A 288,358-nucleotide genomic window follows, 5' to 3' on the forward strand; every position below is an offset into this window, starting at 1 on the left:
AAATCTAAAATCTCTAAAACATAAATCTAAAAATCCTAAGTTTCAAGTAGTCCTGACGTTTTTAGCTAAAAGATCAGGCAGATTACCAATGGCAGAAGATATCCTAACATTTCAATTTCTGATCACAAGGATGTTCAAAAAAGAAAAATTACCACTGAGTAAACAAAAACATATGCAAGCTCGAGCTCTCTAAAGTTCAGTAGTGCAACAAAGAATCTTAGCTAAAGTTGCACTTGTCAGCATCAAGTTTAGTCATTGAATGAGCTGCCCCTGTCCTAATTATGTGTGTGTGTACGTGTGTGTGCGTGCGTGTGCGCACGCACACGCACACACACACACAAGCCCAAAGGTGTGTATATCATGCTTATGAATCAAGACTCAGGCACAGACTGTAGATGCCTTCACTCTCCCTGAGGTGCAGGGTGAGGCCAGGGTACTCCCTGCTTCAAAGTCTCCAGGAAATATACAATGCAGTGGACTTAGATCCCATATCCTATATCTAGTTTTCTTCTTCATGTGAATCTTAAAAACTGAGGCGCAAAAAATCTAGATTAAGATTCTATACAATCATTCTCCTTTAAAAAGTACACAATAAACAGTAAAAAGCATTTTTCCACTAAAATCATACTGACGCTCTGAAAGTCCCCTCAGTACCGATATCAAAAGATCTATGATAATCTCATTCCTTGTGCTCTTCCGATAGTTGCATGGCCCAGGGCCAGAAGCAAGTCAGGGCAGAAATAATGTCAAAATTTTTTATTTTATCTTCTGTGTACTAAAAACAGACTAATTTAAAGTGCAACATCCTCTCCCAAAAGGCTGTACCTTAAATTCATTTAGAATTGGAGACTTTTACATGATGTTTATCTATTCATTCAACACATATTTATTGTGTGGCTACTAGGCACCAGGAATTGTCCTAGATTTAGTGAACAAGGCAAAGTCCTCTCAATTAATGTGTAGGGTGAAGAAATAACAGAAAATTTTTCCCATTTTACAGATAACAGAAATAAGATTGGGAGAGTCTACATGTCAATAATAAAAGTAATAGGAACCTAACTTGTCTGCAGACCCTCCACCACAAGTCTCTGTCTACTGACTCGTCTCCCTCCACGTGCCCCACTGCCCTGCAAACAGAGGCCAAGACAGACACCAGAGATAATAAGGCCTAGAGCAGAGGCAGAAGTGAGCACAGGAGGAAATCACAGAGCCAGCCAGAACACACACATGTGAGCCCCCAAATGAGAGGAACAACACAACGGCCCCAAAGAAGCCAAAGCGGGGGAGGTTTAGGGAATGACTATGATTCCCAAAGCCAAACCCATCAAAATCCAAATCTAGATTATTTTTATGTCTTTTCCTACAACGAATAGAGTGGTAACATTTATTTATGGCTAGTATACTTATTATGATTTTCCTCCAGGGCTGTCTTAGGATGAACATTTGAGAATGGTCTTCCTCTAAGAACTAGGAATAACACACCTTGATTTTAAAAAGTGCCTTTTTTTCATGCCAGGGTGCTCAGGGCACTTTGTGAGGGTACCAGATTTCCAATGAATACTAGCTAGATAGGAGGTGTTTCTACAGCCTCTTGGAATTTCCTGAAGAAAGAGAAAGGCAAGGAAGGGGTCACCGAAGGCTACAGACACATTGTGTAAAGTCTGTATTCATGCATATTTTATAGACAGGTATGGTAAGAGCTAGAAATGTTACAGTTCTGTAAGCTTTTGGCTCCCAAAGGATTGAGACTGGCCAAAAATGCAGGCAAACAAAATACCAGCTGAAAACTCCTCTACAAGAATGCTTTGGAATATCACACCTGGATTTTGGCTCCAAGCCACCACAAACAGAGTATGTGGGCTTACTGGCATTGAAACAAGAATATCCGTGAGAGAAATCAGGGCAGTCAATGGCTTAGGGGCCTGATAATGGGATATGTTTTGCCTCTTATCTTCTGGCTCATATTCAGCCCAGGTGGAAAGTAACTAAAAATGGCTACCTCATTGTGGCCCCTGGGCTTAGGCGTCTCCACTCAGGTCCTAGTAAACAAGGATCCACCTCCCTCAAACAAAAGGCCCAAAATTAGAAACTAGAAGCAAATGTCTAACAGATCTGCCAAGAATTCAATGGGCCATAAATAACAATAATAATAATAATAATAATAATAATAATAATAATATATAACCAAGAGAAAAAAGAAAGAATGGGGATAAAAAGCCTCCTCATCCTAACAGGTGATTCAAAACTGGCAAAAAGGCTATTCTTACGGTAAATCCATCTGGGGTATTGAAGAAAGGCTTGTGTAGAGAAGCACAGTTAAGGCATGAGGTCAGTTACCACATTACAAGGTAGTCAGCAACATGTCAGCCTCAAATAACTCTCAGGTGGAAGGAGATGAAACATAGACTTAACTGGACACCTGACTAATACATGAATGTTTGGAGCCACTTACTTCATCACCTCACCCATAAAGTTGTCCTTCATTTCCAAATTCCTAAGCTACTACCATGCTTCTAGGTCAGGTTTTCTCAACCTCAACACTAGCACCATTTTGAGGTGGATAATTCTTTATGGCTGTTCTGTGCATTGTTGAGCAGCGTTGCTGGCCTCACCCCACTAGACAGCAGTAGCAGTCCCAACCTATCTTGAAATTGTGACAACCCAAAACATCTCCAGACATTGCCAGATGTCCCTGCAGGGGAAAACGTGCTCAGTAAAGAACCGCTGCTCTCAGATAAAAGACCAAATGAGGTAGTAAAAAGAGCATGAGCTCTGGAGCCAGCAGACACAGGTGTAAGTCCATACCTCACTTTCTGTCTATGTGACATAGGGCAAGTTAGTGACCATTCTGGGCCTCAGCCCCCCGTATGTGCCACTACTACCCTGTCAGGATATTGCTAAGATTAAATGAGATACAGCCTGGTGCATGGCAGGTGTTCAGTTTTCAGTTTCTTTCCCTCCTGCTAAGGCCCTCCTGCTAAGGCCCTCTCAACATACAGACACCTTCCATATTATTCTAACTTCTCTCCCACTCCAGCTGTCCAACAAATTTCTTAATTCTTTCTCCAGTCTGCCCCAGTGCATAAACACTGACCTGAAATCAAAGACTTGGGAATTATTCCTTAGCTTTGCACTTACTGACCAGATGAACTAAGACAAGTTATTTAACCTTTTTTGGATTCTCTAATATTAGATCAGTATTATCATCTTGGTACCTACCAAACCGCAGGAGGTTATTGTTCCCCTGCTCAGAAGCCCGACCTGGCCTACTATTGCTGTGTGAGTCATGGAAAACATGGATTGCAGGCTACCTTTACTCAACCAAGTTTACGTCTTATTTAATTGATTCGCAAACATCTCTATGCATTAAGATGTCTTGAGAAGATTTTCAAAACAAAACACAGAGGCTCCAGGCACCACCCCCAGAGAGACTTACATAGGACTGAAGCAACTATGGTTTTTTTAAACTTCTCAGATGAGGCTGCCAAATGGTGAGGATTGAGACCTATAGTCCTAGACTCAGACTCTCCAATCTAGTTAAGTGCACCTGCTCACGATCCCTAATTCATGAGTAACTCCCTCCCACCTCCAAGCTTCACACAAATTATTGTTATTATTATTATTAGCACCTGCACTGCTTCCCAACTTTTCTCAGCCAGTCCTTGGCTTTTCCCTCTTTCAAAACTAACTCCCTCAGGGAATGTCTAGTTGGCTCAGTCAGAAGCGCACACAACTCCTGATCTCAGGGTTGTGAGTTCAAGCCCCATGTTGGGTGCAGAAGTTACTAATAAATAAAATTCTTTTAAAACGAAAAATCTAACTTCTTTCAGAAGGCTTCTCTAGTAGTAGGGCCTGCTCACCCATGAAAACTCTTCGTACATCCATGATATGTGGTTCTTAGAAAATGGAAGTTTACTTTTGATCAAAAATAAGCATTATAAAGTATTGTTATATATTACTGTACTTCAGAAGAGAAATTCTGTAAGGGCTTCTGCAAAGAACATCACTAATCAGACATTAGTTTGAACCCTTCTTGTTGAATGGTTGTTAAAGACAGTTTAGGAGTCATACAAGAAAAGACCATGTCGTTAAAATCTACAGTTTATCAACACACCTTGCTCACCAGACATGGCTCTAAATATATTGTTGGAATAAATCAGAGTTCCAAGTTGATTGATTACTTGGATAGAAACATTCATTTGAATAAATAAATTATGATATGTTTGTTTTGAAAAAAGTGTCACTATCAATCAAAACATCCTATTACTTTAAGTTTAATTACTATTACTAGCTTGAAGGCTGTTTGATTAGAGTAGTGATTCTCAATGAGGGGATATTTGGCAATGTCTGGAAATATTTTTTTATTGTCACATCTGGAAAAGGGGTTGCTACTGGTCAAAAGTGCCATGGTCAAGAACACCGGATTTGATTTTTCCATGGCTCTATGGCATGTTTTATTGTATATTTTGATCTGTTCTCTCCTTAGAAGACATTTCTTCCTCATCATACCACTCAGCACAGAGCTGTACAGATGAAGGCACCAGGGGAAATGCTATGTGACTGCCTAGCAATTTTTTTTCTGATAATCGGAAATCCCCATTAATCAGAGGTCACTGTCCCAAGAAGAAGGTGTGACAGACAACAGCAAAATGTTGTGGTTTGGAATGTGGGCTCTGAAGTTAGCCTGCCTGGGTGTGAATCTCAGCTCTGTCATTTACTAGCTATCTAACTTCATATGATTTACTTAACCTCCCTATGCCTAGATTTCTTCTTCTGTAAAATGGGAGTAATACCATTTCTTACCTCTTATTATTTTTGTGAAAGTAAAATAAATTGTAAAGTGTTTAGTGCCTAGCATATAAGAAGTACTCAATAACTTTCAGTGGTTGTTATGGTCATCACCATCAACAACAACATCATCATCATCAAAATTAAAGAGTTACATATTTGCGGAGAGTACAAAGCCAAATAAACTCATGTCTGAAATTGATAGGGCACTAGAGCAGTGCCCCTTAACCTTGACTGGATATTAGAATCACCTAGGGAGCTTTTATAAAACCGCAAAACCCAGGGCCACACTACAGACCAATCAAATCAAAATTCCTAAGGGACCCAGGTATCAGTGCTTTTATAAAGCTCTCCATGTGATCCTAAGCTTGAGGACCACTGCACTAAAGTTATTAACAAAGTATATCTCTCAATGGGATGACAAAAGAGCGTATTAAGAAAAGAAACAGGGGCGCCTGGGTGGCGCAGTCGGTTAAGCGTCCGACTTCAGCCAGGTCACGATCTCACGGTCCGTGAGTTCGAGCCCCGCGTCGGGCTCTGGGCTGATGGCTCAGAGCCTGGAGCCTGTTTCCGATTCTGTGTCTCCCTCTCTCTCTGCCCCTCCCCCATTCATGCTCTGTCTCTCTCTGTCCCAAAAATAAATAAACGTTGAAAAAAAAAAAATTTAAAAAAAAAAAAAAAAGAAAAGAAACAAAGGTTTGTGAAAGAAGAGATGGGGAATAATCTTGAGTTAATAAATGCATTCAGATTAACAGAGATACAAAGATAAGTATGCCACAGTCCTTAACCTTTGAATAATTTAGAATCCCTTTACCAACAAAATATATATGGTGTTATGGGAGCAGGAAGGAAAAAGCACTGAAATATGGCTATATGAGAAAGTGACAGCAAAGCAATTTATATTGCGTCGAGTGACACAAGAAAAGTCCTGTAGAAAGTTGGGGAGGTAAGAACACCCAAGATCGTTTAAGACTGGAGATATGTCACCTAGAATAAGGTGACAAAACTTTCAAAATTAAAAAGCAATCACACTGATAGTTCAAAAAGGAGTTCCAAATAACAAGGAAAAGTGATTTGTTGTTATTTTTTTACTTAATTTCACAGAAATGAAGTACTTTATTTCCTCATCCCAGAAGTGCAGCAAACCAAACATACAATCTTAAAAACTGGCCTAGTCCGTTGAGCCCCATGTTTCAAAATATTGTGCCAACGCTGTACAGGATAACAACCCCCAAGGAAACCCATACTCACCAGTTTAAACACAGACCACTAAATGACCAGTGCTCAATCAAGTGAATCCATTAATGAAAACAAATGGACACTTTCTATTCTTACCCCCAGAATCAAATACAGTGGATAACATTTTGCATACAAAAGACTTACTAACAACCAGGACCTAACCACCTTTTAAGGGCAATAATACCAAAAAACACTGGTAACAGACACTTACAACCTGTTGACCTGGGTGTTAGTCTCTGGAACACTAGAGTTCTTTTTAATTTTGCCTTCCACTTTAACTTAAAATAAAAGCATGTGCAATCTTTACTTGGTAACCACTAAAACAAGTGGTTCTATATACTGGAAGAAATTTTTAATTTGTACATTTGCCTCTCCAAAGCCCTATTAAACAAAAGCTAACTGTGGGAGCAAAGCCACCCCCGCTCACCGGAACCAGACACAACCTTGATATCTTGTTTTATGTCTCTATGTGCATCCTATTATGGACCTATGTAACAATGCAAGACCACCACACGGGGTGGGGAGGGGCTTGAATTATAACAGCTGTGGTCACAATGCAGGAACTGCAGCTCACTGTGAAATTCTCCATAACTCTGGATCACAATTAGAGTAGCACCTGTGCAAAACAGGTTTTTTCTGATCCCCTAGAAAGCCCTCTATTTTATGCAGGCCCAAATTGTGTTTGTTGTTCTTAAGCCAGTTCCCTGCCTTGGAATTTAGACAGTGGTTCCACTGCTCAACTTCATCCCTCTAAAGCAATCCAAAGAGTTCATGGGAGATATATCAATGAGTCAGTTCATTCCTGCCTCACCCAACCTTTCTCTATGTGACTCCCTGGGAAAGAGAACTTTTCCAGGGATGAAAAAGAATATCCTTTGTCTATGACACGGAAAGGCTTTTCATGAAGTCAAATCTTCTACAGAATTGATGGCATGGAGGAAAACTGGGGGAAGGGTGTGACCCCTCCATTCCAGTAGGACCTACTCCACAAGTGAAAGAGGCACAACTGCATGCCCCAAAGGAAATGGTCACCAAAATTGAGTCTATCACTTAATGCTGAAAAAATGTATGTGGTTTCTGCTTAAAAATCATCAGAAGAATGTCATTCTTGGACACCACTGAAAACATGATTAAGACAACTCTTCAGAGGTCTATAATAAAACAGGAAATGTCAGAATCAAATCTTCAGGCTCAATTATTCATCTCATAAATAAATTTTGAAGATGGGTTTATCTTATGAAAGTTGAGAAGTATAGTGTTTAGCAATTATGCAAACCCTGAACACTTGGCTCCCTGAAACCATTTCTGTTAGTCTTGGAATGCTCTCTGGATCCAAGTAGCTGACAACGTTTTTTTATTATTATTATTAATAACACAAGGCTTTAAGGAAGGTATGAGCTCTTTAAGTGAGGAAAGAGACTCTGGCTTAATTCCATTTTCCAGTCTTACTATGGACCAATGGTTGCTAATTTTCCACTTATGCTTTGCTCTTGTCTCTTTTCTAGTAATAATAATTCATTATTCAGTGCAGATGAATGCAAAGTCAAAATATTGGGTCCTTTAAGAAGCCTTACAAAAATATTTGCACAAAGGAAAATCAGTTAAAATCTCAGTAGGTAATAATTGTAATAATTGTTCTCCTGGCATGCCTGGCCACTGAGAGTACAGCTACAAAACAGTTCATTGCTATTTCATATCCATCATAAATTATCAGAGCAAGCATGCGTCCCATGGAGAGTTTTAATGAGGTTTCCAGTACTTTCACGGTCCTCATTGTTCAATATAGTCAAATAGACCAAAATATATAAAGCTCTGTGAAAAACAACAACAAACAAAAAAATAAACACAAAAAAACACCTGCAAGCGCTAGGCCCCGCCCTCTAGGGGCTTACATTTTTAATCAGTAGATGGTACTTGCACATAGCTAGCAATACATGTTTAAATGAAATGCTTACTTTGCACTCAGCATTGTGCTAGGTACAGTGGAGGTTCCAGAAGTATAAAGCATGCTTCATCCTCAAAGAAGAGTGCAGTGGAGTTAGAGACAGGAAAAATGCTGAGAAGCAGATCAGCAAGAACTGGAAGAAAAAAGTTCAGGCAGAGGTGTGCCTTTAGGTAGGCCTTGAAGGATAGATAAGATTTGAATGTAAGAAAGGCATTTAGGCAGGCAAAGATAAAAATGTAAGGCAGAAATGAGTATGGCAGTCACATGGAACTTACAAGGGGATTCCCTGCTCCCTTTTTTTTCTGGTCTTATTAGAACCATCTGATGGGGACAAGGTTAAAATTATTTGAAAGAATTTTGCCTCATCTACATGAACTTCCTATGGAAACAGAAAGAGAAGGGAGCCTTTGTTTTTTTTTGGTTTTTTTTTTGTTAAATTTTTTTTTTTCAACGTTTATTTATTTTTGGGACAGAGAGAGGCAGAGCATGAACGGGGGAGGGGCAGAGAGAGAGGGAGACACAGAATCGGAAACAGGCTCCAGGCTCCGAGCCATCAGCCCAGAGCCCGACGTGGGGCTCGAACTCACGGACCACGAGATCATGACCTGGCTGAAGTCAGACGCTTAACCAACTGCGCCACCCAGGCGCCCAGAAGGGAGCCTTTGAATGGGGGGAACAGTGATAGCTTGGTGGATTAGAGATATCTGTGTCTGGGGAAAAAAAAGTTGAAAGGACTGTAATTATAATATTGTGCATAAAGTGCTGCCATGGAAACATACAGTCCTGGAGCAGGAAGATTCCCAGGAAGACATGACTCCTTTTACTCAGCTAGGTGACCACACACACACACACACACACACACACACACACACACACACACACACATCTATCACAGATCTGGTTAAACCTGGCTGTCAATTATACAGACTATGAAAGTGCAGAATTCTGGGTAATGTCCAAGTTTCTCTCCTTCTCTCTGGTTTCATCCATATATATTCCCACTGATTCCACACGGAACCTCTTCATTGGCTTCCACCAAAAATCTGTTCATGCTCAAGTGTTTCTCGAATTTATTACCTTGATTACAAATTTAAAGTCATGAAGAAATTGCATTATACAACATGTGACCCTCCGTCATTGGCAGGGAGTCCATCAGTACCAGTCTCTCCTTTCCTCCCCTCTAAGAAGTGAGCAAGTTCTTTGCTTGTCTAGCTCAAAAGAGTTCCATCCATATCCCTGGAATCTCCTTCTATACACCCCAAGCAACTTTCCCTAAATGGGACATTTACCCATCTAAATGAATTCTAGTGAATGTACTTTTCTCCATCTTATTAAAGTTTCCCCTAAGTGAAGGTGAGAAGGAGAATATTAGCAGCCTTTATGACTTTACCAAGTTCTTCCCCAGAGGAAAAGGTGAGGAGAAGACAAAGCATGTTGATTACCTGGCTCACAGTTTCCCTCAGTAGCACAGACCTTCTTCGCTCCAAGCCTCAGCATCCTCCATTCTTCTCCTCTGGCCTTAGAGGAGAAAGTCCAGTTTCCAGTCTCTTAAGATCCTGTTGGAATCCTTTTCTGGCTTCACCTCTTCATTAACTTGAGGGGTCTCTCCCACTCAGCCCAGTCACACAAGGCCCCTTCTGGTAGCAAAGGTGAAAGAAGTCTATGAATGCAGCACTATTGTTAATACAGTCAACAGCGCCATGCTTAAGGGAGCCCCAGGAAGGTGGTAAAATTCCCAATCTAAACCGTATGCCACATTTTCTTCACCCTCAGAGTCAGAGACCACCCTGTAAGGGATATTGTTAAATGGGCACCCCACTCTCTGCAGCTTTTCCTTCTAGGGCCTCATCAACATACAAAAAATGTTAAGTGTTCATACGAGCACCTTTGTTCATGGTGCTGGAGTAGTCGACCTCTCTGGCTTCTTTCATATTTCCTGAACTTGATTCCTGGAACAGCAATGGTTTTTCCTGCTGGTAGAAGTTTGCCACAAAATGTCTCTTTTCTCCATTAACAAAACCACACTGCATACCAGGAAGTCCTATGTATGTTCTTATGTCTCTTATACTGACAGAAGTTACCACCCATCTTGTTTGTAATTCAGCATATACCTGGCTTCTTTCCGAAATAGCCAATATTAAACAGTGTACTTTCCCTGAAGGTTATATTGCTTATCTCAGAATGGTTTCCACAACTTTGCTCTCTAAATTTAAATGGAATCTCCAAAATCATCAAAATTTTAGCCAACCCAACAAACCCCTAATCTCCCTATACAATGCACCCTACAGTTTAGACGTCAATTTAAGGCTGTACTCTTGGTTCAGGTTTGCCCCTAATTCAATGACACTGGACAGGACTCCAAAATGAAACAGATGTCAAATAGGGAACTTAGAGATGTATTTAAACTTGGAGAAAGCCAAATTCTATAGGACTGTGAAAAGCAGAGTCCTCCTTGTGATTCTTGTGAGTGCTTCAGATTGGTTTCCTTGGGCTTCTGCTTCTATACTCCCACACTAGACTAGGCAGGAAGCCCAGTCTATTTACTGGTTTCTACCAAAATCTACTCCTAACACCTTTGTGAGAATTTGGGAACAGTTTCGTGGGGCAGGATCATGTGCCACTGTTCTCCGTCTCTATTCTCCCTCTCTCTCTTGGTCTCTCTCCTACTCTCTCCCCAGAAACAATAGAAGGAAAAGAATATGAAGGCAGAGAAAATGTGCCCCTTGAAGAGAAAACAAGGGCACATGGTAAATTAGTGGGACAAAGCTGAATCCCTCCAATGGAAGTGCAAAGGGGAAAGATTTCTGATATAAATATTTTTAGAACCAGCAAAAGGAAATACTGAATAGTGATTGGTGACTGAAACTGAATCTATTAAGCTGAACCATATGACATTGCTAACATTCAATTGTTTTTGTCCTGTGGAAATAACAACGCCATATGATTCAACCCAACCTAAATAACCAGGCAATTCAGTAGATGATTACTCAATTTGAGGAGGATGGTGGGAAATAATTGTTTGATATATGATTCATTTATTTTTTTGCCTAGCAGTTTTAAGTTAATAAAAATACAAGCAGAGATTGAAGTTACCACTAAACCATAACAAGACCAACCGTTTGTATTTATTTGTTTACATCCTTAGTATTTATTAAATATATATTAAATTATATTTATAATTATATGTAAATTATATAAAGTATATATTAAATTATATTTTATATTACATATATTATATATTAAATGTAATATAAGTTTATATTATATAATTTATATTAAATTATATTAAATTTTAAATTATGAAGCCAAGTGTACTATATTACAATCTCATTAACAGTCAAGCAAGTAGCCACTTGGAGGACCAGGTAGTTTTTTCATTTTAATTTGTATATAATAACATGTCCAAGTTCTATGGAGAGTAGAGTAGAAAAGACGTCACAGTTGTCATTCAGCAAAGGCCAGGGAATAAAATGACAGATGAGTCCTATGTTGGATTTTTTCCTTGCTCTAAAATGAAAATAAGATGGGGAGGGGAATTGCTAGAATTGGGGGAGGGGAATTGCTAGAATTGGGTGTAGGAAAACTAGTATATTGAGTCTATATCCAAATAGAAACACAACTCTTATCAGAGGAAAATATTGCCCATGGAAGCACAGACATCGCTATTCTTCAACACAGCCCACTAATGGAAGAGGATTCTGTGCCAGTGAGTATAAAGTATAATAATACCATAACTATGTATATGGCTAGCTTGAGAATTTGTTTTGCAACTTTACTTGCTCCAAGAAATGATAAGTTGAAGTTTAACAAATACAATAATTTTTGGTCTTTGTTTATTTCCTTTTAAAAGAAAAAGAAAGAACAGAAACTTCACAGTTGGGAATAGAAAATACCTTATGGATATGGATTTTACTGCAAGCTATGCATCTGAGTTAAAGATGTTAATGCCGAATTCGCCCACCAAGATCAAAACTCCTACAAAACTCTTCCAGCTGCAGCATTTATGGCTCCAGGTTTTGTTTCAGAAAGTGAGGAATATGTTCCAGCATTATGATCTTATTTCTCTTTCTTGCCTGTTGTAAGCATAGCCACAGTCTGCTCTTTTAATGCTATGTAAATGTTCAGTTGGCATTGTTTTTCCCACAACCATGGAAACACCTGCTTCCAAATTAATTTATAATCTATTTTACACCTATGGCTGCAAGCCACATCTAGTTGTTTTTTTTTTTTTTAAGAATTTTGGTATAAAGCATACAAGAAAGTTTGTAATGTCTGCTTCTTCTCTTTTCTGCTCTTCATGACATAATGTTGGCTTTTACACATTTCATTTTATGTCCAGCTTTTTAAGATGTTAATAATATGTAAAGATATGTGATATGTTAAAATGTATGTAAAGTTTTTTCAGTCTTTCAAAGCATATCCCAACACAGATATTGTACACTACACATACTTTTCTTAAATCTTGGTCCCAATTTCTCTTTTTATTTGGCCAGACTAAACCATGCTTTAAAGTATCTTTGGAGTTACTTTAACAAAGAAAGAAATCTGAATGTGCCCTCAATTTCACTAACTTCAAATATGAATGATTCGCTTCTGTAAAAATATTTATTTCCCCTTAGATTTTACGGTAAGGTAAAGGGAAGATGTGTTTAATATATTCCAGATGATCTGATGGAAGAAGGATTATGAAAATCAATTTAACTACTGTTTCCTTGACTTTACAGAACTCTGTATCTAAAACAGTATTTAAGCTATTTTAAATCTTATACTAAGACTGGTATTGAGTTGATATATGTTAATTTTTTAATATTTTTAAATGCTTTATAAAAGTAAGTATTCCTTTTTCACAACGAAGGAAACAACAAAAAAATACAAAAGCAAATCAACTTTAGCTAAACAGAAATATCTAGTCTGACCAAAAAAAAAAAAAAAAAAAAACAGGCAACTAAAATCAACGAGGTCACATTGTCTTCAAACATCTGTCATTATTACATCAAGAATGGTAATATTATGTTTACTATCCACAGAAAAGCAAAAATTAAAAACGTTCAAGTTTAAAATGTTTACTCCTTTTAGTCCTGAACTGTATAAAGAAAAGAGCAGAGAGGAATGTGGGAATGGAAGCACTTGCTTCCAATAGCAAAACCTGAGCTTGTAAGTCAAGGATAACACTATTTAACAATTATAGGTTCCCAAATTGGGGATGACTCATAATTCACGAACATCAAAACTAAAGATGATCGTTTATTTCTTTCCATTACTGAAAGATGGTCTGTGTAACTTAAGAATAGAAACAAATATGTTTAGCCTCTAAGGATTTCACGGGGCATTATTATAAGAGGAGACATTTTTGTTGCAGTCATTGCCATCATTTCCCTACAGGTTAATAAATAGAACAAAGAGGTAAGAAATTAACTTTTTAAGCTAGTGTCTTAGGGGCTTTTGGCCAATATTGAATGGTATTCATGTCTTTCTTATTAAATTTCCATTGCAGACGAATACATACTGAGTTACAAGAGATCGTTGATATTTAAGTTTCTGTAATGTGAGATGTGGGTCATAATCACTTCAAGTCTCCTGAGTTATGTTCTTGTTGCTTCACCATTGTTTATCATACCAGCCTGCAAGTTCACACAAGAGTGTCAGCAGAGGATGCCTTTACAATTCATAGACCAAGACTCATGGTTCAATCCCACAGAGTCTCAGAGCATTCTTTGCTTCATTTGTCTAGCTTAGTAACCCTTTTAAATGAAGAAGAAAAGGATTCTAATGTGGAAAAAACAAATATCAGGTACATCAGCAACCCTGACTTTATGAGAAGGGATTAGTAACGTTGCCTTGTAAAATGATGAGGAGCCATTGCCTAATTAATAAGCCATTCCCTCCAGATCACAGTATTAGTCATCTATTTGTTTACTTTTCGTTTCATGTATTATATTTGCTTACTGGTTTTTCCCTGTCTAAAGGGCCTTCATGCCCTGCCACACTGGTCTTGTTTGTGCTAGAGTATAAAACCTCAAGATCAGGGGCTGTGGCAATAGAGGGACACAACAGCTTTACTCAGGGTGAGTAGATGCATTCGTTGTGAAATAAACACTTCTACAAAGTCTTTGGTACTCATAAGGTACTCATTATTTGGGGGCACTGTAATTTTAATGGCTCATTTGGTGTGGTGAGAAAAATAAATTTTACTTTGGTTATTCATTTCTGGGCAACAAAGTTGGTTCTTTGCTCTTTCAATCAGCAAGCTTCCAGATACTTGTAGAAACTGTCTTAACATATTGCCAGAGAAGGGGTGTTGGGTGGCTCAGTCAGTTAAGCTTCCAACTTTGGCTCAGGTCATGATCTCGCAATCCGTGAGTTTGAGCCCCGCATCATGCTCTGTGTTGACAACTCCTCCTTAACCCAGCTCCCAAGGTTAAGACCTCAGGCTTTCATCAATTCCTACATCTTTAAGGGTTAAATAAAAGCTTCAATTACTAGAGTTATGCTGGTGACTCCCCAATATACATTCCCAATCCTAATTTCTCATAAGAATTATTTGCCTACATTTCTCAGAAAATAATGCCACTGTAGTGTCCAAATCCCATATTTCCCTGACAACTAGTTCTTTTTCCAACACCCCCCACTTCAATTACTTATTACTGTAACCTCTTTACCTAATCGCAACCCATTCTCCTTCTCTGCTTCATTTTTCTTTAAAGAACTTACCACCAGCTCATATGCAATATGTTTTACTTTTTACATTTTTATTATGTGTCTCCCTCTCTTGAATGTAAGCTCCATAAAGTCAAAATGTTTTCAATGTTTTTGTTCACTGTATCCCAGTATGAAAAACATGGTGGGCACTCAATAAATATTTGTTCAATAAGTGAAAAAAATAAGTGGATAAATGAAAGAATTAAGCCATAATTATTCAAAACCTCTAGACCAAAAAAATTAGAATTATATTTGAATCTGATCTCTCATCTGTCCTGAACATCTAATTAGTTGCAAGTCCTACGATTTGTCCTTTTTACATTTCCTATCCACTAAATCTAAACCCTAAATGCCTAACACACACATGGATTTAAAACAAAAAGTCTCTAGGCTCCCTCCATTTCAATCACTTTCTCCAGATGAGTCTTTTTAAAACTTGTTTTCATCACTCTACAGAATACATGTTATCCTTTATAAATTTCATACAGCCTCCTTGGTATAATCTCTAAAACCCTCCATAACCTGACCCCACTTTACTGATACATTCAAATTCCCAATTACTACTCATTGCTCGTTTCTCTTCCTCTTAGGCTGAACTTTTGACCAGCCCCTCTTAGATACAATGCTCATTCGTACTTTCTGCCTTTACTTAGGTGTACTGCCACTAGCTAAAAATGGCCTTCCTTCTCTCTATCTGTGCAAATCCTGTCCATTTCTTGAGATCTGACTCCCAGCTATGTTCCATTAAACTCTTTGAAACCTTCACCAACAACCACAGTCCATATTAATTCCTGCTTTGTCTGGTCTCTGGAAATACATATTGTCTGCACCTCACAGTCCATTGTTCTGTTTGCCAGTGGTTTAATGGCTTCATTGTGGCTCCCCAGTAAGATGGTGAAAGAAAGCTGAACCGTTCTCATGACCAGTCTTAGTACTGTATCCAACAGAAACAGAAGTCCAAAACTCAAAGATATACTTTAAAATATCTTAAATTTTTACTGAGATTTTTCAAAGAGACAGCAAATATCCTTAAGATCCTTTTTTCACATCATTGTCTCTTGTCTTCATCACAGCTGCTCAGTAATCACTCTTCTCTCTTCCTCTCACTTATCTTCTCTATCCTTACAACTCTAGCCTGTACTCCTGCTTTATTTCTCTCAGGGTCCCTTCTTCTTCCTGAATAGCTCTCTGCCCTGTGTCTTGGATATCAATTTAGACTTTGGGGCTCCTTCAAATAGTATACCCCAGACATTAATCAGAACAAAGCCCCAGTTCCTGGGACAATTGAAGCAAAAACAAACAAAGAAACAAACAAAAAACTCTTTTCCCTTCAAAGGCAGAGAAAGAGGAAAAGGCTAACAGTATCTAGCAGGTAAATTTTTTTGTTCCTGCCATACTTTCTACCTTGGTGGTTATTTACAAATAAGAACATACTGCATGTTCCCCCAGGGGCATTTTCCATCAGATCCCAAATCTCTCTTACCTCTCTCCTACTCCTGAAGAGTTGGAAGACTTATCTTAACAGAAAACACTGAGCCAGACAGTGAACTCTCTCCCGAAGCTCCAGCTACACTCCCTCTACTAGCAGCACAGCAGTAATTTCCATGCCTCTGATTTCCAAACCACATGTGAGAGCACATCAGATGAGTGCCGTGCTCTAAATCAGCCCTTCCCTCCAGATGCTTTATCCTCTGCTGGAGAGAGATAATCTAGACACCCAGTTGTTTTTCTCAAAGATCAATGGCACTGTTGCATCTGTGGACAAACCAGGTCATGATGTGACAATGGAATAGCCTCAGTGCCATAGAGTATTGCAAGCCCAACCCCTAGAGACATGGGGAGGTGTAAACATCCACAGCAGTAGACTGGTTGCGGGGAGGGAGGAGAAAATGGTAGACACAATGTGGCAAATGGAAGGGCAGTGGCAAATGCAAGATGATTTTCATGAGTACTAGGGGATACCCCCATTTTCCATAAAACTGGGGCGGGGGGGGGGGTTGGAAGAACTAAAGTCTGTCAAGAGAGGCAGTTTAAGTACAGAACTAAGAATACAATGATACTGTTTATATGATTCATATTTTACCCCTTAGCTCTATAACTGGGAAAACAAGGGATAAATGAAAAATAAAATAAGCACATCCATGTTGAAGAGTTCTTGTAAAACTCATAATGTGTGGCAAGTGTGAACACAGGGCCTGGCATCTCACAGGAGCATAATGGATAATCCTCTCCCTCTCTTCTTCCCAACCCCTCCATAAACAGAATCCATATTTTCCAAATGTTATTCATTAAAAAAATATTCATCAAGCATTTACTAGATATTGGAAGTATGGTGGAGAATAGAACAGAAATAATTGTACCTTACTAGAGAGATGGGCACAGAGCATGTGCTTAATAAATAATTGTTCATTGACAAGATTAATCCCTAGTAGTCCCATCTCAGAAAACCTTCCACTAGAATCCCTGGACCCCAGAGAGCTCTAACCAGGGTCTGTTGTCACAGAAAGTACTTAACGTTGACTTTATGCTGAAGGATAACCAAGAGACGGAAATAAAAATATGTGTCCAGGGAAAAAGAGATGACTGACAGACCTAGCTTGAAAATGACTTACTAAAATTTCTATCCCCATCAGTAGGAATAAAATCTGACAAATTGAATAAGGGGTAATATCAACATTTACCAGTAAATCAATCATAAACCAAAGTAGGAAAGGGTCAAACAAAAATTTTTACTAATGAGATTTGTCAGAGTTTTGTGTGTATCATTCAAGTTATGCAAGTTAATTATCATAGTTTACAATAAGCTTTATAAGAGGTCAGTTTACAACTGGATTCCATTTAAACAAAGAATACTGAATAAAATGGAGCCTTATATTTTAAAATATACTAAGTTTTAAAATATACCAATAAATTATGATTTCTTAGTAACTTGAATCTGTTTGGCACAGAAGGACCCATAATATATACCATATCTTCTTGGGTCCCACATTCCAAGGAAACATTTTCTCAGTCAACAAACTATTAACTTCCACTTAACAGGTACCCTTCTATTCTCTGGAGAGATGATGATGACTAAAACAAAATATCATGTGATGTGGCATTTATAGACTAGTGTGGAGAAAGCTAAAGAAATACAATGTAACCAATACTCTGATAGAGTATGGAAAGAACAGTAAAACCTGGGGGACAAAAAGAAATTAGACAAAGTGTCACAAGAAAAATGGTTCTTAAATTAACCCCTGAAAAATAAATAGGAATTTTTCAGGTAGATTTGAGTAAAGGTGAGAAACAGAAGGGGCACCCAAGCCATGATAAAGAAATATGAGGATGTTCCAGATGGCCAAAAGGCACATGAAAAGATGCTCAACATCACTCCTCAAAAGGGAGATACAAATCAAAACCACACTGAGATACCACCTCATGCCGGTCAGAATGACTAAAATGAACAAATCAGGAGACTATAGATGCTGGCGAGGATGTGGAGAAACGGGAACCCTCTTGCACTGTTGGTGAGAATGCAAACTGGTGCAGCCGCTCTGGAAAACAGTGTGGAGGTTCCTCAAAAAATTAAAAATAGACCTACCCTATGACCCAGCAATAGCACTGCTAGGAATTTACCCAAGGGATACAGGAGTACTGATGCATAGGGGCACTTGTACCCCAGTGTTTATAGCAGCACTTTCAACAATAGCCAAATTATGGAAAGAGCCTAACTGTCCATCAACTGACAAATGGATAAAGAAGATGTGGTTTATATATACAATGGAATACCACTTGGCAATGAGAAAGAATGAAATTTGGCCATTTGTAGCAACATGGATGGAACTAGTGAGTATTATGCTAAGTGAAATAAGTCAGGCAGAGAAAGACAGATGCCATATGTTTTCACTCTTATGTGGATCCTGAGAAACTTAACAGAAGATCAGGGGAGAGAGGAAGTGGGGGGGGGAGTTACAGACGGGGAAGGAGGCAAATCATAAGAGACTCTTAAACACTGAGAACAAACTGAGGGTTGATGGGGGGTGGGGGAGAGGGGAAAGTGGGCGATGGGCATTGAGGAAGGCACCTGTTGGTATGAGGACTGGGTGTTGTATGGAAACCAATTTGACAATAAATGATATAAAAAAAAAGAAATATGAGGATGTAGCAGAAACCACAAATTGAGAAACTACAAATATTAGCTATATATGGTTGTTTCAAAGGGTGAACCTGCCAGTAGAGAGTATTATCAATAAGGGCAAAGAAAGTACAACCTCATTCACTATGTTTCCAAAAGATCCCGTCATATAGTAGGTGTTCAATAACTATTTATTAAATGAACAATATCTCAAAGCATAGAGAAATCCCAAATGACAAAGGGTTTTATATGTTGTGCTATAACTTGATCCTCTGTAGGGTACCTTGAAGAATTTTAAGGCAAGAGAATTCATGACTAGATTTGGATTTTAGACATCTAGTCACTAAAGGGGAATAAGAAAGAAAGTAGGGAGATCAGGTTGAAAGTAACTGTAAGAAATGATGAGACCTGGACCAGAGAATAGCGAAGGGCTGAGGAGAAGGGGAATATTGGGAGAATCTTTGGGAAATAGAACTATAGTACCACAGGACTATTTATTTAGTTGGGGGTGTGGCAGAAGAGGGCAGACTAGAATAGCTCTCACATGTCCAACATCCATCACTAGGAAAATACTATTGCAGTTCAACAATATAAGAAATATGAACAAGAATCCTCTATAATACTATTTATTAAAAACATATTCAGGGGCACCTGGGTGGCTCTGTGAGTTAAGCATCTGACTCAGTTCAGGTCATGATTTCCCATTTGTGAGGCTGAGCCACAAAGCCTGCTTTGGATCCTGTCTCCCTCCCCCCTTGCACTCTCCCCCCCACCCAAAAATAAATAGACATTTAAACACACACACACACACACATACACACACCACACACACACACACATTCACACATATGTACAAAAAATCCTGGACTAGATATGAAGATACATGTTGGAAAAGTTGGATTGTTTCATGATTAATTTATTCATTCAAGGAATATTTAATGAGCTCCTGCTTTGTGCAAGGTACTGTACTATGTAGTAGCTGGGGCAACACTTGTGAGGAAAAAGCAAATATGGTCCCTACTCTCATAGAGTTTACAGTTTTGTGTGGAAAATAAGCTATCAATTATATTACAGGCAGACAGGTGACAAATCATGTGAGGCTTTAAAGACCATATTAAGGAGGTTATCTTTATCCTAAGAGCTATGGAGGGCCACGGAAGAGTTTTAGGAAGTGAGAGAAGAGAGATGACCAGATAAGATTTGCGCTTGAAAAGACTACTCTGGTTATTGTGCAATGAATTAGGGTGCACTGCAGTGTTAGGAGGCCCTTACAGGGTCCAGGCCAGAGGCAATTGGACCTTAGATTCCAAATTAAAGAACTGACAGTATAACTATTTTGATTGTTTAAAACCAGCTTCCATTCTGATAGGTCAGTGCCTTGTGCCACCTATTAAATATTTTGAATATAAATCCACTGCTAAGGAGGTAGTGGTAGAGATGAAAAGAGGTAGATGTACTGAAGAAGTTCCTAGTAGAGCTGATACCCATTCAGCATGCCAACAGGTTTTACCACTGGTCACCAGCTTCCTCTGGCTATTGACCATCAGGGGTTAGAAAGTAGTAAGGACACAGGAGAAAGAAGAAAGAGCACACCCATATGGCAGCAGTAAACAGTCACACTCTTTCTTATTTCTATTCCCCACAATGGCACTTGGCCATCTCCATTGCCAGGGATAGCACCACTTAGCCTTTGGATTATACATGAGGAAAATTAGGTGTTAGAAAGTAACATTTCCCCAGGGCACCTGGGTGGCTCGGTTGGTTGGTTAAGCATCTGACTTCAGCTCAGGTCATGATCTCATGGTTCCTGAGTTGAAGCCCCACATCAGGCTCACTGCTGTCAGTACGGAGCCTGCTTCAACTCCTCTGTCTCCCTTTCTCTCTGCCCCTCCCCTACGTTCTCTCTCTCTCTCTCTCTCTCTCTCTCTCTCTCTCTCTCTCAAAAGTAATAAACATTTAAAAGAAGAAGAAGAAAGAAAGAAAGTAACGTTCCCAGGCTAGTTCTAGCCTATCATGAAACAAATTGCTCGATGCTTGTTTCCCCACACAGAAAGGTCAAATACATATTCAATGATACACCTCACATGTGTTGCTCTTTGGCCAACATGACTAAACAAAAGCTACCTGTCCTGTGCAGGTTCTTTGCTTCTCCTTCACTCTGACTTGTGTTCCTTACGCTATTCACAGTAGCCAAAGTAAGCAGAGCAAATGAAACTCACCAATTTGTTGCTTATTGCAACTCAGCTCACATAAAAGGCTCAGTTGATAGGGGGATAATTAAACCTTTGTTCTAAATGAGCTTATAGGATTATCTCTAGGTTTTAGTTCTCCAAGCCATCTTTGTCTCCAGGTGCCATACATAATCCCACGTTGGCCAGAAGCAGGACTGGGGAAGCAGGAAAATTGTGAAGCATAACTAAGGCAAAAATCAATAACCAGACAATATGTTTTTATTGAGCAGATGCTTTTTGGAAGTCATTATTCTAGCTTCTCTAGAGGGTATAACCTATAGTACCGTCAAGAAGCAAACAGTCTTACTAATTAAACACACTTAAACACACACACACACACACACACACACACACACACACACACACACATCTACTAAGCAGCAGAATCAAATGAACCACAAACAATAACTGCTTGAGGATCCTGAGGAGATTGAAGTTTGGGAAGTGGCCAGAAACAGGGACAGAGCTGTCAGTGATGGGAAAGGTGACATAAAAAGGAAGTTGAAGGTAAACATAGTCCAAAATTGGTGAACAGAATCTTGAAGGACAGGAAAGGGGTGGGGGGAAAACTGGCTTTTGGAAAGATTCAGAGATTTGGGGGAGAGGTTTTTTTTTTTTTTTTTTTTTTTGGTTAGTTGGTTGGTTGATTGTTTTTCAGATATATTTTATCTATATAACTGTAATGTTGGGAGCGGAGTAAGAAGCAGAAAGAAAAGGCCTATCTTGTCTACTCTGACAGATAACTTAGTGTTTAAGAAATTTTTTTTTCTCAGGGCACCTGGGTGGCTCAGTCGTTTGAGCATCCTCCTCTTGATTTCAGTTCAGGTCATGATCTCACAGTTCATGGGTTCAAGCCCCACATTGGGCTCTGCACTGACAGTGTAGAGCCTGCTTAGAATTCTCTCTCTCCCCCTCTCTCTGCACCTCTCCTGCTCACTCACTGTCTCTCTCAAAAGAAATAAATAAACATTAAAAAAAGAAATATTTTTCTTATTTTTGCTCTTTTTGCCTGTGCTTTTGGTGTCACATCCAAATTATCATTGCCAAGACCAATGTCAAGGAGCTTTTCCCCCTATTTTTTTAGGACTTTTATGGTTTCAGATCTTATGCTTTAAGTCTTTAATCCATTTCAAGTTAATTTTTGTGAGTGGTAGAAGATAGGAATCCAATATCATTCTTCTGCATGTAATTATCTAGTTTTCCCAACACCATTTATTGAAGAGACTATCCCTACCCCCTGAGTATTCCTGGCTCCCTAGTCATATATTGGTCAACTGCACAGGCGCCTCATTTTATTGTGTTCCACTTTACTGCACTTCACAGATACTGTGTTTTTTTACAAATTGAAGGTCTGTGGCAACTCTGTGTCAAGCAAGTCTATTGGCACCATTTTTCCAACAGCATTTTCTCATTTCTTGTCTCCATGTCATGTTTTGGTGATTCTTGCAGTGAGCTTTGATGTAAATATTGTAATTATTTGGGATGCCACAAACCATGCCCAGAAAAGACAGCAGACTTAATCAATAAACGTGTGTGTTCTGATTGCGCCACCAACCAGCTGCTCCCCATTCCTCTCTCTCTCTCTCTCTCTCTCTCTCTCTTCAGGCACTCCTATTTCCTAAGACATAACAATATTGAAATTAGGTCAGTTAATAACCTTACAATGGCCTCTACATGTTCAAGTAAAACAGTCACATGCCACATGCCTTACTTTCTTTTCTTTTTTTTTTTTTTTTTTTTTTTGAGAGAGAGAGAGAAAGACAGGGGAAGGGACTGAGAGAGGAGGAGACAGATTCCCAAGCAGGCTCTACGCTGTCAGCACAGAGCCCAACACAAGGCTTGATCCCACAAACTGTGAGATCATGACCTGAGCCAAAATCAAGATTTGGATGTTCAACCAACTGAACCACCTAGGTGGCTCTTAGTTTAAATCAAAAGCTAGAAATGATTAAGCTTAGTGAAGAAAGCATGTTGAAAGCTCATATAGGCCAAAACATAGGCTCTTATAACAGTTGATCTGCAAAGCAAAAGTTCTTAAACAGAATTAAAAGTGCTACTCCATGGGGCCCCTGGGTGGCTCAATCAGCTAAGCATCTGACTCTTGATCTTGGCTCAGGTCATGATCTCACAGGTCGGTTCATGAGATGAAACCCCACATCAGGCTCCAGGCGCTGACAGCACAGAGCCTGCCGGGAATTCTCCCTCCCTTCTCTGTGCCCCTCCCCTGCTCACACACTCTCTCTCTCAAAATGAATAAATAAACTTTTAAAATAGTAATAAAAGATAAAAGTGCTACTCCAGTGAACACACAAATAAGAAAGTAAAACAGCTTTATTGCTGATATGGAGAAAGTTTTAGTGGTCTGGATAGAAGATCAAACCAGCCACATACTTCCTTAAACCAAAGCCTAATACAGAACAAAGCCCTAACTCTCTTCAATTCTATGAAGGTTGACAGAGGGAAAAACCTGCAGAAGAAAAGTCTGAAGCTAGCAGAGGTTGTTTCATGAGGGTTAAAGGGAAAAGCCACCTCCATCACATAGAAGTGCAAGGTAAAGCAGCAAGTGATGATGTATGAGCTGTAGCAAGTTATCCAGAGAATCTAGCTAAGATCATTAATGAAGGTGAATACAATGAACAACAGATTTCCAACACAGACAAAACAGACTTTAATGGAAGAAGATGCCATCTAGGACTCATCTAATGAGAGGGGAGAAGTCAATGCCTGGCTTCACAGCTTCAAATGACAGGCTGACTTTCTTGTTAGGGGCTAATGCAACTGGTGAGTTTACATTGAAGCCAATGTTCATTTACCATTCCAAAACTCCTAGAGCCCTTAAGAATTATGGTAAATTTACTGCCTGTGCTCTATAAACAGAACAACAAAGCCTGGATGACAGCACATCTGTTTACAGCAAAGTTTACTGAATGTTTTAAGTCCCCTGCTGAGACTTACTGCTCAAATAAAATGATGCCTTTCAAAATATTACTATTCACTGACAATGCACCTAGTCATCCAAGAGCTCTGATGGAGATGTACAGTAAGATTAATGTTGCTTTCATACCTGCTAACACAACATCCATTTTACAGCCCATGGATGAAGGAGTAATTTTGTCTCTCAAGTCTTCTTAGTTAAGAAATACACTTTGGGGGTGCCTGGGAGGCTCAGTTGGTTAAGTGTCCGACTCCAACTCAGGTCATGATCTCATGGTTCAAGAGTTCAAGTCCCACAGTGGTCTCTGTGCTGACAGTTCAGAACCTGGAGGTTGCTTCGGATTCTGTGACTCCCTCTGTCTCTGCCCCTCCCCTGCTCGCTCTCTCTCTCTCTCTCTCTCTCTCTGTCAAATAAATAAACATGAAAAAAAGAGGGGTGCCTGGGTGGCTCAGTCAGTTGAGCGACTGACTTCAGCTCAGGTCATGATCTCAGGGTTTGTGGGTTCGAGCCCCACATCATGCTCTGTGCTGATGGCTCAGAGCCTGGAGCCTGCTTCGGATTCTGTGTCTCCCTCTCTCTCTGCCCCTCCCCAACTTGTGCTCTCTCTCTCTCTCTCTCAAAAATAAACATTAAAAATAAATAAACATTTAAAAAATTTAAAAAATAAATAAATACACTTTGTAAGGCTATAGTTGCCATAGATAGTGATTCCTCTAATGAATCTGGGCAGAGTAAAGTGAAAACCTTCTAGAAAGGATTGACCACCATTCTAGATGCCACTAAGAACAGTCGTGATTCATAGAAAGAGATCAAAATAACAGGAGTTTAAAAGAAGTTGATCCCAACCCTCATGGATGATTTTGAGAAATTCAAGACTTCAGAGAAGAAAGTAAGTGCAGGTGTGCTGGAAATAGCAAGAGAATTAGAATTAGAAATGGAGCCTGAGGATGTGACTGCCATCTCATAATAAAACTTTTAGAGATGAGGAATTGCTTCTCATGAATGAGCAAATAAAGTAGTTTCTTGAGATGGAATCTACTCCTGGAAGATGCTATAAAGATTGTTGAAATGACAACAAAGGATTTAGAACATAAACTTAGTTGATAAATCAATGGCAGAATTTGAGAGGACTGACTCCAATTTTGAAAGAAGTTCTATGAGTGAAATGCTATCAAACAGCATCACATGCTACAAAGAAATCATTCATGAAAGGAAGAGTCAATCAATGAGTTAAACTCCATTGTTGTCTTATTTTAAGCAATTGCCATGGCCACCCCCAACCTTCAGCAGCCAGCACCCTGATCAGTTAGCAGCCATCCACACTGAGACAACACCCTCTACCAACAAAAAGATTAAGACTCCCTGAAAGCTCAGATGATGGTTAGCATTCTTTAGCAATAAAGTATTTTTAACTAAGATGTATACATTCTTTAAACATAATGCTATCACATTTAATAGACTATAGTATAGTGTAAACATAACTTTTATAGGCACTGAGAAACCAAAAAATTCATTTGACTCACTTTACTGCAATATTCACTTTATTGGGATAGTCTGTAACCAAACCTGCAATATGTCCAGGGTATGCATGGATTTATTTCAACAAATGGGACTACATCAAACTAAAAAGCTTCTGAATAGGAAAAGAAACAATCAACAAAATGAAAAGGTAATCTATGAAATGAGAGAAAACAGTTGCAAACCATCTAACAAGGAGTTAATATCCAAAATACATAAGGAACTCATACAACTCAACAGCAAAAAAACAAACAGTCCAATTAAAAAATGAGCAGAGGATCTGAATAGACATTTTTCCAATGAAAACATACAAGTGGCCAAAAAATACATGAAAAGATGCTCAACATCATTAATCATAAGAGAAATGCAAATCAAAACCATAAGGATATGTCACTTCACAACGGTTAGAATGGCTATTACTAAAATGATAGATAACAATACCGAAGAGATGTGAAGACAAAGGGACTTTTGTGCACTGTTTGTGGGAATGTAAATTGGTGCAGCCACTATGGAAAACAGTATGAAGGTTCCTCAAAAAATTGAAAATAGAATGACCATATGATCCCGTAATAACACCTCTGAGTACATAACCAAAGGAAATGAAATCAGGATCTTGAATAGGTATCTGCACTCTCATGTTCACTGCAGCATTATTTAGAACAAACCAAGACATAGAAACAATTTAAGTGTCTATCTACAGATGAATGGATATAGAAAATGTGGAATATATACATACAATAGAATATTATTGAGCCATGAGGAGAAAAAAGGATATTTTGCCATTTCTAACAACATGGATAAAACTTGAGGGCATTATGCTAAGTGAAATAAGTCAGACAGAGAATGTCAAATGGCATATATCACTTATATGTGAAATATTTAAAAAGCCAAAGTCATAGAAACAGAGAGTAGAATGGTGGTTATCAGGAGATGGGAGTTGGGGAGATAGGGAGATGTTCATCAAAGGGTAAAAACTTCCAGGTATAAGATTAATAAGTTCTGTGGATCTAATGTACAGTATGGTGACTACAGTTAATATATAACTATAATAATAATACTGTATTATATATCTAAAAGTTGCTAAGAGACTAAATTTTAAATGTTCTCACAACATACACACACACAAAGGTATTTATGTGAGATGATGCAGGTGTTAACTAACCTTACTCTGACAATCATTTCATAATATTTACAAGTATCAAATCATCATTTTGTACACCTTAAGTTTATACAACGTTATATGTCAATTATATCTCAACAAAACTGGAAAAATAAGAAACTTCTTTCTCACTCTATCAAAGAGTTCTAATCAATCTGTGTTCCTTCTCAACATTCTTAAAGTCTATTGGGGTTCCCAATAGTAACCTTTAACAGAGAGAGTGTGAAAGGTAGGACATAGAAGAATTTCATGGAAAAAGCTCCCCTGTATGGTAACACTTTGAGAACCCCTGGATTAGAACATATGTGAGAGGCTGTGGCTTGTAGGGTGACACCAATCAGAGATTCCTAGGTGTAAGTATTTATGCTCATGTTATAGTTTGGAAGTTGAAAAGGGAAGAGTAGACTATACCAGAAGTTCATTCCTGGGGGATCTCAGAAATTAACAGGGGCGCCTGGGTGGCTCAGTCGGTTAAGCGTCCAACTTCGGCTCAGGTCATGATCTCGTGGTCCGTGGGTTCGAGCCCCGCATAGGGCTCTGTGCTGACAGCTCAGAGCCTGGAGCCTGTTTCAGATTCTGTGTCTCCCTCTTTCTCTGACCCTCCCCTGTTCATGCTCTCTGTCTCAAAAAATAAGTAAATGTTAAAAAAAAAAAAAAAGAAAAAGAAAAAAAAAGAAATTAACAAATCAGGAGCATAATCATCAATCTAGAGAATTCTTGTGCAGAACAGCAGAAATTAGCAGCAATGGAATAGCATATCAGAAAGCTGGAGAATTATGTTGGCATCAGGTCCAAGACATAGCAAAAACCCATAATATGGTAGAGGCTCCATGGTCCCACCAGGTAGGACATTCTGAGCTGGTCCAATTGAGACTTCAAAGCTTTAAACCAACAAAGTGGAACTGAAGGAACCATGTGCCTTCCAGCAAGAAAATGTCTCTGGGGATGGTTTGGACTCAAAGAGAGAACCACTTCAACACTCAGGTAAAGATCACTAGGGGCCTGATCCTGAGAGAAACCCCCTCCTGAGTAGGCAGTGGATAGCATATTTATAGATCACAGCTCCTCTTCTTGCTCATGGTCCCCTTATTCTAGGGTCACATGAGTAAGGGCTGTATCTTAATCTCCCACCTCTCTTGGAACCCTAAATCCAAGAAAATCCACACAAATACAAAGGCAGAAAAGCACTGTGGGCTATAATATCATGGAACATTTTCATGCAAAAATAATATGAATAATAATAGCTACTCTGTGTTGAACATCTATGGTTATGGGGGTTGTGCTTGGCATATTTCTATATTATCTAATCCATTTTTTTACACCTCTATGACAGAATGAGTATTTTCAGGGCTACTAATAAGTAAGATTCCAATCCCAGCCTGCCTGAAACCTACTGTCTTCTACTGAACTCTAAAGTTTCAGTTCAGAGAAGCTGTTGAAGGGCTTGGTATGACTTGATGCAAAAAACAATAGGAAGAAGAAAAGAAAGGGAATGGCCAAAGTGACCCAGTGGAAAAGCACAAGGCAAGTCTAAATGAAGTGAAAACACAGAGGAGGTGAGGTTACAAGGGTAACTGGCAGTTTTTGAGCACCCACATTAAGGAGAATAGGACAGGTAGGTGACCACATGAATGGACTGGTAGGCTTTAGGAAGATAAGGAAGAGTGGAAACATAGTCAAGAGAGATACTAACACAAAGAGAAGTTGGTGAGTGTCCCAGGGCTGGGTTCCAACATGACAGGCATACTTGGCTTGACAAACCGGAAAGTGTCTGAAAGAAGAAAGCCTGGATGGAGATGAAAGGAAAGAAACAGACACACCCACCTGCTGGAAAACAGAAATGGACCTACAGCAACAGCAGCTGATACCCAGCATTTTCAAACGGACTGAGCCCTAACAAAGGAGTGACAGATTGTCAGCAACTGTTTTCAAAAGAAAGACTGCAATCACAAGGCACAGGACATATCTGGATCTACACCACATGTCACTAGAGCGAGCACAAATGAAACCCCTAGGGGCTCAGTTAAGAGAGTTTATCTCTGAGAATTCTTTGTTTTTCAATGCATTCTAATGGGCTAGTACTGCCATCTCCAAAAGGTTTTCATGTCTCTCATTTTCTTGATGAGGGAAACTAGTCATAGAGTCATTAACCATAATAACACTAACTCTTCTAGGGACTGACCTTGGGGAGAATCATGAAAAGCCTGAAGTTCAGCTTGATATCCCCCATTTACCCAATCGCTGCTCTCCTTCATCACGGAATATTCTTTTGTCCTCCTCAGGTGCCTATCCTGTATTCTAAAGGGTTTTGTTCTCAGAGGGCTCTCATTGTATCATTTCAGAGATTCTAGAACTTCACTGGGTAAAAGAATCACTATGGTTTATTCATCTCCCCACCCTGAGATTCTGTCCAAAGTAGTCTAGACAACTACAGACAAAATCAAACATCAAAACCAGTCACCACATAGTAAATGACCATACCTCTATTCTTCATAAGATTAATTACCTACACGTTTTTCTATTTTATTAATTTTATTTTGAGTTATAACATCTTTTTTACACATTTATAACCACTTGTATAACATAGGTCTTAACCAACATGAGCTGATAACCAAAAAGAAAGAATAATAAAATGTTAAATGCATATTCTATGGGTCACATTTGACCTTTACTCTTTCTACTTTTTCTTTAAGTTTATTTATTTTTGAGAGAGAGAGAGAGCAGAGGAGGGGCAGAGTGGAGAGGGGGACAGATGATCTGAAGCAGGCTCTGCACTGACAGCTACAAGCCTGATGGGCGCTTGAACTCACAGTTCAAACTCACAGCTCTAGGTCATGATCTGAGCTGAAGTTGGACACTCAACAAAGTGAGCCACCTAGGCACCCCTATTCTTTCTGCCATTTCCATCACTGCTTTAGAGAAATCTGAGAAAAGATATGGAATTTTATCGAACCCTTGACTGTAAGACAAATCTCTATTAGAACCCTCTAGGCCTAAATTTCAATAAACTCCACTAGAGGGCAGTTTTCCAGGTTCGTGCCCCATTAGATTTAATCAGCCAAGACTACTTTCAGTTGGCTAATTGTTCTTTTTTAAACATATCCCTTTAGTTGGGGAAGGGATGGCAGAGGGGAGGGGTCATAATTCCATAGGGCATATTTTCAATCCTACCTGTCATTGATCAAATTACCATTTCCAAATTTGGAAATTTTGTTTATTTTCCCAAAACCTCTAAAGATCAAGTATATGACATTCCTATCACATTCTCCTCTGAACATGAATGCACTTTCTTTAAAAGTGTACTTTATAAAACCAATCATGAATCACTTGTCACCACCCCATGTGAACACAGTTAATTTATACAAAGTAAGGCTACTAGTTATCATTTAAAAATAATTGCTCAGTAGAGTTCATTTCAAATAAATAACCTTTATATTCTAAGACCTACCTCTTACCTTTTAGAAAAGTTATTAATAGAACATATTGTTAGAACATCCTGAGAATGAATTTTTACAAATTCAGAGAGTTAGGCTTCTAGTTGGGAAAGCTGTGGGAAGAGCAAAAGGGTAAAGACTCTCTAGAACTTCTCTGTTACTCCTTTTTAGAGACTCCACAGAATCTGAATATGTACAAGTCATAAAAGATGCTGGGATTCTCTAACAGTGTTTTCATCTGAGAAGGGAAACTGTGAGTAGCCTCCACCTGCCAACTGTTATTACCAAGAAATCTTCCAACATCTCTCTGAATTGAATCAGGTTCATTCACTCATTCAACAAATATTTATTCAATACTTTCTAGTGCCAGAATGGTGTAAAAGAATCAACAATGCATTAATCAAACAAAATTGACCTCATCTTCATCTTCAATTGGTTGGGATTTTGGGAATGTGATCAAACTAATTCTAAGACTAAGTATTCATAGGTTAAAAAACATATTTTTTTAAATTTTATCCTTTTAGAGGTGAAATTCTATAACATGACTTTGTTTAGATATTGAAAGTTTATCAAACCATGACCTAAAACTTCTCATCTTCAAGCCATTCGCTCCAGGAGAAATCCATTCATCCATCCCTGGAGATGCTGCAAAAATGAACTAGGGGGCACCTGGATGGCTTAGTAGGTTAAACATCTGACTCTTGATTTCGGTTCAGGTCATGATCGCATGGCTCGTGATTTCCAGCCTCGCATCAGACTCTGCACTGACAGCCAGAGACTGCTTGGAATTCTCTGTCTCCTGTCCCTCTCTCTCTCTTACCCCTCCCCTGCTCACAAGCTCTCTCTCTCAAAAATAAATAAATAAATAAACATTTTTAAAAAAACAAATTAGAATAGGGATTCTAACATATTTAAAAAGAACTATAAAATATTATATAATTATTCCTCCCAATTCTCAGCGCCTAGCTCAAATATCATCTCATTGTTAAAATCTTTCTCAAATTCCGCTACTCCTACAAACCAGAAATAACCTTTACCTTTGGGGGCTGCGAAGTACTTATCACATGCTGCCTTATATCATGATCTAGGTGTGCAGCTGTACATTTATTTACCTTGTACTGAGTAGCCAATGTTAGAAGTAGTGCAGAGCAGTGCAGTGGTTCAGAGTCAGGGCTCTGGCCTACATTTCCAGAGTTGGCTCCCTTTACCGTATGACCCTAGCCTCAGCTTCCTTATCTGTAAAAAAAAATAAATGAATAACAGTCCTACCACATGGAATTATTGTGATGATTAAGAACACTACCATAAATCGTCAGAGCCAAGAGGAGCCTAAGGAAATGTGATGACTAAACGTATTGTGGTATCCTGGGTGGGTACTAGAATAGAAAAAAGAAATTAGATAAAAACTAAGGAAATTCAGGGGCCCCTGGGTGGCTCAGTTGGTTAAGCATCTGATTCTTCAGCTCAGGTCATGATCTCATGGTTTTGAGTTTGAGCCCTGTGTTGGGCCCCTCACTGACAGTGTGGAGCCTGCTTGGGATTCTCTCTTCTTCCCTTTCTGTCCGTCCCCCACTTATTCTCTCTCTCAAAAATAAATAAATAAACTTAAATTTTTTTTAAAAAACTAAGGCAATTCAAATAAAGTATGGACTTTTGTTAATAATAACATATCAATATTGATTCATTAACTGTGACAAATGCACCATACTAATGTTAAGATGTTAATAATAGAGGAAATTAAATGTCAGGTAAGTGGAACTTTTTGTACTATCTTTGTGACTTTTATGTAGATCTTAACTACTCTACAATAAACAGTTTATTTAAAAAGTAAAAATTAGAATTAGAAAAAATTTTAAATAGTACTATAGGTAAAGCATTTGGAATAGTATATGGACTTACTTTACTTACTCTAATATTGTCAAAGTGTCCAAACTATTCAAAGCGATCTATAGATTCTATGTAATTCTTATCAAAATCCCAATGTCAGTTTCTTTTTATGTTTTATTTTTTATATTTGAGAGAGAGACAGAGAGCGAGTAGGGGAGAGGCAGGGAGACAGAGACAGAATATGAAACAGGCTCTAGGCTCTGAGCTGTCAGCACAGAGCCCAACGCAGGGCTCGAACTCACAAACCATGAGATCATGACCTGAGCCTAAGTTGGACACTTAGCTGACTGAGCCACCCAGATGCCCTTCCAATGTCAGTTGTTACAGAAATAGAAAAAACAATTCTACAATTCATATGGAACCACACAAGACCACAAATAGCCAAATGAATCTTGAGAAAAAACAACAAAGCTGGAGGTATCACACTTCCTGATTTCAAAATACATTATAAAGTACAGTAATGGTATCATTATAAAGACAGACATACAGACCGATAAAATAGACCAAAGAATTCAGAAATAAATCCATGCATATATTGTCAACTGATATGCAACATGAGTGCCAAGAATACATAAAGGGGAAAGAACAGTCTTTCAACAAGTGTTGTTGGGAAAACTAGATATCCACATGCAAAAGAATGAAACTGGATCCTTATCTTATACCATACACAAAATATAAACTCAAAATAAAGACTTAAATGTAAGACCTGAAACTGTAGAACCCTAGAACAAAACATAAAGGAAAAGCTTTATGACATTGGTCTTGGCAATGATTTGACACCAAAAGCACAGGCATAAATAAATAAATAAATAAATAAATAAATAAATAAATGGGACTACATCAAACTAAAAAGCCTTTGCACAACAAAGAAAACAATCAATAGAATAAAAAGACAACATATAGGATGAGAGAAAATATGTGCAAACTATCAAGCTGATAAGGGGCTAATAACAAAAATATATAAGGAATTTTCACAACTCAATAGTAAAAAAAGAACTAATAACCCAACTTAAAAATGGGATAAGAGCTTGCATCATTATTTCTTCAAAGAAGGCCTACAAATAGCCAATAGGTATATGACAAATGCTCACTGTCACTAATGGTCAGGAAAATGCAAATCAAAACCATAATGAGATACAACATCACACCTGTCAGGATGGCTATTATCAGAAAAATGAAAGATAACAAGTACTGGCAAGGATGTGGGGAAAGTGGAATCCTTGTACACTGCTGGGAGAAATGCAAAAATGGTGCAGCCACTATGGAAAACAGTATAGAAGTTCCTCAAAAAAATTAAAACAGAACTACCATATGATGCAGTAATCCCAACTCTGGGTATTTATCCAAAAAAATTGAAATCAGGATCTCAAGGAAATATTAGCATGCTTATGTTCATTGCAGCACTGTTTACAATAGCCAAGATGTAGAAACAACCTAAATGTCAGATGAATGGACAAAGAAACTATAGTGTATATACACACACACACACACACACACACACACACACACACACACACACAAATGGAATACTATTCAGCCTTTAAAAAAAAAAAAGGAAATTCTGCAATATGCAGCAACATGAACTTTGAGGACATTATACTAAATGTAATAAGGCCACAGAAAGACACATACTACATGAATCCATTTACATAGGATCTAAAAGAGTCAAATTCATAGAATCAAAGAGCAGAATGGTGTTTGCCAGAAGATGGTAGGGAGGAGGAAATAGGGAGTTACTAATCAACTGGCATAAAGTTTCATCAAGCAAAATAAAAAAGCTCTAGAGATCTGCTGTACAACACTGTGCCTATAGTCAACTATATTATACATTTAAACGTTTGTTTAAAAGGTAGATCTTTACATTTTAGTGTTCTCTCTAGAGTAAAACATTTTCAAAAGATAGATATATAACCCATTAGCAGGAACTCAATAAAAGCTAAGGAGCAACTGGTAGTAGTAGTAGTAGTAGTAATAATAATAAGAATAAGAATAAGAATAGAAGCCAGCAAAAGCTTTTATGTAAAATCGCGAACTTCTTGTTCCTTATGCCTTTTGTTTCGTTTTTATGTTTCTTTTGGGGGTTTTCTTTTTTGTACAACATCTAGCAAAAAGCTGTGACTGTAAATAAAACTACTATTTAAACTATTATTTTTCAGATTTATGGTTTCAGCATTATATAGGAAAGGGTTTGGCGTGCCAAAAACTGTGTAATGTCTTTTGGTCAGAATGATCTGCGGTGTGATTAAATAGGCATGCCTGAAATGTCAACAGCAACTGTTTGAGAAGCTATGAGTTTATTCCATAGGCTTTCTTTAACTGGGCTTTTTTTTCTGTTTGTTTTGTTTTGCCTTTTTTTTTTTAATCATCGTATGATTCCATTTACATAAAACGTCCAGAATCGGCAAATCCATAGAAACAAAAACTAGATTAGTGGTTGCCTAGGGTTGGAGAGAAGAGAGACTAGGAACTGACTACTAAAAGGTACAGGGTTGGAAATGCTCTGGAATTAGATATCCGTGATGGTTACACAACATTATGAATATACTAAAGCCCACTGAATTGTACACTGTAAAATGGTGAATTCTATGTTATATTAATTGTGTCTTAATTACCCCTGTAGGTGGAGAGATTTGCCTGCAGTCTAAGAGAAAACTGTCCAGGGGCTGGTCTGCAGCTGGGCTATGGCTTCCTTACCTAGTCTCAAAAGGGGGTTCCCCTCCCTTTGCGGTAACTCGGAGATGGCCTGGCTCACCTGTGAACGGCGTGTACCTTTATAGACAATGCCCTAGTCACCCGGTCTGGAGGAATCCCAGCTTCCAGTGCTGTCCACTCTTCTCCATCAGCACCACCCCGATAGGCAAAGCCTCAAGCCAGGTGGTCATCAGGCTCCTGTTCTGCGTCTGAGGGGCTTCGCCTGCTCATCTGCAGGCTGCTTTTCGAGTTGGGGAGTCTGCTCCCAGAGGAATCTCTCGGTGTGTCCCACAGGGACTGAAGAAGATATCTTCAGATTCAGAACTGTCACTGTCTCAAAAGAGGGATGATGGAAGAACGGTGACAGAGCTGGTCCATTTCATCGTCTTGTTAGAAATTTCAGAAATAGCGTTAAGCTCTCTCCTTGAGCCTCGAAAGATGACTCAAGCAGTGTGACAAAGGTCTGGGACGCTCCACCATCTCCAAAGGCAAAGTTCCGCAATGGGGGCGGAATTTGAATGCTGCTTGAATACTTTTGCCAGTCTAGACAGAAGGTGATCATGTTTGACCAGGTCATGGTCTGGCCCTCAGATTTACAGGGCTGGAAATTCCATCCTGACGAGAAGCGTCTTTCTCAGTAGCCCTTCGGCAACTTCCGCGGCGGCCAAAAACGCTGCGCGCGCATCCTGTACCTTGCGGCAGGACTGCGCCTGCGCCTACCGGAACTGTTGTTTTAATTTGCGATTTACAATTTTTGTATGTACTTCATAGTAACCATTACAGATGTAGTCGTGTTTCATGGCCTTTAATGACTTTAAGGATCTGAGTCTAAATGTCTTAATATGTCATTCTAGTACCTGCACGATTTAATCTTCCCAAACTCCAATCAACGACCTACGCCGCAATCCAGTGCTCTTCATACATTTATACTGCTTATTATTGTGCTTTTGCCCGGAATATTCACGTAGCCATTCTTCTCGTAATAAAGTAATTCCCATCTTTTGAGGTCTTTTCCATATGTTATGACACTTGAAAGTCTTCAGAAAAATTAATTACTGATCCCTCCATCCTCCCATAGCATTTTATCTCTAGAGACTATAAAAATTATAATCTTCTGGGGAACACTATGATTTATTCAACTTTATGTTTATTTTTTTAATTAGATTTGTTGATTTCAAATGATCCTTTCTTGGAAACGTGATGACCATGATTAATAAAGCTAACAGATCCACACCAAGTGTTTTCCTATCTTGAATTCCTTTGAATTATGTGTATCATGTTCACCACATTGTTATGCACTCGGCTTTAGGTTGCTTTGGGAGAAGTCCATTGCTGTTCAGGTCTGTGCTCTCTACCTTAATTAGATAATCCTTAAGGGATGAGATCACATCTATGTCTTCTTTTGTTTCCTTGTGGGTCAAAGGCATGAGTCACAATAGATGTGTATAATAAAATGAATAGCCACATATTTGTGAGCATAGGCAACCTTCATTTTTTATTTAAACATGTTAACTCTTAGTGTTTATTCTCTTCAATTGTATTTCCGAGGATTGATGAACCCCAATACTCAGGGTTCTCTCATCTGACCAAGAGTCTGCCTAAAAGTGTCTTTTATCCTTAGGCACCTGAGCATCCATAAAAAATGCTGCTTCACTTTATATAGGGCTTGGGGTTTCCTCAAAGATAACCAAAGATAATTTATAAACATATGTATTTTTTCTTTACAAAATTAATATATTGATTACAAAAATTCAAATAATACCTAAAAGTAGGGAGGCATATCCTTCTTTAATTTCCTAATATTGCAATTTATTGCAAAATGTATAAGACATTTCATTTCTATATACACTGAATGTTTCATATTTATTCAATATATACTTTTTCTAATTTTTACACCCATATCAACCACTCTACTTAATAAATAATAGAAATCTTCCTTTATCTATACTTCATCTCTTTTATTTTTATTTTGACCAAGCCATATAAACCTATATGGAAACTTACAGTTTCAATTAAAAATTACAGTTCATTTAAAGCAGAATATGGAATATGGTAAAGAAAACAAATATCCAAATGTCACATCTGTCTTATAGACATGTTCTTTTCCTCAGTGAAGCAAGAGGACCAAGTTCTGTGGTATCAGAGATGATCCTAAAAAATCGCAGAACTTAATTCTTAAACTTAATCCTGACCCACTTTATTTCAATATCTTTGATACTATCGGTTCAAGGTATTCTGTTAGCCTAACTCGGATTCTTACACCAGATTCTTAACAAGTAGGTATCCTGACAAGAAAATTTCCCTAAACTCCTAAAATAATAATGAAGCCAGCATGTTAGATTTGGTGGCAGACTTTACACCAGCTATGAAATCTGCTCTCCACCACCAGTTGAATTTGGGTACATCTATTTGTGCAGTGTGCTAGACAAAACCACATTTCTAAAAGCCAGAATCAGACTATGCCCAGCATCCTCTTAAATATCAAGCCAGCACAGAAGGCAGTATCATACAACATTGGTGCATTCAGGAACTTCTATATATTCAGTGACTATACTTCTAAACCCAATGTGCAAGAAAATACATTCAATTACATGGAATTTTGTCCTACATGATGCAAAATCATACCAATGTAAAAATGTAATCTGAAGCCTGAGGTGATGTTACCATCCTCATGAAGGAAACTTCCAGAAATCCACTGGAAGAATTAAATGCAAATTTCATCTCCTAGGCAACTTTTTCAGAGATGCATGGGTAGCCTTTAAAAAACAAACAAACAAACAAAAAAAGACACCTTCAAAAAATTCCTTTCTGTAGACATCACCTCAAAAGGACCAAGGCATGGCACCAAGCTGTCAACTAAAGTAAACCTGTGCACAGTAAGCATCCCTCCAAAGGAAGAGCAGTAACTTGGACTCTCACTTGTTTCCCCCAGCAATCTCCACAGCATCACTCATGGGACGTAATTAACATCAGTGGAAACACATGAGTGCCAAAAACAAAGATCCAGAATGTAGTCACTCCATCAGGGTCTAAGCTGTGCTCATTGAATCTCTGTCCCTGGACATATGCATTAACCACAGCAGCTGCACCCACCACAAGCCAAAGAAGCTTGATTAGAAGCAGGGTCAACAAAAGAGAAGTGGGAAGAATGTGTAGAAGTTCAACAGTTAGCGATGCCGAATATCCTCCGACTCCCGGGAGCCATAGCAGGCAACAGATAAATGATGCCGCACACTTCAAACGTACAGAAGCTTTTGTCAACCAAGATTTCATGCAGCCCCACAGGTGAAGAGGCAAAGCCACCGCTGGTGATAGACAGACTGTCTACATGTGTACTTAGACAAGATGTGACTGTGTGTCATTAATGGAGCGGCTTTGAGCCCCATTCACACACATGAATAGTAATGCTGTCAGTGGCAGCATCTTCTAATACTAAGAACAAAAATAAATACTTCAACATGAAGTATAGACACAAGCCAAGACAGGTCTCTCTAGAGTTGAATTTTCATCATGGACTAAAGATGATTGATGGTGATGGTGCTGTGGTTAATGGACACATTACTGTATTTCCCATCACTTTTCCAGTACATGTTCCTGATCCCCTTGATTGTTTTCAGCCTTCACAAATGTTCTTTTTCCTGAAATCCCCACTCCACTTTCTCAATTGCTTCAGCTAACCAGTGGTTTCACTGAGCCATCTGTGTGCTTCCTTTCATTTCTGTCCACGTAGCATGTAAGCTTTCATTGTTCAGCTACCTGAGCATTTTTCTTTGCCCCAGCACCCTCCCCCAACCATTTCACCCAGACTGTGCTAGTCTATCAAGATGAAAGCAACACTATGACACTCGGAACAAACTTCTCCTGTCAGATGCACACAGGGGCCCTCTGTTGCACAATCTGCACTTGTCCTGCATGCAATAGAGATTCAACTGGCAGATATGAGATCCAGACTGCAGATCAGAAGGGAGACTGACTTCTGCCCTTCATTTGGGCCAAAGAATACTTATCTCCTTATTTCCAACTTCTTCTCAAGTTGCAGCTAGACCTGGGGAGATGTAAATATGTAAGTAAAACCCAAGACCATATTCACAGGTTATCCCTTTCAAAATGCCAGCACTTCTCAGTTGCCTTATCACAGGCTGATTCAACTGCTTATTCATAAAAGGCCAATAGCAAGAAAAGGCAGCTCAGTGTGTCAGGAGGACTGCGGGAGTTACTGCATATACTAATCTTTTGTTCTGACACATTGGTGTGTGGGATTAGGCTGTGGGCAAAGTTTCTATGTCTCTCTTTCTTGCAGTTCCAGGCTATCCATAATCCATAGTTCTGCTAAAGAAGTCCTTTCTGGAGCAGACATAACATAGGAAACTTCAACGATTGTTGTTGGTGTTTAATATTTATTGAACACCCACCACTGGACCAGGCTCTCCACTGATGTATAGCTTGCATCTTATTAGAATTTTCTGGGGCGGAGGGGGGAGGAGGGGGGACACTTTGGCTGAAACCTAAAAGCTCTTTAGCTATTATAAGGGCAACAAGAACACACATTCCTCAAATATCTCCAATTGCTTCCCATAACACAATGCAATTTTCTGCTTCTACCATTAAAAATAGTCATTAACATACTCAACTAAGCCCACTAATAGCTTGAGATGAAAAAAATCACCATGTTAGTACATACTTTTAAAGATTTTCTTCCAGAAAATGTGTAATATAATTAGAAATACTCATTTTCAACCTGCACAATGTTAGCCCTTGTTTTAGTTGCCTGTCTCTCTTCCTCAGAATCCAAGGTTGGAACCTCTGATGAGCTCCATGGGTGGAGGCCAAGTCTGTCTGCTTTCCTGAGATAGCCCTATCAGGAAAAAGATGCACATAGAAGCCATAACCCTACCATTCTTGTAGAGCTTGGCAATAGATCAGTTTCCTCAGACCCACAAGCCTTCCATCCTGTCCTCCATATTTTCTTTGTTGATAGACAGACCTGGAACCCTGCTCAAAACTCAATCTGCAGGCTGAGAACCTTCCCTGAACACTACTTCCTGCCAGCCTTCCTTCTCAGAGCTAGACCTTGCATATTGATAGGAATCTTGGGAAATCAGAAGTATTTCCAGAATGCCTAGATCTTTGTTGGCAAAGTTCTGCCTGCCTGATTGGACTGGTATTGGTGATGCTCTGAATTATTGCTTTTATACTTGGAAAAACTCTGGATGAACATACACCAAAGCATTAATAATCAGTATCTCTGGGTGGTAAGGAAACATATGATTTTAATTTTCTCCTTTACTATATTTCCACATGTTCTGCTGTAAAACATATTATTTTGTACTGAGGGGGAAAAATGTGTTTTGCTTAAAACTACCAAGATATACCATTACCCTTCTCCTGTGTTTCTGCTTCAGTAAATTCTCCTTTCTCTTTTCCAAATCTAGCCTGGTGAAAAAGAACTTTCTCTCCACAACAAAAAAAGGCCAAAATCTAAGAACCGATTCTAAAAGAAACATTGATTGATTTATTTTTATTTTTAATGTTTATTTATTTTTGAAGGAGAGAGAGACAGAGCGTGAGCAGGGGGAGGGACAGAGAGAGAGAGAGGGAGACACAGAACCCAAAGCAAGCTCCAGGCTCTGAGCTATCAGCACAGAGCCCGATGTGGGGCTCAAACCAACCAGCTGTGAGATCATGATCTGAGCTGAAGTCAGACACTTAACCAACTGAACCACCCAAGTGCCCTGAAAACATTTTTTAAAAAAGGTTTTAGAATCTTTTGTAACATAAAAAAGTAAGACTTTGGAAACTTTTTATAACATAGGAAATGGAAGATAAGTGATTTATTAACAATATAAAGAATCAAGATTTTCATGGTACCATGAACATTATAAAATAAAAATTTAAGTTAAAATTTACAAAATAATAAATTAATGTAATGTAATTTTTAATGTTAATTTTTTTGAGAGAGAGCATGAGTTGAGGAGGGGCAAAGAAAGAAGGGGACAGGGGATCCCAAGTGGGCTTCCCACTAACAGCACAGAGCCGGATACAGGGTTCAAACCCACAAACCATGAGATCATGACCCAAGTCAAAGTCAGACTAAACCACCCAAGCACCCCTAATGTAATGTAATTTGAAAACTGAATGAGAAAATGTAAATCAAAGCCAGAAAGATGAGAAAGCAGGACACAAAACCAAATGACCTTCAACTTCAGAAATCACCCCTTCCCAACCTATCCACTCATTCTTCCAATGCTTTAGTTGCAAGACTTGGATATTTCTGTATTGATAGGAGGTTACCTTCTTGTAATCTCACAGCTTTTCACTCTACCTGAAAAATATATTTCTTCCTGAAATGGATTATTTATGTTGTGCTGCAAGTTCTACAAGCTACTTTTCCCAGCCGCATCCACCAGTACCAAAGTTCACTCTTGTGCATTTAAATTGTTTTACTTTGAAATTTGTAGATTGCTGTCATTTGTTTCCTCACTACAAAATCTCTTTACATGACTTTAGCTTCAAAAGGAATTTATTATAGGGGGGAGGGGGGACATAGATATTACTTCACACTTATTAAGATGGCTATATTCCAAAAGACAGTTAATAACAAATGTTGGGGAACATGTAGAGAAATTGGGACATTCATATGTTGCTGGTGGAATATAAAGTGGTATGAACAGTTTCCAAAATACTCGAGGGCTCAGTTGGTTGAACGTCGGGCTCTTGATTTCGGCTCAGGTCATGATTTTCACCGTTGGTGAGTTTGAGCCCCTGGGTCAGGCTCTGCGCTGACAGCACTGAGCCTGTTTGGGGTTCTCTCTCTCCCTCTCTCTCTGCCAATCTCTCTCTCAGAACAAATAAACAAACATTAAAAAAATACTGTTTGGGGGCGCCTGGGTGGCGCAGTCGGTTGGGCGTCCAACTTCAGCCAGGTCACGATCTCGCGGTCTGTGAGTTCGAGCCCCGCGTCAGGCTCTGGGCTGATGGCTCAGAGCCTGGAGCCTGTTTCCGATTCTGTGTCTCCCTCTCTCTCTGCCCCTCCCCCGTTCATGCTCTGTCTCTCTCTGTCCCAAAAATAAATAAAAAAAAAAAACGTTGAAAAAAAAAATTTATAAAAAAAAAAAAAAATACTGTTTGGAAAATGATTTGGTAGCATCTCAAAAGTTAAGCATAACGTTATCGTATGATCCAGTAATTCCACTCCAAGATATATAAACTCAAGATAAATGAAAACATGTATCACACAAAAACTTGTATGAGTATGTTCATAGAAGTAACAGCTAAAAAGCAGAAACAACCCAAATGTCTATCAACTGATGCATAGAAAAGCAAAATATGGCATATCCACACAATGACATATTATTCAACCATAAAAAAGTAATGGAATACCAGTACAGGCTACAATATGGATGAACCTTGAAAACATTATGCTAAGTAAAAGAATCTAGATACAAAAGGCTACAGTATGACTCCATTTACATGAAATGTCTAGAATAGGCAAATCCACAGAGACAGTAAGTAGAATACTTATTGCCAAGGGCCAGGGGAAAAGACGAAAAAGAGTGACTGCTAATGGGTACAGAGTTTCTTCTTAGAGTAATAAAAACATTTGGGAATTAGATGATAGTAACGTTTGTGAATATTCTACAAACCACAAAATTGTACCCTTTGAGAGTGAATTTCATGATAAGTGAATTATACCACAATGAAACCATTATTTTTTTTAAACTGCATAGGAAATATCAAAAAAGAATCAAAATTCTTTTAATGTATAAATTTTTTTCTCTAGCTCTATCCATTGAAATCTCCTAGAAATTTTCCAATGTCACTGTCATAGCAATGAGCACATCTAGCACCCAGATTTTCACCCCTAGTAACGTTATCGATTTAAAACAAAACAAACAGATGAACATAAGGGAAAGGAAGTAAAAATAGTATAAAAACAAGGAGGGGGACAAAACATAAGAAACTTTTAAATACAGACAACAAACTGAGCATTGCTGGAGACAGTGTGGGTGGGGTCATGGGCTAAATGGGCAAGGGGCATTAAAGAAGACTTTTGGGATGAGCCCTGAGTGTTATACATAGGGGGTGAATCACTGGATTCTACTCTTGAAATCATTATTGCACCATATGCTAACTAACTTGGATGCAAATTTAAAAAATAATTAATAAATATATTTAAAAAACAAAACAGGGGCGCCTGGGTGGCGCAGTCGGTTAAGCGTCCGACTTCAGCCAGGTCACGATCTCGCGGTCCGGGAGTTCGAGCCCCGCGTCAGGCTCTGGGCTGATGGCTCAGAGCCTGGAGCCTGTTTCCGATTCTGTGTCTCCCTCTCTCTCTGCCCCTCCCCCGCTCATGCTCTGTATCTCTCTGTCCCAAAAATAAATAAACGTTGAAAAAAAAAAAAAATTTAAAAAAAAAAAAAAAATAAAAAAATAAAAAACAAAACAGGGCTCCTTAAAGAAAGACTGATTCCATGCCTACACAGCAGCAAAGATATAAGGTCTAGGACAATGTGTGCCATAAAGCAAATAAATTTTTCAAGATTAATAGGATTGCATGAAAAGGAAACAGAGGCTACCTACTTTGAAGGGACTTCCACTGACCAAAATTATGATGACTTAAGCTGTAAAAAAACAATGATTGTAGTTGATGGAAAATCACCAAATCTATGACTATTCATGAGCTCATAAATATATTCTTTGAGAACTAATCTTTTAGAAAGAAAAAAAAATTCAAAAAAAAACCCTGAAATCATCAACATCACTTGAAATAGCCATTTGACCAACACCTTACTTTGAAAAAAATGTAAAGGAGGAAAACATAAGCATTTATTCTGCCTCTGCAGTATAAACTAGGTTTCAAAATAATCAATAGCCCTGCTTATAAATACATATAATTTATCATCAACTTTTGTTATATATCATAGATAGATAGATAGATAGATAGATAGATAGATATCCTCCCTAATATTTGAGCAGAAACCAGAAGGGAGTAAGGGAGCAAGCCATGCACATCTCTACAGTAAAAGGTAGAAGGAGCAACAAATGTAAAGATTGTAGGAGAGGAGCATGTTTGAAAACCAGTAAGATTGTGGAGAAATAAAGAACATTAGATGATGGGGTCAAAGAGGCTGTGGGGGAAAATGCCCATTAAACACTGTCTATATCACCTGAAAACAGTGACCCTTTCTCCCCTCTCTCAGTGTATGTAATTACCTCTCATCCCAGTGGATTTGTATGACACCTTAATCACCTTTATCTTTTAGTCTAAGGATGACAAACATGGGTAAATGACACACTTCCATGTGGTAGCCAAAATAGATATTGCTAATTGTTTATAGCCTTAGAATCCTTTTCAGCTCTCGTTAAATCAAATTTACCTAGTTGTCATCTTTGTCCTATAATCTTAGGAAGAGTATATGTGTAAACATCATCCAAACTAAGCCAAAAAGTTGAATACATAAAAAAATACTATATAATCTAATGGCCTCATTGGTTCCTTAAACCTGTTAGCAGTGTTTCACTTGTTCTCAGTTTTAGTGTGGGTCCCCTAGAAAGCAAAACCTGAAAGAAGGCTTAAGTCCAAGGTCTTTAGTGGAGAGTGTGGTTCAGGAGTGAATAGTGAGGGATAGAAGAGAGAGGGAAAGGAGAGTTTATACAAAGATGCATTATCCAGCTGACATCACCTTTACTGTGACTAGTTGCTCAGTCCCACAGAATAATCTAAAATCTTTCTCAGGACCAGCTATCTGGGGGATGGAAGGGGGTAGTTATCTGTAATCTTCCATTATTGATATCATGTCAGTTTTTCTGTAGAACGACTCACCTTCTGAATTTGATAGTATCCTGGAGGTATAGTTCTTCTAGCTCCTGAATCTCCTATAAATGATGATTTAGAGCCAATATCTTGATCACATTTGATTTACACATTTTGGACTATAATTCAACATAGGTGATGTTATTTCTTTGCATTCCATTACATCAGGATACACCTATAGCTGATTGCCCTACCTTTGTGATACAAAGATTCACAAGGGGATTTGGATGACAGCAGCCTGATCCTCCATTCTGCTGTGGTTTCTCTCTTAAATTAGGAACTTGTCTGATTTCCTTGGCACCATATAAATGTCAATTCCCCATCAATCATACATCTAATGATTTCACTGTCAATTGGTACTCAATTATACTCAGTTAATTCTTTACACACAACAAATACTGTTTAATGTGTGAATAAATGTCAGAGATAGCTGGAGATGGATTTCTCATCTTCCATTCTCTACATCCCACTCCAGGCACTGCATCCGAGATGGTAATGCCTACTGGAGACTGAGATCACTTTACACAGGACAAAGATTCCCACACAGTTGTATATCTTGAGAGGGTGCTTGGTCCCCTTTCATCCTATCCTTGTATAAGTCTTGTATCTTGAGTTGCTGCTACCCTTTAAAGTTAGTACTTAAAAAGTGCAAAGAGGTGGGCGTTTGGGGGAGGGGCTGGCTGGCTCACTCAGTTGAGCATCCAACTCTCGATTTTAGCTCAGGCCATGATCCCAGGGTCGTGGGATCAAGCCCCACATTGGGCTCTGTGATGACAGTGGGAACCGTGCTTGGAATTCTCTCTCCCGCTCTCTCTCTGCCCCTCCCCTGCTTGCACTCTCTTTCTCTCAAAAATAAATAAACATTTTTTAAAAATGGTTTTTAAAAAAAGTGCAAAGGGGAATATGTATTTTCTTGGGTATTGGTCTATGAAACAACCACCCATTCTCATTCATTTGTTTGGTTAGTTCATCCCAAAATGCTTTGTATTCTTGGTTGTAATTAGTCATATCTAAGTAGATCTGGCTGTTTCCAGGGTGAGAAAAGAAAACTAATCTTTGTTACCCATAATAGATTTATTCATAAAGATAAGCTTGGCGGGGCACTTGGGTGGCTCAGTCAGCTAGGCATTCAACACTGGGTTTCAGCTCAGGTCATGATCTCATGGTTTGTGGGGTCAAGCGCCACATTGGGCTCAGCACTGACAGAGCAGAGCTTGCTTGGGATTCTGCATCCCCTCTCTCTGTCTCTCTCTGTCCCTCCTCTGTTTGTGCTTTCTCTTTCTCTCTCTCAAAATAAATAAACTTAAAAAAAAAAAAGATAAGCTTGGCAATCTAGAGCATTCAAAATTTCTTGAGTCCCATAGGATCCTTAAACACAGTACCAAATATGGGCGCCTGGGTGGCGCAGTCGGTTAAGCGTCCGACTTCAGCCAGGTCACGATCTCGCGGTCCGTGAGTTCGAGCCCCGCATCAGGCTCTGGGCTGATGGCTCAGAGCCTGGAGCCTGTTCCCGATTCTGTGTCTCCCTCTCTCTCTGCTCCTCCCCCGTTCATGCTCTGTCTCTCTCTGTCCCAAAAATAAATAAACGTTGAAAAAAAAAAAAAAAAAAAAAACACAGTACCAAATAAAAACCTGCCCCTTCTCCATTATCATCTATCTCTGGAAATGATACCACCACTCACTCATTTATTCATACTGGAAACCCAAGAGTCATCCTTGTCTCCTCCTTTTCTTTTATCCCCCACATTCAGTCAATCAATAGAACCTATGGATTCTACTTTTTAATCATGTCATGAATCTTTGTCTTTAACCCAAGTCTCACCACCTGATAGAGTTCTGCTACTGGGATGTCATTCTAAAAGGTGGCCTTTCTCCATGGCTAGTGCCTTCTAAATCTATCTCTATAGTTCATACAGAGAGAGCATTTTTAAGTGAAAAATGGCACTTACTTAAATATTCCTTACTTAAAATATTCCCATAGATTTCCTCTGGAAAACCAATAAACCCAAGGTTTTTACAATAGTTTACGTAATCTGTGCCATCAACTTCTTCCATCTCCTCAATTTCCACTCTTCCTCTCAAAGTATGTGCTTTGGTCATCACCAAATTTCTTTTAGTTCTTCAAATGATTCCTCTCTTTCCTCCTGAACTTTACAAATATTATTCCACTATCTCCCTCAAGCACCACCTTCTCCTGGCCAACCCCTCCTCACATGTAAGGTCTCAGCTAAATGTCACTTCATCAGGAAGATCTTCCCTGCCATCTTCTTCACAATTTATTACACACACTGATTTAATATCTGCCTTTTCTGTTATTCCAAAATTCCAAGAAAGCTGCAACTAGATTTATCATATTTGCTCCTCTATCCGCATCACAGGATCTGGAGAACATAACAGATATTTAATAAATATGTGTTGAAATTATATTGGAAACTAAGCCACAAAAAGGTTTGGGGCTATTTTTGTTAACATATTTTGTGTGCTTCAAGTGCAGATTTTATGAGTAATCTAGGTATAAAAAAATTATCTGTAAAATTATGTTAAATTGCTTAGAATACAGTAGTAATCACAGAGCAATTTCTTTTTCTCATTACTCCTTGGAAATCCTACAGTAACAATCCGTCCCTAAATGCTGGGCTATAGAGTTTTCCTGACTCAGCCATTTTTATGTTTTCTGGAGGGATCTAGGAAATGGTGATAATAATACCTACCTGGTATAAAATATATGGGCAAAACACTTGGGCAGATATTTTACAACAGAATCGATGTAAGTGGCCGGTAAACACGTAAAAAGGTCCTCACCTAGTCATTTAGGGAAATTCAAAGTAAAACCAGAATGTTGGGGAGCCTAAGTGGCCCAGTTGGTTAAGCATCCAATTCTTGATTTTGGCTCAACTCACGATCTCACAGTCATGAGACTGAGCCCCGTATTGGGCTCTGCACTGACAGCAGAAAGCCTGCTTGAGATTCACTCTCTCCCTCTCTCTTTGCCCCTCCACTGCTCATGCACACACTCTTTCTCCCTCAAAATAAATCAATAAACATTTTTTTAAATGTAAAAAAACCCACAATGATATATCATTTCACACTCACTCAAATGTTTAAAACTGGGAAAACTGAGGATATTGGTGGGGAGGCACAGCGACTAAAATCTTCCTACTTTTCTGGTAAGAGTATAAAATAGCATAGCTACTTTAGAAAACATTTGACAGTTTCTTATAAAGTTAACTACATGTTTATTTTATGATCCAGCAATTTCACTCCTAGATATTCCACAGCCACCCAAGAGAAGTGAAAATATATGTTCACAAAAAGATGAATATTCATAGTTTTATTTGCAATAGTCCCAAAGTGGAAATGACTCAAATGTCCACCAAAAAGTGAACAAACAAACAAATTGCAGTATTTTCACAAAAATGGAATACTGTTTAGCAATAAAAAGGAATAAACTACTGGCTCACAACAACATGGATGAACCTCTGACTCAACAATCCACTCCTAGGCATAGACCTAACTGTATATACTTCAGTGTTTAAATGTGCACCAAATACAGTACAAGAATATTTATATCAACATTATCATAATAGTCAAAACTGAATCAACTCAAATGAACTTCAAAAACAGAATGAATAAATGGTGATACATTCATTTAATGAAAAAGTATAAACTGTTACACACAACAGTATGAATGAGTCTCATAGCACAGTGTTGAAAAATATATATATATCTATCTGAACAGATAGTTAAGAAAACTGAGATGATATATTGCATGTGCCTGGCATGGAATAGGCACTTAATACATATTATTAAAGAACGAAATAATAGACAGATGTATTTTGGAGTATGTGTGTCTGTTTTGAACTCTCTCAAGACAGTTGCTACAATGGTGACACTGGTTAATTTTGTAAGACACTCTAATACATGGAATTGTTCCAGAGAAGGCACACTGACTGAGGTCTGAAGTGTTCTTGAAAAGCAAGTAGACTGATTAGGGTATACTGGAAGAATAATCAGCCCATTTAGCAGTTGAATCTTTCAAAATCAGGGTTTGTGATCTGGAGTTCATGGAACCCTAGAGGATCTATGCATGCACTTTTAAATGTTTATGGCCTCCTTAAAAATGAAGGCAAAATTTTGGGTGGGTGTATATGTGCTTGTGTCTGTGCACTGTTCTGGGGAGATGGTTCATATCTTCCAATAGCTTCTCAGAGGGACTGTGAATAAGAAAAAGTTAGGGATCACTGCCTAAACATTTCTTCAGGAAATCTGGTGCTCTGGCAAAAATGAAAATGTTGACAGTGTGATGGTTGTGTCATCTGGCTGGCCAAAGCAATGTTTTCTGTTAAAGCAAAGATTAGAAGTCTTGAGGCCAAAATGATCTCAACTAAATGGTTCTTCTACACTGTGTTTCCATCTGCCCAGCATGTGAGCCATTAACACATGGTTCCTGTTGATGATTTTCATATCCTTATTTGCAAGGAAAATGCACGAGACCAGTTCAGAATAATCATTTATCTCATGTATTGGAAAACCAAATAAATGAGTCTCCTTTACATACTAACAATTTTATATTGCTAAAGAGTGGCCATTGGTGGGAGATTATTAAGCACACATTGACCAAGACTGTCTCTAAGTCATTCCTTTACAAATGTTCATAATATATATATTCATATTCTAATCCAAAAAATAGCAAGTCTCGCCATGTGTTGAAATAATTTATTTCAACACTTAATGCATCATCTGTCCCGTATTTCCACATGTTGTGTCATCACCATTTGACCTCAACCCATTGTTAAATATTTAATAGTACGGTTGGATAAACAATACAAAGTATAGTTTACTTTTAAATGTAACATTTACATGAAAAAAAATAAACCAATACATGCTGCAAAAGGTACAATTTTAGGTTATAGTACTACTTCTTCTGGTGGATGGAAAATGAGATATAAGAGGAAAGGAAACTATGGGGAGGATGAATGAATCAGGGAGAGCAATGACGAATGAAAAGATGCCATAACGCTCCAATAAAAAAATAAAGGCAGAAAGTAACTGCTACCCAAATGTTGGCTCAATGGCAACTGCATGTTTCCACTGCTTAAACTTAAGAATAATGATACTTTGAGTCTTTTCGCATAAAAATGATAAAATAATATTCAACAAATCACTAACCATTAGAGGATCATTTTTAACACTCATTTTATTTTTTTAATGTTTTATTTATTTTTGAGAGACAGAGCAAGAGCAGGGGAGGGGCAGAGACACAGGGAGAATAGAATCTGAAGCAGGCTCCAGGCTCCAGGCTGGCAACACAGAGCCCGATGTGGAGCTTGAACTCACAAACCCATGAGATCGTGACCTGAGCCGAAGACAGACGCTTAACCACAGAGCCACCTAGGCACCTTGATTTCTAACACTCTTTAAGTGTAAATGTCATTGTGACAGAAATTGGTCATTTAAAGAAGTGACTATAATCTAAGAGAAACACTAAAAGAATCCATGCAACAGATTTTAATGAGTTAGCATACCACTCCTGGGAAGTATGCTAGATACATTTTTGACTGGTCATAGATAATCAACTTTAGGAAATGAGACAAGCATAAGCCTGCACCAGAAAATCTTTGTAACCCATTGAGCTATTTTGAGGGGAAGAGCTGAAAACTGCATTTATCATCCTTCAGCATGTTTTTCAATGACAGCCAAAATACAAAACAGATCTACAAATCATAGTTGAGAGAAATGAAAGAAAACATAAGTAAATGGAAAGATATACCATGCTCATGGTTTTGAAGACTCAATATTGTTAAAATATCATTTCTCCCCAAATTGATGTATCCCCGTCATAATTCCATCAAGCTTTTTTTGTAGAATTCAACAAGCAGATTCTAAAATATATATGAAAATGTAGCCAGAATATCCAAAGCAATCTTGAAAAAAAACAAAGTTGGAGGAACCATACTACCTGACTTCATTACTTACTATAAAGTCACAATAATCAAGACAATGTGGTATGCCATAAAATCAACAAACAGATCAATGAAACAGAATAAAGAGCGCAGAAATAGATCCACACATATGAGATCATTTCATTTTTTACAAAGGTGCAAAGGCAAAACACAAAATGGATTTGGAATTAATTCCCCTTTGAGGAAAGATGACTAACTAAAAATGTATATAAAGACGCAATAGGATGTCTAAAGTCATGTATAAACTGCCTTGTGAACTCTGGACCTTTCATAAACATAATATTTTACTTTTGGGGCAAATTTGACATCGGAAATGAGATAGGATTCATGTTAAATAAAAAATGAGCAGAGATGACAACATGGATGATCAGACAGCAATCATCAACTACTGACTGCAATATTAAATAGGCAAACACTTAAAAAAAAACCTAATTATTGGGGCGCCTGGGTGGCTTAGTCGGTTGAGCATCCAACTCTTGATTTTGGCTCAGGTCATGATCTCAAGGTCATGGGATCAAGCCCCATGTTGGGTTCCACACTGAGCATGGAGCCTACTTGGGATTCTCTCTCTCTCTCTCTCTGTCCCCCACTGAACCTCCCCTCAGTCATGCTCTCTCTCAAAAATATAAACAAAATCTTTTTTAAAAAATGTTTAAATAAAAATAATATAAAAATTTTTTAAATCTTTAAAAATAAAGTGCTGGGGACACACCTGGGTGGCTCAGTCATTTATGCATCCAACTTTGGTTCAGGTCATGATCTCACAGTTCATGGGTTCAAGCCCCATGTCAGGCTCTGTGCTGACAGCTCAGAGCCTGGAGCATGCTTCTGATTCTCTCTCTTTCTCTCAAAAATAAATAAACATTAAAAAAAAATTTTTTTAAGTGCTAGGGGCGCCTGGGTGGCTCATTTGGTTAAGCATGACTCTTGATCTCAGTTCAGGTCATGATCTCATGGTTGGTCAGTTCAAGCCCCACATGGGTCTCTGTGCTGACAATGCAGAGCCTGCTTGGGATTCTCTCTCTCCCTTTCTCTCTGCCCCTCCCTCACCCATGCATGCACTCCCTCACTCTCTCTCTCTCTCTCAAAATAAACAAATAAACTTTTTAAAAAATGTCATACAAAGGGGTGTCTGGCTGGCTTAGTGGGTAGAGTTTGCAACTCTTGATCTCAGGGTTGTGAGTTCAGGCTCCATGTTGGGTATAGAGATTACTTACAAAAAAAAATCTTTAAAAAAAATGTTATACAGAGACAGGTAGTATCAGAAAGAACGAGATGTCCATGATAACTGGCTCTACATAACATCAAAGCAATAGTGAAAAGAGAAAAGTTCAGGTAATCAATTATTTTCTCAGCACTATATTAAAAACATATTCTAACGACTTTTTTAAAAACTTAATCAATTGGTTTGGACATCTTGGATAAACATTGCTTTTATGTACTCACATTTCTTAACTTTTTAGTTCTACAACAATTCAGCTAATACAGAACTATTATCCCCCACCCTAACTCAAATCCTCATTCCAGCCTATGAAGTTGCACAATTTCAAACCATGACGCATTAAGTAGATGTTTATGTACCTAGAAGAACAAAATCTGATTTTAAAATCACTTCAGCCTACTTATCAAGTGTTTAAATTCTACAAGATTATTTATTTGCATTTGAAATTTTAATATTCATTTTGCAAAACACCTAATTTCAAAAAAATTGAACACTTAACTTTAAGGCAAAAAATAAAAGCTACACAGCTTATGACTTTCAAATTTTCCATACATAACTTCATCCCACCCCCTCCATACACATTCCCTTATTAGAGATTGAAATTTAACCAGGTCAGTTCTGGTCTCAAACAACAATCATATGATTTCAAGTAGATATCTTCAGAGCTAGATTGAATCATTTGCTAAACTCCAATATTTTAAATTTATAAACTTCAGAAGGAAGACAGCTTTTGAAGCTGACAAAAAAACAATCAGAGAACAGCAGTCTTTTTGTGTGCTGCCCAGAAAGTCAGTTACAAAGTGGTCCTATTGTGTTTCTCATAATTTACATTTACTTTTTTGGCAGAGCAGAAAGGAAAAAAATAAGAAGTCAAACTTAGAGGCATACAACAAAAATGAAAGAAGGCATTTTTATTTTAAAATGTCCCCTTGACATTTAGACATCCACAAACCCAATATTTAACATTTACAGGAGATAAAACAGCAAAAAAAAAAAAAAATAGCAGCTGTTTTTCTGTGATGGCATTGAACAGGTGTGATAGCATTTCATACCACAGAAATTGGATGGGTCTCTTGTTGATGCCCATAGGAGGCCCATATGGAACCAGTATTGACCTATGTCTCATTTCCTTGAATTGGCCAGAAGATAACCCAGACCAACAAGAGTTCTGATGACTGATCTGTGCCGATTCAGAGCAGACATTCTCCCAAACAGATCAATACTATCCAAGGTGCAGCTGAAAAACAGGATGAGCTTGTATCATTAAACAAACACCAAGCTGCTTATTCACAAGGGCAAAAGCAACACAGCATTTGTGTTTTCCACAGTGTGTTTGCTAGTGACCTCAACCCTGACCTGCAGGGCCACCCTCACTGGGGCGAGAAGTAATCCTGTATTGGGTCCGCCTCTAGTACTGGAGCACTCTTATGAGAGGTGACATTTTTTTCTTTTTTTTTTTTTTTACAAGGAGAGCTCCTGTGTCTGTTTTGGCCAGCCTAGACAATTACATGATGCCAAAGCAACTAGTCAATGCACTTGATTTTGTCAAATGACCAGTCCGAGTATTTGGCATTACGTAGACAAAAAATAAAATGGAAACAGAATGTTTACTTCTTACCCATCATACAGAATTGTGTAGACACACCTTGGATTAAATGAATTTAGGAAGTGTTTACTACACCAGTTGTCTCTCTATGTATAAATTAACTACCTACATAAACCAAATACTTTTGCTCAAAAATCCAGATAAATATTTTTATTAAACCCCCCAAAACTGACTCTATTACAAGTTTTATTTAGTCACATAGATCCCCCCAAAAAAGCCATATTGCATATAACTGTTATGCTCTCTTTATATTAACATACTGTATATGTACATGTAATTGAACAAGTTAAATCTAATAAGAACATGCAAGCTACATCACCATTTTCATTGTTATATGTTATAAAATATGAAGAAATGATGGTCTCTAGAATCACCTTTCCAAAAGGATGGAGAAAATAAACCATGGATTAAAATGTTATCTTATACTCCTCTAAGCAAGATGACTTCATATATGGCCAACCACAAGTAACATTTTAATGTTTTGTATGGTCCTAGGCTATAAAATCTAACTGCAATTAGATTTTCCAAGCTTTAAGAGACTAGAGTAGATTTGGGAACAATAAATGTCTTTAAAAGGGAGACAAATACAAATTCGTGTAATTACTTTTGGGTCTTAAAATTTTTCAATGGCTATTGGTAAAGCACCGCCATAAGATCCAACCATCCACCATCCAAGATCTTTTATGTATTTAGAATATCTAACTAATTTTCCAATTCTAGATACATGGTTTGATAAACCTAGCTAAAACAAAAGCTGTGTCTCTTGCTGCTATTAAGACAAATTTTTACACACACACACACAAGTCAAATAACAGTAATTGTTAGCTTTCCCCTTTCTTCCGGCTGTTATCCTTGGGAAAAAAGACTTGAAGGGAAGGAAGCAAAGTTTCCCTCCAGCACTTTACTATATATAAGCACTATATCCACCTCCCTGAATAAAGAAGAAATAAATTCAACTTTGGAACTCTGCCATTGAGGGGCAGCTCCCGCAATGGGGACAGTTTGCTATTAATTGTTAATGTCGTCTGCCATTAGAGGGCACTAAACAACTCTACATTAATGCTGCGTTGGAGGGAAGAAAGAAAGGAAGACGGGAAAGAAAGAGGGGAGGGGGGGGTTTGAGCAGACTCGGGGACGAGGGAGGGAAAGAGAAAAGAGAAGGAGTGGGCGGACGGGAGGGAAAGAGAGAAGAGGGAGGAGAGAGAGAGAGAAAGAATAAATCTGGAAATATTAAGAAGGATGTGGAGACCCCAGAGCCGTCTGAAGTCAGCAGAAAGCCAGCCCCCCACCCCCAGACCGCCCGCACCCCTCCTCTCCCGTCCTCAGGACGGTAATTATAAAGCGAAAAGCAGCGGCGAGGTCACCCGTTTTTACCAGCCTGCTGCACCGAATGCGCGCGGTGCAGGTGCGGCGGCCGCGGGGCTTTGTGATTCATGCCCACTTTCAAAGGGGGGCTTGGGCCCGTCTGAGAGGCACCCAAACAACTGTCTTCTAATATTAGCACGGCTGTATTTCGGGATCTATTATAGTCTGTCCAGACAGATCCCATTGTAATGGGATCTTTTATTAAAAGATTAGCACTATCTCCTGCAGTTGGTGGAAAAAAATCTGTTATCACTGAGTTATTTGCAGTTGTGGAAAGGGGGGGATGATGTTAGGTGGGGGGAAGGCGAAAGCAGGAATGGGGGGGCAGTCTGGCGGGGGGAGGCTTGAGGGAGGGCGAAGAGGGGCGGATTTGAAATCCGTGGAAGAACAAATCCCAGTGACCTGCGAATGTCCAAGAATTTTGTCTGCATACTTCGCTGTCTGTTGTCCTTCGGGCTCCAGAAGCGAAAAGAATGGAAATTTAAAAGGCAGCTTTGGAATAAACAATATAGCATTTTCCGTGAAGTAATCGTTTTATATAAAAGGAAATATCGCCTCCTCAGTTTCATTCAGCAGTGCCAAAAATGTTATAAATGAGAGACCCGCCAACTTTCAGCGAAGAATGCCAGGCACTGTGCTTAATAAACTGAGGCTACAGAAGTTCATTATCGATGTTGCAATCTTTTTTATTCTGCGAACCGAGAGAGACAGAGAGAGAGAGAGAGAGACAGAGAGAGGGAGAGGGAGAGAGAGAGAGGGAGAGCGAGCGAGCTGAGAAGGAGACTGAGAGAGACAGACAGGCACACAGGACAGAAACTGGGGAGTCTCCGAGCCGGGAAGGGGGGGCAGACCGCCTACGTCGGCGCCCCCGCTCCAGGCTCCGACTCCAGACGCCGCGAAGTGAAAGGAGAGAAAAGAAAGGGAGAGGGCGAGACTGTGACGGGGGGGGGAGGCCGGGCCCGAGGTGTTAAACATTTTTGTTTGCTTGTGACTCGTCGAGACCGAGGGCCGCGTCTCGGCCCCGCTCAGCCAAGGTGGAAGGCGCCGGCGCTGGGGTTCTTAGCCCCAACTCCGGACGGGGGGTGGCCGCACAGTCAAGCACGCACAGACCCAGACACAAAACCTCGCCGGTCCCGCGCCCAGGCTGCGGGGGCCTAAAACTGCCGCGCGCCCCGGCGGAGCGGCGGGGCCAGCGCGCTCCGACCCGGCCGCCACCCGGGTATTTCAGCAGCTCCGGGCTCTCTGGGCGTTTGCAAAGTCTTTCTGGAGCGGAGGAGCGGAGGAGCGGGAGGAGAGACAAACTCCCGGGTTCCCCCCCACCACCACCACAGCTCCGCTCCGCCCGCCGCCGCCGCCGCCGCCGCCTCCTCCTCCAGCGCCCCCACCGCGCCCCCCTGCATACACACACACACACACACACACACACACACACACACACACACACACACACACACACACTCTCTCACACACTCACACAGACACGCCACCCCGGACGCGCCGGCGTTGCCTGCGAGCGGCGGCGTGCAGGACTTGAAGTGGGTGTTCTTCCCCACTCCCCACCCCCGAAGCGTCGCCCCCACCCCCCGCCCAGCCGCCTTCCCCCTCCCTCTCCCTCCTACGCAAATAAGAACTCGGCGATTCCCCTCCTGCCGCTTTGATTTCGGGCACCTCCAACAGATAATTGGGAAGGGTTTCCAGAAGGTGGGAAATGTCACCTGATTCACACTGAACTTTTAAAAGCTCCCCACCCCCAAGGAGCCGCGCACACCCTTGCTCGCGGCCGCCCTCCCACTGCCCCACACACTGGGAGACCGCCCACCGCAAACCGCGGAGACCCCCGTCTAGATTTAAAGCGCGGCTGCGCCCGGCTTCTGACGTCCATTGAATCGCGCGGGCGGCCGGCGGCGAGCGCGGGGCTGCGCCGGGATCGCTGCGCCCTCCGCCGCTCGCCTTTGCGACGCGCGCCGCTCGCCCGAGCCACCCGCCGCCGCGCCCGCTCCCCGCGCCGCCGCACTCCTCGCCCCGCGTCTGCCCCCACGATGGTCGGTCCCAGGCACCAGCCCGGCGGGCTGTGCCTCCTGCTGCTGCTGCTCTGCCAGTTCATGGAGGACCGCAGCGCCCAGGGTAAGCGAGGGGGGATGCGCTGGGAGGCTCGGCTGCGGGCAGGGGTTTGTACTTTACTGTCGTCTGCACCGGGTCTGTTCTAAGCAACGCTGCTCTCGGAAGATTTTGGACCAACTTAGCGACTCCGGGATGGAGTGGAGTGGGAAAACTGAAGGCAGTGACACTTTCGGACTGCCAGCCGAGTTGGGAGCGCGGTTATCCTTTAAAAGGAAAGGGAGTAAGCTGGAGCCTCTCTCAGTAGTTAGGGTTAGATGCTCCAAGTTCTGGACATAATGAGTTTAGATGTTATCTCCCCTATTTTGGCTCTGAAGAAGGGGACAGGCATCAGTAGCCTGGAGATTTCAGTCGATCCATTTGCACTGTAACCTCTTTCCCTCCCACATCTTTTGGATACTTTAAAAAATGACTGGGGGATGGGGGTAGATACTGAAATTTCTTCAGTGGCCGGGGGACGTGGTTTCAGCAACTTTGCCCAAACTTGGAGATGTGGGTGCTGAAAATTTTAGAGTGAAGTGGTTTTCTGCCTAGTGGATGCTTCTTCCAACCCCTTCCCCCCAACCCCGCAAAAAAAAAAAAAAAAAAAAATTTACCCCGGAGTGTTTTGAGTAGTTCACAATTTTTTTTTTCTCTGTGCCTCATTCCTCCGACTAACTTTATGGAGAACAGCGAGGAAGGACCTCACAACTTCTTTAATTTCTGAGATGCATTAAGAGCAAATTTCTAAAGTTTGGTTTTTTTTTTTTTTTTTAATCAAATTTATTTCAGTGAGTCTTCGGACACAATTTTTAAAAATAATAATAATAGCAGCTTGCGGTCCAATGATTGTTCAAATTGTATTGATGGTTCCTAAGAAGACTTCCTGACCCAAACGCGAACCTGGGAAGGCGGGGGGAGGGGGGGAGGGGAAAGTACTTGCAAAGATTTCTCTCGGTAGGTATGAGCTAGGTATATGTTGCGGTGAAATAGTAGGAAGCCGCCCCCTCCCCTGTTCTTTTTTCCTCTACACTTTTCTGGAGACAGACGTGTAACTTTCCTTCTTTAGCGTTACCGTTTTGAGTGTGTTGTGAGCTGTCCCCCTGGGCACTGCCCCCTCGCCGCCCTCACCTTTCGGGGCGAGGCGCTGCCTGGGTGCCGCGGACGTGGGCGCCGAGAAAAGCTGCCCTCGGAGATTTCGAAAGATCGCGGTGGCCGCGGGCGTCCTCTGGGTCTGCCGGATTGCAAAACGGGCCGGGTGGGCGGGCTGCGCCTCGAGGCCGCGCGGGGCAGCTCCGGGCAGGGCCCGGCTGCTTTTTTGCTTTCATTTTTCACAAGTGCCTTTTGCTTGATCTGTTCCTGTTGTGTGTGTCTGTGTCGGTCTCTCCCTCTCTCAAGTTCTCCTACTCTCTTAACCTCTGTCACAAATAATACTCGTACCGCCTACATGAAACCAACATGTAAAAACATCCGTCGCATCCTGTTTTTGTCAGGTTCTTTAATCTGCTCTTCGAGTCGCTGCAGGTTATGAAATGGGACGAATAAAAGTAAACAGTCTAGTAAAAGTCAATGCAAGCTGCACGTGTTGTGTCTGGGTCACTGGTAACTGACATTGATATGGCTGGGGCGCTCTGGCTTCTCGCTCTCCTTCCCCCTCACCCACCTCCCACCTCTTCAACCGTCTCCCCCGCCCCCCTTTCCCCACCCCTTCACTCCCTTCCATTTATTTTCTGCTTTTCTCTCCCATGTCTCTCTACTCCTCCACAGTCACTCCCGCCCCATCCCCGCTGGGTCTCCTCCTTCCCTCGCAAGCTCGCCACCTCGCCCCCTCCCTCCCCCTACTCCGCCTCTCCTCTCGCTCACCCACCTCCCCACCCCTGTCTCCTCGCAGCTGGGAATTGCTGGCTCCGCCAAGCGAAGAACGGCCGCTGCCAGGTCCTGTACAAGACCGAACTGAGCAAGGAGGAGTGCTGCAGCACCGGCCGCCTGAGCACCTCGTGGACCGAGGAGGATGTAAATGACAACACGCTCTTCAAGTGGATGATTTTCAACGGGGGCGCCCCCAACTGCATCCCCTGTAAAGGTAGGACTCTTCCTCCCCAGTTTCCAGGCCCTCAGTAGAGGGCGTCTTATCCTCACCTTCCCCGTTGCCCAGCTGGGGTGCGTTCGTGGGTTCCCTCTATCTTCCCGCAGTCCCGGTAAGACTTTCGGGTTGAATCTTGCCTGGTACACACTGCCAGCAAAACATGGTTGCCAGAGGTTCCTGGACTTACTGGCCAAGTGTGGTGGTGGAGCCAACCAACTCGCACTCTTTGAGAGAGATTTGAGTATAGGGTGCCGACCCCCATCCCCACCCCCTCCTCAACTACTAGGAGAGAGCTGGACCCCTCTGGCGGGAACTCTTGGCCACAGGGAGGGTCCTGCAAGGCCTCCACAGCCCTCCTGGCTGACTTGCATACTGCCTGGCCCTGGCTTTGATCCATCCCTCTTTCCAACCCTTAGAAACATGTGAGAATGTGGACTGTGGACCCGGGAAAAAGTGCCGAATGAACAAGAAGAACAAACCCCGCTGCGTCTGCGCCCCAGACTGTTCCAACATCACCTGGAAAGGGCCAGTCTGCGGGCTGGATGGGAAAACCTACCGCAACGAATGTGCACTCCTCAAGGCCAGATGTAAAGAGCAGCCGGAACTGGAAGTCCAGTACCAGGGCAAATGTAAAAGTAGGTCCTCCCTGGTTCCCCTCCGCTCCAGCTTTCCACCTGAGGTGGACCCACTGGAAGACCCCTGGGGTGTGGTATTGTCCACCCTAAGAGCCCAATAATGATGATGATGCAAAACAAAGCAGACTTTTTTAATGTTCTGAAGACTTCTTAAGAACTCAGACGGGACCAACCTAGGGTCATAGATTTTCTCTTGAAACCACTGGGTTCCCAAAGTGCTTGTTGAAAAGCTGGGTGCTTCCTTTTATGATTTCCTTGATAATATCAAATGCTCACTCCCGAACAGCCAGGAAGTGCCTATTATTAATGTGTATTTCTTTCCTTCTTTATTTCAGAGACATGTCGGGATGTTTTCTGTCCAGGCAGCTCCACGTGCGTGGTGGACCAGACTAACAATGCTTACTGTGTGACGTGTAACCGGATTTGCCCAGAGCCCACCTCCTCTGAACAGTATCTCTGTGGGAATGATGGTGTGACCTACTCCAGTGCCTGTCACCTGAGGAAGGCTACCTGCCTACTGGGCAGATCGATTGGATTAGCCTATGAGGGAAAGTGTATCAGTAGGTATTCTGGATTAAGGAAGGAAAAGTGGAAACATGGTCAGAAAGGCTTGTTCTACTGGTAAAGCTGTGAGGTCAATCAAATAAGCCCAAATTTGCCCCATAATGCATAGTTTCACTGAAGGGGGAACTAGTCTCCAGTTTGGGTAAACTGTGGTAACCACAGCATTCCTCAAGGAAACAGTTATCTTCTGGAAGCATTGGCATATATGTTGAAATGCCAGCAAGAGATGGGAAACAACTTTCTGTCTTGGAAAACTTAGAATTCACTCAATTTTACACATTTTTTAGGTGCTAGACTTGCTGTAAGCAAGAAATAATTGCTTAACAGTTACTGAAAATCTGTTATCAGATTCTAATACTGATGGAATTCTTTATTTTTCAAAAGATTTCACTTGAGGGAAATAATGAAATCCTTATTTAATTCCAGGATACTGTGATAACCTGTTCCCCCAAAATACTATTTTTGTGTACTAGTAGGGAGTGTAGGGACCGTGTGTGTTTAAGTTTCAGTTTTATTATCAAGCATTTTTGCATGAGATCTCCATTATCCTGTTAGTAAATCATAAGCTATATGTTTGTCTTTACTGACAGAGGACTAAAGAAAGGGAAAAACAGGGAGAGGAGGGAAAGCAATTTACTCATCACAGGTGTATTATATCCTAGAAGCAAAGTCCTGTGAAGATATCCAGTGCACTGGTGGAAAAAAGTGTTTATGGGATTTCAAGGTTGGCAGAGGCCGGTGTTCCCTCTGCGATGAGCTGTGCCCCGAGAGTAAGTCCGAGGAGCCTGTCTGTGCCAGTGACAATGCCACTTACGCCAGTGAGTGTGCCATGAAGGAGGCTGCCTGTTCCTCAGGTGTGCTGCTGGAAGTCAAGCACTCCGGATCTTGCAACTGTAAGTACAGTTTCTAACCTTCGCCGCAATGTGAGGCCTTCCCAGGCAAGCCCTAGGGAACGGAGACCTCAAAAGCACGAAAACCTTCCAACATAAGCCCATTTCTGTTTAAATTGGGTAGCTGCTAGGGGCACCTGGGTGGCTCAGTCGGTTAAGAGACTGACTTTGGCTCAGGTCATGATCTCACAGCTCGTGGGTTCGTGGGTTCGAGCCCCGCATGGGGCTCTAACAGCTCAGAGCCTGGAGCCTGCTTCCAAATCTGTGTCTCCCTCACTCTCTGTCCCTCCCCTGCTCACACTCTGTCTCTGTCTCTCAAAAATAAACGTTAAAAAAAAATTTAAATTAGGTAGCTGCTAAATTTCACCAGCAATCCAGTGGTCCACAGAAAAATTCCCTGGAATGTTTCCCGGCGTTAGGACTTGTCCAATGATCATCAACGGGCTTGCCTCTAAAAACCTAGCTCTAGTCATTTGCCCTTAATTCTTTTGCTGTAGTAATGTGCTTGGCCGTTTGCTTTATTAACACTTGAATCTAAACTAACTGCTTCAAAAGTTTTTTGTTTTTTTTTTCTTTTTCAAAGACAGCTGTATATTATCACACATGGGCTGCTGCTTTTCGCAGTTGCCTCTACTAACTCTGAATTAAGGACCCAAAGCAGTTATACCTAGAACACGAGCGCTTTTTATCTAATTTCAGGAATCTGCCCGTAAAACCTGAGCCATTGATTCTTCAGAACTTTCTGCAGTTTTTGACTTCATAGATAATGTTTAAAAAAAATGTTTTTTAAACTTATTGCATAACAGCAGATGCCAAAAACAAAGCATCTTACTGCAAGTCACATAAAAATGCAACGCTGTAATATGGCTGTCTCAGAGGGCTTTGAAAACATACACTGAGCTGCTTCTGCGCTGTTGTTGTCCATATTTAAACAACAGCTCCCCTGTATTCCCCCATCTAGCCATTTCGGAAGACACCGAGGAGGAAGAGGAAGATGAAGACCAGGACTACAGCTTTCCTATATCTTCCATTCTAGAGTGGTAAACCCTCCACCAATGTTCAGTGTTGATATAGCCTTTGGGCAAAAAAAAAAAAAAAAAAAAAAAAAAAAAGAAAAGAAAAAATATATTGTCCATACTGTAAATAAGTGTATGCTTATTTATTTGGGGGGAAAACTATACATAAAGGACGTTTGTCCTAGAGCTCTCTCCCAGGCCACCTTGTTACTCATTGGACACGGAGAGGCAGTCATTGTGAGGTCTACTGGATGAGGCCCATAGTTGAGACTTGTAGACATTTATTTATACTGTGTCATGTTTTATAATTTATACATAAAATGTCTGGTTGACTGTACACCTTGTTTTTGAAGAAATTTATTCGTGAAAGGAAGAGCAGTTGTTATTTATTGTGAGGTCTCTTGCTTGTAAAGTAAAAGCTTTTTTTTTTTTTTTCCTTGTAAACCATTTAAGTCCATTCCTTACTATTCACTCACTCATCTGTCTCCCTTCATCTCACTGTTGTTAGACTCTTTTCCACTTTAACAAACTTGCATGTCAGTTTCTGTCATGTTTTTTATTTATTGGATTCTCTGCTGCCTGTTCTGTACATACATGATCCCTCGGGTTTTGTTTACAAGGAATCTTGACTGACCAAAAGGCATTATAACTGACTCAAATAGAAGGTACAGAGGATACATCTTTGAGGAAACTCCTAGTTCAGTTCTCTTGTCATGATTTGGGAGAGAAGGGGTGATAGAAATGTTAGAATTCTAATAATGTACTTTTAAGATGTTACAAATCCAAAGAAATTGATATGGGTATCCGGAGACTGAAGGAAGGGAATGCTATACATTCAACCTTTTGTTAGGTGTTTCCTGTAAGCTACTCTGCTGTACCTTTTAAATTAGTTCCTTTTCAAACAACGTGTCGCTAAAAGTTATATCAAAGCTTTATCAGTTCAAGTTTCTTGCTTTTCATAATACTTTTTTCTGATGCAATTTTATATTTTCAAACATGGCAAGTTAAATATAAATTCATTTAAATATATAGTTTTGTACTTTTCTACCATGTAAATGTGCAATGTATATAAAAGTTATAATGTGTATTTGTAAATAAATGATGAGTGAAAAAATAAAAAAATTTTAAAAAGCCAATGGTCTCAATTGTTGATGTTAGAGAAGTCGTTTGGGCTTTTGAGTTAAAGTGCATATGATATATTTGCTAAGAAATAGAGTGAGCCAGGACAGTAGAAGCTCCAAAGCAAGGTAAATTGCAAATCACCTCAGTGGAGTCTGACACATAAAGGGATCTGAGGTCCAGCAACCCGTTGACTAGAGTGACTACATACCTAAAAGCACCATCATCTTGCCTGTCCATTTATATGGTCTTCTCCATAGCAGGGGAACCCTTTCTTTATCTTCCTTCATCTAAATAAAATGGATCATAGATCTTTAAAAAACAAAGTGCATCCCAAGGAAAAATGAAAATAGCCTAATATTTGACAAGCACATTCTAGAAATCAGAATATCAACGACAGAACTAGGCATTAGTGTTGGAGTTCTTGGGACTCGGGGTGAGAATGAGGCAGAGGTGGATTTCCACAACCACATGCATGGTTCATCAGGATTGATGACACTCGACCGTGTGTCAATATTTTGCAGGTTACTTTAAGACAGACGAGTCCCACTATTAGAGCCTAAGATTCCATACTGGCATCAATTGGTGGTCCTTACACATAATACATAACAAGGTAATACAATTTTTCAATCCATTGAGTGCTAATTCATTGCCTAAGTATATTAAAAATATCAAAGGAATGCAAGATGCAAAGAAGTGAGGACTGGGTCTGTGGGAGGGAAAGAGCAAAGAACAGTCAATATTGCCAACATTGCTCAACAAGTAGATAACGATCTTTCTTTCAAAAACCATGACCCAAGATCCTTTTAAGTTTGGATCTTTTAGGGTGCCTGGGTGGCTCAATCTGTTAAGCGTCCAACTTCGGCTCAGGTCATGATCTCCCAGCTTGTGGTTTCGAGCCCTGTGTTGGGCTCTGTGCTGACAACTTGGAGCCCGGAGCCAACTTTGGATTCTGTGTTTCCGTCTCTCTCTACCCCTACCCTGCTTGTGCTCTGTCTCTCTCTCAAAAATAAATAAAAATTAAAAACAAAATTTTTTTTAAATGTCCCTTTTGTGAAAACCCTCCTTAATATAACTATTAACAATGATTATAGGAGACTCTTGGCTCTCAACTGTGGTCACCAAATTTGGTGGAGGCGGAAGGGCCTTTTGGGTAGGCAGTTTATATAATGACTGGGAACCTGTAGGGTTTGTTAGCCTTCAGCCCCAGTTTCCCAGGGAAAGGTGAAAGGGAGGTGCAGAAGACCAACAGGCTGCCATTAACCCCAGCGAAGACAGGGTCATAACTTCTCCAGTGCCCAGAAGCTACTGGCATGCCACTGGGGATGGGCTTTTGGGAAAGGAAAGAGCCAGCAGATACAGTTTCACAGCCCTTCCTGGAGTTGATTTCTTACTTTGTCCTGGGATACTACAGACGCTTTAAAGCTGCCATTGATGATCAGAGTAAAAATGTCAGATTTAACTGGCACCAATGTGTGTCTTAGCAAGGGGGAGTGATAAAGTCAACAGCTTGCCTTTTAAACAATATCCTGATTATTTAAAATTTATATTTTATATTTGTTAGCATCAATCATTCCTTTCAGACACTAGACAGTATCACATTTTCCTTCTTGGAGTTTCCTATTTTTCAGTAATGCTGTATTAAACTAATTAGTACCAAAAAAATAGAAGTCTCTTCTAAACTTAAAATTAGATCAATATCATTAAGCTATTGTTAGATTTTCAACTATGATTCAAAATGTCTAAAAAAATCTAATTTTCTTTAGCTTAGGCATACAATATAATAGAAACAGTTGCTGGTAGCTAGTTAACTCATTAAAACTAGTTTTAATTAGTATGACTACATCCTAATCATCATTAGGGATTCTAAAATATCAAGTAATAGCAAAAAAAATCTATCAGAAGTCTAATTTTCATCAGCTGTCATCCTAAATTAAGATTTTTATATGCTGTGTGGAGATGGTTTCTAGAATATGATAAAAATAAAATCTGGCATAATTAGAGTTATTCTCAAATATGACAGCTAAATGCAGTAACTGACCTTGGACTAGATCCTGTACCCAAGGAGGAAAATGCTATAGATAATGTTAATGGGCCAATTGACAAATTGGAATACTGTTCATAGATTAAAGTATTGAATCAATGTTGAATTTACTAAAATTTATTACTATAATGTAGTCACAAAAGAGATTATCCCTATACGCGGGAAATACACATCAAGGTATTAAGGAGAAAGGGCCACAAAGTATGTAACTAACCCTTAAATGATTTAAAAGGAAAAAAAATAACTTTTTAGTTTTTTCCCCATATGTATTCAGAGAAAGCACACAAATGGAAAGAATTAGAGTAAAATGTAAACAGTAAAGAGAATTTGAGTAAAAGGTATATGGTATTTTTAATGCTATCTTTATTTTTGCAACTTTTCTGTAAGTTTGAACTTATATGCAAATAAAAAGTTTAAAAATCTAAAATCATTCTCAAGAAGGAGAGGTGCGTAGTACATTGCTTCTCTCATTCTCTAGGAAAGCAAATGACAGCTCAGAGTCATTTAAAAAATCATTTGTATGAACAAAAGTCTCTGGAAAATAATTCCAGTGACTTTACCAAGGCTACCTGAAGAATCAAAATTGGCAATGAGAGAGTTCCTGGCACCTAAACCATACCCAAACTGAGAAACAGCCTTTTCTTTTCTGTAATGATCTTAAAATGTAGAGTCATTAGTACCTTTGCTAAAACACCGCAAACACTCTAAGCCCTGGTTTTCTCCACTGCTTGCTAGCTGTTATTTAGACAAGTAATTTAATCTTTCTGTGCCTCAGTTTCCCCATGTATGTAGTCAGGATAATTAAAGTGTCTCCCTCATAATAATGCTGTGAGGCTTAAATGAGATACGATGTGTAAAGTGCTTAGATGGGTGTCTGACACATTAAAAAGTCAGTCAATCAGCGTTCTCTAAGATTATAATAATTCTTACTAATTAAAGAAAAGCAAAGATGGAACTGTGGCTCATCAACCAAACTCTATCTTAAAAATGCAATGAATGGGGCGCCTGGGTGGCGCAGTCGGTTGAGCGTCCGACTTCAGCCAGGTCACAATCTCGCGGTCCGTGAGTTCGAGCCCCGCGTCGGGCTCTGGGCTGATGGCTCAGAGCCTGGAGCCTGTTTCCGATTCTGTGTCTCCCTCTCTCTCTGCCCGTCCCCCGTTCATGCTCTGTCTCTCTCTGTCCCAAAATAAATAAAAAACGTCGAAAAAAAAATTAAAAAAAAAAATGCAATGAATGAGGAATAGCACTAATCAAGACCAGAAGCACAATTGTGAACAGTTTTTAAATTAAAGGTAAATAGGGGCTCCTGGGTGGCTCAGTCAGTTGGGCGTCTGACTTTAGCTCAGGTCATGATCTCACGGTTTGTGAGTTTGAGCCCTGTGTCAGGCTCTGTGCACAGCTTGGAGCCTGCTTTGGATTCTGTGTCTCAGTCTCTCTCTGCCCCTCCCCCACTTATGCTCTGTCACTGTCTCTCAAAAATAAATAAATGTAAAATAAACCTTTTAAAGGTAAATATAATTGTAAAGTACTTCAGCCATGTTAATATTTAACAAAATTCACAAAGTTCTAGGTGGTGTAGAAAGAGTATACAGTTGAAAATAGCAAGTTTAAATGCACTATTTCCTATAGAAATTTTTAAAGATTCACTAATCCACCAATATTTCCAAAGCCACAAAATATGTATACCTTTTGTCCTTTTGCTCACACACCCAATTTAATCCCAGGTAGTAAACTAAATTAAATCAATCTTCTTTCATTTTGATATGATTGCCTACCATATCTATAGTCTCCTAAAGATAGCAATAAACTATTTTCAAACTATCAAAAATCCTAACGTAAATTGTATAATTCCAAGAAATAAAAAGATGATATATTATTTAATTAATAAACTCATTTCTTAAAGAACATTTATCAAAACCTGAGTCCTAAGACAGACACATTTCTGTTCTTCCCATTCCACTTTCCATTCAGATCAGGGTACACTCATTCTTCAGCCAAAAGTTGTCATGTAAATAGACTCCAGGCATGCCTGCCCTGCATATTCAGCAGACCTGCCCAGACATGTCCAAATCCCAGCTTCTATTTAGCTGGAATCCCCCATGAGTACTAAATGGTCCCTGGGTTTTGCCATCCTTGGACCTCAGATATCTTGGCTGGTACCATCGAGATTCCTGTGGCTGAGTCCTTCAGACACTTAAAAACATATTCTCTGGATTACACCAAATGTAGTTTTGGCAAAGCTGTAATTGGTCATTTTTCTATTTTAAGAATATGGCCCAGGAACCAACTGGTACTGTTGGAAGCCAGATACACTCCCACCAAAAGTCTCTTGTATTCATTTCCTAAGGACTCAGGTTTCTGGCTAAAGGATGAGTATAAGCTTTTCTCAAGAATTTGAGGCAAGCAGGGGTGCCTGGGTGGCTCAGTCGGTTGAGCTTCTGACTTGGACTCAGGTCATGATCCCATGAATCATGGGGTTTGAGCTCTGCATCGGGCTCTGCACTGACAGCAAGAACCGGCTTCAGATCCTCTGTCTCTCTCTCTCTGGCCCTCCCCTGCTCTCTCTCTCAAAAATAAATAAACATTAAAAAACAAAAAAAAAAAACTGTTAATAAAAAAAAAGGAGTTTGAGGCAAGCAAAAAGAGGAAACATTACAATCCTGGTGAGGAAGAGGGAGCTTTAGATTTTTCTAGTTTGGAAGTTTGAAGAAAAAATCTTGATAGATCGCTGTCTTTTTCAGCACCAAAAAAATTCATGGGACAATTTCATGGTCATGATACAACCCATAAAATCCAGTCTCTATAGTTTCTTGAGATCTTTTGGGATCTGTGGCCCAATGACAATAGGTAACAGAAGGATTAGATCACTCAAAAGGCCAGTAATACCTAGAATTCCTAAGGTAGAGTCTTCTGCAGGATCAGAAACCCAGGAGACATCATCAAAATAGACTTAGGGCAATTTATTCATTGGATATGTGTAATCAGAATCCAGCCAATAAAATTCCCAAACATAATTGGTGCTACATAAATGGTGTAGTGCCTGGACCAGCAGCATCAACATTTCTTGGGAACTCGTTACAAATACAAGCTCCCAGGGGCTACCCCAAAACCACTGAACCAAATTCACTGAAGTTAGAGTCTAAGAATCTACATTTTTTAACAAGCTCTTCAGGTGATTCTTTATCATCTTGAAGTTTGAGAACTACTGCCCCAAAATCATTTCAAGTTCCAAGTAAGCCCTGGCTACCTGATGGTCCAAAGGCAGCCAGAAAACCCATGTGTAATGGGTCTCTGGTAGAACTCCAGGGAAGCCATGATCAGCCCTGTTCCCCCAGGCTGACCTGGCCAGGATTCTCATGCATAATGTGGCCTTCTTCTGCAGGAGTGGGCCTACTAGTGATAAAAGCACTTAGCCATAGACATTCACAAGGTCCATTTTTCCTAATATTCTCATCCTCCACTATATTAAGGGAGGTCTTTCCAGTGAGGCTTAAGCTGAGCTGGCTAAGAGTTGTGGACTTGTCTCCACCATCCCTTCCAGCAAGATGTGTTAAGGAATAAGTTTATCAGGAGATACTTGAATTTTTTTTTTTTTAAAGAAATTTCCATGCTCAGCATGGGGCTTGAACTCACAACCCTGAGATCAAGAGTCACATGCCTTACTGACTGAGCCAGTCAGGCACCCCTAGAGACTTGAATTTTGAATGAATAGTATTGACTTTCCAATCCGGATCCTCCCTTAAATTGACATTGGGTCCATTTCCCTTCCCGGGCACTTGCTGGCAACTTCCAGAAGTTCTGCATCATCTTCTTCAAGTAGTACTTCAGTTTCATCCATGGATCAGAAAGCAAAAACTGCTACTCATCTGGCCCACCTCTTCTAAGAACAGGGAGATCTAAGCAACTAGATGCAATAGACATACAAGCTTGAAACAGTTTAAGTGACATCCTCCGATGGACACATCCAGATGCAATGTCTCAAGGTTCCTAGCCTGAACCAAGAGTAGAATGACCTCTGTTTCTATTCCCTGCCATTTTACTCCCTCCTAGTCTCGTATTGTTTCCTACTTCAAATACCTCAATGATTCTCTTCCAGAACCATGGTTCTGTGAATTCCAGCCCATTTACCTACATCCTCTGGCTAAAATCCTAACTATGGATCAGTGAAATCACCTTCTTCACACTTATGCTTATGCTGCTGAGCAAGGAATGAAATGCTCAAAAAGTACAAATTAGTGCCCCTACACAAGTATGGGATCTAATTTGAAATGGGGTTCTTTAGCCTCCCAAACAATATTTCATATACACGTCTCTTTCCCATTCCCTTCTGTGGCATTTCCAAACCCTCACCACTGTGCTCAAACAACATATCCACTCCCGTTCTCCCTACTTTCAGTATCTCATCTGCATAACTAGAAAATTGCTGCTGTAGGAAAGAATTACCTCAGCTTCCTCCACATCCACCAGCATGACCCAGGAGTCTGCCTGATTCCAAACCATTTCTAATTGTCTTCCCTCCAATCCAGAGAATCTCATTTTCGTATCTGTGTTTCCACCACACCCCCTCCCAATCTCCTCCAGAAATTCAGTTAGCAGCTTTTCCTGCATAGTTTTTAATTTCTCCCTCTACAGTGGTTTTATTAACCTGAGCCTATAAATATGCTTCATAAACTTTTTAAAACTAAGATTATAGAGGGACGCCTGGCTGGCTCCATTTGTAGAGCATGTGACTCTTGATCTCGGGTTTATGGGTTCAAGCCCCATGTTGGGCATAAAGCTTACTTAAAATAAATAAATAAACAAATAAATAAAGTTATAGAAAATTGAAATAATATAATTAGGAAATCTTGCCTCATTCAAAGATATACATACCTGCACAAACACATAGGTAAAAAAGCTTTAGCCTTGGCTAGGCTTTCCAAAATAAATAAATAAATAAATAAATAAATCTTCTTGTGTCTCTGGGAGTAATCTTCACCCCATCTCCATTGGTTCACTCCTCCCTCATTCCTCAACCCTCTGCAGTTTGGTCTTTTCTCCTATTATTCAGCTGAAGAAGTTTGACAAAGGTTATCAATGACTTCCAAGCACCGAATACAATAGACACAATGGACATTATTCTGTCCTTATCTAACAGACCTCTCTTGGATTTATACACTGTTAACCAGACTCTACTCTTGTCAATTCCCCCTGGCTTTTCTATTCCCACACCCTCCTACCTCACCATTCTTCTTTATGAGCTTGTGTTCTCACCAGTAACAGAGATCAAAAACCGTCAACCTGTGGACTGTATCTGACTTATATTTTATGGATCACCCAAACCTGTAAAATAATTCTGAATTAATTGAGAATATTTAAAATTTACGAAATTCCACCAAAAAAATCTGAATTTCTACTTTCTCTTGAAAAATCTGAAATCCAGATATCACTGGGCCTGTGCACCACAGCACAATTACTGGGAACGGAGCATACAGTGACAACTCTCTCCTTCAAATGGGTGTGCTTTCCCTAGTTCACTGCATCTCCCATTTCCCCATTGTCCTTCACCTGATTTGCTTTACACATCTATATGCTCTGACTGCCCTTTGTAGGCCAAGAGTTCCATTCTCCACTCCCTTGCTTTTCAGGCTGTGCAGTCTTCTGCACCTTCCACACTATTCCAATATTATCATGGTTTGCCCTGCAATTCACATGCTAGTGACTGCAGAACTCTATGACCAGTCCTGACATCATATGGAGCTCCAGATTATACTTTCTCTTCTAAGGTAAAGAAATTACACCTCTACAGTAGGCCCATAAAACCTACTGCCTCGAACAAAAGGATGCCCCTCACCCCACTTCTTTCCTCACAGAGGTTCCTTCCAAATCAAAACCTTACAGGAGTATATCTGACTGGAGTATATATAAGTCCCTAGAGAAAGAAGTTGGGAAATGCAGGGTTAAGTTCTAAGTTGGGAAGGTGGATAGAATTCAGTAGAGAGAAATATAAGGTAGAGAAGGTGTCCCAAAGATCTTGGCAGCCACAATGGCAGGTAGATACGACCAACTAATCTTTTTTTTTTTTTTTTTTTTAATGTTTATTTATTTTTGAGAGAGACAGAGACAGAATGCGAGTGGGTTGGGGCAGAGAGAGAGGAAGGCACAGAATCCGAAGCAGGCTCCAGGCTCTGAGCTGTCAACACAGAGCCTGACACGGGGCTCCAACTCATGACCTGTGAGATCATGACCTGAGCCGAAGATGGACTCTCAACCTACTGAGCCACCCAGGCACCCTACGACCAACTAGTCTAAACAGAAATAGGCATAAAGTGGTTAAAAGTAGAACTGCAAGCCAGAAGGAAAGTACAGAGTTCATCAATATCAGTTCAAGGGTTATTTTCTCAGAAGCACTCGACGAAGAAGGCATTCACAATCTAGTACCAGTCAAATGCCCCATCCAATAAGATGGCCGTCCCCAAACAGTCTGCATTGTCCCAGCACAGTTCAGAGGAACAAGCGAAGGGCCGAGAAATAAAGCAGATAATAACAACATCAAGCAAAGACAAACACAAGCAATTTCCCAAAGAACAAACAGTAGTTAACATTTAGCATAATGTCTTGCAAGTGAAAGCTTCCTGAACTCCAGCCTCTGGTGGAACAGTACAGGAGCTAGTGCTTACAAATAAATACATCACTGAGGAGTCTGAACACAACCTCAAGCAAAGGCTGGTGAAAAACTAAGAACATTCTGACATTAGCAAAGACCCTTATATGGGAAAGTCAGATCTCCAGTGCTGATAACATGGGCCAAAGATCCAGGTAACAAAACAAAAAGGACAGGTTAAAATAAATATTTCCCTGGGGCACCTGGGTGGCTCAGTCACTTAAGCCTCCGACTTCAGCTCAGATCATGATCTCCTGGTTCGTTTTGTGAGTTCAAGCTCTGCATAGGGCTGTCTGCTGTCAGCGTGGAGCCTGCTTCAGATCCTCTGTCCCCCTCTCTCTCTGCCCCTCCCCTCCACACATGTGTGGGCACTCGCACTCTCTCTCTTAAATATAAATAAACATTATTAAAAAAATATATAAATATTTTCCTTCACCAATATCCAGGAGCAGAAAGAATGAATATAGGCTAATATAACATTTTAAAAGTTGCTTTACTTCCTTTATTATCTGTTTAAAATTCTCCTGGAAGGTTCTAGATTTTATGGGCCAATATTACATCTCAACAAAAACCCACAGGGGCCATTTATTTATATTTTATGACAGCAGTTTTGGGATCAACTATAAGCTTTTCAAAAATCTTATATATGACCTATTAAATTAATGCAAAACTTCAATAGTTAACGAGGAGGAAACTATAGATAAATTTATATCAATATGTAATAAATAAATAAAAATAGATAATCAATAATTCAGAATTTGTTAGAGAAATATGGCACCTTTAAAAATTTGCCAAGATGTCCAGAATAGACAAATCTGTACAGACAGAAATATTAGTAGTTGCCGGAGGCTGAAGGAATAGTATGGAAATGGGGGTGACTGCTGACGGATATGGGATTTCTTTTTCAGAGGATGAATATGTTCTAAAATTGATTGCAGTGCTGGTTGCACAGCTCTGTGAATATAGGAACACCAATGAATTGTACACTTTTTTTTTTTAAGTTTATTTATGTATTTTGAGAGAGACAGAAAGAAATTGAGTGGGGGAGGGGCAGAGAGACTCTCAAGCCAGTTCCATGTTATCAGCGCAGTGCCCAACTTGGTGCTCAAGCCCACAAACTGTGAGATCATAATCTGAGCTGAAATCAAGAGTCAGAGGCTTAACTCACTGAGCCACCCAGGTGCCCCTGAATTGTAGACTTTAAATAGATACATTGCCTGGGTAGGTGAATTTTATCCTTAGTAAAGCGGTTTGTTCGTTTGTTTGTTTGTTTGTTTGTTTGTTTTGATTACCCAGATCATTTAAATGGAAGAATTTCATAGTTCCACTTCACTTGAAAATTGCTTCAGTTTTACAGTTTATAAAGAGACACACATCATTACATTTTAGCACATTCTAGTTGTGTACTCTATACGATATTTACTCTACATTTCTATTCTCTTAAATACCAGTTTTGAAGGTGATAAATATAAGTCAAGCATTGAAATTAGAAATGTAGACAATTTAGTCCTTTTATATTCAGCAGGAGAAAAACTAAATATCTTCACGGATTAAAAATATGTCACAATTTCATACCATTTTGTGACTATAATAACTACGCCAGTAATAGAGAGAAGGTGGGGAAAGGAGTCAGAATTCTATGGGGAGAAAAAGATTTATTTTACCAGTGTACATTTCTTTTAATATTGCTAAGAAAATTCTCAGATTAGGAAAATGGTAAAAATCCCAGTCCTATTATATACCACTTTGTACTAAAAGCATTCAACATCAAATTAAAAGAACAATAACCAAATTCATATAAAAACTTTACCAAAAGAGAGAATAATTTTTGTCCCACCTGGCTATTAACATGGTCAAATAGTCTGAAAGCATTAATTATGTTGTGCTTCTTTTTTTTTTTTTTTTTTTTTTAACGTTTATTTATCTTTGGGACAGAGAGAGACAGAGCATGAACAGGGGAGGGGCAGAGGGAGAGGGAGACACAGAATCCGAAATAGGCTCCAGGCTCTGAGCTGTCAGCCCAGAGCCCAACGCGGGGCTTGAACTCACAGACCGCGAGATCATGACCTGAGCCGAAGTCGGCCGCCCAACCGACCAAGCCACCCAGGTGCCCCTTATGTTGTGCTTCTTATTGGTGTGCTGCCAGGACAGAAGTTATTTCTTTCTGTTTTCGATGTAAAGTATCATTTCTTGGAAATGAAAAGTTTGCAACTTTTTTTGGCAACTATATTTATACACCACCATTCTTTCTGATAAGAGCAAATTATTCCTTCTTTAAGAAAAATGTTCACATCCAAAATAAATATGCTTTAACTTTCCACATCGAAACTAAGTAGAGGGGTGCTTGGGTGACTAAATCAGTTAAGTGTCTGAATCTTGGTTTCCACTCAGGTCATGATCTCCGGGTTCATGAGTTCGAGCCCCATATCGGGCTCTGTGCCGGTGGTGCAGAGCCTGCTTGGGATTCTCTCTCCCTCTCTCTCTCTCCACCCTTCCCCTGCTTGTGCTCTCTCTCTCTCCCTCTCTCTCTCAGAATAATTAAATAAACATGAAAAAAAATCTTAACAAAAAAAAAGGAAACTAAGTAGAAAAATTGAAAAAAGAAAAAAAAACTAAATACAAAATTAGACCTTACCATCCAAATGCTGATTTTCCTTAATTTAAATTATTTTTCACAAATTACAGTTTTGAAATTGCAGCCTTCCTTTTCGGCATGTGGAAGAAGGAAAGAATTAACTATCTCTTTTCTCCTGAATATGATCTTTCACAAAATCCTTCAATCTTACTCAGATTCTTGTTCTTTAGTTAAAGTTGGATGTGCGTTTTTTTTTTTTTCTTTTTCTCTCCAGATTTTAATGTGATCATTCAATTCCTCTGGGCAAAAAAAAAACTTGAGAATTTATGCAAGCACTTGGTTGTTCATCTAGAATATTAATTACATATCCCTACATATGATATGCAACATCCTATGGCAATGATGCATATGCATATATAATGTACAGATATCCAGAGAGAACCTTTCCTCAAAACCCTACCTCAAATCACATAGGGATCCCTTATGGGGCTCCTGGGTGGCTCAATCAGTACAGCATGTGACTCTTGATCTTGGGGTTGGGAATTTGAGCTCCACATTGAGCATAGAGATTAATTTTTAAAAAAATAATACATTAAAAAAAGGGGGCATCTGCCTGGCATGTAGGATTTCCATAATCACCCAAAGCTGGTTGGGGTTTACACAAACCAAGGTTACTAATAGCTTACTTGTCAGAGAAACACATATCTTGCTCCACATTTGAATTTTTGCAGAAAATTGACTGTGCTAATTATTCTGTTACACTTCTTTACCCCATCCACTCTTCATTCTCTTCTCTCCTGCTCTGTGCCCTGGAAAGTTGAACCCTGTGGACTGTATCTCTCATACCTGCTTTGGGAGCTGGTTTTCCTCTAAGTTTAGCCAGATCCTGAGCAGAGGATGGGAGACAGATGGGGGTTATTTATTCCTTGCTCCTTCCTCGTTTCAGCATCAACTCTCTGACTGTAGCCGCTTCCCTCCATGACTATCCACTAGAAGCAGGGCAGCCCTATCTACACTTTCCCAGCTCTCTTTGAGTTCCAGAAACTCTACTTCCTCCCCTTGTCCCTTCTGTGGGGAAAGTAAGGGTTTTCTACGTGCTTCACATAGCTTGTTTACTCCCTTACCTCTTCCCATACCACAGTCCTGTCCTGAACATACATTCTGACAAAACTTATCTGGGGTGAAGTCTCTCTTCTTGCCAGGACCCTGACTAACACAGGAGATATCTAAGACTTCCTTTTCAGACCCGATTTTTGGTCAATCAATCTTTAATTCATACAGGAAAAGGAAGGAGAAGACACTGAGGAAGAAAACAATTTCTCTACCACAGCCTGGTGTGACTGCTTCTCAGTTTGATCCACCTCATTTCACACAATTAAAAAAACACTGCTTTTGGGACCCCCTGGGTGGCTCAGTCAGTTAAGCATCCAACACTTGATATTGGCTCAGGAAATGAACTTGCAGTTTCATGAATTCGAGCCCTGTGTGGGGCTCTGTGCTGACCCCACAGAGCCTGCTTGGGATTCTCCCTCTCTATCTGCCCCTCCCCCACTCACGCTCGCTCTCTCTCAAAATAAATAAATAAATTTCAAAAAACAGGAAAAAAAAAAACCCTGCTTTTGCTGACCCTGCTTCTAATCTTTGGATCCTTACCCAATATACCTGAATGTGTGCATTTAGTTTTTTGTGCTTAATTTAATGAACACAGTACTTTCATGCTCTTGGATTGGGACTTAGCAGCAAAGACAGGCAGCTTCCACCAAAAACCAAAACAGACATTTATTGTGGCCCGTTTACTCGTTATATTAACACACTCCAGTTTGGGAACTAAAGCAATCTATTCCACCCCCCCAACCCCCCGCCCCCACCCCACTCAGACTCGTCTCCAGGACCACAGTACCAATTTGCTTGAAAGCACAAGTTTTTTTATTGTGTGTTTGATAATGAGTCCGCTATAAGCACTGTTTATTTCTTTGCACAACTGAGGAGAAAAGTCTAGACTCAGAATCTGCTGCATTTTATAATTAACAAGGGAATTTATCCTATTTACATAATGGAGAGGATAGTTACAGTAAGACCAGTAAGATCATATCAATGTGTTCATTATCATAAGAAGATAAGTATATTAACATTGTAAGACAAACATATTTATTACTTTGAGTAAATGTAATTTTATATAACAAGTATTCTAACATATACAGTTTCTTTTTCTTTCTTAGAAAGAGAGAGCATATGAGTGGGGCAGAGGGGGAGAGAGGGGGAGGGGAGGAATCTTAAGCAGGCTCCACGCTCAGCACAGAGCTGGACACGGGGCTCGATCCCACAATCCTGGGATCATGACCTGAACCTAAATCGAGAGTGGAAGCCCAACTGACTGAGACACCCAGGCACACCTAATATACAGTTTCTTAGAGTAAGCATACTTAAACATGCTTTCAGCTTAACATAGACTTAAGATTCTAGGTTAAGATTGTTAACCAAAAAATTAACATTTATATTTAGAAGATGTATATCATGTTAACAGATGTGTATAAGGAATCACAACTGAGTTCAAATGAGGCAAAATTTGTACAAATTTAAAGTGGAAGAGGTTTCCTCCTCTTCCCTCCCTAAACTGTGTTATTTACACATCATGTTCTTAAAACCATTTAAGAACTTTTTTAAAGCAATGCTTGATTTGAATAGGAAATGCATACATGTGCTATGAAATTCAAAGGGAATAAAAAGATGTTTAGGGAAAGTATGTTTCTCTCCCACCTGTATACCCTGGTCACCAAGTTCCCCTCTTCTGAAGCAACTAATGTTATCAGTTTTCTGTATACTTTTCAGAAATATTCACTGCATAGGGGCGCCTGGGTGGCTCAGTTGGCTAAGCGTCCAACTCACTTTTGGCTCGTTATGATCTCGAGGTTCATGAGTTCAAGTCCCACATCGGGGGCTCTGTGCGGACAGAGCAGAGCTTGCTTGGGATTCTCTCTCTCTCCCTTGCTCTCTGACCCTCCCCTGTTTCCTCTGTCTCTGTCTCAAAATAAATAAAGGAACTTAAAAAAAAAAAAGAGAGAGACATATTTACTGCATAAACAGCATGTACCTGTATTTTTGTTTTGTTTTGCATAAATAGTATCATACTATAAATTCTATTGTGTACTTTATTTTGTTCACTGTTTATATCCTATAGACTGTACCCCATTGGTATTGAGCTGGCTGATTTTTTTTTTTTTTTTTAAAGACGAAGTGCTGGGGCACCTGGGTAACTCAGTTGATTCGGTGTTAGACTTTGGCTCAGGTCATGATCTCACAGTTCGTGGGTTCCAGCCCTACACTGGGCTCTGTGCTAACAGTTCAGAGCCTAGAGCCTGCTTCAGATTCTGGGTCTCTCTCTGTCCCTCCCTCCCTCATGCTCTGTCTCTCTGTCTCTCAGAAATAAACAAAAAAGATTTAAAGACGAAGTGTTAAGTTGCATAGACGTACCACAACTTGGTCTACTTTGTAAGACCCTTCTTGTTTTGGATGCCCTATGCTAGCTACTCACCAACCCTTTATTTTCTGTCCACTTTTTTGGTTTGTTGCTTTGTTTTCACATATATAGCAGGAAAGATATAAACAAATGTGATAATGATGATGGTGGTGATGATGATGATAATAGAAGGTTATATAAAGGTTAAGAGACAATTTGTTTCCACTGAGGATTTTTCAGTGTTGTGCTGGTAAGTGTGATTTAACAATCAGCTCTCCAGGGAGAAAAAGACCTGAGTTGTGGCATTTGGTATCATGTTAATTTCTCGCTACCAATGCTATGTCACTGAACCCAGACTCTCTGAATAGATACAAAAGATTTAACCTCATCATCATACACAGCATTAAAATAATTAGGAAGTGGTTTTAAAATATGTACTACTAGGGTGTCTGGCTGATTCAGTCAGTTGAATGTCCAACTCTTAATTTCAGCTCAGGTCATGATCTCACGGTTTAGGTTGTGAGTTCAAGCCCCACATCAGGCTCTGTGCTGATGGCGTGGAGTCTGCTTAGGATTTTCTCTCTCCCTCTCTCATTGCCTTGACCCCGCTATCACTTTCTCTCTTAATCAAAATAATTAGTGAATTAATTCATTAATTTTGTTTTACTATAATTTATTTAATACACTTTATACGTTTATATAGCTTAACTTTGAATAACAGCTTCTTAAACTTGAACAACTAGCTCACCAAATTCCTGAAAATGTAATGATCACCTCTCAGGAGCTGGTGTGAGCCAACACTAACACACCTCTAATTGTGTTTATATTTACTGAGGAGGTACCTACATTAGCGTATATCTACAGACATCTTCTCTTGACTCATAGTCATCTCAAATTGAATACATTCAAAACCAAATTCCTGATTAGCTCCATCCCCAAACCTCCCTTCCAACAGTCTTCTCTAGTCCAGCAAATAGCAACTCTGTTCTTCCAACTGCTCCAGTCAGAAGCCTTGGAGTCATCACTGACTCTTTTCTTTCACCCACTCCATCTAATCTACCCATAATCCTGTTGACTCCACTTTCGAAACGTATCCAGAATCCAATCACCTCTCACTACCTCCACCTGGTCCCTCGTGTATGCCCAGCACCAAGAATACCGGCTAGCACATACTAGATACTGAACAAATATTCATTGAATGACTAAAGATATGAATGCAAGGCCGAGTATTTTTTTTTAATGTTTATTTCTTTTTGAGAGAGTTTTATTTATTTTTGATGAGGGGAGGAGGGGCAGAAAGAGAGGAAGACAGAGAATCTGAAGCAGGCTCTGCACTGTCAGCACAGAGTCTGATGCGGGACTTGAACTCACGAACCACGGGATCATGGCCTGAGCTGAAGTCAGACGCTTCACCAACTGAGCCACCCAGGCAACCCTAAGACAGAGTATTTTGAAATAAATGTATCTCATTTTTGTGTGGTTTCACTTTCTTTTGTCATTACCTAGTCAAAAACTTTCAACGGGCTTTTATTTCCTAGAAAAGTATTTGCAGTTTGTAAGCTACTAAGTTTGCAAGGGTCTACAAACCCATGTACACATCAAACTTTGAAATATGTCTGGTAAAATGTGAACACCCATTTTTTCCTATGTCTGTAGATGTTTTGGTGATAAGTAGAACACAAATTTATTTTAAACTACTGAATTTAGGAGCGCTTGGGTGGCTCAGTCGGTGAAACGTCCGACTTTTAACATCGGCTCAGGTAATGATCTCACAGTTCATGAGTTCCAACCCCACATAGACTCCAGCTCCGTGCTAACTACTTGGAACCTGCTTGGGATCCTTTCTCTCCTTCTCTCTCTGCCCCTCCCCCTGCTAATCCTTGTGTATGCACGCATGCATGTTGTCTCAAAAAATAATAAACTTTAAAATAAAATAAAATATTGAATTGATAGTAACTTTTTTGTTTTTATAAAATTTTATAGGAAAGCCTAAAAAATATGATTATGAAGGAGTTATTCTACTGGAAAAAAAAATTTAAAAACTAGCCTAGGGGAACATTTCTTATAATTTAAAATTCACAAATTATGGGATACCTGGCTAGCTCAGTTGGTAGTGCTTGTAACTCTAGCTCTTGGGGTCATGAGTTCGAGCTCCAGGTTGAGCATACAGTTTACTTAAAATAATAATAATAATAATACTCACTAATTTAAATTGGTTGATATCTACAGTACAAAGGAGTGTTCTGGCTTTGTGAAGGATAACAACATGAATAGGATATGTCCTTGATCCTATAAGAATTCTAATCTACTTGGGAGGGAGGTAGACACAATTCTTAATAATTCTACCATGAGTTCTATTGTCCAAAGTTTACAAAGTGTTATGAGGCTATCTGAAAAAGAGATTAATTCTGCCTACAGGAAAAAGACTTATCTGAAGAGACGGGACAGTCTGATCTGGGCCTTAAAGGCTGGCTAGCTAGAAGGTAGAAACACATTCCAGGCAAAGGGGAAAGTCTGAATTAAAGAATGTGGATGAAAGTGGAGAGTGTACTCAGAGAACCACAACAGAATGGTTTTGATAGCTAAAGGTATATGGTTCAAAGGAGTAGAGTAATAGATAAGCTATAAAGATAAGTTGAGTCAAATGGCTGAAGGTTAGCAATTTGGTCTTTGTTCTGAAAGTGAAAAGCTGTCATTAAAGTTCTACAATTGTATTCAACATATATCTACTATGTGACTGGCAGTAAGCCAGGTACTAGAGATGCAATGGTCACCAGTAAAGACAAGATGTTGCCTACCTTCAGCCTTTGAGCAAGAGAATGGTGTCACTTGATCTATAGTTTTGAAAGATAAATCCGTAGAAAAGCTTGACTAGCTTCTTTTTCAGCCACTTGTAAGAGGAAATTATTTTGATCAGACAAAATGTATTTGCTACTAACAATTCCCCTTACCTGTAATTCCCTCCAACCCTTTTCTTTCTTTCTTTTTCTTTTTTTTAAATATAATTTATTGTCAAAAGGGCTAACATACAGTGTGTAAAGTGTGCTCTTGGTTTTTGGGGTAGATTCCCATGGTTCATCACTTACATACAACACCCAGTGCTCATCCCAACAAGTGCCCTCCTCAATGCCCATCACCCATTTTCCCCTCCCCCCATCCACCCTCAGTTTGTTCTTTCTATTTAAGAGTCCATTATGGTTTGCCTCCCTCCCTCTCTGTAACTATTTTTTCCCCTTCCCTTCCCCCATGGTCTTCTGTTAAGTTTCTCAAGATCCACATATGAGTGAAAACATATGATATCTGTCCTTCTCTGACTGACTTATTTCACTTATTTCAGCATAATACCTTCCAGTATCATCCACGTTGCTGCAAATGGCATGATTTCATTCTTTCTCATTGCCAAGTGGTATTCCATTGTATATATAAACCATATGTTCCTTATCCATTCATCAGGTGATGGACATTTAGTCTCTTTCCATAATTTAGCTCTTGTTGAAAGCGCTGCTATAAACATCCTCCAACCCTTTTCTGAGGAAGATAGACTTAGTCTAAGAGTCTTTTCCATACGGAAAAAGATGAGTAGGAGAATTGGTATAGGTTGAAACACTGTGCTGTAGTCCTTCTCCCAATACATCAGAATGTGACTTTATTTGGAAATACAGTCATTGCAAGTGTAATTAGTTGAGATGTGGCCATTTAGGGTGGACCCTAATCCAATTGTGTCCTTACAAAAAGAGGAAATTTGGATGCAGATGCACACAAGAAGGCCATGTGAGGATGAAAGCTGAGACCATGGTGATTTTTCTACAAGCCATAGAATGCCAAAGATTGCTAGCAAAACCACCAGGAACTAGACAAGAGGACTGGGACAGATTTACCCTCACAGCCCTGAGAAGGAATCAGTCCTGCTGATACATTGATCTTGGAGTTCTAGTCTTTAGAAGTATGAGACAATAAATTTCTCTTCTTTAAAGCACCCTGTTTATGGTACTTTGTTACAGCAGTTCTAGCAAACTAATATGAGGAGGGAAGCTAAAATATTCCACATTAGAAAAGAAACAGAGAAAGCCCCTCATTGGCATGGTGAAATCAGAGTGGCGAAGGCTAGGAGACTAGGAAGCAGAACAGGCTGCTTGGAAGGTCAAAGGTAAGACAACAAGCTAAAAAGGAACCTTGAGGGGAAGAATGGAAATGTCTAATAGGAATTATCTTTTTTTTTTAATGTTTATTTATTTTGTGGGAGAGAGGGAGAGAGGGAGAATTCAAAGTAGGCTCCACACTGTCAGCATAGAGCCCAACACAGGGCTTGATCGCACAAACTGTGAGATCATAACCTGAACTGAAATCCTGAGACTGAGCTACCCAGGCACCTCCTAATAGGGATTTTCAATTAAGCTTTACTGTGAGATATGTGATGTTTCTCTTCTTCAGCTCTCAAAAAAAGTATTCAGTAAAATTTACATCATTCACTTTCTTCAGTGGCTTGAACTCACAACTACCTAGATCAAGAGTCACACAATCTATGACTGAGCCAGTCAGACACACATCTTAGGCAATTTAAAGTTTTTAGAGGATCCCAAAAATAAATAAAAAAACGTTGAAAAAAATTTAAAAAAAAATAAAGTTTTTAGAGGAAACAAAAAGCAGAGTCCTAGTTCAAGGCAAAAATAGAGGCAACAACAAGGTTTCCCATTGAGCTCTGTCACATCTACATTATAACCTTATTCATTCCAGAGATATTTATTAAGCACCAGCTATGAGTCAAGCACAATGCCAGGCATACAGAATGTAGTAAGAAACAAGATAAACACAGTCCCTGCCCTCATGGACCTTAAAATTGAGTGAGAAACATAGGCAATAAACCATTCATCACATTTGTATTTTTTTTAAATTTTTTTTTAACGTTTATTTATTTTTGAGACAGAGAGAGACAGAGCATGAACGGGGGATGGTCAGAGAGAGGGAGACACAGAATCTGAAACAGGCTCCAGGCTCTGAGCTGTCAGCACAGAGCCCGATGCGGGGCTCGAACTCACGGACCGCGAGATCATGACCTGAGCCGAAGTCGGACGCTTAACCGACCAAGCCACCCAGGCGCCCCCATCATATTTGTATTTAAATTAGTATTGGTTTGAATAATTTTACTTATACAAGGAATATGTGTAAAGGCAAAATATACCTAACCTAGACTGAGACTTGGGGTTTGAGGAGAAACCAGCCAGTAGTGGTGGCTTGGGTTGGGATGGGGCTGGTGATGAAGACCTTCTCAGACAGAAAGAAACAGCTGGTGCTGATAATCCTCTGAGGGATCAAAGAGCTTGGTTTATTTGAGAAACGGCAAATACGACATTGAGTTTGAAATTCTGTGAGGGAGGCTAAGAAAGTAGAAAATAAGGCTGAAGAGGTGAGCAAGAACCAGAATATGCAGAAATTTGTAGGATTTCAAATTCTATCCAAAATTCTATCCAGTTGGAAGTCAAAGAAGTTGGTTAGGGCAAGGATATCATCAGATTTTGATTTTCAAAAATTCTACTGTCAGCAGAATTGAGGAAGAAGAATTGGGGAGGAAGGAGGAGGAGGAGGAAAGAGAAAGGATGGGAATAGGTAGAGGAGGCCAGAGAGAACCGTCTCAGTTAAGGATGAAAGTGACTTAGCCTAGGGGAGGTAAATTCTGGGCATTGGCTTCAATACACATGCAACCATTGTTGGCTGTATTTATGGTTATTTGAGGAAACTTTGCAGTCTTCTTCAATTCTGCTTGTACAGGGGTTGCTGCTTCCCATGCCGACCATAATCTGGTAATTTCTTTGGTGTTCTCTTTAGAGAAAGTAGAAATAAGGTAAATATCTTTCTTATAAGTTCTCCTTATTTTCATTTGTATTTTCTTTCTACATCTCAATTGTGACTTGCACCATTTCATTTCCATTGACTGGAGAGCATTGCTTATTAGACTCAGATCCCCCTTGGCAAAGACAATTGATGTCGTTTATTTTTTATTTTACACTTACTAATGTTCATTCCATTTGGTTTCTTCATTTTTAAAATATTTGATTCTACTTAGATCATTGCTTAAAAAAAAAAAAAACTTCAGGGGCATCAGGTGACTCAGTTGTTTGAATGTTTGACTCTTGGTTTTGGTTCAGGTCATGATCCCAGAGTCGTGGGATCAAGCCCCATGTCAGGCTCCACACTGAGCTTAGAGCCTGCTTAAGATTGTCTCTCCCTTGGGGTGCCAGGTGGCTCAGTTGGTTAAGTGTCCAACTCTCAGTTTTGGTTCAGGTCATAATCTCACAGTTTTGCGAGTTCAAGACCCACCTCGGGCTCTGTGCTGACAGTGCAGAGCCTGCTTAGGATTCACTCTCTCTCCCTCTCTCTCTGCCCCTACCCCACTCATGCTGTCTCTTTCAAAAATAAATAAATAAACTTAAAAAAAAAAAAAGATTCTCTCTCCCTCTGCCCCTCTCCCTTGCTCATGCTCTCTCTCTTGCTAAGAAAAAAAAAGACTTCAAAGCAATGGCTGTTTTCTGCAAACAGGGGAATTTTTTATTCTTAAATTTCCAAATGTTTACATTTATTTGAATTTCTCCTCTCTGTGCTGATTTGTAACATGCTTCAGATTCAAATGAAGGTCATATTATAGAGTTTTATCTGAATTATTAAAAAAGATTATAAAACTAGCAATGTTTTTGTGAGATACTTGTTATCTATTTGCTGTAAGCATATAACGTCTTTCCTCAACATCATAGTTAATTGTAGTCTTAATACTTTAGTTTTCCAAGGGTCTCAGTCAAAGAATGAAGACTTAAAAAAATAGGGGTGCCTGGGTGGCTGAATCTGTTGAGCATCCAGCTTCGGCTCAGGTCATGATGTAGTGGTCGGTGGGTTTGAGCCCCGTGTCGGGCTCTGTGCTGACAGCTCAGAGCCTGGAGCCTGTTTCAGATTCTGTGTCTCCCTCTCTCTCTGCCCCTCACCCGCTTGTACTCTGTCTCTCTCTCCAAAATCAATAAACATTTAAAAAATGTTTTTAAAGACTTAAAAAATAATTTTAAAAAACACCCCATATTTTTTCAATACTTAAATATTTTTCTGATGTTCTGAGAAATGTGTGAAGGATGAGATATAAAAAAAGAGTATGCACTTTCCCCCAGCCTAATTTTAACAGCTTAAAAAAAAGAAGTGTCTATTATAAAACATTATTTAGACTGAAAAGAAATCTAAACAAACCTTCAAGACATCAGTCTGTACTTTAAACACCAAACCAGCCAAGAACTTGAGATTTCATACTTCCTTTGTTGTGAAGCTAAATATTATGGGATGCAGTATGTAATATACCTGACCTAAAATTTGATTTCCTTTCAAATGAAATACGAAAAAGGAAAGTAAATCAATGTTTTATTTGCCATCACTCTAAGGAACATTGCATGTACCAGCAAAACTCTAGTCACCTAAGCTAAGACTAAGAAGTTCATCTCAACCATTCTATTCAATATATTAGTATCTGCTAGATTCTAAACTCCCAAGTTCAAGAACAATGCCTGTCTTGTTCATCACAGCTCACCCAACACCTAAAACAGTGCCTGGCACATCGTAAACTCTCCCTAGATATTTTTGGAATGAATAGCTACACCCAATTTTAGCATAATTGATCATTACGTAGGTTTCTGTATCTAGATTTCTTCACTCCAAAGATTTGCCATCTACCTGCCTAATCCACTAACCCACATTACTCCCATTAGTTGAACCCACTTAAAAAAATTATTCAGCTTAAGTCATTCCTTAAAGCATCTGAGAAGTAGAAATCATAATTACTAAAGTAGTCTAAGTCTTTGACCAGGTACAATGCCCTTTAAGCTGAATTTCTCGGGGCGCCTGGGTGCCTCAGTCGGTTGAGCATCCGACTGCAGCTCAGGTCATGATCTCACGCTCCGTGACTTCGAGCCCCGAGTCGGGCTCTGTGCTGACAGCTCAGAGCCTGGAGCCTGCTTCAGATTCTGTGTCTCCCCCTCTCTCTGCCCTTCCCCTGCTCATGCTCGGTCTCTCTCTGTCTCAAAAATAAATAAAAACATTAAAAAAAATTTTTTTTAAATAAAAATTAAAAAAAAAATAAACTGAATTTCTCAACAAAGGTCCAAAAACCTTTCTGGTCAAAGAATTATTACTCCAGCACACACACACAAATGAACAGCATAAAGATGATTTAACTGACAGAATATCAATATCAAAATTCTCTAGATAGGGAAACGAGCAAAAAAGCCATGTGCCTGACAAATGTTAAAGGGCTATGACTAAAAACAAATGATAAGCTCAAGGTTTTGTAAAATCATCCAAAATCAGAACTGAGGCTATACCCTTATTTAGATATCTTTATTGTCTAACAATGTGCCAGAAGGACTGCAATCACTCCCCAGAGTGCTAGAAGCATTTTTCCTTGAGCACCGCTTTGAATAGCACTGACGTATTATGGTGCTGCCGTTTCTGAAGTATTTCATATTAAAAACCTGTATGTCAGTATGTGTATGTGCAAAACACACATGGAATACTTCTTTGTTAGGGATTTTCCTCATGATGAGTCAATTTGTAATACATCATCATACACCTTACTGACTTTGCCTTCATTTCGGTGGGCATGCCAATGTTTTCTTTTTTCTTTTTACTTTTCTTTTTTTTTTTTTTTTTTTTTTTGAGAGTGAGGGGCAGAGAGAGAGAGAAGTAGGGCTCACCCAAAGCAAGGCTCCAGCTCAACCGATGCAGAGCTCGAACTCACCAATGCCGAGATCATGACCTGAGCCTCGTGACCTGAACTGAAGTCAGATGCTTAACTGACTGAGCCACCCAGGTGCCCCGCGAATCTGTTTCTTGAGCACAGTAACAGTGAAATCCAAAAAGTGGGAGGGAGTGCTTGGCTGGTTCAGTCAGAAGAACATGTGATCCTTGGTCTAGGGGTCGTGAGATGGAACCCCATTTTGGGTATAGAGATTACTTAAATAAAAACTTTTTAAAAAGTGGGAGAAAGCCATTATTTCATGTTTTGGTGAATAGTTTCAGCTCGCGTTCATTGATAAAAGATGTGCAAATGGGAGAACTGAGAATGTCCCAAATGTGCCCCTCATGAGTCATTTTGGATGTTCAAATGCTTGAGAAGGATGAGTACCTACTAGGAACTAGCGGAAGAAATACATGGCAAAAAGCAGAGCCATTTAGGGATGGATGGTGACCACCCTTGGTCCTCACTGCAGCTAAGAAGAAATGACCAACAGCTTGATGAACAGGGGTTGGGAGGATACACGGCCGGGAACATTCTTCAACTCAGAATATTCAGGGAGAGTAGAACCGAAGCTGTCAATACACTGCACAGAATGTAATTGTGTGTAATTCTCTGCTTGCAGTTAGCACTCCCCTTTCCATAAATGCATCCATGAGCTAACAGAGTATGACTACATTAGAATGACTTCATTTGGCTATGTTAATTTTCAAACGGGGGGGGGGGGGGCGCGCCTGGGTGGCTCAGTCGGTTAAGCGTCCGACTTCGACTCAGGTCATGATCTCACGGTTCGTGGGTTCAAGCCCCGCATCCAGCTCTGTGCTGACAGCCTGGAGCCAGAAGCCTGCTTCAGATTCTCTGTCTCCCTCTCTCTCTCTGCCCCTCCCCAGATCGCACTCTGTCTCTCTCTGTCTCAAAAAAATAAATAAAATGTGTTTTCAAATTTTCAAATGGAATCATCATAGACGACTTGGTTGATTCCATTCAAGCAACAAGTATTTTTTTGAGGATTAGTCTCAAGCCCAGCACTTCTCTGAATGCATCAGTTTTATAAAAGAAATAAAAGTTTCTTCCCATGAGTACAGTGGGAGTTCAGTGGTGAGATAAGAAATTTTCAAAGAGAATAACTGGAAAAAAATACTAAAGAATATATAATTAGGAGCTAAGCCATGTAATGTGAACCACACAGTAAGTTTTATTTAAACTGAACAAGTCCAGACACAGTCGACGATGAGGACACGACTTACATCAGCTCGTGAAACTTGGACAGAATCAGGTTCAGAACTGAGGATGAAGCTATTCTAGATAGGGGAACATCAAAAGTAAAGGCAGAGCCTTTGCACATCCGGGCGGTGGAGAGGCCTTCTGTGGTCCCCTCTGCAAATGGGCTCCCCTGTCTAGGGTCCGGGTCCCCTCCACCCGTGATCATGTGCCTAAGCCCGCGAGGGGTCGCCGCTCAGGTTTCCACCAGCCCGCAAGCGACAGCTTGGCAGCCCTCCCCTCCAGCGGTTCGGCTCACTCATGGCCACCCACGACTGTCACTGGAGCCGCCTGGGTTCCACTTTCAGGAACAGCTTCTGCAGAGGAGCAGAGCATCCTGGGGAAGCCATCTCTCACCGCCCTGGTCTCCCCGAGGCCGACCCAGGTCACTGGTGAGCAAGCTGCTTTTTCGGGAAGTCCACTCTCCAGTTTGTGGCTACCATGTTGGGGTCCCCAGAATGAATGCTCGGAGTCTCCCCCAGACCTCCAGCAGCACCATCACCTGTGGCTTGACTCTGGAAGCCATGAGGAAGCAGCCTGGCGGTCAGCCTGGCAAAACCTCACTGGCCCCAGTCCTGGGTGGCCCCCCCAGCCACCAGACTTCAGAAGGCGCTGAGCTCATTAGAACCCCTCCCTTCCCGTTCTGTCCCCTCCCTGCTTACTAGGCAAGCTTCAGCAAGCAGATGCAGTTGGGTTCTTTTATATCAAAACAGCAAAACACCAAAAAGAGAGAATCCTGCTCTTTACTATCCAGGCCCCAAGCCTCCCTGACACCCTGCAACGGTGTGCCTTAAACCAAGCGGAAAGTAAACTCCAAGAAACGAGTAAAAAACAAAACAAAGGAGAAAAATGAGAGCCAACCTGGGAGGTGCAACACAGTAATGAAAACAGCTTAGAGAAGAGGCTTAGAGCTTTTTTTTTTTTTTTTTAATGTTTATTTTTGAGAGAGAGAGAGAGAGAGAATGGGGGGAGGACAGAGAGAGAGGGAGACACAGAATTTGAAGCAGGCCCCAGGCTCTGAGCTGTCAGCACAGAGCCTGACTCTGGGCTTGAACTCATGGATGGTGAGATCATGACCTGAGCAGAAGTCAGATGCTTAACAGGCTGAGCAGGTGGCCCAAGGCTTGGAGTTTTTCTAAAGCACTGCACTAGTGCTGACATGTTGTTTGAGACTAAGTTACAAATCTCATGTCCCCCAAGAAACCCCATTCTCAATTATCATAACTTGTTTGCAGTGACTACCATTATAGGTATCCTTGGCTTTAGATTACAAGCATCTGAAGGGTTCAAGCAATACTGCCTTAACTTTTGAAGAACTATGCCTAAACACAACGTGATGAATGGTGTCTTATTCCATCAATATGCTTAGAAATGGCTAGGTTCCCTCATAGTACAAACAGTTCTCCATCTTTGGTAATATGGGTTGAAATGTACCCAGTATTCATTAGATGTACAAAAAATGATAATTTCTTTATTTTAAATGATCTCATCTTGTCTTTCAGTCCTCACTACCACTGATCATTGAAGAAAAACTTAGTGTCTAGTTAAAATTAACTGTTTCTCTTGTTAAAAGTCTCCTAATCCAGGGTGCCTGGGTGGCTCAGTCAGTTAATCGGCCGACTTTGGCTCAGGTCAGGATCTTGCAGTTCCTGAGTTTGAGCTCCGCATCAGGTTCGCATCAGGCTCTCTGCTGTCAGCAGAAAGCCTGCTTTGGACCCCCCACCTCCTTCCCTCTCTGCTCCTCCCACCTGCTCTCTCTCTCTCTCTCTCTCTCAAAAATAAATTAACATTAAAAAAGTCTTTTAATCCATAATCCATAATTTTAACTCCCTATCAAAAACATTTCTTACTGTTGGAAGGGTCCCCTGATCTCTCTTCCTTGCCAAGATGGTCTGAGAAGAGAAGGAGGCTTGTGTGTTTATGATGGTGGGAAAGAGAAGGGCCTGCTGTTCTCTGTATCCGTGCTGTCCAGTACAGTGGTCCCCAGCCACAAATGGCCACTGAGCACTTGAAATGTGGCAAGACCAAATTCAGATATGCTGTAAATGTGAAATACACACTGACTTTCAAAGGCTTAGTATGGAAAAAAAATGTATATAAAGTATCATTTTTATGTTGATGAAAAGTCGAAATGAAAATATTTTGGATTTGTTGGATTAAATAAGATACAATTGACCTTTGACCAAACAGGGTTTAGGAGTGCTGACCCCTGCACAATTGAAAATCCTAATATAACTTTGACTCCTCCCCCCCTCCTCCCCCCCCACTGAACTATTAATAGATTACTGCTGACCAGAAGCCTTACCTATAACATAAACAGTGGATTAACACATTTTTTGTAGGCTATATGCATCATATACTGTATTCTTACAACAAAGTAAGCTAGAGAAAAGAAAAATTGAAGAAAAGGAAGAGACAATACATTTGTAGCACTATGCTGTATTTATTTTTTTTTAATCTTATATAATTTGACCTACACAGTTCAAACCCGTGTTGTGCAAGAGTCAACTGTATGTTAACTTTTTTTTTTTTTTAAAGTATGCTCTAGGCGCAACATGGGTCTTGAACTCACAACCCTGAGATCAAGAGTCACATGCTGTACTGACTGAGCCAGCCAGGTACCCCTGTGTGAAAGTATTAAAATTAATTTCATCTTTAAAAAAAATTTTTTTTTAACTTATTTAGTTTGAGAGACAGAGCACACACAAGCACAAATGGGGGAGGGGCAGAGAAAGAATCCTGAGCAGGCTCTGTCTGTACTGTCAGTGCAGAGCCAGACGTGGGGCTTGAACTCATGAACCATAAGACCATATCTGAGCTGAAACCAAGAGTGGGCACTCAACCGACCGAGCCACACAGCTGCTCTGATTTCATACTTTTTTTTTTTTTTTTTTTTTTACCTTTTCAACGTGGCTACCAGAAAATTTTTAAATTATATTCAGAGCTTGCATTATATTTCATTGAACAGCACTGCTCTGGGTATTCTCTCTCCAATGCAGTGTGATTAACTTGTTTCCTTAGCAGTGGGCACAGGCATCTGCTGAAGAGTCTCTGGGCCTTCATGTTAACTACTACTAATGACTACCATCCCCATCATGGCTTCTGGTTGTAAGTCTCCCCAACTCCAGCTTTCTTTTCTCAGGCCCAACCACTTTGATCTGTCAGTCTGTGATATTGGGATTTATAATAAGACATATATATTTGATCTCTGTCCCCATTTCTGGCACAGAGCTTCTAAAACCCTTGGAATTTCCTGTGATGAGAGCAGATACAGGTGTCTCTTATTATGTTAATGAGGTAACTTTGGAACCTCACCTAAGGATGGGGGCTGGTTGCAAGAGTACCAACCCTGTGATTAGAGGGTTGGAACTTTCAGTTCTGCCCTCATCAGCCCTCTGGGGAGGGGATAGGGGCTGGAGGTTGAATCAGTCATCAATGGCTAATGATTTAATCAATCTTGCCTGTGTAATGAAGCCTCCATAAAAGGACCCAAGGACAAGATTTGGAGTGTTTCCAGGTAAGTAAAATGTCCAGTAAGTAAAATGTTCTTCTGAGTTTTGTGAGCTGCTCTAGCAAATTCATTAAACCCAAGGAGGGTGTCATGGGAATCTCTCATGTGTGGTCATTTGGTCAGAAGCACAAGTAACAACCTGGACTTTCCATTGGCATCTGAAATGGGTAGAGGTTGGGGAGTAAGAGAATTGGGGGGAGGGTAGTCTTGTAGGACTGAACTCTTAGCCTGTGGAATCTAACACTAATCTCCGGGTAGTAGATAGTGTCAGAATTGAGTTGAATTGTAGGACACCCAGCTGGTGTCTGAGAATTTCTTGCTCGGTGATGTGGAGAACTCCTCCCACACACACCCACTTTGGAATTGAGTGTAGAATTCTTACAATCTTTGAGCATCTCTGCATCATATTGCTAAGTAGCATGTGAAGGCCATAGGCTGTGGGTAACTTCCCAGGACCTTACTGATTTGACATTCCAGAGCAATGATAGATAAAGCAATAAGTCAGACTATAAGTCTGGAGGTCCAGATTCCTCCTCAAGCTATCTGGGTTTCCATCATCTTGCCACACCCACCCAAGGCCCAGAATGATGACTCAGCAAATCCCTCTTTAGGAGTCCAATTATGCTTCTTATCTCTCTGGTTGCATTCCTTCAAAACCTGTCTCCTTTTCTCCCATCATATAAAACTTTCTTTCCTCTTCCTGTCTGATAGTTAATTTCCATCCCTCATGTTTTCCTCATTCTTTATACTATGGGTTATAAAATCTGTAATCTGAGTTCATGAGGTTGGTTCTTGATATTCAAAGGATAATTTTTTTTAAGTTTTTAAAAGAAAATTTGTTTAAATAATCTCTACACAGGGGCGCCTGGGTGGCGCAGTTGGTTAAGCATCCGACTTCAGCCAGGTCACGATCTCGCAGTCCGTGAGTTCGAGCCCCGCGTCGGGCTCTGGGCTGATGGCTCAGAGCCTGGAGCCTGTTTCCAATTCTGTGTCTCCCTCTCTCTCTGCCCCTCCCCCGTTCATGCTCTGTCTCTCTCTGTCCCAAAAATAAATAAACTTTAAAAAAAAAAATAATAATCTCTACACCAACATGGGACTTGAACTCATGACCCTGAGATCAAGATTCACATGCTCTTCTGACTGAGCCAGCCAGGCACCCCTCAAAGGAGAATTTTCAGAAAATAGACTATAGAGGCACTAAGCTCTACCAGAGACTACTGTATCATCACTAATGTTGGTGACATAAGTGGGTGATTTCCATTTTGCCTAGACTGTTAGTATTTCCTGAAATTCTATATTTTCTACATAATAATTGCTTCTAGTTTTCACATAAGCAATTTCATTCCTTCCTTTATTATATGTTAAAAATAACCTTAGCCATATATATGGTAAAATTACACATTTCATTTTAGAAATTTAATGAGAACAGAAAAGCCAAATATGAAAAAGCAGCCCAAATACCAACACCTAATGATAACTGCTGCTAACAATTTCGTGAATATCTTTCTAGACATTACGATTCCAGAGTAGTATGCTTAATAATCAATTTTAAATAAATGGAATTATTCTATATGCACTGTCTTTTTCACTGATAGAAGCTTTGGATATATTTTCACATGAATTAATATAGAAACATATTAACTTTAATGGCTACAGAGTATTCCACTGTGGAATTGTATGCTAGTTTTCTTGTCCAGTTCCATATTAATGGATTGGGAAGAGACTAAAAAAAAAAAAAAAGAAAGAAAAGAAAAGAAAAAGAAAAAGAAAAAAACAAAGCCAGAATGGACATTCTAATAGATATATCATTATGCACTTGTACAATTACCCCTTGGAATAAATTCTAGAAGATTGGTGGGTCAAAAGCTATATACATTTCATATTTTGATACATTGTGTCAATTTTCCTTAAAGGAAAATTGTATTGATTTATGTATTCCCATGAATTAGAGGGTCTGTTTTCCTTCACGTCCTACAACAGGGAGTCATTTCAATCTTTTAAAACTTTATAGATGTGGAAATTATATTTCACAATTGTTTTTAGTTACATGACTTTGATTATTAATGAAGCTGAGTGTATTGTCATTTTTATGTACCAAATTGTGTTTTTTTCTTTTTTGTCTTAAATGTGTATTCATTTTCATGGGGCGCCTGGGTGGCTCAGTTGGTTAAGCATCCGAGTTCAGCTCAGGTCATGATCTGGGGAGGTTGGGGTGGGGGTGGGCATTGTGAATTCCAGCCCAGCATCTGGCTCTCTGCTGTCAGTGCAGAGCCTGCTTCATGCTTCAGATCCTCTGTCTCCCTCTTATCTGCCCCTCCCCTGCCCATGCTCTCTCTTTCAAAAATGAACAAGCATTTATTTTTTATTATTTTTAAGTGTTTATTTTAAGAGAGATAGAAAGTGAGCAAGCGCTAGTGGGGGAGGAGCAGAAAGAGAGAGGGACAGAAGATTTGAAGCAGGCTTTGCACTGACAGCTGCGGAACCCGATGTAGGGCTCTAGCTCACTCTGGGGCTCTAACTCACTCTGCGAGCCTGATGTGGGGCTCTAACTCAGATCATGACCTGAGTGGAAGTTGGATGCTCAACTGACTGAGTCACCCAAGTGCCCCTACCAAAAATGTTTTCTCATGTATCACTGGCTTATTAAAACCTATTACTGATTTTTTTCTATTGAATTGTTATTTTTTATAGATTTATTCATTTGTACATTATGGCTATTAATCTTTTAACATGAGTTGTGAACTTTTCCTATTTTTTTATTCATCTTTTGGCTTGTTTATGGTATTCTTTACCATAAAGATGTTTTAAAATTTAATGCAGCTTCTAGTTTCTGTGATAATTTCTGACCAATGAAATATAAATATGTACCCTCATATTTTATTTAAGTTCTTTTTTTTCCTTTCATCCCTCATCTTGTTCTTCAAGTTCTTTTACATTTAAATCATTGATTTATCTTTAAGTTTATAGGGATCTAAAAGTAGGGATTCAACTTATCTTTTCTAAATCACTAACCAACTGTTAAAATATCACTTGGACATAAAAAAAAGCGGGGGGGGGGTGCTCCTGGGTGGCTCCGTTGGTTAAGTGTCCAACTTCAGTTCAGATCATGATCTCACAGTTGGTGGATTCGAACCCTGTGTAGGACTCTGTGTTGACAGCTCAGAGACTGGAGACCGCTTCAGATTCTGTGTCTCCCTCTCTCTCTGCCCCTCCCCCACTCATGCTCTGTTTCTCTGTCTCAAAAATAAAATAAAATAAAATAAAATAAAATAAAATAAAATAAAATAAAATATCACTTGGTGAATAATTCACCTTTTGTTCCACTGTTTTGAAATCACCTTTACTGTATAATAAATACATGTGTATATACTTTGTCCTATTTTTAGACAAAACAGGGTTTTCTATAAACCTATTCATGAGCCAATAATATACTTTTTTTTTAATTGGTAGCTTTATGGTACATTTTAATGTAGGGCATGTCGTAATTCTCCAGATTCACCTTTCTCCACCCTGATCTGTCTCCAGGAGGCTGATCTGTTAGGAACCACAACACAGATTCCTTTGCCTTCTGGATTCTGGTAAAGTAGCCAACAAACAGATGGAAGGGTTTAAGGAGAGTGAGATCTAAGTGTTTTTCTCCCACCTCCCTACTTGTAGGTCCCTATGAATTGCTGGGTCTCCTATCCTATCAAAAGTCCCTGCTCCTAAGAGTGCCTGGGTGGCTCAGTCGGTGAAGTCAGCATCAGACTCTTGATTTCGGCTCAGGTCATGATCTCATGGTTTGTAGGATTAAGTCCCACATCGGGCTCTGTGCTGACAGTACAGGGTCTGCTTGGGATTGTCTCCATCTCTCTTTGCCCCTCCCCTGCGCTCTCTCTAAAATAAATAAATAAATATTTAAAAAAAAAAAAAAAAAGTCCCTGCTCCTAAAAACTAGCCTCTCCATGAAGCTTTTTAAGTCTCTGAGCTCTAGTAATTGTTTCCTCTTTTTCCCACTTTAGTCCTGGGACTGATAGCAGTGCTCTGGGTTACCAGCCTGGAGTGTTGCACTCTATCTTACTGTTTCCCTTATTTGCTGCCTAAACCGTTATAAATATTCCTTTGTTACTTTGTCTTCTCAATATTCCAATTTGAGTGTATCATCTGTCTCCTGCTGAGAACCGTAACTGCTACAATTGGCAATCATGAATACTTCTGTCTAGTCCATGCATAAATTGGAAAGCTTCTAGCGCTTCACTGTTAACCATCCTGTAAAATAGCTACAATGAACCCTCTATGCTGTCCTTGAACATGTACTCTATCATCTCTTTCCTCCTTCTCAGCAGATGGTCTCACCCGCTATGGTACAGCATCTGTAAGCTTACCCGTCCTTCCTTTCTTTCCTCCTCCCACTATGGAGGAGAGATTTCTCCTTCTGTCTCAGCTGAATTCCTCCAGCTATGTTCAGGATTCCATCCTTTCACTTTTCTCAGGGATCTTGGGCTATCACACTTTCTTTCCATTCATTCCTAAATTAGTAGATTGAAAAATGTCATGCCTGCGCCATCTTAAGGAGAAAAGTCCCTATTGGCTCAAGTACCCTCTCCAGTTTCTATCCTCTCCCTCTTCACCATTAAAGGTCTTGAACTTTACTGTGCATTTACTCTTCAGCTTCCTTGAATTCCTCTAATTCCACAGAAGTTTTTGCAAGATCACGTGTCAAAGGTGGGCAGAGTGAAGAGTGCAAGAGGTTTATATGGGAATAGTGCCTGTGAGTTATGAAAGGGGGAAAAAGCAGGATATGGGCATGGAATGTGTTCAGATGGTGGTGCAAATCTGAAAAATTCTCAGTCAATTCAACAGTAAGCGCTGGAGCAAACATGGCTCCTCGAAAAAGCCCTGTGCTAGGCAGAAATGCCCTGACTTACTTGATGCACTTGTCATGCTCCATCATCGGCTGCAGGCTTGGTCTCAGTCTGAAAGCTGAGGCATATTCTGAAGATACTGCAAGCTGGCCTCTGTCAGCCTAATTCTGTTGATCGCTCTGTCCTTAAAAAACATTCTTCTCAGTTTTGCCCCCTCTTACTCTCCCAGCTTAAGATTTTCTCTGACCATCCCTCTTATGCTGTTCCTCACTGTTTTGTCCCAAGCCTTGTTTGTTTTGTACCCTGAGCACTCTATCTAGAAAAGTCTCACACATGTGGATAGCTTCAAAATGCTGATGACTTACAAGTGTATGGCTTTAGCCAAGATCTCTGTACTGAGCTCTAGACCTATAGCCAGCAACCCCTTGGACATGTTCGCATGCATGTCTCACAGGGCACCTTAAGCCATTCTAACCGAATTCTTTATTTTTCCTCCAAATCTGCTTCTCTTCTTCCATATTTTCTATCTCAGTAAATGGCATAATCACCCACTTAGTTGTTCTTTCTCCTCATCTCCCTCTTCATAGTCTTGTGTAATCAATCACTAGGTCTTGTCTTTTTATTTTTATTTTATTTTATTTTAATTTTTATTTTAAGTAGGCTCCATGCCCTACATGAGTTTCAAATTCATGACCCTGAGATCAAGAATTGCATGGACTACCCACTGAGCCAGCCAGGTGCCCCTAGGTCTTACTTTTTTAAACTTCAGCTCTCTCCCCAGTCTGTTTTCTTCATCCTTACTCCACTATCTTATTTCAAGCCATGGTGTTTTTCTCTTCTAAAATACTGCCGTAGCTTCCAACTGGTTTCTCTCTTTTCTGTTTTATGTCCCATTTTCATCCGGTCTTATTATTCATTAAATAAATAAAATTTAAAACAGTCATGTCTTGGGGTGCCTGGCTGGCTCAGTCAGTAGAGCATGTGACTTTTGATCTTGGGGTCATGAGTTTGAACCCCATGTTGGGTGCAGAGATTACTTTTAAAAATTTTTTAAATTTAAAAATTAAAAAAATAAAATATGTCTCTGGTGAGGGAAATGCAGATGAAATCAACACTGAAATGTAATTTTTACCTGTTGTATTCATTTCCTGTGACTGCTATAACAAATCACTAGAACCTAGTGGCTTAAAACAATAGAAATTTATTCTCTCACAATTCTGTAGGCCAGAAGTTCAAAATCAAGGTGTTGGCAAGGCCACTTCCCTTTGGGAGCTTTGAGGAAAATCTGTTCCTTACATCTTCCATCATCTGGGGACTTCTCCATGGCATCCCTGGGTTGTGTTCCCATCACAATCTCCAATCTCTGCCTCTATTTTCACATTGTCTTCTTTTCTCTGTGTCTGCCTCAAAATTTCCTCTGCCTCTCCCTTATACAAATGTGTAAGATACCACTTATGGCCCACCTGGCTAATCCAGAATAAATCCTCCTCTCAAAATCGTTAATTTCATCTTTTGCCACATAAGGTAATATTCACAGAGTCTGGATATTAAGATGTAGATTTATCTTTTGGGGGGCCACCATTCAGCCCACTGTTCCTACCAAATTAGCTTTAATCAGAATGAATATTCAATGTAAGCAAGTGACCCAAAAAACAGAAGGCATACACATTCACAGCTGGTGAAGCTATAAATTGCCACAAATCTGTTCTGAACAATGTGATAGGACTTAAGACCACAAAAAATATTCATTCTCCAGGAGCCTGGCTGGCTTGGTCGATAAAGCATGTGACTCTTAATCTCAGGGTTGTAAGTTTGAGCCCCATGTTGGGTATAGAGGTTACTTAAAAATAAATCTTTAAAAAAGTGCATTCTCTTATCTAGTAATCTCACATCCAGAATCTATCTTAAACAAATATATGTAAATATGGACAAACAGAAGGTTCACATATATATGTATAAAAATTTATTTACATGTGGAGAAAAGACTAGGAAAAATGCATCAAAATGCTTATCGTGGTTATCTCTGGATGGTTATGTTATGGACATAGTTACTCATACATGTCTATGTCTTAAAAATATTTTATGAAGAGCATGCATTACTTTCAGAATCATTTAAGTTTATTTTCAGGTTTAATCCTAGGAAATGTAGATTGGAGTTTGACTCACAATGAAGAAATACATGACTAAGCCATAGAAGATTTACGAATTACTTTCCAAAATATTTCAAATCCTATTTGTCTATATTTCCACAACCAAAGCAAGACAGACTAAAAAAATAGATTCTGGAAATCAAACTTCTGGGATTTTTGAGTAATCCCCTGTTTAATGTGCTGGGGTTCATCTATCTCCGGAGAAAATTAAAAATAAGAGAGAGATAAGTAAGGCTGATATGGTCTGCTAGGATCACCCTGTTATGAAGCTAAAGCAGACTCAAGAAGTCTTGTTCATTTTATTACCTAAAGGCAAGCTGCTGCACTCTAGAGAAATATAAAAGTCTCTTTTAAAAAAATGTATTCTAGAAAGAGAAATCCAATATCTCCATTGGGCTTCCAAGTTCTTAAATATATCAATTATATTTGACAATGTTCTGCAGGTTAAGTAACAGGAGGAGAGATGTGAGTCTATGAATTTTCTTTTGGGAACAATTAAAGAAACAAAGGAGAGACTGTTCCTTTGACTCTGTGTTAAATCTAGCTACATACAGCATGAAACAATTTTATAATTCTATTTCTAAGAGACTTCCGTATGAACTCTGGTTTAAGATCAAGATATTAGGAACAAAATAATTATTAAGCAAAAGCCTGTCTCTATGTAAAATATGGTGGAAAAAATAAAATTCTCCCTACAATAAGAAAATTTTTTAATGTGCCAAACCCAGCTAGGAGTAATGTTGTTCAACCTGCATCATCAATTGAAGAAATTGCTCAGTTCAACAAGACAAATGCCTTTTTCATTATGAAATGTTGTCACATATAATTAGATATAACCTGAGGGTACCAATTAACCTTAAAATATAGTTACAGAGAACTTATTTAGCATGTGCTTATTTAGTAATTATTAACTTCATCTATTCAATGCATTACTCAATAAAATCACCAAGAAGCAAATATCTTGCAGATTCTGTCCCAGGAAGCCTTAGAAGAAATGATGGCTTCCCCATTCACTCCACACAAAACATCTTAAGGATTAAGACAATTGTAGTCAAAGGACTCTCCTCTTCCATTATGTACAAAGATCCTCAAAGCCTTTAACCTCAAGAGATTATGCAGAAAATGTGCATACAGTTTCCCCAGAGGAAATTCAGTTTGGGTGATTAACTCCATGAGAAGATGAAGCACAAAGAAAGGGACAAGAATAACCAAGGAAGACATGCTGAAGTTGTGCATTTTTTTCTGAGAATTAAGATCCAGTTAGGTGTATTCATCGTCAAGGCAGTGGTTACAGTTCGGAAAGACAACTTGCAAAGGAAATGACTGTGTCATAAGTAGAGACCTTATGCAGGCTTGATTTGCAAATAACCTATTATCTGATGGAATTGCTAAAGATATTTGTTTTCTTATCATAACCTGTGGAAAGGATAATTTTACATCAAGAGTAAGACTTAAAAATAAATATGGCAATACATATGTCAAGCATATATACATATTGTAAACATACATTCATATATGAATACATAAACTCATAAATATGTACAAGGACTGTCTTTTGCAGTTTGCAGTCAAAAAATCATGAAATGTCAGAAATACTTATGTTCAGAGTAAACTTGAGAAAGCTTCAGTCTCCAAAGATTGGTGTGGGGGTAAGACATTGACAAAGGCCATAACAGCAATGGTTAAGTAGCCTAGCACTGCAAAAAGAAATACTAGACAACTATTAAAAATGATGATATAGGTATATTTGTTGTCTGTGACATCTTTCTATTATAAAAAAGCAAGTACTAGAACAGCATGTATGGTATGTCCTTGTTTACATAAAATTGTGTGTGTGTATGTGTGTGTGTAGAAAGATGTCTCTGCCATATAGTGAGCATTGAATAAATATTTTGTTCAATGAGCAGCATTAATTTCAGGTTGATAAGAACCTGGGGTGAATTTTAGTTCCGTCTTTTTCTTTTTCAATATTGTTTATTTTTTCCAAATAAATAAATATATTTAGAAGTATGAAAACATTTTCCTTTTTTTAAAGGAGAAAAATAGTAACAACAATATTACTCCCCTACATGTGACTCAGTACTGCAATATCCTTGAAATACCATTCATTTTGGATTTCAGTGGAATTCATGCTGCTGTTCCAGGTCTTCTTTTGTTAAAAAGCCCTGGCTTCAGAGCTTGGGGTTTTTTAGAGATAGAAGAATTTGGATAAGGAAAACTCCTTGAAGATAATGGTGTATATATGCGAACTACTATAAAGCTAGGGAAAGAAAACAAAAAAAAGATTACACCTTTCTGTGTGTTAATTCACTATTTCTCACACTTTTCTACTTAAGCACCCTAGCTGCAGAATGAAAAAATCTGCAAGGCCCTCACAATCCTGAAATTTCTTCAAAGTCTCATGTTTGAATTAAAACATTATGAGAGTTTTGCATTGTATTCCATAAGATATCTGTCATTTTAATGCAAAATGAGGTTTTTTTTTAAAAATTTTTTTTTTAACGTTTATTTATTTTTGGGACAGAGAGAGACAGAGCATGAACGGGGGAGGGTCAGAGAGAGAGGGAGACACAGAATCAGAAACAGGCTCCAGGCTCTGAGCCATCAGCCCAGAGCCCGATGCGGGGCTCGAACTCACGGACTGCGAGATCGTGACCCGGCTGAAGTCGGACGCTTAACCGACTGCGCCACCCAGGCGCCCCCAAAATGAGGTTTAAACATCCTTATGCTAGCGCAAAACTGATGCTCCAAAGAGAAATTGGCCACGTTTTTCTTGTGGTTTGAGTGCCTGGTGGGCTGAGCGGGTGGAGTAAATAAAACCTCCCAGTAGAGAAGAAAGTCCGGCTGGAAAGTGTAGTAAGTCGTCATCAGTATCACTGAGACCAGTCGCTCTTGGGAAATGAGCCTCCGGCTTTGCCCGGGGTGTCTCAGCACCTGATGGAGATCGCAGAAGAGGCAAGGAAAACATGTGATAGAATGTCATAGAATGCCTTCGATCATAGTTTTTAAAATACTGTTCATTTCACCAGTTCTCTTTAACATTCAAGTCCCAAAAAGAAAGTAATATTTTTAAAGGTGTGGTAGGGCAATATTTTAAAAGGTATGGACTGGTAAGGTAAGCAAAACATAGTTACTAAGAATTCGTTTCAGCACATCAAAAAATCAGGGATAAAGCTGAAATAATTTTTTTTATTATTTCAAAAGACTTTATGTATGTAGTAATCTTATGGGTATTTTCACAATATTATACCTTTATTACAAATGTTTTGTACAATTTTAAATGTTTACGGATGCTTACTAGAAAATGAATAAGCCCCAGATTTCATAAATCACCCACAATATCAAATTTAATTTTAAAATAAGGTGTTTTTCCCTCTCTTCCAGAACAATAAAACAAAATTCATAACATGTATCTATCCTCCAGATAATGTTATCCTTCAAAATATACATGTCCCTCCCCTGTTAAGAAAACTGCCCTCACAGTCTTTGAAATTAAGAAAAGAAAAACTTTCAATAAATCATTTAATAATTTCCAACCCATTCATGACTGGTATCAGTCTTTTTGTTTAGAAAATAAAAACCTAATAAACCTGTATATCTCAATAAGAGGGAAGCATGGAGTAATAAAGATACCAGTTGGGGAACATTAAATTAAAACCATGTGGAAACTTGGCAAGAGGGTCAGGACAACCAAATTACAATTTAAAAAATTAACCGTTTTAAAATTTTTGATAACTGAGCAATCAAGAGAACTAAGTTCTATAGTTCTACAAACTAGTTGCTGCTCAAAAACTCTGAAATAACCTATCTTTTTGCTCTTTTTGCAAGAGAAGGTAGCTGGAGCTGAGGATCTGGGGAAGGTTTTCAGTGCTAAATGAAACTTTAAAAGGCTTGTCTTTCTTTTGCAATTATTCATTTTTGGGTTCAGTGAAATGTGTTAGGTCACAAAGAATGATCTTATTTTATTTTTCTTTTTTCCCCAAAAACATGGTGTTATAAAATTAAAATTATAGAAGAAAAATTAATCTACTTCCAGCAAAAAGGGACGTTTTAAAAAAGAACCAAAAGTAGTGTTTCACACTAAAAAAGCAACTCAATGTAGTAAATTACTGTATCTGAATATCCTATTTTTGCACCACATTTAAATTGTTGGAGCCTGAAAAAGTAAATGCCAACGCTTGATTCAAAGAGATATTTATCACATTCTCTAAACCGATGGGAAGAATACACAGACACAATAGGGATTACAAGTCTCTTTGATGAAGTCTCCCTGATTTGAACCTGTTTTTTCCTCTTTCATGGAACGAGAGATAATCTCCCTGAAATAAATATTTCCCCCTTTGAAAAATGATTCAAACACAAGATAATTGGACAAAATAAGGTACCGAATACAGAAAGTGGGAAATAATAAATAAATATAAACAGATAAAACACTGGTTATATCTCCCTGTTTTTAAAAGAAAAAAGGTAATGAGCAGACAACCACTTGTAATTTACCAGCCGAAGTCTTCTTTTGACAGCCCACGGATCAATTAAATCCTCTTCAAATTAGTTTTGATGTGTTAATGTGTGAGTTCCCCACCTCCCCAAGTTTCCATGGACTATTACTGGGTTTTTATGCTGCCTTTCCACTGAATTGTTTCAAGTGTTTTGTTGCATGTTAATACAAGGTCATTTAAAGCTGCATAAATACAGAGAAAAATAACTCTAAAGCAGATTATTTCCCACTTGGCTTTATTTTCTCACACTACCTTCCAGCTTCTATTAGCTAAGGAAAGGTAGAAAACACTTTGAATCTTGATCAGTTTTTCTTAGGTAGCTGTAATCTTTAACAATATTTAGATTATCAAAATACAGCAGGTAGCCGTATCCCAATCTTCACGACCTGTTCAAAAACACCTAGATTCTCAAAACTGTTAACCTTAACCTGTCACAGATACTTAGCTCTAACATAGAGTGGCTAACAGGTAAAGAAAGAATATTTTAAATTTATGACTGGGTCATTCTTGTCACATATGATGGAATCCAAAACAATACCTCAGTTTTATCTGACAGGGAATTACTGTCACGTTTGCCTCTCCAATGCTTCCTGTTGGGGGTGAGTGGTCTATTCTTCAGCATGACAAAGTCTGATTTCTGAATGGCTGCTAGTGTCAAAGGGCCATTAGTATGCTAAGCCTTTTAGTGGCATGGGATAGCTCCATCCTGCTTTCCTCAATTGTTGCCATTGGGCCACGTGACTAACTGATGATTTCAAGGCAAGCTTTGGAATCTTGATGTCTTCCAGAAATTAATATTCCTTCTGGTAATATAATCTATTGGCTCTTTTTGCTCACTCCTTTAATGCCCGAAAAGAGGTACAGTTTTAGTGGAACTCCTGAGCAGTGAGAAAAAAAAGAAGGCTCGGCAAATAAAATTGCGAGCTTCTCTCGTGATTAGGTTTGAAGAGTTTAAAAAGACAAATCTAATCTGTTTGGAAAAACCTCTGGCAGCTTTTATCACGTTCCTCATTTTTAAACGTTCTACACAGAGCAGTGACAATTACACTTTGAAAGCAAGTTTTCAAAACTGAATTAACTATAAAAATGTTTATAGCCCTTCCCTTTCTTTCTCTTTCTTTCTTTCCTTCTTTCTTTCTTTTTTGTATAGTGAACTCTTTATTACCCAGCACTGATTTCTTTTGCATATCTTGAATATATCCTTTTTGTGCCTGTTAATGACCAGCACCCATAGTATTGAAAATTAAAGGAAGTGGACCAGATGATATCTGATTCTATACTCACTAGTTATGTTTTTTAAGTATGTTTTATTTTTCCTTTACATTTAGCCAGCAAACCAACAGGGAAGTTTATTGGAATAGAACATTTCGTTCCAAAGAAGATTCAGGAAGTGATACACTTTAGATTAGTCTGCCAGTGTTACCAGAGGAAGAGCTGGTGAGGGGTGACTGAATTACAAACCTATCAGTTGCTCAGCCTTACAGGAATGAGATCTATATAATGCATGTTATTTGGTGAGAGGGATATTCCAAGAATACCAGTCACATACATATTCAAATGCGGAGAGAAAATACCTATCAAAGTTTTGATGAACAATGCTTTTTAGATTACCGACATTTATATTATCCACAAATTTGCCTTTATTTCTCATGAGTGAATAACTGAAAACTAAGAATATCTTGTTACTTCTGGGACCTAGTGTTGCAGATTGGCTGGCTTTTCAGAAAACTTGTTTCTTCTTCCTTTTTTTTTTTTTTTTCTTTTTTTCCCCTGGGCACACAGCTAGACCATTGATCCTTCCCTGCCTTCCTTGCAGTTAGGTATAATTATGTGACTGAGTGTCAGCTAATAGGACGTATTTAGCCAATAGGATGTGCTTCATTGCCAGGCCTGGCCCATAAAAGTCGCCTGCATATGATCTTTTCTGCCGTTTCTCCATCTGCCAGCCTGACTCTGAACATGGTGACTTTGAAAACTTACCATCAAAAGTGCAGAGCCACAAGACAGAACTAGCCTCTATTCCAGAAACACTGCAAAGAGGAGAATGGCCCCCCATCGAGGAATACACATTTGGGGCTTTAAGTGAGTGAGAAATAAACTTTGATTATTGTTGAGCCATTGCACATTTAGTATTGGGAGTGGGATACAGCCAAAATTAACAATTGAAAATTTGTGAATTGCCTTAGTGGTTGAACATCACATAGTGAGGAAACTGTTATCGGGGGCTGGACACAGAGAATTATGTTACATAGAAGCAAAACACATGGCCAAACTATCTCCAGTGATAGCTTGAAAGAAGACCATATAACCTCTGAATCTTTAGCACCAGCAGAAGTGATGGGAAAGTAATGGCGACTACGTTCAGCAAGCTATCACAAGAAACCGATGTACTCAGAAAAGAATCACAGTTTGTAAACGGAAATGAAAGAGGATAGAGGCCAGAAACTTAGTTCCTGTAAAAATTGCAAAAGTCAGCTACTTCTAAACTCTTTGGAAAAGGAACGAAGACTGAAAGAAAAAAAAAAAGGTTTTGAGTAACAAGAGGCTATAAAACTGCTGTGTTCTAGTTTGCTCAGGATAGTCATAGTTTACATCTGTTGTTTCTGCCTAAATATTAATAGTATTATTAATACTATTAAAAAATCAGATTACAGGTGTGGCCTTCCTAGTCGAAGTCCAGGTGCCCTGAAGGTAGTTGGCCAGTTACAATTATCTATTGCTGTTTCACAAACAACCCCCAATTTAGTAGATTAAAACACAACCATTTATTTATCTGCTAACAATTGTATAATTGGGAAATAGCTCTGTGAGACATCTCATCTCTGCCTTGCAAGAAATCAGTGAGGGGCACTCAGTAGCTGCATTTAACTGGAACACTATTTACTACAAGAGGCAAGGAAGCAAAAAAAAATGAGGCTTGAGAGTTACATCTAGAAAGGACCTTTAGGTGCGGCTACTGACACATGGAACTGACTGAAAAGAACATAAATCAGAAATGTACTGTGATTTTGAAGGAATTGAACTATTAACACAGTTACAAGCCCAAACTTGCACATCAGGAGCAAGCAGTAAGAAACGAGAATAGACAAGGGACTTTCTACTAGAGAGAAGAATCAGGATTTAATCAAGGTAAGGACTTTCATAATGTCTGCTCAACAAAACTTCAAAGTTGCAAAGAGTGTTGATTGCTGTGTATCTCTAATCCTTTCCTTTCCTGAATAAGAATGTTGATTGCAGTTATCTGTCCCTATTCCACCATCGTAATTTGAATGTATAGGATGATGGCAGCGGGGGACATAAAACTCGTCTTTTTAGTTCATGTTGGTAGGCTACATGTTCGTACATCAATATCAACTTCATCGGGATGCACTGTCTGCATGAAACATTTTTGTTTCGTTTTGTTTTCCTCGGGAAGGGTATGAGTGTCTTCTTTGTATAAGGAAAAAAGAGAAAAGAGATACTTAGTGATCAGAAGAGTAAACTGTGGCGGAGACCATCATGTGTTAACCAAAGTCCATTTCCTTTTCCTTCAAAGCACATAGATAGACTACTTTCCCCAGAATTCCTCTTGTAGTTAAGTATGAGTATATGACTGAATTATGGACCTTGGAATGTGGATAGAAGTGATGTGTGCCACTTCCAAGTCTGAAAGATTAAAACCTTTCCACGTCATCAGTCTGGTATCTTTTCTTATCTACTTACTAAACGCAAAGTTCTCCAAGGTCCTTGAGGAGGATACAGCCTGGGTCCCTGGCCTGACTGGGAACACTTTATGTTAGTGACATGTGAGAAATAAACTCTTCCTTTGCTAAGACACTAAAAATTTAGGGCTTATTGGTTGAAGCCATTGGCATCATCTTAACTAATAAAAGGAAAATAAATGTACCAGAGACAAATGTTTTCTGATCTACAAATAACTACAGGTCAGTCTTGTTTCTCAATAAACCCAATTGTGTTCATCATCAAAAAACATTTTAAAGTCTTTACTTTCTGGGGCGCCTGGGTGGCGCAGTCGGTTAAGCGTCCGACTTCAGCCAGGTCACGATCTCGCGGTCCATGAGTTCGAGCCCCGTGTCGGGCTCTGGGCTGATGGCTCAGAGCCTGGAGCCTGTTTCCGATTCTGTGTCTCCCTCTCTCTCTGCCCCTCGCCCGTTCATGCTCTGTCCCAAAAATAAAAATAAAAAAGAAATTAAAAAAAAATAATAAAGTCTTTACTTTCTTTTATGGGTTCAGGAGAAAAATAAAACCTACATCTCTTAGGCAAAAGTTGGGATATCCACCTGGGTCATACAGTTTCCTTAGAATTTGTTTTTTTCTGAAGGGTGGGCAAAGGCAGCCATACCTAGTCCATGGAGTTCTGCCACCTAGCGCAGTTGATTGGCAGGAGTGGAGATCTAACCCAAGATGGGCCAGTCTGCTTCCTTGTACTGGGTACAAGTTGGTACTGGGAAACGACTCAGTAGGAACTGAGCATAACTGAGTTATTTTAATCGTGGGATCCTAGAATGAATTCTATGAACTTCTGCTCATTAATGAGTTAAATATATGATGTCCAAGGTTTGTCTTTTTTTAAAAAATTCTTTTTTAATGTTTATTTATTTTTGAAAGAGAGAGACAGAGTGTGAGTGGGAGGGGGGCAGAGAGAGAGAGGGAGACACAGAATCTGAAGCAGGCTCCAGGCTCTGAGCTGTCAGCACAAGCCCAATGCAAGGCTTGAACCCACCAACAGTGAGATCATGACCTGAGCTGAAGTCAGACGATTAACCAACTAAGCCACCCAGGAGGTCTCAAGATTTGTCTTAAAAAAAAAAAAAAATGTTTAGGACATGTGTGCATATGAGTTTTAATTTTAACTTTAATTTTTTTAATAAAGTTTATTTATTTTTTGAGAGAGAGAGAGAGAGAGAGAGAGACACCTTGGAGGGACAGAGAAAGAGAGAGAATCCCAAGCAGGCTCCACACTGTCAGCACAGAGCCCAACGCAGGGCTCAAATCCATGAACCATGAGATCATGACCTGAGCCAAAACCAAGAATCAGAAGCTTAACAGACTGAACCACCCAGGTGCCCCAGATTTTAATATTTAAAACATATGAGAATAGTATAATAAACCCATAAATACTCATTAACCAGTGTCAATAATTATCAACATTTTCCATTCTCGGTTCTATGTGTGCGTATACACATTGTATACATACACACATACAAATATTTTAAAAGCTGTGTATCTCTCATATGGTTAAAAATATGGATTCTGGGATGTGATGGACTGGGCTTCATATTTTGTTTTTGTCAGTATCTAGCAGTAATCAGCTTGTTCAAGTTACTTTGTCTTCTGTACAAGTACAATATTCATATGCAACACAAAGAAAACATTAGTACTCACATTGTAGGGATGATTAAAGATTCAGTGAATGGGGCACCTTGGTGGCTCAGTCAGTTAAGCGTCCAGCTCCTGGTTTCAGCTCAGGTCAGGTATGTTAGGCTCTTAGCTGTCAGCGTGGAGCCTGCTTGGGATTCTCTCTCTCCTCTCTCTCTCTGCCCCTCCCCTACTTACTCTCTCTCTCTCTCTCAAAATAAATTAAAAAATTAAAAAAAAAAGATTCAGTGAAACATGTAAAGCACTTAGCACATTATTCAGCACAGAGTAGGCATATAAGATTTACTCTTTTATTTTTAATAGTGTCATAATAGAAATTTGTATAAAATGCAGTAGTGGTAGAAAGGAAAGACTGATGGATAGATAGATACCCGTGGTGGGGGAAGGACATTAAATGAAAAAACTGTTAAGCTGAGTCTTGAAGGTTTTATTGTACTTTTCTAAAAGGACGAGATAGTGTAAAGGGTATCCAAGAGAAAAAAGTTACAGACTTTTGGATATATACAAATATACCATGAACATTTGTAATTTTTTGGCTGCTTAGCATGTAAATCCCCTTTGCATGTTTGGAAATTACCACCTTATAAATATTGATGAGAAGTGTAGACCGCTTCTCACCAGGAAACCTAAAAATAACATGTACCCTTTCCCAGCCTGCTATGCAACTAGGATACAAGCATGTGCATATCCAGACTCAGGCATTCAGACGTATTTGCCCTGGATTTTGAATAGGGAGCCATTGATCCTGAGGGCCCAGGGCAGCAGAGAACCTATTATGGAGACAGATGGCAGTAGTGGCAGCAGTGATACCCAGTTTTCATGGACAGAGTTGTCATGGTTCCAGTAGTGGAGTCTAGTGTCCGGTGACACACAAGGCAACTGTGGATCTATGTTTAACACAGCAAGTTTCTGTGGCATGCTTTAGATTTGTCCCTGCTTTCTGTCTAGCTTCCCATGTTACTGCCCCTTTTTAGTTGAGCTCAGTTCTTCCGACTTTCTGTGATTCTATTTGCTACTCAATGTTTTCATTCAAACTTCTTTTTTTTATAATCACAATAGGCTTTTTGTTGCTTATAACCAGGAATTCGGATAGATAGGAAAATAGATCAGGGTAAAGGCTACTGGTACTATGTGGTAGATATGGGGTTTGGGATCTTGCAATTTTAGATAGGGAGGTATGCTGAATTTTCACCAGCTTCTCCTAGATTCCTTCCCTGACTTACCTGCTCTACCATTTCATAAGGAACAACATCTTCCAGGTTCTCTTGACTTCAGGCTTTTAGGTGGGTTCAGTTAATGGGAGACAACTGGCAGACTGGAGGGCAAGTTGAGATATTTATCTGCCCCCCTCTCCAGCATGGGGCGTGATCTCTGGCACTTCTTCCATGATTCTATTCCCATTCTTATTGGATTGCTTCTCCTTCCCTGGTGCCAGCTCCTGCTCAGCATCCCTTGCTCTGGGTCCAGATCCCACTGGATTGCCCCCACTTTGGACCTTTGAGAAAACCATTTATTTCCTGTGGTGCTTAGCCCCAGAGGTGACAGCAGCTCCTGATGATTCTGATATCTGAGTTGCTTCATGATCTCCCTTGTTTGGCTCTTCAGCAATTCTATCACCTGTGTAAACAATTCCCTGAATTAAATTTCTTCTGTTTGGAACGGTAGTTTCTGTTTTACCGGCAGGACATTGACTGGTATGTATGTCAGGGGAAGTCTTCATTGAAAAGGTGACATTTGATCAAAGACCTATCAGAGGAAGGAGTTAGCCATGTTGATATCTGGGGGGTCAGCGGTGGGGGCGGGGGGGGGGAGTGTATTGCAGGCAGAGGGAACAATCAATGCAAAGGCCCTAAGGTGAGAAAATGCCTGGCATGCTGAAGAAACCAGAGTGAGGAAAGAAAGAATAGCAGATAAGGTAAGACAGGTAGTACAACCAGATCATCTCTAATGTAAGGACCCATTGGAGGGTTCTGAGCAAGGGGGTGACATGAGTTGCCTTGTATTTAAAAAGGACTATTGTGGCAGCTGTGTTGAGAATACAGTGTAGGGGACAAAAACAAAGAAGGGAGACATATTAAAAGAAGCTAACAGCATTCTAGGCAAGAGAGGATGGTAGCTTGGATCTTGCAGTAGAGGTTATGAGAAGTGGTCATAGTAGAGTTATACTTTGAAAGCAGAGCCAAAGGAATTTAGGGTGAGAGAGAAAGAGAGGAGTTAAGGAAGACTCCAATGATGTTGTGAATCTCTAACTAGGGATATACAAAGTGGTTAAAAGTCTGAAAGCATGGTAGTGAGGAGTTACCTGCATTTGCTCCTCTAATATCTGCACAATTTTTTTTCCTTATGTTCATCTGGACATCATTCAGTGCTAGTGATTGAAAGTCACTAAAGAAGTTTCTGGTAGCTGTTTTTAGGCCTTTGACTGTTGTAGAATCTTATGTATAGGGACTTTTTGTGCCCACTCTATAGTATGGAATTGTTTTCAGAAACATCCTAACATGTTTCAGAACTAGCATTCCTGAGAGAAGGGGGAATCTAAAGTTTTGTTAGCTTGAACAACTGAAATGACAAAGTTAAGATGGAGAAGTCTATAGGTTGAACAGATTTTGGGGAGATCAGAAATTCGGTTTTGGACATGATAAATTTGTGATATCTATTAAATATTCAAGTGAGGAAATTAAGTAAATAAGTGGAAATACAAGTCTTCAATTCATGAGAAAACACTCAGCTAGAGATAAAGGTTTGATTGCTGTTGGTAGATAGATGATATTTTAAAGCCATGAGACTGAGGTTAAGCATATGACTCTTGATTTCAGCTCAGGTCATGATCTTGCTGTTGTGAAATCAAGCCCCATATCAGGCTCAGGGTGGAGTGGGAGTCTGCTTGGCATTCTCTCTCTCTCTTCCTTTCTCTCTGCCCCTCCCCTGCTTGTGCACACTCTTTCTCTCTCAAAGTAAATAAATAAACTTAAAAGCCATGAGACTGAATGAAGTTGTTAAGGGAGATAAAAAGAAGTCTGAAGGTTGAGTCTTGGGGCACTCCAACATTAACAAGTTTGGGAAAGAAGGAGGAACCAGCACTGGAGTTTGAGAAGGGGCATAGAAATGAAGTAGAGGAAAACCAGGACAGTAAGGTGTTCCAGAAAACCAAGTGAACGGGGTGTATTAAGCACTGAGTAATCAATTGTGCCATATAATAGGTCAAATAACATGAAGTCTGAGAAATGATCACTGGCTTTAGCAACATGAACATTGGTGACCTTGAAAGAGCAGTTTCAGTGAAGAGGTTGGAGAGAAAGAATGCCCATGTGAGTTGAACAAAGAATGGGAAAATTGGAGACAGTGTATATAGACAACTCTTCAGAGGATTATTGCTGTAAAGAAACGGGGCAGTAGTTGGTGTGATAAATTGAGTCAAGGTAAGTTTTATTTTTTTAAATGGGAGAAAGGCTGACTCAGTCAGAAGAGCCCACATTGGGTATAGAGATTACTAAAAATAATAATAATAATAATAATAATAATAATAATAATAAACTTTTAAAAAGAATAAAATAAAATGGGAGAAAGGACAGCATGCTTACAAACTGAGAAGAATGTTTCATGAAATGGTGAAATATTTATGGTATAGAAAAGAAGGAGCGGAATTACTGGAACAATGTTCTCAAGCAGATGGTTCCAGATGGGATGGGACTTGGTACACTAGTGGAGAGATTTGCTTTATATAAGGGCATGAATAGTTCATCTGTGGTAACTGGGGGAAGGCAGAGTAATATATAAGTGTCGCTGCTCGTAAGTGATATGGTGGTGGGTGTCCAAAGAAGTCTTCTTCTGATTAATTCAATTTTCTCAGTGAAGTAGGAAAGTCATCAGGAAGAAGTGAGGATAGGGGTGCCTGATGGACTTACTTGGTAGAGCATGGGACTCTTGATCTTGGGGCTGTGTAATAAAAAATTAAGCTGAAAAGAATAGGGGCTGCTGGGTGGCTCAGTTGGTAGGGCATCCGACTCTTGATTTCGTCTCAGGTCATGATCCCAGGGTTGTGGCATCCAGCCCTGCCTCAGGCTCTGAGCTGAGCATAGAGTCTGCTTGAGATTCTCTCTCTCTCTCTCTCTCTCTCTCTCTCTCTCTCTCAAATAAAAAGAAAAAGAAAAAGTCTTAAAAAAAAGAATAGGAGAAGAGGTAATAGAAGTTTGAGGAGAGAGAAGGTATGAAAGAGTCATTTACTAAAATGGGAGAATGAACAAGATTAGGAATGTATGAATCTGGAATATAGGAAAGTATAATATGATTGTCAAATAGTGTTAAGGGTCAATTGGAGGTTTGTGGTCGAGAGAGAAATCAGTATGGTTTTGTGCTTTTCCCCAGTCATGTTCAGCTGCATGGGTGTGGGTGCAGGATAGAAAGAGAGTTAGACTTGACTTGGGTGGCAGTTTTGCTGAGTACAAAAATACTGAGAGAGGGGCAAGGGAGTTGTGAGTGTAAGCAAGAAAATGAACATGGTAATTGGCCAGGGAATTTAATCTGAATAAGGTGGGGAGAGCCTTCATCAAGGAAGTGAAGACCAGAGAAATGGTGGCGGAATCAGTGGATCGACAGGTCTTATGGAATCAAAGGGTGGTTGGAGTATCCAGTCTCCTTCTACCTCATTATTTGCTCATCATAGAGATCTTGACTTTATGATCTGAGTCTTCAATGTGTACTGAGGTAGCAAGATGATAGAAGTAAGTAAAGAGAAGGGGGAGGAAAGGAAGTACAACTGCTCTCTATGTTTAAAGGAAATTTCCCAGAAGTTGTCACATGATCCTTTTTTCTTACGTTTAATTGGCCAGAACTTGTTACATGGCTATTTTAGCAATGCAAAGGCTGAAAAATAAGGTCTTTTTTTCTAGAGACCAGTAAATAATGGGTTTCTAGTATTAAGAACAAAGGGGAGAAAATAGATTAGATTAGGCAATTGTTGTATTTCTTTGCTTCTAAAATGTGCATTTTCCTACATTTTGTCTCTCTGAAATCAGTATATATAATACAGTTGGTAATGTGTCATGGTTTAATGGCTCCATTTTTCTGTAGTTAACAGTATAGAAAATAATGATGTATTTTACAGTTGATAACATCACATATTGGAAGAAAGATGGTGGTATTTTGCCAAGATAGACAATACTGCATGGGAAGAATAGATATGCTTTGGGTAAGAGAAAAGGAAGGAATACAATTAGTTTGGTTTTCTTTACATGTTAAGTTTGAGAATGACCTATAAACAGTTGAAAATTTAGGATTGGAACTCCAGACTGTGATGGGGCATGTGATCATATGTATGTGGGAAAATGAGTTCTTAGGAATTTTGATTGTCTGTACCCTTTGTTTTTCAAAGATAATTTCAAGTGGCAGTTCTTCACTCTAGGTAGAAATTATTTCGTTTGTTGCCAAAGCCTCAGCAGTCCTGCCAGATGTCATGATAATTTTCTAAGAAGATAAGGTATTAATTCAAGGTTTTCAATTAAATTAGCAGTGAAAAATAAGATGTGATTTAAAATATTAGTTTGTAGCCAATAAGTGATGGTGGAATTTTTTTCATGTCTGTAGCGATTGCATGTGAAACCTCTGATAGAAATGTCTGGTTTTAATTTATTTTCTTCTGGATGCTTTATTGAAGACCCATGTGCAAGGGGAAAAAATTAAAACCAGACAACTTCAGATCCACTGTAAATTTCACATGCCATCAGAAAGTCTAAACTAAATGTTTCTTTTGGCCACCATGCTTGAAATTCAAGCAAAAAGTAAAATCAGTTCACATTTTAATACTTCTATATGAAATAATAAAATGGTATTTAGACCTAGACATCTATTAATCCTAGTGGTAGAATCTATAGATTGGGTGCAATTGAAAAAAACAATATATGCACACAGCAAATTATTTGTGTTTCATTTCAGGCCTCTATCCTGTATTTGAAATGTGAGAAATAAGGAAATGAAAGGGGTTATTAAACTCTTTTTTTAACGCAAGCCTAGTAAAAGGTAGATTTATGGTTTCAGGCCTCTTGCCAACAACATGGGCCTCAACCCCCAACATCCTACCACCATCTTCAGGAAATGGCATTTGATCAAAGATGAAATATTAGAAACCAATAAGATTTGTGAGAGAACAATCACATTAAAAATAATTTGTACAACCTTTGTCTAAGCAAAAATAACAAAGAGAAAATGTACGCCCCCATTTCCCACATTTTTACAGTTCCAGTTAGCTTCATTCATTTATTCATTCATTCATTCACTAATTCATTCATTCTATGCATTCTTTGGTGCCTATTATGTGTCAGGGCCTTGGCTAGGTGCTGGGAAAATTATCAGTAAAAACAGGTATGATCCTTGTCCACATAGAACTTGCTTTACATTCTGGAGAAAGAGATAATTACACTGCATTAATACTGTAGCATGGGAGGGGTTGCCTGGGTGGCTTAGTCAGTTGAGCAACTGACTCTTGGTTTCAGCTCAGGTCACGATCTCACGGTTTGTGAGTTTGAGCCCCACATTGGGCATTCTCTCTCTCCCTCTCTCTCCCTCTCTCTCTCTCTGCCCCTCCTGCTCTCTCTCTCTCTCTCAAAATAAATAAATAAACAAATAAAAACTTAAAAAAAAAACAAAAAAGACAGAAACACGGGAGGTACTCTGAAGGAGAAAGATATGGTGCTAGGTGGGTTTACAAGAAGAGGAGTTGGAGTGGTCAGGGAAGTCAGAGAAGCATTCCTTGTGTAAGAGGATCAATAAAGATGTTTTCAGCTGTAAGATATTTAACAGATGAAAGTTTAAACAGTTAAAACACTTATTTCATACAACAAGAAGTAGGAGGTATTTTGATTAGGGGTGATTCAGAAGCTCCATAATGCCATTAAAACCCTAGGCTCTTTCCTCTTTCCTCTCTCTGCTATTCCATTCTTTCTTGGTGGGTAGATTTTTATGCTTGTTCCCTAGGCATTATGTCCTCATACAATTGCATCCAAAGGCAGGAAAAGAGGTATTTCTCTTTGTGTGTCTCCTTTTTTCAGAAACTTTTTTTCCCACAAGGAATTTCAGATCCCCTTGGCCTTGGGCATGTCCATATGTTGCTTGAAAGAGCATGGGAAAGCAACTATCCTATATTATTTTAGTCTTTGTAGGAGGAGTCAGGCTCTGCCAGCAAGGAAGGGAAAGGTGGGATATGTCAATAAGATACCTACAGTTTCTACCACAGGGAGTGACTCTCTAGCTATGATCTGAACAAAGAGGATGACTAGAGAAAAGGCAAGGAAGAACACTCCAGTTGGCAACAATCTGCAAAAGGCTCTGGGGCAGGACAGAAAGACAGTGGTGAAGGTGGAGGACAAACCATGTAGAGCCTGTCAGATCAGGATAAGGGATTTTATTCTGAGGGAAATGGTAAGCCATTGGAAGGGATTCATATAGGTGACATGATCATGTGTTCATTTCCAAAGTGGAGTACAAATTGGAAGCCAGAATGATTATGGGAACCCAGTAGGGACCAGTGCAGATCTCCAGGTGAAAATAAGATAAAAAATTATACAGGTTACTGGGGCTCCTGGGTGACTTAGTTGGTTAAGCGTCCAACTTCAGCTCAGGTCATGATCTCATGGTTCGTGGGTCCAAGCCCCATGTCAGGCTTTGTGATGGCAGCTCAGAGCCTGGAGCCTGCTTCAGATTCTGTGTCTCCGTCTCTCTCTGCCCCTTCTCTGCTTGCACTCTGACTCTATCTCTCTCTCAAAAATAAACATTTTTTATTTTTTATTTATTTAAAATTTTTTTTTAACATTTATTTATTTTTGAGACAGAGAGAGACAGAGCATGAACAGGGGAGGGGCAGAGAGAGAGGGAGACACAGAATCTGAAACAGGCTCCAGGCTCTGAGCTGTCAGCACAGAGCCTGACGCGGGGCTCGAACTCACAGACCGCGAGATCATGACCTGAGCCAAAGTCGGCCGCTTAACCGACTGAGCCACCTAGGCGCCCCAAAAATAAACATTTTTTAAAAATTGCACAGTTTACTAATTTTGTAAGTTAAGTACAAATTATTTCATTTGATCCATATTTATTGCATAATTAGAACAATTATTCCTGGACACATTACTGTGGAAATAAAGTTTATGTTCATAGCTGGAGGGAGATTGTCCTTATTTACTGGGGGATTTTTCCACCTTATAATTCATATTTACCAAAGGAAGTTCATAAAATACTAAACTTACAAAAAAATGCTAAGGAGGAAAAATAAAGCAAGGAAGATATAGGGGCTAGTGTCAAAATTTTAGATAAAGTAGTCAGGAAGGACCTGACTGAGAAAGTAACATGTGAGCAAAGACCTGAAGGAGGTGAGAGAGACAGACAGACAGACAGATGGACAGATATACACATGGGAAAGAGACAGAGATGGAGACAGAGGAGTATTCCAGACACGGGAAAGCAAGCACAAAGGCCTTGAGATAGAAGTGTGCCTGGCATGCTGCAGGGATACCAAAGATGCCAGTGCGTCTAGAACGCAGTGAGTAAAGGGATGGACGGTAGGTCAGAGGGCCTTTCGAGTGCCTATCGTACAGGGCTTTATATGTTATAATAATAAGATCTTGGGCTTTTACTACGAATGACACAGAAAGTCCCTCTACGGTTTTGAAGAAAGGCGTGGCCTGACTTTTGTTTCAATTGCTTTGATCGCTACCTGGAAGCTATTAGAAGCCTATTTCAAGAATCCATGCCACAGGTGATGGTGGCTTGGATCAGAGTGGCAATAGGAGCGGTGGGGAAAATGGTCACATTCTGAACACTTTTTTAAAAAGCTTATTTATTGGGATGCCTGGGTGGCTCAGTCAGTTAAGCATCCGACTTCAGCTCAGGTCATGATGTCATGGCTTATGGGTTGGAGCTGGGTTGATAGCTCAGAGCCCGGAACCTGCTTCAGATTCTGTGTCTCCCTCTCTCTCTGTCCCTCCCCTGCTCGCACTCTGTCTCTCTCTCTAAATAAATAAATAAATAAATATCTGAACATAACTTTTAAAAAAGCTTCTTTATTTAAATATTTATTTTTGAGAGAGAGCTAGTCGGGGAGGGACAGAGGGAGAGGGAGACAGAGAATCCCAAGCAGGCTCCCCACTGCCAGTACAAAGCCCAACACAGGGCTCAAACCCATGAATGGTGAAATCAAGAGTTGGATGTTGACTTCTTATAATAAAATTCTCTTCAGAAAAAAAAAAGAGTTGGATGCTTAACTGACTGAGCCACCCAGGTGCCCCAAGTTTGTTTGTTTGTTTGTTTAAAAGCTTATTTATTTATTTATTTAGAGAGAGAGCACAAGCAGGTGAGGGGCAGAGAGAAGGAGAGACAGAACCCAAGCAGGCTCCACTCCACCAGCACCGAGCCTGCCGTGGGGCTCGACGTCACAAACCATGAGATGATGACCTGAGCTGAGAGCAAGAGTTGGATGCTTAACTGACTGAGCCACCCAGGCTCCCCAGTTTGTTTATTTTTTTAAAAATAATCTCTATACCCATCATGGGGCTCGAACTCATGATACTGAGATCAAGAGTCACATGCTCTTCTCATGAGTTGAGTCCTGCATCGGGCTCTGTGCTGACAGCTCGGAGCCTGGAGCCTACTTCAGACTCTGTGCCTCCTCTCTCTGCCCCTCCCTTGCTCATGCTCTGTCTCTGTCTCTCTCTCAAAAATAAATAAACATTAAACAAAATGTTTTTTAAAGGGTCACATGCTCTTCCAACCAAGCCAGCCAGGCATCCCTGTACACATGTTAAAGATTGCAAGTGGAAGGTAAAAGAAAGAAGAATTAAGAAACACTCCAAGATGGAGCACAGGGCTGGCTCAGTCAGTGGAACACGTGACTCTTGATCTCAGGGTTGTGAGTTCAAGTCCCATGCTGGGTATAGAGCTTGCTTTAAAACAAACAAACAAATAAATAAATAAATGGGATTGTGACTTAAAAAAAAAAAAAGACTTACTCCAAGCTTACCATATGATTCAGCAATTCCATTTCTGGGCATATATCTGAGGTAAATGAAATCAGTATCTTTGAGAGATATCTGCACCCTCAACTTCATTGAAGGATTATTTCCAACAGCCAACACATGGAAATAACCAAAGTGTCCAGTGACAAATGAATAGATAAAGAATACACACACACCCACACACCCACACACACACAATGGAATATTATCCAGACACTAAAAAGTTGGATATCCTGCCATTTGTGACAAAATGGATGAAACTGAAGGACATTATGCTAAATTAAATGTCAGACAGAGAAAGACAAACGGTGTATTTTAACTTACATGTGGAATCTGAAAAACTGAACTCTTAGAAATAGAGAAGATAGGTGATTTCCAAGGTGAGGCGGGGGTGTTAGAGGTGGGGAAATGATGGGGGAGGGATGGGTAAAAGTAATCAAAGCATAAACTTCCAGTTATACTATAGATAAGTTCCAGGAATTTAATGTACAGCATGGTGACTATGGTTAAAATATTGCTGCATTATATCCTTGAAATTTGCTGAGAGTAGACCTCAAAAATTCTCTCCATACACACAAAGGTAACTATGTGACGTGGTGGATGTATTAACTAACCTTACTGTGATAACCATTTGCAATATATGCATATATCAAACCATCATGTTTTACACTTTGAAGTTACCAAATATCATGCCAGGTAAATCTCAATAGAGCTGGAAGGAAAAAAATTACCCCAAGTCTGGAATATTAGTAGTATGGAATCAATTTTTAGGAGCACCAGTTAAAGTCTCTCACAATTAGTGTTCCTTAGAATACCACTTGGGAAATGAGGTTAAAGATACTCAGTGAATTAAAAGCTATGCCAAACTACTGAGGAGTCAGATAAGGTTACATGGTGAGTACTAATTAGCAGTAGAATAAGTGTCTGAGATTGCTATTTTGTTTAATAATGATGAGCTGCTCAGGAGGATTTTGGTTACCATGCATGAAATGCAAACAAAAAGTATTTTAAATACTTCTATTGAAATATTTAGACCTAGACATTTTTTTTTTTAGACCTAGACATTTTATTAAGCTTAGTGGTAGACTCTATAGTTTAGGTGAAATTGTAAGTAAGTAAGTAAGTAAATAAATAAATAAGTGCACATGGCATGTTAATTCTGTTCAGTTCTTAGGCCTATATATTATACGCGAGGTTAGCAAGGACTTCAGGTATGGGCAGTGGAGGGAATCCAACAGAAGATCAAGGAATCAGAGGTTCTACAGGAATGTATTGTTGCCAATGCTGATTTTGGATCAAAGGCTGTGTAGAAAGGAAAACAGACCAGTGAAGTCTTCCCTTGAGATTCCAAATTCACAGAAGGAAGAGACTAGAATAGCTGGTAGGTGGAGAAGTTGAGTTTTGGTCAATGGGACTAGGAGCAGGGCTACAGTAAGTTGCCCTGATGAACATTGGGACAGATCATAAGTTACTTCTTAAAAATGAAAACATGTTTATTAAAATTTAACCCAACATCAAAACCACCCGAGGGCTTAAAATTCCCTTTGAAATAGAGAACCCAGATACAGTATGGCCAAATTGATTTTTTGATAAAGGTACAAAAACAATTCAATGGAAGAAAGATAGTCTTTTTAATGTAGAGTGCTGGAGCAATTGGATACCCACAGGTAAAAAAATTGAAACTTGACCTAAGCCTCACACCTTATTGACTAAATATGCAACTCAAAAAAAAGGCCATAGACTTAACCATAAAAGGTAAAACTAAAAAAACCTTTAGAAGAAAATATAGGAGAAAATGTTTAGGACATAGACTTGGTGAATAGTACGAGGACATGACACCAAAAGCAAAATTCATGAATTAAAAAATGACTAATCTGGACTTCACCAAAATTTAATACATTTACTGAGCAACAGACCCTGTTAAGAGGATGAAAAGACAAGCTACAGACAGGAGAAAATATTTGCAGACCACATATCTGATAAAAGACTCATATTTGGAATATATAAAGACCTCTTAAAATATAACAGGCAAAAACAAATAATGCAATTAGAAAATGAGCAAAAGACATGAGGCATTTAACTGAATAGAGTATATAGATGGCAAATAAGCACATGAAAAGATATTTGATATTATTAGCCATTGGGGGAGTGTAAAGTAAGGCCATGATGAGATATCATGACATACCTACTACTAATGTTAGCCGAGATAAAATAAGAAATAGTGAAATAGCAAATGCTGGTGAGGATAAAGAGAAACTGGTTCTCATATATTGCTAGTAGGAATGTAAAATGGTATAACTGCTTTGAAAAATCATTAAGCAGTTTCCTAAAAAAAAAAAATATACATGTATCACATGACCCAGCATCGTGCTTTTGAACACTTATCCCAGAGAAGTGAAAATTTATGCCTACACCAAAAAATGAGTATTCATAGCAGTTTTATTTATTTTTAAAATGTATATTGTTTTGAGGGAGAGAGCAAGTGTGCTCCTGCACAGGCATATGTGCATGAGTAGGGGAGGGGCATAAAGAGAGGGAGAGAGAGAATCCTAAGCAGACTCCATGCTCAGCGTGGAGCCCAGTGTGGGGCTTGATCTCACAACCATGAGATCATGACCTGAGCAGACCCCAAGAGTCTGATGTTTAACTGATTGAGCCACCCAGGTACCCTGCAGTTTTATTTTTAATAGCCCAAAACAGAAAACAACAAAAATTTTTACAATAGGTGAATGGTTAAACAGATAGGTATGCTCATACATTTATCTTACTGTATTTGCTTTTCTGGAGGGTCCTAATACACCAGGAATGTTACTCAGCAATAAAAAGAAATGGACTGTTCATATATGCATTAATTTGAATGGTTCTCAAGGGCATTATGCTGAGTGTAAGAAGCCAATCTCAAAAAGTCATATACTACATGAGTCAATTTATGTAACATACTTGAAATGTCAAATTATAAGAACGGAAACAGTAACGTTGAACTTTGAACAACATGGGTTTGAACTACGCAGGTCCACTTATATATGAACTTTTTTTCAATAAGTACAGAACTGTAAATGAATTTTCTCTTCCTAATGATTTTATTTTTTCCTTTTAAAACAAACTATTTTTTTAAGTAAATTCTATAGCTAACATAGGGCTCAAACTCACAAGGAGTTCTTAATAATATTTTTTTCTCCAGCTTACTTTATTGTAACAATACAGTATAAACTATACAAAATATGTGTTAATCGTTTATGTCATTGGTAAGTCTTCTGATCAATAGTAGGCTATTAGTAGTTGAGCTTTGAGGAGTCAAAAATTGTATGTGGACTTTCAACTGTGCAGGTCCCCTGAGCCCCTGCATTGTTCAAAGGCCAACTGAACGGTGACCAAGAGTTGTAACTTGGGAGTTACTATAAAATGGTAGCACTCTGGAGATCTCTGTGGTTTTGAAATAATTCTGAATCTTGATTGTGGTAGTGGTGTCATGAATTAACACATGTGATAGAATGATACAGGACTATCCCAACATTTTACATCAATGTCAGTCTCTTGGCTTTAGTATGTACTAGAGTTATGGAAGATACAATCCATGGGAGAAACTGGCTGAAAAATCTGTACTATTTTTTGCAACTTCTTGTGAAATCTATAATTGTTTCAAAATAAAAACTTTAAAAGAAAATTCCCTCTGAGACATTTCTCCTTTGCCTTCCTTCGTCTTTCTGTTCATTTCCCTTTTCCCTTGACATGGCTTTCTCTCCTTAGAGCTAGGTGTAAGGTGCTACAGTGTTGAATCTCTTTCTTTTCCTTCTTTCCTTATGTATTTTCTTTTAATTCGTCATAATGCAGAACCAAGTTATCCCCCATCTTCCTGTTAATCCTCTTCTTTTAATACATGTTATGTTTCCAAAGGCTTAATGTTAAAAGCAGGAATCTTAAAAAAAAAAATCTCTTTAAAAACAAAACCCCACAAACTAACCTTTTATTTTCAATAATTCAGTTAATCGTTTTTAAGGTCAGTAGCTTACAATACAAGGATGTTTCCAACACTTGTCTCAGAAGATAATTTTTGTTTTATATACATGAAGCATTAATAATATTCTTGGTGTGTACGTATTATGATCTCACAATCAGAATTTACTGGGAAGGCAGGGGATTTCAAATATTGTGTTCTATTAGTTTTTCATATGAACCTACATGTCAGAAAAATAATCCTTTTCCGGGCCATGTGTCCAAACTGGAAAATATGATCGTTACAACTAGACAACATCAAACTAAATACAGCCCTTTCCTGAGGGCTTGCATACTGAATCTGGCAACACTTTGGAAAAGTACTACTTTAGGTTCTCAAGAACCCAAAGAGCCCTCTGGCTCTTCCAGTGGGCTCAGCCCTAAATATGCTCAGCCCTTTGAAAAAATTATGAGTTGCAGGTGTTTAAAATTTCCATGTTTTTTGCGTTTCTGTGTGTGTATGTGTGTGTGTGTGTGGGGGGGGGAGGGTTCTTTTCATTGAATAACCAGTAAACAACCAGTCCTAGCAACAAACAAGGATTACAATTTGTGGAGGTAATATTTACACAATGCACTGCTGCATTTTCTTCCATTCATTTTCCTTCTTATCTCTTTCAATCAAACCTATTACCTCTTTTCTGAACTCCAGCATTTACCAAAACGCCAAGCAATAATGAAATAAACAAAAGCCCACTTCATTACGATGTAGCCACAGAAGCTTGAGAACGAAGGAAGTTTGTCCCTTCCGGTGATCCGTTCTGGCGTTTGCCTGCAGCAAGATGGCGGCGGTCACAATGTCAGTGGCGCTGAGGCAAATGTTGTGGGGGAAAAGGGCAGTGGCTGTAGCGGCCATTTCCGCTTCCAGGGTTCCTACCAGGTAACAGGATTGTCAGGCTTCTTCTTCAAGCTTCTGGGGTCTCTCCACTTTTGGGGAGGTTTCTGCTGGCTGGGTTCCGGAGAAGGCCTCTGGGAAAGCGTTCTCTGCTGACCCTTTCCTCCGGAGAGGGCGGTTGGATTTGGGACTAGCTGCTTTTCAGGGGCACTGGCCAGGCGAGTGGGGGTGTGAATGCGGGGATGAGGGGAGGAGGACCTCTGGTTTCTTGGAAACTTTGGGACTATTGCTGTGAGAGAGGGTCTGTGGGGTGGGGTTGTCTCCAGGGCTGCGAGCCGAGCCCTAGCCCCCAGAGAAGGGGAGGAGTCTCACTGGTCTTTCTCCCCACTTTACGCACCCCCTCCGTTTTTCACCTGTTTGTCCATCACTCCAGGCCTTGTTGGGGTTAAATCCCTCTTTCCCTTACATGGCTTTAAGTGGTATTAGTGGGTTTCTGAACAGAAAGATTGTTTTATTCATCAGCCTGCTTGGTTGGAATTCAATGTTAGTGAACATACCATTGCTAGTAATATTGGAAGGTAATTTCTAAAAGGCTGGTGGTAATGCCGGGAGGCTTCCTATCAAGAATTTTATTAAAGATTCACAATAATTCAGAGATTGTTGCTGTTGTTTTGCTTTGAGCGTTTTTGTGATGGTGCTTTTTTCCTGACTGCATTAATCCTCGATTTCCCTCTTAACGCGAATTTTCCTGACTGTGGTACTAACACAATAGCATGTAAACACGGTAGTGTGTTTATCTGCAAAGCATTATGTTTCATCGCTATTTCGCTGCCTATTATAAATCAGGGCATGTATTGAATGCCTTTTGCATGCTCTGGAGACTACACTGAGTGCTTAGAATAACACGGGAAGACTGCAGGGACAGATGGGGTGGTTAAAAATTGAGGGTCTAGTCAAATACTAATTAATTTAGTGTTAGATATAAAGGGAATCCCGAGCGTTAGAACTAGAGTTAATTAGAAAGGATTTGTGAGGTAAATTTTATTAAGGTTTTGGTGTGTTGGGGCGGGGGGAGAAGAATGTCCTGAATAGGGTCAGTGGCTTATGAAAAGCTTTGAAGGCAATAGTGGATACATACATAAGATAGAATTGTTGAAAAATAACGATGCTAAGATTGGGGAAAGGTAAAAAAAAAATTGTAGTGAACTATTGTACATATGAAGACTTGAAGAATGGGAAGTGTTTCTCTAAATAAAATACCCGACTGGTTGACTTAGGGCTGTAAGAGAGGTGATCCAAGTTAGTTCTGGTTCTCCTAGACATTATGGAGAAAAATTTTGCATTCCCAAGTAATATTGTATTCACAGTAGCCCTAGAACTCAAAACAGAGTTGAAGGGTCCACTGGTGCATGGCTAATTAAGACCTGACTGTGTATCTAACTAAATTCTATATCTAAGTCAGCCATTTTGTCAGCAGTTATGGTAGTTGAAGTTAAGATACTGGATTTTAGAAACTGATGCTAACTAGTACTACTTACGCAAATTTGAAGAGTTTCTGTTTGCAAATGTGTTAGAGATTTGAAAATAAAATATTAAATAATGTAAAGTGATCTTTGTTTCACACTTTAAAAAACGTAAAAGACAAAGAAAACAAATTTTAACCACAAGTCAAATGACACATTCATTTGCCTTTTAGAAATTTTATTTTTTAAGTAATCTCTACACCCAGTGTGGGGCTGGAACTCACAATCCTGAGACCAGGAGTCACATGCTGTACTGACTGAGCTAGCCAGGTGCCCCCATTTATTTGCTTTCTGTAACACATTTTTTTGTCCAGAGAACTAGTGATGTTCATCTCCCCTTGAGGGAAATTTATGGCCCTTCTCTCTTACCTATTACTGGCTTTTCATCCTTTAAGCATTGTCTTTCCATTATGTTTTGAAGGTAATGAGGATCTGAAAAGGTTGTGTGTGGAAAGAGTACCAGTTAATAGGATAATCTAAATCTATAATTCATTTTATTGTAATGCTTAGAAAACATTTGCAAATAATGTAACCTTTCAGATCACTTGAATAAAATGAAGGGTAGAATCAGTAAGGCAGTTGGTAAGGAGGGAGTAGTGAACAAATACTGAAGAAAGTGTGAGTAGAAGGAAAGAAGCTGTTACATTAACTTGTATGAAATTACAGTGTATTAGTACAAAACCAGAGTAAACCAAAAAAACCCAACAACATACACACAAGGAGAAAAATTGTTTAAACAGTGTAGATGATTCCGTTGATCTAGTTCCTGAGCTCGTGTTCCAGAGCGAGTCTCAGTTTCCATGTGCTTCTCATTTCTCTGGACTGAATGAGAAGGGGGAAAAACCGGATAAATGGCCCACATTTATTCTTACTTTCCCTGACTTTCTGACAGAATTGTCCAGGGTGAGTTTAACTATTTAGGATTTTAATCTAAAAGCTAGATAAAATGGTGCTCTTTCAAAATAGCAATACTTTGGACTCCATGTTTGATACAGTGTTTTTTGTTCTGTTTTGTTTTTTTAACCCATTTGTGTATTGCCTAGCCCTGTTTCATCACTTTTCAATTTGAACTGAATCTTGTGTTTATCTCAAACACAGTTCCTTAGGGTCTGCATAGGGTGTTAATTAATGACTGTGGTGAGGACTAAGTGTATAGACTTTTTTTTTTTAAGTTTATTTATTTATTTTGAGAATGAGAGCACGAGCTGGGGAGGGGCAGAGAGAGAGAGAAGGAGAGAGAGAAAATCCTAAGCAGGCTCCACACTGTCAGCACAGAGCCCATCGCAGGGCTCAAACTCATGAACCGTTAGATCATGCCCTGAGCCTGAGCCAAAATCAAGAGTCGGATGCTTAACCACCTGAGACACCCAGGTGCCCCATGTCTGGATCTTTTTTGTGAGCCTTATTTTGTGTTTCAATCTCTGGCTCTATTGTGTCCCACTATTTCCTTTTTCAGCATTAGATAAGCCAGGAACCTTCAGTGAGTAAGATGTGCTGAAGTTGACAGTCCTAAGGTTGACAAGGGTTCTGTGTATATTACACCTTACTGGGAAACTGAGCCCAAATTTGAGAAACATTTAGGACATTTAAAGCCAGTTATTGGCTTCTATTTCAGATAAGATGGATAAATTCCTCTCTGAAAAGCAGCTACTTTTGCTGTCTTTGAAATATATCAAAGCCAAGTTTAGTGAGCTTGAAATATTTCTAAAATACCCTTTAATAGGTTTAATTCTTTTGCTTATTTTTCTCATTAAGAAATACCCATAATGGTTCATGAGGTTTCAGCAGTAGTAGAGATCTTTGTTGAGTTCTTAGGAGAATTAAATATTTTAATACTAATGAATATTAGAATAGTGTCTGGCACATAGTAAACTTTACCTAAGTAAACACTACTTTATTATTGGTTTGAATAGCCTGAGTATTTTTCTTTTCATTAATCTTGGTGATAGATATTGTGGTAGATGGTAGTATTGTTGAAAATATTTGCTTCCGTTTTCTGTGACAAGATTATACATTGCTGCTCCATTAGTCAAGTGATTTGTTTTGGCCAATGAAATGTTACTGGCAACAATATGCCATGTCAAGCAGAAGCTTTAAGAGCTGTCCCATGATTTGCCATGTCCCTTTTCCCTTCGCCTATAGGATAGACATTTTAGGTGGGATTTTTTTCTTTTAGTCTAGATCCTGGATTGAAGATCACATGGAGCAAAGCTAGAAGCTGATTCTTACAGGTTATATAAAATATAAAGTGACTAAGAAATAAATCTTTGGGACGCCTGGGTGGCTCGGTCAGTTAAGCATCCAACTTCAGCTCAGGTCATGATCTCACAGTTCATGGGTTCAAGCCCTGCGTTGGGCTCTGTGCTGATAGCTCGGAGCCTGGAGGCTGCTTCCGATTCTGTGTCTCCCTCTCTCTCTCTCTGTCCCTCCCCCACTCATGCTCTGTCTCTCTCTCTCTCTCTCTCTCTCTCTCTCTCTCTCTCTGTGTCCATCGCTCTCTCTCTCTCTCTCTGTCAAAAATAAATAAACGTTAAAAAAATAAAAAGAAATCTTTGTTGTGAGTTACAAAAATGTTTGAATTTTTGGTTGCCTCAACATAACCTATATTGACCTTTTTTACACACACACGCATGCATGCAAATGAGCAGGTTTTAGCACATGGAGTAATGTATCAGTGAGGTCACAGGCTTTTGGAGGGCTGGAAAAAATTTTTATTTATTTTTGTATACTTGATGGCACCTAGTGTAATGGTTCACAAATAATAGTAAATGTTGATCACGTACGTGAGTAAATACGTATTTAGAGATGTGTGATTGTGAGGAAAAGCAGGAAGCCATAGGTGGTATTTCTGTTAATAGCCTCATCAGTGAAAGCCAAATACTAACCTACATAAGTGTGAATATAAAATATCTACTACATATATTCTTTTCTAATTACTTGCAGTGGTCTGAGATTAAAATATTGACCTGAAACTCTTAACATCTGGATTGAAGTTGACTTATGAATAGATTTTTTTTGTACTCAGAAATTTCTTTGACAAGTGTCCTGACTCTTTTGTATTCAAATTATATAAAGAGGTAGAAATGAATTTATTTGGGAAAAGGTGTTCATGGAACATGATAACTTTCTTGGCATAATAGTAACTAAATGTGATTATCAGACTTGCCTTCTGGAAGTAACTTTACAGGAAGTTTTTAAAAATTAATGATACATTGAGCTTAATGGAGAAAGAAGATGCAACTTGGTTCCTTTGTTAGACATGTTTGAAGAAGTTTCTGGGCATGGGTGAATATAGAACAAGACTATTTCACATGGAAAAGCTTCTAAAATATATCCCTTGGTTGTCTAAAGTTGAGAATCATTTTTATAGTATTTGTTCTGAGCACAAATTAATAATAGGTGACCTTTATTTCTCATTGTGTATTAGCCACTGTGTATTAGCCAGTGACTTTACGTGCATTATCTCACATATTTCTCACAGTGACCCTATGAACTTAGGTGTTATTTTTCTCATTTTTCAGATGAGGAAACATTTTAAAATTTACATTACTAGGAAATAGTCTGGTTTAGCAGCCAAGGAACATGTTGACTTTAGTAATGAGAAGTATATGTCTGCTAAGAGTAAAACCTCAGTGTCTTCTCTGTTTTTCTTTTAGCAGGATGTCTTTATTTGAGAAACTATCTGATGCTCTTTACTTTCACTGTTCCTTTTTGTACAGTGACAGTCTCCAAATGAGGAATTTGTTTTCTTTTTTTTTGTAATAAGGATTTTTCCCCCTAAGTTTGGTAATTATTTTTGCTGAGAAACTTTGTATATGTGACTTGATTATGATACTTTCTTACCCCCTTAAACAAAATGCAAGTAATACATGTTTTAAACAAGGTAAATGGAATATATTTTTCTTTTTTTCTTACTCCAGTGATCATTAGGAAAAAGTTATTGTATTCTGATGCCTTTAAAAACCATCAAGTGTCTGCTATACTTTCTGAGTTCTTTGTCTGCTTTTTAATAGTGTTTTTGTGTCCTTCCTTGACTGGTCTGCCTCTCTTTAGCAGTTTCACTACCCTTTTTCATTTATCATGAGTTTGAATACCAACCAAGTAAACCTGTTAGGATTTGAGTAAAATAAAGTAGGCTTAATGAAGCTCTGATGATGGCTGAAATTTACTTTGTTGCGATTAAAACCTTAAGCTTTTTTAAGGTTCACAGATAATTACATATAATACATGAGCTCCTATTATAACTTTTCTTTTTTAGTTTGCAGTGTCCAAAGACCCTGATGGAACTTTATTGTACCTGAATTTTGGAGTGGCCAGATTCTTGGCAGTGACTTTCATCTAAATATTTTTATATTTTAGCAAACTATTCTAAATCTTTTGCCTTTTAGGTAGTGGCATGAGAGCAATTCAGAATTCCTGTTTCAAATTTTCTTTCTTTTGTCTTATTTTGATAGGTGAATACAACCTTAGGTTCTTTAGAACTAGTTAGTTGCTCAAATGTGACCTTTTTGCATTGACTTAATTTTTTCCTTTATGGGATCATGCTCCAGTTTAGTGGTTTTTTAAACCCTTGCTGTACATCAGAATCACCTGTTGTGTGCATAAAAAATTCAGATGCCTTGGCCCCAATATGTATTAGTTCAGTAAGTTTAACTTGAGGCTTAACTCTGGTGATTCTGATGGGAAGCTAGGTCTGAAAATTACCGTTTGTGCATTTTAAAATAGTTTCCATGCTATATCATGAAAGACTTCAAAATGCATTTTTCCTTGGGGGTCGGGTGGAGATTTCCAGAAACAAACAAAAATTCTTCCATCTTTGCACATTTCCCTAATCTAAATTAAGCTTTATGCTTTTCACCCATGCACTGGATGGAAGCTTTTTCTTGGAGAAATTTTCCTTTGAGGGAGAGCAGGCATTTTGGTAATTTTGGAGAAAGCAGGCCATGTTACTCACTCTCTAGAGACTCTTGTTCTTCCTTTTGGAAGAGCTCAGGTTTAATATAGCGCAGCTGTTGAACTCTGCCCTTCAAAGTTTTAAGAAGAAAGTGTTTTATCCTTTAAAATGGAAATGCCTTTTTTAGGGAGGTGGTCTTTGGCTGGATATAGTTCTCTAAGAAAGTTGCATGCTTTTCTAGAGTTCTTTTGTTTCAGTGATTTCTTAGAATTGTTTCAGATGTTGAGGGCACAGTCTCAGAGTAAAAATCTGGCTGCTTTGTAATATGTTTTGCTGTATCCTTAACAAAGCTAGATGAAGAGTTTATTTCTTTGTGTTTTCTAGGACTCGAAAATATGTTCTTTCCTTTATTCAGCCACTCTATACATAAGTAAATGGTCCTTGAATAGGGTTTACTAGACAAAAGATCCTGTTCTAGATGACTGTTCAGCAAGCCATATGCTTCTCCTAAAAATGTCAGTCTGTCTTGATGAGCTTTAAAGTGAATACAGATGTTTTGGCTCTTTTGAGGACTACCACTTTTTGTGTGGAAAGAGCACTTCTTTTTCAGGAGATTTCTTCAATATACTTACAGAAATTTGCATGAAATTTATATTTATAACTTTTGTCTTTTAAGTATAATGAAATTAGATTTAATTAGGCATTAATAATTTGAGTTTAATTTTAATATCCTTAGTATAAATGAGATTTGGGAAAATAAAATAGATCTCAATATGGCTTTTGTTAAGATTTTTGTATTTATTTAGTCTTTTTAAAAATTTGGAACTCAAATTTTTACCTTGTAATATTTACCTTTATGCAATGAAAGGTGATATTTTGGCAGGAAGGGTTACCTTTTTAGATGTTCAATACCTTTTACTTTGCTAGGTTAACGCTAGAAGTAATAGTCATTAGATTCATACAGTGTTTGAGTTGGGAGAAAACTCTAGGATATTCCTGCTTGACCTCTTGTGTATGCAGGAATCTCTAGAATTTCCTGTTTCTTGATTATCTAACACTTGAGGAATAAATGGTAAATTTCTGGTAACCCTAGAAAACGTTCTACTTTTAGATTCGTTGGTAAGTGATATTCCCTTTAATACTGTGTAGAAAAAATTCTAACCCCCATGCATATGTCAGCCTTTCAGATAATTTAAGATATTTGTCATTACTCATTCTCCCCTTTAAGTGTATGCTCTAGACTTAGCATATATTGTGTGTTGTTTTGTTTTTTTACCCTTTATTAATTTATTACCAGATTTCTTAATTATTTACTACCTCTTGGTACTCCTTAGGATATAGTCCATTTTGCCAATATCTTTCTTTGAGCTGTATACTGTTAACTAAATGAAATTACCAGAGGTGATAACTTAGTGAGTTGAAATTGAATTAAAGAGAAAAGTTGACTTTAAGTCGGAATTTAAAAATTTTTATTTTTAAAATTATAAAGAAAAATTCACTTTTTCCTTTTGGTGAACAGTTTTTAGAATTTAATACATGTATAGATTTGTGTAATCACCACAGTAGTCACGGTACAGAATATTGAAAGAATTCATCACCCTGAAAGACTCCCTCATGTTATCCCTCCTGACTCTAGACCCTGGCAGTAAGTTATCTTTTCTTCATCTCCATAGTTTTGTAGTTTTGAGAGTATAATATAAGTGGAACCAGGCAGTATACAATCTTGTGAAGATTGGTGTCTTTCACTCAACATAATGCCTTTGAGATTACCTAAGTTGTTGTGTTTATCTATAGTTCATTCTTTTTTATGGCTAAGTGGTACATATTTTGTGGATGTACCACACAATTTATCCATTCACCCCTTGAAGGACCAAATGTCCTTATTTTTGGTTTTTAATACTTATAAGTAGAGCCACTATAGTCAATACTTGTGTACAGGAGTTGTATGAACATGATTTCATTTTTCTAGAGTAGCTACCCGGGAGGGAGATTCCTGGGTCATTGGTAGTATTTGTTTAATTTTATAAGATACTAATAAACCATTTTCCACAGTGGTTGTATCATTTTCCTTTTTCACTAGCAATGTATGAAAGTTTTGTCACTCTGTGTCTCATTAACAGTGATATTGTCAGTATTTTTTAATTTAGCCATTTTAATAGATGTATATTGATATTTCATTGTGGCTCTTTTTTTTTTTTATGTTTATTTTTGAGAAAGAAAGTGAGCAGGGGAGGGGCAGAGAGAGGGGGTGACAGAGGATCCTAAGCAGGCTCTGTGCTGTCTGCTCTGGAGCTTGAACTCACGAACTGTGAGATCATGACCTGAGCTGAAGTTGGACACTTAACCAACTAAGCTACCCAAGTTTGTGGTTTTTTAAATAACAATTTCATTGAGATATAATTTATATTCCACAAAATTCACTCACATAAAGTAAAATTTGATGGTTGTTAGTATATTCACAGTGTTGTACAACCATTCATAGCCAATTGTAGAACATTTTTATGACCCCCAAAAGAAACTCTGTGCCCACTCGCTTTTACTTCTGTTTCTCCCTTTCCCCCAGTCTTAGGCAACCAAGAATCTACTTTCCGTGTCTGTAGATTTGCCAGCTCTGGACATTTCATACAAATGGAATCACATATGATCTTTTGTGACTAGCTTCTTTTACTTAGCATAATGTTTTCAAGGTTTATCCAAGTTGTGGCATCTATCAATACTTTATTCCTGTTTATTGATAAATAATATTCCATTGTATGGACATACCACATTTTATTTATCCATTAGTTGATGGGCATTGGGGTGGTTTCCACTTTTGATTATTAATGAGTAATGACCTATGAAACATTTGTGTATAAGTTTTTGTTATACATATGTTTTTATTCTTTTGGGGATATACAGAAGAGTTGAATTGCTGGATAATGTTGTAACTCTGTTTAGTCTTTTGATTAACTGCCAGACTCTTTTTCCAAAGTGGCTGCACCATTTTACATTCCCATCAAGAGTAAATGAGGGTTCAGTGTCTTCACAACCTTGCTGACACTTGTTATTGTCTTCTTTATTATAACCATCCTAGTGAGTGTGAAGTGGTATCCGGTGGTTTTTATTTGTATTTCCATGATGGCTAACTCATTGTGGTTTATATCTGTTTCCCTAATGGCTAATGATGTTGAACTTTGGGGAAGTGTTTGTTTATATATTTTGCCTATTTTTTAATTGGGCTGTTTGTTTTTTTATTGTTGAGCTCTGAGAGTTCTTAAACTATTCTGGATATAAGTCTTTTGTCATATATGTGGTTTGTAAATATTTTCTCCCAATCTGTAGCTTTTCTTCTTTTAACTGTATCTTTTACAGAGTAAAAGTTTTAATTTATTTAAAGTCCAACTTAGCAGTCTTTTTTTTAATGGATAGTACTTTTGTTGTCCAAAGAACTCTGCTGAACCCTGTCAGCGAGCCCTCTTGCTCAACTCTAGACCCCAACAGTTACTTCTTATTGTACTTTCTTGAGGCCTTGACAAAGAATTTTGCAATGACCTAAACATTCCAACCACCAGACCAGAAGAGCCCAGATAGCGGTGGAATGCCTAGAAGACCACACCTCACCCATCCCCTTCTAGCCCATGATCATAGGCTAAACACATACTGACCCCTACTCATAGTCACACACTCTTTGCCTCTCTTGAACTTACTCCTCTGAACTCTCTCTTCAAAACTCTAGGTGTCCATCTTGCTGGTAGAGGTAGATTGTTAAGGCTCAAGCCTGCCATCTCCCATGGCTGCTGAAATAAATGTCTCCCTTTCTCTTTTCCAAACCCTTGTCTGTAGAGTTATTGGCTTCTCTTGTCGAGTTTATCCCAATTTGTTTGCCAATAGTGTCAACATAACCAATTAGCAATACCTCTGATTTGTCCAGGCCCCTCAGGATTCCCTGGAAGGAACAGAAGGCTGTTGAAGCTCCAGGGCTTACCTGTTTCCTGAGTTTCCTGAGTTTGAAGCTGTATGTTTGGGAGCAACCGCAGGTTGAAGTTTTTTTGTATTCTCGAAGTTTTGAAGTTTAGTATTTTACATTCAGATCTATGATCCATTTTGAGTGAATTTTGTATGAAGTGTGAGATTTAATTTGAGGTTAATTTTTTTTGCATGTGAGTATACACTTGTTCAACACCATTTTGTGTTTACTGTGAAGACTGTCTTTTTGTTTCTGTTTTTTTAAGGCGTTATTTTTAAGTAATCTCTACAACTGATGAATTTACAACCCCAAGATGAAGAGTTGTGTGCTCTACCGATTGAGTGAGCCAGGCCCCCCTAAAGACCATTTGTTTTCAGGAGTGCCTGGGTGTATCGGTTGAGCATCCGACTCTGGCTCAGATCATGATCTCACAGTTTGTGGCTTTGAGCCCCATGTCGGGCTCTGTGCTGACAGCTCAGAGTCTGGATCCTGCTTCAGATTCTGTGTCTCCCTGCCCCTTCCCTGCTTGCGCTCTGTCTCTCTCAAAAATAAATAAACTTTAAAAAAAAAAAAAGACCATTCTTTTTCCATTGAATTGATTTTGTACCTTTGTCAGCAATCATTTGGTTATATCTGTCTGGGTCTGTTTTTGTATTCTTTATTGTGTTGCATTGATCTAAATCCCTTTGCCACTACCACACAGTTTTGATTACTATAGCTTCAGAGTAAATGTGTATTAAAATTGAGTGATTGTGATTCTTCAGTTTCATTCTTTTTTTTCAAAAAATTTTTAACTATTCTAGTTTCTTTGCCTTTTCATCTAGATTTTATTTTATTTTTTATTTTTATTAAAAAAATATTTTAATGTTTATTTTTGAGAGAGAGAGCACATGAGCAGAGAAGGGGCAGAGAGAGATGGAGACCGAATCTGAAGCAGGCTCTAGGCTCTGAGTCGTCAGCACAGAGTCTGATGCGGGGCTCGAACCCACAAACTGTGAGATCATGACCTGAGCCAAAATCAAGAGTCAGATGCTCAACCTACTGAGTCACCCAGGCACCCTTAAAATTTTCAGTTTCTAATTGTATATAGAAATAGGATTGATTTGGGGGCCCCTGGCTGGCTCAGTGGGTGGAACCTGTGACTCTTGCCCTTGAGGTCTTGAGTTCAAGCCCCATGTTGAACGTAGAGCTTACTTAAAAAAAAAAAAAAAAAAAAAAAACGATTTTGTGTTACGACTTTTTATCCTATAACCTTGCTAAATTTACTTGTCCTATATGTATTTTGTAAATTCTTTGGGATTTTTAAAAGTAGATGATCATGCAGTCTGTGACTAGGGTCGGTTTATTTCTTTTGTTTCAGTCTCTGTGCCTTTTGTTTCTTTTCATTTTCCCAAAGGATGTTAAAAAAGAATGGTGACATTAGACATTCTTCCCATTTACCAGGCTTTGAAGCATTTAGGTTTTCACCATTAAGTAGAGTGTTAGCTAAGGTTGAGGAAGTTTCCTTCTACTACTAGTTGGCTAAAGTTTTTATCATGAGTGGATGTTCAATGAGACTTCCTCTCATTGAGAGAGAGACAGAGCATGAGCAGGGGAGGAGCAGAGAGAGAGGGGAGACACAGAATCTGAAGCAGGTTTCAGGCTCTGAGCTGTCAGCAGAGAGCCTGATGCGGGGCTTGAACCCATGAACCGCAAGATCATGACCCAAGCCGAAGTCAGAGGCTTAACTGACTGAGCCACCCAGGTGCCCCCCCCCCCCCCTTTTTAATGTTTATTTAGAGAGAGAGCTGGGGAGGGGCAGAGAGAGACAGGGAGTGAGAATCCCAAGCAGGCTTCACGCTCTCAGCACAGAGCCCAGCATAGGGCTCCATCTCACCAACTGTGAGATCATGACCAGAGCTGAAATCAAGAGTTGGTTGCCGAATTTAGTGAGCCACCCAAGTGCCCTGAGACTTCGTCTTTGATGCATAAATTATTTTTTTTTTAATTATTTTTTTTTTCAGCGTTTATTTATTTTTGGGACAGAGAGAGACAGAGCATGAATGGGGGAGGGGCAGAGAGAGAGGGAGACACAGAATCGGAAACAGGCTCCAGGCTCTGAGCCATCAGCCCAGAGCCCGACGCGGGGCTCGAACTCACGGACCGCGAGATCGTGACCTGGCTGAAGTCGGACACTTAACCGACTGCGCCACCCAGGCGCCCCATGATGCATAAATTATTTAGAGGAGTTTTGTTTAATTTCCAAGTATTTGGAGATTTTCCTCTCATTTTCCTATTAACTAATTTTGAGTTTAATTGCATTATGTTCTGAAAATCCAGTTCCCTGGGTTTCCCTTTTCAGTTTCCATCCAGAAATTTGTGACTCTTCTTACCCTGCTCTGTAGTCAGGGGCTAAGAGATGGAGAGACAGAGAAACCAGAAAAAAACAAAAACTGCAATAGGTGTTGGTCCTGTTTTTTGTTTTGTTTTGTTTTGTTTTTGTGTTTTAGAATCACAGCTTTAGTAACTGAAGTGATGGCTCTTTCAGGTTTCCATGTGACCATGGGATTGCCTATAGCTTGTGCATGGTGCATGGGAGAACAGAAACGGGGAAAAACATGGGTAGTTTCCATACTTACACATTTCTGTTAGTTTCCTTTGTAGATCTTTGGGCCAGAGTGATTCTTCTGGAGGAATGCTCACTCCTGGGTTTCTGGCTACATGAAATTCAGGCAGGGGATACTGGAGAAAAAGAAATAAATTCACTTCTGGTTGAGTGGTATTTTACTTCCTTGATCTGCCTGCTGTTTGCTTTTTAGCAAGAAGCTGTTCTGTGTATCCTGTCCTGAGTTTATGGTTACATTTAGTGGAAGAGACAGGGTGGAGTGTGCTTACTACATCTTACCAGGACCAACCATCTTAGGATGAATTATTTTTTAAAGTCAATTGTAGTATTTCTTGCATTTTAGCATATCTGAATAGATTTAAAAGATGTAAAAATGACTCAAAAAAGTTCTTCATACAGATCGTAAACCATTGATTCTCAGCTATTGGAGGAGGGAGGAAGGGAGGAATTAACAACATACCAGAATCTTAGAAGTAGAGAGAGGATTTCAAAATATATGTGCCCGTGGTTGAAAATCATGGCATTTAATAAAAGGTGGATGTTTGTTGCCCATATAAATGGTCAGAAATATACATTAAGTTACTGGCTTAGACCATCAACTAATAAATCTAAACTTTAGAGGATATGGTAGTCAGAGATTTATTCTGACAGAAATTTTAGTATCTTCTCTCTAGAATATGTACTCTTATATACAAAATCAGAGTTTTATTTTTAGGGGATTCATGGATCTCAGCCCTTCCATAGAGAGTATTAGATCTTATACTATGTTTATACTAGCTCTTGTGTTAGACCTTTCTCAGTTACCAGTGACAGAAACCTAGAAACTCAAATGACTTGGCTTAGTCAAGAAGAGGGAATTGGTTTATATTATCAAGCAAAGGAAAAGGTAAGGATACAGCTAAATGGTCCCAGGGACCAGAGCTATACAGGGACCAGGCTCTCTTTCTAATTTGTCTCTGTCATTCTCTGAGTGACAGCTACTACTTGAGATTGTTTTTTCCTATGTGGCAGATACAGCTAATGAAAGTTTTTTTAAGACTTATATCCCATATCTTTATCACCAGGGAGGGACTGAAAATCCTTTTCTTTGGTACCAGGTTTTATTTATTTATTTATTTATTTATTTATTTATTTATTTATTTATTTATATTTCTTATTTTTAAAAGTAATATTTATTTATTTATTTATTTATTTATTTATTTATTCGAACATTTATTCATTTTCAAGAGAGAGAAAGCCTGAACAGAGGAGGGGCAGAGAGAGAGAAACACAGAATCTGAAGCAGGCTCCAGGCTCTGAGCTGTCAGCATAGTGCCCGATGTGGGGCTTGAACCCATGAACCGTGAGATCGTGACCTGAGCTAAAGTCAAGACGCTAAACTGACTGAGCCACCCAGGCGCCCCTGGTACCAGGTTTTAAAAATCTTAGGGAAATAATCAGTGAGTCACATAGACTAAGGGTTTACTATAATATGTAGTCATTGTATAGTCATAGTAATTCTGCTTATATTGCTGTGTCATATGCATACATGGGAACTCTGGAAGTCAGGTGTAATGAAAGGTAGGCCTTCTCAAACAAAAATTAAGAATAGTATTTTATATCAAGATCTCTTTAGGGATTTTTAAGGAACAAATAATGTTTGTGTATACTGTGTAGGCTGACTTACCTTTTTTCCTAATGAACTCTGGGATTTTGCTTGCTAAAGTTTATTCACTCATTCAGCAAATATTTGCATTTTTTTCTACTTTCAAAAGGCTGCATTTTTACAGGCTTTACTAGAAACATCTGTCTTGGTGTTCCTTGGAACATCTGCTTTAAGGATGAATGTGTAGGATAGAAATATTCAAGCAAAGTCTGGATGATCATCTTTTGGGTCTTGTGATTGGGCTTTATCTTAGATTGGCATTTCTTTTTTTTTTTTATTTTTTTTAATTTTTATTTATTTTTGGGACAGAGAGAGACAGAGCATGAACGGGGGAGGGGCAGAGAGAGAGGGAGACACAGAATCGGAAACAGGCTCCAGGCTCTGAGCCATCAGCCCAGAGCCTGACGCGGGGCTCGAACTCACGGACTGCGAGATCGTGACCTGGCTGAAGTCGGACGCTTAACCGACTGCGCCACCCAGGTGCCCCGGTTGGCATTTCTTAAAGTAGAGTGTAGATGATTTATTTGAGTTGACCCAGGAACTAGAAATGAGGAATTTCTAGACAAGGAAGGAAAAAGTATGATGCTGAGATTGCTGCTGTAAGCACTAGAAACTCAGTTCCACTGGAACCTCCTAAGAAATATACAGAATGCCTCTCAGTATTGTGCATTTGAAAGATGGAAGGTTTGAACATTTATCCACTATTTTTCATTCTCCTGTGGTTGAAAGTATAGACTTTTCTGTTCTTTGAGCTATACCTGTGCTCCTGAAGACCTGAGGCATACATAATGGGCTGGTTCACTTGAGATGGAATGTTGGTGCATAACCTGAGTCTGAAGGTCTGTAATGGTGGCAAATGACAAATTGGTCAGAGGGGTGACATGAGCACCAAAGGTGTTGGTTACAGGCTTCATTATAACTCAAGGGTCTCTATAACTGATTTTTTTGGAGAGGGTGCTAATAATTCTATTAGCTATTATGTACTGAGCACTTAGGCACTAAGGTAATTGCTTTCTGTATGTTATTTCATCTCATGACAATGATCTCATTTTCTTTTTTTTCTTTTTAAATTTTTATTTTTGAGAGAGAGCACGAGGCAGGAGGGGCAGAGTGGGGGAGAGGCAGAGAAAGAGGGGGAGAGAGGGTCCAAAGTGGGCTCTGCGCTGACAGCAGAGAGCCTGATGTGGGGCTGGAACTCCCGAATTGCGAGATCGTGACCTGAGCTGGAGTTGGACGGACGCTTAACTGGATTAAGCCACCCAAGCACCCCTGAATGATTTCATCTTAGATGGTCTATTGACAATTATAGTTTAATCGATTGCTAGGGTTGTAAATAACTCACATTTATTGGAATTTGCTTTATTCACCAGTACTCTGAAGGATATGACAAAGGATTGGGAAACTGAGGTCTTACAACTTACTTAACTAAATAGTAATAGAAGTCTCTAGGAAAGGGATGGTTTCTTCTGTAAAATTTCATGTTTAAAGAATTCATGATGGGGGTGCCTGGGTGGCTCAGTGGGTTGAGCGACCGACTCTTGATTTTGGTTCAGGTCATGATCTCATGGTTCATGGGATTGAGCCCCACATTGGGCTCTGTGCTGACAGCATGGAGCCTGCTTGGGATTCTCTCTCTTCTCTCTCTCTGTCCTTTCCTCCTCCCCAACTTGTACATGTTCTCTCACTGTAAATAAATAAACTTTACAAAATAAATAATTCATAATGGCAGAATACTTCCGTACTATGTACCAGGTAGTTGACCAGAGATTGTGTATAATACTCCAGTAAACAAAGGTCAATTTACAGATTTTTCTTTGAATTTGAGAATGTTAACAGATAAGTTTAGTGGCTGGTAACCTTCCTAATCTCATTCTCTGGATTATTTTCTCTTCACTGATACTGCTGAATAATTCTAAGATAGTTAAATTATTTTTTCTACAGCTGCGTTTTAGGCTCTTGCTCCTGTCCCACTGTCATCTTTGACTGTTAATATGGTGGTAGCCTGGTCTTCCATCTTCTTCTTATTTTTTAAGATTTTATTTTTGGGTGCCTGTGTGGCTCAGTCAGTTAAGCATCTGACTGGCTCAGGTCATGATCTCACAGTCTGTGAGTTCGAGCCCCATGTCAGGATCTGTGCTGACAGCTCAGAGCCTGGAGCCAGCTGCAGCTCCTCCCCTGCTCATGCTCTCTCTCTCTCTGTCTCTCAAAAATAAATAAATGTTAAAAATAAATTTAAAAAAAGATTTTATTTGTAAGTATTCTCTATATTGAGCTTGAACCTGCAATCCCGAGATCGAGTCGCACACTCCACTGACTGAACTAGCTAGGCGCTCCTTGTCTTCCATTTTATTAATGTCGTTCACTTTAAATGTGATAAAGTGGTTTTAATGTGGTAAAGCATACCACTTTAGTGCATAGCTGGTACTGGAATGGATACAACATGCATTTGAGGTCATTTTAGAAATTTCAGTTTCTTCTTCCCTTAAGACTTAAAACATGGTTGTTCTGTTGCTGATGAGTTCATGGTTTAAGTACATCTTAGTTAATGCTGATAAGTGATTCCTTATTAGGGCTCAGATTTTTATTTTGGTCTCAAATTTAAACTTTCAACTTCAAGTTCAAACTGTTAATTTGGCCAGTCCCCTTAACAATGTCTTACTAGTGTCCTTGACCCAAGCTTCAGGAAAAACTGCTTTCCAGAGATAGACATATTAACTCCTGATATTCACCATGCTGTCAGGCTGTATTCTTAGCTTCATACTTGAACTACTTTACTTCACGTATCAGTCCAGTCTACCATCTCTGTCCAACAGCAGTTAGGAGCACACATTTTGGTCAGATCCACCTATATTTGAGTCCTACCTACCTATGTCACTTCCTAGCTCTTTGCCTTCTTTGTGCCTGTTTTCTGTTTTGTAAAGTGGATATCATAATCTCTCTTTTCAAGATATATATATATATGTATATATATATATATATATACATATATATATATAAAATCCCAAGCAGGCTCTGCACTGTCAGCACAGAGCCCCCAGGGTGGTGCAAACTCAGGAACCATGAGATCATGACCTGAGCCAAAAACAAGAGTTGGACCCCTAACCGACTGAGCCATCCAGGTGCCCTATTCTTTCTTTTGTGGCTTCTTTCTTTTCCTTTTTGTTCTTTCCTTTCTCACCTTTCTTTTTTTCCTTTCATAAACCTTACCTAGATTGTAGTTCTTCTTCCTGGATTATGAGAGCAACTTGGATTTTGTTTGTTTATTTACAGTATTTTATTCATGTGTATATGAAAGAATTATCTGCACCTGGCTTTTTCCAGATTGTGACCTCCCATGCACTCCTCAGCTCAATGCAATCTATTTTTGGCATCCACCATTCCACTGAAATAGCTTTCATCAAGGTCGACAGTGACCCTGTTGCTAAATTAATAAACTCTTCTCAATCCTTATCTTATGTGACCTTTGCAGTCCCAAAAGATGACTTTCTTGTAATTGAAAGATTCTTCCTTTGACTTATACTTTGGCTTTTCTCCTTCTCAGTTCCCTTTGAGTGCCCCATCATCTTTTGCCCATTCCTTGAGCTGTCAATATTTCTCATTTGATTTAATAGCTCTTTATTCTTTTAAAAATGTTTTACATTATATAATATTTTGTGTCACTTGAATATATGTAACATACATATTTTAGGAAGCATACTGACAAAGTGAATTCATGTGGACCCACCATCCAGTATAAGAACTAGAGAATTACCAATACCGTTATTTGCATTCTGTCTGTGGTAGGCTGAATAGTTGTCTCCTTCCCAAATATATCCAATGTTCTAATCCTCAGAGCCTGTGAATGTTACCTTAGGTGGCAAAAGGGACTCTGCAGATAGGATTAAGTTGAGGATATTGAGATGGGAGGTAATCCTGGCAGGCCCGATATAATCACAGTGGTCTTATTAGGAAGGATGTATTATGAGTCAGAGGAAAAGCAAATGTCACCATGGAAGCAGAGACTGGAGCGATGTGACCGTATGCTAAGGAATGCCACCAGCCTCTAAAAGCTAAAAAAGATTAGGAACAGATTCTCTCTTGGAGCTTCCAGAAGGAACCAGTCTTGCTTGACACATTATTAGCCTGTGAGACTCATTTTGGACTTCTGACCTCTAGAAGTGTAAGAAAATAAATTTATGTTGTTTTAATCCACTAAGTTTGTGGTAATTTGTTACAGCGGCAGTAGAAAACTAATATGCTTTCCTTGTATCTCATTATCTACCATGACTTCAGTTACCATCTATTTGTACTCAAGCCTAAATGTATATGGTTCATTTGCTATAATATATACTTTTCACTCAAGCCAGTCAGCACACAACTTAAAAAGGGTAAAAGATGTGTAAAAACATTTAAAAATTCAACTGAATTCTCTTATTATTCTACTTAGTTATTATTTAGTACTCAACCAAGAAACAGCAGTTGTTCCGGTGCGAGATGACTGGCTTATTAAGAGATGGTATGGGGCACCAGGATGGCTCAGTCAGTTAAGCAAGCAGCCGACTTCGGCTCAGGTCATCTCGCAGTTTGTGGGTTTGAGCCCCGCATCGGGCTCTATGCTGACAGCTCAGAGCCTGGAGCCTGCTTTAGATTCTGTGTCTCCCTCACTCTCTGCCCCTCCCCTGCTTGCTCTCTGTCTCTCTCAGTCTCTCAAAAAGTGAATAAAAATGTTTAAAAAAAAAAAAAGAACAAAAAAAAGAGATGGTATATCTTTACTGGTAAGGGGCTTCCTAAAGGATTTCCAAAGATAAATTTCATTCTTTGTAGTTTTTGCCTAACACACTGACTTTTGGACCTACTTTCCTTTGAGACGTAACTCTGCATCCTTTTCTTGAATTCTGGACTTCTAGACCCTTAGATCTCTACTTGGATGTCTCCACTTGGATTTTTTACAGGCCTCTCAATCACAGTATATCTGAAACAATTTGATTATGATCATATCCTCTACCACTCCATTCTTTTTCTCCCTTAGTTCCTGTTACCAGTAACTTGCCAGTTACCTAGCTAGAAACCCATGTATTGTTGTCTCCTCCCTCTCCCTCTGGCCTTCCCACACTTGTTCGTTCTCTCTCTCTCTCTCAAAATAAATAAACCTAAAAAAAAGAAAAAAGAAAAAACTCAAAACGTTGCCTGTACTCTCCAGATACTTTTGTTTTCACCAAGCATTCAATGATGCAGGATTGAAAAGGGAATTAAAAAATGTTTAGCATATTACTTTGATTCATTCCCATTAAGTGCCTATTATGTGTGGTACAATCTTGGCAAACATGCTCATAATTTATTTTAAAATTATATATAGTACCACAAAACAGTTCAAATTTTAGTTGAAAAATCATGAATTCTTTCCCCCCAAATATTTATTTTTCCACCATTGCTTCATATTTTGCCTTCTCCCAACTCCCTCCCAGTAAATTAAATAAAATTTAACAATATCTACAATATTCCAAAATGCCTTAAACCCTAATAGATTCCATTTTTAATTGATTTTATTTCTAAAACAAATAGAACTGAACAAATTTAAGTAAAATTATGTGGTTTGTTTAATGTGGGCTGTAACAGCAGAATGTGTAATTCTCATTCTTAAAAGTCAGGGTGTATTCTGCATTTTGAGCATTTTTGAGCATTCAGCAATTCCAAAATCTATAGTGTAATAGCTGTGTAGCTATTTATTACAGAAAAAAATACTCTTGGCAGTATTTATATGTGCAATATATGTTCATCTTTTCTATTCTTGCTTTGATGAAAAATTTTGGAGTCCTAGTGAAAACTCAAGTTGCAATGAAAGCTGTCTTTCTGACAAAATTCTCCTTACACATTTTAGTAAATGTTGCCATAAGATAAAGTCTGTGATACTATTATTCGAGAAATGGAAGAGGAGGATGTGTCATTAACCTGTAAGTCATCACTTTTCAGTAATCTGTGATGTCACTGACCATGATGGCTACATTTAAAACTCTAAAGAGTTGGTTCATGAGGAAAAAAATCTGAAATGCTATCCTGCTTAAGGAAATGGCTGCTATGCAATATTTTTAAATGTTTATACAATTCCATAATCAAATGAGCCCATAGGTATTTACTGAGTATCTTTTCTTTGCTGAAGATTGTGTAATGCTGTGAAACACAAAAGTGAAGAAGAAACAGTTCCTGCTCTCAAAGAACTGACGTCTAGTGGGAAGCAGAGACAAGGAAATAAGCAATCACAATGAAGCATAACAAGCACTAGAAAAAGTAAAAGTTAAAAACAGAGTACTCTTGGGGCGCCTGGGTGGCGCAGTCGGTTAAGCGTCTGACTTCAGCCAGGTCACGATCTCGCGGTCCGTGAGTTCGAGCCCCGCGTCGGGCTCTGGGCTGATGGCTCAGAGCCTGGAGCCTGTTTCCGATTCTGTGTCTCCCTCTCTCTCTGCCCCTCCCCCGTTCATGCTCTGTCTCTCTCTGTCCCAAAAATAAATAAAAAACGTTGAAAAAAAAAAAAAAAAAAAAAAAAAAAAAAAAAAAAAAACAGAGTACTCTAAAACCACATAAAATTAGTATTATAGTCTAAGCTTGTAAATTCAAAAGATGCTCCATAGAGAAAGTGATGTTTAAACTTTTTTTTTGAATTTACTGATTTTGAGGTAGAGAGCAAGCTGGAGAGGGGCAGAGAGAGAGGGAGAGAGAATTCCAAGCAGCTCTACACTGTCAGTGCAGAGCCCAATGTGGGGTGTGAACCCATGAACCATGAGATCATGACCTGAGCCAAAGTTGATGCTTAACCAACTGAGCCACCCAGGCGCCCTGTGGCAACATTGTTAAGGAAGTTTTACTTGATAGTCCTGCCATCTGCCACAGTACTTCCCAGTGCCCAATACAGTTGTTCTTCCATAAATGGAAAAGCACCTAATATGTACTATTATCATAGAAATTACTACTAGCATTCAAAGCAGTGACATTGATATTGTTGTTTATATGTCTGCCTTTATCCAATAAAAATTTTAAAGCTAGCTACGGAGTCTAGCATTGTGCATAAGACATAGATGTTTGTTTCTTTTTCTCTTTCCCTTTCTTCCCTCCCTGTCTGTGTCTCTCTCTTTCAAGATTTTATTTTTTCTGTGCCCATTGTGGAGCTCAAACTTGTAACCTCAAGGTCAAGAGTTGCATGCTCTACTAACTGAGCCAGGCAGGTGCCCCAACATAGATGTTTTAATTAATCATCATCATTTTTGATTAATTGAGAATAAGAATTAGAATTTTGGCTTTCTTTCTTTCTTTTTCTCTTTCTTTCTTTCTTTCTTTCTTTCTTTCTTTCTTTCTTTCTTTCTTTCAAGATTTTATTTTTAAGTAATCTCTACACCTAATGTGGGGCTTGAACTCACAACCCAGAGATCAAGAGTTACACACTCTACCAACTAAGCCAGTCAGGCATCCCTACATTCTTAAATATATGGTCAGCAGAGTTCATCTGGGCTTTTTGAACATAGATATACTACTTTGTAATTGAAGTATTAGCTCTTGCCAGATCATTAGATTTTTCTTCAAAGAATATTTTACTGCCTGGATATTCGTCAAGAAAATGTAAAGTCAAAGCATCTTTTTAAGGTATAGCATAGTGACTACAGTTAATAACACTGTATTACATATTTGAAAGTTGCTAAAAGAGTAGGTCTTGAAAGTTCTCATCACAAAAAAATTTGTAACTGTGTGTGGTGATGGATGTTAACTAGACTCACTGTGATTATCATTTCATAATATATACAAATAGTGAATCATTATGTTGTATACCTGAAACTAATATGCTATTTATGTCAATTATATTTCAAGACAAAAATCTTTAGGTGAATATTTTTAAAAGATGGAATGTAATTATGAAAGGTCAAAGGAAAAAGTACTAGTTTCATGTCTCATTTTCTTATTGATTATATTAGTTTTGTGATTGAAATCAAATTGTATATACACCTGACAATAGACTTAGGTGTTTAGCTAAGTAATTTTCTGAAGTCAGTGCAATTTTTAATTACTTTGTTCAGGATTATCAGTCTGCAGTTTTACTGACTGGATTTGGATAAATTTTACAGTGATTGTTGTTTTTTTTTTTTAATGGTATCAGTGCCTATAAAACTATTAGTTGAATAATAACAGCCTATTTTCTTTATTAAGCTAACCACTATGAAGTTTTCTGTGTGTGTGTGTGTGTGCCTTTGTTTTTATGTAGCTTTTTGTGCTCTTGTGCATATATATTGTTGTGTTATGTTTATGAAGTGGTAAGTCTAGATTGTATTTTACACTTTTGGTTTTTTTAGATTCTATTTGAATTTGTTTAAACAAATTAACTTTACAGACATACATTATTTTAAAAATAATACTGTATTTCAAAGTGGCACTGCTTTACTAAACTAGTACAGAATATTTTCAGTTTTTCTTTTATTAACTCATCTTTAGATATAGTAATTTATTACTAAATATTTCCTTTTTTTAACGTTTATTTATTTTGAGAAAGCATGAGGTGGGGAGAGGCAGGGAGAGAGGAAGAGAGAATCCCAAGCAGGCTCCCCAGTGTCAGCACAGAGCCTGATGTGGGGCTCGAACTCACCAACTGTGAGATCCTGAGCTGTACGGAAGTCAAGAGTTGGCCGCTTAACCAACTGAGCCACTCAGGCACCCCACTAAATCTTTCTTTGATTTGTGCCTGATGTCAAAAAATGCTCTAAAATAGGTCACAGGTAGCAAACATCTACTATAGCTATTTTGGGAAATGAATTGTTGTTTAGTTATTTTTAAAGCTTTTTAAAAAAAATGTTTATTTTTGAGGTGGGGGGAGGGGCAAGGAGAAAGGGGGACAGAGTATCCCGATGGGCTCTGTGCTGACAGCAGAGAGCCCGGTGTGTGGTTCACATTCACAAACTGTGGGATCATGACCTGAGCTGAAGTCAGACACTTAATTGGCTGAGCCACCCAGGTGCCCCCAATTGTTTTTAATCTGAATTTTTTTTGTTTTTAATGTGAAATTTTTTTTGTAGTTGAATCCATGTCTTAGAATTGGTATGAATTCTAGGGTTAATCTAATAAAAACTTAAAACTTCTAAATGGAATTGTTGATTTAACAAGTTTAGTTTCTCAAAGTAATAATGATTGCTGGTAATTTTACTTGGAATAGATTAAAAGCTGTGTTAAGTGCTTATTATCATTTATACCTCATTTAATCTTCTTATTAGCTCTATGCGGGGATGCCTTGGTTCACTAAAGGTAGATGGTACCGACTTCTGATGATAGGAATTGTTAACAAAAATTCAACCAAGTAAATTTTAAAGATCTAATTGGGTTTATTCATGGATTGGTCAGCATGCTGTCTAGAAAGGTGCTCCAGAGAGTACAGAAAGGCAAAGGTTTTTAAAAGCAGGACAAGGAAGTTACAAACAGAAGAAAGGATGGGGCGCCTGGGTGGCTCAGTTGGTTGAGCATGCGACTTTGGCTCAGGTCATGATCTCGCAGTTCGTGGGTTCGAGCCCCGCGTCAGGCTCTGTGCTGACAGCTCAGAGCCTGGAGCCTGCTTCAGATTCTGTGTCTCTTTCTTTCTCTGCCCCTCCCCTGCTCATACTCTGTCTCTCTCTCAAAAGTAAATAAGCATTAAAAAATTAAAAAAAAATAAACAGAAGAAAGGATTTTTTGGGGTAAGGTCACCTACCTTGGAGTGGGGAGAGGGTCTTATTAGGTTGATTATCTCATCTTCCTTTGGGGAATGGAGACAGGCCCATATTACCTCATTGGTGCTGACCAGTAAATTCCCGACTGTTTAAAACCACATTTCTGGGGGAGGCTGAAACTGCAATTAGTTGGATATTAAGCCCCAGTTTGGTGACTTGGCCCAGCATAAATGACTCCATTTTGGGCCTGTGGTGTGGGTGGCAGAATGGTGTGCTGTCAAGTCAGATAGCAGGGTCCTCCATGAAGACTCTGTGATGAGAGACTTGGTTCACTAAAAGATAAACAGTAGCAGTAGTCTGATAGCAAGAATGGTCATGTTAGACAACAGTGGCTTCTTTGAAGTGGGAGATCCTGGGCCCAAATGGTACTGAGTGTTGTTCGAAAAGTCTAGGCTGCTAAGGTTGCTAAATTGTTAAACTTTCTTAGTGGTGCCCACGTGGTTTTCCTAGCAGTCATATATTTCAGATTCTAGTCATTTCATCAAGGAAAAATAATTTCAGTCTTGCCTTTGACCAATCAAAAAAATCCTTCAATATAAATGTTGGTAGTGGTGATTTGGAATTCATGTTCATAAGTAGTCATTTCTGGAGAGCACAACTAACCATCTGAGGGTGTAGATTAAAATTAACTGGTACATATTAGATGGTACTATTAATACTGAAGATTTATTTTTTCTTCAACAGCCGGACTAGCTAACATTTACTGAGCCTTGACCAAGTACCAAGCACTTACTAAAGCTTTATATACATTGTCTCACTTAATCCTCACAGTATGCAGTGTGTAAAACTATGGTCAACATTACTTTTCAGTGTAATATTTTAAAGAGATAATGCAGTCATAGAATTCTGTGTATGTAAATTGTATGAGTCTTTCTCATCTCTGTTTCCTGTTTGCTCATTTCCCACTGCTTTCCCCACCCAACAAGAAATCACTGTTAATAATTTCCTATGCTTGGAGTTTGTGCATATTCAAGTAAATACATTTTTACTCTTTCCATTTTTCCATAAATAAAGCATACTAATAATATTTTTCATTTTGCTTTTTCAACTTTTTATAAGGTTTTATTTTGTTTAAGTAATCTTTACCCACAGCATGGGGTTTGAACCTACAACCCTGAGATCAAGAGTTGCATGCTCCACTGACTGAGCCAGCCAGGCACCCCTCAGGTTTTCAAGTTTTTATTAAAACCTTATACAAAAAAGTTAGACTACAGTGAATCCATAAACCCACCACTTAGGTTTATCATTGTTAATATTTTGCTGTTTTTTGCTCATTTTGCATTTATGTATTATATGTATAAAATTTACATATATGACTATATATGCATATGTATGTATATGAGCAAAATGGACATACACGTATATTCTTTTTTTACCTAAGCTATTTGAAAGTAAATTATATATATCACAGTACTCCATCCATATTTTAAGATAAATTACCACCAGCCAATGAAGGATTTTAAGTAGTGGAGTGGAATGATTGGTTGTAATTACTTGGTGATGTGGAAGATGCCTTTAAAGATGATAAGACTAGAATCAGGGACACCAATCAAGTGATTGTTTTATTGGTCAAGGTGGGAGGGAATAAGGACAGGAGTGGATTTGGTAGCACTTTATAGTGAATTGGACAGAAAAAGGAAAGTTAGCTGTTTACATTCTTTAATCTGGAAAAGATGTGTTTGTCAATCTTTTATAGGGTTCCCTTTTCTCTCTTGCCCCTAAATGAGCTGATAATGTTGTTAATGGGGGGAAGAAGTGAACATTTCTGTACACCCCACACTCCATGCCTGTTACTTAACAGTCTGTGTAATTCTGCCACTCATTCTGTGAGTTATTATTATCCTTATTTTTGCAGATGAGGAAATTGAAGTGCAGAGTTGTGAAGTAATTTGTTCAAGATCATATTGCTCTTAAGTGGCAGATCTGAAATTTTAACATGGGTCTGACTGATACAGAAGTTACTACATGGCTGTTTTCCCAATTGTGTCATGAAGTTAAAAAAAAAAAATGTTAGTGATTTTCTTCTTCTAAATGTGTTTGTAATTGATCTCAATCATGTAATCATTGACTTTAAGAAATTGCGTGCCCAAGAGTGCTAGGTCTGCTAAAGGACAGATACTTTATCTATGAATTGAAGAGTAAGCAGCACCTACCAAGTAGCTTTCTCTTTGATGGATTATTGCTAGATGATGAGTGCTAGTCTGTTCAGTTTTCATGTCTTATAATTTCAGCACATTTTCTGTGATGGAATTTTATTTTAAACAGTCAATGTGAAACAGGCATTATACAACTTAAGTTCTCATATGGCATTCCCTAGAGAAGTACTTGAAAAGAGAATTACTTATCAAGCTATATCAGTTAAGATACCAAACCCCACAATATCTGTGGCTAAAACTAACAGATTTATTTATTGTTCATGTTTCATATCCCTAGTGGGACAGCCAGAAGCTCTACTTCTCCACTGTTTGTCCTCACTGGCCACTGTTGTTTTCTCTGACAGAGGAAAAAAGGCAATTGGTTTCTCTGACAGGGGAAAAGAGATAGGCAATTATGCACTGACTTTTAAAGCTACTAAATAGTGCCACTTCCTTTTCTTTCATTGGCTGAAATAAGTCACATGCCCACACCTAACTTTAGAGATGATGGTGAAGTGTAATCTTGCCATATGCATGGAATGAGAACTAGAATACTGGGCACAACTGTAATGGTTCACACATAAGCCTTGTGAGGAACATAGAGAATTTTGTGTGGTTGATTAGTAGAATCTTTTTTTTTGTTTTGTTTTGTTTGTTTGTTAAAGATAGTACCTCTGAAGTAAGAACTACTGTCATGAATTAAGGCTCTTGATGCTAAAAGGTAAATGAGGTAGGTAACCTCATTGAAAATGTCCAATAGTTACTTGACTAGAGTAGTCAGTTTGTTCATCCTGGGCTTGCTTTTCCTTGTGTTTTGTTCTTTATAATCATTGATATATTAAAGAAGATTTGCTCTAACTATTGATAACATGAAAAGTATCAATTATTATTATGAAAAACATGTGTTGAATAATGGTGCCAAAGCAATGGTCTGAAAAATCACTAGGGTGGTAATTGGTATTAGTATGTTAATAAAGTATCACTTATTTCGTGTTACATAGACGTGCACTTGACATGCATATTTTTTTTGAAAAAATTTTAATGTTTGTTATTGAGAGACAGAGCATGAGCGGGGGAGGGGCAGAGAGAGAGGAGGAGACACAGAACCTGAAGCAGGCTCCAGACTCCCAGCTGTCAGCACAGTGCCCAAGGTGGGGCTCAAACTCACCGCGAGACCATGACCTGAGCTGAAGTTGAATGCTTAACCAACTGAGCCACCCAGGCACCTCCAGACATGCATATTTTTTTGGAAAATATGCTACCTGAGGCAGTACAGATGAGTAATCATATTGAAGTTCAACATCTTCAATTTGGTCTTCTAAAAATCTGTGAAGAGATTGGTGTGCCTGGGTGGCTCAGTCAGTTGAACATCCAGCTCTAGGTTTCGGCTCAGATCATGATCACAGTTCATGAGTTCGAGCCCTACGTCAGACTCTGTGCTGGGGAGCCTGCTTGGAACTCTCTGCCTCTCCCTCTCTCTCTGTCCTTTCCCTGCTCTCTCTCTCTCTCTCTGTCTCTCAAAATAATAAATAAAAATGTGTGAAGACATTGATTACATATAGACCTACGTACATACATGAAGAAGCTTTCTGTAGGTAAAGCTATAAATCAGTAGCTTTGACAAACTTGTATGGGTGTATTCCTCTTTATTAGTGGTGTAAACAAGGTAAACAGTTTCTTTACAAGGCGTATATTTTTAAAAATTGTAAAATTTACATAATACAAAATTTACCATTTTAACCATTTTTAAGTGTAGTTCAGTGACATAAGTAAATTCATATTGCTGTGTAACCATCACTACCATCACCTCCAGAACCTTTTTCCAACTTCTAAAACTAAAACTCTGTACCCATTAAACAATAACTATCAATTCTCCTCTCCTCCCAGTCCCTGGCAACCACCATTCTACTTTTTGTTTTTATGAATTTCACTACTCTACGTACTTCATGTTGAGTGGAATCATACACTGTCCTTTTGTGACTGGCTTATATCACCTAGCATGTGATATAACCCTTTCTTCAGGGTTCCTCTGTGTTGTAGCATGTGTCAGAATATCCTTTCTTTTTAAGAGTATTTTGTTGTATGTATATACTAAATTATTTTTTTAATATTTACTTTATGAGAGTGAGAGTGAGCATGTGCGCAGGGGAAGGGCAGAGAAAGAGGGAGAGAGAGAATCCCAAGCAGGCTCTGTCCTGTCAGCACAGAGCCCAGTGTGGGGGCTAACCATGAGATCATGACCTGAGCTGAAATCAAGAGTTGGACACTTAAGGGGTGCCTGGGCAGCTCAGTTGGTTAAACGCCTGACTTTGGCTCAGATCATGATCTCAACGGTTTGTGGGTTTGAGCCCCACGTCAGGCTCTGTGCTGACAGCTCAGAGCCTGGAGCCTATGTCACATTCTGTGTCTTCCTTTCTCTTCACCCCTCCCCCGCTCATTCTCTCTCTCAGTCTCTCTCTCTCTCTCTCTCTCTCTCTCTCTCTCTCTCACTCTCTCTCAAAAATAAACATTTAAAAAAGAAAAGAGTTGGACACTTAACCAACTAAGCCACCTAGGCACCCCTACACTAAATTATTTTTAATCCATTCATCCCATTTGTGGGTTTCTTCTGCCTTTTGGCTAATGTGAATAATGCTGCTCTAAACATTGGTGAACAAATATCTAGTCAGATCCTGCTTTCAGTTCTTCTAAATATATATCCAGAAGTAGAATTGCTAGATCATTTGGTAATTGTATTTCTAATTTTTTTTTTTTTTTATGAATTGTCATACTGTTTTCCATAGCATCTACACTATTGTACATTCCCACCAGTGGTTCCATTTTCTCCACATCCTTGCTAGCACTTGCTCCTTCCTCCCTCCCTCCTCCCTCCCTCCCTCCCTTCCTTCCTTCCTTCCTTCCTTCCTTCCTTCCTTCCTTCCCCTTTCTAATGAGTATGATGTGTCTTTTGGTTTTGACTTGCATTTCCCTGATAATTAGTGATGTGTTGAACAGTGGTTCATATGTTTATTGGCCTTTTGTGTATCTCCCTTTGAGAAATGTCTGTTAAGTCATTTTCTCATTTAAAAAAATATTTTAAATGTTTATTTTTGAGAGAGAGGCAGAGAGAGACAGAGGAGCTGAAACAGGCTCTGTGCTTAAACCCACGAACTTTGAGATCACGACCTGAGCCAAAGTTGATCGCTTAACCGACTAAGCCACCGAGGTGCCCCTATATTCTGGATATCCCTTGTCAGATATGTAATTTGCAAATACTTTCTCCAGCCAATTTCTTTTTCTCACTGAATTCTATTCCATTGTATGGCTCCACCACAGTTTACCAGTTGACCTATAGAAGGACACCTTGGTTACTTTCAGTTTTTGGCAATAATGAATAAAGCTGTGATAAATAATTCTTGTGCAGATTTTTGTGTAGACATATGCTTTCATTTCAATTGGGTAAATAACTCCTAGCACAGTTGCTGGATTGTATGTTAAGTTTTGTAAGAAACTGCCAAACTGTGCTATAAAGTGGCTGTGCCGTTTGCATTCCCACTAGCATGAATGAGACTTCTTGTTGCTCCACATGCTTGTCGGTATTTGGGTGTTGTCAGTTTTTTGGATTTTAGCCATTCTAATAGGTGCATAGTGGCATCTCATTGTTTGAATTCAATTCCCTAATGAAATATGTTGAACAACTTTTCATATGATTATTTGCCATCTATATATCTTCTTTGGTGAGGTATCTATTCAGATCTTTTGCATACTTTAAAACTGGACCATTTTTTTTGTTGAATTTGGAGAGTTCTTTGTATGTTTAATGTTTATTTTTGACAGAGACAGAGCATGAGTGGGGGAGGGGCTGAGAGAGAGGGAGACACAATCTGAAGCAGGCTCCAGGGTTTATGCTGTCAGCACAAAGCCTGATGCGGGGCTCAAACCCACAAACTGTGAGATAATGACCTGAGCCAAAGTTGGATGCTCAATCCAATGGAGCCACCCAGGCACCCCTTTGTATGTTTTAGATTCAAATTCTTCATCAGATATGTGTTTTACAAATACTTTCTTCCAGTCTGTGCTTGTCTTTTTATTGTCTTAAAGCATCTTTTCTAGAGCAGAAGCTGTTAATTTTTAAAAAGTCCAACTCATCTATTTTTTCTTTCATGGATTTTGCTTTTAGTGTTGTATCTAAAAACTCAAAAGCAAACCAAGGTGCCTAGAGTTCTATGTTAACTTCTAGAAGCTTGATAGTTTTGCTTCTTCCATTTAGGTCTATGATCCAGTTTCAGTTAATTTTTGTGAACAGTGTAAGGTTAGTGGGTGGATAACTTTTTCTGTATGTGGTTATGTTGCAGTTCCACTTAATAGAAAGATTACCTTTTTTCCATTGGATTGTCTTTGCTCCTATCTCAAAGATTGGTTGATCATATTAGAGTAGTCTATTTCTGGGCTACCTATTGGTATGTTCTATTGATCTATTGGCTTATTCTTCTGCCAGTGCCATGCTATCTTGATTAGTGATGTGTGTAATGAATCTGAAATCAGTGTTTAGTCCTCTTACTTTGTTATTCTTTTTCAGTATTATGTGGACTATTTGGGGTCTTTTGTCTTTCTTTTTAAAAAAGGATTTTTAAAAAATGTTTATTTTTGAGAGAGAGAGAGCGTGTTTGTGCACGTGAGCACGAGTGGGGGAGGGCAGAGAGAAAGAGAGGGATACATAGAATCCAAAGCAGGCTTCAGGTTCAGAGCTGTCAGCACAGAGCCTGACATGGGCTCAAACCCACAAGTCATGAGATCATGACCTGAGCCGAAGTCAGATGCTTAACCGACTAAGTCATCCAGGTGTCCTGTGTCTTTTGTCTTTCTTTCCACATGAGTTTAGAATTCGCTTGCCAATATCCATGAAATAACTTGATGGAATTTTGATTTGTTGTGTTGGATGTGTACATCAAGTTGGGGAGAATTGATGCCTTAACAGTATTGAGTCTTCCTATCCATGAACATGGAATGTACCTTCATTTATTTAGATATGTTGTGATCTTTTATCAGTTTTCTGGTTTTATTCATATAGATCTTATATGTATTTTGTTAGATTTACCCCTAAATATTTATTTTTTGATGCTAATGCAAATGTATTGCATTTTAAATATCAAATTCCAGTTATTCATCGCTAGTTGTATAAGAAGGCAGTTGGTTTTATGTATTAACATATCCCACAAATTGCTATTTAATTACTTTTTAGCTCTAGGTTGTTTTTTGATAATTCTTTGGGATTTTTCTTTATAGACAACGTTGTCCTCTGTAAACTAGGACAGTGTTATATTTTGTATCCCAATATGTATACTTACTATTTCATTTTCTTGTCTTATTGCCATTAGCTAAGACTTCCAATCCAGTGTTAAATAGGAGTAGCGAGAGGGGATATCCTGCCTTTTTCCCAGTCTTGGGAATAGTTACCTTTAAGTATGTTAGTTGTAGATTTCATGTATGTGTTCTTCATGAGTTTTGGAAATTCCCCCTCTGTTCCTAGTTTGATGAGAGTTTGTAGTATGCATGGGTGTTGGATTTTGTCAGATGTCTTTTATGTGACAGTATGATCACATGATTTTTCTTTTTTAGCATGTTGATGTACTGGATTACATCAGTTGATTTTCAAATACTGATCCAGTCTTGCATACCTGGAATAAATCCCATTTGGTCATGATATATAAATCTTTTTATACATTGTTGGATTCAGTGTGTGAATATTTTGTTGAGGATTTTTGCATATGTGTTCATAAGAGATCATGGTCTATAGTTTTCCTTTTTTTAATGTGTGTGTGTGTGTCTTTCCCCCTTTGTGTTGGTATTAAGATAGTGGTGATCTCATAGAATAAGTTAAAACATGTTCCCTTGCTTTTGTTTTCTGGAAAAGGTTGTAGAGAAGAGCACTGTCTAGGCCTGGTGTTTGCTTTTTTTTTTTGGAATGTCATTAATTACTGATTCAATTTCTTTAACAGCTATAGGCCTAGTCAGGTTATGTCTCCTTGTGTGAGTTTTAGTAGTTTGTGTTTTTCAAATAATTAGTTTATTTCATCTAAGTTATTACATTTTTGGGCACAGAGGTATTTATAATATTTTTTATTATCCCTTTATTTTTAATTTTTTTAATGTTTATTTTTTTAATTTTTTATTATTATTATTTTTTAATTTTTTTTAACGTTTATTTATTTTTGAAACAGAGAGAGACAGCATGAATGGGGGAGGGGCAGAGAGAGAGGGAGACACAGAATCTGAAACAGGCTCCAGGCTCTGAGCCATCAGCACAGAGCCTGACGCGGGGCTTGAACTCACGAACCATGAGATCCTGGCCTGAGCCGAAGTCGGACACTTAACCGACTGAGCCACCCAGGCGCCCCTAATGTTTATTTTTGAGACAGAGAGAGAGAGAGACAGACAGACAGACACACGGAGCATGAGTGGGGGAGGAGCAGAGAGAGAGAGACACACAAAATCAGAAGCAGGCCCTAGGCTCTGAGCTATCAGCACAGAGCCTGACATGGTGCTCAACCCATGAACTGTGAGATCATGACCTGAGCCGAAGTTGGACACTTAACCAACTGAGCCATCCAGGCGCCCCAACTGAGCCACCCAGGCGCCCCTATTTTTTATGGTCTCTTTAATATCTGTGGTATCAATAGTGATGACACCTCTTTTGTTTTTGATACTGGTAACTTTTGTCTTCTCTATTTTTTCTTGGTTAGCCTGGCCAGAGACTTATCAGTTCCTCTGATCTTTTCAAAGAACAGGTTTTGGTTTTGTTGATTTTTTTTTTTTTTAACCAACTTCCTGTTTATAATTTCATTGATTTCTGCTGTAATTTTTGTTATTTTTTCTTCTGTTTGCCTTAGTTTTATATTGCACTTTTCTAGTTCTTTTTCTTAAAAACTTGGATTATGGAATTTTGACTTTTTTGTAATGTATGTGTTCAATGTTGTAAGTTTCTAAACACCCCATTTGCTGCATCCCACAGATTTTGAAAAGCTGTATTTTCATTTTCATTTAGTTCAAAATATTTTAAAATTTCTCTGAGACTTCTTTGACCCATAATTTATTTAGAGGTGTATTATTTAATCTCCAAATAATGAGGATTTTCCAGTTTTCTGTTATTGGTTTCTAGTTTAACTCCTTTTTTGACTACTGGCATACATTGTGTGATTTCTCTTTTAAATTTGTTAAGGTGTGTTTTATGGCTCAGAATGTGGCTTATCTTGGTGAATGTTCCATGTGAGCTTAGAAGGATGTGTATGCTGCTGTTGTTGGATGAAGTATTCTGTAAATGTCAATTAAATCCATTTGATTGATGGTGCTCTTCAGTTCAACTGTATCCTTACTGATCTGCTGGCTGGCTCTGTCAGTTACTGTTAGAAGAGTGTTGAAGTTTCCAACTACAATAAGGAATTTGTCTGTTTCTCCTTGTAGCTCTTTGGATTTTTGCAGCATATGTTTTGATATGCTCTTAGGCATATATACTTTAAGGAATGTTAATGTCGTCTTAGAAAATTGACCCTTTCTTATGATATAATACCCCTTTTTATTCCTGATAATTTTTTTAAAGTAATCTCTACACTCCATGTGAGGCTCAACTCATGACCCTGAGATCAAGAGTCTTTACCAATTAAGTCAGCCACATGCCCCTATTCCTGATAATTTTCCTTGTTCTGAAGTCTAGTTTGTCTGAGATTAATATTGCTATTGCAGTAAGATTTGATTACTGTTAGCATGGTATGTCTTTCTCCATCTCTTCAACTTAAGAAATATATTTATTTATTTTGAGACAAAGATAGCAGGGGAGGGGCAGAAGGTGGGAGGGGGGAGAGAGAGAATCCCAAGAAGACTCCGTCCTGTCAGCACAGAGCCTGACTCAGGGCTTGATCCCATGAACCCTTAGATCATGACCTGAGCCAAAATCAAGAGTTGGATGCTTATCTGATTGAGCCACTCAGGTGCCCCATCCATCTCTTTACTTTTAATCTGTCTGTGTCTCTGTATTTAAAATGGGTTTCCCTTAGGCAACATATAGTTGGTTCTTGGTTTTTTTAATCCACTCTGTCACATTTCCTCTTTCAGTTGGTATATTTATACCATTCCTAAAGTGATTATTGATACAGTTAGTATTAATATCTACCATGTATATTTTTTCTGCTTTCTTTCTCTTTTTTTGAGGGGTGGTAGAGTCCTTTATATATTCTAGATATTAGTGTTTTATCTGCTTTGTATGTTGTATTTATTATTTCTGATATTTCCTTTATTTTAGTTCATAGTACCTTCTGTTGTTCTGAAGTTATTTTTCTTTTCATGGTTTGTAGGTACTGTGCCATGTGTATTAGTTAAGAAAACTTTTCCATCCAGTATATTTGATTTCAGTAATTTATATCCAAAACTGTGTGTGTGTGTGTGTGTGTGTGTGTGTGTGTGTGTGTGTGTGAGAGAGAGAGAGAGAGAGAGAGAGAGAGAGAAAGAGAGAAAGAGAGAAAGAGAGAAAGAGAGAGAGAGGGAGGGAGGGACACGGAGACAGAATCCATTTGGAATTCTTTGGTAGATGATTTAACTATACAGGATTCAAACATTTTTCTTCCGTGAAAGGCTAGCCAGTTGTTTCAGTAATATTTATTAAATAGTCCATCCTTTAACCACTAATATGAAATTGCACTTTAATTGTATAATAGATTTACAAATCTATATTACCTGTTTTTGTACTCTGATCTGTACTGTTTATATGATACGTGTCTGTGCCTGTGCTACTACCATATTTTAATTACTGTAGCATATTAGTTGGCAAGGCATATCCTACCTTCTAGTTGTTTTTCAAAACATTCTTAGTTATTTTTGTGAATTGTTTCTTCCCAATGAGAATCCTCTAATTACATAAAAATTCGGTTAGAATTATTATATTTAACTTGTAGATTAATAATTGACATCTTTATGGTGAATTTGCTTCCAATTATTTACAAGACATTCTAAAGTACAGCAACTAAATTTCTTCCTTTAATGCATTTTAAACCAGTAGAATTACTCTTTATTGGCCAGTATAGCTCAAGGATTTGACCTTCTTAAATGTGAACTTTTCATATATTAATTGTGTTTTGTAATATAAATACTTTTATCACTATGACATCTATGTTTCTTATTCTCTTTATTTTTACCTCATTTATATTTATTTTGATAACCTGTTGTTATAAACTTGGGTATATTTATTTCTTTTTACATTTTCTATCATGCCCTCCAGTTTTTTCATTATCATCCTCCAAAACCTTGCCCACATTCTCCTTTTACTCCTCAGTTTCATTCCAAAGTCTGTTATGTAAGCATAATTACCCTTATCCTTCTTGCACAAATCTTTCCTTCATCTGTTAGATGACTCTCAAAGGATTAGTTTGAGTTTTTGGCTTGAGTTGTATCCAGAGGCACAACTGCTATTAGTCTGTGCTCCAAGTTCCACCTGACTTAGAAGAATGGGAAAAAAGATAACTGTAAGCAGGAGAAGGAGATCATTAATTTTTGCTCACCTGACCAGCGGAACACTTTAAGATAATATTAAGTCCTGTAGGTAAAGATTGGAAATTTTGTGACAAATCTGAATTAGAATCGAGGAACTTATTTATGAGTAGATTATAAACTATTTTCACTGTTACCTCCACTGAACTTAACCAGAGCATTTGTAGTATCCTTGATTTTCCTTTCACTCCACATGTTTTCCGAGAATATTAAAATGGTCGCTTGACCCTTCATCTTTATTTTTTCCATTAACAGTTCTTGCTTGCTTCTGTCTAGTGAGTACAATATGATGACAGTTTAAGTTTTCGCTATTGATTCAAGATCTTGAAAAGCTTCAAGATCATTAACTTGAAGGTGATTGACCCAAATGCCAACATATTTGAAATCTGAGATAATTATTGTGACATAGAAAATGTGTACACATTTTTATTTTAATGTTTCAGTTAGAATTCTTAGTAACATTTTCTTACGATTTAATACTTCTTTATGGAACTAAACACTTTCTGATTTAATGTGAATTTGGATTAATTCAATTTCCAGTAAATTGACAATTAAAAATTGGTTTATTCAGAAGGTTAAGGATTTGCCTCCTTAATAATTTCTATAAGATTAAGAATTTAACTTTGTCTAGAAGTTGAACAGATCATTTCTGATCTTTTGAAGTTACTGGTTCAATTTTAATGTTTATAACATCATCTTCAATTATTTGTAGGGATGTTTTCATTCTCTATAGTTGGACACAAACTATCCCAATACTCAGTTGCTTAAAACAAAAACAGTCATTTGTTTTGCTCACAAATCTGCATTTTAGGCAGGGTTTGGCAGGCATGTTTGTCTGTGTTCCATGTGGTGTCTGCTAGGATTCTCAAATTGGGCTAGAGGATCATTCACATAGCTGGCAAAGTGACATTGATTATTGATTGATTTTTCCTGACGTGGATCTCTCTGTGGGCACCTTGGACTTCCTTACAACATGATGGGTGGGTTCCAAGAGTGAATATCCCAAGAAGCCATGTTGTAAGAGACAGGAAATGAAAACTACTAGTTTTTTAAGGCCTGGGTCTGGAAACACACATATTTTCACTTCTGTATTATATTGATCAAGCAGTCACAGGGTTCAGATTCTAGGAATAGGGAACCTGCAGCTCTTGGTGGGAGAGAGGAGAGTCAAAGAAATTTGGAGTCGTGTTGTCTTTCGTTCGTTCGTTCGTTCATTCGTTCGTTCATTTATTTATTTTGAGAGAGAGCTTGTATGTGCACACACGAGCTGGGAAGAGACAGAGGGGGAGAGAGAGAAAATCCCAGGGAGGCTCTGTGCTAACCAACTGGGGCTCTATCCCAAGAGCCATGAGAGCATGACTTTAGCCAAAATCAAGTGTCTGATGCTTAACCCACTGAGCCACCCAGGCACCTCATGGAGCCATGTTTTCAAAGTGCTACAAGGGTTATGGGAATTTTACTATTCTTAGTTGATAAAGTTAATTTGTTTCAAAGGGAGAATAGTGTTAGTACTTTGAATCAGTAATGTTTATTCTTATTTAGATATTTTCCAATGCAACTGGTTTCTTTTTATCTTTTCACCATTAAGGCTTGTTGAAGAGTATATTTTAAAGTAATAAAAACAGTATTTGCAAGATCTATGTGAGGAAAATTACAAAACTCCAACCAAAGAAATCAAAGATCCTAGTAAATATATATGGACAGGAAGACTCAATAATGTTAAGATGCCAGTTCTTCCCAACTTAATTGGTGGATTCAGCACAATCCCAGTCAAAACCTCAGCAAGCTGTATTGTGAATGTCAAGAAACTGATTCTAAGCTTATATAGAAAGACAAAAGACCTCAAATATTTAGTGTAATAGTGAAGAAGAATAACAAAGTTATAGGTCTGATCCTGACTTTAGTGATCAAGACAGTGTGGAACTGGTGAAGAATAGACCAATAAATCAATGGATAGAATTGATAACACAAATTTCAACATTTCAACACAAATAGATTACTGATCTTTGAGATAGGAGCAAAGACAATCCAAAGGAAAAAATAATCTTTTTATTAAGTGGAACTGCAACATGTCCACGTACTCTACCCACTGACCTTACACCATTCACAAAAATTAACTCAAATGGATCATAGACCTACATGGAAGAAGCATAACTATCAAGCTTCTAGAAGATAACGTAAAACTCTAGGTACCTTGGTTTGCTTTTGAGTTTTTAAATACAGCACTAAAAGCAAAATCCATGAAAGAAAAAATAGATGAGCTGGACTTTATTAAAATTAATGATCATGACTTGAGCTGAAATCAAGGAATTGGATGCTTAACTGACTGAGCCACCTGGGTGCCCTTAATTTTTTTCTTACAATATATAGATTTAGTTAAAAGTATTCAGAATGTTTTTATTGTCATGTTATTCTCTTAACGATTTCCAGAGTAAATAGATTTTTTTTTTTCCTTGAGAGAGAGAGAGAGAGTTGCATACAGGGGAGGGGCAGATAGAGAGGGAAAGAGAGAATCCCAGTCAGGCTCCACACCCAGCGGGGCTAGATCTTATGACCATGAGATCATGACCTGAGCTGAAATCCAGTCCCAGCTGTTCCCCCTGCTCCCAGAGTAAATAGATTTTTGAAAGTGCTAATTATACTACTTTAATTTAACAACCAGAACATATATTTTAACTATTTGTGTAAAAATGTAAAATAATTTCCATTTAGATGTATTTTGTGAATATGTATTTCTGAGCAGGGTATTTAAAGTAATAGCTAATTATTAATTTTGGGAAATAACTGACATTTAAAAAAGTATATGTTCATAAAGCAAAAAAATCTTCTCTATTATCAGTTAATAATTATGCTATTAGTAGGTGGATTTTCTATAAAGCTGTGTATACCATAGCTGTTGAAAGTTGAACATGAAGTTTTGCATCAGGAATTAGTATTTATGTTGTGTCAGAATTATGGTGATTATACTTTATTTAAAACAGAAAGAACTCAATACTGTATATTCTATTGGTTTTGAAGTTTGAGTCACAATTGTAGGTGCTAACTTTCGAAAAAGAAATCTACATTGGATGGCTTAATATTTTGGAAAAATCTCAAATGCTAACTTGTCACAATCAGTGACAGCTCTGAAATTCATTAGTATAAACTACAGTGTGTACATGAAATTAAAAAAAACCTGTTAGTTTTAAGTAATTTCTTTCAGGTGAGGTTTGGGATGATGCTAATATAAAGGAATTAGATTTGGTGCCCATTATATTTCTGAGTTAATATTTCTATTTTAACTATTTAGACTTTCTTCAGTTCTGTGAATGGGATATGGGACTAGACTAATAACTAGTTAACTAATAAACCAAACTGTTAGTTAACATGATCATACAAATCATTTCTAGTTAAATTACTTCTGTTTTGAAATTAAAATGAAGAAACTTTTTATTTGTTAACATGATATAATTTTACAGTTACTTTAGGCCATTAAGAATATGATTGAGATTTTTCTTTTTCTTTCCGATGCCATCATTTAAGAATCAGTATTCCAGAAGAGTTGATACAGCTTTGCATTTTTCTTCCTGGTAGTGACAAACCAGCTACTGTAGACCCACAGTGTTCAGTACTTGTCACTGACAGCCTTTCTGTGACAGAGAGTCTATAGACTGACATAAAGTGCAGCCTGTTGTGAACTCCTAAGTGAGTCTGCCAGAAACTCAGCAGATAGAACTAATTGGGGAGGAAAGGATTTTTGTGCCTTCTCTTTCTTTCTGTTCTTTTTGTTTTGTAAGATAGATATTGTTAGTAGCTTGTTTATGTAAGATTTTTCTGCCTCTCTTTTCTCATTGCATGGATCATTTTTTAACTTAAAGTCTTGCACTGCAGGTCATTAAGCACTTCCACATGGAGGCTGGCACAGGACCCAGCTCGAGACGCACAGCTCATAACAGTTGATGAAAAATTGGTAAGAATTTTCTACTGTACATGGCTGTGATTCTGCCTTCAGGGTTATTTTTGTATAACAGCTTTTCAGTATCGTGTTCTGGGTTCTTCTAGGAAAATGATTTGAATTTAAATTTCTAGATTGTGTGTAAATTTTAAGAAGAAATTTTCATCACAAAAAGATAAAGACAATTTGTGTTAAGTGTAATACACAAATATTAAGTCATATAAAGATATTAAGAGGTTAAAATGGCAAAAGGCTTCATTTTTGTGGTGTTTATAAGTAACAATCAGAACATTTTAATTTAACAAATACAAATTGAGTATACATATGAATGAATATGTAACTTTTATTTTCTCAGCTACACTCCTGTTTAAATTGTAAGACACCAGGTGGTACCTAAAATTAAGTATATTGGGTTTTTATGGGACCAGTTATTGTATTGTTATTATATGTATATATGTACACACAAATTGCATTTCTACATTATGCCTGAGAGGTTACAACTAGCAACAAATAATACTCTGTTAATCAGTAGCAGATAGAATTTTGGTCACTGTCACTTGTAAAATTTTTCAATGTGTGCTGTTACTTTAGATACAACTTCTTGTTTATATCTATATTGTAAAATAGCATACATTTTGTAAAGTCTCTAAGACTTATAAAAATGTGTAATAGTGTAAGCATACTTCTCATTTTTTATCTGGTTTACCATTATCAAATGTGTGGGTATCTTTCTTAACTACTTTTCCTCCAATTGTACATTCTTTTATCACTCAGTAAGCAAAATTTAATTTTTCATTTTTTTAAACGTTTATTTTGAAAGAGAGAGAGAGAGAGAGAGAGAGCATGCACCGGAGCAGAGTAAGGGCAGAGAGAGTCCCAGGCAGGTTCCATGATCAGTGCGGAGTCCGACTTAGGGCTTGATCTCATGATTGTGAGACCATGACCTGAGCTGCTTAACAGACTGAGCCACCCAGGCACCCCAGCATAATTTAAATAATAGGTCACACTTAAAAATGATCTAAACACCATTTATACCATTAGAGATATTAACAGGTACATAAACAAATGAGTTAACAGACAAGGGACGGATAGTTTGGAAAACTCACATGTCAGGCTTAAGGCTGGTTGGTTTTATCTTTAAACTGTCTCTATCTGCTTGCTGACATTGCCATCATCCTGGTCTAGGCCAGCATCATCTTTCACTTAGATTGCTACAGTAGTTTTTAAATTGATCTCTATAGATATTTCAATCTTCCTTTAATTCATTTTCCAAAGGATCATCAGAATAGACTTTTTTAACTGCTGTTTTTGTCACTTCTTGTGTGTAAAATCCATTGGTTTTCTTACTGACCTAGAAGTTAACATTAAAATCCTTACATGGTTCTTGAGGTCTTGCATGATTTAAGGCCTGCCTTCCCCTCGAGGTTTATTTTGTACCACTGTCTTTTATACTCTGTGCTCTAGCCACACCAAGCCTGGAACTTGTTTTCCTGTTTTGGGGCATTCACATTCCAGTTCATTCTGCCTAGATGCTTTTCACCAATCCCTTAGTTCTTCAACCAGGGGCCATCTACTTATTCTTCAAATATTAGTCGAACACCACTTGCTTAGTCAAGTATAAAAGAAGTGAGAGAGGTCTGTGTGAGAGGAGGATGAATTACCCATGTCATGGGTTCATTAATTAACGACGGTACTGCTTGAATTTTTCCAATGACTATCTTCTAAGCACCAAGAGACTGGCTTCTTGTTCTAATATTATGGGGTTTACTCTCTATAATAAATTTTCAAATTTTATAGAGTTTATTAGTAATGCTTCTGAGTTCTCTTCTTTCTAGTTTGAAGAATGAGTGAGGTAGCAATCTGTTGTTCTAAACAAGATGCTGTGAATCCTACCAGAGAGGTTTACAGACCGCTTTGAGTTTTGCATTTTTTATCTCATATCAGTTGCATACTTTCAATGAATCTTGTTGCCCTGTGTAGATTTTTCTCAGCTTTGTTATGTCTTGAAGTGTATTAGTGAAAATGTCAGTATGGTATTCCAGCTGAAATCAATTCAAGTCTTACACATAAATTATTCATAGCTATTGAAGTAATATTTGAACAGTAATTCAAACCTATAGGTAATTTTCAAACCTGAGGTTTAGCCATTGATTTAGGTTTATATTAAAATGCTGTATTAAATACTCAGATAGGTAGCATAACGCTGATAGGGGTTTCAGTCTTCTTGTTCCTACACATTACTAGATGTTTCAGTTGATAGAGTAATGACATGACCACTGACTGAAGGGTACTTCTAGAAATATTGAGCAATTGGACTTGATTATATATGCATTTTGAATAAGAAGGATTCATTCCAAGACCCACAGTACATGCCTGAAACTATGGATAATACCATATATGCTATATATGCTATGTTTTTCCTATACATACATACCTATGATAAAGTTTAACTTACAAATTAGGCACAGTAAGAAATTAACAACAACAATAATAAAATAGAACAATTGTAACAATATACTAATAAAAGTTATGTGAATGTGGTCTCTCTCTCTTGTGATGATGTGAGATGACAAAATGCTCACGTGGTGAGATGAAGTCAGGTGAATGATACAGGCTTTGTGATGTAGCATTTGGCTAACATTGACCTTTAGATATGTTAGAAGGACAATCACTAGCTTTCTTCTTCTTTCTTCTTCTTTTATGTTAGTACAAGCAGGGGAGGGGCAGAGAGAGGGGGAGAGAGAGAATCCCAAGCAGGATCCGTGCTGTCAGCACAGAGTCGCATGCAGGTCTCAATCTCAGGAACTGTGAAGCATGACCTCAACCGAAACCGAGTCAGATGCTTAACTCACTGAGCCACCCAGGCGCCCTGAGAATCACTAGCTTTCGGACTGTGGTTGACTGTAGGTAACTGAAACTGCAGAAAGCAAAACTGTAGATAGGGTGGTGTGGGGGTGGGGGATCGTCTGTATATTAACATTAATGATAAGAATATTTCAAAAATGTTAAGTAAATGTAAGTATTTTAGAAGGAGATGTGGAAGCAGCATTTTAACATGATATGTAATGTAAACCAATTTATTAGCTAAGTATACCATCTTCATTAACTGCTCAACACAAGATTACTGTTATATTTGTACCCGAAATTGGATGAAAGCTAAAATCTTAATGTAAGGTAAGCTAATTGGCCATTATCATGATTTCTATTGGATATTCTTATATAATGTATTAAAATTAATACAGGTGATAACCTATTATAGCCGAGGGCTTTAGCATATGGACTAAGCTTAGTTGAGGATAAATTTTTGTGGTTATTGTAAAATGGATCCTGGGAATTTAAAGCCAGAGGATAACTTTAAATGTTACCTAGTTTTATTACTGAATCCAATTATTTCTCGTTTGAAAGATTGTTCAACCTTTTATTCAAGATAAATTGTATGGGGAAATCCAGTAAGTAATTAACTAGATAAAAGCTGAACTGTTGGAGGGTAAGGGTTGGGAACATGAAGGAAGACTTGTAAACTTTCCCCAAGACTGCCTTCTTGGGTAACTTCATAGAGTGAGATTTGGAAAGATAATTTAATCTTCTGTCCTTTTTATTAGACCAAACAACTTGTTCTCAAACTTCTGTTTTAAAAATTTCCAGTTAACTGGTTCTCATTTCTTTTGAGGTTACTCTTTATATTACTCATCAGCCACAATTATTAGAAAGCGATTTATTACTGAGAAAAAATAGTCTTTACAACAAATGAAGGTGGAACAATTGTATACCCAAATGCAAAACAAAACAAAAACCTTCATCTATACTGTGTACCATATGCAAAAAGTAACTCAAACTTCTAAATGTAAACTCATAGTTCTAAATGTAAAACTAGAAATTTTAAAACTTCTAGAAAACAATGTAGGAGAAGCTCTCTATAACTTTGTGTTAGGCATATATTTTATAGATACAAACTAAATCCATTTTTAAAAAAATTATGAAGTTGTGTTTCCTTACAATTAGAAATTTCTGCTCTTTGAAAGACATTGTTAAGAGACAGAAAAGACAAGGCACAGACTAGGAGAAAATATTTACAAAACATACCTGATAGAGGAGTTGTATCCAGACACTAAACAACACTTAGAACTACAGGATCTCATGGTTGGTGAGTTTGAGCCTGTGTCAGGCTCCGTGCTGAACGAGCAGAGCCTGCTTGGGATTCTCTGTCTCCCGTTCTCTCTGCTTCTGTCTCTCTCTCTAAGATAAATAAATAAACAAAACATTAAAAAAAAAAAAAAAACTACAGTGAGATACCACTATACCGTGATATACACCATACAGTATACATTGAATGGCTTAAAAAAATTGACGATACCAAGTGCTAGCAAGGATGCAGAGCTACTGGAACTTGCATGCAGTGCTGGTGGGAATGCAAAATGGTACAGCCGTTTTGGAAAACAGTGTGGTAGTTTCTTACAAAGTTAAATATATACTTATCATATAACCCAGCAGTCCCACTTCTCAGTGTTTACTCAAGTGAAATGAAATCTTATGTTCATATAAAATCCTTCATGCAAATGTTTTTAATAGCTTTATTTATAATTCCAACAACTAGAAACACCCCAACTATACTTCAGTATACCTATACAATAGACTTTTACTCACCAATTAGTAGCAATTGTGGGTGAATCTCTAGTGCATTATGTTAAGTAAAAGGAGCCAGACTCACAGGCTGCCTACTGTGTGATTCCATTTATTTGACATTCTAGAACAGGCAAAACTCTAGGGACAAAAAATTGATCATTGGTTGTCAAGGTTGGGTGTTGGAGGAGGAATACATTAAAAAGGGCATTAGGAAATTTGAATGGGGTGATGTAACTATTCTATATGTTGATTATGGTGTTCTTTTTTAAAAATCCTTATTTATATTCATTTGTTTAAAAAACCCATGTAACTGAACACTTTAAAGGATTAATTTTATTGTTTATAAATTGTATCTCAGTTTTTAAAAATAATATTTATTTTTGAGTAGAGAAAGAGAGAGCACACTTGTGCTCACAAGCGGGGGAGGGGCAGAGAGAGGGGGGAACACAGAAACTGAAGCAGGCTCCAGGCTCTGAGCTGTCAGCACAGAGCCCGACGTGGGGCTCAAACTCATGAACTGTGAGATGGTGACCTGAGCCGAAGTTGGACGTTTAACCGACTGAGCCACCCAGGTGTCCCATCTCAGTTTTTTAAAACAGAGAAAGAGTGTTTCTTAATTTGGTCCTAATATACTTCTTTCTAACTAATATCCATTGGTTCAAGGTCTGCCCTATTATATAGGACATGCCATTTTTTTTTACATGACAGCCTTCTGTATACATGAAAACAGCTCTGGCCATCCTAAATCTGTGGTTCTCAAAGAGTGGTCTGGGCAGGGTGGGGATGGGGAGTAGTCCAAGACCCTTAAGAGTCCACAAATCAAACTATTTTTATAACTATACAAAGATTATATTTTCCCTTTTCACTGTGTTGACACTGACACTTAAGATACAGAAGCAGTTGTGTTACATCTGTGGTACTAGTCATTTTATTCCCTTTCTTGCATTCGAGATTAAAAAAAACAACTAGTTTGACTTAATGTCCTTGATTAATCAGCAAAAATTTTTAATTAAAAAATTTCAGTGCTGCAAATGCAGCCCTTTTTTTTCTTTTACATACACATCTTTTTATGTTCCATGTAACAAAACAAGTCGTACGCATAAAACACTTCTGCTGTATACCTAAGTTGTCTCAAGGCAAAGCACCTGTATGGTTGAGTTGCTTTTGCAAACTGAACCTAGCCACTTTTTTTCATGGAATACCTTTGAAGTAAAAAAACAGCAACAGATGACAGATGAACTATGGTTTTTTAGTCTTCAGTACATGGCAGACATTTTCTCAAAAGTTAACTTCAACAAAGTGTTGCCCATGATAAACTTCAAGCTTTCAAATGAAAATTAGAATTTTTGTAGAACTTGATTCTGCCACTGATCTGATTGAGCTTGACATCTTTCCATTACTTAAAGAGTGTTCTAATAGGATTGGTGGTAGTGTTAATGAATGTGATTTTTAAAATATTGTGTAATGAAATATGCTAACATTTGGAAGATCTGCATACTTCTATGAAATAGTATTTTCCATATGGCCGGTGTATGATTTTATAAAATCACGCGTGGGTAAAAGTTTCATGTAAAGTGCAGGAAAGAATAATGAATTTAATGTAACTAAGTGAAAAAATATTAAAGCTATTAAAATATTGCTCGCTTTTCTAATTACATATTTGAGGATAAATTTTCTTCATTTATTGAAACCAAGACAACTTAGTGCAACAGTTTGAATTAGGAGCAGATGTTAGAATTTAGCTGTCTTTTATTAAGCTGGATATTAGAGATTTTAAAAAATGCAAATCATTGCAACTCTTGGTTTTTGAAAAGGTAGTTATTTTTCATTATAATTATAATGTTATTTATGTAAGTATGTATTCAGTTTATTTTAAATTAAGTATATATTTTTCTCCATTTTATTTATTTTTTTAACATTTTATTTATTTTTGAGACAGGGAGAGACAGAGCATGAACAGGGAGGGTCAGAGAGAGGGAGACACAGAATCTGAAACAGTCTCCAGGCTCTGAGCTGTCAGCACAGAGCCCGACGCGGGGCTCGAACTCATGGACCGCGAGATCATGACCTGAGCCGAAGTCGGCCGCTTAACCGACTGAGCCACCCAGGCGCCACTGTTTTTCTCCATTTTAATTAAAAAACATTTTTTAAAAATGTTTATTCATTTTTGAGAGAGACAACACAGAGCATGAGCAGAGGAGGGTCAGAGAGAGAGGGACACACAGAATCTGAAGCGGGCTCTAGGCTTTCAGCTGTCAGCCCAGAGCCCACTGCTGGGCTTGAACCCACAAACAGAGAGATCAGACGTGAGCCGACATGAGTCGACCTCCGATGCCCAACCGACTGAGCCACCCAGGTGCCCCTCCATTTTAATTTTTTTTATGGTGAATATCTAGTTACATTTCACATAAGTGAGACCTCGTTGGGGTCTCAGTAATTTTAAATATATAAAGGAGTCCTGAGACCAAAATAATCATATCCTAAGTCTTTTCTGGGTTAAACATCCCGAGGGCTTTGATTCCTTTCACATGAGTTCCAGTTAATTCATCATCTTGATTACTTTCCAGTTTGACCGAATCCCGTTTAAATGTTGCTGCCAGGATTTCTTATGATACTCCAGATGTATGGTGCAAGGTATGGCAGGGATTATCCCTATTCCTTTTAGTCTTAGCAGTTCTAGTAAGGAAACTCAAAATTTAGGTTCTCATACTTCTTCCTTAATGTGGATTTCATGGAGAACTAAAACTCAGATCCTTTTTTATTTGTACTGTTATCAAGTCATATTTCTTTCATCTTAAATATATGCTGTTTTTATTTTCAACTAATATTCTTACATGAGCTCAAACAGCATGTTCCCAAGTGAAGCTTAATTTTTTTCTTTCTTCTTTTTTTTGCTATCACATCTGCCAGGCAGAATTTAATAAAGTGTTTTATTCTGGGCATCAATTGTATATTGATAACATGTTTCCTATTTTTTTTTTTAAGACATAGAAAGTAGAGGGGAAAGTGGCATTTTCTAATGTAAAGAATGTATTCAGTAATTTTACAACTACACAGTGTTGCCATCGTTAGAGACAAATCTTCAGAGAATGAAGTTGTGATTCCTGGATTACTGTTAATAATAAATTTTATACCAGGACACATGGTAAGTTTCTAATCGGTCAATCTTAAGAATGTCTTTCTTGCTCGTTGTGTATAAACTGTTATCTTTTTCATTTACTAATAAATGAATTAGTAAAAATTTAAATATAAGAAGAGTAGATGACAGCATTTAAAAATAATCTTGTCAATTTATGTAGAAGCACACTGTTTAAAAAAAAAAGCCTTTTTCTGGGTTGCATCATTATTATTTCCAAATATGAGATATTTCCTACAAATAATAAGGAAAGCTTGCACATGGTTGTTTGACCCTTCGTTTTTGTTGCAGGAGTTGCTGTGCCATGGAGGTTGGGGGAGAATGTCTTTGCCTTTGTGCTTTATTAAGAGAGTGACTCTTCGTGTTTTATGCCACCTCACCTCCCATCTCCTTTCAGTACATTTGATGAAAACCCAAGTCCCATCAACGTGCTGTCTTTCTGTATTTACTTGGAGTATAAAAAAGAAGTTAAAGATTTCTCTTTAAAGATTTTTGAGGAGGTGCTCCCTCACAAAATAACCAAAGCATACATTAAGCCTTCATAGGTGTATTTTTTGTTTATTATTTTTATTACTTTTCTTACCTCTTTTAATTTTTTCCCCAGATAATTCTGATTTTTTTATTTTTTTAAATTTACATCCAAGTTACTTAGCATATAGTGCAACAGTGGTTTCAAGGGTAGATACCTTAATGCTCCTTACCCATTTATAGCCCATCCCCCCTCCCACCACCCCTCCAGCAGCCCTCTGTTTGTTCTCCATATTTAAGAGTCTCTTATGTTTTGTCCCCGTCCCTGTTTTTATATTATTTTTGCTTCCCTTCCCTTGTGTTCATCTGTTCTGTGTCTTAAAGTCCTCATATGAGTGAAGTCATATGATATTTGTTTTTCTCTGACTAATTTCACTTAACATAATACCCTCTAGTTCCATCCACGTAGTTGCAAATGGCAAGATTTCATTCTTTTTGATTGCCGAGTATTACCTCTTTTAAATACTAATTCCTGGTTGTCAGAATTGTATTAACTACCTACTTCTATAGTTAAAATTTTAATACAGAAAGAAAATACTTTCATAATATGTAAGAATTATTTCTATTTATTAATAGAAGTGAAATGAGCTTTAATAGCTTGTACATTAGTATATTCTGTAAAATTATGTTGGCTGCCACCTTTCCTTCAGTTTTCATTTCTTTATTCAATAAATACTTATTGGGCACTTAGTGTGCCAGGCACATGTATAAATTTGAGTGGCTTGTTTTCTTTTAGATGCTTATTTTGGTTAAAACCTATTAAGCACCACCTGTTTTAAATCTTACAAAGGTATTATGGTTAGTTATACATGCATCCTCAACACAAATGCATATGAAAAAGGAAACTTTATTTAGTAGTCTATAATACAGCCTCAAATCGGTGGGGTGAGGAGGATGGCTGTCATTTCTAAGCTTTTACTTGATAAATTACAATACGCACTATTAATGTAAAATCCTAATGTTTTAGAAATTTTAAGTAGTCTGTATTTATATCTTTAAAAATAACACGTGCATGTAGAGTCACTGTTTGAATGTTACCAGTTTGTTGTTTTACTACCTGAGGGTTTCTTCCAAAGAGCAATAACACAGCAATTAAAGCTTTGTTACTTGCTGATATTTGCAATATGTAATTGCTATTTGATTAAGCACATGGTATTAGCAGCACACTCAATCAACTGCATGATAATATTGCCGTTTTAGAATGTCTGCAAACAGCAACAAGCTATTTAATAGAATTTTTTGTCACTTTAATAGGTTTGAAATTTTTTCGTTGCTTGAACTCTAAGAAATTTGTAAAAATGAGTGATTTTTCAAGCCTTCAGAAATAAAACAATTATGTTTGCTACACAAGTATTTGTTTTATGTTGTTTTCACCTCCTGATGTACTAACAGTTTATAGATGAAAACTTCTTATAAGTCTGCAAACTTGAAATAAAAATGAGTCATTAAGAGGTGACCTGCACAAAAAGATAAACCTAAGTTAAAGGCTTACATTTGCTTTGACTGCTTGCTTTTTTGGTAGGGGTGGGGGAGGTCAGTTTTCTTTTGGTGAGATTACTTCTGGTGCATGGCAGCGCTATCTCTGCTAGATTATTGGAAGGACTAGTGTCTGCAATTGGGGTTATACAGCCTTCTAGCATCTCAAGTGTCTGTTTTGTCTGGACTTTCCTCACGCAGCATTCTTGTGCAAAAATTTCAAGGCTTTAGTCTGAAGCACTGGGTCAAAGGATATGTCTCTTTGAAGGGTAGACAGGAGTTTTTTATGTTTTATTCACTAAGTAGTATTTCATTTTACATCAAAGAATAGCAGCCTTTGAGAACCTTCCATGGTGGCAGTTTAGCATGTGAGGTTTTTTTTCTTTAAGACTTTCACTAAATATGGAGTAATGTTTCTTCATGTTTTTTAGTCTACAGATGCTTATTTATATTTTTGTATTTAGATGAGACTATTAAAATAAAAAGAGAAAAAGCACTGACTAAATATATATGTTAGTTTGCAATATAGTTTTATGTTTTAAAAACAACTATAGTGTTTTTTTTTTTACAATGTACTTCTCTCTGTGGTTTCACACTATCCATGAGCTACTGAAAAAGATTGGTGAATAGCCTTTAAAATTGTAGCAATATTATTGCTTAAAATTCTAAAGAAGTAATGACTAATGATTTTGGAAGTGTAAATTTTATAGTGAAATAGCCATTCTTTAGTTTGCCTTTTTTCAAATACGTGTGTGTGTGTGTGTGTGTGTGTGTGTGCGCGCGCGCGTGCGTGTGTGTGTGTGTGTGTGAAAGAGGGAGAGAGAGAGAGAGAAGAAAGGGAGGGGAAAAGATACTAATTTTGAAAAATATGAAAAACTCAAGTAATGAAAAATGTTAAGATTTGGTATGGCTTAGAAGTAAATGTTGTTCCTACACTTTTGGGATAGGTTAATCAGTGAATGTACTTTGTACCAAGAATGTTAATCACGTAAATGATTGCTTAAATGTTTAGAAGGCTATTAAGCCGCATTTAGTATTCGTATTGCATGACATATATACCTTAGTATGTGGACTAATATTAAAATGGCTTAGTTTTATGTTGATAGATAAAACATGCTCTTAAATTACTGGAAATTTAAATAGAATACATTGATCATTTAAAATAAAAATATTTCTACTCATTAATATCATTAATTTTAAAACAACTTCAGTTAACTCTTACATTTAATATTGAATATTGATTAAAACAAGTCAGATCATTTATATGGTTATTTTAAATAAAATTATATTAAGTACATAACTTTGTTGTCTAAAATATACTCCCAATTAAAATAAGTTACTTTCAGATATTATATTATCAAGCTATATGAAACTTGTACTTATTAAGTACTTACAGAGGAAATGGATGTTAATAGTAGTTTTTATATGCAGACAGGAACCATTTAAATTTAAAATAGAGAATTATCTTTCTATATTAAAATTGTTTAAGGAACAAAAGATCTTTCCTCTACAGTATTCAGCCATCTCTATTATCTGTGATTCTTCAGCAATTAAAGCTGATTTATTTTCCTCTTTGTTCCTACTTGGAATACTTGAACAATGCTGGAGAATTGAAATGACTGGAATGTTTTATCTTTCAAAAGCTTTAAAGTTCTATGTACCAATTAGCAAAATACAGTAAAGGTTTAAACTGTTAATAGCCACAACATCTTTAATGCATAGATCTGTAGTATGCTAGCGCTGTATAACAGTTCTCCATTGTATGTCTCTTTTAAGGAGAGTAACTGTGTCAGTTCTTTTCTTGCTTTACTACCTGCTGTGTATGGAAATTTTGTGTAGTACTTGACACTTGCTTTCACGAATTTAAAATTCTTGCATGTTATTATGTAGGAGCTCTGGCTCTCAATAAAGTAGAATTGATAATATTTTATTTGTTTGGATTTTAATTAAGATTTTTGGGGTCATATTTTAGAGATTATATAATTTATATGTGAAAATTACCTATTTTTCTTTAATGAATTAAAGGTGCATAAGCTGTATGTTATCTCCTTGGAAATTGCTTGTCTAATTTTATTCCTTTGAATATAATTGAAAAGAATCATCAGTGTTTATGTCAGAATATGTAGATATATGATGTTTTATATCCTGTGTTTGAATATAGGTGGGTTGCTTGGTGGTTGTTTCTTTGGTAGTAGAAAGAGTATTTTGTTTTTTAGTTACTGTTTTTTTAATTGGCCTACCTACCAGATAATTTCAAAACTTAAGAATTCATCCAAATATCTGCTTTAAACTTGTTAAAGCCTCATGTTCATCATCTTACAGTAAGTTCTTAAAGAAGGCAGGGGTGAGAGAAAGTGAAAAAAATAGTAATATCTTTTGGTGACACTTTTTTTTTTTCCTCTTTAAATCATGTATTTCGAGAAACAGAATTAGAGCAAAGGGAAGGAGAATGCAGACCTCAGAATTTGAGACTAGCAAACTTTGATTCTGTTTCTGTGTTCAGGCTTTCTAATTTTATGTGACTTAGTCTGTACTAATTCTAACTCTTCAAAATACCACTTGCAAGCTTGCAAATATCATTCATGTTTTATGAGATGAGGACATTTAAAAAAGGGTAGTGATATGGAACCCTTAACTGTATGTAGTGTACTGTTTTCACAAAACTCTGCTTCATAAGGCACACTTTTCAAGAATATATAAATAAGCTTTTTGTTCCATTCCTGTTTCATGTTTAATACTTCTTTCAGTGTAGAGTATATCACATATTAATAATTGAGTGTTTTTTTAAATTTTAATGCTTCCACTAGAATAGGTATAAGAAATGATCTTGGCTTTCTCTAAACAACATATACGACATATGTTGGGCCGAGAACACTAATGTAATTTTAAGAACTGAGGATCTGATTAGTGTACAGATTTGTATCTATTACAATGACTACTAAGCATATATTATTATAGTTAAAGTCTGTCAATTAAAAAGATTTTTAAGGGGTGCCTGGGTGGCTCAGTCAGTTAAGCATCTGACTTCAGCTCAAGTCACTATCTCACAGCTCATGAGTTTGAGCCCCGTGTTGGGCTCTGTGCTGATAGCTCAGAGCCTGGAGCCTGCTTCGGATTCTGTGTCTCCCTCTCTGTCTGCACCTCCGCTGTTCATTCTCTGTCTCTCTCTGTCCTCAAAAATAAATAAACATTAAAAAAAATAAAAGATTTTTAAGCCTAATTGAGTAGTTTGAAATTTGACATCCGAGAAATTAAAATAAGTTCCTAGTTTAGTATTATGATGTATTAAACATTCAAATATGGCTGACATGGCCTATGCCTAGAGTGTTTAGAGATAAAACTATTCTAGGGCTACGAGTTTTCAACTATAACAATCTGTAGTTATTTGTGAAGATTCTGCAAGGGATTTATTTTTACTTGTCTCTTATAATACAAAATCTTACTGTCCTTTTTTATTTGTTTAATCCATTTTTAAGTGTATATATATATATATATGCATATATATATATATATATGCATATATATATATATATATATATATATATATATATATATATATAGCACCACTGTTGAGCACCTATGTAGTTTGAGCATTTAGCCATAAATATGGAACAACATTGTTGCCCTTAGAGCTTATATTCTTATGTATAAGCATATGCCAGCTTTCTAAATAATTAAGGTACTTTCATAGATTAATGAATGTTACAGAAAAAAATGAAAGGTGATGGGATAGAGAGTAACTGGGGAGTGGATGGGCAAAAAAGGGGTTATTTGTAGGGCAATCAAAGCAAGCCACTTTGAGAAGGTATGATGTATGAACTAAAATCTGAATGATGAAAAGGAGCCAGCTATGTGAGAATCCAAGAACCTACCAGGTAGAGGAAGAAGCTAATGTCCTGAAGTGTAAACCAGCTGGTAGTAGTCAAGAGAAGGAGAGCTGTGACATAATGAAAAGGGGGAGAATTAAACTCAGTGAGGTAAAAGAGGTAGGCAGGGACTGCATCAGTCAGGTACAATTTTTATGTTCATGGTAAGAAGTTTGAATTTTATTTTTATCTTAATTATAATGGGAAGTCATTATAGGGTTTTAAGTAGGAAAGTGATTTTATCTGATTTACTGATCAAAAGAGCTTGGGAATTACTTGGCTTTTATGGTTAAAGGTCACTTGAAAGAAGCTCAAAGAAAGTGGTTAGTTTGTTGCCTTTTTTATTCACTCCTAAGTGAATAAAACTTTCCTAAAGTTTTCTACAAGTGATTAGATTTTGAACAGCCATTTAAAAAAAGATCCTGATTGGGGTTCCTGGGTGGCTCAGTCAGTTGGGCATCTGACGCTTGATCTTGGCTCAGGTTATGATCTCTTGGGTCCATGGGGTCAAGCCTCGGTACACTGACAGCATGAAGCCTGCTTGGGATTCTCTTTCTCCCTCTCTGTCTCTGCCCCCCCCCCCCGCCCCCATCTCTCTCTCTCTCTCATTAGATAGATAAGCATTTAAAAAACAAAAGATCCTGGTTTTTGTCTTTACATTTTAGATTTTACATATGGTATAACAATTCATTGATGCTTGATTCTTGTATCCTGTATTTTCTGAATTTGAAATGCTTTTTGTTAAAGATCATATTGGGACCTGAAATAATAAATTCATCTCATTCCTCTAATTCACCACTCTCCCTGGTCTTCCCACACTCGCCCCACTCCACCCCTAAAAGGGGAGGGTAAAGTAGAGAACCGTCATCACTGTGAAGGAAAATAAATGAACTGAGCTGCTGTCCACCAAGTAGGTGCTGACAAAGCCCCAAATACATTTAAGTTTCTGTTCCTTGCTTCAGCTGGTGGCATGGGCAGGTGGAGATGGTTGTCTGTCTTCATTTTAATTTTGACTTCTTTCTGCCATTCCTTTCTCCCTCTTTCTGTCTGCTTTTTTGAGATTTGTCTCTCTCTCTCTCTCCAGTGTTTGTATAACTATTTCCCTCTGTCTTTGTAACTCTGTGTTCATCTTTTGCTGACTATGAATCTGACAGTCATCTTTTTCTGGCTGCTTGGTTTCCCCTTCACCCCTGTCAGTTTCCCCTTTCAGCAGCCTTTATAAAACTATAAAGGACTTCATCATTCCTTTCCTTTTCCTACCCCTTTGTCTCTTTTACTCTTGTTCTTCCTCCCTTTCTCTTCATTTTTCCACATTTCTGTTACTTTTGTCCTTTTTATTCTTTCTTTACTACTTCTCCCTTCTCTCAAAATCCTGGGAAAGCTATGTCAGACCTAGAGAGGAGAGACAGAGATGGCCCCTACCCTCTAATAGCTTTTCTTCCCTCATTGCCTTATTTCCCCCCTTGAGAATATATAGGACTTTTGAAGACATTTACTAATTGGAAAAAGAAACGCCATGATTTGTACATTATATTACTTGAAGTTTTCACCCTAGTGAGAGACTTTGGGATACTAGAAAGAGTATGGACTGATTTTATAGCTACAGCATTAGGTTTTTTAAATCCCTTCTTTAAGCTGTAAGACTTTGAGCAAGTTATTTAACTTCCTTGTCTTTATAAAATGAAAATGACTTTTCAGATTTGTTTTGCAAGTTAGTTTGAGAATACATTAAATAAGAGGAGATATAATATTTTACTTACTTCATCATTCAATAAAAGCTCTTTTCCTCCCCCCCCCCTTTTTCCTATGTGGAATTGTCTGAAGAGAGAAGCAAACTGGAATGATGTTTGTTATTCTTAACTGAATCTGAAGTAATTGAGAAAACTACTATTATGAGTCACATTTCTATTCAGACACTAGGGGATTTTGGAGCAAAATACTGACCTCAGTTACAATGGTCTTATGTTAATATATTAGAGGTGTTTGTTTGTGTATGTATGTGTGTGTGTAGTTAATGATTTTTGTTATGTAACTTATCTATTTCTAACAGCCTTTTGCATTTTACTAAATCATCTTTGATATTACTATCTCATTAGTTTCTGACAATCGTTTGACAGTCTATACAATTATCGTTTCAATGAGAAATTTCTTTAGTCACTTATAACCTATTTTTTTTTAAGTTTATTTATTTTGAGGGAGAGAGTGCATACAGGAGGGGCAGAGAGAGAGGAAGAGAGAGAGAGAATCCCAAGCAGGCTTCGCAAGGTTAGCACCGGCAGGGAGCCTGATGTGGGCCTCCTTGTGGATCTTGAACTCACAAACTGGGAGATCATAACCTGAGCAAAATGGGCTTGATCACGTGATGCTAAGATCATGACCTGAGCTGAAATCAAGAATCTGATGCGCAACCGTGGAGCCACCCAGGCACCCCTATAACCAGTTTTTAATGGGAACTTTAAACTGTATTACTCCAAAGAAGTTTCTGAAGGCCTTAATTCATTATACGTTCTATTCAGTTATTAAACTATATGTAATTTTAAAACTTTACTGATTTTAACTGTAAAATATGCACATTATAGAAACATTAACTTGGAAGTATAAAAGTACAAAGAAAATTAAAATCATCTTTAATTTGAGTCTTGGTGATATTACTTCATTTTTCTATGAATATTTAAACACACCAACCATATTTATATAAAACACATCATGCTTCATAATTTGATGTACTATTTTTTTTCATTAATGCATACTGTATTTGCATTATATTTTGAATATCTTTAAAAGTATTCAAAAGCACTACGGTGCCTGGGTGGCTCAGTCACTTGAATATCCAACACTTGATTTCAACTCAGGTCATGATCCCGGTATCATGGGATCAAGCTCCCCATTGGATTCTGCACTTAGCATAGAGCCTGCTTAAGATTCATTCTCCCTCTCCCTCTCCCTCTCCTTCTCCCTCTCCCAGTGCCCCTCTTCCCTACTTACGCTCCTTCTGTCTCTGTCAATCAATATTATTCAAAAGCATAATTGTAAATGGATGTATAGTCTCCCATTGTATGGCTATACCATAATCATACCTATTGTTATACTTCGCATTATTTAAAATTTTTCACAATTACATACAATGCTAGAATGAACAACTTTACACCTAAGTCTAATCTTTGATAGCATCTTTATTTTAGGATTGATTCTATGAGTTGAATTACTAGATCAAAGGGGTTAATATTAATATTTCAAATATTTTTTGATACCTAAAGATAATACAGGATACTTCTAGAGGTTACTAATTAACTCTATATAATTTTAGAGGTGTGGCTCTTCATAGCCTTTTTTTTTTTTTTTTTTTTTTTAAGCATACATGGTCCAGTTCTGTGGATGCCTTTCAGAGTCTGACACATGGGTATAACAAATTCTAAGAAGTGGAATACATACAAGAAGTAGAAAACAGTAAAAACACCTTTAATATTTTAATGCATTTAAAATATTTAAATGCATTGAAAGTACTTCAAAGCTTAGTACATCCTGAGGATCAACATTATGAAGTTAGCTATCATTGTACTATCAATTCATGATATTCAGGTTGATGAGATTTCTATCATAAATATACGTAAAATGCATAGCAATTAGTACTATTACTACTGTTATTTTATAATGCATTATAACAGTTTGTTATATAAAGACTGTATCTGAGGAAGTTATGAAGCATTCTCCGTATTTTACATGTCAGTCTGTATTCTTTCTTATTCTTGTTATAATGCCTTTCCAGAACAATGCAAGCTAATCCTTTAAAAAATGTCTACAGTACTTACTTTGTCATTTATTTGGTGAACTATGTTAATATTGATTTTTTATTTAATTTATTGTAGTCAGAAACACACTCTGAATTCAGTTTTGAAATTTCTTAAGACTTTTTTTTTTTAATAGTTCAGAATGTCATCGGTCTTAATGTTCCCATGTATACTTGGAAAGAATGTGCATTTTCTAGTTTTGGGGTTTTGTGTTCCATAAATTTCAGTTAAGTTTTATGTTGGTATATAGAGTTCAGATTTTCTTCATCCTGCCTAAGAATTTTGTTTACATCTTTTGTCCATTACTGAGAGTAGTGTTAACATCTCAAACTTTAATTTGTCTGTTTCTTATGTTAGTAGTTCACTTTTTTGCTTCACTTATTTTGAAGCTCTACTGTTAGATGCATAAACGTTGAATGTGTAAACACTGAAGAGTGTTATGTGTGCTTAACAAATTGATGTTTTTATCGGTATGTAAGGTCCCCCTTTTCCTGGTGCTAATCCTTATTCTGAGGTCTACGTGGGTGACATTAAACAGCTGCTCCTTTCTTCTTAGTTTTGCATGGTGCATCATGTTTCACTCTTTTACTTTTAACCTGTTTGTGAGCTCATGTTTTAAGTTTGTCCCTTGCACATACATATATTTGGCTCTTGCTTTTATTTTACCTAGTTTGTCTCTGCCTTTTAATTCCCATTTGACTTTTTTCCCCTTCCTTCTGTCCTCCCTCCCTCTTTCTTTATTTCCTTCCTTCCTTCCTTCCTTCCTTCCTTCCTTCCTTCCTTCCTTCCTTTCTTTCTTTCTTTCTTTCTACTTCACCCATTTCTTTCACTCTAACCCCCCATCTCCGACAGTCACCAATCTGTTCTCTGTATCTATGGGCTTGGTGTTTTCTGTTTTTTTTGTGTGTGTTTTGCCTTTTTTTTTTTTTTTTTTTTTTTAGATTCCACACATAAGAGAGATCATGCAGTATTTGTCTTTCTCTGACTTATTTCACTTAGCACAATTCATGTGAGGTCCATCCATTTTGTTGTTAATGGAAAGATCTCATTCTTTTCTATAGCTGAATAATATTCCATTAAATATATATACATGTTAATATACATATATATGCATATACATATATATATGTATATACATATACATATGCACACACACCTATATGTGTATATACAAACCATACATACATACCACAAATTCTTTACTCATTCATCCATTGGTGGACACTTAGGTTGTTTTTATATCTTGGCTATTATAAATAATGCTACAATGAACATGGGGGTGTATATAAATTTTTAAATTAGTGTTTTTGTTTTCTTCAGATACATACCCAGAAGTAGAATTGCCGATAGTTTTACTTTTAAATAAATAGTAGCTTTATTTTTAACTTTTTGAGGACCTTCCATGCTGTTTTCTACAGTGACTGCACTGTAGTTTACATTTCCACGAACAGTAACACAGGTGTTCCCTTTTCTCCACACCCCTACCACACTTGTTATTTCTGGTCTTTTTGATAGTAGCCATTTTAACAGGTGTGAGGTGATAGATCATTGTCATTTGATTTGCATTTAAAATCCCTGATCACTGATGATGTTGAACATCTTTTCATGTACCTTTTGGTCATCTGTATGTCTTCTTTAGAAAAATGTCTATTCAGTTCTTCTTCCAATTTTTTAGCCAGATTTTTGTTTGTTTTTTTTGTTTTTGCTATTGAGTTGTATACATTCTTTAAATTTTTTGGATATTAGCCTCTTATCAGATATATGATTTCCAAATGTATTCTCTCATTCAGTAGGCTGCCTTTTTCATTTTGTTGATGGTTTTCTTTGCTGTGTAGAAAGTTTATAATTTGATATAGTCCTGTTATTTACTTTTACTTTTAAATCTGAAGAGTCATTGCCAAGACTGATATCAGGGAGCTTACTGTCTGTATTTTCTTCTAGAAGTTTTATGGTCTCAGGTCTTATGTTCATATCTTTAATCCATTTTGAGATAATTTTGTGTATGGCATAAGATCATAGTCAGTTTCATTCTTTTTCATGCGGTTGTCTAGTTTTCCCAACACCTTTTATTCAAGAAATTGTCCTTTCTCCATTGTGTATTTTTGACTCTGTTAAAAATTAATTGACCATGTATGCATGGGTTTATTTCTGGACTCTATTCTGTGACATTGGTCTCTATGTGAATTTTTATGCCAGTGCTGTTGCTGTTTTGATTACTGTAGCTTTGTAATATAGTTTAAAGTCAGGGTGCATGATTCCTTTAACTTTGTTCTTTTTCAAGAATGGTTGGCTATTTGGAGTCTTTTTTATGACTGTTTGTTCTATTTGAGAAAACTGCCATTGGAATGTTGATAGGAATTGCATGGAATCCATAAATTACTTTGAATGGTGTGGACATTTTAACAATATTCTTCCAGTCCATGAGCATGGAATGTCTTTCCATTTATTTCTGTCTTCATTTTCTTTTATCAATGTCCCATAGTTTTCATTATACACGTTTACATCCTTGGTTAAATACATTCCTAGATAATTTTCTTTTTAATGCTATTTTAAATGAGATTGTATTCTTAATTTCTCTTTCTGATAGTTTATTATTAGTGTGTAGAAATGCAGCAGGTTTGGGGTGTCTGGTCGCTCAATCAGTTAAACGTCTGACTTCAGCTCAGGTCAGGGTCTCATGGGTTGTGGGTTTGAGCCCCTAATTGAACTCTGTGCTGACAGCTTGGAGCCTGAAGCCTACTTTGGATTCTGTGTCTCCGTTTCTTTGACCTTTCCCTGCTTGTGCTCTCTCTCTCTCAAAAAAAAAAAAAAAAAAAGTAAAAACATTTTTTTAATTTATAAAAAAAGAAAAGAAATGCAACAGGTTTTTGTGTGTTGGTTTTGTATCCTGCACCTTTGTTAAAATCATTTTTAGTTCTAATATATATTGTTTTAAACATTTATTTTTGAGAGAGAGAGAGAGAGAGAGAGAGAGAGAGATCGCGAATGGGGGAGGGGCAGAGAGAGAGAGAGAGAGAGATCCTGAGTGGGGGAGGTGCAGAGACAGAAGGAGACACAGAATCTGAAGCAGTCTCCAGGCTCTGAGCAAGCTGTCAGCACAGAGCCCCATGTGGGGTTCGAATTCACAAAGCATAAGATCATGGCTTGAGCCGAAGTCCGACACTAAACCAACTGAGCCACCCAGGCACCCCTAGTTCTAATATTTTTTGATGGGATCTTTTGGGTTTTCTGTACATATAATACCACGTCATCTAAAGAGTGACCATGTTATTTCTTCCTTTTCAATTTGGATGCCTTTTATAGCTTTTTCTTGCCTAATTGCTCTGGCTAGGACTTCCCATATTAATGTTGAACAGAAGTGGCAAGAGTGGGCATCTTTGTCTTGTGTCTGATCTTAAAGGAAAAGCTTTCAGCTTTCCACCATTGAGTATGTTGACTGTGGGCTTGTCACATGGCTTTTATTATGTTGAGGCACATTCCCTCTAAACCCACTTTGTTGAGTTTTTATCATAAATAGATGTTAAATTTTGTCAGATGCTTTTTTTGCATGTATTGAGTTGATCTTATAATTTTTATCTTTCATTTTGTTAATTTAATATTATCTCTGTTAATGTGTAATTTCTACCTTTTAATTCCCATTTGATTTCCCTCCCTTCCTTTTGCCTTCTTTCTCTTCCTTTTTTCTTCTCCTCTCCTTTACTACCTTTGTCATCATGATTTTAGATTGAATACATTTTTAAAAACCCATTTCATCTCTCCTATTGATGTTTTATCTCTACCTCTTTTTTTAGTGAGTCCTTTAGGGATTATAGTATGCATTCTTAAGGTTTTATATTCTGCTATGAACTAGTAACATATCACTTTACATATAACCTTGAAACAGCGCTTCCATCTGTTACGCTAGTCCTTTGTGTTAATGTTGACATACATTTTACTTCCCAATGTAAGCCTCATAGTAAATTATTAATATTGTTTTAAACAATCAGTCATCTTTAAAGAAATTAAGAAACGAGAAAAATCTTTTATATTTACCCACTGATTTACCATTTTTGGTGTTCTTCATTCCTCCATATAGATAACAGATTTCCATCTGGTATCTCTTTCATCCTGAAGAACTTCATTTTAACATATCTTATAGTGCACATCTATTGGGACAAAATGTCTTAGTGTTTGTGTATATGGAAATGCCTTCATTTTGCCTCTGCTTTTGAAAGACTTTGCTTTAGCTCAGGCTGCCATAACACCATAGACTGAGTGGTGTCTATAACAAATTTATTTTCTCATAGTTTGCGAGGCTAGAAATATAAGATTCAAATGCCAGCATGTTCGTTTCCTGTTAGGATGATCTCCCAGGCTTGTAGATGGCTGCCTTCTCACCTTGTCTTCACATGGCGAACAGAGAGAATGAGAGCAAATGTGAGTGTGCAGGCAGGCATGAGTAAACAAGTGCTCAGGTGTCTCTTCTTATATAGGCACTAATCCCTTTATAAGAACCCCACATCTTGATTCATCTAACTCTAATTACTTCTCAAAGGCCCATCATGTTTCCAAATGCCATCCTGTTTGGGGTTAAGCCTTCAATACATGGGTTTGTGGGGCAGAGGGACACTGAATGTTACAGACATTCTGCTCATAACAACCTTTTCACTGGTTATAGAATTCTAGGTTGAAGGTTTTTAACACTTTAAAGATGTCATTCCATTTTTTTTAAATTGTGGTAAATACACATAACACAAAATTCACCAACTTAGCCATTTTTAAGTGTACACTTCAGTGGCCTTAAGCTTATTTACAATGTTGTGCAGCCATCACCAGTGTCCATTTCTAGAACTTTTTCATGGTCTCAAACAGAAACTCTGAATCCATTAAACATTAACTCCCCATTACCCAATTCCCCAAATCTCTGGTAACCTTTATTAGGCCTTCTGTTTCTATGAATTTGCCTATTATTCGTTCTTCTTATGAGTAGATTCATGCAATATTTGTCCCTTTGTTACTGGCTTAATTTTTACATAATTCTTATAATGTGTCAGGATTTTACTTCTTTTTAAGATTATCTAAGTTGCATTGTGTATATATACGCTACATTTTGTTTATTCATTCATGTCCATGTTGGTGGACAATTTGGGTTCTTTCTACCTTTTGGCTGTTGTGAATAATGCTGCTGTGAACATGGATGCACAAATATTTGTTCCAGTCCCTGCTTTCAGTTGTTTTGGGTATATGCCTGGAAGTGGAATGGTTGGATTATATGATAATTCTATGTTTAACTTTTGAAGAACTGCCATACTGTTTTCCACAGTGCCTGTACCATTTTCACATTCCCACCAGCAGTGCATAAGTGTTTCAATTTCTTCACATCCTCATCAACACTTACTTTCTGTGTTTTATATAATAGCCATCCTGATGGGTGTGAAGTGGTCTCTCATTGAGGGTGTCATTTGCATTTTCTTAATGACTAGCGATACGGAGCATCTTTTCATGTGCTCGTTGTCCATTTGAATATCTTGAATATTCAAGTATTCACATTTTTTATTTGGATTGTTTTTTGTTGTCTTTTTTTAATAAATATATTCTGAATATTAATCCCTTATCAGATATATGTCCTGTGCACAAATGTTTTTATTTTGATGAAATCCAGTTTATTTTGCTTTTGTTGCACATGCTTTCGTTGTCATATCCAGGAAGTTCTCCTTAAATTCAGTGTCATGGAATTTCCCCCCAGTGTTGTGTTTTCTTTCTTTCTTTTTGTTTTTTAAATTTTTTTAACGTTTGTTTATTTTTGAGAGACAGCCCGCTTGCGGTGGGGGGAGAGGAGGGGGAGAAAGAGAGAGGGAGTCACAAAATCCCAAGCAGGCTCCAGCTCTGATGTGTCAGCACAGAGCCTGGCGCGGGTCTCTAAACTCACAAACCACGAGATCATGACCTGAGCCCAAGTCAGTTGCTCAACGGACTGTACCACCCAGGTGCTCCAACCCCCCTCCCCACTCCCCAGTGTTTTCTTAGGAGTATTATAGTTTTAGCTCTTACATTTAGGTCTTTGGTCCATTTTGAGTTAACTTTTGTATTTGCTATAAGGTAAGATTCCAATTTCATTCATAGATATTTGGATATGCAGTTTCCTTGGCTTTGGATATGCTTTCTTCATTGAATGGTTTTGGTACTTTTATTTTCCCCCCATCTAACCTTCCCAATAATTGTGTTGTAAATGCCTTTCTCATGTTTCCTATAGAGGTGTTGCCAGCCAAGATAAGGGAGAATTAAGGGTTGCACATACAGACAAGAATTAGGTTTGAGACATTTAATTTTAGTGTCAATAAAGAAAGAAGGATTACTCTGCCACAGAGAGGTTCCAGTTCCAAGAATTTTGACCTGATGGAGTAATGTAGGTGGTGTATATATAAAGTGGACAGGGCCCAGGGAATGGATGGAGACAATTATGACAGAAGTGACTGGTCAGAAAGCAGGTGTTTTCACATTTTGTTAGCTACAGTATAGACCCTAGAGCTGCCTCATTTCCTCTCCTCCCCTGCTCCCCACACCTGGTTAGTCCTTCCTAGAAGCCCTTGCTGTGGCCACTTGGGCCCACTACAACTCCTGCTGCACCTGAGCCAGGGTCTTCTCTGTAGCGCGGTCTGCTGTTCAGGATCCCAGAGCTGGGATTTGTATTGCTTAATTTCAGCTCTGGTATAGTCCAGCCTCTTTCCCACTGTGTGGCCCAAGCTTCTCCCGTCTCCTCTTTGACCAGCACAGGACCCAGAAATTTAAAGACCATGTTGGACCGAACCAGCAGGGCCAATTCCTCCTTAATGATATTATTTTTATTAGTTGCACCTCAGGCTTCTGCTGCCCAGACATGGATTTAACTCAGGTCCTTCTGTAGCTGCTGATATCTCCACTTCTCCCTATAGCTTCTTCTGGATTAGTTTAGCCATGGCAGGGATGAAGGCCTGCATGGAGTTGGGAGAGGGGCTCTGGGTCTCATACTCTGGAAGGTACCTGAACTCGCCTTTCTGCCTGACATTCTCCCTTCACTATTAATTGAAGTATACCAGTCTTGGCCTCTTGTTGAAAATCAGTTGACTATATATGCAAGAGTTTATTTTGGGGCTGTCTGTTCTATTTCATTGGCCTGTATCTGTCCTTATACCAGTACCACACTATTTCAAATGCTATAGCTTTACATAAGTTTTGAAATCAAGATATTTGAGTCCTCTTTGTTCTTCTTTTTCAAGATTTGTTTTGAGGCCAGAATTCCATATGAATTTTGTGATGAATTTTTGTTTCTGCAGAAAACATAACTGAGATTTTGGTAGAGTTTGCATTAAATCTGTAGGTTGATTGGGTAATGTTGTCATCTGAACAATATTAAGACATGCCAGTCCATGAACACGAAATGTCTTTCCATTTATTTTTGTGTTCTCTAATTTCTTTAAACAGTGTTTTGTAGTTTTCAGTGTACATGTCTTTCACCTTCTTGGTTTATTCCCAGGTATTTTATTCTTTTTAATACTACTGTAATTGGAATTGTTTTCTTAATTTTCTTTTCATATTCTTTATTGCTAGCATTGAGAAACAAAACTGGGGGGCGCATGGGTGTGTCAGTTGGTTAAACATCCGACTTCTGTTCAAGTCTTGATCTTGTGGTTAGTGAGTTTTGAGTCCCACATTGGGCTCTCTGCTATAGCACAGAGCCTGCTTCAGATCCTCTGACCACCCCCCTCCCCCACCGCCCCTTCCTTGCGTGTGCTTTCTCGTAAAATTAACTAAACATTAAAAAAAAAAAAAAAGTTAAAAAAAAACACACAACTGGGTTGCTTGTGTGTGTGTGTGTGTGTGTGTATCTTGGTACTTTGCTGAACTTGTTCATTAGCTCTAACAGGTTTTGTGAGTGTGTATGGAGTCCTATAAATCTATGAACAGAGATAATTTTACTTTATTTAGAATTTGGATGCCTTTTATTTATCTTGGGTAATTGCTCCTTTTCAGAACTCTGCCTCAAAAAGGTTTGTTACCTCAGCAACCCTAAGCTCCTAAATCCTACTTTCTCTGCTCTGATACTAACTACTGTGTTGTGCTTAGGCTTCGCCATGGTCTGCAGTGTGCTTCCAGGCATAAAGCTGAGATAGTTAAGGACTACATCATGAATTCTCCTTCCAGAGATTACACTGTGATTCTGCCTACCATCCAGTTGTCCAGTATCTGAAAATAGTGCTTAAAGTAACTTTCCCACTTTTATATGTCAAGGGCAGTAGTCTGGTAACACTTAATTCCATCATGGATGGCAGTGAAAGTCCATTTACACACTACATTGTGATGATTCTTTTACAATAATGGCTTTGTTAATGAATCTGTACTTTTTTTTAAACTACCTTTAACAGTTTGTTCAGGTACTGATTCTCTCAATTCTTTCTATAGAACATAGAACATGTTTAATGACACCCCAACACACTACATACTATGGCTGAATTTAGGTTTCATTTTAGTATACAGCCAGACTTCGGCTCACCGTAATTGAGTCATGCTTACCAAGACCCAGTTGTGTTTGTTTCCATAAGTTTCTATGCTAGTTTTCCTTGAAATTGTGATTATATAATTTAATTGAATACTATGATCTGATTGCTATATAGGGGACAAAGAGTTCTTTCTATGACAGTTCTGTTGAATACTTTGAAAAGGCAATATAATGGAGGGGCACCTGTGTGGCTGGCTCAGTTGGTTAAACATCTGGCTCTTGATTTCTTGATTTTGGCTCAGGTCATGATTTCATGGTTCATGAGTTTGAGCCGTACATCGGGCTCTGTGCTGACTGCATGGAGTCTGCTTGGGATTCTCTATCTCCCTCTCTGTCTGCCCCTGCCCACTTGTTCACACACACTCTCTCTCTCAAAAAATAAATAAACATTTTAAAAAAAGAAAAGAAAAGACGATAATGGTGCATTTCTTTAAAAAAAGTTTTTTTAAAACATTTATTCATTTTTGGGAGACAGAGACACAGCGCAAGCAGGGGTGGGGCAGAGAGAGAGGGAGACACAGAATCTGAAGCAGGCTCCAGACTCTGAGCTGTCAGCACAGAGCCTGATGTGGGGCTCGAACTCATGAACTGTGAGATCATGACCTGAGCAGAAGTCCGATGCTTAACGACTGAGCCACGCAGGCACCCTGATGATGGTGAATTTTTAATGAATTCTGTCAAATTAGGTGGAGGTGAAACAATTACAAAAGATTATAATGTAAAAAGGAAATCATAAAATTCTAGACAGATTTTGGACTCTGTTTCCCAAATGTCTTTGCATTCTAACTTCACATTTAAAACCCCCCAAACTAATAAATTAACTTATTTTCCTGGTAACTTGTCAAAGAAACGACACTTAGAATTCTAATCATTGGACCCATACTCAAAGAAAAAATACTGGCCCTATTATCAGATTATTAGAAGAGTGTACATGTATGCTTTTTAAGTTAAAATACAATGTATAAGGTGTGAATGTATATGTGTGCACATGCATGCACATGTGTGTGTATATTTACTTACTTAGGTGGTCCCCTGTCGTCACTAGTACTTTCAGCTAACTGACTGTCAATTCCTGAGTCAGAAAGGAGACTTCTGTTGGGTAATTTCACTTTTATTCTGAATTAACAAGGAATTGTCTTACACATCTTAATGTGCCTCCTCACAGTCTAGTTTGATCTTCACATCTTTGCCTCTTGAATATTGCTTTGTTAAACAGAAGCATTTAGGGGCTTCTGGGTGGCTCAGTTGGTTAAGTGTCCGACTGCAGCTCAGGTCGTGATCTCATGGCTAGTGAGTTCGAGCCCCTCATCGAGCTTGCCACTGCTGTCAACGCAGAGCCTGCTTCAGATCTTCTGTTACTCGCCCCAACCCTGCCTCTTCTCCGTTTGCATTCTCTCTCTCAAAAATAAATAAATCTTTAAAAAATCTTAAAAAAAAAACCCATTTAGCTTTGGATCTGTTACTTTTTATTACGTCCAGCCTCCTTTGCAGATTTAATTAATTTCATTTATTGCTTAAACTGTTTCTTGATTTTAAGTTAATTTACCTTCTGTTCCTTTGCTTTGATATTTTTTCAACAATTATTTGATATTTGGTTCTTTGCTGCTATGGCTTTTGTTTTCATAGTTCTTAACGTATGTTGTGTGTATGTCAGCCTTTTAATTTATTACCAGGGTATGAGGAGGACTGTTGGATTAAAAAATTGGATCTTTTCAGACTATTCCAAGTGCTCTGTGGCCACACTTTTTTGTCCTTTTATTTCGCCTTCTGAAAAAGCTCCTACATGCCTGATAGCTACATGACTTAGTGATTTAAAAATCCCAAAACTTCTGGAGCATTGGATTAAAAAGAAAAAAAAAAAAGTTGCCTTAACTGTTACAAAGTTGATCATTATTATTATAGCTTTCTTCTTAAAATTATTAGCTTAGTAACTTTCAAAATGATTCAGAGAAGCATGTTGGTTTTCACTGACACAATATTGATCATTTAATTTGTGAGGCATGTTTTTTTTTTGGTTTTTTTTTTAGTAACTTTCAGTTGTTTCAAAATTAATAGAAACCAAAGATTGTTTCGTGTGTTTCCTTGTGTAAAAATGAAGTCTCCCAATGAATTTTCCTGATTTGAGGGGGGGAAAGTTTTAGCATTTTTAAAAAATTGTAGCATTCTCTCATAAAATACCTGATTAGTAGACTTGATTTGGCTATGCCATATGTTAAATCATGCACTACAAAATTAACTATATACAGAACAAATCTGAAAATATTTGCTATCCACACACCATTGTGTTGAGAAGGAACAATTTATTTTGCCCTTCAAGGTCCCTCTGGATGGACCAAGAACCAAGTTGACATGAGACAGATTAACAGGAGACAATAACATTTCATGGTGTACATTTGGCAGTTCACATAGACTTGGAGTTCCAAAGACAGTTGAGCAACATGATGCCTCTTTGAGCTAAGGAGAGGGTGGGAATCTGAGGATACAAAGGGGAGAAAGACTGTTAGCAGGAAGGTAAGAGGAGATGTTTAAAAAAACAAGAGTTGCCTTATTATATAGATAAATTTCTTAGGTAAAGAGGAATCTCTGTTAGTAGCTCTCTTTCTGGTACAAATAGGCAGTTGAGGGAGAGGTAAAGAGCTTTTCCTGAATGTGCTGGGTTTTGATTGCTTTTAGTTCAAAATGATGTCCATGCCAAATTGACCCATATTGGTGTGGCCTACCCTTGGCACCTACAATTACAAAGAGATTGTGTGATGTTTCAGAGTTATATTTTGGGCAGTTAATTAGATTTTAGATGAGTGTTAACCTTTTCATGGCGGTTTCTTTTGGTAGCTGCTCTTATAAAGTAATATAACATCATTTAGGTCATTTTTGAGGAAAATTTGTTAAATTTTTGGTATGTTTTTACAAGTCAAAAACCAAACTCATCTTCTGTAGTTTTGCGTGGAAGAACGCACACTAAATAAATCCAAGCCAATTAATATATACCTGTGCCTTGAGAGGATAAATGGAAGTTGGCTTCCCTTTTGGTGGCAATACAAAATTTGACCACAGTTTTGGAAAGCAATTTGATGACATATTATGGACCATGAACATTCTTATAACCTTTGACTTTATCAGTTCTACCCTCAGTTGTGGTTAAAGGAATTAGGTTACAGGGATTTTCATTGCAGTATACTGGAAAAGCAATAATAACAAGACAGTGTGATTTTTCAATAATGAGAGATTGCTGATCGATCTATCATGGCCACTAGCTCAGGAAATGAATGGGTGAGTCCTGGTGCGCTGCCTCAGCCAACTGCTCCATCCCAGGAGATTCCTGAGGGGGCTGGACAAATTGGAACCATAGCTCCTGGCTGCGTTTGCCAACACTGTTGCTGAACAAACTTGTTGCAAGAGAAGCCGATAACTCAAGAGATAAGGGTTTGGAAAAAAGAAAGGGAGAAATTTATTTCAGGGGCCAGCAGCCATTGGAGGTGGCAGGTTCAAGCCCTAACAACCTACCTCTCTGCTGGCAAGATGGATACCTGGAGTTTTATAGGGAAAGTTTGTGGTGGGGGGGTGGTCCATGCAAGAAAGCAAGCAGAGAGCTCATGATCACAGGTGGAATTCAGTATGTGTTTAGCCCATGATCATGGTCTGAGAAGGGGATGTGTAGGGTATGGTCTTCTAGACAGTCATTTACTATTCGAGCCTTTCTGGTCTGGCAGTTGGAATGTTCAGTCATTGCAAAATGTCTTCGTCAATGCCTCAAGAAAGTGCAGTAAGAAATAAGCACAATACGTTTTAGTTAGAGTGTGAGTTAAGCAGTCTTGTCTATTTCTGGTTTTAACCATTGGCGTCTGTAGTTTAGTAAGAGGGCTCATTGACACAATTGGCTAAGACATTGTGACATATTAACTTAATAGACTATTAATGAGGATTATGGGGCACCTGGGTGGCTCAGTCGGTTGGGCGTCTGACTTCGGCTCAGGTCATGATCTCACAGCTTGTGAGTTCGAGCTCTGCATTGAGCTCTGTGCTGACAGCTCAGAGCCTGGAGTCTGCTTTGGATTCTGTCTTCCTCTCGCTCTGTCCCTCCCCCGCTTACACTCTGCCTGTCTCTCAAAAATAAATAAGCATTAATTTTTTTTAAATAGACTACTAATAAGGATTAAAACAAATATGAAAACTAGGTCAAAAGAATCAATGCAAAATAACTGTATTATTATAACTATGTAAAGTGGAATTGTATATGGATATGTATTGGTAGGTAAAACAGTTAAGAAAACGGTTGCTAGGGTGTTAAGCATATGGATATATTTTTATAAATTTCTCTTTAATATTATTAAGTGTTTACCAGTATTGTTAAAATCTTAAGTATCTTGAAGGAATCATCTTCTCTGTCCCTCTTTGGTCAGATATTTTCTGATACTCTTTCACCTTTAAAATTTGATTAAATTTTTTTTATTTAATCCTTCCAAACAGTGCTATTACATAGCTTCTGTGATACAGTTTTTAAAGGAGGAAATGGACATAGTTTAAGCAACTCGTCAGTACTGCATAGGTAGCAAATGGTGGTCCTTGGGTTCCTCCAGATTTATCTGAATCCTACTTGCTTTCTCTTAACCAATATTGTATTTTCCATTGTGATTATTTAGTTATTTCTGCCACGCATCACCCCTACCATGGGTGCACAAATTGTAAACTTATTCAGGAATAAAATTTTGTCTTTATATCCCCTGCAGCCTCTGGCATGGATAACTTGGCATAATAGGATCTTTCATTTTGAGTTGAAATAAAGTAAATTATATCTTATTCTTTCAGTTTCATGAATGTTGTAGGCTTATCAGTATGTGTTTTCATACTTAACACAATGCATTTAACATATTTTACTCAGTTTTTTTGATGTGTACAACAAATGGGACATTCAGCCCTTGTTTTTAAAAAGCTACATTTTTCTCTCCTCCAAACTTGAAGCAGCTTATGGACTCTAATTACAAAACCCTTTGTTGTATTTTGATTACTAACTCGTTTTTCAAGGAAGATGGGAGATTTTCTGTATCTTAACACCAGCTTCCCATTACTTATTCACTCCGTTCTTTTTAAAAAGTTCAATATTACTTTTTATGAGACTAGAGATGATGTCTGTACTGTTTTGAGCATTATGTCTAGTAACTAATACATAGTAGGTGCCAAAAAATACATTGAGTAAATGAGATACATTCTTTTTATTGTCTAAGGTAAGCACTTTATATACATTAGTCCTCATTTTACTTCATTTAGTTAATTTTATAGATGGTGAATGAAAAGTTTATTTGCCCAAAGTTGTGATTTGGTATTCTTCTAACCCAGTTTGACTCAGCCCTTTGCTTTTAACCATTGCTCCTGTTCACAAAGAGCTAGGAGTAATGAAAATAGTTAGGGATTGATACTCATGTGTAATTCTTAGTTTGATTATGTGTTACATGATTTTCAGAGTCATTTGCATGTTACTGTTTCTATCTTAGCATTTTATTTAAAACTGAACTTTTGGTTCCGTGATAGCCTTGCCCAGTATACAGAATGTAATGTTGCATTCCAATACTTGTTTCATTACCTGGTTGGATTCCCACATCAATGTGTTGCCTTAACAGACAAACAAAAGTCAGTTCTACTAGCACACCTCTAATGTATTTTTACAGTTTTTATTTGTATCTGAATTTTGATGACCACTGACTTTTTAGAAGTGCTTAAAGTTCTTCCATAATAAGTAAATACCTATAGTTATGCTGTCAACTCTTTATATTGTTCAAACTATAAAATTTATTTTGTAAACTGTCCTTCATTATTTATGAGACCACTTAGTGAGTTTCTTGTGCAAAGTATCTGTAGGGTACTCGAAAGGAAGTTTTTATTACAGATTTTTTTTTAACATCTTTCATGGTTGAAGTAGAATATAAACGCAGTCTTCAAATTTAGATCAGTTTTAGCCCTAGAATAAATTTAAATACATAATTGGTAACTAAAAGCTTGCAGTAGAACAAGTTTCTATAAGCAGTATTTGTACTTAATGTTCCAGCATGTGCTCTATTAAAACTTTTCAACATCGATCCATACATGCAATTTATTGACCTTATTACCCAGAAACCTGGTTAAAATTTTGGCTCTTCTGGATATGCTGGGAGATCTGTCAAAAATTCACCAAAGTGGTGAAAACCTTTTTCATTTATTTCTCTTTATGACAAGTGTAAACTATTAAGGTTAAGTGGGTGGGGCAACTGGAAGTAATTACTAAGGCCAGTGGCATTTTTGTGGTTTAATAAAGGCAGAAGCTAATTATTCAGTTTTTATTTAAGTGAAATGGTGCCAGAAAGGAGGTTCCTGCAGAGCAGCTGCACTCCTTCAGTGTTACCCTAATTTACCAAAGACACAACTGTCACAAACAAAACTTTTAAACTTGATATATAACCACAAAAGTAAGGAGGCTTTTGTTTGGAGTGCATGCAGAAGAACTCCTTTATACAAATCAACCGGCAGATGACGGACAATGATGAAAATTTGATTCTTTGAAGTCATAATAGTCATTGAAATGTGTGAAATTCTGGTATTGAAAAGAGAGCGACCAGCAAGACTCTAAATCCTGGGTGGTTGCAAGAAGCTTGCTGGGAGGTTTTTCTGCATTTTGACACCAACTTCCCATTGCTTGTTCCCTGCTTCCTTTGTTTAAAAAAAAAAAAAAAAAAAAAAAAAAAAAAAAGTTGAATTCACACAACATAAATGGGGACAGTTGATAACCGAATCATACAGTTTTTATATGGAAAACAAATATTTTATAATGGAAATTGGTATTTGAAAGAATAAAGTTCATTTACATCTACTGGCATATACTTTCTTAATGATTTTTTAAATTCCTCTTCCGTTTAAGTAGACTTGTGAGATAGAAGGTCAGCTGTAAGCTCTTCCAGAATTTAAGACTGTGGAGGAGATGGTGCTGAAAGAGAGGAACTTTGGAATTGTGAGGTGCATCTTTTCAGGAGCAAATATTTATCTGAATGCCCTTCAGTCTATGAATCATTAGTCACGTTTCTTAAGATCGCATTATGGTACATATGATTGGTGTTTGTGAAATTTTATTAAGATAGTAACATTATTTAATAATTGGAATACAGGTTTTATGCTTGACTCAACTGTTTAAAAATTAAAAGTTTTAAAACTCAGAAAATTAGTGTATATTATCTAAAGGATAACTTGATTTATGAGAATTTATACATAATTATTAGCTAGTGAGTGTTGAGTTTCTTTAGGTAGAAACTTGAAGGCTTCTCATCCAATGTGATGTAGCTTTTTTGTAGTCATAGAAAATTATGAATTGTTATTTATAAATACGTATTTTGCCAATAAAATGAGAAATCTATTAAAGGCAATATTGACATCAGCAAAGTATTTGGGTAAGTAGGGTTTTCTTTTTAGAAAACCACCGGTGATCCAATATTGCAATATAGAAATCTAGACATAATGTCTTTAGTTCAATGTAGTTTAGTTTGCAGATGTTTTACTTATTTATTTTGAGGGAGAGCAAAGAATTCAAGACACAAGTAAAGATTTCAACATAGTGCTTCATAGTTCTTTTCAAGTATTACATTGTTTTAATGGAATCTTGGAGTGGGAGCTTTTAGCCCATTGAAATGTGGCTTAAAGGACAGGTTCTTCTGTCACTAGCTGAAGCCGTGTGGATGAAATGATAACAATAGTGTCGTAATGCATTTTAAAAGTGTGAGAAATCAGTTTGTCTAGACTGAGAGTGTGCCTACAGGGACTAGGAATTTTAGAGCTTCTGTGCCCTTTAGGTGTCAAGTATGTGAGAGATGCCAAGCCTTTTCATTCTCAGTCTTTGGCAGCAGCTCAACTCTGCTGCGGCACCTTACATGTCTTCTGCAGGCAAGAGCAGGGACTTTGTCAGAACAACTTGGGCTTCAAAATTCAGAAACTTTTTTGTGCCAATGCCAACTTTAAATTGGGGGATGAGATCAATTAAAAAAATGTCATACTTGGAGAAGCTATGGAAGCACTGGTAGTTGTTCAAAATAGAAAGAGCTCCGTAACATTTTAGCCACTTAAAGAGATTTTCCATCCTAAAAAATCATTCTGTCCCCTTCTATTTTAATAGTACAAATCAAGAAATGCTGTTTCTTTTTTTAAAAAGTTTTATTTTCTATTACTTTGTCATATATATACATCACAATGTAGAAGGTAAAGAAAAAGTAAATCTGTTCCCTATAATCTCATCTTCCTGAGCTAAATGGTATTATAAGTGTTTAATGTCTCCTTTCCTGTAAGTCGCAAAGAGTAGCTAACTTATAGTTCTATTTTTTATGAACTTTTATGGAGGGTTTGCTGTGGAATTTGGAAATGGTGCCTCGCCCTGTAATTTTGTAACACACTTATATTGTTTATTTATATACCACTTAAACTCTAGCTGAGGAAATAGGACTTTAATATAAAGATATGTAATATTAAATAATAATATGATAGATTACAAGTGCTATAGTGAATTCAAAAGAAATAAGCAATGAGGACTTCCCAGGAGTCTCTTTTAAGCTCTTGAGTAGAGAAATATGCTTCAGAAAGTGAACAAATGTCATAAAACATGAAATTCCTTTGAAATTGAACTTGGCGATTAAAAATTACCAATTAAAACTTATATTCATACATTTAGAAATTATGAACCAATTGCATTTATTTTATTTAATAAACTTTTTAAATGTAGGCACATACTAGAAGTGCGTATTTGTGTAAATATTTATATGGATTATTTTGATAGTTTCTCCAAACAGACAAGCTGTGACAAAGTAACCACACCTACTTATTGGTGCAGGTGGAAAGGTATTGTGTTAAGCAGAAGATTGGTTGCCAGCTAAAATAACTTTAAACAGTGTTTTCTTAATCTGTGAGTAGGAAGACTAGTGAAGTCAGAAATGCGCTTAGTATTTTCCCAGTATATGTTGCCACACTAAGTGTTGACAGTAATTATTTGGTCCATAGCATTGTTTAGAGTGGAACTATAAATTAACATTAGTCTTCTTTAGGGGATATGTTAAAATGAAATAGAAATTCACAAAATTTTCTAGTTTTCACAAGTTTGGTGATTTTTTTCATGTTTAACTCTGTTGTTTTTAACCAGTTTTTAAAAATTTAGTAAGTGAACCATGGTTTTAAAATGCTTCATTTGTAAGAATATGATTAACCCTGATATGATCTTACTTTGATCAAATATTCTACCATTACTGAAAGGAGACTTAAACACTGAATTACTTTATTATTTTGTGTCCAGACTGCTACTATGTTTGATAAATATGTCTAATCTGGGGCATCAAAATTACAGGCATTTATCACTTTGAGCATTTGTTAAAATTATTTTAAAAAAAAGAGAATCAAGAAAGTTACCATTGTTTTCATATCACATTTCTGCAAAAACTGTGTAACTTTTATGGCTTACCTTTGCAGAATAAATTTGGTGTGGGTTCTTTTCAGTAGATTTCACTAAAAGGAGATAAATCAAAATGCTAATTAAAGTTTATAATTGATTTTATTTAACAAAAGGTTTAGGCCTTCCCCTGAAGGAAATGACTTCTTGTAAGCAGTTTGACACAGAAACCACTGATAATAGATTTTTTTTCTATTTAAAAGTAACTTTTTATATGCCCTTACTTTTTAAAAAATATATGTATTTTGAGAGAGAGCACACGTGCATGGGAGGCACAGAGAGAGAAGAGGACAGAGGATCTGAAGCGGTTTCTGTGCTGACAGCAGCAAGCCAGATGCAGGGCTTGAACTCACAAACCAAACTGAGATCTTGACTTGAGCTGAGGTCTGAGGTCGGATGCCTAACTAATTGAGCCACTGAAATGCCTCTCCCCTTAATTTTAATACCCATTCACATTCTTTCTCTGCTTACTAGTTACACCTGCTCATGAAATAAGAGTCTATAGGCTCTTCTACCAGCAAACTCTTCAGAAATTATCAATGCTTTATTGGACAAAAGGGACCTAATTTTTTTTTCATGAACCCTTTCCCACTGTACCCTAACACTCCTCCCAGTATACCTTTTCCAGATATCAAAATAGCAGTTTATATGGTAAAAGCAGAGTAGTGAAGTCAGAAAGCTAAAAACCCCAGTTTATAAGTCTGAATAGAATTGCATGAACATAAAAAGCAGCAAAAGTACATCAGAGTGTATGTGAGCTGTTAGAAATGTGTTTGCTTCTTTTTCTGTAGGATATCACTACTTTAACTGGCGTTCCAGTAGAGCATATCAAAACTAGAAAAGTCAGGATCTTTGTTCCTGCTCGCAATAACATGCAGTCTGGAGTAAACAACACAAAGAAATGGAAGATGGAGTTTGATACCAGGGAGCGATGGGAAAATCCTTTGATGGGTTGGGCATCAACGTGAGTACTTTGGTTTAATTTGAATATTGTTTCTGCTTTTTCTGTGTGGGTTTTCCTTTTAAATATGTTAAATTGTAAATCCAATATGTTGACAATACTTTTTGAGACCATTTGTGTAGGTATAATGTTAAGTGATAGACCTATATATTATATTTACATGAATATGTATTTAATGCTCATGTAAGGGTGGCCCAGCACAAAAACCAAAGAAACAGTCTTTTCAGAGAACTATTTACTGGATAAAAATGGCTGACGCTAAGCATTGTTAGCATGGCCTCAAGCTGTTTAAGATACACTGTGTGAATAGTGTTAATAATTTAATGACACTTTTGTTTACATATAAATTATTTTTTGTTGTTGTTTGTAAGGAGAAGAGTGAGTTTAGAAATTAGGTATTATGGGGTGCTTGGGTGGCTCAGTCGGTTAAGCGTCTGACTCCTGGTTTCGGCTCAGTTCATGATTTCATGGTTAGTGAGCTTAGACCCCTAGTCAGGTTCTGTGCTAACAGTGCAGAGCCTGCTTGGGATTCTGTTTCATTCCCTCCACCACTTGCACATGCTCTCTCTCAAAATAAGTAAATAGATTTTTTTTTAAGAAAAGAAAGAAATTAGGGGCGCCTGGGTGGCTCAGTCGGTTAAGAGTGTAATTTTGGCTCAGGTCATGATTTCACAGTTCATGAGTTGGAGCCCATGTCGGGCTCTGTGCTGACAGCTCAGAGCCTGGAGCCTGCTTCAGATTCTGTGTCTCCCTCTGTCTCTGCCCCTTCCCTGCTCATGCTCTGTCTCTCTCTCAAAAATAAATAAGCATTAATGAAAAAAAAAGAAATTAGCTATTTTGAGGAAAACTTGCAAGTTCCTGAGATCTTGTGATTAACAAATTTATAGTGCATTGGAATAAAGTGGTTGTAAATTCGGTGGCACCAATGAAGTCAGTAACCTAAATCTCTGTGGTGGAATAAAACTCAAATGTTAAATGGCAGGACTGCCTCTAATTGAATAAAAGCTGCTGTTTGTTGCTGCTACTAGAGAAAACAGCCAGATAAGCTAGAAAATTGTCAATCTTATTGAGACTCCTAGAGCATTTTATGTGTCCAGTCTTTAGTTGAAGGTGGTTATCAGTTTAAATTATGTCTAACTGTAAAAAAGTCTGATATTTAACATCTTTTCTTACAATGTACCTGGAGGAGTTTTTGTTAAAAATGTCTGCCATGTGCAGTTTAAATACAATTATATTTTATTTGACAAGATGATATATAGGCAGTTTTTTAGGTGTCTGTATTCAGTGTTTTAAATGCTGTGATTACTCTTTAAGTCACATGAGATTTTAATGTTTTCCTCTATTTGCAAGATTCATCCATTGTACTATTTATTAATGGTATTTGCGTAGTTTTATTAATAAATTTAAAGATCAAATAGGCTTTATTCAGTGGTATATGAATCAGGTAGCATCCCATCTAGCTAATAGAAAGGAACTCTAAAGAACTATACAAAATGGAAGACTTTTTTTTTTTCTTAAAATTTTACTTTTAAGTAATCTCACTGCATCCAGCGTGGGACTTGAACTCACAACCCTGAGATCAGAAGTCACATAGTCTACCGACTGAGCCATCCAGGCACCCCCAAAATGGGAGGCTTTAATTGGCAGAATGGTCAGAGATAGGGAAAGTATGGATTACCTCTTCTCTGCGGACAGAAGGGGGTCTGGTCTATTGGGTGGATTACCTCACTATTGCTGACGGGGAAATTCTAGAATTGACTAGTTTAAGGTTACATTTCTGGGAGAGGTTGAAATTACAGTTAGGTATGCAGTCTTGCTTTGTTGATGTGAGGCTTAGCGCAAATGACTCCATTTTGAGCCTATTTTAATTTTTTAAAAAATTAAATCAGACTCTCAGCATAACTGAGAGATAACATCAAAATTAAAGGCATTAGCATCACTCCCAGCTACCACTTTGAAGTTCTCCCAGCTTTTTCTTTTTTTAAATGTTTGTTTATTTTGAGAGAAAGAGCAGGAGCCAGGGAGAGGCATAGAGGCAGAGAGAGAATCCCAAGCAGGCTCCACACTGTTAGTTCAGAGTCTGACTTGGGGCTTGATCTCACAAACCAAGAGATCATCACCTGAGCTGAAATCAAGAGTCTGATGCTTAACCGACTGAAACACCCAGGTGCCCCTCTCACAGCTTTTGTTAATCCTTTGGGTGGTATTCACAGGTCTTAGTGTCTGTGACAGACCACAGCTTCAGGTTCTTAATTTTTTTTTTAAATTTTTTTAAATTGATTTATTTTGAGAGAGAGAGCAAGTGGGGTAGGGGGAGAAAGAGAGACCGAAAATCCCAAGCAGGCTCTGCACTGTCAACGCAGAGCCAAATGTGGGGCTTGAACTCATGAACCATGAGGTCTTGACCTGAGCTGAAGTCGGATGCTCAACCAAATGAGCCACCCAGGTGCCCCAGGTTCTTAATTTTTTTAAGTTGGTTATTCTTTTTGTTTTTTTGGTTTTTGTTTTTAATCTATTTTATGTTTATTTTTAAGAGTAAGAACATGAGCTGGGGATGGGCAGAGAGAGAGGGAGACACAGAATCTGAAGCAGGCTTTAGGCTCTGAGCTGTCAGCACAGAGCTTGATGTGGGGCTCAAACTCATGGAACATGAGATCATGACCTGAGCCGAAGTTGGATGCTTAACTGAGCCACCCAGGTGCCCCCTTTTGGTTCCTTTCAGTCTTAGGAAGATTATTTGCTTGTTGGGTAGAGGATAGGAACATGCATTTAAAGTCTTTGAGAGAATACATCATGCCAGGAAGGATTAGTATGATTATAATAAACAAGACAATTCCCAGTGTTTGGATGGGACTTTAGAACCATGGTCTCCAAGATGCAAACCAATCAAAATCAATTCAGTCAAAGACTCCATGGAAAGAGTCAACCGTTTTATGCCAAGTGGCTTTCTAGGTGATCTTATGTAACTAGTTTCAGCTTCCCCAGAAGTAATCCACAGCAGGTGGTATTGACCAGGGAATTAGAGCCCTGCCTGCCAAAGGAAGTGAATCCTGAATGCCTCCCAGTAATTCTCATTTTAATCTGTGGCTCCAGACTGGAAAGTGACAGCCATGGAAGCCAGTTATATTTTAATGGCCTGTAGACTACACAGGCAGTTTTATTCTGGTTACCCTTTCCTTGTATTCCTTTCTTTTTCTTTTTCTTTTATTTTTTTAACACTTATTTTTGACAAAGAGAGCACGAGTGGGGGAGGGGCAGAGAGAGAGAGAGAGAGAGAGAGAGAGAGAGAGAGAGAGAGAGAAAATCCGAAGCAGGCTCCAGGCTCTGAGCTGTCAGCACAGAGCCCGATGCGGGACTCGAACTCACAGACCGCGAGATCATGACCTGAGCCAAAGTTGGATGCTCAAACGACTGAGCCACCCAGGCGCCCCGGTATTCCTTTCTTTATAGAGAACCTAGATGCAAAGTTCCCCAAGTTTTGAGGTTATTAACTAAAGACAGGGAAATGGACCAAGGGCTCTCTAATATATAGACCAGAGTTTTTGATGACAAGAAGAGAGGATTTTAGCTAACGTATGAAGTCTTGATCTGGGATCTTGGGAGGAAGTAATCTACATCATTGTCACCTACTTCTCTTCTTCAATCTGATTTGAAGGTTTCCAGCTTTTGCACATTATTAGATATTAGGCAAAGCCTTTTTCAGCTGTGAAATATGTGCCTGAGATTCTAGTCCTTGAAGTTCGGCTCCATCTAGGTGGTGAGGAGGAACGAGTAGAGCCCTTTCTGAGGAGATTCAAAGGCAGTCTTTGTTCTCAGTGATTCCAAGTGTGGGGGAAAATGGAAAATATTAAGTTGGAGAGTTGTAGCCAGATAATTGATGAAACTAGAAAAATTTAGGATCCAGTCTGGTTTATAGGAATACAACAAAACCTCAAAAATAGTTCATAGGGCTAGGATCCAGCATTTAAAAAGGTACAAACATTATGCTCTACAATTAACTCCATTTTTTTAAAAACCAAAGATAAACACAGTAAAACTAATCGGCAGTAAACTTGGCCTGATTGTTTACATAAGTGCAGTGAGAATAGTGACTTACCATATGAGCTTTTTTTGAACACTGCTTTGCTGAAACATTTCATAAGGAATCTCGAACTGTGAAAATCTTCCAAGGGACTGGCCATCAGATTTTACCTGTAAAATCATTCCTATCAAAGCCTTGGTAGCGGCGCCTGGGTGGCTCAGTCAGTTAAGCATCCGACTGGCTCAGGTCGTGATCTTGCAGTTTGTGAGTTCAAGTCCTGTGTCGGGCTCTGAGCTGAAAGCTCAGAGTCTGGAGCCTGCTTTGGATTCTGTGTCCCCCTCTCTCTCTCTTCCCCTCCCCCGCTCATATCTGTCTCTCTCTCTCTCTCTCTCTCTCTCAAAATCATAAATACACATTAAAATTTTTAAAAAGGCCTTGGTGATATAGCCAGGGTTTCCAATTGTGTCTTGTTATAAGGAGAACAGATTTTTAAAAAAATTTTATAGTGTTTATTTTTGAGAGAAAACCAGGGAGGGACAGAGAGGTGGGGAGACAGAGTATCCAAAGCAGACTCCATGCTGACAGCACAGAGCCCAGTGTGGGGCTCATACTCACAAACTGTGAGATCATGACCTGAGCCAAAATCTGACGTTTAACATATTGAACCACCTAGGTGCCCCAAGAACTTTTACTGAAGTTGTGTAAATAACTAGCTATATTGCTATGAAAAGAATACTTCAGAGTTTCATCTTTGTTTACGAAGGTATACTTAACCAAATTGTTGTAAATCATTAATAGCTTAAGAGAAAAAGTTTGCAAAGTCTGGAAAAACAAAACATTAAAGAACCAGCAGTCTTTCAGATAAGAAGTTCTATAAATTATAATTTTTATCAGTCCACTCAGTGCCATGTTACTAATCCTTTATTTTTTTTTTTTAAGTAGGCTCTACACCCAATGTGGGGCTCAAATTGACAACCCCGAGATCAAGGGGTTGTATGCTTTGACTGAGCCAGCCAGCACCCACCATGTTATTAATTCTTGAACCCATTTTTTTCTAATAGTTCTGGAAATTCCTACCCAGTTTAGTTTTATGATCTTAGTTATAAGAAACCGGTACTTGTCAGGGCGCCTGGCTGGCTCAGTTGATAGAGCATACAATTCTGGATCCCAGGGTTGTAAGTTTGAGCCCCACATTGGGTATAGAAATTACTTAAAAAAATAAAAATCTTTAAAAAAAAGAAACCTGTACTTGTCAAAATCCTTTCCATGAATCTCCTTGAAAATGGTAGCACTTTCTTAGGAACACTGAAGCATCAGAGTAAAACAACGTATCTCTGTAAATGGAATTGACAAGGAAATTTGGTTATTGTGTTACACAACATTTTAAGAGAAGTAGAATTATGAATGATAACATTACACCAGGACATCAGATTTCTAGAAATTTTAGAAAACTTATAGTACATACCTATATAAATTACATAAAGAAGGCTTAATATTATTTTATCTGACATGGCTTCTCTTGTCACCTAACATATCAAATAAGCCTAACTAGTTTAACATCTCCCTTTTTATAAGAAGAGAATACAAATCTTTTGCAATTTTTTGGGACCCTCTAGAAAAATCTTAAAGTTAGTTCAAGGTCAAAAATACTTCATTTGGAGTTTGAATTTTGGAAAGTTGATAAAAAATATCAAGGGTTAAAAAACACTTGGTCAAGTTGGATCATAGGTTAGTGTGAAATAATACTTAGTTATCCAGTTAACCATAGGGACAATTAAAGACTCTGAGAGCAAATACAAAATGTTAAATTAGGGGGCACCTGACTGGTTCAGTTGGTAGAACGTGACTCTTGATCTCAGGGTTCATGCCCCATGTTGCGGCATGGAGCCTACTTTAAAAAAAAGTTAAATTATTGTAAAACAATAAGCTTAACTTTTTAAATAGGGAAGTAATTAAATTTAAGTAACTAAAGGTGTGATAAAAAAACAACATGAAACACAGGAAATTATTTTGACAAGACAAAATCTTTGATTTCTAGGCAGATTAGTCAAAACGGTAAAGGAATAATAATTTTTTTTACTATCTCTTATCAAAAGCAGACCAACAGTTCCAAGAAAATTTTGTCCTTTTAACAGAGAGAAAAACCACATTCTAATCTTACTAGCTTACTTGTTCACTTAAATTTATTCTAATCTTAGCCAGTCTTGACCATGCCTAATACTCGTCCAAAGATTCTTTTTCTTCCACAAACCTTAGTGGCTTTAATTACATATGTTAGAATTTTTAACCCTAAAAACCTTTAAAAAAATTATGTAGGCTCCATGTCCAATGTGGGACTTGAACTCATGACTTTGAGATCAAGAGTTGAATTCTCTACTGACTGAGCCAGCCAGGTACCCCTAAAACTCTTATTTTTTAATGAAAATAAGGAAGTAAACAAATGGTTATGAACTGTCTCTTACACTAGCATTCTGTGGATTGGCAGACATAATTTTGTTATATCTGGGAACACATGTTTTCTCATAGTAAATTTTTCAGGCACAAAACATGTTTACTAATACATCCAAATACCTTGAGTTCCTCTATAAAAGGAAGGTAAAGTAGATAAACCTATATTCAGTAATTAAATGTTTCAGTATTTTATCTTATTTGCAAATGATCTAGATATGTAGTGATTCTCCATCACTTAACTTAGCAAAACTTTAAGGTTTCAGATTACCAAAAAGATTTGGGAAACTTAAAAAATTTCATCTAAAAATCTTTATCCTGCTTACATCTCTGTAATTCACTTGTTCTTAAAAATTTTGTTTAGATCACTTCTGAAATTTCATCATCTTAAGTTATTTTTCTTGCTGATAAGTTTTATAACAGATAATGTGAACGTGGACTAGTAAACCCAAGTTAATAAAAGTTGTATGTCTGCATTATATTCACTATTGATAATTCTAAAGACATGCCTATTTTAATTAAGCCAACAAACTTAAATTGGCTTTGATACTGAATATTTTCACAGATCACATGAGTCTGAAAAGCATTTGAGTTTCTATTGTATAGTTGAGAATTTTAGGAATGCCTTAATTTATAGAGGTGCTTAATTTTCTTCAAGCCAATTAAATAGAACTCTTTTACAAATTAATTTTACCAATACCATTAAGAGATTTAAAAAAATCCACCTATCTGTAACACATATATTTTGACACATAGACATACAGACAGATGTAAATGTAGAACTTCTAACTTCTATTTTAAAATTACTTGCACAGGGGTACCTGGGTGGCTCAGTCAGTTAAGCATCCGACTCTTGATTTCATCTCAGCTCATGATCTTACAGTTCCTGAGATTTAGCTCTGTGTCTGTCTCTGCACTGAGCATGGCACCTGCTTGGGATTCTCGGTTTACCTCTCTCTCTCTCAAATAAATAAACTTCGAAGAAAAATAAATTACAGCCATCAATCAGGTACAGTAATACACAACTCACTAGTTATAAAAGAAGTTGGATCTAAGTTGTTTTTCTGGTAGATGGTATAGGTTAAGGTTACTTGTTCAGATGGCTAAAGCTTTTTACTTTTCTGGAGGAGACATCTACTTCACAGAGTTGATGTTCACAGATTTACATAGGACCTTTGAAGACACATTTTTTCCATTGTCCCGTTTGATTACAAATGAAACATCAACACTTGGGCCATGGTTTGATTGTGGACCCCTAGTCGGGGGGGGTGTGATGTGGGGGACCTAGGTGTTATTTTAGGTGCCTGGCCTTGGAGTTATTATATCTCTATGGCCAGTATCTTGGCAGACTTTTGTTTGTGGTCTTGTTTCAAAGTTCCTTCAAAGTGCTCAGCTATGGTCACAGGTTCAGTCAGTCAATTGTCTCCATCCTGTTTTCTGCTTATCAATTCCCTAATCTCAGGAGATACTCCATTGACAAATAGAGCAGCTAGAGCAAGTTGGGTGACCTTATTCTTATTCTGGAGCCCCAGAATGCTGTAGGAAGAAAGCTTCCAAGTGGGCTTAAAGTCTGCAACAGATTCATCTTTGTTTTGTTTGCATGTTTGAATAATATACAAATAATAAATAAATATACATGTTTGAAGAGGGGGACACTAGGAATGGCTTTTAAAGATTGGTTCTGTTCTGTGAACCTTTTCTAGTCCAGGAGGGGACCAGATTGAAGGTTAAGGATCTTGGATATCATCCTTGGGGTTATACCATCTTGCTTCCTGCATCCATTTTTGGGCTTTACCAGGTCCCACCAACATGTGCACAAGAGGACAAGATCTGGCAACCTGGCTCTAATAACTTCTTCAGAAAACTTTTGGGGATCGTCCTTGGGTTTAGGAAATTCTTTTAACTATGGTTTTAATTTAGTCTTTGACCAAGGAGTGAAAGAGAGTCACCCCACAACCTCAGGTGTTTTTATTATAAAAGATAACCTTTTAATAGTCTCTTCAGAGTGGAAAGGCAGTTCAGATACAGGATTAGTAGAGTGTTGAGTACGCAGGGAAAGGAAGATTTGAGGAAAGGAAGATTTGAGGCGAGCAGTAGGAGTTTTATTGTCTTTTTTTTTTTTTAAAGTACCTCTTGTGTCTTTAATTTTTCATTAGTCTTTTGCTTCATTTTTTTAATGAAGCATTTTTGGAATCTTGATGCATTTTGGAAGCTTCTGAATACCAATTAAAATAGATATCTCATTCTGTTTGTTCAGTTTAGGAACCCTTGTTTTCAAGTACATTTCTTAAATGAATGATCTCATCTAATTGGAACGTTCTCCATAATGGCCATTGTAATTAATTCTAGGTTGTCTCTAATAACATTTTGACAATCTTGTAGGTATTTATAGCTTCTGAGACAAAATATACAGGTGTGTCAGAAGGTGGCATGCTTAACTTTTTAGAATTTAAGGATCCCTTCCTTTTGTTGTTATTCCAGCTAAGCCTTTGGGTCTCTCAGAACCAAACTGAAAGGGATACTTGTTAGGGATGTGCTGCTGCATTGGGGGTTTTATGGTGTTTTGCAGTATACCTCATTGCACAGAAATGTTCTTGAGGTTGACAGTGACTTAGTGTCAATCTAATCCATTCTGTAGCCGACTTATACTAACATGGGGATCTCTGAGTTAGGTGGTGATTGCTCTAACAGCTTTTAAGTGCCTAACATGTTCCCACCAATTTTTGCAGCTTTTTGGCTTCCATCATCCCCATTAACATTAACCTTTACACAAAACAAGACAATCAAACATGTATACCTTACTATATTGGCAATAACCAAGAGATAGTACTGTGCTCTGGCCATGAGATAGTCCTGTGTGCACCGCCAGTAATTTCTATCATGAAACCTTGGACTGGGGAAAGGATTGAACAAGCAGACACCAACAAATGGGGACTGGAGGCTCCACATCAGTGGGAAACTGCAACTGCCATTAACAGTTCCCCCATAGGTCTTGGGACAGAATTAAGGACCCTGGGGTTTCAGACAGTTAAACCAGAATTGTGGCCTGAACTACCAGCAGCTCCCATGGAACTTACTGGTAAGCCAATTAGATTTGGAGCTTGACGCAAAGAGAGCAGAGATCAGAATCAGGAACTTACCCATGACTCTTAGAAATGGTGGAAAAAAGGGTGCCTGAGTGGCTCAGTCGTTAAGCATCTGATTTTGGCTCAGGTCATGATCTCACAGTTCATGAGTTCAAGTCCCACATTGGGTGAGCTTGAGTCCCACTTGGGGTGAGCTGTGCTTCTCTCTCTCTGTCCCTTACTCACTTCCACCCTCTATCTCAAAAAAAAAAAAAAAAAAAAGTGAAAAAGACCAAGAACTCAAAAGGATTCGTGGGTACCGCCCCTGTTTCTCATTGTCCCTAAATGCCATCAGAAGTTTGCTTCATATCCCATAGCTGCCACCAAATCTGTTAAAAACAAAATTCAACTGAGTAAATTTAAAGATCAAATTGGCTTTTATTCAGTTATTCATGAATCCAGCAGCATTCCATCTAGCAAATACAAAGAAGCTTCAAAATGTTGTGCAAAATATAGGAGGCAAGGATAAGGAAACAGCAGATTTCCTCATCTCTCTGATTGTTATTCCAGATTGACTATTTGCAAGAATGTAAGATTACATTCTTGAGAGAGATTGAAATTGCAATTAGGTATGAAGTTTTGATTTGCTAAACACAAATGACTCCATTTTGGGCCTGCTATCTTTTATAACAATTTTCAATTGGGGGTTATTATAATACTTAAAATGAAGATTCTTATACATATCTCTTGGTGAACCTATGACTTCATATTAATATGCTGATTGACCCCTGATCAAATGAATTTCTATTCAGTACCATTCTTTAATTCTCTATCCTTATGCCTATTCAGTTAATGACGCTGGTTATAAGTTTTGTTTTAGCAGACAGTGCAGTGACTGATAGATTACCTTGAATTTATGGAGGATATATGTTTTGCTTTGTTAGGGTGGGTCTGTTTCAATTTTACTCTGGTCTTAGCCCTAGAACACAGTGTTAGAAAATAAAAAGGCATGGCTCTTTTGAGGTTTTGTTGGAAAGTACGAAGTACTTACCAAGTCCTTCTAAGTCTGTGGGACTCCAGACTTAGTCTTCCCTGTAGCAAGTAAACAGCAGTTGAAACCTCTGCTTAGTTGTTTCAGCCTTCTCAGTTGTTGAGAGTCTTGTCCATTTGTGTGCAGTTCAGAATTTCCCTCCTCTTCAGATTCCTCTTTTTCACTGTTTCTTCCCCTAACTTGCCAGCAGCTCTGGCAATCCTAAACACTCTCTCCAGATTCCTTGTGCTAATAAGACTGGCTTTCTGCTTGACTTCTTGATGGTCCTAGCTATCTACACCAGAGAGTACCTTTAAGGAGAAAACAGTATCAACTTATCTAAACCGTTGTGTTTCCCTTCTTTCCAAGGTTCAATTCTTCAGTTTCTTTCCTGCTTTTGGTCACTCTGTTCCCTTCAAACAGTTGGTTTTTCATTTTGTTTTGTCCATAGTTTATAATTATATAATTGTTAGGCAGGTAAGTCTGATTTTAATGACAGGTAAATCTGCCATTATCCAAATTGGAACCTCAGTAATTGGGAATTGAGCAAATAAAGTTTAAAAATAGGAGTACAGGGGCGCCTGAGTGGCTCAGTCAGTTAAGCATCTGAATTCAGCTCAGGTCGTGCTCTCACAATTTGTGGGTTCAAGCCCGCATTCAAGCCTGCTTGGGATTCTCTTTCCCTCTTTCTCTCTCAAAAAATAACTTAAAATAAGTATAGAAGTACAGATTATATTTGGTAAAGATTAAAAAGAGATTATTTATAGATGGAGGAGGGTAAACTGTAAAAGACTTCATGTAAAAGATTGGTATTCGTTGCAGACCGAGAGATGGTTGGGATGGACTTTGATATGCTGATGTGTTCTGGTCTCCCTCTGTATTCCTAGTGGAAGGAACAGATTCAGCTGGTGGGAACGTATAGGTTGCCTTCAGAGGAACACTTAGCAATCTGTTTGAACAGTTTGTTACTTTCAAGGGAAATAATTAAAAAGAAGACTGGAAAGTATGGGTTTTGATCATATTGTAGAAGGGCTTGAATGCCAAAGTGTAGGAGATTTTGAAATTAATTTGGTAGACAGTGGGAACTATTTTAAGTTTTAAAGTTGGACAATGAGTTTGAGAGTTGAACTTTAGGAAAATTAATCTGGCAACAAGATGAAGGGTAGATTGGAGTCAGGAAAGGAGGCAGAAAGATTAGTTAGGAAAGAATCAGAAGTTTGAGGAAGGAGAAAGGGTGACTGGTGGTTGTGACTGGTGGTGGCAACATACTTAGAGAAGAATTGCGCAACATAGTAGACAGAGAAGGAAAAGGATGGAAACTGATACAAGTTGTTACTGTTAACCTACGTGTGTAATTCTTCATAAATAAAGTGAGAAGAATAAAAGCTGTACCACCTTTGCAGAAAGGAGAGCTCCTGGCTCCTGAGTTTTTCCTACAGTTTTTTTTGTTTCCTATTCTCAGCTAAGCTGACATGAATGACAACACTCACCAAATTACTGGATCATATTTATGTTGACCATTTATTTTTAATAGAGGATGTTTCTTTTATTTTTTTTTAATGTTTATTTTTGAGAGAGAGAGAGAGAGAGGCAGAGAGAAGGAGACAAGAGAATTTGAAGCAGGCTCTAGGCTCTGAGTTGTCAGCACAGAGCCCAATGTGGGGGGCTCAAACCCACCAGCAGTGAGATCATGACTTAAGCCAAAGTCAGGTGCTCAACTGACTGAGCCACCCACGCACCCCAGGACAATTCTATTTTTTAAAAGTTTATCTTGTGAGAGAGTGAGCGGGGAAGGGGCTCGAACTCACAAACCATGAGATCATGACCTGAGCTGAAATTAGAGTCAGACGCTTAACTGACTAAGCTACCCAGGCACCCTTTGTTGACCCTTTTGTTCTCAGTATAGTTTCTCTAAACTATCAACTGAGAAATCATATGTGCTTTGAAGAGGAGGGATCGATATAAAATTATTATTCATTATTGGTGCTAATACGGCTAACTAACATGAAGTTCTTTTGCTTACAAGGTGGGGGAAGTGGTATGGTAAGAATACATATCATAGGATCTCATAAGGAGCCCCAGAACAGTAACCATAGTGGATGACTGCAACTTCAGCAATTTGTGAATCTTCATTTCATTGAGGGCTGCTTCCCATATATTCTCTTCAGTGTATATCTCTCATACCTTCCCACTATCCCACTTCTCACTAAATCTTATTTTTTACTTCCACATTTTTAAAGTATATTTATTTATTTTTAGAGAGAGAGACATTGGGCATGCACATAAGAGGGGTAGAGGGAGGGAGGGAGAAAGAAGGAATCCCAAGCAGGCTCTATGCTTCCAGAGCACAATGTGAGTCTCGATCCCACGAACCAAGAAACCATGATCTGAGCCAAGATCAAGAGTCAGATGCTCAAACGGCTGAGCTACCCAGGTGCCCGTTCCACATTTCTACACGATGTTTCACGGAATGCTATATTCACCATTGAGAGATTCATAATAAACATTTGTAGCAAACAGTGTTCTACCTTTTTATAAATGTACTAATAAAACTGATATTTCTGAAGTTATATGTATGGCAGCTTGTGAAGAGTCTGTGTAGATTTGTAAATATTACCCTTTCTTAGATTGAGGAACTCAATTAGATGTCAATTCTTGGAGCTTTATTTTGTCATGTGGCCATATGCTTATTGCCCATAATGATAGAAGGTTCATTAGAAGAGTGGGTGCTGTTGCCATCTATTGGGGGGGGGGGTAATGATAGTAGTACTTACAGTTGCACTCACCAGTAATTTTCTTGGTAATAAATTTATAAGGTCAGTTTAAGAATTCTCTTGTTTTTTTTTAACTCATTTCTATTTTTTTTGAAGAGTTGAATAAATGATTTTATTAAGGAGTAAAAAAATTGCTGAATGTCTTTGCAGTTAATAATTTTTTTTAATGTTTTATTTATATTTGAGAGAGAGAGAGAGAGAGTGCAAGTGGGGAAGGACAGAGAGAGAAGGAGGCATAAAATATGATGCAGGCTCCAGGCTCTGAGCTGTCAGCACAGAGCCCAAGAGGGGCCTCAAACCCATGAAGCATGAGATCATGACCTGAGCCCAAAGTCAAACGCTTAACCGACTGAGCCACCCAGGCACCCTTGCAGTTACAAATTTTTTAATTTGACAATACAGGTTAGAAAATCTCAGTTTAACACAGGAAAAGATGACATTCAAAGAGTTAAGTTTTAAAGAGACTGTTTGAAACAAGGTATTTCATCAGTAGTATACTTATCTCATACAGCAGCTGTTTATTTTCTAAACGTTTTAGTTGATTTTACATATATATTTTAAAATATATATTTAATGTTAAATCCTGGAAAAAAATGGTCTCTTACAGGGCTGATCCCTTGTCCAACATGGTTCTGACCTTCAGTACTAAAGAAGATGCAGCTGCCTTTGCAGAAAAAAATGGTATGTTTAGGTTATATTTGTTTTGCTTTGACAAATAAAATGAAAGTAAGATTTTATGTTCTTGACCTTAATCAAAATCAGTCAGGAATACAGAATTTGAGTTGAAAGAAATCTTGTAGTAGGTCTGTCTAATCCCGTGGTTTTTAGATTTTTTACACCATCAAAACACCCCCCCCCATGTAAAAAAATCTAAAATAGAATGCCCACATAACACATAAAAGCCAAACTTCCCTAATTTGAAATAGAAGCAGGGAGAAAAACTATTTCTCCTACTCCTACCTTGTTTATGGCTCCCTCTGCAGAATTACTAACATTTGGTTTTTGAACTCATTGAACATCTCATAAGATAGCCTGTCCCAGTTGATACCTCTGTTTATTATTTTCTTTATTACTTTGAGCCAAAATCTCAAATCTATAATTCTGCCTAATAGCTCTTCATTATTTGAAAAATAGTTATCATTACCTTATTCTCTATAAAATTTCATGTAAGCCTAAATGTTTGCCACTTTTCTAGATATGGTGGGGATAGTACCAAGCATAATCTGAACTCTAATATTAGATTAATGCAGCCTAAGACTGTATTAGTTTTTGAGGTAGCCACCTAAAATTTCTTTATGTTGATATTGCTATCAATGAAAATGCCAGTTCTTTTCTCCTCATTTTCTATTAAGCCATGCAACATGGTGGTCAGTCATGGGAGTCAGTCCAGTCTGAATTCTGATCCTTGTTATGCTACTCTGAAGCTATATGATTTTGGATTAATTTCATAATGGACTTAACGTTTTCTCATGGTTGAAGTCATGGTACTTAAGTCATAGTGTACCTAGTCCAGTACCTTTTACCTAATAGTTACTTTGTATCTTATTAGTTCTGACCCTTACCTCTCTCCATCTGATATTTCTGTTTGTCTCCTTTGGATTTAAAAGCACTACTATATATTTGTACCTAATGCATTCTTTTGTTCCAGTTGGTCAAACTGAATTTGAATCTAAACTATCTATTTGAATGAGATCATGTCTATTTAAGTATATTGTTACTATAACGCAGTAGATCAATGTAAAAGATTATTAGTGTTCTGTAACATATTTGACATATATTATTATCTAAAATATTCACTTTACCCTTAGTATTATGTAGCTTATGATTAAGAGTGTGAAGCCAAACTGCCTGGCCTTTGGATCCATGTTGGTCTCCTATTATTTGTATGTCTTGTGCTTCCATTTTCTCCTATGTACAGTGGGAATTGAGGATTGCCTTCATTAATAGAAGTGCTTAGAACATAGTTAAGTTATAATTGTACATAAGTTTATCTTAGACTTTGTAGTAGGCTTTTTAAAACTTAAAAAAAAAATTTGTAAATGAAGCTCCTTATTAACATGTTCTTGGCAATTTCCAAATTTCTTAATTACATAATTATTCTCATGGTGGTCATAGTCTTTAAGATATTATTTTGATTTAAATTAAATTGCTTTTTAATTAAACTGTAATATAGCTTATCAAAAGCAGTTCTATTAATGTTTTCCATCTTTGCAGCCTACCATATTTCATGTCTGACACCTTGAAAATTATTCATTTGAGGTCTGTAATGTGAGTTTAATAACAGGAAATCTAATTAAATTGTTAAATCTCTGGTTAATGTCTAAGTGGTCACCAGGACTGCATGACTACAGTTGTCATGTGAATTGCAGGTGTGAACTAGCTGCTGCTGTTGAAATCAGGTGCTTTCCCACTTTGATTTCTACCTCCCTGGGAAAGAAAACTGAGGAACATTATCAAAGTCAGTAAACAGTGTTAACTTAAAAAAGTTTAATGGAGAGTATCTTATAATACTGTAGACTAATAGTGGGTCAGGAATTTTAACCTACAAGGTAGTAGGAATTCTATCTGTCTTAGTCACTGCTTTGTCCTCAGCACCTAGCACAAAACCTATATAATGGACATGTGATATGTGGTAAAATTAATTGACTTTCTAAAATACATCTTTCTACTCATCTGAGAGAGTTCTCACTGATTATTACACCCTTGAATTCACTGTAGTACTGTAGTGATCTGTCTCATTTATTGAACATTCAGCATTATATATCATGTAAAGAGATTTTATATATATAAAGTCCTATTTCTCTAGTTATTGAGGCAGCAAATCATTGAAACGGTACAGAATCCCAAATTACCCACATCTTACCCATTCTGATTTGCCTCTCTTGGGTGGGTGGATAATGGTGGGGACATACAAATAGATCCCCTCTCCTCCCACACCTAACATCATTCCATTGTGAACTAATGCTGGTGAAGGTTGGGTGAACCAATGTTCTGGTTAGTAACAACATTAAGAAGAAATGGTTTAGAAGCACTAATATGTAAAGACTATTGGATTAAGAGGCTGGTAATTAGGATTCTCATTCCATAACTGTCAGCTTCACAGGAGATCTTGAGCAAGTCATGTTTCACTATACTTTTGATAAACATATATCTTCATCTTTGAAATGAGAAGTTGGATGGGTAATGCACAAAGCCTATAGACATAAGGTTATGTCTCTTTACTTTTTAGCCCAGTACCTTATTCATTATATGCTCTAGGGGGAAAATGTGTTTTTGTTGATATGAATAAACAAAAAAAACCTGGCAAAGTGTATCCTATTAAATGTTTGCCTTTGGGGCATATCTAGAAATAGGAGGTTAGTTTATATACTCAGGGACTATTCCAAAAATGAACAACCTATATCCTTCATCCCATTCTTAGTTTTGTTTCCCTTACTTTTAAATGGTTTTAAGAAAAGTCATGACCATCAATGTCTTTGACGTAAAAGATTGTATTGTAGAGAATGAGTACAGTGAGGAACAAGATTTCCAGATTCATTTGCTTCCTAGAAACCATTTTTAATGCCTTCTAATTATATTTCAGACTCAGGTAGTGAGTATCATCATCACAAAAGCTAATAAGGCATGCGTTTGTCACTATGCTTAGTGCTTTTCATCCTTCTCATTTGATCCTCACGCAACTCTATGAAGCATGAACAGTTATTATCCCCATTTTGTGGATCAAGGAAACTGAGGTTTTAGAGACATTAAGTAACGTTAGCTAACAAGGTCATAATACCTATAAGTGAATGAGCAAGTTTTATTTGAACACAGTCGTAGTCATTCATTTATGTATTGTCTTTAACTGCTCTTCAGCTGCAATAGTAAAGTTAAAGAGTTGTAATAGAGACCATATGGCCCCCAAAGTCTAGAAATATTTTGTTTTTGGCCATTTGCAGAAAATAGTTATTGACCCATGGTCCAAACCATTACACACACACACTGTCTGAATACCAACACCCTTTCCTCTGTGACGTTTTCTAAATCCAAAATATTCTTTATTCAGACATCGTGTAGGGCCTGTGCTTAAGAAATATGCTTCTCAACTGATAATTTAAAGTTCACAATGTAAGCACTAACATCACTGGAGCACTGACCTAGCTCTCTTTTACTGTGTCCCAATTCTTCTTCCTGCCCTTATCGCCAGGCTTGCTAGATCCTTTCTCTCATCTATAACCTGACTCATGCTGTTCCCTTTCTCATACTTATTGCTGTCAAGAACTGGGATCTAGCCTTCAAAATATAGTTGAAACATTAACTCTCTCTCGGTCCCTTTTCTTATTTTCCTTTCCCACCTCCATCTCCCACCCCCTACTGGATACACTTTCTCTCTTCCTTTTAACTCCTACAATGATTTATTCCTTTCTTACAGCTTTTATAGTACTGTTTTATATTTTTTGTGTTGCATTCCATCACACACTATTGTTGCTGGCACTGGTGGCTGGTCTGGGGATCAGTAGTTAAATAAGGCCTGTCCTTGTACTCAGACTGTTAATATTTTATCAAACTTAATATTTTATCCTGGATTATAAGCACCTACATGGGAAAAAACATCCAGTTCCACTCATCTTTTAATGTGCTCAATAAATATTGGTGAGTTTGAACTATACATTTGGATGTCTTATAAATTGTTCTCCAAATCATGTTTTAACTTTTCTGTAAATCACTTTTATTTGGCTACTTGTTATGCCTTTTATTATAATTAATTCCCTGTAACTAGAAATCTGGAGAAAGGAAATTGTAGTAGAATGATTAACAATCTCTTATATTCTGATGTGTTGGTAAAATACAACCAATGTTTTTCTAATTTGGAGCTTATTCTGAGTTTATTAATGGATAAACTTAAGTATATCCCAGTGTACTTAAGATGATGATTTCATAACGTTAGAGCTGTTTTCCAAGGTGTATGTTATTTGTTCTAAACTCTTTTTTAAGGATATAGAGGCCTAGAAGTTAATAAAACAAGACCAGATCAATCACATAGCTCTTAACTGATAGAGCCTGAGTTCCTAAATTTCAAGTGCAGTATTTTTTATACTATGCTGCTAGTAGATCTTAATCATTAGGTCAGCACTGTCCAATATGGTAGCCACATGTGTCTGTATAGCACTTGAAATGTGTCTTGTGCAAATTAAAATGTTCTGTAAGTGTAAAATATTCCCTGTATTTCAAAGACTTGGTGTTAATATTTAAGTTTTTATATTGATTATGTATTGGGGTAGGAAAAGAGGATTGAAATAAATTCTACCTCTTTTTTTTTTTTTTCCTACTATTTCTTTAGTCCTTTGTTAAAGTGGCTACTAGAAAGCTTAAAGTTATACTGGGGCACCTGGCTGGCTCAGTCAGAAGAACATGCAGCTGTTGATCTCGGGCTCATGAGTTGAAGCCCTGCATTGGGTGTAAAGATTACTTAAATAAACAAACTGAAAATTTTAGCATATATGTGATTCAACCAGATAACCTGTTTATATGCTTGCATCCCTATCCTATTGGAGTGACTATAAACATGAGCTAGTAAAAAAGGAAGAATAATCCAAAACTCACATCAGCTCCAATGTTTTGTCAATGTTGGCTTCTTAAAGGAGTGTGAATATTGCTTAGGTGATTAGATTCAGGAAAATCTGGAATGATAAAATAGTGTTCATTAGCTACTACAGAAAATCCATGTTTAGTCCCTAGAAAATACAGAACTTCATTCATATGCTCAGAAGTTTTTGTTTCATAGCCAGATTCAGAAGGTGCTTTCAATGAGAAAATTCATCTGTGGAAAATAAAAAGAGGATGATACAGGAAGTGATATACCAACCATATGCATCCATTTACATTTCTGCCATATGGACTGGGCTTGAGCCCTCTTGGTTAAGCGTCAGAAGTTATTAGAACTACTGAAGTTCTGTCTTTCAGATCAGAGGCACAATATACCTACCAGGATTCAAAGTGTGACAGACTTGTTGAACAGGTACTTTTCTCTCTCTCCATGGAACCCAGTTTAGGCACCAAAGAAGGAAGGAAGCTCTGAAAACGTGGACAGCAAAAATCAATGATGATTTAAAGAAAAAGAAAAAGAATGATGAGACTTCCCTGAATGGCCTTTCAGGCGTAAGATTTGGAAAAGTAGGATCTAGAGCAGGAGAGAAATAATCTGTTCTGAGGTAGAAAAGAGTGCATCAAGGAACTAGAAGAATCAGCTAGGGCAGAGTGAGGACATGAATTCCAGGAAATTCCAGGAAATGAGACGTAGGGGGTAGACAAGAGTCATCATGCAGAGCCTTGTAACTTGAGGTAAGCATGGGTGTAGTGGACAATCAGGCAGGATTATCTACAGAAGTCTTATATGGGAGGCTTATAGATAGATATACGCAGGAAATGTATATTATTTTCTTTTGTATCTCTTATATATAAATACAAAAAGGAAATGTTCATTCAACTTGGTCAGTTACATACTTTGCTATTCTGAAAGCTATCATAATAGTTGAGAACTTGTTAATTAACCTCCATTATATTTGCCTTATTTTAGATACTTCCTAATGTACCTATAGGACATTCAGAATTATTAATGTAGGTATAATTTCACTAACCTTGAAAAATCAAATATAATGTCATTATAACCTGTATCAAATTTTATCACTCCTTACAATCATTAAAGTTCTGGTGTTCAAAAAAAATTATATGTGATTTACATTGTTTCTATTGGACAGCACTAATCTATGGTATTTAGCAGTATACAGAATATACATTGTTATATGATGTGAAAATATTGGGGTTCGGGAACGAATAATCAAAGATTCTTGATGTCTTTGGTGCAAAAAGGTGGTTTTATTAAAGCAGGGAAATAGGACCCATGGGCAGAAATAGCTGCACTTTCAAGTTGGGAGGGGGCTCAGGATAGCATAAGCCTCTGAGGAATTTGGAAACAAGATTTCTAAGACCTTGAGGGGCTGCTGTTAGGAAAAGGTCATTTACTATTGTCTAGTAAAAACTTAAGCCTTGAGACCCTTCAGACGTGTATCAGTAGGCCTTATGCTTGGAGGATGATTGCTAACATATATCTTGGGGTTATAGAGATAAAGAAAGTTTCCAAAGAGATTTTTACAGTATCCTGGAGGTCGGGGTAATGTCAAGCTAAGGTTGCCTTTTGTTTCTAGCAAAGTATTAACATTAAGGCAGTTGAGTTCCTGGAGGAAGGTCACCCTGCCTGTCCCAAGTACTTGTCAGTGGGTTGTAAGTTTTAAGGAATTGTAATTTTTTTTCTTTTGCCTTGTTCTCCACATCAGTATACAGATTCTAAATATTTTACTTACATTCTATAGTTAATATAAGAAATAAGAAAACCTTATCCAACTTTGAGGATTTCACATTTTATATTGAAGAAATATAGTTCTATTCTTTACTCTTACCCAGTATGAAGGATAAGTAGAAATCTTATGTTACACATAATATAATGATGAAATAAAGTAGCTAAAAGAGACCAAGAGTATACCACAAAATCCCATTAATCGCCTATTTTCAGTTTCTTAACCAAATAAGGTATTGTGCAGGTTCATCTTTTTATATAAGAATATATTTCTGAGACTAAAAGAAGCTCTCTTCTTCCTGCTTTTAATAACTCCTATAACTACCACCCCCCGACCCCCGCTTCTGTTTTGCTTAGGTCTCTCTTCTTACCATACCTCACTTCTTCAAAGTTCTGTGGAATTAGGGAGTGGGAAAGGAGAAGAGACCGAATACTATTCTCCCTGTGGCTTCCCCTCTTCTTACCTTCCCCTTTGCCAAATCTTACTTCTCAACCTCCCCCAACATACACACTAAGTAAAGGAAATATAAATACCCTGGGTGTCTTGGGTTTAACCCCAGGGCCTCATCCTGAAGGTCTCCTCTTTGAGCTCAGCAAATACTCCAGAGGAACTCTTCAAAGATAACCTTTCTTTGTAAAAAGAGAAAAGAGTATCTGGGGTTTCCTCTGAAATGTAGATGAACCTTACTTTAGTTCTTTGTGTACTGAAAAGACCCACCTTTCTCACCCGTTGTGGCCTTTGTCTTTTCCTGGTGTTTCCTGAGGTGGTTGAAGGTGGGGAGGAGAAGGAAGCTGCATCACAGAGAGAGGAGGAGTAAGATAGTTGTGGAAAAATGGTCGAAGACTAGGATCTACTACCATTTACATGCTAATGAAAACCAGAAATGGCCTTTTCCCTGTTTGATCTGATTTGAAACTTTGTGACTTTCCTCTGGTAGGTCATTTTACCCCCTGTGTTTTTCTCATTGTTGTTAGCTATAAAAACTCTTTGAAATTCTCAAAATAGTGGAGGGTTTCTTTCAGGAGCAGGAGGATAGAGGATAAACTGTGAAACTGCATTATAGAAGGTAGAACAGGGGAGGAAGTAGACAGGTCGAGCCCTTGATTCAGGAAAATAAGGAGGTAGGATTTAGAATTATCCCAGAAGTAGACCCCATCAGCAAAGTCTGGACTTCCACCTAACTTAAACCTTCGAATGAGGGTCTCAACCTCACATCCACACATCTGTTAAAAGATGCCTTTGTTTTGAAAGCTAGGAATCATGACTCCTACAGATACAAAAGTTCTTGTTAAAGGATTCATTTTATCATGTGATATAAAGGAAGTAGGTAGATGTTATAACCAGTTCAAAAAGTCAAAACAGCACAAAGTATGTAGAAAAAAGGAATGCAAATAGAGACAGATGGAGGTTTTGTGGGGGAGGGGAGTTAATTAAATCACCACCAGTAGGACACAGGACATAATTTGCATATCTATCATACAATTTAAAAAGAAATAAAATAGCCAAAAGACAAGGAATTAAGCTGGAATCTGTTAACCTGGAAGGGGTAGGGAGGGCATGCTATAGATAATGCCATTTTCTACTGAAACAGAATTTGTTTCCACTCTTCCCCTTTTACGATTAAAAAAAGTATAAAGAAAGATTATGATCACAAAATGTTGGGCTAATAACCTGATTATTTATTTATGTGTAGCAAGAATGCCTAATTTGCCACAGTAGGAGAGGAAAAATAATTTTCCCTCTAACTTTCTAGGTTCTTGGTTGAGACTCCGCCCCCTAATGAAAAGATTAACAAACAAGTTTAATAACATGTATACCTCCTATATACCCAGGAACACTGAGTAATTCCAAAATGGCCATTGCCACCACCTTAAGTATTATCTCCAGCAAAAGACAAAAGATTTGGGGGGGGGGGGGCGGTGCTAGGGAGAGTGAGTTTGGAGGTTATCAGGCAAAGCACCATAAACAAGGGTTTAATTGTTATGCAGATTTAATTTCAAGACTTATCCATTGGTGAGTTTCCCAAGTTTTAGTCCTCCTCCTCTTCCTAGTACTGAGTGGGAGGCACCTTTACAAATGGAGATTTCCCTTATAAATGTAAATGTCCCTCACAAAAGGCCAATTTCTTCATTTTCAGAGATTTTACTGCTTCTGAAAAATAACAAGCTCAAAATAATCCTTATGCCAAAAAGGCATTTTTGGGGGCAGCAGTTCTGCTCTTTACCATGTAAGCTTTTCTAAGTTTGCTTTGCTGTGAAATTTTTCATAAGGAATCTCAGATTAGACTTTTCACAGCCAATAACTAGCAACCAGATTTCTTCTGTGTGATGCCTATTAATTTAGGCAAATTCTTTCTCCCTTCTCAAGGTCCCCAAAATATCCTAGGGTCCTCAGAATAAGGTTCTTTACTACCTTGGGGAACTTTGTAAGCCTGGTGCCAGGCCACTTTTCCTGGAAGGAGTTTGTAAGCATTGGCCTCATAAAGTCAACTTTAGTTCTTTTAAAGTGTCTGGTCATATCTGATTAAATGAGCATCATTGTCAAATATGTCGATTGAGGTAAAACCTTCATTGCATAACCATTGTTTACACTAATGTTCTAATAAAAAGGACATATTGAACATGTACAAATAACTGTATTACCATGAATATAAGAATATTTAATAAGAGTTCCCAAATTCTGTAGGGGTCATTCAGAGAGACTCCTGTCATTTAAGAATGATATAAATTTTAGTTTACAAAACAGAGTCTACTAAATTGTAGATACCTCAGAAGAAAGGGAAAGGACTTCCTTAAATGTCCAGAAAATAGAACATTTTAGGCCCTATCAGTGCATTCAGTCCTATATAGTTAATTTTTGTTTCACTGGATCATTAATTTATCTGGTGCTCAACTAGAGTTCTGGAAATGTTGACTTAGTCCACTGGTCTGGTCTTATAACTATTTATGTCATCAGAAGCCTAAAGCCAGGAATAACAGTCCTTCACAGAGCTCTGAGGCAGTCTCTCTTTGTTGAAGACAAAGCACTCAGGCCTGTAACTGATTTCAGGAGCTTTCAGGGAAGCATCAGAGTAAAACAAAACAATCTATCCATAAATGATAAAAGACTTAAGATGGCCGTAGTTAACATTACTGGTAAATTTCAGAAGTGAAATATTTGTAACAAGGGTAACGCAACTTAAAGTCATACCAAAAATGTTGTAGACAAAATATCTGTAAACAATATTAAAGACTCTTTTCAAAGAAGACAGTGAATGTGCATCTAATTTATAAAAATGGATGAACATAATACTTCCAGAGAAATATAATAATCCTGAGATATATTTCCTGAATGCACCAAACATTATAGTAAGAATAAAGCAAAAGTATATCAAGAAAATCAAGTAAAGAGATTCAGTAAGTCTGGGGTAGGTCCTAAGCATTTGTGTATTAATAAAACACCATTGATAAGTGATAGGATTCCTGATTTACATATACTAACCTTAGGAGATAGGATTTCCAAACTAAGGAAGATGCAACAAAGTTGTTATTATTATTTCTTTAATGTTTATTTTTGAGAGACAGAGTGTCAGTGGGGCAGGGGCATAGAGGGAGACACAGAATAGGAAGCAGGCTCCAGGCTCTGAGCTGTCAGCACCAGACCCTGATGTGGGTCTCAAACTCATGAACTGCAAGGTCATGACCTGGGCCTAAGTGGGATGCTTAGCCGACTAAGCCACCATGTGCCCCCCGCCCCCACAAGTTGCTATTTTTAAAGAAAACTGAAATTGTGTCTGATAAGTAACACAGCATGGACAGTGAGGGCACTGAGAACCTATACTTAGCATATAGCATAAATTTGTGAAATATTTATATTAATAATATTTTACCCATACACATTTAACCTCAGGAGGGTTAAGCATCTCTTCTGACTTGATAATTCTTGTAATGCTACTCATCAATAATAACGTGTCAAATAAACCTAGTTATTTCCTCTCTTTTCACAAGGTTGAAAGAATACGTCTTTGTGATCTTCCAGAGGCCCTCTGGGGAATCTCAAAGATAGTTTTAGGTACAAAGATAATCTGAATGTTTTAGTTTACATTTAGGCTTTTTTATTTTGAGGAGGCAAAAAACAAAATGTAGATTTGCACACTTAGGATAGGAATAGGATCATGGGTGCCAGACAAACAATACTTGGCTGCTCACTTCATAGTGAGGATAAAACTTACAAACATAAGCGCGCCTGGGTGGCTCAGTCGGTTAGGCATCTGACTTCAGCTCAGGTCACCATCTCCTGGTTGGTGGGTTCGAGCCCCAGGTTGGGCTCTGTGCTGACAACTCAGAGCCTGGAGCCTGCTTCAGATTCTGTGTTTTCCTCTCTTTCGCGCACGCTCTCTCTCTCTCTCTCTCTCTCTCAAAAGTAAATAAACATTAAAAAAACCTTACAAACATAAAAGATAACGTAGCTGTAAAAAACCTGAGCTCTCACAGAAGTCATCAAGGACCTAAAGCATATAGGATTCATATGTGTAAAACATATAAAGTTATTGTGGTAAACCACAGAACCTTTGAAATCTAGACAGATGAGACAAAAAAGAATTAACCCTTCATGTTGAGGCAGGGAACAGTGAACTAATGAAATAAGCCTACCAAAACTTAGCAAACTTTGTGAAGATTGTAAACGTTTCATAGCTTTTCAGACTTATTTTTTAGACATGTAAGGCAAATAAAAGTGGGTTTTGTTTTGTTTTGTTTTACAAATCTTATATAACTTTCTGTATTCATTCAGGTTATGTCCTTCACCATTTTCTTTCTCATTCTAGAACAGTTATTTACTTTAGGACCTAACTGTGAGGGGACCGGATCAGATGGGGAGGTCATCAAATGTGGGGCAACCCAATCAGGCAGAGGCCAGTGGTGCAAGCGGTGTAAGAATTCACCCAAGGCAGAACAGAAGTTTATTGAATACACTTCAAGGGAGCAGCAGGCAGGACAGCGAAGGAGAGACTGTCTCCTAGGCGGTGGTGGTGAGGGGCCACAGTTACAGGACAGAGTGAAGGAATATAGAATTTTCCCTTTTTTGGTAATCTTCAGAACTGTGCCTGGTTGTAATTGGTCAGTTAGGGCCTGTGGCTATTTAGATGCGGGTCACTTAGGGAGCCTGTTTGCATTCAGCCCTGTGGTAGCTGTGGGCTGTTTTGCCTTGATCAGGTTTCCAGTGTTCAAGTTGGTTGCCCAAAAGCAGCCTCTATACTAACTGTTCTCTTTTTCCATTGGTAAACAGAAACACATCTCATTACCTTGCATACCAAGTTGCAACTCTGCCACTTCCGCTCCTAGTAGAATTTGATTAATGTATATTAATTGTATCTTTTAATGAAAGTTACTTGGATTTCATAGAGAAAACTGAGAGATCATTGAAAACTGTTACACACCAATATTTTTGTAAACTAGCAAAACGTAGAAATTCACATAACAACGAGCCACCTAGGTGCCCCTGGAAGTTAAGTTTCAATGTGGCATACTACAAAACTATTACTGTTAAAATTACCAGAATAATGAATCATTTTGGATAAACACAGATTTATATGTTTTAGGATTATAAACATTAAGCAGAAGTAATACTAGCTTATTTTATCAGTAAATTTATATAAGCTCACAAAGAATATATCGAGGTAGAATAAAGATCTATGTGTTATATTTAACACTATTAAAGAAAACATAGCTTCTTTTATTAAATCAAAATTATTAAATTTGTCTTGTTTGCCAAAGATTCATCAATGTATTTTTTTTTTAATTTTTTTTTATTCTCTACACCCAACATGGGGCTGAAACTCACAACCCAGAGATCGAGGCTGACACGCTCTTCCAACCAAGCCAGCCAGGCACCGAAGATTCACCTATGTTAATCTAAACTTGAATTCTTAAACAAACGTTCCTTAGGTCTTCAGGGGCACCTGGGTGGCCCAGTCAGTTAAGCACCCAACTCTTGATTTCAGCTCAAGTCACAGTCTCACAGCTCAGGAGTTTGAGCCCTCATTTGGGCTCTGTGCTGATGTTGTGGATGGAGCCTGCTTGGGATTCTTTTTCTCCCTCTCTCTGTGCTGCATGTGGTCTCTTTCACATAAATTGGGGGGGGGGGGGAAGAATTTTTAAAATCTAGCACATTAAGACTATTTAGAAGTTGAATTTCCGGGGCGCCTGGGTGGTGCAGTCGGTTAAGCATCCGACTTCAGCCAGGTCATGATCTCGCGGTCTGTGAGTTCGAGCCCCGCGTCAGGCTCTGGGCTGATGGCTCAGAGCCTGGAGCCTATTTCCGATTCTGTGTCTCCCTCTCTCTCTGCCCCTCCCACATTCATGCTCTGTCTCTCTCTGTCCCAAAAATAAATAAACGTTGAAAAAAAAAATTAAAAAAAAAAAAGTTGAATTTCCTTGTTTTCTAAGAATTTTAAGAATTCTTTTATTTTTGTTCTTGAGAGAGAGAGAGAGAGAGAGAGAGAGCAAGCAGGGGAGGGGCAGAGGGGTGGGGACAGGTAGAGGATTCAGAAGTGAACTCTGCACTGACAGCAGAGAGCCTGATGCTGGGCTCGAAGTCAGGAACTACTCAGGAACCATGAGGTCATGACCTGAGCCAAAGTCGGAAGCTTAACTGACTGAGCCACCCAGGTGCCCCAAGATTTTTAGGAATACTTATACAAGCACTTATTTTTCTTTATAAGCCAATCAGAACAGAGCCTCTAAAAGAGATTTTTGTAATCTAATTCATTAATATCATGTAGAGGTAGAAAAACATTACCCACACATATGAGAGGTAAAGGCCCTTCTGAATTAATAGACATGTAGACAGACTAATAGTCACAGAGAGCTTACAACTTCAGTTCTAAAATTTCAGTCGTGGTTTAACAGTTAACAGAATTATGAAATTCACTAGTCCATACTAAAGAGCTGTTCTCTTCTAAGTGAGTGTAAATTCTTCATTTGTTTGAGTCAAATAAACCTCAAAGACCAACAAACCAGATTTTCTGTCTTTTCTCCCCCTATTTAAAATGAGAATAGAGGAGCACGTAGGTGGCTCACTCAAACTTTCTACTCTTGATTTTGGCTCAGGTCAGGATCTCCTGGTTCTTCAGTTCTTGGCTGACAGAGGGGAGGGAACCTGCTTGGGATTCTCTGTCTCCTCTGTCTCTGCCCCTCCCACTCATGCTTGCAAGCTCATAAACAAACAAACAAATAAATAAATAAAATGAGAATAGATCTCTAAAGCCATTAATTCACTTAAGGGAATCATCAAATAATTAGACCATAAAACCAATTTCCAAACATAGTAGAGAGCAAAGTTAAGATTAGAAAAATGGAGAATCAGCAAAGTTCTCTTGTATTTACCAAGAAAAGACATACCTGCGCTTAAAATAAGGCACGCAACTTCTGGTGTTTTGGTTGGTGGATCTATTATTAGGTGTCTCAATGGGACCTCCAAAATTGTTAAAAGAATTTCCTGAAAAAGATAAAATCATGACTCTAATATAGATATAAATGAACATTTTTAAAATTTATTTAAATTTATTTAAATTTATTTTAGTCATGAAATAAGGGAGCCAGGCAGATATTGTAACCAATTCAAAGGAAAAATCAATATGGCACAAATTTATTTTTTTTCAACGTTTTTTTTTTTTTTTTTTTTTTTTTTTTTTATTTTTGGGACAGAGAGAGACAGAGCATGAACGGGGGAGGGGCAGAGAGAGAGGGAGACACAGAATCGGAAACAGGCTCCAGGCTCTGAGCCATCAGCCCAGAGCCTGACGCGGGGCTCGAACTCACGGACCGCGAGATCGTGACCTGGCTGAAGTCGGATGCTTAACCGACTGCGCCACCCAGGCGCCCCAATATGGCACAAATTTGTATAAAGGAAATTTGAGATGAATTACAAATGGAAAGACTTTTTTTTTTTCAGAGGGGGTAGGGTGGAGTCACCAGACAGAATTTATGTATCTATTACAGTTGGTTCTCATTATTCATGATAGTTATGATCTATAAAGTCCCAACAAACACTAAATTAGCAAATACGGAAATACTGCTCCTAGGAAAATACAAAGTTAAATTCCTGCAAGCCCCTGATCGCACTACTTTGTTAGCCAAGCAATATGTAACCTTTTTAAAATGTGATTCCATTCAGATGTTTAAAAACACCTAATTTAGGGGCGCCTGGGTGGCGCAGTCGGTTAAGCGTCCGACTTCAGCCAGGTCACGATCTCGCGGTCCGTGAGTTCGAGCCCCGCGTCAGGCTCTGGGCTGATGGCTCAGAGCCTGGAGCCTGTTTCCGATTCTGTGTCTCCCTCTCTCTCTGCCCCTCCGCCGTTCATGCTCTGTCTCTCTCTGTCCCCAAAATAAATAAACGTTGAAAAAAAAAAAAATTTTAAAAACACCTAATTTAATGTATATTGTTGATTCATGTACATTTGAACTCATAGCCAACAGCACTTGTAACTTATGCCTGAGTGAATCTTGCCCGATACACATACTGGCATATCAGAACCTTTTTGTGCTTAGGAACACTAGAAAGCACTGAAGCACTATACTTGTGGGGCCATTTTAAACAGCAAAATCCTCAAGGAAAAAAATACAAACAATGTGGCTGTAAATAGAACACGAAAAGGACACTTGTTTACAATATGAGGTTGGAAACAAGAAGGCACAGAACATTACCTTACTTGACCTCAGCTGGAAACATGTATGTTGGGTGAATCTAATTTTAAAGGTCTGTGCATGTCACTAATGACCATGAAAGCATCATGAATATTGATTTGGGGGTTACAAGTAAATTTTAGTGAGTAGGCAAATTCACAAATACAGAATCCACAAATTATGAGGACTGTTTGTACCTACATTTTACAGGGTTTCAGAATAACTCAAAGACCATGATCAGGGCTGAGATCTGGTATACTATAGATACTACATTATTTTCTGGTGAAGCCCAGTTTTTTTCTACATAACTCTTTCTTCTCAGTCCCCAGTCGTAGGTACTGGCTGTCTTGTAGCCTGGGAAGTATTCAGCTTGACTCCTGACCTGTTGAGGCACCTGAGAGACAAAGATAGACATGTTGGAGGGGGTGGGGGAGAGATACTTAGATTTCCTGTTGGAGGTCTGAAATAATTTTTCTCTTGGCAGTCGTGTTATATATACATGGTGGCTTAGTGAGGTGCCTAGTGTAATATGGGATTTGGAAATTCCTGTGCACAGACTATACCCAAACCAATTACATTAACATCTCATTGATTTTTGGACATTTACCACCGTTATATAGTTTCTTTTTCTAGAAAAAATGTGTTCTCAATTTCTAATGACTGATTTTCACATGTACTTTTGGAACACAAACCAGTTTGTTTTGTGGCAAATTCTGAATAATGTGGTTCCAATTACTGCTTTGAAAATAAAAATAATACTGTAGAGCAACTATATTATTTGAAAAGATAAAATTTAAGGGGGTCATTGACTATCACATCAAAGGTGGGATTTTATTTTGAGGTGTTGCAGCTGTGGCAGGTGTAGGGTGTTACTAATCTAATAAATATTTCAGGTGCCTCACATTTTTACCTTATTTGCTTGTTTAAGTTCATATAATTTTTGTGGACAGAATTGCTTTGCTAGTGTATCCCAACGTTATTTCTCCTCCATGATATTTTCTAAAAGAAGATCTAAGATACTTTCAAATTAATCTGAACTCCCCCGCCCCCCAAATATTTATTAGGTACTAGGGAATTTCAAAGTAGAGGGACTTTTAAAGTGAAATTCCTCAAAGGCTATCAACCCCCTCCTCTTTTAAATTATATTTGAAAAGTTTATGCTTTGCTTTTACTCAGGCATAATATGGGTACATAGCCTGGTGAGGAACTTTGAAACCTTCCAAGTATCAACATACCTTCTTTGGCTTCCCAAAGCCTTTGCTATTCTCATCCCATGCCTCTGTTAGCAATGACCGCCAGTTATGTCAGTTTGTGCCAAATTATGTTGTGCTTCTTGCTTTGCACACAAATGGACAGTAGGAAAAATCATTAAACTCTTCACTTCCGAACTAATGTCAGGGTTTGAGATTAGATTGTTACAGGTGAAAGACATTTTATAGGGCTTGAACCAAAGTTATTAGAGGTAACATATTTCACAAGCAATAAAAGCACCGATGAATAGTTTGCATTACTGGACCATAAATAAAATGGTTCTGTAAATAAAACTGAATGGAATTTTTATGTCTCATACATAGAATTCACAAGTTAATTGTTGTGGTCTGGTTTTGTTCAGAGGCCTTATGTGGTTGGCTTTTGAGTTTGGGGCCTTGGGCTTTTTTAGGTACATTTGAAAGATTACCCAAACATTCATATCATAGGAAGTAGAGTATCCCAACCACTGCCTGGAGATCAACAAAATAAGTGGGCATATTTCCAAAAAAGAAATTAAGCATGAGATATTACAGGTCACATTTTATGTTTACTGGAGTATTTGCCAGAGGTACTTCTCTGATACTAGGGCTTAAAGATGAAAATGTCTTTGTGAAAGCATTCCTGTGTGTAAAACAGCAAAGGGAGTCAGCTTCTCATCATTTAGGTGCTGGTGGTTGGATTTGTGGTTAATCCGTGCCATATGGCTGCTCTCCTCAGTGGGAAGTGACGGCAGCCCTAGGAGCTTACCCCATCCCTGGGGCAGCTGCTTTGGACTCAGTTGCTTTGATCATCTTCTGTTGCACAGCTGGGAAGAGTAAGGAGTGGTTTTCAGTGTCCGAATGGAACAACATATTGGGACCACTGTCATAGATAGACTACATCTTCATTTTGAATAAGCATTCTTCAGATAGTGCAGGTGTTTTCACTTCCATGATCTCATTCAGAAACTCAAGTTTGAGTTCTTTAAAAAAAAAAACTGAGTATTGAAAAGCAAATTCCTACCGAAATTTAAACATTTCACGAATAAAATTCCATTCTTAAATTTTTACGTCCTATTTCTTGCAAGTTATATTATGTTCTGTTTGTTGTTCTTTCTTTTCAAGAACTTTCAAAAAGGAGGTAGAAAAGGAGCATAATTCATGTACCTTACCCATTAAGTACAAACGTTTAATGCCCTTTCAAGTGTGGTGTTATTCTTATGGTTATCTTTTAAGCTGCGCCTTACTGCTTGCTCCAGTAGCCTTCATATTATCACAATATTATAATAAATAACTTGGGAAAGATTCTCATATGAAGTATAGTGGAACCAGTAAATTTGTTGATCCAGGCATTATAAGGTAAACACGGGAGAAGGATGCTTGCAAATGTGGTCAGACTCTTGATAGAGTTCCCCAAAAAAGAGCAAATTTTCATCACAGCATCAGATCTATATCTTCTCCATGATGGATAGAAAATCCAAAAGGAGATTTATGTAGACTCTTACTTGAGTTTCAGTCTCTTGTGAGTTATCATTAGATTTCCTCCAACCCTTTCCTTTTACTTAATCAGAGAAGCTTAGTTGCTTGTGCATCTTTGAGAACAAAATTACTTCCCCAGAAAAATGTGAGAACAGACTTTTTCCCCTGTATATCCTAACATCACAGGTGGCTGTGGTAGAGTAATAACATAGAGATGGACTCTGTTAGCAAATGCTGGTTTCTTCCATGTGTGTTTTTGTTTGTTTTCCCAGGGTGTTTTGCCCATCCACATTCCAATCCCTATAATGATACTTCTGTTTATTGTTGTTATCACCATCAACAGCAACTATAATCTGGCTCACAGTTTCTAAGAGCCAGGTCACTCCTTAGTTACCAGGAGAAAACCCAAACCAGTTGTTCTTTCATGTGTACAAAATCCCAGTCTTCTCACATTGCAGTGACCCTAACAGCATTTTGAGACTCCATGAACGAAACAGATAATAGAGCTATGTCTGCATTCTGATGCATTAAAAAAAATTTTTTTCTCCCTGAAGGTTGAAAGATTAACCGTGTAAATGAGAGAGTAATTATCAGGTATCTGTCCGTGTATAATAATGTCTTTATTGGACTGGAGAGTGTGTTGGGAAGAGGCAGTGGGGAGGGGGACAGAGTAGGGAGCATCGGGACTCTCACCCATCACTTGGCAAGAAGAGATCATGGAGGCCTTGGGTAGGTGACTTACCAACAGTCCATGTAATCAGACAATTCTCTAGAAACCTTTTCCTTTCTCCACAACTTGGGTGGCTATGGAGGGACATGTATGAGGGACATAGACTTTCCAGGCATTCTTGAAACAGTCTTTTCAACACATTTCTAAAAATCAAGAGGGAAAAATATCACAAAATCACAAAGATTGAAAGGAAATGGGTGTGAAATAGATAAAAATTGCAATTATAAGATGCTTCTAAAGAAAAGGTTTTGTTTATGAGGTGGTTGGGTGCATAGTTTTAAAGTCAACCTCAGTGAAAACTGTGGCTTTGCCACTTAGCCGTGTGGCTTTATGCTGCTTATTTGTCTTCCCTGTGTTTTATTTTTCCTCATGATCAAATACAAAATTGGGGTGTATATATAATGCCTAATCAACCTATGATCTCAGTTTTAAAACTCTATAAAAATACATTGAAAGCACTTAGCACAGGATTTTGAATACCAGGGACACTCACTCCTGCCTCCAGGCCTTTGTACTTGTTCTTTTTGCTTGCAAGCTCTTTCCCAGACCTCCACCTCTTACTCTCCGACCTCCTTCAGGTCTTCAGTCACATGTGACCTTCTCAAGGAGGGAGGTCTTCCCTGTCCACCCTCTCTAAAGTGTTTTCTCTTTAGTGCTTGTTAGCATATAATATGTATTTTTTTATCTTAGTTATTACTGTATTAGCACCTAATATACTGTGCATGTATTAATTTCTCTTCTACTAACTTAAAGAAGTTTGGGAGTTTATTCACTGCTTTACCTTTGGTGTCTAAACAGTCCCTGACACAGAGTATGCAATCATTAAATGAATAGCAAATGCTGAGTAAATATCATTATACCTGCTGTATTGAATTGAGTATTTTTTATAGTTCACAGCATCATTTGCTAGCTAATGTAGGAGGTGCTTGAGAAGTTTATAATGTTAAAGTTATGCTCAGTTTACAGTATTAATTTGCTTACAAAATTCCTTTCTATAGTTAATTCAAAATTATTAGGTTCCAGTGTGATGAAAGTTTTATTTACATTAATACTTCATATAGAAAATGTGTAGCTACAAACTGGCAGGTAAATCTGAGAGAGAAAGAATAGCTGAACATTTATCATGTGCTTGCTGTAAACACAAGAGACACAGTATTAGTTAAGGCACAGGCTCCAGAATCAGGTTGTCTTTGTTCAAATCTTCATTCTGTCCCTTCCTGAGTGAGCTTGTGCTGGTTACCTAACCACTCTGTGCCTCAGTTTCCTCAGTTATATAAAGAACATAATATTAATTCATATAAAAGTTTTAGAAAAGTACCTTTTTCATAGAATCAGTAAATGATTAAGTGCCAGGTGTTTTCTGAGCACTTCACATGAGTAAGTTTGTTTAAACCTCATGACAAGGTATGAGGTAGGTACTATTCTTAGGCCCCTTAGTACATTTTTTGAAATGCAAATAGCTACTTGTTAATGTTCAGATCCTCTTAAAGTAAGACCTAGCTTTTTTTTTTTTTTCCTGTTTTAGTACATTAAAAAGTACTCAAAACTTTACCCTATGAAAGTAAGGTTACGTTTAAGCAAGTGAATCAATATTTTGTGTCCTGGATTTTGAGGTTTCATTTGTATGTGTATTTTTATTTTTTTTTTATTTTTTTTTTCAACGTTTATTTATTTTTGGGACAGAGAGAGACAGAGCATGAACGGGGGAGGGGCAGAGAGAGAGGGAGACACAGAATCGGAAACAGGCTCCAGGCTCTGAGCCATCAGCCCAGAGCCTGACGCGGGGCTCGAACTCGCGGATCGCGAGATCGTGACCTGGCTGAAGTCGGACGCTTAACCGACTGCGCCACCCAGGCGCCCCTGTATGTGTATTTTTAAAGAGAGAGCAAAAGCAGGGAAGGGGGCAAGAGGCGGGGGGGGGGGGGGGGGGGGGGCGGAGGGAGGGAGGGAGGGAAATCTTAAGCAGGCTCCATGCTCAGCGCACAGCACAACAACCAGCCCTACGACCCTGGGATCATGATGTGAGCTGAAATCAAGAGTCAGATAGATGCTCAACTGACTGAGCCACCCAGGTGCCCCTCATTTGTATTTTTAAACCATTTGTTACATTTGCTTTCCTGCTTCTCAGTTTCCTTATAGCACGTAGACTTTCATGGAAGATGGAGTTCTAGCAGTGGAATTATTAATTATTTCCTCTTTTTGGACACTGAAATAGGCAATAGTAGTAATATACTTTGATGACTTGATTTTCATAGGCTTCACTTTTGTGGCAAAATTGCATTCTAAGGGGCTATTGAATGAAAGCTTTGTGGCAGCAAATTCTATACTCACCAAGAGGCACTAGAACTCATGACTCACAAGATCAACAAGTTTACTTAATTAGACCTGTATTATTCAGTTTGGGCATTTTATACATGGCTACATGATTCAGCCATGGATCACATGTTTCAAGAGGAGTTATTTGAAAAAAGCCCTCAGATAGAATAAATTACAGGTATGGAAAATGAATCTTATGAAGTAAAAGAGGTTTCTCAGACTAGGGAATAGAAAGATGACTTAATTACATCTTCAAGAAGGAGCATGTTGAATAGTTGTTCTCCATACCTTAGAAGAACTGAAGAATTGGGCTCACAGCAGAAAACATGGAAGTAAACAGTCCCAGCCCCCTACCAGAGATTCTGATCCAATGGGCCTTTGGTGAGGGCAGAAATTGTGCATTGTTATCAGGTATGTCCCTGGGATTCTAAATAGATAGCACTTGAAGCAAATGCTGAAATTTTTTTTGTATTTAATCAGTAGCCTGTCAAAGTCCAGAGAACTGAAGCAAGTAATCTTTTATGGTCTGCTGCAACTATGTCATTTGTATAAATAAGTATATAACTATGTTTCCTGTATTGCTTCCAGTGAGATCCAAACTGTTGTAAAGGCACTAGTTTTTAGAAAACAGTGAAACAGGTTATATTGCTTAATGCTCCCTACTGCAGTTATTAAGTCACATGTTAAATGACTTAAATGTTGGAGAAATGGAAAATTTTATGCGAATATGTAACCATTGATAATTGAATTAGGAATATTGAGCAAGGAGAAGTCAAATCATGGGTCACACTTTTGAGATATGGTAAATCATCTTCAGACAATATATTGGACCCTCTTATCGCACAGGATTATAAGGGAACACATTACTAAGTTTATTTCAGGTTGCTGAACTGCACTCCTGATAAACATTAAATTTATGAAAGTTAGCTTCTGCTTGCTGTGCTCTTGAGGTATCCTCTTTAATTGTTTCTCTGGGTTTGTTTTTGTTTTCTAGGGTGGAGCTATGACATTGAAGAGAAGAAGGTTCCAAAACCCAAGTCCAAGTCTTACGGTGCAAATTTTTCTTGGAACAAAAGAACAAGAGTATCCACAAAATAGGTTGGCACTGACTATATTTCTGTGCTTGACTGTGAATAAAGTCAGCTGTGCAGTATTTATAGTCCATGTATAATACATTTCTTAATCTCCTAATAAATTCGACCTTTAATCACAGATACATTTTGTGGTGTCTATTTTAAATGTTGGTTTTAAGTCTCAAAGTGAATATATTTCCTATATATAGTGGAGATTTGAGCTGATCATACTTCTAGGTAATTTCAGTATTTAACATCTATTAAAAAGAATGCTTGAAATCAACAGCAACATTTGAGTTTTACACTTGGTTCTTTATAGCCATTCTCAAGTTAATAGTGCTTATAATGGTCTCCTGGGTGGCTCAGTTGGTTAATCATCCGACTTCAGCTCAGGTCATGATCTCACAGTTTGTGAGTTCAAGCCCTGCTCCAGGCTCCACACTCTCTGCCTCTTGCTCACTCACACTCTGTCAAAAATAAATAAAATTTTATAAAATAGAATTAAATAGTTAAAAATTATTTTAATGTTTATGTATTTTTGAGAGACAGCAAACAGGAAGGGGCAGAGAGAGACACAGAATCAGAAGCAGGCTCCAGGCTCTGAGCTATCAGCACAGAGTCCAATGTAGGTCTCGAACCCGTGAACCTGAGGTCATGACCTGAGCTCGTCAGACACTCAACTGAGCCACCCAGGCTCCCCTGAAAAATTGTTTATAAATTACCAGAATTACCAAAATTCAAGATTACATTGCAGTTGATAAATCTCATTACTGAAGTTCTTCTTTAATTAGAACTTTATATCTCGAAGTTTGAATCCAAATGAATTGTGTTACATACTAAACTCTGCCCAGGATTTCATGTTCATGACTGTGAGGGGTTCAGATGAAGATTTTATATTCTTATGAATTCAAAGACTCCAAGAAAATAATCAGTTCGATGGAGATCTTTTTGTATTCGCTATTGGTTTTATAAAATAGAAGTAAATAGATGCTCTTGCTATGTGCTAAATCATTTAGGTCATCCATTGTGAGTTATCAAGCACATACTCCTGTCAGTCTCTTCGTTAAACAGTTTGTACACTAATCTTTATCATAATTCTGTTAGGCACTATTATTTCCCCCATTTTGCAAAGACCTAAATCAAGGTTTAAAGGACTAAATAACCTACTCAAAATTACACAGGTCCTAAATGCCAAAGCTGGGACTTGAACCCATATCTGTCTTCACATCCCATACTTTTAATTACTTTAGTTATAAAGAAATATGATCAGTGGCAGATAATTTTTTTGGGTTGCTAATAAATTCTTTGATTTTTTTTTTTAATTTTTTTTTTTAATGTTTATTTTTGAGACAGAGAGAGACATAGCATGAACGGGGGAGGTCCAGAGAGAGGGAGACACAGAATCTGAAGCAGGCTACAGGCTCCGAGCTGTCAGCACAGAGCCCGATGCGGGGCTTGAACTCACGGACTGCGAGATCATGACCTGAGCCAAAGTGGGCCACTCAACCAACTGAGCCATCCAGGCGCCCCAAATTCTTTGATGTTTTGAAAGTTATATACTAATTATGTACTTTCTCATGATTATATTTCTTAAAACACTAATACCACATTGACCTAGCCCAGCAAAGAAGACACATCAAAGTATAAATTTGTACAATCTTCTTTTGAAGAGCCATAATGGCAATCTCTTTCCAAAATGTTAACTGTATATTCCATTTTTATTTATTTTGAGAGAGTGCATGTGCACATGTAGGGGAAGAGCAGGGAGAGAGAGAGAGAGAGAGAGAGAGAGAGAAGAGAGAATCCCAAGCAGGCTCCACATGGTCAGTGTGGCACTCGAACTCACAAACCAGGAGATCATAACTTGAGCCAATATTAAGAGCTGGACGCTTAACTAGCTGAGCCACCCAGGCGCCCCCTGTATATTCCATTTAATTCTAAAAAGCCTCATCTAGACAAATAGCCCATGGATATACACAGAAGTGACTGTACAAAGATACTACAGAATGGTTTCTAATAACTAATAAGCTGGAACAATCTAAATGTTTATTAAAAGAGGAATTGAGATAGGTGGGATATTATGCAGCTATTAGAAACAAGATGGGCGCCTGGGTGGCTCAGTCAAGTATCCCACTGGATGTCAGCTCAGGTTCTGATCTTGTGGTCATGAGTCCCATGTTGGTCTCTGACAGTGCAAAGCCTGCTTGGGATTCTTTCCCTCCCCTCTCCACCCCTCCCCGGCTCATGCACACTTTCTCTCTCAAAATAAATACTAAAAAAAAAAAAAAAAAAAAAAAAAAATCTATGTGTTTGGAATGTTGTTAAAGATATATTGCTAAGTAGAAAAAAATAGCAATAGTAGATAATATCAGGGGGCGTGCAGCAGCAGGTACTTATTACATCTGTGTACCTAGAATGTTTTGGGAAAAACACGTAAGAAAGCAGTAATGTGATTTTACCACTGATTGTGGGAGAGTCGAGTCTTGGGTCTTTCAACTTTGAAATGTATTACCATAAGGTTGTATTATTTGTATAATCAAATAGACATAAATATACATTACAATTCAGATCTTGTAATTTTAAGCTTGAAATATATTTTAATGTGATTTTAATTAGAATTTTATTTCAAGGGAGCTATAAACTCTGCAAAATGTTACAGTATGGCTGTGAAGAAATTCCATAGAGGGCACCTGGGTGGCTCAGTTGGTTAAGTGTCCAGCTTTTATTTTCGGCTCAGGTCATGATCCCCAGCATCATGGGATTGAGCCCTGCATTGAGCTCTGTGCTGAGCATGGAGCCTGCTTGAGACACTCTTTCTCCCCTAGCCCCTCTCCCTCTCTCACTCTCTCTCTCTCTCTCTCTCTCTCTCTCTCTCTCAAAAAACAAAAAAACCCACATATACTTCAATGAATATAAGTTTAAATTTCAGTAAAATAAACCTACTTTGATCCCATACAATAAGGCAATACAGGCAAATTTTCTTCAAAAAAAGATACAGCATTCCACCTTAACTTTGGCTTTTAACAAATACAGCACTCTATTTCTGTTAACTCTAGTAGAACTAACTTCCTAGGCAACCTCATGAATTGGCTAAAAAAATTCAGTATTGTTCTTTTCTATTGCAATATCTGGTCCCTTTTACATAATAAATCAGTGAGCCTCTGCTTCTAGGTTGTTTCCATCTTTCTCATTACTCTATATAGGTGCTGCCCATGCAGTGACTTTTATAATCATATTTAGTATAATTTATAATTTATTTCTGTAAGGCTAGCATCAAGGGGCCCCATTTGTTGTTTTTTAATATATTTTTTTTTCCTTTGGGGTATGACAGATCTGAAAAGAAAGAATAACCCAGACAGCCCTCGTTTTTATAGTATATGTTTTATGTTAAGTAAACCTGTATGTAAAAGAAAATTTATAAAAAACACTCTATCAATAATAGTCCTACTAAAGTATACTATTGCCGCAAATTTGTCTTACTTTTTCACTCTATTTTAATGTAAAAATTTTGGCGTTATCATTTCAATTGTAGATACCAAGCTATTGCCTTTATTGACTGAATTTGAAACGCAGTTTATCTAGTTTTTAGTTGTAAACTGTAGTGACAAAGAAGTGACCTATTCATTAACATAAGTTTTTATTTGATGACTACTATGTGCTATGTACTACATTATATACTATGTTACACCCTGGGGTCACAGTGGAACAAGTCTGACAAGGTCCCTGCTCTCCTATTACTTGTGAACCTAACGTGGGAGCTTCTATTCTGCCAGCAACGCTAGTCATTTTGAATGAGTAAAGATTGAATTATGGTTCAACCACTCACTCAGTGATCCCTATAAAGTTAATTAAGTTTCTCTAAATCTCCTGTTTCCTCATCTCCAAAATGGAGGAATTTATCTAATGGGATAGGTGAACATCAAATGGTATATTCACAATGGCCGAAGAGCACTTACTGTGTCATATACAGGAAACTACAACATTGTGTGGGAGTTCTGTATCTTGAAGGAAGAGGTCTTTGAGTGCTCCGGCCCTATGACGTTCCGACAGAACTGACAGGACAGTTTGGTGCTTAGCATATATTGCTGTGTACTTTAAACTGTGTATTAGAATTCTTTTTTTTTTTTTTTTAATGTTTTATTTATTTTTAAGCCAGAGCCAGAGCCAGAGCATGAGCAGGGAGGGGCAGAGAGAGAGGAAGACACAGAATTGGAAGCTGGCTCCAGGCTCTGTGCTGACTGCTCGGAGCCTGGACCCTGCTTTGGATTCTGTGTCTCCCTCTCTCTGCCCCTTCCCTGCTCATGCTCTCTCAAAGATGAATAAACGTTAAAAAAAATTTTTTTTTAATAAAAAATAAAATATTTGTACTCTGATTATAAAAGTGTTGCAAAAATACTTGATCTAGGGGCACCTGGGTGGCTCAGTCAGTTAAACGTCTGACTTTGGCTCAGGTCATGATTTCCCAGTTGGTGAGTTCAAGCCCTGCATTGGGCTCTGTGCTGACAGATCAGAGCCTGGACCCTGCTTCAGATTCTGTGTCTCCCTCAGTCTCTCTGTCCCTCCCCGTCTCTCTGCCCCTCCCCATCTTGTTCTCTGTCTGTCTCTCAATAAGTAAACATTAAAAAAATTAAAAAAAAATGATCTATATAGAATTCAAAGATGAGTATAATCACAAATTCCTCCCATTCCAAGATGGCCATTGTAATACAATTGGTGTGCATGTATTTTTTCTATTCCCTACATACACATGTTCTTTTTAGAAAACAAATTACAATATCAATGTACACATATTTTTTAAATAAAATATTTATTTTGAGAGAGAGCATGCATGTGAGCAGGAGAGGGGCAGAAAGTGAGGGAGACAGAGAACCCCAAGCAGGCTCCATACTGTCAGCACAGAGCCCCATGCAGGGCTCAATCTCACTAACCATGAGATCATGACCTGAGCCAAATCAACAGTTGGACGCTTAACTGACTGAGCCACCCAGGCGCCCCTGTACATATATTTTCTAAAACAAAATTTAGTATCGAACACTTTTTAATTGAGTGTATGTTTTCCCATGACATTTTTCTATAACATGATACCTAATGGACAATTTAACTTTGTTTTTTAATGTTTAGATTTTTCTAATATTTATCTTTTGTATTTTTATAAATCTAACTTATCTCTCCAGTCACACTGTAAATGTCTAGAAGAGTAAGAATTATAGTTTGTCTTTCACAAAGGCTCACTCATTCCTGCGAAAACTGAATAAACAACGGTCAGTTTGATTATTTAGAGGATTCTGAATACAAACCATACATACATCTACACTCTCCTGGTTTTCACTTGATACATCTTTGAAATTGTTAGTGGGTATTTACTGGGATTCTAGTCAATAGCTGCTTGTATCAATGTTGTTTACACCCATCTAAAAATTGCACCAGGCACTAATGAGTTATTCTTTTTAAAGATTTTATTTTTCAGTAATCTCTGTACCCAATGTGGGGTTCAAACCAACAACCCCGAGATCAAGAGTCACATGCTCCACTGACTAAGGCCAGCCAGGTGCCCCAAAGAGTTATTTTTAAATGCTTTTTTTTTTTTTAAGTTTAAGACTCTAATATTTTTTAAACCGTTTTGTCACATGTATTTTCCTTCCCTTCCACCACATAAGTTTCATTTAAAACTAAGATGCATACATCATGATGTCACCTCTAAATACTTCAGGATGTGTCCCTCCTGAAAAAAGACATCATTCTTCTGTATACCATAATAGCATTATCACAATAAAAAAAATTTAACCACTGATACAATGGAACAATATTCTTTCTGATCTAGCGAGGTTGCTCCAATATTGTTTTTTGCACTGATTTTCTTAAAATCTGGATCCAATCAATAATCTTGCATTGAATTTACTTTTTTCTTTTTTTAATTTTTTTTAACGTTTTACTGAGAGAGAGAGCATGAGCAGGGGAGGGGCAGAGAGAGGGAGAGACGCAGAATCTGAAGCAGGCTCCACGCTCTGAGCTGTCAGCACAGAGCCTGATGCAGGGCTCGAACTCACAAATCGTGAGCTCATGACCTGAGCTGAAGTAGGTCACTCAACCAGCTGAGCCACCCAGGAGCCCCAAATTTACTCTCCTTTAATCATGAACAGTTCACCTGCTGAATTGTTTCTTTCATGACACTGGGCAATTTTAAAGATTTCAGGCCAGTCATTTCATACAGTGTTTCACAATTTGGATTTCTCTCATTGTTTCCTCATGAAAGGTTCAAGTTAAACATTTTGGTAACAATCCAAAGAATGCCAAAACAATCTGGTGAAACTTTGTTGGAAAACAGAATTTATGCAGTCTCAAAAATCAATCCATAAATGACTTACTAGCCAAAAGAGATAAAAGTACTTTTATGGGGGTGCCTGTATAGCTCAGTTAAGTGACTCTTGATTTCAGCTCAGATCTTGATATCAGGGTCATGAGTTCAAGCCCCATGTTGGGCTTTGCTCTGGGCATGAAGCCTACAGAAAACAATTATGATGAAGAAGTCTGGTATGTACCACTTTAACCAAGTGATCATACTTAACATCATCAGTAATGATTTTATACTCTCAAAGAATCACTTTTGGTGGCACGTAAGATCACTGTCCAACCACCGCCCCCCCCCCACACACACAAATAATCTCCAATTTCATTCTAGTTGCTCAGAGTTGCTCTTCTGCACCCCATACCCCATTTCATGTTTTATCACCCTTCTCTCACAACGAGAATCCTGCTACCTAACATCAATGCATTATTCATTTATTCTACAATACACACAAAACTGGTTTAAAATCACTAATACCACCAGTAACAAGCTACCAGTTAAAGTTCAAGATTTCTTCACAATTCTTGTCTTCAGATAAAAACTCACACAGAGAGTACTGTGTCCCAAGTTACTTGAATTAAATGTTCACATTGTCAATTTTCATGTACAATTAGGTTCATTTGTTCCTTTGCATTCATCTATGTGTTTTTTCTTGGTGATTTTTAAAAAATATGTAAAATTACGGGGCGCCTGAGTGACTGTCAGTTAAGCATCAGACTCCAGCTCAGGTCATGATCTCGCGGTGCGTGAGTTCAAGCCCCGCGTCAGGCTCTGTGCTGACAGCTCAGAGCCCAGAGCCTGCTTCAGATTCTGTGTCTCCCTCTTTCTGCCCTTCCCCCACTCATGCTCTGTCTCTCTTAAAAATGAATAAACATTAAAAAAAATTTTTTAATATTTAAAAGTATAACGTGTTCAAAAATCAAAATTGTATTAAAAAGTTGTACTCTGGGGCCCTGCGTGGCTCAGTCAGTTAAGCATCTGACTTCAGCTTAGGTCATGAACTCATGGTTCATGGGTTTTGAGCCCGAGTCATGTTCTAACAGCTCAGAGCCTGGAGCCTGCTTCGAATTCTTTATCTCCCTCTCTGCCCCTCCCCATTCACATTCTGTCTTTCTCTCAGCAATAAACATTAAATAAAAAAAAAAAAAAAAGTTGTACTCCAAGGAGTCCTATTCTCACCTACTCTATGCAGTTTAACCAATTTTATTTTCTGATTTATCCTTCCTATGTTTCATTTTGCAAAAGCAAAGATATATACATATTTATATTTTCCTTTCTTACACAAAAGGGAGCATATGTACTCTTCTTTATTTTGATTTTTCCTTACTATACCTTAGAAAGTGCTCCGTTAGTTCTATACTTAAAATAAGTACATCTTAGTGTATGTAAATTATACCTCAGTAAAGTTGATTTAGACATGAAAACAAACCTCAGTATGATGTCAAAGCATCACTGGGTGAAGTTCATGATCTGTGAGCATTTGATAATAGAAAAGCAAGCATATACAAAGTTTTTGAAACTTGAGAAAACTGTATTGTTACAATTTAAATACAGTATAGTCTAAAACTCAGATTTTCCATTCCTGCAGTCATTTGCACCATAACTAGGTGGGAACAAAGCAAAGTGAAGAAATGCTGAAAAATATTACTCAAAATTGACATCTGCAAAACCCCCCAAATCAGATACTTCTCTAGTTTTCCATTATTGTGTAAAACAAAACAAAACAAAATTCTTCACATGCCTTATTTGATGAAACATTCATTTCCTGGTGTGATTTGGTTTTCTGTTTATAAATCTATCACGGGATGATGAATTCATTTCTAGTTATGTTGAATGCTGGATGCCAATGAGCTACCCGCTGAAGATTTACAGCAGACCATTAGAAATGTAAGTCTGGAGATCAACAGATGGGCCTAGAGAATTTGCTGTACGTAATCAAGCTATGGCAATGAATAGAATGACAAGTACAGGATTATGAGGAAGAGTGAGAAGTCAAGGACAATCCCTTGGGAAAAAATATTTTTGGTAAGCAAAAAGGAAGATGTGGCAAACAAGGAATAGAGGAGGCCAATGTAGGATTTTGTTTTGTTTTATAATAAAACGGGATGTCTAATAAAGCTAACAGGCTGCATACTTCTTTGTAGGTTGCTAGGTGCTTAGGAGCAAGATTACTAGAATATCAGAAAAGGAAATTGAATAAAATTAGATGCAATTTCATAAGGATAATGTGGTTCTGCAAATCAGTAGAAGGCTATTTAGTTTTGTGTTAGTTTCTTATGGTTGCTATATCAAATTGCCACAAACGTGGTGGCTGAAAATAACACACAGTTATTCTGTAGTTTTAGAGATCAGAACTCCAAAATCAGTTTTGCTGGGCCAAAAATAGGGTGTTGGCAGGACACTCTACACAAGATCTAGAGGAGAATCCATTTCCTAGCCTTTTCTAGTTCTAGAGCTCCCTTTCTTGACTTGTAGCCCCTTCCTCCATTTTCGAAGCCAAGGATATTTTGCTTTTGTTGCCCTATTACCTTCTTACCCTTAGGTCAAATTTCCTTCTGCCTCTCTTTTGTAAGGACATTGTGATTACATTTAGGCCCCACTCAGATAATCCAAAACATGGGAAAAGCCATGAAAAGTGTCCTAGAACTACCTCACTCCTTAAACGGTCAATCTCTCTGACTGGTTTGTTTGGCACTATGTAGTTATCAGTAGGTACATGAATGATTACATTTTAGAAGGACCTTCAAAGATAATAGATCTAATTGAAACTTGCAGGATAGGGAGTATCTTATACAAGTTTATAAAACCAATTTTATCACAATGACACTTCATACGGCCTCTCCTTTTGAACAGTTCCCTAGAATGGTCACATGCCCATTTTTATCAGACTTAAGCCAAGAAAAGGCATCCAAATGGTAAGTGGAAGCGGTAAAAATGTCACTATACATTTACAGATGACATGATACTATGTATAGAAAATCCTAAAGACTCCACCAAAATATATAGATTAAAACTTATAAATGAATACAAAAAAATAATATACAGAAATCCATTGCATTTTTAAGATTTTTTTTTTTAAGTATAGTCTATGCCCATCATGGGGCTCAAACTTACAACCCTGAGATCAAGAGTTACATGTCTACCAAATGGGCCAGCCAAGCGCTCCTATTGTGTTCCTATATACTAATAAGGAAATAAAAAGAGAAATTGAGAAAACAATCCCATTCACAATTTCATTGAAAAGGAATAAAATACCTAGGAATATATTTAACCAAGGAGGTGAAACACATTGATGAAAGAAATTGAAGATGACACAAACAAATGGAAAGACATATCATGCTCAAGTTTTGGAAGAATATTGTTAAAATGTTCATACTACCCTAAGCAATAACAAATTCAATGAAATCTCTATCAAAATGCCAATAGCGTTTTTCACAGGACCAGAACAAATAATCCTAAAATTCGTATAGAATCACAAAAGAGCTCAAAAAGCCAAAGCAATCTTGAGAAAGAAGAACAAGGCTGGAGGTATCACAATTTCAGAGTTCAAACTAGTCTACAAAAGTATAATAATCAAAACAGTATGGTATTGGCACAAAAATAGACATAAAGATCAATAGAACAGAATAGGGAGCCCAGAAATAAACCCATGCTTATATGGCCAATTAATCTGTAACAAAGGAGGCAGGAATATAAAATGGGGAAAAGACCGTCTCTTCAATAAATGGTGTTGGGAAAACTGAACAGCCACATGTAAACTGGATTGCTTTCTTACTGCCACCAGACACAAAAATAAACTCTAAATGAATTGAGGACGTAAATGTGAGATCTGAAACCATAAAGCCTAGAAGAAAACACAGGACAGTAACCTCCTTGACATCAGTCTTGGCAGTGACTTTTCTCATCTGACAACAAAAGCAAAGACAAGAAAAGCAAACATAAATAATGACTATACCAAATTATAAAGCCTCTACACCGCAAAGGAAAGGATCAACAAAACAAAAAAGGCAAAATACTTCGATAAGGGAAAATATTTGCAAATGATATATGCAGTAAGGGGTTAATATCCAAAGCATATAAAGAACTAATACAACTCAATGCCAAAAAAAAACAAACCAAAACAACCAGATACAATTGGGCAGAGGACCTAAGTAGACATTTTTCCAAGGAAGACATACGGATAGCCAACAGACACATGAAAAACATGCTCAACATCAGGAATCCTCATGGAAATGCAAATCAAAACCACAATGACACATCACCTCACACCTGCCAGAATGGCTGGTATCAAAAAAACAAGAGATAACAAGTGTTAGCAAGGTTGTGGAGAAAAGGGAACTACACTGTTGGTGAGACTGTAAGTTGGTACAGTCACTATAAAAACGGTATGGAGGTTCCTCAAAAAAGTAAAATTAGAAATACCACTCAATCTAGTCATTTCACTTCCGGGTATTTACCCAAAGAAAGTAAAAACAATAATTCAAAAATACATATGCACCTCTATGTTTATTGCAGCATTCTTTACAACAGCCAAGATATGGAAGCAACCTAAGTATCCACTGATGGATAATGAATGGATAAACAAGATGTGGTGTATATGTATGCAATGGAATATTAGCCATAAAAAAAAAAATGAAATCTTGCCATTTGCAGCAACATGGATGAACCTAGAGGGTTCATTTCATTATGCTAAATGAAATAGGACAGAAAAGAAAATACCATGTAATTTCACTAAATCTAAATCTAAAACAGCAAATGAACAAAAGAAAACAGAAATAGACTCAAATACATAGAACAAACGGGTGGTTGTCACAGGAAAGGGAGGGAGGGATGATGGGCAAAATAGTTGAAGAGGATTCAGAGGTACAAACATCCAGTTATAGAATGAATAGGTCATGGGGATATAAAGTGCAGCACAGGGAATATAGTCAATAATACTGTAATAAGTTTGTATAACTACACATATCCTGATAAGCATTCCATAATGTATCAATGTCAAATCACTAGTACACCTGAAAATAATATAAACTATAAGTCAAGTATACTTCAATTAAAAATCAGTAAAAAATAAACAAGTAAATAAATAAATTTATCAGTTTTTGTATCCCTTTGGAGGAAAACAAAAAGCACAGTATTCTTAAGACAACCTTTAGATCAAAAGTCAGATGTGACACTTATTTATACTTGACCTCTACACTTTAGGTGTTATCAAATGAAATTGAATAAATAAGCACTCGTAGATACTTCATAAATGTTGGGCACTCTCCTTCATGAAAATTCACATCATTCCTTTGTGGCCAGGCATTAGGCTAAATTTATGTGTGCCTTCTAGAGTTTCTATTTAAGTACTTTTTTTTAACCTTAATCATAATGGGAGAAAGATAAAGGAGGATCAGGATGCCTACAGGTAGGAGTAGGACTTAATAATATACAGTTTAACTTTTAAAATTGTGTTTATAATTAATAAACAGGACTTAGCTGACCTGTTATGGATACTTGAATATAGTCAATAATACAGGGAATATAGTCAATAATATTGTAATAACTTTATATGATAACTACACATATCATGATAAGCATTCCATAATGTATAAATGTCAAATCACTAGTACACCTGAAAATAATATAAACTGTAAGTCAATTATACTTCAATTAAATGCTTTTATGGAAAATCAATGAAATAATGTATGGATATGGAATGATACGAGATAGTTAGGTTTGTTAATATCTAACTCAAATTTACTCTTATGTGAAATCCCTAGAGAAAACTGCCAATAGGTTACAATGTAATATCTGCTGACATTTTTCATTATCAATACATAATTATCAACTCCTCAAACTTCAAGAGCTTGAATATGGAGATTTTATAATCCTTATAATAACAAAGTATGTATACATGAAGGAAATTATATTCTGTCTAAAGCCAAAGAAGATAGTCACAAGGTGGAACTGAGTCTATCTTTATAGTTTTAAACCATCATGTCTTCAGTATGAGCATCATTTCTCTCTTTTTTTTAAGTACAATTTATTGTCAAATTGGCTAACATACAGTGTGTAAAGTGTGCTCTTGGTTTTGAGGGTAAATTCCTGTGCTTCATCACTTACATACAACACCCAGTGCTCATCCCAACAAGTGCCCTCCTCAATGCCCATCACTCATTTTCCCCTCTCCCCCACCCCTGCCAATCAACCCTCAGCTTGTTCTCTGTATTTGAGAGTCTCTTATGGTTTGCCTCCCTCCCTCTCTGTTTGTAACTATTTTTCCCCTTCCCTTCTTCCACTGTCTTCTGTTACATTTCTCAAGTTCCACATATGAGTGAAAACATATGATACCTGTTTTTCTCTGATTGAGTTATTTCACTTAACATAATACCTTCTAGTTCCATCCACGTTGCTGCAAATGGCATGATTTCATTCTTTCTCACTGCCAAGTAGCATTCCATTGGGTGTGTGTGTGTGTGTATATATATATATATATATATATATATACACACACACACACACACACCACGTCTTTATCCATTCATCAGTTGGTGGACATTTAGGCTCTTTCCATAATTTGGCTGATGTTGATAGCACTGCTATAAACATTGGGGTACATGTGCCCCTATGAATCAGCACTCCTGTATCCTTTGGATACATTCCTAGTAGTGCTATTGCTGGGTCATAGGGTACTTCTGTTTTTAATTTTTTGAGGAACCACCCCACTGTATGTCAGAGCAGCTGCACCAGTTTGCATTCCCACCAACAGTGCAAGAGGGTTCCCCTTTCTCCACATCCTTTACAACATCTGTTGTTTCGTGAATTGTTAATTTTAGCCACTCTGACTGTTGTGAGGTGGTATTTCAGTGTGGTTTTCATTTGTATTTCCCTGATGATGAGTGACATTGAGCATCTTTTCAGAACATCATTTTTCTTTAACAGTGATAGATTCCATGAATGGCTGCATTGTAGTCTCTGATTAATTGATGTCAGGAATTTATATACTATATTCCTTTGCCAGTTCAGATGAGTATAGCAAACTACCACAGAATAAATGGCTTATAAACATATATTTCTTGTAGTTCTGGAGGCTGGAAGTCTGAGATCAAGGTGCCAGCGTGGTTGGGTTCTGGTGAGGGCCAGCCTACTTTAGAGTTCATAGACAGTTGTCTTTTTGCTATATCTTCATATGTCAGAAGGGATGAGACAGCTCTCCAGGCTCTTATAAGTTTACAGATCCCATTCATGACAGCTCATGACCTAATTGCCTTCCAATGACCTCCTAATACCATCGTGTTGGGAGTTAGAATTTCAATATATAAATTTGGGTGGGGAGAACACAAACATTCACAAACACAAACATTCATTCCTTAACACTCCACCACCACACTTTTATGCCTTTCTTGTATGCAAAATACATTCATTCCATCCCACAACCCTGAAGCCTTAAGCTGTTTCCTCATCACCTCTAAAGTCTCATCTACATCTAAACCAAATAGGAGTGAGATTAAAGATATCATTTATCCTGAGGCAAATTTCCTTCTACCTGTAGACCTGTGAAACCAAACAAGTTCTATGTTTCCAAAATACAGGCACAGGCACAGGACAGACATTTTACTCCAAAAGAGAGAAATAGGAAAGATAAAAGAGCTTACCTGGTTCCCAAGTAAGTCCAAAACCTAACAAGGGAAATGTTAAACCATAAGGCTTAAGAATAATTTACTTTGGCTTCATGTTTTACCCTCTAGACCCACTGGGGTGGAGGTCCTATATTCCAGATCTACTGGTATGGCAACATTACCCCCACAGTTCAGAGATCATGCCCACCTGTTGCTCTTTGCAGTGGTTATGCCCGTGCTATGTTTCTCCACAGTGTGGAGGTTATTCCCCACGACTCTGCCAGATGACTATTCCCATAGTTTCACTAGGCATTGGTACTGCCCTTTGAAATCAAGGTGGTGTCAGTCCTGCCTCCTGGGCTCCTGCACTCTGGGCCTGTGAGGAGAATGATGTCCTAAATAAATGATTTTCATGGAATTATGAGAATAATTGACAAAACATGAGCCAGCCAATCTGAAAGTGTTAATACGATTTCAAGTAAAGCCTACAAATGAAAACCAAACAAAATTGGTCTTGATACCAGTTTACAATCATTAAATGGGGGAAAACATCTTAGAGATGTAAAACAAATGAGTCTTAGGGATTTCCATGTGAATCTAAAGCAATATATGCCATAGTTAAAGGATGCTTTAGTCTTTCTTACAAATGACAATTCATCTAAGGACACACAATACAGTACATTTGGGGATTATAAATTATACAAATGTAAGACAGAGAATGATTGAACATTACATAAGAAAGAAGAAAATTGTCAGTGGTAAGGAGAAGGATCAGAGAGGACCATAGCTCAATATGAAATAAGTAAACATGTAACGATACGGAAGCACCTTGGGGAGTACATAATGCAATTTCATTGTGTATTAAACAAAGGATAAATTGAAGAATTGCTTCAGTTAAACTTCCAAAGAAGAACGTACACACTGCATTCTGCTTTAGATTATACCACTCAAAGAGGTATATGGAGAAAATTCTAAAGAAGAAAACAACAAAAGCCAAATGTCAAAATGTAGATCATACAAAAAAAAAAAAGTTCTGGAACAACCTTATCTATTTGGAGCCATTAAAAATAAAATAGTCTGGGGGTGCCTGGGTGGCTCAGTTGGTTAATCAGCTCAGGTCATGATCTCACAGTTCCTGAGTTCAAGCCCCAGGCTGATAGTCCAGAGTCTGGAGCCTGCTTCAGATTCTGTGTCTCCCTCTCTCTCTGCCCCTCCCCCATTCTCTCTCTCTCTTTCTCTCAAAAATAAACAAACCTTAAAAAAAATTTTAAAAATCAAGATGATGAAAATATAATGACTGAACTGAAAAATACACTAGAAAAAAAAATACACTAGAGGTACTCAATGGCAGACTAGATAAAGCAGAAGAGAGAATCAATGACTTCGAAGACAAACAGTAGAATTTATCCAATCAGGGAAGGAAAAATAAATTTTAAAAAATGAAGATAGCTTAATGTATTTATAGGATAACACCAAACAGACTAATATTCACAAAATAGGGCTCCCAAAAGAAGAAGAATAGAGAGAGAAAGGGGCAGAAAACTTATTTAAAGAAATAATTACTGAAAACTATCCTAATCTGAAGAAGGAAACAGACATTTAGATCCAGAAAGGCCAGAGAGTTACAAATAAAATGAACCCAGAGACCCACACCAAGATACATTATAATTAGAATGTCAAAGACAAGGAAAGAATCTTCAAAGCCACAAGAGACAAGCAACTTTTTATGTACAAGGGAACCTCACAAGACAATCATTTTTTTGGCAGAAACATAACAGAATAGTATGCTATATTCACAGTGCTGAAAGAAAAATACTTTCAAACAAGAATACTCTAACTGGAAAAATTGTCACTCACAATTGAAGAAGAGATAAAGAAATTTCCAAACGAGCAAAAGCTAAGGCTCACAAGAAATATTAAATGTGATTCTCTAAACTGAAATAAAAGGCACTAATTTATAACAGGAAAACATAAAAGTGTAAGTTTTACTTGTAAAGGTAAATATATAGCAAAGATGGCAGAGTAATCACTTATAAAGCTAGTATTAAGGTTAAAAGACAAAAGTTTAAACATAATTATAATATTAAGGGGTACACAAGATAAAGAGATGTAAAATGTGATGGCAGAAAATAAAACATTGGTGGAGGGGGGGGAGTAAAAATGTAGAACTTTAGAATTCATTCAAACTTAAGTTTTTATCAGATTAAATTGTTATAAGTTGTTATATGTAAGCCTTACAGTAACCACAAACAAAAACCTATAGTAGATACACAAAACAGAGAGGACTCTAAGATACCACTGAAGAAAGTCATCCAACTATAAAGGCACAGAGCAAGAGGAAAAGGCACAGAGGAAGTATAAAACAGCTAGAAAACAACAAAACGTGAATAAGTACATATTTATCAATTATTACTTTAAATTTAAATGGACTAATTTCTCCAAACAAAAGACATACAGTGGCTGAAAGGATTAAAAAAGAAAAAGACACATTTATATGCTGCCTACAAAAGACTCATTTCAGATCTAAAGACATACAAAGTAAAAGGATAGAAAAAGATATTCCATGCAAATGGAGATCAAAGAAAGTGGGGAAAGGTAGACTTATCAGACTTTAAAACAAAGATCATAGTAAGAGACAAAGGGTACTACATAATGATAAAGGGATCAATCCAACAAGAGGATATAACATTTGTAATTATTCATGCACCCAACATAGAAGCATATGGATATATAAAGTAAATATTAACAGATGTAAAGGTAGAACTAGAAAGCAATACAATAATAGTAGCGAAATTTGATACCCCAGTGACATCAATAGATAGATCATCCAGACAAAATCACTAAGAAAACATTGGCCTTAAATGACACATTAGACCAGATGGATTTGAAAGAGATATACAAGGACTTTCCATCCAAAAGCAACAGAGTACAAATTCTTCTCAAGTGCACAATGAACATTCTTCTGGAGAAATCATATATTAGTCCACAAAAACAAGTCTTAATAAATTTAAGAAGACTGAAGTCATATCAAGCACTTTTCTGACTCCTGTGTATGGAAATATAAATTAATTATAAGAAGAAAACTAGAAAATTTATAAAAATGTGGAGATTAAGCAATAAGCTACTGAATAATCAATGGGTCGAAGAAGAAATCAAAAGAGAAATAAAAAAATATCTAGACACAAAGGTAAATGGAAAGAATATACCAAAAGTTATGATATGCAGCAACAGTAGTTCTAAGAAGGAAGTTTCTATCAATAAATGTCTATATCAGGAAACAAGAAAAATCTCCAAATAAACTTACCCCCTAACTTTATACCTTAAGGAACTAGAAAAAGAGCCAATTTAAAGTAGAATAAGAGGAAATAAAAAAGATCAAAATAAAAATGAATGAAATAGAGACTGAACCGACAATAGAAAAGATGAATGAATATTTGGATATTTGAAAACATTTGGATATTTGAAAAGATACAGAGAATTGACAAACTTTATCTACATTCACCAGGGGAAAAAAAGAGAAGGCATATAAATAAAATGAAAAATGAAAGAGACATTATAGCTGCTTCAGTAGAAATACAAAGGATCAGAAGAGACTACTACAAACTCTATATGCCAACAAATTTGACAACCTAGAAGAAATAGATTTTTAGAAACATACAACCTATCAAGAGTGAATCATAAAAAATAGAAAAACTGACTGGTTTGATTACTAGTAAGGAGATTGAATCAGGAATCAAAAACCTTCGAACAAATTAAAGTTCAGGATTAGATGGCTTTACTGGTGAAGTCTTCCAAAGATTCAAAAGAATTAAAACTAATCATTCTCAAGCTTTTCCAAAATATGGAAGAGGACGGAACACTTCCAAAGTCATTTTATAAGGCCATCATTACCCTGATTCCAAAACTAGACAAAACACCACAAGAAAAGAATATTATAGGCCAATACCTCTGATGAACATAGATACAAGATTTCTTAACAAAATCTTAGCAAACTGAATCCAACAATACACTCATAGGATCATACACCATTATCAAGTGGGATTTATTACAAGGATGCACGGATGTTTCAACATCCCTAAATCAATGTGATAACCATATAAACAAAATGAAGGTAAAATATATGCAATCATCTCAATAGAAGCAGGAAAAGCCTTTGACAAAATTCAACATCCATTTATGATAAAAACCCAAAGTACTCAATGGGTAAAGATGGAAAGCTTTTCCTCTAAGATCAGGAACAAGACAAAGATGCCCACTTTCACCACTTTTGATCAATATACTACTGGAAGTCCTAGCCACAGCAATAAAACAAGAAATAGAAACAAAAGGTATCCAAATTTGTAAGGAAAAAGTAAAACTGTCACTATTTGCAGATGCTAGAATACTATATAGAGAAAATCCTAGACTCCACCAAAAACTATTAGAATAAATGAATAAATTAAAGTTTCAGAATACAAAATTAATACGTGGAAACCTATTACATTTCTATACAATAAAATAGCAGAAAGAGAAATTAAGAAAATGATTCCTTTTACAGATGCACCAAAAAGAATAAAGTACCTAGGAATAAACTTAACCAAGGAGGTGAAAGATCTGTATTAAAAAACTATAAAACATTGATGAAAGAAATTGAAGATGACACAAACAAATGGAAAGATATATCATGCTCATTTTTGGAAGAATATTGTTAAAATATGAAAACTACCCTAAACAATCCCAAATTCAATGAAATCTCTATCAAAACATCAATAGCATTTTTCACAGAACTAGAACACATAATCTTAATATTTATATAGAACCACCAAAGAATCAAATAGCCAGAGCAATCTTGAGAAAGAAGAGCAAAGCTGGAGGTATCACCGTCCCTGATTTCAAGATGTACTACATAGCTATCATTGATCAAAACGGTATGGTACTGGCACAAAAAATAGACACATAAATCAATAGAAAAGAACAGGGAGCCCTGAAATAAACCCATGCTTATATGGTCAATTAATCTATGACAGAGGAGGCAAGAATATGCAATGGAGAAAAGACAATCTTTCAAAAAATAGTGTTGGGAGGGGCACCTGGGTGGCTCAGTTAAGCATCTGACTCTTGGTTTCTACTCAGGTCATGATCTCTCAGTTTGTGAGTTTGAGCCCCATGTCAGGCTCCACACTGACTGTGCCGAGCCTGCTTGGGATTCTCTCTGCCCCCTCCCACTCATGCACATGCTCATGCTCTCTCTCAAAACAAATAAATAAACTTAAACAAAAAAGACAAAAGCAAGTGTTGGTGGGGATGTGAAGAAAAGGAACCCTCATGTACTGGTAGTGGGAATGTGTTGGTGTAGCCATTATGAAAATAGTATGGAGTACTTCAAAAAATTAAAAATAGAAATACCATATGATTCAGTAATTCCACTATGTGGTACTTACCCAAAGAAAATGAAATAATTTAAAATGATATATGCACCCCATATTTATTGCAGTTTTATTTGCAATAGCCAAGATATAGAAGCAACCTATGTGTCCATTGATAGACGAATGGACAAAGGACATAAAGATGTGGTGCGTGTATGTATATACACACACGTATATATGTACGTATGTACATATATGTATACATATGTACATATGCATGTGTGTATAACATATACACACACACACAACGGAATACTGTTCAGCCATAAAAAAAGAATGAAATCTTAACCGTTTGCAACAACATGGATGGACTAGAGGGTATTATGCTAAGTGAAATAAGTCATTTAGAGAAAGACAAATACCATATGGTTTCACTTATATGTGGAATCTGAAAACAACAAAAAACAAAAACAAAAACAAAAAACCAAAATGAACAAAAAGCAGAAATAGATCCCAAATACAGAGAACTGGTGATTTTCAGAGGGGAGGGGGTGAGGAGATGGGCAAAATGGGTGAAGGGGAGCTAAAGGTACAGACTTCCAGTTATGAAATTAATAAATCATGCGAATGAAAGGGAATACAGTCAATTGTATTGTAATAATGTTGTATGCTGACAAATGGTAGCTACACTTGTGAGCATAGCATGATGGATAAAATTCTTGAATTGCTACGTTGTATACCTGAAACTAATGTGACATTGTGTATAAGCTATGATCCCCACCCCCCAACTATACTTTAATAAAGAGGAAAAGTGGGTATGGAGGAACTTATCTCAACATAGTTAGGCCCATATAAGACAAGCCCACACTAATATTATACTCAATGGCAAAAAGCTTAAAGTTTTTCCTGTAAGATTAAGACAAAGATGCCCATTTTCACCACTGTTACTAATATTGTTTAGAAGTCCTAGTGTCACTATTTGCAGTTGATGTGATATTATATATAGAAAACCCTACATACTCCATGAAAAAAGTGTTAGAACCAATAAATTAATTTGGTGAAGTTTCAGGATTCAAAATCAATTTGCAAAACTTCATTGCATTTCTCTACACTAACAACCATCAGAAAGAGAAATTAAGATATTAATTTTATAATTATATCAGAAAGAATAAAATACCTAAAAGTAAATTAGACCAAGAAGGTGAAAGACTTATACACTGAAAACTAAGACACTGATGAAAGAAATTGAAGAAGGCAAAAATAAATGGAAAGATACTCCATGTTTCTGAACTGGAGGAATTAATATTATTAAAATGTCATCACTATGTAAAGCAATCTACAAATTCAATTCAATTCCTACCAACATTTCAAATGCAGCTTTCCCAAATAAAACAGAGTCCTAAAATTTATATGAAAAAACAAAAGACCCCACAGAGCCAACCATTCTTGAGAAAGAAAAACACACCTGGAGACATCATGCTCCCTGATTTCAAATTATATTTCAAGGCTATAGTAAGCAAAACAAATGGTATTGGTGTAAAAACAGACACATAGATCAATGGAACAAAATAGAGAGGCAAGAAATAAACCCATGTAAATATGGTTAATTTACAACAAAGCCAAGAACACACAATCAAAAAAGGATGGTCTCTTCAATTAACGGTGTTGGGAAAACGGGACAGCCACATGCAAAAGAATAAACCCGGACCACCATCTTTTGGCACATAAAAAACTAACTCAAAGTGGATTAAAGACTTGAACACAACACCTGAAACCATAAAACTCCTAGATGAAAACATAGTAAGCTCCTTGACATCAGTCTTGGCAAAAGTCATTACTTTTTTTTTTTTTTAATTTGAGAGAGCACGCATGAACAGGAGAGAAGCAGAGAAAGAGGGAGAGAGAGAATCCCAAGCAGGCTCTGTGCTGTCAGCATGGAGCTCAGTGAGGAGCTTGATCCCACAAAATGTGAGATCATGACCTGAGCAGAAACCAAGAGTTGGACAGTTAACCAATTGAGGCAACCAGGTGCCCCAAAAGGCATTACTTTTCAGTCTGACACCAAAAGCAAATGCAAGAAAAGCAAAAATAAATGTAACTACATCAAACTAAAAATGTTCTGTACAGTAAGGAAACCACCAACAAAATGAAAACGCAATCTACTAACTGTGAGGAAATATTTCCAAATCATATGTCTGAAAAGGAGCTACTACTATCCAAAATATATAAAGAAGGCATACAACTCAGTAGGGAAAAATTCCAATTAAAAAATGGGCAGAGACCCCTTTTGTTTCACTGCATCCAAGAAAGCAAGATGGGTCACCAGCAGCTCTGCTGTAGCCATCCAAGGAAATTTGGCCAGGATTCTTCTTCTTGTCTTGTCTGCTCAAACCAGCATGGTTTGATCCAGAAATATGGCCTTAACATGTGCTGCCAGTGTTTCTGTCAATACATGAAGGCTATAGGCTTCATTAAATTGGATTAAGTGAACTTTCTTGAATGGGTAATCCAAGATACCTACCTTAACTGCAGTTGGGATAAGTTACCTTAATCCCAACTCATTGTACATAAAATAAAAATACTTCAATTAAAAAAATGGGCAGAGGGGCGCCTGGGTGGCGCAGTCGGTTAAGCGTCCGACTTCAGCCAGGTCACGATCTCGCGGTCCGTGAGTTCGAGCCCCGCATCAGGCTCTGGGCTGATGGCTCAGAGCCTGGAGCCTGTTTCTGATTCTGTGTCTCCCTCTCTCTCTGCCCCTCCCCCGTTCATGCTCTGTCTCTCTCTGTCCCAAAAATAAATAAATGTTGAAAAAAAAATTAAAAAAAAAAAAATGGGCAGAGAATCTGAGTTAGATATTTTTTCCAAAGATGCTATATTGATGGCTAACAGGTAGGTGAACAGATGCTCAACATCACTAATTACCAGGGGAATGAAAACCAAAACCACAAAGAGCTATCATCTCACACCTGTTAGAATGTCTACTATCAAAAAGACAAGAAATAACAAATGTTGGCGAAGATGTGGAGAAAAGGGAATCTTTGTGCACTGTTGGTAGGAATGTGTTTCAGTATAGCACTATGGAGAACAAGCATGGAAGTTCCTCAAAAAAATAAAAGTACTACTAACACATGATCTAGCAATTATACTTCTGGGTATTTATCCAATGAATAAAAAACAGTTGAAAAGATATATGTATCTCCATGTTCACTGCAGCATTATTTACAATAGCCAAGATACAAAAACAACCTAAGTGTCCATCAATGTATAATGGATAAGAAACTGTGTTATATATACACAATGGATTATTATTCAGACATAAAAAATGACATCTTGCCATTTGCCACAATGTGGATAGACCTCAAGGCCATTACACTAACTTAAAGAAGTCAAATACTGTACGATCTTACTTATAGGTGGTTTCTAACAAACAAACCAACAAACAAAACAAGCTCATAGATACAGAAAACAAATTGGTTTCCAGTGGCAAGGGGTTAGAAGTGGGTGAAATGGGTGAATAACTTCAAAAGTTACAAACTTCCAGTTATAAAATAAATAAGTCATAGGGATGTCATGTACATTATGGTGACTATAGTTAATAAAACTGTATTACATGTTTGAAAGTTACTAAGAGAGTAGATCTTAAAAGTTCTCATCATGAGAAAAATATTGTAACTATGTATGGTAATGAAATTTAACTGGACTTATTGTGGTGACCATTTGGCATATATATAAATATCAGAGAAACATCAGAGAAGCAGAAGAGTATCATAGAAGGATTAAAGCAAAACAAAATTGGATGTTTCTTTCTTTTTTTTAATATAATTTTTTTGTCAAGTTAGCTAACATACAGTGTATACAGTGTGCTCTTGGCTTTGGGAGTAGATTCCCATGATTCATTGCTTACATACAACATCCAGTGCTCATCCCAACAAGTGCTCTCCTCAATACCCATCACCCATTTCCCTCCCCCCACCCCCACTCCCGCATCAATCCTCAGTTTATTCTCTGTATTTAAGAGTCTCTTATGGTTTGCCTCCCTTTCTTCTTGAAACTATTTTTTCCCTTCCCTTCCCCCATGGTCTTCTGTTAAATTTCTCAAATTCCACATATGAGTGAAAACATATGAGATCTGTCTTTCTCTGAGTTATTTCACTTTAGAATAATATCTTTCAGTCCTACCCACATCGTTGCAAATGGCAAGATTTCATTCTTCCTCACTGCCAAGTAGTATTACACTGTATATATATACCACATCCTCTTTATCCATTCATCAGTTGATGGACATTGGGCTTTTTTCCATAATTTGGTTGCTGTTGAAAGCACTGCTATAAACATTGGGGTACATGTGCCCCTATGAATCAGCACTCCTATATCCTTTGGATAAGGTCCTAGTAGTGCTATTGTTGGGTCATAGGATAATTCTATTTTTAATTTTTGAGGAACCTCCACACTGTTTTCCAGAGTGGCTGCACTAGTTTGCATTCCCACCAATAGTGCAAGAGAGTACCCATTTCTCCACATCCTTGCCAATAGCTGTTGTTTCCTGAGTTGTTAATTTTAGCCACTCTGACTGGTATGAAGTGGTATCTCAATGTGGTTTTGGTTTTCATTTCCTCGATGATCAGTGATGTTGAATATTTTTTCATGTGTCGGTTGGCCAGCCAGATATCTTGTTTGGAAAAGTGTCTATTCATGTCTTCTGCCCATTTCTTCATTGGATTATTTGTTTTTTTGGCTGTTGAGAGTTTGGTAAGTTCTTTATAGATTTTGGATCTATAACCCTATATCCGATATGTCACTTGAGAATATTTTCACCCATTCTGTCAGTTGCTTTTAGTTTTGTTGACTATTTCCTTCACTGTGCAGAAGTTTTTTAATCTTGAAGAGGTCCCCAGTAGTTCATATTTACTTTTATTTCCCTTGCCTTCAGAGACATGTCAAGTAAGAAGTTGCTGTGGCTGAGGTCAAAGAGGTTGTTGTTGTTCCCTGTTTTCTCCTCTAGGGTTTTGATGATTTCCTGTCTCACATTTAGGTCTTTCATCCATTTTGAGTTTATTTTTGTGTATGGTGTAAGAAAGTGGTCCAGGTTCATTCTTCTGCATGTTGCTGTCCAGTTCTCCCAGCATCATTTGCTAAGAAGACTGCCTTTTTTCCATTAGATACCTACTTTGTCAAAGATCAGTTGGCCATACATTTATTGTTCGAATTCTGGGTTTTCTACAGTACTCCATTGGTCTATGTGTCTGTTTTTGTGCCAATACCATACTGTTTTGATGATTACAGCTTTGTAGTACAGGCTAAAGTCCAGGATCGTGATGCCTCCAGGAATATTTTTCTTTTCTTATTTGATCTAAAAGATAACTGTTTAAAGCTATAATAAATAGTAACAATGCACTGGGAGGTTATGACACATAGATGAATGAAATGAATGACGGCAATGTTAATAAGGCACAGGAGGGAGACATTATGAATATTCTATTATAAACTATCTGCCCTGTATGTGAAACAGTGCAATTTTAGTTGAAGGTAGACTTCAGCTAGCAAAAGTGCACTGAAAGCTCTAGAGAAATAGGGGTGCCTGGGTGGCTCAGTTGAGCGTCTGACTTCAGCTTAGGTCATGATCTCACTGTTGATGAGTTCAAGCCCCATATCAGGCTTGCTGCTGTCAGCACGGATCCTGCTTGGGTTCTCTCCCTCTCCCTCTTCCCCCCACTCACCCTCTCTCTTGCTCCCTCTCTCTCAAAAATAAACCTTTAAAAAAAAACTTTTAAAAACTCTAGGGAAACAACTAGAAAGGTAAAAGAAAAATGAACAACTCAGTGACACAAAATCAAATAACCTGATTAAAAATGAGCAAATGGCTTGAATAGACATTTATTCAAAGATGATATATAAAGTTCCAAGAAATGTATAAAAAATGCTCAATATCACTAATCAAAAATGCAAAATCTAAACCACATTGAAATATCACTTTAAACCCATTATGATACCAGATGGTTAAAAACAAAACAAAAAACACAGACAATAGCAAGTGTTGGTTGGGATACGGAGAAAATGCATTTGCATTGCTGGTGGGAATGTAAAATTTTCCTCAAAAATTAAAAATAGAGCTATCATATCATTCAGCAATCTCACTTCTAGGTATCCATCCAGAAGAATTGAAAGAAGGGTCCTGAAGAGATGTTTGTACATCCATGTTTATAGCCACACTATTCCATGAGGTGGAGGAAACCCAAATATACATCCACATATGAATTCATAAATCATGGTGTATACATTCAATGGACTGTTATTCACCTTTCAAAAGGAAAGAAAGTCTTCCACATGCCACAGCATGGATGAACCTTGCAGACATTATGCTAAGTGAAATAAGTTTTCCATAAAAGGGCAAATACTACATGATTGTACTTCCATAAAGTGTCCAGAGTAGGCTAATCCATAGAGACAAATTATAGTAGCAGTCACCACAGGGTGGGGAATTATTATTTAATGAGTATAGAGTTTTAATTCTGCAAAATGAAAAGTTCTGGAGATTTGTTTCACAACAAAGTGAATATAATTTAACACTACCAAGCTGGACACATAAAAATGGTTAAGATGGCAAATTTTATGTTATTTGTTTTTTACCACAATAAAAAAATCAATAGAATTTAGATACACAAATAATAACCAGCTATAAGTTATAATAGATAACTCTATTTATAATAGCAATAAAGAAGATAAAAGATAAAGTACTTAGGGATACATTTAATAAGAATTATCCAAGGGGCACCTGGGTGGCTCAGTCAGTTAAGCATCCTGATTTCAGCTGAGGTCCTGATGTCATAGTTTGTGGGGTTGAGGCCCACATTGGGCTCTGTGCTGTCAGCTTGGGATTATTTCTCTCTCTGTGTGTGTGCTCCTCCCCTGCTCATGCTCTCTCTCTCTCAAAATAAATTAAAAAGAGTTGTCCAAGATTTCCATGAAGAAAATTATAAAACATTCATGAAAGACAAAAATAGAATTGAACAAATGAGAAGATACCCTTTGTTCTTTGACAGGACATCTCACAATCATGAAGAGGTCAGTTTTCCTCAAGTTAACTTATACATTTAATGTCTTCCCAGTTAAAATTCAGTAAGTTTATGTAAGGATCTAGGTAATTTCACAAAGCTCGTATGAAAAAAAAATAAAAAAATAAAAAATAGTAGCTAGGCAAACACTGAAAAGAAAAGCAAAACAAAACTCTGAATGAAGTCTACCCCTTTTAGATATTCAAACATAGTACAATGTTTATAATTAAAGCAATTTGGTACTGAGCATGAATGGACAAGCCAATGTGATAAAAATACATAGACCAACTACATATAGAAATTTGGTGTAGGATAAAGGTGATATCTCACATCATTTGGGGCAAAGATGATCTTCTTAGTAAATGTTATCAGGACAACTGGAGATGATGAAATTCCTCATTCCTCATACCATATACAAGAATAAACTTCAGATGGATCAGAGTTTTAATGGAAGGAAGGGAGACAGGGAAGGGGAAGGAAATATGTATATTCTAAAAGAAAACATGGGTGAATTTGTCTATAGCTTTAGTAGAAAAAGAATTTTTGGCTATGATTTAAGTCTTTTTAACTAGAACTCAAAACCGAGAAGCAACACAAAAAATTATTGATAAATTTGACTATAAAAAATAGAAATCTCTTATAAGTCATAAGCAAAGTTGAAAGGCAAATAAATTGGGTGTTATACTCTACATCACCTCCATCTCAGCGCATTCCATCTCATCCCCTCCTGGCTGCTCTGTCAGGACCTATCAGCCTTACCAATAGGCCAGCATCCTGGGATACTTCACTAATAACTTCTCAGAAGACCTGGGAAAACCAGGGGACCAGGGAGCAGCAAACTCAAGTTTGCCAGAAGCAACTATGATAAAATGCTTATGTGATGAGATGAAGTGAAGTGAATGATGTCAGCATTGTGACTGACACTAACCTTCAAACAATTTGTCAACCTATTTTTTTTTGTTTTTTTTCAATATATGAAATTTATTGTCAAATTGGTTTCCATACAACACCCAGTGCTCATCCCAAAAGGTACCCTCCTCAATACCTATCACCCACCCTCCTCTCCCTCCCACCCCCCATCAACCCTCAGTTTGTTCTCAGTTTTTAAGAGTCTCTTATGCTTTGGCTCTCTCCCACTCTAACCTCTTTTTTTTCCTTCCCCTCCCCCATGGGTTTCTGTTAAGTTTCTCAGGATCCACATAAGAGTGAAAACATATGGTATCTGTCTTTCTCTGTATGGCTTATTTCACTTAGCATCACACTCTCCAGTTCCATCCACGTTGCTACAAAGGGCCATATTTCATTCTTTCTCATTGCCACGTAGTACTCCATTGTGTATATAAACCACAATTTCTTTATCCATTCATCAGTTGATGGACATTTAGGCTCTTTCCACAATTTGGCTATTTGTCAACCTATTTTGGACTGTAGTTGACTTCAGGGCTAATACAATACAAGATGGTGGAGTAGCATGGAAGCTTTTTGCAACTCTTGTCCCTGAAATGAAGCAACATTAACACCAAACCATCTTGCACACCTACAAAATTGATCTGAGAATTAACACAACAATCTTCATAACTTGAACTATAGAACTTGGCAAGTATATGGTGCAGAGAGAAGCCACAGAGGGTAGGGAGCTGCTTTTGCTTGTGGTGAGAGGACAAAGTCAAGGGGGAGAGTACAGGAAAAGCACGTCCCCTGCAAGCAGCTGGAGAGAAAGGGGGGAAACATTCATAAGAGACTGAACAAGAAAGGAGAAAGGAGAGGGTTTGTATATCATTAAGACTCTATGAACAGGGAATGGCTAACATTAACAACTCAGGCAACAACAGATGTTGGCGAGGATGCAGAGAAAGAGGATCTCTTTTGCATTGTTGGTGAGAACGCAAGCTAGTGCAGCCACTCTGGAAAATAGTATGGAGGTTCCTCAAAAAACTAAAAATAGAACTACCCTATGACCCAGCACTGCTAGGCATTTATCCACAGGATACAGGTGTGCTGTTTCAAAGGGACACATGCACCCCCATGTTTATAACAGCACTATCAACAATAGCCAAAGTATGGAAAGGGCCCAAATGTCCATCGATGGATGAATGGATAAAGAAGATGTGGTGTGTGTGTGTGTGTGTGTATATACACACACACACACACACACACACACACACACACAATGGAGTATTACTTGGCAATCAAAAAGAATGAAATCTTGCCATTTGCAACTATGTGGATGGAACTGGAGGGTATTATGCTAAGTGAAATTAGTTAGAGAAAGACAAATAACATATGACTTCACTCATATGAGGACTTTAAGAGACAAAACAGATGAACATAAGGGAAGGGAAACAAAAATAATATAAAAACAGGGAGGGGGACAAAACAGAAGAGACTCTTAAAGATGCAGAACAAACAGAGGGTTACTGCAGGGGGTGTGGGAGGGGGGATGGGCTAAATGGGTAAGGGGCACTAAGGAATCTACTCCTGAAATCATTGTTGTACTATATGCTAACTAATTTGGATATAAATTAAAAAAAATAAAATTAAAAAAATAAAAATAAAAAACAAACAAACAAAAAGACTCTATGAATAGGGGAGTACAGAGTCTGAAACTCCAAAGCTGGATACTGAGTGGTGCTCTGGTGGGAAGGGCGAATCCCCAGGAGCAGACAGCAAGGTCTAATGGGTCCTTGGGCAGAGGATAGGCAGCTCCCTTGCTAACAGGGCATATGGTAGAGGCTGTGTGGCCTCCCCACAGGCAACGGTCCCAGCAGACTCCAGAGAATAGCCATGTTTGCTGGTGTTTGAACAAAAACGTTAAAGGGCAGTGAAGTCTGGTGCTAGATGTGTGTTATGATTTACCATAATCTCTGAAATGCTGCTGCTACACAATCCTGCCAACTTTTTCAGGGGCTGCCTGGCACCAGCTGCAGTCTCTGGGCATCTGCAACAGCATGGTCATGCAAACATTCCTGGGGGTAGGCCGGCACTCAGCCATTGCTTGGTGAGGCCCTTCCCCAGGGGATCACAGTGGGTCAAAGTGCAGGTCCCTCATAAGTGAGGGGTTTGCAAACACAGCCCCATCTGAGATAAAATTCTGGAGGGAGGTGCCACCTAGCAGGCTGATGGAATGGTCACAGACAGTGTGTAAGTGGGGAGTGGATGGAAGCTGGAGACAAAGGAGGGATGCTTGGTTGCAGCTGGGAGAGAGCACAGACTTCTGATACTAGAGACTGGGTAGCTGCGTGACACCATTTTCACCCCTCCTGCACATGTGCATACACGTGTACACATGACACAATGATCCACTCCCGTAAGTTAATCAGCACCATCTAGTGCAGAATGGATCCATTACACCAAGCTTCATCCAAGTGTGCCAAGCGTGCTCTAGGGGGAACATGACATGTCTCTCTGCCTGCTCAGTTTACTGACTATAATGTGGTTCATAGTTTGATGTCTAGGGGAAACTGGAAGCAATTTCAGTTGTATTTCACTCTGTTCACTGTTCCATCGATTCCGTTTTGTTTTCTTATTCTTGAATATAGAAAAAATATTCATTTTTATTTTCCATTATTATAAAAAAGATTTTTCTTTAAGTTTTTCCTACTATATTTTTTCTATTTTTGGGTAAATTTTGTCATTCCACTTTACTTTCATTTCATTTTATTTTATTGTATTCATTTTTTAAATTTTCAAACATTTTCCTTTTTATTTCCTTTTCTTTTCTTTTCATTCCCTTTTTTTCCTCTATTCTATCAAGCTTTTTTCAACAACCAGAACAAAACACACCTAGGATCTAGCATCCTTTATTTGATTTTTTTGTGTGTTTTCAGTTTTTGTTTATTTATTCTATTTTATTAATTCTTTTTTAAATTTTTAAATTTTTTTTTCAACGTTTATTTATTTTTTTGGGACAGAGAGAGACAGAGCATGAACGGGGGAGGGGCAGAGAGACAGGGAGACACAGAATCAGAAACAGGCTCCAGGCTCCGAGCCATCAGCCCAGAGCCTGACGCGGGGCTCGAACTCACAGACCGCGAGATCGTGACCTGGCTGAAGTCGGACGCTTAACCGACTGCGCCACCCAGGCGCCCCTAATTCTTTTATTCCTCCAAAAGGATGAAATGAAGGAATTCAATGGAAAAGAAACAACAGGAAGAAATGAAGCCAGGGTCTTAATCAAAACAGATACAATCAAGATATCTGGAACAGAATTTATAATCACAATAATAAAAATACTAGCTGGGGTTGAAAAAAAGCATAGAATCCCATTTTGCAGAGATAAAAGAATTAAATCCAGTTAGGATGAAATTTAAAATGTTGTAACTACGATGCAATCTTGAACGATTCCCATGGCAGCAATGATAGATGAAGCAGAGCAGCAAATCAGAGATATAGAGGACAAATTTATGAAGAATAATGAAGCAGAAAAAAAGAGGGAAAATAAAGCAAAAGAGCATGATGAGAATTAGAGAACTCAGTGACTTATTAAAAGGAATAACATCTGAATCACAGGGGTACTAGAAGATGAAGAGGGTGAAAAAGGGGCAGAAAATTTATGTGAGCAAATAATAGTGGAAAACTTTCCTAACCTGGGGAAAGATGCAGACATCAAAATCCAGGAAACACAATGAACTCCCATTAGATTCAACAAAAACTGACCACCAACAAGGCATTTAATAGTCAAATTCACAAAATACAAAGACAAGGAAAGAATCATGAAAGCAGCAATGGAAAAAATTCTTTAACCTACATGGGAAGACTGATCAGGTTCACAGCAGACCTATCCACAGAAACATGGCAGGCCAGAAAGGAGTGGAAGGATATATTCAATGTGCTGAATTAGAAACATATTCAGCCAAGAAATCTTTATCCAGCAAGGCTGTCATTCAAAATAAAAGAAGAGATAAAAAGTTTTCTAGATAAACAAAAACTAACAGAGTTTGTGACCACCAAACCAGCCTTGCAAGAAATTTTAAAGGGGACTCTCTGAGGGGAGAAAAGATGAAACAAAACAAAAAAGACCAAAAGCAACAAAGACTAGAAAGTACCAGAGAACAGCACCAGAAACTCCAAGTCTACAGGGAACACATTGGCAATATATTCATATCTTTCAGTACTTACTCTAAATGTCAATGGACTAAACTCTCCAATCAAAAGACAAATGATAACAGAATGGATAAGAAAACAAGATCCATCTATATGTTGTTTATAAGAGACCTATTTGCAACCTAAAGACACCTTCAGATTGAGAGTAAGGGAATGGAGAACCATCTATCATGCTAATGGTTGACAAAATAAAGCTAGAGTAGCCATACTTATATCAGACAATCTAGATTTTAAAATATAGAGTGTAACAGAGATGAAAAAGGGCATTATATCATAAATAAGGGATCTATCCACAAAGAAGACCTAAAAGTTGTAAACATTTATGCGACCAACATGGTGTCATCCAAATATATAAAATTAATCACAAACATAAAGAAACTCATTGATAATAATACCATAATAGTAGGGGACTTCAATACCCCACTTATAACAATGGACAGATCATCTAAACAGAAAATCAACAAGGTAACAATGGCTTTGAATGACACACTGGACCAGGGACTTAACAGATATATTAGAATATTTCATCCTAAAGCAGAATACACATTCTTCTCAAGTGCACATGGAACATTCTCCAGAATAGATCACATACTGGGAGATGAATCAGCCCTCAAGTACAGAAAGATCGAGATCATACCATGCATATTTTCAGACCACAATGCTATGAAACTCAAAATCAACCACAAGAAAAAATTTGGAAAGACAACAAATACTTGGAAACTAAAGAACATCCTACTAAATAATGAATGGGCTACCCAAGGAGTTAAAGAGGAAATTAAAAAGTACATGGAAGCCAATGGAAATAACACTGCAGCCCAAAACCTCTGGGATGCAGCAAAGGCAGTCATAAGAGGGAAGTATATAGCAATCCAGGCCTTCCTAAACAAGAAAGAAAGGTCTCAGATATACAACCTAACCTTGCACCTTAAAGCACTAGAAAAAGACCAGCAAATAAAACCCAAAACCAGAAGAATACCAGGAAATAAGAAAGATCAGAGCACAAATTAATGCTATCCAAAAAAAAAAAAATAAATAAAAAAAAAATAAAAAATAGAACAGATCAATGAAACCAGGAGCTGGTTCTTTGAAAGAATTAACAAAATTGATAACCCCCTAGCCAGTTTGATCAAAAAGAAAAAGGACCCAAATAAATAAAATCAAGAATGAAAGAGGAGAGATCACAACCAACACTGCAGAAATACAAACAATAATAAGAGAATATTATCAGCAGTTATATGCCAATAAATTGGGCAACCTGGAAGAAATGGACAAATTCCTAGAAACATATAAACTACCAAAACTGAAGCAAGAAGAAATAGAAAATTTGAACAGACCCATAACCAGTAAGGGAATCTAATTAGTAATCAAACATCTCCCAAAAAACAAGAGTCCAGGGCCGGATGACTTTCCAGGGGAATTCTACCAAACATTTAAAGAAGATATTCTTTTCAGACTGTTCCAAAAAAATGGAAATGGAAGGAAAACTTCCAAAATCATTCTATGAGGCTAGCATTACCTTGATTCCAAAACAGACTAAGATCCCACTAAAAAGGAGCCAATTTCCCTGATGAACATGGATGCAAAAATCCTCAACAAGATACTAGCCAACCAGATCTAACAATACATTAAAAGAATTATTCATCATGACCAAGTGAGATTTATATCTGGGATACAGGGCTGATTCAATATCCACAAAACAATCAGTGTGATACATCACATCAATAAAAGAAAGGACAAGAACCACAAGATCCTCTCAATAGATGTAAAGAAAGCATTTGACAAAGTACAGCATCCTTTCTTGATAAAAACCTTCAAGAAAGCAGAGATAGAAGAATCATACCTCAAGATCATAAAAGCCATATATGAAAGACCCACTGCTAATGTCATTCTCAATGGGGAAAAACTGAGAGGTTTCCCCCTAAGGTCAGGAAAATGACAGGGATGTCCACTGTCACCACTGTTATTCAACATAGTATTAGAAATCCTAGCATCAGCAATCAGACAACACAAAGGAACAAAAGGCATCCAAATTGGCTAAGACGAGGTCAAACTTTCACTCTTCACAGATGACATGATACTCTATATGCAAAACCCAAAAGATTCCACTAGAAAACTGCTAGAATTAATCCATGAATTCAGCAAAGTGGCAGGGTTAAAAATCAATACACAGAAATCGGTTGCATTCCTATACACCAGTAATGAAGCAACAGAATGAGAATCAAGGAATCAACACCATTTACAATTGCACCAAAACCCACAAAATACCCAGGAATAAACCTAACCAAAGAGCTGAAAAATCTGTACACTGAAAACTACAGAAAGCTTATGAAACAAAGTGAAGAAGACACACACAAAAAATGGAAAAATATTCCATGTTCATGGATTGGAAGAACAAATATTGTGAAAATGTTGATACTACTCAAATCAATCCACATATTCAATACAATCCCTATCAAAATAACACCAGCATTCTTCACAGAGCTAGAACAAACAATCATAAAATTTGTATGGAACCACAAAAGACCCTGAACAGCCAAAGTAATATTTAAAAAGAAAACCAAAGCATCAGAATCCTGGACTTCAAGATGCATTACAAGCTGTAATCATGAAAACAGTATGGTACTGGGACAAAAAAACAGACACTTACATCAATGGGACAGAATAGAGAACCCAGAAATGGAGCCACAAACATATGGCCAACTAATCTTTGACAAAGCCGGAAAGAATATACAATGGAATAAAGACAGTCTCTTCAGCAAATGGTGTTGGGGAAACTCGACAGCAACATGCAGAAGAATGCAACGAGACCACTTTCTTACGCCATATACAAAAATAAACTCAAAATGGATAAAAGATCTAAATGTAAGACAGGAAGCCATCAAAATCCTCTAGAAGAAAGCAGGCAAAAACCTCTTTGACCACAGCTGCAGCAACTTCTTACTCAACATGTCTCAGGAGGCAAGGGAAACAAAAGCAAAAATGAACTATTGGGACCTCAAGATAAAAAGCAGCGAAGGGAACAATTAGCAAAACTAAAAGGCAACTGATGGAATGGGAGAGGATATTTGCAAATGATATATCAGATAAAGGGTGAGTATCCAAAATCTATAAAGAATGTATCAACCTCAACACCCAAAAAACAAATAACCCAATGAAGAAATGGGCAAAAGACATCAATAGACACTTTTCTAAAGATGACATCCAGATGGCTAACAGACACATGAAAAAATGCTCAACATCACTCATCACCAGGGAAATACAAATCAAAACCACAATGAGATACCACTTCCCACCAGTCAGAATGGCTAAAATTAACAACTCAGGAAACAACAGATGTTGGTGAGGATACAGAGAAAGAGGATCTCTTTTGCTCTGCTGGTGGGAATGCAAACTGGTGCAGCCACTCTGGAAAATAGTACGGAGGTTCCTCAAAAAGTTAAAAATAGAACTACACTATGACCCAGCAATTGCACTACTAGGTATTTATCCAAGGGATACAGGTATGCTGTTTTGAAGGGGCACATGCATCCCAATGTTTATAGCAGCCCTATTGACAATAGCCAAAGTATGGAAAGAGCCCAAATGTCCATCGATGGATGAATGGATAAAGAAGATGTGGTATATGTATACAATAGAGTATTGCTTGGCAAGCAAAAAGAATGAAATCTTGCCATTTGCAACTATGTGGATGGAAGTAGAGGGTATTATGCTAAGCACATAATTCAGTCAGAGAAAGACAAATATCACATGACTTCACTCATATGTGGAATTTAAGATACAAAACAGATGAACACAAGAGAAGGGAAGCAAAAATAATATAAAAACAAGGAGGGGGACAAAATATAAGAGACTCTTAAACACAGAGAACAAACTGAGGGTTTCTGGAGGGCCTGTGGGTGGGGGGATGGGCTAAATGGGTAAGGAGAATTAACAAAGACACTTACTGGAATGAGCACTGGGTGTTATGTATAGGAGATGAATCACCAAAATCTACTCCTGAAATCATTATTGTACTATATATATATAAGTACCTCGGATATAAATTAAAAAATTAATAAATAAAATTAATTTAAAAAAAAGACAGGCAAATAAACTGAAAAAATTTTTACAACATATATCATACTTAGATGACTAATCCTGTATATACTTGTAAAGAATTAAGGGGATGGGGCACCTGAGTGGCTCCGTCTGTTAAGTGTCAGACTCTTAATTTCAGCTCAGGTCATGATCTCATGGTTTGTAAGTTTGAGGCCCACGTTGGTCTCTGCACTGACAGTGTGGAGCCTGCTTGGGATTCTTTCTTTCCCCCTCTCTCTGACCACCCCCCCCACCCCTCCCCGCCCATGCACACATGCACTCTGTCTCTCAAAATAAATAAATAAATATTAAAAAAATTAAGGTGGGGGAAAAGACAAAAAGCCCCATAGAGTAATGGGCAAAAGTCATAAACAGTGAATTCAGACACATAAAAATGGCCCTGAAACATGTAAAAATTTAACTTTAATCCAAACAAGGCAAAATGTTAATGAAAATTATCTTGTGATACCATTTTTCATCCACTGGATGGGCATCAACTTTGTTGATTAGGCTCTGTAATACTAGATAGTCTTGCATTGCTGTGAATGCTAAATTGCTAAATGGTGTAACAGGAGAAATGAGGAGGAATTCAGCAACAAGTAAGAAACTAAGTTTGTGTTCTTTGACTCAGTAATCACATTTATGGGAATTTACCTTGAAGATACACTCCAACAAATATAAAAATACGTATGCCCAACTTTATTAATTAGGTTGTTTGAGAGAGGGCACATGCACACGTGAAAGTGGGGGAGGGGCCGTAGGAGAGGGAGAGAGAATCTTAAGCTGGTTCCGCACCCAGAGTGGAGCCTGACAAGGGGCTCATTCTCACAATCATGATATCATGACCCGAGTCGAATGTAACAGTTGTGTGCTCAACCAACCTGGCTACCCAGGTACCCCAATCACAGCTTCAATTGTAATAAAAATCATTAGAAACTACATAAATATCTAGATATAAGAAACTGAATGAATGAAGTATGGAACATTCACATAATTTGGTATTATGCAGCTGTTAAAAGAGTGAGGAAAATTTGTATGAATGGATATGGAGTGATTTCTAGCAGATCTTGTTTAGTGTAAAAAGAACTGAAACTGGAAAACAACGCCCTCTTTATCTACAGTGGATAAATGAATACCATAATCACACTGAGGGGAGAAAAAAAAAAAAAAGAACTTACCCAAGTTACTCTGAACACAGCATTTGACTATATACCTGTAGTCTTGGATGGGGTGGAATGGTTGGGGTGAATTGCAAGTATATCCTTAAATCTCTCTCTTTCTTTTCTTTTCTTTCTTTCTTTTTTTTTTTTTAAGTTTTTCTTATGTAGTAGTATGGGCAAGGAAGTTCTGAAGCAAATTTGGATGTATCATAAGATTGAGCATATGAATAAATATATTGTTTTCACTGAGGAAGAAGGGACATACAAATTTAGAATGAGGAAACACAAGAACTAACTTTGTGGGGATGAATTAGAATCAGCGATATTAATGTAAACTCATGATTTCTAAAGTATGTATGTGTATTTATATATTTGTATATTTAGTTGTACAGAAATTTCCTAGTTTTGCCCATTGAAGGACAAGAATCAAGATACTCCATATCTGAGTACTTAGCATCAAGTACTTGGTCTGTAATAACATTTCTAAATTTTTTTAATGTTTATTTATTTTTGAAAGAGTTAGAGAGAGACAGAGTGTGAGCCGGGGAGGGGCAGAGAGAGGAGGAGACACAGAATCCAAAGTCGGCTCCAGGCTCTGAGCTGTCAGCACAGAGCCTGATGTGAGACTTGAACCCACGAAATGCAAGATCATGAGCTGAGCCGAAGTCGGATGCTCAACCGACTGAGACACCCAGGGGCCCCGGTCTGTAATAATATTTCTAAATGAAATCTACTAGGGCAAAAAAAAAAAAAAAAAGTCTTGCAATCTGGCAGGATAAGTAACAAGATGAGTCTAAAGCATCTTAATATAGCAGAAAGTAAGAAAACATTCCAACAAAAATGATACACAACAATGAAGAATTCAGCTTGCAGGGACTCTGGTCAAATCTTGACAAATTGAGCTGAAAAATTACTAAGTAATTATAATGAAGTATAAATCATTAGGGAAAAGCATAGCAACTCATGAATCCATAGTGATAATAAATACAGATAAATAAGAGAGAACAAAGGGCTCTTGTTTATAGTAGAATGCCAAGTGCTAAGTGATAAATTTGGTGAGAATGCTAAAGTTGGAAAACCAGTACTTTGCAATCATCATAGTCAAAATTTGATTAGGCAGTGAGATTTCTGAAATATCTACGTGAGAAGCTTAACAGGGCCTCTCCTCAGAGAAACACTGGTGAAATGAGATAACTACATAAATTAGTATTTTTTAAGTCTCTGGAAATTGACCAAAGGGCATACAACAAACTGAGAAGCAATTGCTCAAGAAAATCTACGCATCTCAGTAAGAAAAGTACGAGTTTGTGTCATTGAAACCAGGGGCTGCTCCCATCATCCCTACCTCTATTTTGCAGAAATTTTAACTATGGGTAGGGCAGCTTATGAGAAATGACAGCTCCTTTCCTCCCTCACAGATTCCACTCCAGGATGGCTGGGACAGGTTGGGAGGACCGGTGGCTCCCATCTCCTCACTCATGGCTCTGGTCTTGTGTTGTGGAGGTTCTGTTTAAGGTAGGCATGGAGCATCCTGAGGACTGGAAGCTGCCTGGCCTTGCTTACAGGGGCTAATTTTATTTGAAATAGAACATGTAAAAAGCCATGCACACTAACATTGTCAAGAATAGTAGAGATCAGTGACAAATAACCAAGAAAGGTTAACATCTCTTGCTACATTTGACAAGCTGTGCACATGAGCAAGACTACACACAAGTAACCCTAGAAGTTACTGGTCTCTGGCTGAACGTGGGGCAGGCTTGTAACTTTGACTCCTAAACTTTGAAAGCAGTCCACATACTACAAATAGATCCAACAGCAGAGTGGAAGCATTACTGGCTCTGCGGGCTTAAGCATAACCTCCGACAAATCATTGACCACTCAGCTAAGCTGACCCAGGGGTCATGTCTAGGAAGCTTAAAAAGGAAAAAGGAAAACAAATGAGGAGAGGAAACAGACTTCACAAATTTTATTTAATCAAGCCATTAAAGAAACAAAAAACAGCAACAACAAACCTGGAGTAGAAACACAGAATAAGAAATGAGAATTGCTACAATATATTTTCTAATGTCCAGATGTCAGCAAAAAATTATGAGATGAGCAAGGAAACAGAAAAGTGCACCGCATACACGGGAAAAAATCAATCAATAGAAACTGTGTTGGGGGGCACCAAGATAGTGGAATTAACAGACTTCAAAGCAACTACTATAAATATGTTTCAAGAACAAAAGCAATCCATATTTAATGCATTTAACAAAAGTAGGATAATAATGACTCTCCAAATAGAGAATATTAATAAAGAGATGGAATTTTTTTATTTATTTATTTTGAGAGAGTGAGAGAGAGAGAAAGAGAAAGAAAGAAAGAACGAACCAGTAGGGGAGGGGCAGAGAGAGAGAGAGGGACAGAGGATCTGAAGTGGTCTTTGTGCTGACAGCACAGAACCTGATTTGGGACTCCAACTCATGAACTGTGAGATCATGACCTGAGCCAAAATTGTATGTTTAACAGACTGAGCCACCCAGGAGCCCTGAGATGGAATTTTTAAAGGAAAAGAAAAAGAATCAAGCGGAAATACTTGAGTTGAAAAGCATAATGACTTGAATAAAAACCAGAGAGGCTCAACAATAGATTTTAGCTGACAGAAGAAAAGATTAGTGAAGCTGAAGATAGATCAATAGAGACCATCCAATCTGAAAAACAGAAAGAAAAAAGAATAAAAAAAACATGAACAGAGCCTCAGGTATCTGTGAGACATCATCAAGCATACGATATGTGTAACAATAGAAGTGCCAGAAGGAGAGGAAAAAGGAATGGTATTGGTTTAGTGCTGGTGTCATAACAAATTACCAAAAACATAGTAGTTCAAAACAACATTCATTATCCATCCACCCACTATTTGCAACAGTACTGGAGATTAGAAGTCAACAGAAGTCTCACTGAGTTAAAATCAAGGTGTTGACAGGGTTGCATTCCTTGCTCAAGGCTTTAGGGAAAATAATTTTTTGTTTTTCATTTTCTAGCTCCTACAGGATTCCGACTTTTCCTCACTCATAACCCCCTTCCTTCATCTTTAAAACCAGCAATACTGCATCTCTCTGATCATTCTTTTATAGTCACATTTCATTCCAATATTGACCTCAGTCAGGAAAGGTTCTTTTAAGGACTTGTGATTTGGTTGGCTTCATCCAGATAAGTGAAAATAATCACCCCAATTCAAGGTCTTTGATCTTAATTATATCTGCAAAGTTCTCTTTTCCATGTAAGGTAACACATTCCAAGTTTCTATAATTAGGACATGGACATCTGCAGGGTGGGAATGGAGGTAGGGGTGCATTATTCTGCCTATCACAAGAGCAGAGAAAAGCATTCAAAATAATAATGGCTAATCACTTCTCAAATTTTATTTAAAAAAAAAAAGCTATGAGAATTTCAATGAAATCCAAGTAGGATAAGAAGAAGAAAAATCCAAATATGAATACATCATAGGCCGACAGTTGAAAGACAAAAACAAAGAGAAAGCATGAAAGCAAAAAGACAACACATCAGATACTAAGTACCACAATAAGAGTTGATTTCTTTATTTTTAAATTTTTTTTCAATGTTTATTATTAGAGAGAGAGAGACAGAGAACAAGCAGGGGTGGGGCAGAGAGAGAAGGAGGCACAGAATCAGAAGCAGGTTCCAGGCTATGAGCTGCCAGCACAGAGCCCGAATAAGAGTTGATTTCTTATTAAATATCACATGGAGGCCAAAACACAGTGGAATGACATATTTAAAGTGATGAAAGAAAAAAAATTCTGTGTACAGCAAAACTTTTCAAATATGAAAACAAATGTATTTCTAGATAAACAAACTGATGGAATTCAAGGCTTTAAGAGAAATGTAAGTGGGAGTAACCTCACAAAGATAGGGACATAGGTCATTTCTGACTTTCCTCCCTCTCATAAGAAAAACTACTAACAACTATTTATGGACAAAACATTGCTGAGAAATCCTAGAACACAGAGGTGAGACTGAGCATTCCCTGCCTACAGGGACCAAGACAGACAATATTAGAAGGGTAATAGGAGTGGTTACATATGATGACTGCATTGCCCCTGCCCCAGGCTGGCACAGAACAGTGTTGAGAGGTCTCTCCTGATCCTATGGTTCCTCCAGTGGGAAAAGAGAGCTTAATAGCTCAGATCTTGGCCGACTGAGTTCCTACCTGCAGAGCCCAGGTAGTGGTTACAACCAATAGTTTTGCCGATTTATAGAATCAATTTGGTAGAAAAGTTTGGCTGGACAACTTGGTAGGGTGCTGGTCTGCCTGATTCAGGTACTCAAATCAAGAGATTTGCCTGCCTCAGAGCCTTGTCTCCTTACACCCAGACACAAGATTTGAGTAATTGTCAGGTCTGCTGTTGAATGTAGCTCCTGACCCCATCTGACCAGAAATGCTGGCAATAACACCTGGAAGTTGTGTAGCCCAGCAACATTCAAGCAGAGAGTCCGATAAGCAGAATTGATAGTCTGCAGAGCAAAGCCAGTAGCCCTGTTCCACTAGGAGACTTGGGGGCACAGACCAGTTTGAGTTAAGAGCAGAAACAAAGAGCCTTTTTGACTTGGAGTTGGTTCTTCCACTGCACCCTAGCAGGGGAAACTAATTCATAGCTCCACCCATTGCTGAATGTAGTTTTTAGTCTGCCTAATCATGGAATCTTGCCAGAGCACATGGAGGCCATGAATCTCATCCAACAGCCCTCCTTACAGGGACACTTGAACAGAGAGCACAGCCCATTTATTTTCCTGTCTGCAGAGTTGGTGGCCCTGTCTGGCTAGGAAATTCACTGCACAGTTTTCTCTGATTTGGGTCCCCAAACAATGAGCTAATCAGGCCCTGAGACCCACCTTCCTGCCCTGCTAGGACAGAAAAGCTAATTCATAGCTCCACCTACTGCTGATTACAGTATCTAGTCTTGACCATCTAAGTAAGACTGATCAGAGAATCCAGACAACCACACTAGAGCCCATCCTACAGCCTCACTTTGGCAGGAAACCAAGCCAGCTGTTCTACCCAATTATATAAACTATACAAGTGAAAAATGCTATAAAAAGAGAGTGAGGGAGAGAAAGAGAGACAAAGAAAGTCATTACATAATGTTAAAAAGATTAATCTATCAGATATATATAATAACTGTAAATATTTATGTGTCCAACATCAGAGCCCCTGAATATATGAAGCAAAAACTAAGAAGAACTAAAAGAAGAAATAGACAGCAATACAATAATCGTTGGAGACCTAATGCCCCATTCTCAACAATGGATAGATCATCTAGGAAGAGAATTACAAAGAAATAGTAGATTTGAACACTGTAAACCAGATGGACTTAATGGACATACACAGAATATTCTATTCAATAGCAGCAGTATACACATTCTTCTCAAGACCACATAGAACATTTTCTAGAATGGACCATATATTAGGCCACAAAACAAGTCTTAGCAAGTTCAAGAAATTGAAATCGTATTGAATATCTTTTTAAGTCCCAGTGATATGAAACTAAAAGTCACTAAGAGGAGAAAAATAGGAAAATTCAAGAATACATGGAAACTAAACAACACTCTCCTGAACAACCAATGGGTCAGAGAAGAAATCAAAGAGAAATGAAAAAATATCTTGACACAAATGAAAATGGAAACACAATACACCAAAACTCTTGGGATGCAGCAAAAGCAGTTCCATGAGGAAAGTTCATAGTAGTAAATGCCTACATTGAGAAACAAGAAAGATCTCAAATACACAACTTAACTGTATGCCTTAAGAGACTAGAAGGGGTGCGTGGCTGGTTCAGTCAGTAATCACATGTCACTTGTGATTTCAGGGTCATGAGTTTGAGCCCAATGTTGTGAGTAGAGTATACTTGATTTAAAAAAGTAAGTTTTTTAAATAAAAAAGAAAAGAAACTGGAAAAAGGAGAAAAAACTGAGCCCATAGTTAGCAGAAGGAAAAAAAATAATAAATTTAAGAGCAGCAACAATGGAAATAGAAAACATACACAAAACAGATTAAGAATTGGTTCCTTGAAACAAAGAAAATGGACAAAACTTTAACTTCACTAAGCAAGGAGAAAAGAGAGATGACACAAATAAATAAATATATAAATGAAAAAGGAGATACTACAACCGATACCACAGATCTATAAAGAATCATAGAGACTACTATAAACAACTATATGCCAACAAACTGGATAACCTAGAAGAAATGGAAACATTTTTAGAAATATACAACTACCAAGACTGAATCATAAAGAAATAGAAAATCTAAATGGTCCAATTACTAGTACAGGTTTGACTCTGTAATCAAAAATCTCTCTTGAAGAAAGCCCAGGACTTGATGGCTTCACTGGAAAATTTTACCAAACATTTAAAGAATTAATGCCAATCCTTCTCAAATTCTTCCAAAAAACCAAAGAAGAGAGAACACTCCCAAACTCATTTTATGAGGCTAGCCATTACCCTAATACCAAAGCCAGAAAAGGACACTACCAGAAAAGAAAACATATAGGCCAATATCCCTGATGAACATAAATGCAAAACCCCTCAATAAAATTCTAGCAAACCAAATTCAGAAGCACATTAAAAGGATCATTCACCATAGATGAGTGGGATTTATTTTTGGGATGCAAGGATGGTTCAACATACTTAAACCAATGTTACATCACATTAGTAGAATGAAAGAAAAAATCCATATGATCAACTCAATAGACACAGAAGAAGCATTTGACAAAATTTAATATCTATTAATGATAAAAACTCTTAACAAATTAGGTACAGAAGGAACATATCTGCAAATAATAAAAGCCATATATGAGAAGTTCAGCTAATATACTCAGTGGTGAAAGTTTGAAAAATTTTCCTCTAAGGTCAGGAACAAGACAAAGGTGCCTGCTCTCACCACTCCTATTCAACATGGTACTGAAAGTCTTAGCCAGAGCCATCAGGCAAGAAAATGATACAAAAGGCATCAGAATTAGGAAACAAATAGTAAAATTGTCTCTTTTTGCAGATGACATTATATATATGTGTGTGTGTGTGTGTGTGTGTGTATACATATATATATATATATAAATAAAACCTTAAAGACTCCATCAAAAAGCTTTTAGATTTAATCAGCAAATTCAGTAAAGTTGCAGGATAAAAAATTAACATACAAAAATCAGTTGCATTTCTTTACATTGAGTTATTGGAACAAAAATATAAAGGGGCACCTGGGAGGCTCAGTCGGTTAAACATCCAACTCTTGATTTTGGCTCAGGTCATGATTTCACGGTTGTGAGATCGACCCCCACATCCAGCTCTGACCTGGGTGTGGAACCTGCTTCAGATTCTCTGTCTCACTTTCTCTCTGCCCCTCCCCTGCTTGTGCTCTCTCTCAAATATAAACAAACGTTAATTTTTTTTAATAATGAACTATCACATGTTAACATAAACTATTTTTATGAAACTATATTTCCAAAAACAAATTATTAGTGAGAAAAGTGGTACCCCTGTACATTTTTGCTAATATCTTTCTGTAATTTAACAAAGACACTAGAATTCACGTATGTTTCTGCATTCAATTTGTCATAATATGCTGTTTTTGATTGAAGCTTATGAAGAAAATCCAGCTTTATAAAGATATGTAATTGGAAAAAGAAAAGATATTTTTAATAGCATTTTTAGATAATTGTGGGTATTTGTCATGTGGCATTTTCTTAAAGGTTAATTGCAATATGGAGTTAAAAACCATATCAACAAACTTTTCTGTTGCATTAAAATCCATTGGCTTATCTTGCACTTTGAATGAATCTTTTACCCATGCATGATTTTGTAACATTTTACACTGATCATTTGTAAAATATTAGTTCATTGAATTATACAAATTTTCCAATTTTGACATACTACACTATATAATATTTTAAAAATCACATTCATTAATAGCAGTACCAATCTCATTAGAGAGCCTTTTAAGTACTGGGAAACAGTTAAACTTAGAGTATTGGGAAAAATTTTCCAAAATTCAAATTTTCACTTGAAAGTTCAAAGTTTGTCCCTGGCTTAAATATCAGTTGTTTTCTCGAAGTGACAAACTTACTTCATTTTTGTGAAAATATTTGCCAAATATCTAAGTCTAAATAACCAGTTTATCTGTCGGTTATTCTTTCAAGTAAACATTGTGTCCTTGAAAAAAGCAGCCAGTTCAGCAAATCACTCAGCATAAGCACACACATGCTTTTCCTTGAAATAACCATCATAATCCAGTTTGTGACAAATGTGCTTCCCATTTCATCACACACAACATTAAAAGACATGTATTAAAGGGCAGAAATATTAATAAAAGTTTTATTGCTTTGTTAAGGACAGCTTTGAGTAAAATTATTAGATTTTCTTTGATTGCCCATGAAGACTACAATAACTAATGGTATATTTGGTGCTGCTGTCTCCTTTCATGTTAAGACACCAGTAATTTTTCTCTCCGTTAAAAAATATAATTTATTACAGATGGCCAACAGGAACAGGAAAATAATCTCCTCATTAATCATTAGTGAAATGCAGATAAAAACCATAATAAGATATCCTCACACCTGTGAGAATGGCTATTATCAAAGAGTCCAGAAATAACAAGTGCTGGTGAGGATGTGGAGGAAAGGGAGCCCTTGTACGCTGTTGGTGGAGAGGTACATTGGTGCGGCTACCATGAAAAATAGTATGGGGTTCCTCACCATATGAAAAATAGGACTACCATATTATTCAACAATTCTTTCTGGGTATTTATCAAAAGAGAAACAAAATCAGTAACTCAAAGAGAAATGTACACTCTCATTTTTGTTGCAGTATTATTTACAACAGCCAAAATATGGCAACAACTTACTTAAGTGTCTATCAATGGATGCTTGGATAGAGGAAACATAGTCTATAACAATAAATTATTCAGCCACTAAAAAGAATGAAATTTTGCTATTTGTGACAAAACGGATTAAACTTGAGGGCATTTTGCTAAGTGAAATAAGCTAGAGGAAGACAAACACTGTATGATCTCTCTTATATGTGGAATCTAAAAAAAAAGAAAAGAAAAAGAAGATAATACCAAGTTTATCAATACAGAGAATAGATTGGCTGGGGTGGAAGAAATAGATTTACTGTTTTACTGTTTCTATTTATTTACCTTATTTTACTTATTTATATTTTTTGAGAGACAGAGACAGAGCGCTAGTTGGGGAGGGGCAGAGAGAGAAGGAGACACAGAATCTGAAGCAGGCTCCAGGCTCTGAGCTGTCAGCACAGAGCTTGACATGGGGCTCAAACCCACGAACCATGAGATCATGACCTGAGCTGAAGTCAGATGCTTAACTGACTGAGCTACCCAGGCGCCCCTATTTTTTTACTTTAAATAAATTGAATACAATTTTTTTAAAGAAAAACCATAGTTCAACTGATGTTCTCTGAAGTATAATTAGGCTAATTCCCTTGCAAATCATTCATTCTAACTTCTTAGAAAAAAAAAAACAGTTGCAGGATGAACTGATTACACAATCTTCCTTTATTTACCATGGTCTGTGAGCTAGTTTTTTGTCAATTTATTCTGATTATGATTTCTTTTCTTTTTTCTTCTTTGTAATTTTTAAAATAATACATTTTAGAATAAAGAAAGGAGAGAAAGGACACCTGGGTGGCTCAGTTTGTTGAACTTCCAACTCTTGATTTCAGCTCAGTTCATGATCCCAGGGTTGTGAGATCCAGCCCCTTGTCGGGCTCTGCATTGGGCATGGAGCCTGGTTAAGATTCTCTCTCTCCCTCTGACCTCACCTGCTCACATGCTCTCACTCTCTCGATGGATAGATAGATAGATAGATAGATAGATAGATAGATAATAGAAGAGAGAAAAGAAAAATACAGTAAAACCTTGGATTGCAAGTAACTTGTTCTGCAAGTGTTCCACAAGATGAGCAAACATTTCTAATAAATTTTAACTTGATAAATGAGCGATGTCTTGTGATATAAATAGTATGTGATGCCAAATGTCACATGATGATAACTAAGCCAATAGTTCTCGCGCGCGCTGCAGGGTTGTAGGTAATCATCTCCCATGCTCAGATGCTTGGTCTCAGGCCATGGCATTTGGCAGAAATCAGTGATTTTTCAGAATGTTGGAGGGTGCCCACAACCGGCACTAGGGTATTTTTTTGTCATTTCAAAGCACCTATGGACAGTCCTCTGCTTTTCCATACAAGAGTGAGCTTAGGAATGCTTAGCTTCATTCTAGGTCAGGCTGCCTGCAGACATAGACCTTTTTCTCTGCTGCCTTATTGCCAGTTACATTGAAAACAGTATATGGGGCGCCTGGCTGGCTCAGTCATTTAAGCATCCGACTTCGGCTAAGGTCATGATCTCATGGCTTGTGACTTCAAGCCCCATGTCAGGCTCTGTGCTGACAGCTCAGAGCCTGGAGCCTGCTTTGGATTCTGAGTCTCTCTCTCTGCCTCTGCCCTGCTCACATTCTGTCTCTGTCTCTCAAAAAGTGAATACATGTTAAAAATAAATTAAAAAAAACACAGTATATGACAAGAGTCTATTAATACCATACTGTAGTCAATATACATGCAAGGGTATACAATGGCTCCCATGCAGAAAAAGATTCCACTGAGCCAACAGATAGCAGTGATTCCATTAGTAACAGTGAAAGTCGTCCTGTACAATAACCCTTCTCTCTTGTCTCTTTCATACTAGCCACGAAGGTTTTCAAAGGTAAGTACAGGTTAATTTGCTTTTCTTTATATTTTGTATTTTCTTTATTGTTTTGTATATTAAAGTATTGTAATTATGTTTATATGAATATTTTTGGATTGTAGAATGAATCATGTGAGTTTCCAGTATTTTGCATGGAGAAATTCGCTTTGATATGCAAGTGCTTTGGATTACAAGCATGTTTCTGGAATGAATTATGCTCATAAACCAAGGTTTTACTGTATGTAGGATTTATTTTTTTCTATTTACAAATGGTACAAAGTGTTTCCTCATGTTTATAAAGACTGCTAATTGTGACAACGATGTTAGAATATGCTTCCTTTTTTGGGAAATCTATTTTAACACAGTCAAGCAACAATTTTTTTGTATCATCAGTGCAAATAACACAGTGAAAAAGGCAAATGACCTTTTTGTTTATTATGAAAAGCTTTGACTTTATTTCCTGAAAGGCTTTCAAGGAAACACAGAAGCTCATGGCCCACTTGTTTTGAGAACCATACATTATACTACCATTTGCTCTGTATCTCCATGGAAAGTAGAACAAAAAGGAAGAAGCAGGAAGTGTAGGTTATATGTACAAGTACATCCTAACTATAAGTAGTGTGAAGGAATTAAAGCAAGTCTCTGAAGAAGGTTGTTACATTTTCTTTCATGTGATTTATTTTTTTTATAAAATTTTTGCAATCATGAAAGTAGTGTGAATCCCATATGTTCCATTTAGATTAAACTGGTATTATTTTGCCATATTTGCTTGCATATTGAAGTAGTTTAGAGCAAATTCCAGACATCATGGCCTTTTACACTTACTATACTTTAATACCTAGTTCATATTCAAATTTCCCCAGTTGCATCAAACGCCATTCTACTGTCAATTTGTTTGAATTTTAATGCAAAAATATTTCACAGACTGATTTGGCTATTATGAATTATTAAAGAGACCAGGCCAGTTTTCAAATAAACTATCCACATTCTGAATTTGTCGAATTGCTTCCAAATGGGGATGCTTATCTCCTTACCCTGTTTCCCATATTTCCTACAAACTGAGATTTGATTTTAAGGTTTGGTAAGATTCAGGTTCAACATTTTTGGCAAGAATACATCATGGTGGTTCTGCCATAAAGACTCCTGAAACAAGGCAAAGCCTGATCTTGCTTGAAGGGTTTAGTGGCAGCAGCAGGATTACATAGATTTGCTTTTTCTTCTTCAGGATTTATACAACACAGTCTTAGAGTTGGAAAGATATAAAAGAATACCAGGGCTCCGTGGTCGGTCGACTGTTAGAACTGGAAGCTATCTTCAAGATAGAGATCTAAGCTATGGCCTGCCCAGGGGCATGCAATGGTTTAGAGCTAATTTCATTAGCAGATTTGTGTAGCTGTGGCCATGAAAATAAAAAATGTCAAATATTGATTTCCCAAAATGTTAGGTTTTTTTGTTTTTTCATTACCTTGCCCGATTATCCTAAAACATGGTAACTTGGTGATTTTCCACTTCATTAGGAAATATCTTTCAGTGATGGATAAATTGAGTTACTTGAAAGTTTGCAATTTATTTATTGAATGTTTTAGAATCACTGAATGAAAGATTCTTTACCTATGTTGTGACTGTGGCTTTGTGTGGGTGGGATGTTCATAAGGTTCTGAATTAATGACCTTGGTTAAAATAGATGTAAATAAAAACCAAGAAAGTGATAAACAGAAAAGGGGATCAAAGGCTATGATAGCATTTTCTGGTAGCATCGGCATAATGAAGACTCTGTTAGTTTTCTCAGAGGTTAATAATTTCACAGGGAAAATATGTTCAAGGCTGAAAGTTGGCATACACCTTTTGAGCCCAAAGCAATTCTTTTCAAGGAAAATATGATTAAGGTAGTCATTGGGGGGGGGGGGGGGGGACGGGGAGGTTGCAAAAACAGCTGATCTGAAACCATAGAAAGTATTTTTTCCGTTTTAGAAGTCTTGTCATGTCTGGCAGTGGTGAGAAGGTAATGAAGTCTTGGGAGTTTACTACTAAAGAGAAACCCCCAGTTCAGTCTCCTCTTCCTATACCAATCCTTATGCCTCTGGTAGAAAAATATGCATTCCCTAATAATATTTTCCACAATAAATGTGAAAGACTCCCTTGAAGGTTGACAGCGGGCCGAGATGGCAGAGACAAAGCTTTAGGTGGTGGTGTATATATAACTATGAACATCTGACACTAGGGCAGTTATAAATACTCTGACAACTGCATGTTTGTAAGGGAAAGAGAAAACACTTTCATCACCCATATCAGATTGGAGAGAAGGGCCCTCTCAATGAAACTGATGTGCCATTCAAGACTTTAGCACATAGCTTCCAGCTAGGGCTCAGCTGGGAGTGGAGCTACTTTGCTTTGGCAGTTTTGATTTTAGAACCAGTGATTTACACTGGTGGCCACAGCAAATCACGGTGCAGCTAGAGCTCTAGGATCAGGAGGAGGGGCAAACCTCTGCCTGCAATCTTTCAAAAACCCAAAGCAGAATTTCCTGGGCGGTGGGGAAGATGAGTGAGTGAGTTCATGGAAACTAAGGGTTTCTGGTTCGTTTTGGAATCATTCAATCTGGATTCACTAGTAACAGCAGACACATAGTTTGAGTACAAAGGCAAGTCCCCTAGGGCTCCTGCTTTCTTAACGATTCTTAGCAATTAGTGGCAAAAATAAGCTTTCCTTTCAGTTAAATAATAAGAACTCCTTTTCTGAAAAATTCAGTCTGCCTTTATTTACATCATCTTTGTCAGTGGGTAGAATGAAGGATGTTCCCGGGGAAATACAGGCGGAGCATGGAAACAGAGGGGAGATGGGAGCTACTGAACACTGGGCCCAGAGCACAACTGGGAACACACACCAGAGTGAAAACTGTCTGACAGTGCCCTCTGCCAAGTCATACCCCTTTACAGTCTATACCTCGTCTCACCAGCCCCATCCCCACATAGAAACAAGCAAGGAAACAGGTAAGTTAACACAATTCCTAGAATATGCAACTGATATTCCTAGAATAATGCAAACTGGTATCTATCCAGTACCATGGGCCAAGCAGTGTTCTAAATGACTGCAGTGTAATAAGTTATTTCAAACTCATGACGACTCACAGCTTGGGGAAATAAGGCACAGAGGAGAATTATTTCCAGGTCAGAGTTAATTCGCAAAGGGTCAGGCTTGGGAATTTACATCTCAGTGCCTTTCTCTTCACCAAGGTACGGTGGCCCTTTTAGCCCCTGGATTCCTCCTCCATGTTCTCTCCCCTCTAACATCAAAGATGTGTATTGGAACAAAAATACAGGCTTCAGCTAAGACCTAAAAACCGGCCTTAGTAACAGTCCACAATTTCTTATCCTAAAATTTCAAAATTCAGAAAGGTCTGAAATCTGTTAGGTGTTTGGAGTTTTAGAGACACCTTCTGAACGCAGCATGTGCTTTTTCACCCCATAACTTAGAAAAAAAAAGACATGGTGTAGGTCAAGGTCTAGAAGATACATTCTGAGTTCATGCTCTCACCAAACACACCAGAAAACTCGTGCAGAAAAATTTTATGAATTTAACTAGTGCACATAGCTAGTTAGTGAAAGAACTGAAACTGAAGCCCAGATCTTGAAATCCTACCCTCCAGAGCTCCGGATACAACTCTTTGACAAGGGTGTTATACGTCCTTGGCTTAGCACAGAACTTCCGATGGCTGCAGTAGGTTGACCAGATGCTGGGCAGACCATGCTAGTACTGCACTGCAGAGCATGCCAGGCCTCTCTCATCTGGAAATTTCCTTAGGGGCAGAGGAGAAATAGCAGAGAGTAACTTCACCTAGAGGTAGTTAGCATGTTTCACCCATATGCTCCAGAATTAGCTGTAATGCTTATTTTAAAATAGACATTCCAGCTCTCCTATCCTTCCATGCTGTCTAAAGCTGTAGAAATCTGTATCTCAACAAGTACTCTAGTGATTTCAGGGAGGAGTCCTCTGGTCCTCTGGCCATGCCTTATTTAGCTGTCATTCTCAGTCAGTGCCTGCATCCCAGGTCCTCCAAGTTGTGTGGTTCCAAGTGGCAGCCATTCACCTTATAACTTCTTTGTGAAAGGGGCTCCCTGTTGTGCAGTGTACAGTTTGTGTAGCCCTTCACCATGGACCTGCACATCAGCAGACACACGTCCCTTCATGAATGTCAACTAGGCAGATGCAGTCCTGCACAGGACACCAGCAAGGGAGGGCCAGCAAAAACGAGAAAAGTTCAGCTCTGATCATTCAGAATATTGTAAGCAGGATATAGAAAAATATTAATTTTATGGGAAATATATAGAACTATTTATAGGAATATATACAAAATTTCCACATACATCTGTTTGTTTTAAAGTTAAATATTGTTGGGGCACCTGGGTGGCTCAGTTAGTTGAGTGACTGACTTCAGCTCAGGTCATGATTTCGCCGTCTGTGAGTTTGAGCCTTGCATCGGGCTCTGTGTTGACAGCTCAGAGCTTCGAGCCTAGTTCAGATTCTGTGTCTCCCCCTCTCTCTGCCCCTCCCCTGCTCACACTGTGTCTCTCTGTCTCTCAACAATAAATAAACGTTAAAAAAATTAAAAAAAATTGTTTTTACTAGGAGAAAGGGAATAATAAAAGATCAGAATAGAAATCAATGATATAGAGACTAAAAAACAACAGAAAAAAAAAAAAAACAATCAATGAAACCAAGAGCTGGTTCTTTGAAAAGATAAAATTGACAAACTTTTAGCCAGACTAATCAAGATAAAAAGAGAACGGACACAAATAAAATCAGAAACAAGAGAGAAGTAACAACTGACACCAGAGAAATACAAAGGATTATAAGAGAATACTATGAAAATTTATAGGCCAACAAATTGGACAACCTAGAAGAAATAGGTAAATTCCTAGAAATGTTCAATCTTCCAAAACTGAACAAGAAACAGAAAATCTGAACAGATCAATAACAAGAAACAAAATTTAATTGATAATCAAGAAACTCCAAAAAATAGAAGTCCAGGACCAGATGGATTCACACGTGACTTCTACCAGATATTTAAAGAAGAGGTAATATATTCTACTCAAAGAATTCCAAACAATAGAAGAGGAAGGAAAGCTTCCAAATACATTGTATAAGGCCAACATTTCCCTGATAACAAAGCCAGATAAAGGCACCACAAAAAAGAAAACTATAAGCCAGTATCCCCGATGAATGTATATGCAAAAATTCTCAACAAAATATTAACAAACTGCATACAAAAATACATTAAAAAATCATTCACCATGATCAGGTGGCATTTATTCCTGAGATGCAAGGATGGTTCAATATTTGCAAAGCAACCAATGTCATACACCACATAAACAAATGAAGGATAAAAATCATATGATCACCTCAATAGATGTAGAAAAAGCATTTGACAAAGTTCAGCATCTATTTATGACAAAAACAACAAAATAGGGTTAGAGGAAACATACTTCAACATAATAAGACCATATATAGAAAACCTACAGCTAACAATACCCTTAATGGAAAAAAAAAA

At 37.8% G+C, this 288,358-nt stretch overlaps 2 protein-coding genes, 1 non-coding gene and 1 pseudogene across 6 annotated transcripts; all 4 read left to right on the forward strand.

The window, feature by feature from the left end:
• The first annotated feature begins 56,224 nt into the window (after nucleotides 1-56,224).
• Nucleotides 56,225-63,037, forward strand: FST (follistatin). 3 transcript variants are annotated; one of them, XM_086678636.1, is made up of 6 exons: nucleotides 56,225-56,737; nucleotides 58,602-58,793; nucleotides 59,213-59,431; nucleotides 59,767-59,991; nucleotides 60,661-60,888; nucleotides 61,847-63,037. In XM_086678636.1, the coding sequence occupies exons 1-6, from the start codon at nucleotides 56,653-56,655 to the stop codon at nucleotides 61,927-61,929; spliced, it is 1,032 nt and encodes a 343-aa protein (XP_086534762.1). In that variant the 5' UTR covers nucleotides 56,225-56,652; the 3' UTR covers nucleotides 61,930-63,037. The 3 variants fall into 3 exon arrangements, with proteins under 3 accessions (XP_086534762.1, XP_086534769.1, XP_086534757.1); XM_086678643.1 differs by having other exon boundaries at nucleotides 56,227-56,737; nucleotides 60,658-60,888; nucleotides 61,585-63,037; XM_086678631.1 differs by having other exon boundaries at nucleotides 56,227-56,737; nucleotides 60,658-60,888.
• A 59,822-nt stretch (nucleotides 63,038-122,859) lies between these two features.
• Nucleotides 122,860-235,516, forward strand: NDUFS4 (NADH:ubiquinone oxidoreductase subunit S4). Of its 2 annotated transcripts, none has more exons than XM_025924192.2 (5): nucleotides 122,860-123,011; nucleotides 162,814-162,892; nucleotides 199,046-199,218; nucleotides 213,161-213,234; nucleotides 235,299-235,516. In XM_025924192.2, the coding sequence occupies exons 1-5, from the start codon at nucleotides 122,914-122,916 to the stop codon at nucleotides 235,400-235,402; spliced, it is 528 nt and encodes a 175-aa protein (XP_025779977.1). In that variant the 5' UTR covers nucleotides 122,860-122,913; the 3' UTR covers nucleotides 235,403-235,516. The 2 variants fall into 2 exon arrangements, with proteins under 2 accessions (XP_025779977.1, XP_086534784.1); XM_086678658.1 differs by lacking the exon at nucleotides 122,860-123,011 and adding an exon at nucleotides 133,365-133,399.
• TRNAQ-UUG (transfer RNA glutamine (anticodon UUG)) lies at nucleotides 147,024-147,108 on the forward strand. The gene is given in 2 exon segments: nucleotides 147,024-147,060; nucleotides 147,074-147,108. It is a non-coding gene; the product is annotated as a tRNA-Gln (tRNA).
• Nucleotides 235,517-256,983: 21,467 nt separating the features above from the next.
• On the forward strand, nucleotides 256,984-257,195 carry LOC112861330 (small ribosomal subunit protein uS14 pseudogene; annotated as a pseudogene).
• The last annotated feature ends 31,163 nt before the right edge of the window (nucleotides 257,196-288,358 follow it).

Source organism: Puma concolor, chromosome A1 (genome assembly GCF_028749965.1).
Source record: "Puma concolor isolate L17-30 chromosome A1, mPumCon1.1.hap2, whole genome shotgun sequence".
Taxonomy (NCBI): domain Eukaryota; kingdom Metazoa; phylum Chordata; class Mammalia; order Carnivora; family Felidae; genus Puma; species Puma concolor.

What these genes read in the sequence shown, in the direction of transcription:
- NDUFS4 (XM_025924192.2), top strand. Translation starts at nt 122,914, where the DNA reads ATGGCGGCGGTCACAATGTCAGTGGCGCTGAGGCAAATGTTGTGGGGG. An exon ending in TTGATGGGTTGGGCATCAAC is followed by an intron (nt 199,219 to 213,160) that starts GTGAGTACTTTG and finishes GGTCTCTTACAG; the next exon opens with GGCTGATCCCTTGTCCAACA. An exon ending in TGCCTTTGCAGAAAAAAATG is followed by an intron (nt 213,235 to 235,298) that starts GTATGTTTAGGT and finishes TTTGTTTTCTAG; the next exon opens with GGTGGAGCTATGACATTGAA.
- FST (XM_086678631.1), top strand. Translation starts at nt 56,653, where the DNA reads ATGGTCGGTCCCAGGCACCAGCCCGGCGGGCTGTGCCTCCTGCTGCTG. An exon ending in GGAGGACCGCAGCGCCCAGG is followed by an intron (nt 56,738 to 58,601) that starts GTAAGCGAGGGG and finishes GTCTCCTCGCAG; the next exon opens with CTGGGAATTGCTGGCTCCGC. An exon ending in GTACCAGGGCAAATGTAAAA is followed by an intron (nt 59,432 to 59,766) that starts GTAGGTCCTCCC and finishes TCTTTATTTCAG; the next exon opens with AGACATGTCGGGATGTTTTC.